The following is a 203,509-nucleotide window of genomic DNA, read 5'->3' on the forward strand; positions in this document are numbered from 1 at the left end:
CGTCGTGTTTTTCCCTTCATCCGGTGCTCATGACACAACCTCCGCCATTCCCTGCCACCTGGTGAAATCGTGCTCCCCTCTCACCCTACGTCGACCTGGACATGATTCGTGTGTTCGCCACGCCCTCCAGAGACATCATCATCGTGGCTCCATTCCCCCCCGCAAACCGCCGGCCCACCTGTTGCCGCCCGACCAGCACGCCCAGTATGACACCCGGCACGCTTCAACGAGTTCCAGGTTCGGTGGCCGAACGCCATAGTCACCCCCCCCCCCCCACCGCCCCCCCCCCCCAAAGCCATAAGACACTAATTCGAAGAGCAGCAGCTTACGGTTTACCATATCAAATACTTTAGCGAAGTCACTCCTCTTATCGAGGCATTTGCTTATTTTAGTGATTAGTTCATTAATAGCCCGCACAGTGCTTTGCCCCTTCCTGAATCCATACTGATTATTAAGAATAATGTTATGTTTTCTGTTACATTTGCCTAATTTTTTATACACTATTCACTAAAACATTTTAGGAAAAAAATTGTAGTATTGATATTGGGCAAATATTTCCTCTCTCCTCTTGTCCGTCCTTTTTTATGGCTAGATCAAACTTCCACATATTTCAGCCTGCCTGGAAAGCAGCCCTCTTCAAACAGTTGACTTATTATGTGACAGAGTTGAGGCTCAATAGTATCACATCTTGCCTTTATTATTTTTGTTGAAATTTCATACCAGTTCACAGATTTAACATTTTTAGGGATTTTATAATGTTAGCCACATCACTGCAGGATACATGATTAAATCTGAATTATCTGATCTGTGTCACATTATATTGGGATTTGTGTGTGGAGGAGGTAGATCATTAATTTTGTTTGAAGTTCTAAAATACCTGTTGAATTCTTCACATATATGTCTGGAGTTTGTAATGATTTCCCCATCAATTTCTAATTTTGGAATTGTTTTTTCAGCACCTATTTCAGTCTCAACAATCTGCCACACAGCTTTTGATTTATTTGTGACATTTGACATGTATTTACTGTTTGCCATTTGTTTCACCTGTTTAACTATTCTATCAAATATTATTTTGTATTTGTTTACATGCCTGACAAACTCTGCTTCATGGTTATTCTTTGCTTCCATGTGCAGTTTCCTCTGTCACGTGCTGTTATAAAGAGAAAACATTCATGGACAACTCTCATGAATTCTGATATGAAAGCATTGTAGTTTGCATTAACTGAATACCTGTTGCTGAATGACAAGGAAGTTTCATTTAGTTTCACAACAAATATATTCACACTGCATTGGCTGGATGTTCTAACTCATTTCGTTGTTACTGTTTTTTCTAAATTTGGCCATGAGAGAAAAAGGGCTGAATGGTCAGATACACCTAATTCTAATATGAACTTTTCTGTAACACCATAGTTGATACTGCTCACTGTATTATGTATACATGTTGCAGAAGATGCTATTAGTCTAGTGTACCCACTAAAGTTTAATGTTAGGCTATTTGCAGATGGCAAATCCTTCAGAGATATTGCGAACTTGTCATCAGCTCTTACATCTATGTCAGCACAAATTGTGATCCTTTTACATAATTATCTACTGCAACCTATTCGCAAGATTTCAAATTGGCTAGAAATGCAAATGCAGCTGGATAGTCAGGGATATGATACATGCTAGTAATTAATATGTCATATTCCAAAAGTTCAATTCATCAGCTTTCCAATAATAGTTCCTGATTCAAGCAATTAAATGTTTGAAACTTCCTGGCAGATTAAAACTGTGTGCCCGACTGAGGCTCAAACTCTGGACCTTTGCCTTTCGCGGGCAAGTGCTCTACCATCTGAGCTACCGAAGCACGACTCACGCCCGGTACTCACAGCTTTACTTCTGCCAGCTGTGAGTACCGGGCGTGAGTTGTGCTTCGGTAGCTCAGATGGTAGAGCACTTGCCCGCGAAAGGCAAAGGTCCCGAGTTCGAGTCTCGGTCGGGCACACAGTTTTAATCTGCCAGGAAGTTTCATATCAGCGCACACTCCGCTGCAGAGTGAAAATCTCATTCTGGAATTAAATGTTTGTCTGACTTTAAAGCTTAGTGAGTCTTGTACTAGAATGCATGATGCTCTAAAGCTGTTTTTCTACAAAAACTTACTGCTAACCTGCAACCTGATGCTCAGTCATGTAGCAGTTTGCAAAGTGCCTAAGTTGCTGTTGGATCAAATAAACTTAAGAACTGTTGCTAGAATATTTATATTCAATTTTGAAAACAGGAGAAATGTGTTTGGATCACTGTAGGATGAACATTGTAAGATTATTTTACTTTATGCTATGACACCGTATTTAATTATTGTTTCTGACTTTTTAAGTGTGAACATTTTTATTCCTAGTTTTCCATTTGTGTTTTTAAATGTATTTCTAATGTTTGAAAAATAAACTAAATAAAATTGTACATGTAATAGGCTATTTATTTACATTGGCAGAATTTAGTCTGTAAAACTGTTGACTGGTTGGTTGATTCGGGGAGGGGACCAAATAGTAAGGTCATCAGGCTAGGGAAGGATGGGGAGGAAGTTGGTCGTACCCTTTCACAGGAACCATCCCAGCATTTACCTGAAGCGATTTAGAAAAATCATGGAAAACCTAAATCAAGATGGTCAGGACAGTTGAACCGTCATCCTCCCTATTGCGAGTCCAATGTGCTAACCACTGTGTCACCTCGCTCGGTGTGTAAAACTGTTCAATTTGAAATATTTTTCAGTTGTTTAGGACATAATACATAATAAAGGTACAACACTGTAAATTAATTTAAGTGTTAATGTTTTACAACTTGTTTATATTCAGTCATAACAAAATATGTTTTAATTCATGCTTAAATTAGTATACTTTACCAGTTTTAATTACCATTGAAATGTATGGTCTGAGTTTTTTTCAACCTTTCCAAGGTAATCTCCTGGTTAGGCCCCTTGTAATCTATACCCTGTCCCCCAATAATTTAGTGCTGGTGTTGTCCGTGTGGGGAATGATTAGATATGACAATAGCGCTTATTTCAAAATTGTTGAAGGGGCACTGAAAGCTATCAGTGTGTAGCAAGAATAGGAAACCTTGTTATTCCCGTACAATAACACAAGACGACACACTGCAGGTCACCTCAATCACCTTGAGGAATGTATGGATCCTTAACTTACCCACCCGGTCCCACATTTGCCACAGGGAGTGTGTCTGGGATGTAAAGAAATATACTTTCAAACCAGCTAGTAATCTTCATGAAATGACACAGCATGTTTCAGTCACAGCAAGAAATTCCTCAAGCTAAAGTTCAGAGGCTGTTTACTTCCCTACAAAGGCTGTTTACTTCCCTACCACAATGAATGCAAGAGCATATTCATGCTCACAGGAGTACAGCTCATACTGACAGTTCCAAATGGAATTGAAGTTGAATAGTTTAATAGCCATTATTTGATGAACATATCTACAAAGTTTGATGAATATTAGACTAGTATTTCATGGTGTAAAAAATTCCCATTTTCATTAGTGTAGGATGATACTTTTTTGTGCATCATTCAGCGATAACTGACAAAGTCCATGGCATGTTTTGTACAAAAAGAACCACTATACTCAGGTGGAAGACTACCATGAATGCATGAATGAAGAGAAACACCCCTATATGAGAGAAGGGTTAAATACACACAAACCTGAATGAGATGCACAAATACTGCAATGTGGTATGGACAGCAAAGTTAGAGACAAAGCTAGGCACCGTGCAAACCCAATGCCAGTTACGACGAAAGCACATAAAATATTTTCGAGAGGAGTTATATTAAGAAGGCCATTTACAGGACGTAAGTGTGGACACAAAAATAGTACCTGCCATCAAAGATGCAAGCACATGAAGAAAAAATCATGAAGATTACTATCATTAATTTCACCATTACAGAAAGAGTGATCTGCAATGGACGAGTATTTAGTGTTTTGAAAAACTCATCAGTGTATTAATCCCATATCAATTTTCTTTCCAAATTAGAGCAGTTAACAACATTACATGTAAACTTCTTTCAGGAAGTGAGTTAATAACTATACATAATAACTGTAGTCTTCTTTTAAGCAGTTTAATATTAATTTTTGTAAGATTGTGGTGAACTAATTATAGCTGTGTTTAACTATTCTGTAAACTGTACTGGGTAAGGAGGACTTAGGCCCTTGGCAGATATGCTCATATCTTTTGTAGTGTCATTATCCAGTTTTTGAGTAAAAGTTATAAGTCTTTAACAAAAGTAATGAGAAGTCACTGTGGAGGGCTGCGTTAATCACTGCACGCTGGTAGTCACCAATTCAGTGACATGTAGTTCACAACAGACATTCAAGTGGAATGCAGAGCCAGGATAGCCCAGTGCAGCAGTAGACTGTACCATGCGGTGGTAACCATTGGGATACCTCTAATTACTGGTAAAAGTAATTAAAGTGATACATGCTTAACAAAGAATATTTATAACGAGTAGTGTATTGAAACTTTAGATTTCTCAGTGACATATAAAGACTCCTAGAACTACTATATAAAGGAAAGACACCATGTTATCTTGTTCTTGTCACTTGTCTTTTTGAGTCTGTTGTTTAGCTTTTATCTTGCACTTGTGGCTCTGTATGCCACGCTAGGTATGGAGGCTTGTCACCTCTTTGAGTAATTTGAATTACCAGTAAATAATAATGATCAAAGATGAATTTTAAAAATTTGTTCTTGCTGTGAAATGGGAACCTTTACCTCTCCATACCATTTATGTATATGTGGCCAGTGCTTTTTACGGATGGGAACTCTTGTGGTATGTTAATTTAATTCCAAAAAGTAACTTAAAATTAGTGTTCTTTCATTTCTCACATTCTACATTCTGAACAACCTGCATTTTAAAGCTGTTCACAAAGTCTGATTTTCAGTTGACACAGCAAGATTATCTTTGATTGTTGAAAATTTGTTTTCATGTAAAACCACAATAGCAAAAAAAAAAAAAAAAAAAAAAAAAAAAAAAAAAAAAAAAAAAAAAAAAATGAATGTTCAAATGTGTGTGGAATCTTATGGGACTTAACTGCTAAGGTCATCAGTCCATAAGCTTACACACTACTTAACCTAAATAATCCTAAGGACAAACACACACACCAATGCCCGAGGGAGGACTCGAACCTCCGCCAGGACCAGCCGCACAGTCCATGACTGCAGCGCCTTAGACCGCTTGGCTAATCCCACACGGCCCCCAATAACAGAAGCTTGCATTAACTTTGGCTTGAGCCTGATGGAGTAATATTTCAGAATTAAAAGAATTTTCAATTTATTTTGAGTAAGAAAGAAAAATATTAAAATCCACACCAGTGATCAATTTTCATAACTTAACTCTTCCCGAACAGGCCATGAAGGCCAAATGGTACCCAATGGCTGCCGTGTCATCCTCAGCCCACAGGTGTCACTGGATGCGGATATGGAGGGGCATGTGGTCAGCACACCGCTCTTCCAGCCCCAGTCATATGTCAGTTTCCAAGACCAGAGCCACTACTTCTCAATCAAGTAGCTCCTCAGTTTGCCTCACAAGGGCTGAGTGCACCCCGCTTGCCAACAGCACTCGGCAGACCGGATAGTCACCCATCCAAGTGCTAGCCCAGTCCCACAGTGCTTAACTTCAGTGATCTGACGGGTACCAGTGTTACCACTGCAGCAATTTTTCATAGCAGCAAAATATATCTATGATCTTAGAATGATAATTTCTTACACCACGATATTTTCAATTTACGTACATGTTATATCTGAAGTGCAGTTTCTATTACTAAATGTTGGAAGAGGAGTTCATAACAATAGAAGGCATTTATTCTTGCTTACCTGATAATTGTTTAGGGAGATATTTTCCCAATTTCCCGTAATAAAATCAGGTAGGGACTAGTTTACTGCATAGCCAGTGGGGCAATTTCAGCACACTAGGGCAGATCTCATTATGGTTGACATAACAATGTGCCAGGTTTTAGTGAAACAAATGCAAGCCAGATGAATGTAAATAAGTCTGGATTTTGAGGCAGGGAGCACTTCTTGTCGCTGGAGACAGGCAGCATCATCTTGACATCAGAGCTAAATTGGACAGTGAGATGACTGGGCACCCTGCAGCAGCCTTGCATTCAAGTCTGGGCTGCATCTGCCACCAACACTAAGGGAACTTGCCAACCTGCTGTCCGAGCTGCAATCACTGATGCCGAGTCCCTAGTGGGACCTGCTGCCACAGAGCCAGCCACCATCTGACTCCTGCCAGAGAGCAGCAAGTCGAATCCGGCATGCAGCTGTCTTCGTGCAACATCCCAGTGATGTGTGGAGGGAAAGGGGCTGTACCGACTCCATGATGCCTAGGGAAGTAGCGCACCACTAATCAATGGCTGTGGCCTCTAAATGTTGCTGGCATTCTGCAGGCCTGTTGTTGCCATTGCAGGGCATCAGCTCAACAGCGACGGTGGACGCTGACCTCCATATGTCAGAACTAACCGGGGACAATAGAGAGAAGTGTGGTCACCTCATTGTGTCCTCTACTGAAGTCAGTAAATGCCATTATTAACTGTTGACAGTGTTTCCACTGGGGACATTGGCCCCATCAGTCACCCTGCACCATTCACAGTGGTGTCAAGAGTGCTGAAATTGCCATAATCAGCAGCGGTGGGAGTGCTACTCCTGCAGCATGACATCTGAGCCACAACCTACTGTGGCTTCATTTGAGGTGAGTGAGGCTAAGTTTCATTCTTGTGTGGTGATAACCATGGGATTGAAGTCCAGGGGACATGATTATACGAGTGTTACCTTTATGAAACTGGGGGAACCAGTGAACTTGCCACAGTTTAAGGGGAATTCTAGAGATGAGCTGTTAGCACCCGTGTGTTGGAAACAGTGCAGTTTGTTTGGGCATTCTGCTCCTAGTGTCAAGTCTGTAGAAGTTATTTGCTTTATGTGTAATCAGTTTGGGAAGAGGTCAGACGGCTCACGTTAAGGCAGAAGAAGTAGGTTGATAGAGTGCTCTGTGACCACCTGTTCTCTGTATGTTATTAGTAGATTGTTCTGTTTTGTCTGGAGGTTTAATTTTGAGCTGTAAAGATGAGTAAGGAGGAGGCAGTGGCAAGCTCAGAGACACAAGGAGTCACAAGTGAGGATTCTACACACTTATTGGTGAATCAAGTGACTCAATTAAGGGTAGATTAAGTGATTGTAGGCAAGAAGCTGGCAGACAAAGATCAGGATATAGGGGTGTTAAGGTCACAGGCTCTAGGAGTGGATCTGGCAGTTGCTAACCTTTCTTCTCCCTTCTCTGGTACAGGGTCTGAGGATGTGTTGGCATCTATGGAGGATCTCAGGTCATCGGCTAACATTGGAGGTTCACCTGATGAACAGTTGTTACAGATGGCAGAGCTACATTTAACAGTGGAAGAGAAGTTAATTGTGGTTCACAGAGGTGCTATGCATTGCACAGACTTTTGACCAAAGGTATAGGAAGCCAAACACTGCATGGTTTTTACACGAGCAGTTGAGAATGGTTTCCAAGAGGCATAATGAAGCAATTGAGAATTCTGCTGATAGGATTAAGAGTCAGGAGTTGAAGCAGAGTGATGTGGACTTGATATTTTTCTGTGAGGTTTGCTACTGGAGAAGACTAGGAGGGTGCACACTGAGGCATCAAAGGATCTCCATGCAGGGGTTAGGCTAGCATTAGAGTGTGAGGAGACTGATATTTGCATGGGTGTAAGGGCTCAGAGAAGCAACTTTGAGTAGAATGTAAAATCTTTTAATTGTGGTTGTGTACCAATCACAGAGGGTTAACAGAGATGGCGTGCATTCCTGATGGTTTAATTCAAATAACAGTAGGGGGTGGTATGGACCTATGCCAGGGATATAGGGGTAGTGGGAGAGGTGGTCTGGGTGGTCAGAAGTACCTGTTATACTCGAAAGGGAACCCCAGAGCCCCAGAAGTAGTTTTCAGTAAAGGTGAATGCAGTAAAAATGAATGCAGAGGTGGAATGTGCCATAGTGGGTCTGGTACATACTGGCGAATACAAAGTTTCATTGGACACAGAGATGCATGTGTCGGTGGCCTCATGAAAGTAGGTATGAGGTGTTGTAACTCAGCACATTATAATTTGTGTGCAGTACAGGATAGTGATATACGGCCATTGGTGTCAGTAGTATTGAATTTTTCATTGGAGGGAACGAAGTTTAAGCAACGTGTGGAGGTGGTGTCTCATTCAAAGAAGGGAGAAGGGTTACAGCATGATCCTGTAGTCTAAAATTACTTGAGAGTTGATGTCTATCACTTGCTGCTACAGTGTTGTCACATCGGCTCCGGCTGCCACTCAGTTACAGGTGACACACAGACACAGCAGGTACTTCACAAATGCTGTTAATGTGTAACGCTAGACAATGTTGGAAGGGTCCACTGCGAAGTACATCAGAAATGTGAGATGCTCTCTTGACAGCTGTAATGACTGAACTGCAGCAGATGACCTGTTCTGTAACCCTGAATTCAAACTCATGTCCTAAGCTAACCGCAACCTCATGAATGCAATTTATCTGAGAAAACAGTGGTCAGCAATCTGCGGAAGAACTAAAATCATGATCACTTTGTTCATGATGATTAAAGCTAATCTCCATGAGCAAATTCAAGACAGAAAAAATGTAGTTTCAGCACTAAAAGCAAACTGTAATTTTTCAGTATCATTGTTTACCTGAAACTATCCTCTGGCTACAAAAGCTGCTGCATTAACAACTGATAATGAGTCCTTGTTGGAACTTGGTTACAGATTATAGGTGACACAGGCAGATTCCAAACGAAAAAAGAATGACAGGAAGAAAAATAAGAGCAAATAAAAAACAGTACAATGATGAAAATGATTCAGCAAAGTATTAGAAATAAAAGAAATACATTTTGAAACAATTAAGTGAACAGAAATTATAATCAAACTGTCTTGATTTATTGCCAATCACTGCACTATGCTACAACACTGGGGTAAATAATTAAATATGACTGTGGTGATCCAGTTGCAATGACGAATTGCAGCCTTCAATAATTTGGCTTCATGCAGTGTCAAGCAGAGCATATTTAATGTAAACCAGTCTCTGTGATTATGATAACTGTATATGTGATGATGAATCATGTCTTGTGTGGATCCAAACACGTCAAGAAAGAAAGCCAGACAAGGAATTCGAAGAGAACTAACCAATTGTTGTGGCACTTTGCAATGGCAAATGGTTCAGTTGTGACATTGAGTGCTCTGATTGGAGAAAACCAGCTTCAACACATGAAGTATCAACTATCAAGTAATTTTAATCGGACTATAAGGTATAGGCTATAAGAGGGCATCGGATGCTGCTAAGAATGTATTTCTTGAGAAATTGAAGCGTCTACAGGGAACACACAGGACAACCAGGCACAGGCCTGTTGCTAGAATTTGAGGATCTGTTTTTTCCACATGGGTCATTGTCTGCTATGCCAGTAACACAACACATGATTCTGACAGGGAACAAAGCACCAGTGTATCTAAGGCTGCATAGAATACAATGGTTGATGAAACCAGTTTTGGAGGACTTTATAAATCAGCAATTGGCTGGTGGGATAATAGAAGTGAGCAGTAGCTCCTGTGGGGGAGGGGGGATTTGGAAATTGTTATTGTTCCCAAGAAGTCTCTGGATGGCTCAAAGAAATATCACTCTTCTTGCCATTACCACCACTTGAGTAGTAAGACTACAACAGATACTTACCCAATTCCAAATATCACAGACATGACAGATAATCTAGGGCAAAGCTAGTACCTCTCGACAATGGACTTATGGAATGGGTACCATAAGTTGAGGGTGACTGAAGGCTAGACCGAAAATGGCATTTTCCACATTCTGGGGACACTAACAATATGGAAGGATGCCTTTTGGTTTGAAGAATGCACCGGTAATATTCTAACCGTTGTTGAACGGAGTGCTGAAAGGATTGAAATCACATCAGTTTCTAGTACACCTTGATGACGTAATTGTCTTTTCAAGGGATATGCAAGGATATGGACAATATCTGAGGAGGGTGTTCAAGTGATTACGAGCAGCCGATTTGATGCTCAGCAGAGAAAATTATCACTCTGCACTGAAAGAAGTTAACTATTTGGGCCGCATCATTAGGAAGGATAGTGTAAGAATTTATCCTAGGTTAGTGGAAGCAGTGCAAGATTTTCCAGTACCACAAACAATAAAGGAGTTTCAATTCTTTTAGGGTCTCACAAATTAGTATAGGAAGTTTCTGAAATGGTTTGCGATTACTGCAACACCACTTACACAATTGTAGCAAAAGGGTGTTAAGTTTGTATGTTCAGAAGAATGTCAGGGAGCATTTGTTGAATTAGAAAAGATATTGGTTGCTTGTTGGATGATTAAAGGGACCAGAATACTAGGTCATCAGACCCTTTTTCCTCGAACAGACAGGTCTGCATGACTGTACATCAGAGATGGCCTACCATTCAAAGTCCAGCGGAGGAAAACCCCAAGGTCTACCAGAGGTCACCACAGGCTACATAAGGGTCAAGAAAGAAGAAAGGGAGACATAGGAAGAAAGGCAGGCGAGGTGCTCCATCTAGGGAGCAGCCGAAAGTCCCCAAAAGCAGAGTGCAATGAGGGGACTTACATCCCTCACCCCCACCACTTACCAGAGGTACCGCACTCAGAAACTGCTGAGGAAAGACTAGCAAGATGGACAGGGCAAGAGACGCACAGATAGGCAAAAGACAAACAAGGCGAACAGACCACGCGAGAGGGGAGGCAAAGAGAAAAAAAAGTGAGTAGGGTGAGGGCCAGGATGCACCACCAAGCCCAAACAGCCGCAGCCCAGTCTGGGAGAGGAGGCAACAGAGTGTTCTGCCAACACCTCAGTGGGCCAATTAGGTTAAGTGGTCCTCCCTTAAAGAGAGCAGTAAAAGCCCTCTTCATGAATAAAATGTAAAACTAAGTCAGCCGTTGAGGTATCATCTCCGAACACCCAGGGTGATGAGTCAGGGAGATTAAGAGTCCACTACAGGGTGGCTATGTTGGAACAGTCCAGCAAAACGTGGACCACAACGACAGTGGGGTGGGTCCTCATGACAGAGCAGATGACCATGAGTTAGCCAAGCATGGCTGAAGTGAAGCCAGCAAAGGATAGTAGAGTCCTTGCAAGAGGCTGGCAAGGAGGACCTCCACAGATTCATGGTCCCCTTTACCACCCATAGTTAGTTTGGTGAAATCAGATTGAGCCATTCCATATTCCAGATCCCTAAAACTTGACAGCATAATACTGATCGGAGGTCTGTTTCCAGTTTGGCCAGGCTATCAGCAAGTTCATTCCTCAGGATCCCATCACGATCTGGGGTAAAGATGAAAGTCACTGAGTGTCAACATTGTTCAAGGGCATACAGGAATTCCTGGATAGCCATGACCAAGGGATGGTGAAGGTAACAGTGGTCGAGAGCTTCCACAGTGCTCAAGGAGTCACTGGAGTTGGAAAAGGTCTCACCATTGTAGGTATGGATATGCTCAAGAGCATGAGAGATGGCTACCAACTCTGCAGTGAAAACACTATAGTCATCTGGCAAGGAGTGCAGTTCAGTATGTCCTGCATGAGTGCAAGCAAAACCTACGTTACCAGCAACCATTGAGCCATCAGTATAGACTACCTTTGAACCCTGGACTGTGCCTAGGATGGAGAAAACTAGGTGGTGGAGGGCCTCAGGATGAGATGCTGCTGCTGATGATGATGATGATTATTTAAGGTGAGGGGTGCTCAACATCATGGTCATCTGCGCCCTGACGAAAAGTCAGCATGCCAATTTCATGGATGGGGTCAAAGGCTGATACAGAGCAGTTTACAATGTATTAAAGTCTGCTTCCCTTCCCCACCAATTTAGGCATGTGGCCTGGCAGCTAAAAACATTTCACCACTCTTGTAACACTCGAATCAGTATCAGCAAGGATGGTGGGCAGATCTCCATCAAGATTGAGGGGTGCTCTAATATCGGTACAGTATAACCCTGCTTTTACGTTCCCAGATTTAATGTTTTCCCACTGTTTACATTTTTTGTCAACCCTGTCAAATTTCCCATGTCCACAGTGTTAATTTGCACCCAGTTTTGTGTCAACATTTTCCCCCGTTTCACACATTACGAAAAAAAGTTTGTGGAGAAAAAAAATGATGCTGGCATGCAGTTGGCCATCCAGTAGTATTTACAAATATTACATGGCTAATTTTCTTGTCACCAGCGCACTCTACTCAGCGGATGTGAACCGCTAAATGTGTGAAAGTAGGAACAATTCGTGCCATATCTCCCACCACTGCCAAGATCTATTTAACGTGGTAACTAATGGGAGTAACTGGGTTCGTTCGAATACAGATATCATGACCAATCACAACCATTTACAAACTGTGCCTACTGCGCAAACACAGTTTCATGATTATTGTGATCATCGTGACACCTTTGTTGAACCATATTTAGCATGTTTAGGTGTTTGGTCACTTGTACTGCTAGTTGACACTGTCATTCACTCTAGACCATATATAATTATCAATAGTCTATGGTCATTCACTTTGTGCTGCTGAAATGTTTTTAGCTTAAACACAGCATGTTATGTATTTGTTTCATGCTGAGCAAAACATGTTTCGAGAGTTTATTCTTGTTGTCAAGTGCAGTATTTACATATGTATTTTTTGTGGTGTTACACAAACAAACAATGTGAGTGATAGTTTGCTTGTGTGTAGTTTTCCACGTAACTGAGGAGGTGCAGTACCTGATAACTTCAAAAAGATGACTACAGTGCAAGAGACTCAGAATAACACATATTCAAACACCTCACAAAATACCATTGTACATATTTGCACTTGACAACAAGAAAAAATTTTCGAAATGCGTTGTGCTAAGCCTGGAAAAATATGTAACTATTGCGGTGTTTCATTATTTAAATAATGAATGGCAGCTGCTCAATTTTCAAAAACATTGATTATGACATATGAAACTGAGTCGAACGATATCCTGTATGTAACGTTTACAGCTTAAAACATTATTTCCCACATTTTACGTTTTTCTGCATTTTACACAATTTTTTGATGTCCCTTGAAAAGTGTAAAAGCGGGGTTTCACTGTATATAGGACACATGTTGCCAAAATATGCTGAACTGAAAGATTCACACCAAAAACCTCACAGAGTGGTGGATCCTCCCACTGGAGGAGGAATCCATGTGTTAAAGGACTATATCCAATGTGCAGCCTGGTAAGCAGAACCTCCTTCCAGTGGTGAGGCTAAGAAGAAGTTCGCCATGCCTGTGTGGTCAATCTGAGTGACTGCAGTTTGTTTTCTGTCACCAGCAACCACTCAGTCTCCCACTGACACATGATGTGTCTGTCAGAAAATGAGATGATGGCAGGCAATGGAATGGGACAGTGATCAACAGCACCATCCCAACATGCTTCCTTGACGGCTTTGTTGACCATGTCATTTCCCAGCATCCTGATGTGACCGGGTACCCAGCAAAAGAACACCCCCTTGCCACAGTGTTGGAGCTGCTGTAAGGAGTCATGGATGAGCTGAATCAGCTTGTCTATTGGATAAATTTGGTGAAGTGCTTGTAGTGCACTAAGTGAGTCGTAACAGAAAAGAAACCTTTTACGGTGATGTCTGTGAATCCTCTCCAGTGCCATCAGAATGCCATATAACTTTGCATCATAATTTGTAAATTGTTCCAGAAGACATGCTTTGAAAACAATATCACAGAAAAACAGCATAACAACCGGTGACACTCTTGCTGGGATCCATCTGTACAAACAACAATAAAACTGTGGTACGTACTTAAAAATGGCCAAAAACAGAGCTGTAAAAACATAATCTGGAGTACATTTTCTTCTACTGTGTCAAGCTTAAAATCATTTTGGGCCTCTGAAGACATCAAGGCAACAAAGTGTTCCATCCCTGGCTGTGTATTTGGAGATGTGATAGATCCAGGTTTTTGAGACAGTCAGTACCATGTATCCCAAACGGCTTGGTTGCACAGGGCCAATTCCTGAGCAGCCATTCAAAGGTGGGTTGGACCACTACACTAAATGCCAATGACTGAGGTGATGCTGAGTTTTTCAGTGCCTATTGAACCAAAAGGATACATCACCAAATCCAGAGTGATAGTTCACCAGCCTCTGCACACATACTCTGGACTGGGCTGGTCCAAAAGTCTCCAGTCGATATCCGAATGCGCTCATGGTAAACAGCATCTAACATCTTGAGGTAGGGAGTAACAGCTAATCCATAGATCATGCTGCCATAATCTAAACGTGATCGAACAAATGCTCTATAAAACTGCATGAGGTGGGACCTGTCAACTCCCCATGTTTTTCAGCTAAGGCATTTCAAAATATTCAATAACTGGTAGCCCTTTGTTCATAGGTCTTTCATGTGTGGGAGCCAAGTTAATTTAGGGTCAAATAATACACCCTAAAAGTGCACAATTTCTTGAAAACATAAAATACTGTCCTCCATTGTGAGCACTGGTTGGTTAAAACTTCACCAAGCATGGTTAAAATTGACACCTGTGGTCTCCTCTGGTGAGAACAGAAAATCAATTTTTCTGGTCCAGGTTTCCAGCCTCCTAATGGTCAGCTGTAGCTGCCTCGCCACCGTTGTAAGATCAGAGGAAGAGTATAAGATTGCAAAGTCATCCACAAAGAGCATTTGACAAGGCTCCTGGCTGTGGAGGAAATGCCACTGATAGCGATGGCAAACACCAACACTACATGAAAATGCTAATCCTCAAGAAAGGATTGGATAAAAAGTGGTAGGCATCCACTTAGTACCCATTCATGAAGTTGGTGAAGGATGTTGCACCTCCAAGTAGTGTTGTATGCTTTTTGGGGGTCAAAAAATACACAAAACAAATGGTTTTGGCGTAAGAACTACTGTATCACCGTCTCCAGTAGAATTAAATTTTCAAGGGTGGAATGGTAGTGCCCGAGTGGCTCATGTGACCTTGGGATTCAAGCAGCCCGACGAGGTGGCAGTTGACCATGCGTTCAAGACTCTTACCCATACAACTGGTAAGGGCTACACTCTGGTTACTGTTAGGGGCACTACAGTCCTTGCCTGCTTTCCAGAATAGAATTAAGATTGCCTCCTTCCAAGTTGTGGGGTACTGTCCATCAAACCATATCTGATCGAAACACGAGAGGCGCAGTCCTTTCACTTCAGGGCACAGATAACGAAGCATGGCATAATGGATCTCATCAGGTCCTGGAGCAGTGTCTCTGGCCGCAGACAGAGTTGATTCCAGTTCCCATATGGACAGTGGAAGGTTGTAGACTTCCTCATTATGCGAGAAGAAATGGAGCTTCCTTATTTTCGCAGTCATATGGAACACCTGAATAGCAGGAACTTGTCCGGATGACGTAGTGACAGTAAAAAAGTATGAAATTTTCACTCTGCAGTGGAGTGTGCGCTGATATGAAACTTCCTGGCAGATTAAAACTGTGTGCCGGACCGAGACTCGAACTCGGGACCGTTGCCCTAGGCTGTGGCTAAGCCATGTCTCTGCAATATCCTTTCTTTTAGGAGTTCTGCAAGGTATGCAAGAGAGCTTCTGTGAAGTTTGGAAGGTAGGAGACAAGGTACTGGTGGAATTAAAGTTGTGAGGATGGCTCGTGAGTCGTGCTTTGGTAGCTCAGTTGGTAGAGCAGTTGCCCGTGAAAGGCAATGGTCCCGAGTTTGAGTCTCGGTCCGGCACACAGTTTTAATCTGCCAGGAAGTTCCAGTAAAAAAGTGTTTCACTAAAACCTGAGCCATGTCTTCTGTCGTGTCCACCAAGACCCCAATACTTGACAAGGCCATAAGGGGATGTATACTGCCCTTGCCTTGAGTCCCAAACTTGCGCACTGGAAGTGGACTGATTAATGGAAGTTGTGAATTCCTTCCAGGAAGCCCTCTCCTGTTCTTTTATCAATCGCCTCGCATGTGCTCTTGCAGATCTGAAGGCATAAAGGTTTGCTGTAGTTGGATGGTGTTTGAAGTTCCACAAAGCTTTTCGTCTGGCCCTGACTGCCAATCGACATTCATCATTCCACCAAGGTACAGGCAGTCGTCAGCGGTCGTTACTATACTGGATAATGGACTCTGCATCATCCTACTGGATCTCACAAGTGATTTGGGCCACCATCCCCTGAGGACAATCCTTTTGTTAAACAAATAGCCTGTTGACTTACTGCAACCAATTTGCCTTTTGTATCATCCACCTTCATGGTCTCCTGTCAGCCACTGTCCAAGTCAGCAGACAGATCCACACTGGGAAGAGATCACTAGAATGTAAACCTGTGGCCACTTCCCACTGAACGGAGTCTGCAATAGCTGGGGACCAAAATCGAAGGTCAAAGGCTGAAACAGACCATGTACTGTGGAAAAGTGTGTCATCTGACCCGAGTTCAGAAGGCAGATATTCTTAGAATGGACAAGTCGCTCGATCATCTGCCCCCGGAGCAAGTGGTAGTCGAGCCCAGCAACACACTGTATGCACTGAAGTCCGCCGCAAGGAGGAATTGGTGTGAGAGTAACTGAAAGAGTTCTGTTAGTGCATCTGCTGCCCAAGCGTCGTTAGGTGGAAGATACAAAGAACGCACTGTGAAGTTAAAGGGTGCTTGAACTTTCATGGCAATTGCTTGTATGGTTGTGGTAAGAGGGACAGGAGAGGAGTGGCATCTGTCATCAATGAAAGCAGCCACTCCACCTTTACCCCTGTCCCAAGTACTTTCGTCCCTCCTGTAGGGGTGGTAACCTCGTAATGCAAGTGTGTCAGTGACTTTAAGAGGAGTTTCTTGCAAGCAGATGCAGGATGGTTTCTTGCAGACTAGGGTCTGAGATTTTTCACATTTCTGAGTGGTATCCATTTAAATACCACTGCAACACAGAAGTCCCTGTGGGAACCATCATTTAGCGATGGTTGGTATTTCCTTTTTCCCTTGGAAGCGGTATTACTGGGAAGGTGAGGGGGAAAGTTAGCTGGTTCCCGGCTCTCCGATTGGAAGTCTATATCCTCAAGAGCATAGTCCCCATCTGATAGGGAGAGCGCTTGCTGATCTGAAGGTTTAACTGTCACTTTTTTCTACTTGGAACTACCTTTTGAAGGATGTTTGTCCTTACTTACGGGAGAAGTCAGTTGCTTGGGTTGAGGGGATGGCTTAGTAGGCTTCTGATGGTGGGCAGTGGTATGTGGCTTAGATGGTAAGCCCATCACCGACTGTTTCCAAATGATTTCTGTTTCAAGTAGGCATTTCTCTCACAGGTACACCGACAAGTGCATGTGCTCATAGTTGAATCCGTACTCTGAGTTTGTGTGGAGGCATCACACTTGGTGATTGGCATCTTACAGGCTGATGCAAAGGTAGCAAAAATTGGAGGTTGCACAACTCTGAAATACTTTTTAACTTCACCATAGGGTATGCATCTCTTGACTTTCAATTCCTGAATTTTCCTATCCTTGTTGTAAACCTCACTCTTTCTGCTCCACAGTGGGTGATCCCCGTAGTGGTTCATACATTTCAGAGGAACTGAACAAGTACTTTCCAGTTTGTGAGCTGAGCCTCCACAACTGCCACACACAGCCCTTACGTTATATCCGATAATCATGAAGCTCATTCTAAAAGGTGACACATGGGAGACGGACGGTTTTTAATGAAATAATACTCAGCCAACTTTAAAATTAATGCATGTTTATTTATACAAAATCAAAGCTCATTATTTGCCATTTTAGTTAACAAAGTTATTTGTGAAAAATAATGTCGTCAAGGTGATGTCCATAATTACGAATGTAGGACTCTAGTCTCTTCTCAAAATCCTCCATCACACAGACTAAAATCTCTGCAGGGATGGTAGCAATTTCTTGAATGACTGCATTCTTCAACTCGTCCAAATTTTGTGGTTTGTGGTTATAGACACGGTTCTTAAGGTATCCCCAAAGAAAAAAGTCACATACTGACAAGTCGGGAGACCTGGGAGGCCAAGGAACATTGCTAAAACGTGAGATAATCCGGCCAGGTGTGGAAACAAACGCATTTTAAAGGGATTCATAGTCTTCTTAGTTCTGGTTTCAAGAATGTTTTAAGCATACCAATGTAACGAGTAACGAACTGAATTAACAGTAACTGTGGCCCCATTCTCTCTCTCTCTCTCTCTCTCTCTCTTTTTTTTTTTTTTTTAAAAAAAAAAAAAGAGGTCCAATAATGCCAACAGCGCACCAGACTGTTACTTTTTCTGAGTGTAGAGGACGCTGGTGGATAAGGTGTGGATGCTCTGGAGCCCAGTAACTTAGGTTTTGCTTATTCATGGTCCCGTTTAAATGAAAATGGGCTTCATCCCTCATCAACAAAATTTCGTTTTCATTTGATCCCAAAATCACTTGCATTCTGTAAGTGATGTCTTCTTGTACAGCACAATCAGTTTCCTGAAGTTGTTGGACAATGAGCATTTTGTAGGGATGGAATTTTAATTCTTTATGCAAAATTCATCTAACCGATTCACAATTAATTCGTAACTCACTAGCATAACGTCTAGCTGACCATCCTGGGCTTCCGACTGCTGCTTGCCTTACCCTTTCAACATTTTCTGGTGTCGTTACTCTGTATCTCGGGCCAGGATGCTTCTTATCCAGTATGTTTCCAGTTGATTTGAAGTTTTCCACCCATATGAGGATTGTGTTACGGCTCGGAACAGCTCCATGTCGACCGACATTAAACCGCGCACGAAACAATTGCTGCGTAGCAATAATAGACTCACCACTTTTCGCGAAACTGTCATAGATAAACACTCGACGTTGCACATCCCACTGCTCCATAGTGACTGAGTAAATGAAATGGCGTCTTGTGTGGATCAGAACTATCCCCGCCACGACCACCTCCCACCACCGCGCCCTCAATACGACACAGTTCAAAACCGACCCGTGTGTCACCATCTACTTTGTTGATCGCCACACTTCTTAAACAGAATGTATAAACTGAAGCATGCAATGTCAAACAAGTGGTGGTAAAGCTTTTGATAATACTTTTTCAGCCGCTCCTGACCATCTGGTAGCCATGCAACTGTTAATCACTCCTACCCATGCCTTCCATATTCCTGTCATACCAAGGTCAACATGTAGCTTTTGAATGATTCCCTTCTTTAAGTTTACATTTAAAAATGTATCATCATGGAAGCTGCTGTCCATAATAACATCTCTTTTGTCCTTCCATTTCATTACTATTTGCTTGCCTCTGTACCCTGATATGTACTTTCCTTTCTTCAGTTTTTCCTTTTTTATGAAGTCAGGGAACCCCTTCCTGTCTTACTGCATTGTACCAACGATGTTTGTGTTATTTCTGGTTAGTTTGTCCACCAAATATGGAGTGGTGCACCAGTTGTCAACATAAATACAATGACCTTTCCTGACTAGATCATGCGCAATTTCCAAAACAATTTGAGATGTTATCGTTTCTTCTGGATAGTGGCTACCATAATTACTGTCCTTTCCAGCATAAATAATAAAGCCTCATACATACCTGGAGTTGCTTTCACAGAGTATGTAAAATCTGATGCCAAATCTGCTGCTGTTCAATAGAATAAACTGCCTACATCCAAGCAGTCCTTTCCAGAGCAACAACAATTTGTCAATAGTGATGTTCCTCTCTGGCATTTATACTGATCTGAATTTACACCGCAGGTGCTCCATAATCAGGTGAATTCTGAATAGTTTTCTGCTGATAGTGCTTAATGGATCATACAAGCTATTGTCAGCAAAGTGGAGGAATTTCAATAAAAGATGAAACCAATTTTCACTCATCAGTTTCCAGAAGAAATGTGTGTCAGTTGATTCTCTCTTTGAAAAGTGCATCTTGTGTTCTGGTTTGTGAAGAATTCCTTGAAGTATGAGCATTCTGAAAAGTATTTTTACCTCATCCCTTGTAGTATCCTGCCAACTGTGAACCTTGGAGCTTGCTGCTAACTTGTGATAAGAAGCTATAAACTGTTGTGCATATAAGTTTCTCTGTTGAGCTGTTATTCTTTATCATCCACAGAACACATAGTACAGCTCATCACATCACACTGTTTTAGAGGCACAACTGTACCACTACTGAACAAATGTTCATCACTAACTGAACAAACTCACTAGGTACAATCTGCTGCTGCTCATTAGGTGTTTCTGAATTGAAGTCACTTTCACTAGCCTCAACATCGGTATCTTGAAAATTTTCCGAACTGTCACTGAAATTATCGCCACTTTCTAAAAACAGCTGCTCTATCTGTGGATCTGATAAAAAGTTCTTTTCGCCATTGCAAAAGGTCACTCACTCACACGATAGTAAACACAGATGAAAAATAAGCACTTTTGTGGCTGCTTCACAGGACGCATACTGTCGATGCATGATTGAGTGGGAAATGTTGTAAGTAGCCCAGAATCTGCTGTCTTGCCTGAAGAAAAATGCTATCTAGTGGGCGAAGATCAACTAGTACCAAAGTTACAATGGCAGACCAGTAACTCCTCATTCCTACTAACTACTAGCCACAGAATGCAGCAGACAGATAGATCCGTCATGCCCACTTAAAGAGTTAATGTGATGAATGAAGATGATGTGCATGAGTGGTATCATCTGAGAGTGGATTGACAAATGTTCAGAATGGTGCCAGAAGTGTCCATAACTTCTAAAGTCAGCAACTAACAGGTACAGTAAATGACTTCTTTGTACATCCGCCCCACAGTCCAGACCTTGACCAAATCGTTTACACCTATTACGCACATGAAAAAGTGGCTTGGTTCTCAACTCAGAATTGAATGAAGAACTTCAAGATGTCACAAATTGGCTGCAATGTTGGGTGGCAGAATGTTATGCAATATGAAATTTGTCAACTACTTTTGAAGATATAATTGCTTAAATGTTGATGAAGATTATGTAAAGAAGTAATGACAAGTTGTAGCTATAAGATTTTTCTTATATTTTTCTTTAACTATTTTGGTATTTTTCATAGCCTGGTGGAGGTTAATTTTCAGATGGTCCTCCACTATAATGTTGTGTGTTTTCAGATGCACTATTATAGCAGAGCATTCAATGGCCTGCTCAATGTAGTACACACCAGAGCCTGGGAACTGACTGCCTTGCATGCGTATTGCCAGTACCCCTTCTCTTTTACTGTTTCCATAAGAATACAATGTTTGCTTTTATCTTTCTAGGTGTATCCATTTTGTTTGCACAAGATTTCCAACTGACTTTTGGATGAGCGTTAAAGACTTTGTATTTTATATAGTATTATTTCACTATGGGAATCTTTAAAAGAGAAATACAGATCAAAATAAATCAATCACAGTAGGAGTAGCACTGAGTAGAAATAGCAATGATATAGCTCCGTAACAGCAATGTTATGCACAAAGATTGTTGATAGCACATTTTATTAATACTTACAAAGAAAAAATGCACAGCCACTCCTATCACAAATGACAGATACCGAAATACACACACACACACACACACACACACACACACACACCACTAATTCACAAGAAAGAAGTTCTTATTTTCATATTATTTTACTAAAAAACACATAACAAAAATAACAAACATCTGAACGAGTTAGGGAATGTGTGTTTCATAACACTTAAATCACAGTTGTTCAGTACCAACTAATTCAACTTAACTTACTTTATCATTACATGATACCTTTCTTAAAAAAAAAAAAAAAAAAAAATCACTTATGAAACCAAGTGAAAAAAATGTATTTAAAAAAATCTGTCGAAAATTAACAGATAATAAGCAAAGCAGTACAAAATGCATGAGATTCAGCATGATGCATCAGATCACATTTGTGATTAAGTGTACAGAGTACAGTTAGTCTGCCTTTAATTAATGATCATCAAATCCAGGCATCGGGTAACTTAATGCAAAATTGCATACTTCTTCCTTCAATTGTTGTATCTTCAATGATATGTCAGCATCATTCATCATGCACAACTTGAAATCCTTTATCTTTGGACCTAGAGGAAGTAACAGTCATTAATTTAGCACGCTGTTCTGTTGCCATAAAATTTTGTATGTACTGTGCATCCAAGTACCTACCAGACTTTGACGATGTCTCAGCAGCAATCTCAACAGCTCTATTAATGTATGCCACAACCTTCTCAAAATCTTTCTCTTTGAACTGCCGTGATGTTAAAGCAGGAACACCTGTTGCAAAGTACAAATGATATATGAGAATTTGGAAATACATTAATGGTAACCGAACATGCTACAAAAGTAAAAACTATATGACTCAGTGAACAAGTACAGAAACAAATTACCAGTTACATTCTCCTTATTGCAGATCATTAGAGGAGATTGGAGTGAGCACTGCATAATGGCAGATGCTTTGCAGATTCAGTCAAACCCACTAATCTGCCTTCATTGTACCTGGGACTGATTTTACTCAGCTTCACAACTGTTAGCTTTTTTATTTGCCTTTACTCTCTTTAACATCACTAGACTGGTTTATAGTCTAAAGGAAGGAAAGTAGCTCCATATTCAGTTTTGTTCATCACTTACCCCCTTCTTTTCTTTACATATCAAATGCACTCTGTTGGTAAAGTTAAAAATAAACATTTATAAATGATTCACCAACCAGCTTTGGTGGGACGCAGTGGGGGCAAATTATTTACTTTAATTTTTTAATAAGCATATTATAGTAATAGAGACTGTTTAAAATCACAAATGTATCTCTTGATTTTGAGTTCACTACGTAAATATAGGGAAGAAAAGGCTGTAGGTGGGCATCGGACTTCCAGCATCAATAACTTGTTATTATTAAAATGACGTTAAGTTCCTAATTGGAAGAAAGTTTTGCCTATGAAATATTTAAGTAATACACAAGCATTAAAGCTGTAAGATAATGTTTATTTCTAAATGAAGAAACCATGAGTAAGCAGTACCTTACTTAACATCAATAATTTAATATTTTTTTCTTAGTACAACAAACTCAGAGGGCAGAAGAAAATAACATAAGGGACACCAAAAATCCTCTATGTAGTATGTTCTAGTCCTCCGATTTTTTCACTTTTTCAAGTTTTGGTACCATTTACCACTTATTATTGTTCAAGTATGCAAGTATTTAACAGAAGTTTAATTCTTCTCAAGCTTCATGTAAGTGCTGTCAAAACATTTGTTATTGAAATGCGACAATTTATGCGTACTAACCTAATCTCAGACCACTGGGTGTCATTGCACTCTTATCTCCTGGACAAGTATTTTTGTTTACTGTAATATTGCACTTGTTGCAAACAGTCTCCACTCGTGTACCATCAAGTTTCTTTGATCGTAAATCCACAAGCACCAGATGTGTGTCTGTTCCACCTGATACTAGAGAATAACCACAGTCAAGTAAACCTTTTGCCAAGGCTTTTGCATTCAGAAGAACTTGGTTTTGATATTTTCTGAACTCTGGTGTACAGGCCTAAAATAAAAACAGAATGATCTTAAACCATGTAAAGTTCTAAGGTCTAGATCTTAATAAAAATCTAAATTGGAAGGTACACATTGACTACTTAGCAAATAAACTTGACAGCTTAGCATCTGCATTGTGTATTTTGGTGGGCTCCACAAATATATAGACACCAGAAAGATTGTCTATCAATGATACTTTGAGTCAGTTATTTGTCATAGCATAATTTACTGGGGAAATTAGCAAATGTGATGAGACTACTAGTATTACAAAAGAAAATAACTAGGAAAATTTGTGTGGTCGAACAAGTATCCTGTCAACCACTCTTAAAAATTTAATAAATCTATATATTCCCTCCCTTCACATAGATGAAGCGTTGTTATTCTTACATACAAATCAGCACACACATTAAACTCTTTCTGTTTCAACCACAGCACTTGCCACAGAAAGAATTTTAAACTCCCAACACACTGTTTAAAACTATGCGCAAACAACAAAGTATATGTGGTTTAAAATTTACTATAAAATAAAAAGCAGTAATGTATTTAACATGGAGATTGGTTCACTGAAAAGATCACTCTTTACTTTTCTGGTGGAAAAGTGTCGTTATTCTATTGAAGCAATCATTGAGGACAGTTTCACTGTTTAAAACTGTAAACTGTAGTATGTATACTGTAGTATGTATTTGTGTAGCAGTAACTCAGAAATGCATGTAACATAATGTAAACTTTTGGATTTCCGTTTAAGAAAGGTTTCTTATTGTGAGTCTTGATATGTCTCCTGTACATCAAATCAAATGACTTGAAAATTTTATGTTACAAGATAAATAAATCACATTTCACATATTTCACAACGAAAAACAGTGAACCTATTATCTTACATAACCAATGAATTGTTAAAATAACAAGGAGCCTCAAATGTTGGTTCTTTCAAACTGAATAGATTAAGTGAAACTGCAGTGTTAATACAATGAAGAAAGACAGACATCCTCTACATCACTACATCCAGATTACTGGTTAAGAGCTTTGTTATAGGTCATCCTCAGAGCCAATTACCTAATACAAGGAGAGAAAGGGCTACAATAGTACAAGGATGATTGCAATGTGATACGAAAATACAAACAGTGGCACTATATTAGTAAAAAATAAAACATCAATACCTAATTACTGCAAAGTGCAGCTCATCAGCAGGACAAAGATTCAGTTACAGCTATGGGAAGTTGTGCAAAAGGAACTAAAAAGGAAGTTATGCACATACTGTTACATGGCTGATGACATATTCCAGTGCCCTCATATGATTAAAGCTGCCTTTGAAATAAGTTAAAATTTCAAAGTAAAAGCCTAAACAAAATATTAAATACATAAAATATGACAATACATGATTTATTATACACAAAGTCAAAAATATACATGTTCAAATAACTTACGGGAATACAGCTGGGTGACGTCATCGACAACTGCTGACATTTTGACAGGTGACCACCCTGTCATTTTCAAAGCAGAAGTGCAGCAAGTAAGCACCGTGCAAGTGAACCCTGTCATCTTCAAGGCAAAACTGCAGAAAGTAAGCACTGCCTTTTTGCCTTGAAAATAGCAGTGTTCACCTGTTGAAATAGCAGGGTTGTCAATGTCACTCAGCTGCATTTCCATTAGTTATTTGAAACTGCATATGCCGGGAAAACTCAGGTCTCATAAACATACATGCTTATGGAAAAAAACAAATGATGGTAGTCAAGACAGCACTACCCACAGCCAGACAACCTCACAGACCATGCAGCAAATGGACATATTCAAAATCATAGAATCAGTGATACAACAGGTACTCTAGATTGAACAAAGATCATCATCATCTTATAGCATATTTGTATGAATATAAACCACACATTTTTCCCTGAATTTTGGCTTGAAAAGTCAGTGTGGCCAACATTTTCCGTCCTCAGATCATAAATTGTCAATTTCAAAATCAAGTGTACATGTATCTTGAGGGTTGAGAAACTTATTACAGTAGCTGTTCTCAACAAAAAGAAAAGTGTCTGTTTTGCAAAACTGTGTCAGCTTGTTTACACACTTGTTCACTTTGTAAAGAACCATGGCGCAGTGACTGATGCGAGCCAATGTTTTGATATAAATTGAACGGCCTCCCTTGGTACTAACAGCTGTTTCAACTTAGCCAACCATAGTTAGCAGATGACAGTGTGTTCAATGTGTGCTTGTGAACAAAAGCAGAGGCACATACCATACGGAATTCCACATCACAGAAATGTTACATATATTTGAATTTGCAGTAGTTCAAATTTGATGATGTGATCAATGAAGCTAATATTTGCTACAGAATACATAGTATTTAACTGCATAAATCAAATCTATTATTAAAGGTATTTGAAAGCCGTTTTGCTACTTCTAAAGACGCAGACAATTCATTTCACTTATTGCGCTTCATTTTTAACTATCGAAAATATTATCAGGAGTAGCATTTTTGTCTGATTTCTGTTTACATCTGGAAACGTCATCTGCTTCCACATTTCTAGTAGTTGCAAATATGGATTTCAAATACCTTTGACAAGAGTAAAGCATTTACGAACACTGTGGCTGCACAAACAAAGAATTTTAATCAACTCTAGTTTAAACAGATGGAGATAAAATTCACACAACAATGAATAGATTACTGGTAACAATAAATTTTTATTGCTTTTGCCAAAAATATATAACTACAAGTACATGAAATCTGAATGCATCAAAACATTACATAGTTGGTCCAATTTACTTCAGAATATCCAATTTTACCCAAATCAAGCACAAGCACTTCTCAGCATCACCAGCATCTGAATCTTCACTAGATGATCCAGAATGTTGCTCAGAGAGTTGCTACGATGAAGGTCATCTACAGTTCCATCAAGATGATTAGAAAATCCAGATTTTTTATAGCTTTTAATGACAAGTTCTTCTGATAGCAACTGCCAAGCAACAAAAATCCAATGGCACACTTTTGATACGGAAGCACATAACAAACAGCCTCCTGGTGTCAAACCCATTATGTAATCTCTATAGAATTGCCTTATACTAGCTTTGAATGGATGATTTAAACACACATCCAAAAGCTGCAACACACTTGTCATGCCACCAAGAATAATAACTAGGCCATAGTTTCCTTCTTTCAGATTCTGTTTCACTCAATTACCAATGTGCCCAAGAAATATATACAACTGAAGCACTGACTTTGGGTGAAGAAGAGCTCCTGTCCGCTTATTCTGAAATGTTGAAATCCAGAATAGGACAAGATCCTCTGTCATACACCATCACGAGCTCTTACACTGCTACCAGGTGGGAAGCTTTCTCACTTGGCTGGGGTTTTCTGATTAAAAACCACATATGGTGGCAATTTTAGTCTTATCAGGTGTAATCCTTGACATCACTGTGCACCGCTACTTTTCAGCATCATATGAACGTATTTGCACACCATGATTGCCTACATTATTTACCATAGTGCTTCTCGGCATATCAAAATAGACCGGCATTTGGTCTGCATTCCATATCTGGGAAAGTAAATAACAATTTTGGCATCTAAGTCAGATTACATAATGCTGCAAAGATAATAAACTGTTTTTGAATGCTTGAGGCAGTTTTTGTGCAAGTGTAATTTTGTGACAAACAGATAGTGTGTCTCATTGCATAAATCACAGAACCCACCCATATGAAACTTTAAATTCTACCAGTGAAATGTTTCTTTTACGTGCTATTTTGCAGCCTTCAATTTGAATTATTTCCTTCATAAGGGCATATCTACATTTCCTATTTTGAACTACAAAGTCAAGCAAGACTTTTTTCACATCTGCATATTTGTCCTTTTGCCCTCGAAATGCACATTGACTAAGTATTTAGGAGTTTCTGTTCACTTGCACATCACCGATGAACATTTTTCTCATCAACATCAAATCTACATCCAGCTTCCCACTTTTTGTGTTCCTTTGCATAGCTGATAATATTAAGTGTAAATTTCACCAAGTAAATAGTATGCTCGTTTCCTATCATCACTCACAATCAAAATGATCAACTTTTCTCTCAGTCTCAACTTCCTTACACTGTCTCTTAAATCAGTCATGTCTCCAGATCTCCCAACAAATCTGGTATATCCACAACACACGTGTCAAGTGTAGAGAGCCTGCCACCTAGTGGCAAAGCACATCACGATTTTAGCAGTCCATGCTATTCTGCTGACTAGTTGAACTTTCTTGTAAATTTAGTAGTGTAGCTCTACGCGCAATAATCTCGTGTCAAAAGTTTCGGTGCAGCCTATACTCTCATGTTAAAACAGGCATTCTGTGAAAATGTGTTCTCTTCATTGAAAGTAATGCCTCGTTCTTTTCATTTTGCACAATGTATTTCAAGCTCCTCAAGCACATCCAGGTAGTGCCCGTTGTTGGTTTTGTGGAGGATCTCCATGTCTGAGATTTTACAGATGTATGCTGACATGTGTGCCATTGACTCTTCTAAGTATTTAGGAGTTTTTGTTCACTTGCACATCACCGATGAACATTTTTTTCATCAACATCAAATCTGCGTCCAGCTTCCGACTTTTTGTGTTCCTTTGCATAACTGCGCCTAAACTTTTGACATGAGGTTATATAATAAATCTCAAATATAGGCTACACTACTAAATTTACTAGAAAGTTCAATTAGTCAGCAGAATAGCATGGGCTCCTAAAATTGTAGTTTCACATGATTTGCCACTAGGTGGCAGGCTCTTTACACTTGACACGTGTGTTGTGGATATACCAGATTTATTGGGAAGTCTGGTGATGTGACTGATTTAAGAGACAGTGTACGGTCTTTTTGTGCATAATTATGCTCTTTGAAACATGTTTTAAACATTCTACCTGTCTGCCCAATAGATCATTTCTAACCATCACAAAACATGTCCCTATTCAAATATGAGTATAGACACTTTTTTTTTTTTGCATGAAATATTCTGTTGATCTTGCTGTGCTAAAATACTTTCAGTTTTGAAGGCTACATGTAATTTTGTTTACATAAAGACTTTTCAGTTTTATCAGATGTTATGCTGTGGTATGCCATGCTGATATATTTCTTATTTAACTTAGGTTCTTTTCTCCTTTATTTCAATTTGTTATTTACCCACGTATTCTGATTATGTGCTTTAGAATATGAATTTCTTTTTTAATCTTGTCTTGTGATTATGTCAGATCTGACATTCTGCTTAGCAGTGAAAGAAAGCATGCTTCCTTACATCTTATGGGGTTACAAGAGTTCACGTGGATTATAACGTCTCTCTCTTCTTTTACTATATATTAGATCTGAGGATGATCTGTTGCAATGATTGATACCAGTAATTTAAATAAACATAAAAAGTGATCCGGATGATGTCAGTCTTTCTTCATTATATTAAAAGTGGTCACAGTGCCCTCAGACATCATGTCTTCAATTAAGTTAATTTACTGCATTATTGCAACTGCTGTTCCATAAGACAGCCAACATTTTTGAGACGGTTTGTAAAAATAAAATTGTAGCTTGAATGTACAGCTTCAGTTTCAAATGAATTCTTGCTTTGCTGTCGTCCATCTTCAGGAATGCCACTGTACTTTTGTGATTAGCATATGAAAACATTAACCCTGATCAGTCAATCTGTAAATGAGGAAGTCTTACCAACCATGATCCATCAGCTGTCATGTTAAAAATTGCATTTCAATGAGGGGGAGGGGGGGGGGGGAGGAAAGAAAGAAAAAAAACCTGTATGCAAGGTGCTGTATACTACCACAAAATTCTGTGCATTGCTATTTATGAGATTATTTCACATCCACTATCTGATGAACAACATTAATCACTCCCATTTTAGATTGTTAATGTTTGTGTTCTTTATGTCCAGTACTGGTGTTTTTGTCTTTCAGCAAAAAGCATCTTTTTTTGACAAAAGGCATCAACTGCAACTTGAGGAAGGAAAATAACTCAATCACATTAAATGTAAATGATAATTCCATGGATTGTGTGAAAAAACAATATTTTAGTGGTGAATATCGACTGACAGCTGAAACAGAAGGAGCACATGAAGATACCAGCAAAAACGACATCAACATGCCAGCAAGTGCTGCACAGTTACACAGTATTCCTATGTACACCTAGTCCTTAGCTATGATATCACTCTTTGGGGATTAAAAGCACCAAATACGGCCAAAGTATTCGAACTACAGAACAAGGCCATAATAATAAATAATAAATAATAAATAATAATAATAATAATAATATCTAAGAACAATAATAAGGCTCACTGTAAAAATCTGTTTAAAAATTAGAGTATTTTAACTGCACCATCAGATTATACCTACGAATCCACTATCTGCATTGAGAAAAATGTAATTATTACACCAATTATTATTACAGCTCAGTCCATGGCCATGGAACAAATCCTAGATCAGGTTGGCTACTCAAACTAGGAAAAAAAATCCTATGCAATTCCAGGTAAGTATTACAAGTTTCATTCTCATATTCATCATGAAAGAAATTAATAAGTAATGGTCCTCTTCTAAAGGGAATGGAACTTTACACCATAGAAAATGTTTGAAGTTACGGAAAAACAATAATATTATCGGAGGTTTACAATGAAGTGGTTAAAAACTGCTGATAACCAAAAAATATTAAATTGATATAAATCTACAAGGCTGCTTTGAAAAGTTCTTGGAATCACTACAATAGGCCAGTGCTAGTTGTTCACGTGATATTCATTCGACTGTTGCCTGTAAACACGTGCCACAACAGTGCTATTGAAAGAGCTGTGGCAGTGATGTGGCTCTGTTGTTGTTCCTGGGTAGTGATTTGAAGGGGGGGGGGGGGGGGGGGACGAGATTCGAGCAGTGATTAAGTACTTCATAAAGAAAGGAGTGAAAGCAAAGGACATTCATGCCGATTTCCAGAATACACTGAGGGACTCTGCCCCTTCATATTCAACTGTTCCCAAGTAGACAAATGAATTTAAATTTGGTCGGGAGAGCTTAGACGATGATCTGCATGATGGCACGCCAAGATGTGTCACTACTCCAGAAAACATTGCAAAAGTGCACAAAATGGTCATGGAGGATGGCCGACTGAAAGTGCATGAAATTGATCATGCTTACCAGATGTCATCTGAAAGGGTAAATCACATTTTAGCTGAAGAATTAGAAATCAAAAAGTTATCTGCAAGATGGTTGCCGCGACTCTTGATGGTGGATCAACACACGTGCCACTGCTACCGCAAAATTACACGAACTAAGGTATGAATTGTTGCCGCCCCCCCCCCCCCCCCCCCCCCCCACACACACCTTTTTCACCTGATATGGATCCGTCAGACTTCCGTCTTTTCCCAAAACTGAAAATTTTTCTTCGTGGACAAGGATTCACTTCAAACAAAGAACTGATAGAGAGAGTGAACAACTATTTTGCAGGCCTGGAGGAAACTTATTTTCGAGATGGGATCAAGGTACTGGAACATCGTTGGACCAAATGCATTAATATACAAGGACATTACCAGAATGGATTTTCACTCTGCAGCGGAGTGTGTGCTGATATGAAACTTCCTGGCAGATTAAAACTGTGTGCCCGACCGAGACTCGAACTCGGGACCTTTGCCTTTCGCGGGCAAGTGCTCTACCAACTGAGCTACCGAAGCACGACTCACGCCTGGTACTCACAGCTTTACTTCTGCCAGTACCTTGTCTCCTACCTTCCAAACTTTACAGAAGCTCTCCTGCGAACCTGCAGAACTAGCACACCCGAAAGAAAGGATATTGCGGAGACATGGCTTAGCCACAGCCTGGGGGATGTTTCCAGAATGAGATTTTCACTCTGCAGCGGAGTGTGCGCTGGTATGTTTCCAGAATGAGATTTTCACTCTGCAGCGGAGTGTGCGCTGATATATCAGTGCACACTCCGCTGCAGAGTGAAAATCTCATTCTGGAAACATCCCCCAGGCTGTGGCTAAGCCATGTCTCCGCAATATCCTTTCTTTCGGGAGTGCTAGTTCTGCAGGTTCGCAGGAGAGCTTCTGTAAAGTTTGGAAGGTAGGAGACGAGGTACTGGCAGAAGTAAAGCTGTGAGTACCGGGCGTGAGTCGTGCTTCGGTAGCTCAGTTGGTAGAGCACTTGCCCGCGAAAGGCAAAGGTCCCGAGTTCGAGTCTCGGTCGGGCACACAGTTTTAATCTACAAGGACATTACATTGAAAAATAAAAAACGTTTCAGTGATGTAAGTACTTCTTTTTCTATTCCATTCCAAGAACTTTTTAAAGCACTCCTGTATTTATAATTTAAGCAGACTTAGACAACAATATAATTTTCTGCAAAAATATATAAATAAATAAATAATAATTAAAATGCTTTAAATACTATTTTCAATAAAAAATAATGTGTACTTACACAGTAATTATAATTTAAATGTTTGATTTATGCTGATACCAAGGATTTCTTGAAACATTCAAGTCCCAACTCAAAATACACAAAATATCTATTCATAAATTTGGTAGAGGAACAAAATTTTGAATTTTTCAGATAATTTCATTATTTATAAAACAAATACATTGTCCCAATGCAGTTATCTAATGTTTTAAAGCCTTTTTTTTGTTCTTTTGTAGCACTTTCCAAAATCTTCAAACACTTTGTTTTCTACTCTTTCACTTCCAAGTCTTTTTTCATTTTTCCTAAACTGCTCTGTTGTTCTGAAAGGTTGGGTTCTTAGAGTTGATTACAATATTCCACATAACGTATGTATTTCTTGCACTGTGAACAAGGAATTTTGTAACATCCTAGTTGTCAATGCCTCCTATATTGGACACAGTATCCTGTATTTGCCTATATATAACAACTGATTTTTCCCTCATGTTTTCAAAGAGGCATTCACCATTAACCAAAATGCTCCATTCAATGTTAGCATTCCATGGGAAAGACTGCAAAGTGCGAGGGTTGACTTAAATGTAATGCCTCCATCTTGGTAATTCTTCAATAGTTGGTAGCATTCGTATGTGGCAGGTACTGGCTTGTTCCGTAGCATCTTCTCTACAGTTCCAGTTGGCAGGAAGCCTTAGCATTGAACGGTTGTGTTGCTAAACTGTAAAGTATGGAACCCCGCGCAAACGGTCAGTCAATGCGATTTAAGCAATGTGCAGTCACTGAATTCTTGACAGCAGAAGGTTTCATTGGAGAATGAAAGCAATTTATGGTGATTGTGTTGACATGAGTACTGCGCGTCGTTGGGCAAGTAAGTTTAAAGATGTTGAGGTGGGAAAATCTGACCTGCGTGACAAACAAAGAGTTAGACATCCTGTGACAGCAACCACCAAGTTTCACAAGCAAAATGTTGACAGATTAAGGATGATCATCTTATCACTCACAGATAAATTGCAAGCACTATCGGCATTTCACATATGGCTCACATTATTGCTTTGCTTGGCTTGGCTATCTGAAGATCTGTGCATGATGGGTACCCCGGATACTGACTCCTGAAATGAAAGCTCACAGACTTGACACTTGCCAGGAACTCCTCTCGGGTTACGAGAATGAAGGTGATGACTTTCTCCATTCAATTGTGACAGGAGACAAAACGTGGGTACACCATAACGAACTGGAGATGAAACGTCAGTCTATGGAATATCGACACAAAGACTCGTCCCAGAAAAAGAAATTCAAGATGCAGTCCTCAGCTGGAAAAATTATGGCCACAGTGTTCTGGGATGCAGATGGTGATATCCATGTTGATTTCCTTGATCATGGAACAACAATAAATTCAAAGTGTTACATCACAATGCTGGGAACTCTGAAACGATGGTTAACAAGGGTCCAAAAGGAAAAGGGAAACTTTTTCCTGCAGCAAGACAATTCCAAACCACACACTTCAGGTGCCACCACAGCAGAACTTCAGAGACTGAATCTCACCACTGTATGGCATCCTCCATACAGTTCAGATTTAGCACCGCCTGACTTCCATCTGTTTCCGATAATGAAAGATGATCTATGGGGACATCATTATGCTTCTGATGAAGACGTTGAGAGAACGCTGAGACTGTGGTTGTGGAAACAGAGTGTCAAATTCGCCCGTGACGGCTTCAGAAAACTTGTTCATCGTTGGCACAAATGTATCCAATTGGCTGGTGATTATATGGAAAAGTGAATATTGGTTATTAAAGATAACATTCTAAGGATTATTTCTACATTTGATTTACTAAAATATTCCCATCCAAATCCAATTAACAAAGGTGGAGGCATTACTTTTTATTCAACCCTCATAATTTCACACCAACCATCAAATATTGGTATTTATCACTTAGGATATTGTACCAGAAATGATCAACTCTTTTTCAGGATGGCTGTATTCTTTAAAAAGAACTGATAACATATGGCAGGGATGTCAGGTCCTTGAATTCAGCATTACATTATCTACTGCAGTTCCACTGAGGTGATTACTTTCTGTGAGATTACAAAACAGCTTATCAAGATGTGCTTTTGCCAAACTGATGTTAGACACAATTAAACTTGGGTCAAGCACGTAATGGCAAGTGTCAGCAGGAAGTTTAAGGGTGGCCTGTTATTAGATTTCATGACAAATGTTTGAAGACTTGTCTTACATTCTTGTCAAAACTTAAGAGTATCGGCAGTTCTTACATCCAAACTGGTTTTCTTAAGTTCTTTACAGGTATCAAAACCTAGAATTATGTTTTTGCAGGTGATAGATTTTTTCCTTCCTTGGCAGCACCTAACTTGTTTGATGTGCTTTTATCTAATATCCCTGGCTTCATAAAGTGTCCTAATACTGTTTCAGTGTGGATACCAAAGCTGTATGGAGAAATGGAGTTAACAGAGCATCTGTTTGGGACTGTGTTTGGAAAGGTTCGATATGCAGGATAATGACTTGGCAAAAAGCAGGTCTGGCACACAGCAATGGATCACTAATAAATTTATTCACCAACATTAAACTTTCATTCTTTGGTTCATTCTTATCCTCCTTCATACCTTCAAGAAATTTCTTCATGTCTGGTGTTATATCGATAGCTCTTTGAGCAAATGAGGAATTCTCCAGATATTTGATAAAACAAAATTTTGGAAACACAGTGTAGCCTGAATACTGGGTATACAATGCTATCCTGTCTGGGAAACTCTTGAACAAGTTATAAAAGGCTCTCAAAAATAATGCAGTGTCCCAATGTGTCAACTTGACTGCATCTTGGAAAGCACTATGCATGTGACCAAGTCCAAGGCTACCAATATCTAGCAGTTTAAACTCTGCTGAATGTGCTTTATATTCTTTCAGAAACAGTCAATTCACATTTGGCCTGTCATTGAAATCTAGAGAATCTTTACCTTTGGTATGTTTATCACATCAACGGAAGAAGACAGAAGATCAGTAGCTCTGGAATGACCAAGAAAACAGGAAGTAAGGTATCTTCTTGTAATCCCTTTTTATCTTCATCCCAAAATCTTGTATTTACAACCATTTGTGTGGGCCTCACAAATTTATTCAGTGATTCATCAAAACCAAGAACAATGTAACAAGCTTTCATCAGTAACCCAAGCAACTGTTGATTAAAATAAGGTGCAATTCCGAATATAAGAATCTCCCTTAAGTTGCATCTTGTTAGCTACAGCACTATCTTTACACATTCTTGAGATTACAGCATCATCCTTTTCAGCTTCCTGAATTGACTTGTGGGCCATAAGTGTTTCGACACACCACAGAATTTCTCTCATTGTCACATCTTTTAATACAAATTCCGGAAGTCTGCATGGATGATTTACTGTTGAAGGTAACAGATATACTTCAGATTCTGAAGACGACAATACTGAAGTGTGTGGCTCAGAAGTACTGTGTGACAGAATAGCAGTTGACTTTATTGGCTGAAAAACACTTCAAGTTGAGAAAATGTTTACTCACTTAAAGCACGATGTATATGCTTTCTCCCCTTCATGTAGCTAAAAAGTGACTGACATACCATATTACTTACAGACATTTGGCTACAGCAGTAACTGCAATAAGCTAAAATAGGTTGACTAGACACAGGTTCAAGCTAGTCCTTCAGATTTGTGTGGCTTTTCCTAATATCTTTATAAAATGCAGAACAGGGAATCAGCAATCATAAAGCGGTTACAGCATCGGTGATTTCAGCCGTAAATAGAGATATTAAAAAAGGTAGGAAGATTTTTCTGTTTAGCAAAAGTGACAAAAAGCAGATTTCAGAGTACTTGATGGCTCAAAACAAAAGTTTTATCTCAAGTACAGATAGTGTAGAGGATCAGTGGACAAAGTTCAAAACCATCGTACAATATGCATTAGATGAGTATGTGCCAAGCAAGATTGTAAGGGATGGAAAAGAGCCACCGTGGTACAACAACTGAGTTACAAAACTCTTATGAAGCAAAGGGAACTTCACAGCAAACATAAACATACCCAAAGCCTTGCAGACAAACAAAAATTACATGAAGCGAAATGTAGTGTGAGGAGGGCTACGCGAGAGGCGTTCAATGAATTCTAAAGTAAAGTTCTATGTACTGACTTGGCAGAAAATCCTAAGAAATTTTGGTCTTATGTCAAAGCGGTAGGTGGATCAAAACAAAATGTCCAGACACACTGTGGCCAAAATGGTACTGAAACAGAGGATGACAGACTAAAGGCTGAAATACTAAATGTCTTTTTTCCAAAGCTGTTTCACAGAGGAAGACTGCACTGTAGTTCCTTCTCTAGATTGTCGCACAGATGACAAAATGGTTGATATCAAAGTAGATTACAGAGGGATAGAAAAACAATCAAAATCACTCTAAAGAGGAAAGTCTGCTGGACCAGATGGGATACCAGTTCGATTTTACACGGAGTACGCTAAAGAACTTGCCCCCTTTTTTGTAGCGGTGTACCGTAAGTCTCTAGAAGAGCGTAGCATTCCAAAGGATTGGATAAGGTCACAGGTCATCCCCGTTTTCAAGAAGGGACGCCTAACAGATGTGCAGAACTATAGACCTATATCTCTAACGTCGATCAGTTGTAGAATTTTGGAACACATTATGTTCGAGTATAATGACTTTCCTGGAGACTAGAAATCTACTATGTAAGAATCAGCATGGGTTTCAAAAAAGACGACTGTGTGAAACCCAGCTAGCGCTATTCGTCCACAAGACTCAGAGGGCCATAGACATGGGTTCCCAAGTAGATGCTGTGTTTCTTGACGTCTGCAGTTCCCCACAGTCGTTTAATGAACATAGTAAGAGCATATGAACTATCACACTAATTGTGTGACTGGATTGAAGAGTTCCTAGATAACAGAACGCAACATGTCATTCTCAATGGAGAGAAGTCTTCCAAAGTAAGAGTGATTTCAGGTGTGCTGCAGGGGGGGTGTCGTAGGACCGTTGCTATTCACAATATATATAAATGACCTTGTGGATAACATCGGAAGTTCACCGAGGCTTTTTGCAGATGATGCTGTAGTATATAGAGATGTTGTAACAATGGAAAATTGTACTTAAATGCAGGAGGCTCAGCAACGAATTGATGCATGGGGCAGGGAATGGCAATTGAATCTCAATGTAGACAAGTGTAATGTGCTGCAAATACACAGAAAGAAAGATCCTTCATCATTTAGCTACAATATAGCAGGTCAGCAACTGGAAGCAGTTAATTCCATAAATTATCTAGGAGTAGGCATTAGGAGTGATTTAAAATGGAATGACCATATAAAATTAATCGCCGGTAAAGCAGATGCCAGACAGATTCATTGGAAGAATCCTAAGGAAATGCAGTCCGAAAACAAAGGAAGTAGGTTACAGTACAGTTGTTAGCCCACTGCTTGAATACTGCTCACCAGTGTGGGATCCGTACCAGATAGGGTTGATAGAAGAGATAGATAAGATCCAACAGAGAGCAGCGCACTTTGTTACAGGATCATTTATTAATCGCGAAAGCATTACGGAGATGATAGATAAACTCCAGTGGAAGACTCTGCAAGAGGGACGCTCAGTAGCTCGGTACGGGTTTCTGTTGAAGTTTCAAGAACGTACCTTCACCTCCTACGTATATCTCACGAAGAGACCATGAGGATTAGAGAGATTCAAGGTACCCTCTGCCACACACCGTCAGGTGGCTTGCGGAGTATGGATGTAGATGCAGATGAAATTAGACACTGTAGCACTATTAATCTGTAAACATGGCACAAATACTTACACCATTTTAAAACACACGCGCACGCTCTTTATTATTATGTTTAAGCTCTGCACACACTGTCACAGGAAACATCTAGGTGCTTGGAATATGTTTCTTGTGGCATTTCATGACATGTTTTAATCTTTGTTTATGGTTTCTGTCCACACTGGTGGCAATGGTTTCTTGTATCCCTTCGTCTGTGATGCTGATGTATAATTTTCATATTGTTTGCTACATTATGTCTATTGATCAGGAAACTGTAATGTTATGGTGTGCTGAACTATTAATACTTTTACTTCCATTAAATATGCATAGTATCAAATTGTTATTCAGCTGGTATGATTCTGCACAAATCATACTTTACTTCGTCAAAAGTGTCGTTACTCATGAATGTGACACGATAATGAATGAGGCAGCAATTCTCTGCAGAGTGTCCTTTTTTGTGCTGTTCTTTTATTGCTTGCTTCACACATTCAACAAACAGACCTCAGCATAGTACAGCGATATGTAATAATTCAACAATTTTCTGCCTTGAGCACACCATTTTCTCGGAAAAACTCACTACAACAAGAGAAAAAACAACATGGATCAACTCTGTAAACCAGACACAATGTGACACAAACATGCAGTAGTGCCACGCAGCAGTGAGTGGCTGACATGTATTAGCTGCCAGAAAAATTATTTCTTTCGACCTGTACCAACAATGCTACAGATATTTGTTTCTGTCTTTCAAAACATGTTTCAAGCCAAGTGTACCTTCAGAACTCATAATGACATTGAACCCTATCTACCTCACTTTCATTAATGCAGAACAATAACAGTCTTAAAATCAACAATTTAAACAAACTTTTCCAAAAACAAACTTTTAACCACAAGCACAGAACATACTAGGGGATAATGAACTAAACATTGGAAAAAAGTTCAAATCAGTATGAATGAGATTTAAATATGCGTGTTGTGATATCATGTGAATGCGGATCAAGCTGGTTTCATGTTTATAAACAGTAACCTGCTTTATCAGTTTTAGTAAACATGAGATGCATAATGTATTTTATGTTAACTTCATATCATATGTTGAAAACACATACTTGCTAGAGCTGGCTGTGAAAACACCTTGTAAACACGTAATACATGTTACACTGAAAAAAATATTTTTACCTTACCTTTCTTTTAAGAACTGAAATGTGACAATAAAATCTAATCACGGCAGCCTATTAACTTTCAGAAAACCATTATTTAGCAACACACTTTTTACACGTCAAAAATGTTGCAACGCAAGAATCTGTTCCCTTTGACTGCACACTGGTGCCAGCATTGGCTAATATTTGTGGTGCGAAGCCGACACATTCAAGACAACTTTCAGTTTAACTAGTATACAGCCAACATAAACATATATGACACATATATCGCAGCCAGTGCTTTTGTGGTTATAAGCATGAATAATTATTTTTTTTACTGGAAAACAAAAAGAAGGAAAACACAAAAAAGAAGTTGGTGGGCTGAAAGACTTTACATATTTTGAAATCAGTAAGTTTTAAATAAGGTATAAAATCATAAGCAAATACATCCATAAATGTATTTCTTGCTGGTAACTTTCCATAAACTCAAGAACGTCACTGTTCCTGAGATCGTGATTTGAAGAGTCCTACCTGAAAGTACAAGTGACATACAGCCAATTTTGGGTTTTGAAACGAGAACCGAAATTACATTGGCGACAATGTGTGGTCACCGTATTGCTACTGGCTACAATGACTTTTGATATTTGGTTGAAATACTGACAAGAAATGGAGTTGTATTAAGACTGAGCCAATATTCATATAAGTAGTACTTTGAAATACTAGGTATTTTAAAATTGGTGGTTTATAAAGCTAAATAATATTGAATTACAATGTTAAGTTAAAAAACAGAAAATTCCCTAACATTTTATGAAATTTCTGAAATTCTGTGAGATTTCCCTGTTTTTCCCAGGTAAAATTTAATTCCCTGAGAATTCCAAGTATTCCAGAAGAATCAGCACCCTGTATGTTAACCTTTCACACACCAAGAAAAATTAAACGAAAGGTTCAAAATAGTATTATTTACTACCAGAGAATCAAACTGCACAATAAATTACTCAAGGAAATGAATGAAAACCAAAATATTTATCAAGGCAGCTAAAGCAGGTCTCTTAAACAATATATACTACACAATACAATTTCTTAAATAAAAGAAGATGTGGTTGATAAAACATGTAATACGGCATGTAAATACTGAAAAAAATAAAGTAAAAAAATAGTTTGCCACTCCAAAATTTACCTTCTGTGTGTAACACATGTTACTGGGAAATTATCTGCTCAACATCTATGATGGAAAACACAAATCTACTTTCATCATCTCCTTTATCATGGTGGAATGCTGACAGTTTTTAAGACAGAAAAATGGGAAACCACAAAAATTTAATGCTGAGGCAGGGATACCATGATAATTCTGACTTCAGTCAGACGTAAGAATTTGTAGTGTGCGAAGTGACTTGTTATGCAATGTGTTTCAATAGACAAACATTAGTTCTGGCATTAAGTAAACTTGGATTGAGCATTAAAATTGCAACAATATGAAGATGGCATGCAACCAACATCAAATGTATAAACGTAAAACAAAATCTACAACATAAAGCAAATGATTACCATTTCAGTGCAACTACATAAAGTAGGCAGGAGTAACGCCACCCACATTCTGTATGCAAGAAAATATTATGCAGTCGGTTTGTCATTCAGAAATTGCTTTTAAATGTCGGTTTTTGTGAGAAGACTGTATCTTCCGCCACGTATAGGAATTCAACAACAGCAGGATTGCGGCCTATCGAGACAGTGTTTTATGGTTGGCTATATTACTGCCCATAGGTAAGGCCACACTCAATTCCATGCAGGATCTTAACGGCCCCACACAACTAGCGCCTGATATGACAGACATTGTTCACTCATCTGTGATGGATCATACAGCTACATCATGTACCTCAAGTCAGGAGATCCGTTTGCTTTCAGTAAAACAACTAACTACATGCACAGAGCGACGATGTTTGCAGCACCATTGGCTATTAGCAAGGTTACAGTCATTGTGGCTTCCCTTGCCAGAACAGCAAAGATAGGCATACCCACAGTGGTGCACCTAATGAAAATGCTAGACAGGGGAGTGCACCACATTGTCTTCTGAGATGAGTCCCAGTTCTGCTTAGAGCAACACGATGGTGGTGTCCGTGTGTACAGTCTCCAGGAAGAATGAACATTGTCAGATAGCATTTTGTCATCACCATACAGGCCCAGCACCTCACATGATGGTATGGGGTGTCTTTGATTCACAACATGTAACTTCTGGTTTACATAGTAACTATTTTGGACAGTAGATATTACATCTGAGATGCATTACATCTGGTGGCTATGTCCTGTCTTCGAGGTCTTTGTGACATTTTCTGTCAACAAGATAATGCAAGACTACATGTTGCCCTTGTTTTCCTGACCTACCTCAACACAGATGCTGTTTGAATGCTGCCCTGACCAGCACATATTATAGATATCTCAGCCGATAGAAACATCTGGTTGTGGGTTGCTGAGACAATGGTATTCCATCTCAGGCAAACCCAGTTTGACTATGCCCAGTCGGGTGACAGCCATTGCTGCTTCCAGATGTGGCAGTTCTGTCCACTAAATTTTGCACCCACAAATCATCTACAAATCTGATCATGTATCATTCCTACTATAAGTAAAATGTTGTTATTTCCTGTCCTTCCTGGTATTTTATTTCAATGAATAGCATTGTAGTTGTACCAGTAAGCTAATAAGTCTAATATCAGTGGGAAATAATTTGTGGATGAATTGACAACTTAATAACTGATAGATGTATCAGAAGCATTGTGGGTTTTGCTTATTGTGGTGTCGTCTGAGGAGCAGGGTGCCAAAACCAGGTTGGCACCTCGCAAAGAAACCACAGAGGTACAGTTGCCACATGTCACACCCATGTATGAGAAATGCTGATGCAGCCCCATCTCCTTGAGTTTCTCCCCACCACATGGCTGAGCAGAGGAATGGTCAGCCCAGTTCGCAGTTAATGATTAAGACAACAGCATTACCTTACACAGGCCACCAGTATATTAAATGTCTTCGGCAGAACATTAAAGTGAAAACTGTCAGTTATTCTTCAAGTGGAGAATCTTGTAAATTTGTCTGCATCAAGTGATACTTCAATATTCAAGAGACAGATGTAAATATTCAGAACATTCCTGTGGAAATTGATAATACAAAGTTAAGTAAATCTTCATATCTATATTGTAAAGAAGTGAACTAACATTTTATGTGTTATAGTTCTGCTCAACCTTCTGCCGGAGCAAACCAAATAATCCACTGTTGTGCCAGCAAGTGTACTTTTGTACAGTACAACACTTACCATTTCGTTTTACTACTTTGGAACAATGTATTCATATTTAAAACCGGCTAACTGCCTAAATAACTTCCAGTTTGCTCCACTGACCAGTCATTTTGGCAGCTTCTTTTTAGGAAATGCTCTTTTTCACTACCCAAGATGGTTCCCATGCAAAACAATCAAACTTTATGGAAACATTTGTAAGGACATGTGGAAGAGAAATAATGAATTAAATGTGCTTAATTCCTGCACAGAATGTTCTAAGGGCATATGCTGTCAACTTCAATCCCTGCAAGAAATGTAAGAGCAAAGTCTACGCCAATATCTGCATCACACCAGTGAGTTTTTATCGATACCATTTCACAATTATTTGCAACATTTTTTCAAACAGTGGACTGTGGAATGTTCAGGTGACATGGCACAGCTCATGTACTCTTTGAATATTGCACATTGCATCTAGTATTCTCAGCCGCCTTTCCCAGAGGCAGTTCCCATATCATCATTTAATTCAAAATTCTGAGTCATACTCTTCAACCTCAGTGTGGAAAGAGTACCTCTCCACATTCCTTTCATGGGATGTTACTCGAAAATAGCAGCAGCATTGTTCACCTTGTCTGGAACCATGCTGACTGTCTCAAACTGCAATGCACACTAATGCTTGTGTTTCAGCCCTATGCCGCTGTACCAGCACCAGCGCTTAATGGAAAGTCATGACAATAAAACCACTAACAATGTAAATTCAGCAGCACACAGTTTGAACATCATTCTTATAATGTTGGGTACCTACACATTAAATAGTTTTTCATCTAGACTGGCTGAAGTAGTGAAAGTTTAAAATTAACCACCCTGTAAGTCTTACTGACTCTCCACTACACAGTGTGTGGGCCTTCAAAACTAGACTGCTGGAGCGGATGGATGTAATGACACACACATTTGAGGACTGCATGGAACAACATTTTTATTGTACATGAAGGTGTTTACTAACTCCACACTAATAAGATGTTTGTCAAAGTTATTTCTTTTCATCATGTTCGTTACTAGTGAGGACATTTGGCTACGTAGAAGCTCAAAAAAGTGTAACTCTACTAAAGTGACTGTACAGGCCACTAAGTTCTTGCCAGTTTTGAACTTAAAAATCAAATATTTTCTCAAAGGTACAGCACTTTATTTTAATTATTAGAAATACATTCTCTTATAATGAACTTTTCCTGTTACATATCCCACCTTAGTAAACTGGCAACAAAATACAACAGCTTGCTCGAGTTCACTATGGGTTTGTGAATCTTCAATGTTAATTTCTAACAACATTCAAGCTCAGCAGCCATTCACCTTTTCTATAGGTAGCACACCGTAATAATGGTGAATTTTTTTTTTACAAAAGATTTAATCACCACCATCATGATCCAGGCAGTTTAGTAAAGCCCTCAATCTCTCCAACACACAACGCTCCACATTTCGCCTCACATCGATCACTGAAGAATGCCCTATAAGTCAATAGGCAGTCACCAAGTGGGGAACTGTAAAAAAGATCAACTAAATCCTAGTCTAGTGTTCTTACTGAGTTTCCTGAGGTCATCAACCTTGTGCCACCCTATCCTCCTTAAGACAGTCATGTCTACTTACGAAATTCATTTAACTGCATAATCAGTAATCTAGAGCTATGAAGTTCGATCCCCAATCAGTTTAGGATTTCTTTTCTGGTACCTTACTTGTCAATTAGTACCTTATGTACTTGAAAATTATGAAACGTAAAAGTGTTTGGACTTAGTGTAAACTTTTTTTGTTAAAAGACAACCCTTTATCATATATTAGCTTTAAATTTAGATTATTTACATAATTCCAACAAGAAACTTGGGTAGCACAGGTCCACAAAAACAGGGAGCTGGACTATATCTCAAACAGTTGTTCTTAAACATTCTGTTGGGCATATCACATACAGTGCAAAAATCTTTATAAAACATCTCAAGGCAAGCAGAGCCAATATTTCAACTCTGACATCAAGTCCCACAATTAAGCACAACTATGATAACTGATGCATACACATATTTAAATATCAGGAGATAGTGCACAAAACAGAAGTTTCTCATGAGTACATGTAAGCAAAGTTTGTATTCAGCTACCAATTCTGATGTTAACATTACCATAAACATTATCTTCATCCCTAAGACTGCTCTGATACAGTTCTCCCCCTACATTTACCTCTATTACCAAATTAACTATACCTTAATGCGTCAGGATGAGTTCTATCGACTAATCTGTTTTTTCGTCTATTTGTCTCATACATTTCTTTGCTCCTGAAATTTATACAGAACCACCTCATCAGATACCCGTTCCACTCATCTAATCTTCAACCTTCTTCCATAGCATCACATTTCAAAAGCTCCTATCTTCTTCTTGACTGAATTGTTTCATATCTACATCTCACTTCTGCACAAGTTTACACTCAATATCTTCTGAAAATTCCTAACATTCAATTTAATATAATAGAGGGGAAACATTCCACGTGGGAAAAATATATCTAAAAACAAAGATGATGTGACTTACCAAACGAAAGCGATGGCAGGTCGATAGACACACAAACAAACACAAACATGCACACAAAATTCAAGCTTTCGCAACAAACTGTTGCCTCATCAGGAAAGAGGGAAGGAGAGGGAAAGACGAAAGGATGTGGGTTTTAAGGGAGAGGGTAAGGAGTCATTCCAATCCCGGGAGCAGAAAGACTTACCTTAGGGGGAAAAAAGGACAGGTATACACTCGCGCACACACACACATATCCATCCACACATATACAGACACAATTTATACTGAACATTACCAAGTTTCTCTTTTTCAGAAATATTTTTCTTGCTATTACCAGTCTGCATTTTACATCCTCTCTACTTTGGCCATTGTCAGTCTTTAGCTACTCAAATAGTAAAACTCCTCCATTATTAGTGTCATTTACTAATATAATTACGTCAGCAACACCTAATTTAATTCGACTACATTTAATTACTGTTTTAATTTTGTTGAAATCCATCTTATAATCTCTTTTCAAGACACTGCGCATTCCCTTCAACTGCTCTTCAAAGTCATTTACCATCTGATAGAATTATAATCTCATTGGCAAGCTGTAAATATCTTATTTCTTCTCCCTGAATTTTAATTCCCCTTGCCAATTTCTCCTTTGTTTTCTTTACTGCTTACTCAATATATGTTACAAACCTTTGCGCAGTCTTTTCTCAGCTACTTCTTCCAATTCATGTCCTTCAGCAGTGTGTATACGGGGACGAAGAGAGAGAGAGAGAGAGAGAGAGAGAGAGAGAGAGAGAGAGAGAGAGAGAGAGGAAAAAAAAAATCCCCAGATCTTTCCCGGATTTCCCAGTTAAAAATACACTTTCTCCCGGATGAAAACACACTTTTTCCATGTTAAGTAACAGTATACTTTTCCTCGGAACTGAAAAACTTATCAATCCTTTCAATGCTTGTGGTTTTATACACCGGTGTAGAATTTCCCGGTACTTTAGAAAACTAAACTCAGGACGTTTTGGAAAGATGTCTGATGTGCACCAACATGTACACTGCATATTTTCATATTACAAAAGTATAAATTCGAATTACACCAAACATCGCATGTTACTTTCCAAAGGATTGAAATCACTGTTAAGTAGCGTGAAACACACAAATAGGAAAAGGTAATGGTTTAAATTAATATACATAGTGTTGCTACAAGAAAAGAAAAGCTATCACGTATAATATTTGCCTGTAAGATTAATAAGCTGCAAGAGAAGCTAAGCTTTCACACATAATGTTGATCTTTTTTGCACACACAAATGTTCCAGTAGAATTTTTAACGACATAAATGTCTGATCTTCTGGGCTCGAAAATATTCTAAATGGTCGTTCTAAAAGATTTTAATTTTGGATGAGAGTCAAACGCTCTGTGATTTAAGTAATTCATCAGACATTTGTACACAGAGTTCATCTTGTATAAAAGGAAATTTAATTTACTTGAAAGTAATGCTTTTCAAACAACCATTTGGAATATTTTCCCATGACCTGTTGGAAATAGATTCATCTCAGCAGTTGCGCCAGATGACAGGCGCCGCCGCGCTTGCGCAGCTAAGATGACGCAGGAAGCCCGTACATTCTTACGTGTAAAACATTAAAAGATCTTACATTATGTCATAAAAGAAACAAGACATTAGAGGATACTCCAAGAGCATGGGAATTTTGTGAACCATACCAAAATGCGTAATTCGGCTTAAAATGCACATTCTGATGTGAAGATTCAGATGTAAATTTTCTTGGAGTACCAGTACCGCATTACCTCATCTTTGGTTCTTTATTATGGCATAATGCTATACGCGCTACAAGATGAAAACGTGAACTTGAAATGTAGCGAACAGTTGAAACTAGCCAATAGTGTGGAAATTAACACTTCACTTCAAATAAATTGACTGTCTCAGCAGAGAAGATTAATAAAAGTGAAATTTCTTTAACAGAGCAACAAAAATAACTTCATTGTTATGCAAGGCAATTAATGCTTGACTGTCAGAACGGTGGAAATAAAATAAAATCTTAAACTAATAACATATTTTAGCCTTCCATAATTATATGAATGTATTTTAATTCACTTGATAGCTCCCGGCTCCACAGAAATCTGTTTTGCTTTCATTGGATGTGAGAGCAACAAACGAAGAGGAAACAGCAAAATCACTTAACATAAACATGGGTCACATGGAGACTATCACATCCCCACTACAACTCTGACTGCTCTGTGCATCAGGTCCGGATCTACGATATTTCTGAACTGGGGCAATATTAGATAGTGGCGCTCCCCCTCCCTCGAGCATTTGAGGTAGGACGCCAAAAATTAAAAAAATCGACTTTTCAAAAATATCTTTATTTTGTAGCGCACATCTTTATGATGAGTCTGATACATAAAACATATGATTGAGGGAACTTAAGACATGTTATTTCATTTTAAGTGTGCCGAAGTGCAGTGCCACGCCTCTTCACACAGCATTCTTCCATCGCACGTCTCTGTATTTCGCTCTGTGGAATTCAAACGTGTAATATTTTGTAATGGGTGCCATCAAACTATATTCAGGCCAGTGGAAATTAAAATGTCCTGTGGTGCCTCTCCTACTCCCAGTCGGCCTGTATGACATCCTGCCCCTCTTAAAAAAATCTCGCAATTAATGGTGGATGGGATTATTTGTAACCGGGAGAACAAGAATTCTTCAGAAAATTTGCAGTCTTTACTGCCTATTAGCTAATAACTTGCTGTTTTGAGTAACATAAAATTAGATATAGGATACATAAAATGAGTAAAGACAAGATACAAGCAAGACAGTACACATATCCTCAATCCTTAAGTCCTAGCATTTTTTTCTCTATAATCTTGCCACACCTTTATACAGCATACTTTCCTTTCTGGGAAAGAATCTATTACCTCATCAAAGTTCGTCAACGTTTTCCTACAAGAAAAACGGAATGTGGTTGTCTACTACCAGAAAAGCTGTTAATAGAAATAGTACCCAAGACTGGTGCGGTTTCTCGATCTAATTACGTGTATTTTGTCACTGTGTGCTAGATAAAATGAAATAGGCCTGCCTAATATTGCAGCAATTGTTACACGCACCAAATAAATGAGACTATTTTGGCACAAATGGTCATTTTTATAACACGACAGAATATAATTCATGAAGTACCAATATCAAATGCCTATTAGGCCTACTACAAGCAAAAGGTTTTATGTCAGAAAATAGTTTCACATTTCATTCATACACTCTAGTTTCTGAAGCACGAGATCGAAAAGTAGTAGTACGAAATTTTTATATAAATTTGGAATCGTCATATTCTTCTGTAATTTGTGAGTCTTCATTTCTTCTCCTTCCTCGTTCTGACAAACAATCTTGTTACCACTAATTCTGTAACTATTCCTGCCAGTGTCAAAATTTATTCTCTGGTTAACTTCACTAACCCTGCAACAATCACCGGTTTAGTTATCCCGCATTTGTTCTCCGGTTAGGCATTATTACGTGTTCATACAAAGCGTTTCCCGCGCTACTCCCAGAATAGAACTTTAGCGGCTGCTAGCCGGGGACTGTATAACTGGCCCTTAGTAGTGTAGCGGTCTAGCCAAAAATGTTTCGTCAAAATTTCATTTTCTTGGATACACGTAGAAGGCAATACATAATCTTAGTTGCCTGTTATTCCTGCTAGTCGTTTATTTCCACTCTAGTAGTCTGAATCTATGGAATTTCCTAGTAATTATAATAATGCTGATCATCTGCAAACTCAGTCAACCACATAAACAGCGATTGTCATTCACCCTTTCGGCTTTAATCGCTCAGCTCTTATAGACCCGTCCCCTTTTGTCTACAGGAAAGTTTATTTCTAGATGCGACAGATGTGGGCGCTTCGTGAAACAAGGTCTTTTTCCTCAATAATACGAATTTGGTGCCATCCCTCCCTCTCCCTGAAACTGCCACCAGGGGCAGATACTACGGTTTTCCCCTGCCCCCCAGTTCCAGGCCTGTTGGGCATACGTGAATCTGCTAGCTTAGGCGCACCAGCAAAATTTTTCCGGATAGCATCTGGCTGCTTGCTGCAATTGCTTGTACAGCTAACTGCCACACTTCTGTAGCCAGAAACAGGAGGAGGTACTACTCATACGTGACTGAACTGCACACGCGCATAAGCTCGCTTGCAACCGCTCAAACAAATCTATTGTAAACAGTTGTGACGTCACGCTCATTGGAGACAATTTGTTGTTACGAAACACTGCATAGTCTTCCTAAGGGCTTTGACACATTTTGTTGTTGGCACACACTTGTATGAGCACTGTGTTTTATACTTGTATATGGTGCATTTCCTTTGCAACTTAAGTTTTATTTTCATTTTTTTCTCTTGTTCGTGTTTTATTGCTGCAGTATTATTCTGCAGTAGCTAGATACAGTAATATTCTCTGTTAGAGTATTGGTTCTTACTGGTCATATAATTACAAAAATTTAACTGAAAACTAAAACAATGAAAAAATCCTGGAATTCTAAAAAATTCTCGGGTTTTTCCTGGTTTTCTCCTGGATGAAAAAATTCCCGGGTTTTTCCGGGATCTCCCGGTTGTCCTGGATCGTATACACCGTGTTCAGCTCTTATAACAGTCTCATTTCTGTACCAGTTGTACACAAACTTTTGCTGCCTATGTTTTACCTTGCTACTATGAAATTTTAAAGAGTGCTTTCCAGTCAACATAAACATAGGTTTCCCTTTCTTCAGTCTGTTTTCTAATAGAAATTGTTTTGTCAGCACTGCCTCTTGTCTTCCTACATTTCTCTGGAACCCAACCTGGTCTACCCAAAGTTGGCTTTTATGAGTTTTTCTGTTATTCTGGTAATAATCTGTTTCCGTATTTTGCAGTCGTCACTTAATAAACTGGTAGTTTGGTGATTCCCATTCCGAGGGATGGGAAACTGTAGGCAGAATTGGTATCTAATGTCCTGGTGGTTTGGGACTAACTGGTTAAAGAAAAATTATTTGAGAAGAGGCCTAGATTCAAACAGAAGACTATCGCCCTGCATCAGGACAATGCATCCACCTACAAAGTTGCTTTGGCAGGGGGAAATCTTGAGTAATCTGAAATACAATTTGCGGGTATGTCTATCTTATTCACTAGATTGAGAACTCTTCCGACTTCCACCTATTCCCACATCTAATGATATTTGTGACTACAAACTGTGTGAAGTAGTTTATAGTAGACATAAATTTTGCAGATGTAAAAGACATTCTTCTTCTGCCAGGCCAATAACTTTTACCTTTCTCTTTTTTACAACAAAAGTTTCTTGTTTATGTCGGCAGTAATCTTCTACAATTACCAAACTAAGATGTAAGGTTGATGTGGCATAACATTCAGCAAACATTACTCTTATTTCTCAACAGACCCTCAGCAATATGTACATACAGATGTGTGTATGTATCTGTCCATGTTACTGTAAGTGTGAAATCTACTAATACCATCACCACACACGTAACAAATGCCAAATTTTGCAGGCATAGTGCAAAAATTTATAAATATTCATACATTCTTTTATTTCAATTTAACTGTGTCAATATAAGGCCACATTCTGCCCTTAAGAAACAATTTATGAAAATGCGACAGACTTCAATGAACATTAAGAGGAAAATAAAGGAGTATATAATGTTACTGATGAAACAACTCATTAATATTTCAATTTAGACATTTTTTAGCCTAATGAAAACTAATGGATCAGTGCAGTCTTAGATAGTATTGCTACAATCATAGCAGACATAATTAAAATTATTTTCAGTTACACTCACCTGTTTTAATGCTACAGCCACTGCACCAATGGCATGGTTATGTGGGCCACCCTGAAGTGATGGGAACACAGCTGCATTGATGCGAGATTCAAAATCATACAGTATACTTTTTCCAGCCTTATCAGTATCTTTTACACCACGTCGATAGAAAATCAAGCCAGATCTAATAACAAAATAGCAAAGAAAGAAACCTACAATGTACATTGATATTAAGAGATGTTGGAACAAAGGAATTAAGTTCTTCATTAATGTCATAACATCAGTACTGCTCATTTAATATGCGATTGTCATACTGATTGTCACTGATTATGTATATTTTTGAGATTATATTACACACGATGGCCAAAAGTTAACAGATTTTTGACGATCCACAAAACAAGACACAACAGTAATGTGTTGATCAATATGCATCTGACAGCACTATAATACAAACAAATATATACTGGAAAAACATACCAAGGGCTTTAGCTGGCACTTATTCTGTGTGCTGGCACAAGAGGTTCTTATATTGCATATCAGGCTGTCCAGCATGGCCTGTAGTGATGGCACTCGATGTACTCCCTCTAAAGACTGATTACAATCTGTGGTGTGAGTTTTAGGACTTCAGTCATTTGGCCTTGAGCATCCCATGCATACTCAACTGAAATTAACTCTGCACAAGATGTCCATGTTTTGCAGGTGTTCATCCTGTGTGTCTGGGAATCACCATCATCTATGAAATGGAACCCAGGCCCATATCCACAACAAAAAAGGGCTACATCTTATGCCTAGAAAACACATGCAGTGATGTATGTGCTCTTAAAATGATGCCCCCTCAAAGAACAGTGAAACCATCAAACTGATTCTTTTTTACAGTATTTGCAAGGTTGTAACAAGACACAGAAGTGCACAAAGTGAAAGGATGGTGATAGTCCCTCTCCAGATTAAACAGAATCATCTGCAAACAGAACCCATTGCTGTAGGGTCCTCTTGCATTTGAGCTGAAGATACAGCTGAACCTGATTTGTGTGTCACTCTGTTCTGTGTAATTCTTATTTTTACATAAAGTTTTATAGGTTCCAGCAAAATATAATTTAAAAATGTGTTAATTAAAACATATATGAGCACACATTTTTATGTAATATGCTGCTATATATAACAAATTCCAGTGAAATAAACTGAGTTTTGTGTACTTGTAATGAGCACTGTTGTTTGAAAAGAAGCCCAGTGATATTTTCCTTAACTTTGTTGATGTACGCAAGAACTGTGAGTGGGTGGTTCCACAGAGACAAGGCACAAAGCCATGGTAAACCAGAGTAGGTGGCTTGGAAACAAGACACTCCTGGCACTGTTGTTTTCAATACACGAATTTCTTATGTGATAATGACTGAGAAGTTGAAAGTTGCCGACTGACTTATTGTTGAGCAGTGGTTCTACCATTCAGTCGTTTTTGATCAGTCACGGAGAACATAAAAAGGAAAAGTTATGCAGATCAGAAAATAAAATTAATATGCGAGGTTGGTGCTACACACAAAACAAAATCTGAAATAGCTTAAGATTTGGGACTGGCCTATACCATATTACATACTACCATCAGCAAAAGAAACAGTATTTTGAGAAGGTTTTTAAAATTGGTTGCAAAATTAACAACACACAGCCATCAGCAAGAGGAGAGAGACATAGATTTGGAAATGGCACTTTTTGAATGGATCCAACAAAAATGGGGTGCAGCTTTACCAATCAGTAGCGACTTTTTAATGTTGAAAGCAGAGGTGACAGATTTAGCAGAAGTGTTCACATCACTGCTGATTTCAAGGCCTGTCGGGACAGTTAGAAGGATTTATAAATCATGAAATCACAGGGAGAACAATTTCTGGAAAATCTAAAGCTGTGTACGATATCACAGTGCAACACTGAATTGACAAGGTTCTGCCAGGTATCTGAAGGGATTATCAACCTCAAAATATCTAAAACTGTGACAAAATCTGTATAATCTACAGTCTGCTTTCTTGTAAAACATTAGCTGAATACCATGGGTCATGCCATGGAAGGAAGAAAAGTAAAATTCATGCGACAGTTCTGGCCACAGATGCAGGTGGAGCTGACAAACTTCCCCCACTTGTGACAGGACAGTCTAAGAATCTGGAGGTGTTTAAAAGGTGTAAAGACAAAACCTACAGAATAGAAATCAAATATAAATTCTTGGATGACTATGGGTCGACGTGCAGCATATCCATTCCAAATAGTTTTGGAAAATGTTTCAGTGGAATTTTTCCCTCCAAACTGTACCAGTGTGCTAGAGCCACTTGATTTGGGCATTACTGCAAATTTAAAAGTGCAATGTAGAAAAAAACGTGGTTTAACATAAGATACCACTCACTGATGCAGGAAATGAAAATTTCTCAGTTAACTTACTACAAGATGTGGAACTTCTTTTGGCTGCCTGGCAGTTGGTGTCATCCTCTACAATCAACAACCATTTCTGTACATCTGGTGTGTTACTGGAAGTGACTACTGTTGATGATGAAGATGAAGAAGAAGAAGAAGAAGAAGAAGAAGTAGTAGTGTCAGGTAATGAGTTAGCGCTACTGGAGGATGCAGATTTTGACAGTTTACTACATTTTGGTGATAATCTCGGTGAGTGTGTGGAACTACAGGATGAGGTGATTATTGCTGATGCTTTCCAACAATGTGGTGGTGATCAAGAAGGTGAACCAGCTTCAGGTGACAGTGATGGAGATGGCTATTTTAATCTTGAAACATCTATGCTGAGTGAAGTGTTAAGTACAATCAATGTGTGCAGACATTACATACTGTGAAAATTTGTAGTGAAAAAGCTCTGAATTCATTACTAAGTTTGTAAAATTGGATGTATACACTTAATGCATGAAAAGTGAAAGAAGCCAAATTATCCGATTTCATTAAAGCAGGATCGAGTTCAAAATAATGTATTTTCTCTTTAATACTGCATCTTTGTTGTTTGTACAGTGCAAAGTGCCAAATTACAATACAGTATCTAATTTCTCTAAAGCAGGACCGAGTAATATTTTTTCCTTTTAATACTGTACTCTATCTTTGACATTTGTGAAGTTCACACTTGTATATACATATATTTTTTCCAATGGAGAATACGGTGCGTATTAATGTATCTATATCTCACTTATAAGTAATTCTGAGTTACAAGTAATGTTTTCTCTTCCCTTGGATATATGTATAAATCAGATCCACCTATATTTGTAAACAATGGCAGATTGTTAAAGTGCAAAATCAGTAAGTTGAGAGAAATGAAGATAGACATGCAGCTTACCATAACTGCTTTATTAACTGTGCACTGAGCAAAGACTACCACAAACATGAAAGTTAAAAGAAGTGGCTATCATCATTCCTGTTCACTGAATACACTGTTATTCTTGATGTAAGTAAGATATATAGAAACTTCATTGATTGGAATGGTGAAGAAAATTATACAGCTGAAGAACCAGTGTCAAAGTATCTAAAATGCTGTGGTAGTAAATTACGTTACAACTAGACTGCCAAAATACCAATAAGAGAAGTTTAAGTCTTCAAACAAGAGGAAGAACCTTCTGTATTTGCAGTTCATTTGGTGCTATGGATTCAAAAAAAGAGAATTTGGTGAGGGCTACAATAAATAAAGCTGACAAACCTGCAAAGTGAGAGATGTGGAAACTAAGAAACTGAAGAGCATAAATGGCATGTAAAAAGACTAAAAGATAAGCTACTACATGGCACTAGAAGCTACTTATTAATTACTATGCATTTAATTTCAGTCATTATCTGTGATGTATTTGAGAACTAACCACTTAGTTGTAAGTTTGTAGCACACTGGCCTTTCTGTGCTCCATTCAGTGCAATGGAACAGGAAGCAAATTTTTTCTGGCAGCAAGTAACATTCATTACATGCTACAAACTACGAGTGTAGAGTGTCAAAACAAACATGTAATTTAACAAAATATGCACATTTTAACTGCAAACAATATCCTTTCTCACTTATACTCAGTATGTAAAGAACTATCAGTACACTCCATCACAACTGAAAAACTATAGCAAAATAGTTGTTTCATGATACTTGTTTTGACAATTATAGAAGGAATCTTTGACAATACCTTGCTCCACGAAGTGTTTTGTGTGTCGTCGTTGTGACAATGTCAGCATATTCAAATGGACTTGGGATAACACCACCAGCAACCAATCCAGAAATGTGAGCCATATCTGCCATCAACACTGCTTTAACTGAGTCACAGATCTGAAAACAAATGTGAAATAGTATCTTTCATTTTGTATTCATATCTGCAGGGACGTGGAACTAAACCACCTAACCTTCATCCTTCACAACACACACACACACACACACACACACACACACACACAGCACTTTGAAATCGCTCAAGACACTTAATTTTTCATGAGAAACTTCAGCATCTGTAATTAATGGACTGGATATACGACTAGTTTTGACAGACATGCCACCAAGCAAATTTAGTAGCACTGGAAATCATCTAATGTTTTCAAATGGACATTCCAACTAAGCGGGAATACAGCTGTTAGTTGATTTAAAGTTGGACAAATATTTGTCAGAACTATAGCTGATATGCCAACAACACTGTAAACTCACAGGAACTAAGAGTGACTAGAGATAGTGGGTAAGTAGCCCCAGCCTTAGACCATAACCAGCTACAGCAATGTGGGAAATGGCCATAAAATATTTTACTCAAATACTATAATGTGCATCCTTACAACACCAACGTATCAAAGTTGGAAACATGGATTTACAGTAATGCTACAAGTAATGTACTCTACTTTCCAGATCTCCCCCATCTTCTTCTTTATTTCTTTTCTTGGGTTCCATGTGACCATCTGGATTCTAAGCTACTCAGTCACACAAACACAATCAATTTGTAACATGGACATATCAATAACACAGTTCAGTTTTATTCTGTCATATTGTGATACAAAAGGCACTTCACAGGAACTAAGAGTGAGTAATGTATGCACTACATTAAACAGTCTTAACAATGAGTATTCCGTAAGCCAGACATTGCTGCTACCTGCTATCCCACTGGTGCAACTATTTACATTTTGCTACAGAACTGAATGTAACACAGAGACAAGTGCACAGGAATGCCTTTTAGCCTAAACGGAAATTTTTGAATATCACTATCATTAAAAGTTTTTTTCTTTGAAAATTCGAAGATTACTATACAGTCCAGAAATATATGTACAGTGCAATGCTAAGCTACACTACCAGATCGAAAGTATCCTGACACCTAATAGTGGACATTGATATGGGATGTGTCCACCCTTCACCTTTATGATGGTTTGCCTCTGCTGTGATCACTTCCAGGGTGGTGCCTGAATCTCTGTGGAGGAATTACAACCCATTGTTCTTCAAGAGCTGAAAACACAGAAGGTAGTAATGCTGGATGCTGGGGTCTGGAGGGAAGTCGACATTCTAACAACTCTAAGGTGTTCCATTGGGTGCAGGTCAGGACTCCAGGCAGGCCAGGCCATTTGAGGAATGCTATTGTCAACAAGCCATTATCTCATATATACTGCTTTACAATAGAGTGCACTGTCATCCTGATATTACAATCATCCTCTCCGAATAGTTCCTCTACTGTATGCAGTGCACAATGCTGTAAAATGTGCGCGTATCCTTTTAAATTTAGAGTTTTCTTAGGTGCAACAAGGGGACCACATACTAAACAAGAAAAAAACACCCCCCCCCCCCCCCCACACACACACACACACACCATAAAATCACCTCCTCTGTATTTCACTGGCACTATACATGATGGCAGGTAAGATATGTTCTCCAGGCATTCACCAAACGCAAGCCCTTCGATCAGATTGCCAGAGTGTACAGTGTGATTCATCACTCTAAATCACTCATTTCCAGTCATCCACTGCTGGTGGCATCACTCTTTACCCCTCCTCAAGTGTTGTTTAGTGCTGACTACAGAAATGTGTGGCTTATGAGGAGCTGCTTCACCAATGTAGCCCAGTCTTTTTTACTCCATATGCACAGTCACTGTGCTAGTTTTACTGCTGGTAGCATGTTACAACTAACAAGTGATTCCTTCCACTGATTCCCTGCCTTTTTTTTTTTAAACTGCCCTCCACAATGCTTGATCATCTCAGCCCATCAGTACACGAGGTCCACCTGGTCTTTATTTATCTCTGGTTGTTCCTTCATGTTTCCACTTCTCAATAATATCACCAACAGCCAACTTGAACAGCTTTAGAAGGCTTGTAATTTCTGTGATGGATTTGTTACTCAGATGAGATCCAGTGTCAATGAAATCTCTTGACCGACACATTTTGCTGTTTACATCTTCTCTACAACAACACCATACACACACTGCCTCTGTTTATGCAGGCAAGTCTCTCTCTCATAACACCTAGTGGCCAATTCCGCATTACGTAAGGGATCCAGATACTTTTGATCAGATAGTGTATATCAATATTCTTTAGTGGAACTTTACTTTTGGTATAAATGGCCACCCCCTACCAATTGAAAAGGATTACTCTCTTAGAAAACTGCTATGATGTAAATCTCCAAAGAAAATATCCGTATTTCTTACACACACAACAATATAGTCACAGTCTATCAGCAGATAATGTAGTTTACCTCTAACCCCTTTACTATTTTGATGAAACAAGGTCACTGAACATTCTGATCCACATTCCTTATTTATTTTGCTGGTATCTGGCATTTTGGGAACATTATTTCAGCAGGGATATCTCCCATCTGATTTCATGAGGCTGATTCTTCCAAGGTCCCGGAAATTTTCGCTTAAGAGAAAACAAATCCTATTAATTATCTGACCCTCCCTTTCCAACATTGCCCAGGTTTAACTCTATGGTTACTCTAAACCAATACCACAAAACTGAGTGTCTTGTCAGTTATCAGCATGTTCAAGCCACATATTAACTTGCCTTACAGCACTACCAGGAAGGTGTCTATCATGATCCTGGAACAGTTGCACTAAGTAAAAAATGGTGATATGAGCCTGAGCAACAATCTTTCGAAAGTCATCACCTCTGTCATGAGGTCAGTCCATATATAATAGCTCCTAGCCCATTTCACTATCACTATGTGAACATCTTGAGTGTGTTCCTTACACAATGCACCCAAATATGTCACCAGAGTCCTGTACTTGGCTTGAAAATCCTGTTTCCTGTATTTTGCAGAACAGCTTCCTAAAACAATTTGAATTTTTTAAACATTGTTTACAATTATCTAGGATTTTCCACCAATGGTGGTCATTAGCATATTTTCTATCTCTACAACGACTGTATATTTACTCTCACCAACAGCATGCATTACTCATTGCAAGGCTGAAAAATAATAGACGACACTCTATTAACAAGAATGATGATGTAGAAAGCAACAAATAAAATTTCTTTGATATTATGAAGAAGTTGGTTGTTTGGTTTTTTGGAGCTGAAGGGTTCAAACTGTGAGGTCATCAGTCCCTTCATCCTATGTGTATCAAACCATAAACACAGCCCGACTGTAACCAAGATACAATAAAACAGAGACAAAATCAAAGAGAAGTAGGAGTGGGGTGAGAGGGAGTAAAGTGGGCGAGCTGCAGCTGGGAGGTCCCTGGGGCATGGTATGTGGTGGGAGATGCACCTCCTGTATTCGACCAGCACCACCTCACCCTCTGTTACCCCAAGAAAATGAGCAGCACAGAAGATAAAATTTTAGTAAAGACAAAAAATTAAAATGGCAAACATAAAAGAATAAGGAGAATAAAAAGATGGGAAGAGTAGAGACCAGTCTGGACCACCAAGAAAGGGCTGCTGTAGGTCCCCTGGGCCAGAGCAGATGAGGGGTGCCCCTCCAGCCTCTCAGGTGTTGAATGAGGCCAAAGTGCCCCACCTCACAGAGACACGTACAAAACATCTTCACAGGTGAAATGTAAAACCAGGTCAGTCGCTTTGCATCATTTGCTAGGATCAGAGGTAGTGTGCCAAGAAGTTTAAGATACTGCCGCAAAGCAGCTTAATTTGAGCACTCTAGTAGGATGTGCGCCACCATCAGTTGGGTGCCAAACTGGCAGTAAGGTGGGTCCTCACAATGGAGTATGTAATCACGGGACAGCCAAGTGCGGCCAGTGCATAGTACACACTGAACAGTGGAGTCTCTTTGAGAAGCATGAGGGGAAGACTGCCATGTGGTTGCAGTCTCCTTTATTGCCCTCGGTTGGTTTGGAGATTCCAGGGCAAACTGTTCAGAGTTCCAGACTTCCAACAAATGATGCCATAGAGTCAACTGAAGGTCCAGCTCTGGGACCCCATTTCCAAAATTGGCATCCTGGTTGCCAACTTTGACAAGCAGTTGGTGTGTTCATTCCCTGAGACCCTGATATGTCTAGGTGCCCACACATGATGATTAGCTGTTCAGATTGATGAGGGTCACAAGGAAGATCTTGGGTACTCTTCACTAAAGGGTGACAAGGATAGCACTGGTCTATTGCCTGATCAGGGAATCACTGCAGATTAAAAGCACCTTGCCGGTGCAAGAGTGAGCATGGCTAGGGGCTTGTTTGAGGGCCACCAATTCAGCACTGAAGACACTGCATCTATTCGGCAGGGAGCATAGTTCGCTGCTCCTTGCATGTGTGCATGCAAAACCAGTTCGTCCGTCGATTGCTGAGCCATCAGTGTGTACCACTTTGGACCCAGAAATGCACCAAGGACAGCCAGGAACAGGCAGCGAAAAACAATGGAGTCAACTGAATCTCTCAGTTCAAAGCATAAATCAAGACAAGTCCGAGGTTAGGGTACATGGCATGGGGGCATACACAATTGCTTGTTGACAAGAGGCAACAGTGGGGGAAGTTTGAATTCAGAGCAGTGTCACTGTAGTCTAACTGCAGTTATGAACCAAGTTCTGGGTCTCTATTGTGGGAGGTGGATCTCTGGTTGTGAATGAACAGTATGACATTGACAGAAGTGCATGATGCAAGTCTTGATGGCTGGAAACAAAGCTGTGTGTGAGACCCGACGACTACGTCTTTTGAATGATACCCTGCAGTCAGCACTCAGCAATAACCACACTAGAGGAGCAAAAATCATTGGTATACAAAGGGGGTGATACTGAAGACCTCATGGCTGCTCCTAGACCACTGATGGCAACTAGAAAGAGAGGGACACCCAATACAGAGCTCTGCAGGACCCCATTCTCTTGGGTACGGGGGTACTGTGGGAAGCACCAACTTTAACCCGGAAAGTATGGTGTGACAAGAAGTTCTGGACAAAAATCAGAAGTGGGCCTGAGATCTTACTCCTGTAAGGTAGTGAGCATACAGTGTCACCATGTGAAGTCATAAGTCTCCTATAGGTCCAAGAAGGCAGTAGTAAGGTGTTGACATCAGTCAAAAGCTGTCCAGATGGTAGACTCCAGGCAAACTAACTTATCAGCAGTGGAACAGCCTTGGTGGAAACTGCCTTGGTTTGGAGCCAGAAGGCCTCGAGACTCAAGGAGCCAACACTGCCAGCTCACCATCCATTCGAGTGACTTACAGAGAACATTGGTGAGACTAATTGGGTGATATAGCTTTCCATCTCTAGGGGCTGCTTACCCGGCTTCAGTACTGGGATGAAGATGCTCTCTTGCCATTGAGATAGGAACTCTCCCTCACTCTAAATATGGGTGAAGGTGGTAAGGAGATAATGCTGACAATCCTCTGATCAGTGTTTGAGCATATGGTTGTGGATGCAGTTTGGCCTTGGTGTTGCATCAGGGCAAAGGGCTAGGGCACTGAGGAATTCCCACTCACTGAATGGAGCATTATAGGGCTCCAGAAGAAGTGTAGTGAAAGAAATGTATGCACTCCACCTGCTGTTCAATGACACGAAAGGCATGTTGATAGTTCTCAGCTGCAGAGGCTTGAGCATAATGCAGAGCAAAATGTTCAGCTTCTGGGCACTGTTTAAGGAAATACCAGGTACACCTGCTGGGCACTTACGTGTAGAGGATTATGATCTTTGCCAAGACGTATGAAGGAGATGCACATGATTCAATGGCTGAAACTTACCGTTCCCGCATTCTTGCTTCCATAGTTTTATTATGTAGTGAACCTGGGCACAGAGCCATTTAAAGGCAATGAGGTGCTCCATCAACGGATCCCACTTATGGCATTGCAGTGCCTGCCTGTGAGCTCTAACAGCCTCTGAGATTTCTGAGTTCCACCAAGGTACTATGTTCCGAAGGAGGGGATCCAAAAAAATAGGGGATCTCCAAGGAGGTTGCCAATTGTTGGCTGTCGCACTCTGGACAAATGCATAAATACCTCCATGTAGCTGGGAGCTAAGAATGACAGTGGAGGTGAAAGCATCCCAGTCTGCTTTGTTGAGAGCCCATCTGGGCGGACACCCAGTGGAGTGATGCTGAGAGAGGGGCAAGTGGTCTCTACCACAAAGGTCATCATGGATTCTACAGTGGATGGATGCGAGAAGACCAAGGCCGCATATAGAAAGATCAATGACTGATTAAGTTGCACTTGTCACACTGAGGTGTGTGGGGCTACCAATGTTCAAGAGACAGAGCTCAAGATCTGCCAGTAACTTTTCGATATCTTTACTGTGGTCTGTGATTGTGGTTCCACCCTACAAAGGGTTATGGGCATTGAAGTCATCCAAGATTAAGAAAGGTGAGGGGGGCTGAGAAACCAATGCAGACAATATGTTCCAAGGCAATTCACCATTGGGAGGGAGATAAACATTACAGATAGTAAAATCCTGAAATACCCTTATCCGAACAGCCACAGCCTCCAAAGTTGTATCAAGAGGCACAAGTTCACTGTATACAGAGAGCAGAACATATGTGCCACTCCACCTGACACGCTATCATAGTCAGCGTGATTTTTTGAAATACCCTTACAGCCATGAAGGGCAGTGGTCCGCATTGCTGGAAATCAAGTTTCCTGAAGGACAATGCCAAAAGCAGCAGAGGAGTTGTAGCAGCTCAGCCAGGTGGTGGAATTTCACTGGAGAATCATGCTATCAGTATACTGTCAGGGCATGAAGGGACCAAGAAGGCAGGTTATGGTCCAGGGTCACCTGCTGCCACCAGCTAAGAGGTTACGATATTAACACACACAGGTTCTGAGACACATTGTGTGGTGCAAGGTGGAGCCTCAGGGTGACTGAGATCGCCACCTAGGCCACAGAAGCCAAACATATGGGATCCAGTGGCGTGGGAGCCACCGCAATGAAGACTACTTTTTATCTTTCTTCTCCTTATGGGGTCTAGATGACTGTGAGAGCTTTCCTGAATCAGTTTCAGGGACTGAGGAATATTGCAAAACCCTACGACCAGCAGGCTGTGGCTCCTTCAGCCACTGGCTGGTGTCCAGTTGCAGACTGGCAGAAACCTGGGGGGGGGGGGGGGGGGCATTCTGAGCAAGCCCATTCTGGTGTGAGAAGCCAAGCAAGGATGTTGCATCTCCAGCTGGGGGATGGGGATCAGCATCCCTGGTGGGTTGGGAGCCATTGCTCCCAAAGTGGGTGTGGGGGAAGTAGCAGGACAACAGCCCCTAACCATCAGGGTGGCAGGCATGGTAGGACGCATAATAGGTGACAGTACCATAGGCAGAGAGGGCAACATTGTCATGCATGCAGGATGCAGATGCTAACCTTTTCTTGGCCTCTTGGTATGTTAGTTACAGAGAGTCTCAAATCAATATCTCTCTCTCTCTCTCTCTCTCTCTCTCTCTCTCTCTCTCTCCCCCCGAAAGGCAGTGCAGTCTGGTGAGCAGGAAGAATGACGCTCTCCACATTAGACACAGACAGGAGGAAGGGCACAAGGAATGTTTGCGTGCAACAGTTGTCCACCATCCCAAAACATTGTTCTGGCATCGCAGTGCGAAGAAATATGCCTGAATTTCATACATTTGAAGCACCGCATGGGGAGGGGTGGGAATAGTGGTCATACGGTTTCACATCACACCAGTACACCATCACCTTCACCTTTTCAGGCAACTAGTCACCTTCAGAGGGCAAGATGAAGGCCCCGCTAGCAACACTATTGTTATTCAGCCCCTATGGACACAACAGGAAAGTGGATACCCCGTCACTCCAAGTAGACTTGTAGCTCATCCTCAAACAGCAAGAAATCACGATGCAAAATTATGCCTTGTACCATATTTAGGCTATTATGGGGAGTGATGGTCACCAGAATGTCACCCAGCTTGTCACGAGGAAGCAGAGTGCCTGAATGGACAGGGGATGCTGCTTTAATCAAAACTGACCCACTCTTCATTATGGAGCTGGCTGCAACTTTCCCAAACTTGCTCTCTATATCCTCTACAAAGAATAAAGGATTTGCAGCCAAAAAAGAATCCCCATATATACTTTTACACACCATGTATTGGGGGGAGTATTTCTCTCCTTGTCGCTTAGCCCTATGTTCCTCCCATCGCATAGGCAGGGAAGCAAACACTCTCAGGTCTTATCTCTGTGTTGAACGAGTTCTTTCCTTCTGAGGAGACTGCTGGCGCTCTATGAGCAGATGCAAGTCATCTGCCATGGTGCAACTCATGCCAAACAAGCTGCCACCCAACCTCAGCAATGGCTACTTGGCCAGTAATCCATTCCTCGAAGTCCCCGTGCCCCAGTCATGATGGACACATGGCAGCAGGTCAAACACAATGGGGACCATGTGTTTTATTTAATGAAAAGTTGTAGAAAATGCCAGAAGTGGAAACCTGAGTCCCCAAATCATAAACTATGTCCAAACTAGGTCTGCAGTCTGCATCAGGAAGACATTCTGATGGAAAGGCAGAGGGGGAAAGGGATAGTGGTAGTACAGGCTTACAGCACAGAAATGGAAGTAGTATTACAAAGGGATGGACATTATATTAAGAGAATTTGTATCTTATTCTGTGTAATAAATAAGGTATAGAAATTGAATTTTTTAATATGTTCTTAATACATAATATGTTCTCACTATCAGTGTCAATGACTTATCTTTATACTTCAAGGCACAAATAATAAACACTGATAGAACATGTGCCATCTCACATAACAACCTTGCCATAAACAATAACTACGCTACACATGTTAAGCAATATCATTAATCCTGACTCTTACCTTTCTGAAGCATTCATAGTCCAGCAGTCGTGAATACGCTGATGTTCCAGCAATTATTACCTTTGGACGAAATAGAAGTGCATTCTTTTTCAACTGGTCATAATCTATTAGGCCAGTTTCAGTATCTAGGCGATAAGGCATTGATTCAAAGTAAACAGAAGTTGCAGATACTCTTTTAGACTCTGTCATGAAACCGTGGGTCAAACTAGAAAGATAAAAAGAAAAACAATTTATTTTAATAACTAGGCCTTGAAGTTACCATCACTGATTATTTCACAGTAGCCATGTCCATAAGTTGCTCATACATCTCAAATTAAAATTCAATTCAGTTCTTTCCACCACTTTCCTGTACAAAAGTTACATCCACCCTGTCAAGAGGGAATGGACAAAATGAGTAGAAAAGAAGTAAAAAGATGTCCAACCAATACTGATGCTTATGTCAACTGAAAATTTAAATGAGTATAATCTGCATAGCGACACACATCATAAAATGGTACCTTTCAAACACAGGTACCTCACCGAGACACTGAAAGAAGATAATTGATAACAGAGAGCAACAGTAGCAGTTAAGTGGATGAAGTGTCCCACAACCTTAGTTCTATATGGAAATTTTGTGCAGCTCATTACAACTATTTTGTCAGCACTGTTATGTAATAGTTTACATATGAAGTTGTTGTGTCGATTCCCTAAGGTCTCGACACAATGAGTGGCTAGGTGCACGCGAAACTAACGCAGACGGGCGTAAATTCTGAAACAGGAGACTGGATGAAAAACTATAAAGAAAAGAAGAGAGATTTTAATATACTTAACTTTAATGTAGTCTTGTTCTTGTTGAAATACATCTCTTGCATAGTAGTAAGTAATTAGCACTGATACTAAGGGCGCCTTGCTAGGTAGTAGCGATGGACTAGCTGAAGGCTATTTAATCTGTCTCTCGGCAAATGAGAGAATGACTTGATACGTCAGGTCGCAAGCTATGTCGTCCGTACAACTGGGGCGAGGTCATGTCCGTGTCTTGTGACCTGCCCTGTGGTGGCGCTACGTTTGCGATTACATAGTGGCGACACGCGGGTCCGACATGTACTACAGGACCGCGGCCGATTTAAGTTACCACCTAGCAAGTGTGGTGTCTAGCGGTGACACCACAGAAGTCAACACTTCACTGCACCCCCCCCCCCCTTTCCAGTTTGGTTGTATCCTATTTAGTAAAGGTTACTTTGTTCTCTCGTATTCACAAATGAAATATACCGACAGATATATTTTCCTGTACCTGTGCTGTGCAGGCCTAAATGTTGAATATTTTCGTGGCACATTCCATTTGCTAGCAAGGGTATTGTGTTTTCCAGTGGGATATACAGGGTGAATCACCTGAAACTTGGGCAGCAAATATTGTGAAAATGGAAAGTGTTATTGATATGTGGTTTTCACAGAATGGATCGGTAGTCAGGGGCTAATATTGTTATCCAGTAAACAGATTTTCTGAATGATATAGCCATTATTTGACTGTACAAAAGGTTTTATTTCACAATCTAGGTTTCAACCTTAGCCCATTATCAAGTGTAACAACTGCAACAGATTAAAGCACAATAAAAGTACAAGAATCGGACTGAGTATCCGAAAAATAGCAGGGCAAACAGTTAAACCAATGATTGGGCTGCATGGTTTGTGCTCTTACTTACGTATTATAAATCACTAGACTTTAGTAGAGCCCAAGTCATTGTCAAAACATGTAACTTTAATTATATACACGAATTTTGTCAAAAGTAAATGGGAGAACATTTGTGTAATATGCTAATTTACTGGCAATTAGCATTATTCAGTTGATATGGTTGCGGAAAAATAGATGACCACGTCACGGGTTTTAAACTTTGCTGCACTGTGTCTAAGCAGCCACCTACATAAACATAAGTGAAACGGTCGTCAAAGATCATCATTAAGGCATCCAAGTTTGCACCATGCGATCTGCGGTACATCATGGGAAGAGGTAGTTGGACACTATTATACAAGCTGGTTAGATTATCTTTTAAGTGGGCAGAGAATGCCAGTGTTTACATAATACGGCATGAAGAGTTAACTTTCCAATGTGCGTGTATAAACGTGACTTATGCCACCATAATTGCAGATACATAAAAGTAAAATGCTGCAAGAGTGAAATATGTGATACATAGTGAATTATAAAATAAACAGCTATGCATTGTTATGAATTACAACCATGTTTAAAAAAATGGGATAGTTATATAAAATAAATGGTCACACACATCCCTGGAATTTAAAACCCATTACATAGAAGCACCAATGATTGTTATAAAAGACAATGTGTACAATCATACAAAATGGGGAAAAAAGTGGGAGGATGGGTGAGGAGGTGGGCCGGTGCATAGTGAATCTGGAAATCATGTACATAAGGATTAACAGGAATGGATCAAAGATATTAGACAGATGGAACTATTAATGGTCATAATATGACGGCAATCACTTTACACAAAGGAGAAGATATAGTAATAAATAACAGGTTCATTTCTATCTCTTACACTGATGCTATCTCCGATAAAATTGCTAGAACATTTGACAAACCTATCATACAGGTAAGTTTCCACACAAACAAGAACTTGGGTAACATCCTTAGGCATGCCACACACAAAACTAATCCAGAGAGTCAATCAGGTATACGTAAGATTGTGTGTAATACTTTTGATAGTTGTTACATTGGCCAGATGTGATGTGCCTTTAAAGATAGGTGTAAGAAACATATCAGGAGAACAGAAAGCAACACATCAACATTTAGCAAGCACCTCAGAGACACTAACTACCAAGTAAAAGAAATCAACTAGACCTTAGAAATTCTATACACAGTACCAAAAAGTAAGAAAATGGATATACTGGAAGAAACTGAAATATACAGTGAAGTAATAAGAGGCCCCCCACAAGTTATTGAATGACCAACTAGTACTAAAAAATAAAATAAAACTTCATATCAATGTTGGTAGAAAATTAATTCATCATGTTTATTCTAGATCACGCATAGTGCATTTACTATAGTTGTTAACCTCATACTATAAGAGGCTTATCGTTCCTTCTGCATACTTGTGTAAAAGATATTGCAGTATATGTGTAGATATGGGTAGCATAGTGAACACTGTGTGCATTGATTTCTCCTTCACCTCTCCTGCCCCCTTTTGCCTTCACCTAACTAATCAAACTACCACACCCTACGTCCCCTCCCACATTGTAAACATACCGCCACCCCTTATCTACTTTACTTAAAAAGTGAAGATTCTTCATTATATTTTATTGTTTTCTGAAACAATGGAACAAGTGGTGTTATGGTGTACATATTTACAATGGAAAACTGTCCTGTACTTATGTTTTTAATGTTCAGTACAGTTACTACACTTGTTAACCCTCATACAATGTGGGTTACTGTCCCTTCTAAATAGTTGTGTAAATAGTATTGCAGTATAGGTGTACATATGGTGAACACTGTGTACAACGTAAACATTGGTTTTCCTCCTTCCCCTTCCCCAGTCCACCTCTTTTAAGCTTCACCTCTCTTATTCAGACTACCCCTCCCACACCAGCCAACAAGTTTCTTTCAGATGTTGTTCCCTTGCAAAATAAAATCTGGTCTGTTATTCACAGTCCTTTTAATAACAGAACATCACCTCTCCACAGAACTTTACCTAAAAAGTGAATTTTGTTCTTAGACTTCAATATAATTAAAAATAATGGAATAACTGGTGTTATGTACTACATTTTATATTTATAATCGAGAACTGTCCTGTATGTTTTAAGTTTTTAATATTTAGTATACTTACTACAGCTGTTAAACTTTATATGGTAAGAGGCTTACCGTTCCTTTTAAACAACTGCGTAAATAAAATTGCACTATAAGTGTGTGTATATATAGGTAACACTGTCAGAAGCTTATCATCAACTTCCTCTCGACGCTGCTTCCTGGCAGTTTCTGGTCCTTAACACGCCTTTCGGCCTCTATCAATACCAACTATTGCCATTCGGGGTTGCCAGTGCCCCTGCTCTCTTTCAGCGATTCTTGGAACAATTATTGCTCACTGTCCCTGGGTGTATAAATTACCAGGACGACATTGTTGTCACTGGCTCCACCACTGATGAACATCTTCAAAATCTCCACACACTTTTTCATGTCTTACAGACTGCCGGACTTAAGTGTAATCTTCACTAATCAAAATTTTTTCAGGCATCTATCACTACTTGGGGTTTCAACTCTCTCGGGATGGTATTCGTCCACTTCAGCAAACTGTCAGTGCCATCGATGCCCTTCCTAGCCCTACATCTGTTAAGGAACTGCAGGCCTTCTTGGGGAAAATAGCATACTATCACAAGTTTTTACTGTCTGCTGCTTCGGTGCCTCAACGGTTGCATTGCCTGTTGCATAAAAACGTGCCTTTTTACTGGTCCACATCATGCGATGCGACTTTCCAGAAATTGAAGACTATGCTGAAACAGGCCCCGTGCCTTGCTACTTATCGACCTGGCCAACAACATCTTGTTTTTGCCACAGACACCTCTCAATACGGGGTTGGTGCAGTCCTTGCGCACCGTTTTTCTCATGGTTCTGAACAACCCATTGCTTATGACTCCAAAACGCTCATGGATGCCCAACAAAAGTATTCTCAAATTGAAAATGAAGCTTTGGCCATTATTTATGTTCTTCATAAGTTTGGTGTTTTTCTCTACGGATCCAAATTTCATCTTGTTACGGATCACAAACCACTTGTTTCCTTGTTTCATCCATCAACGTCACTTCCCGACAAGGCTGCACACCGCCTCCAGCGTTGGGCTCTTTACTTGTCTCATTTCAATTATGAGATTCATTTCCGGCCGACGACTCAACATGTGAATGCTGATGCACTGTCTCGCCTTCCCATGGGTCCTGATCTGGCATTCGATAGGGACGAACTTTTGTGTTTCCACCTGGATGTTGCCAAGCAGTGGGTTGTGGACGGGTTCCCCATCACCGGGGACCGGCTGGCGGCTGCTACGGGTTCTGACCCTACCATCTCCCGTGTTTTACGCTGTATTTAGAAGGGTTGGCCAGATCGTCCGTCCGCTAAGACTTCTGATCCGTTGCGGAACTACTACGCTTTGCGTTACCGCCTCACGGCTAGGGATGGTGTTATCCTCCTTTCCACCAAAAACTCTTCGCCGCGTGTTGTGGTACCTGCGTCTTTGCATGCTTCGGTCTTAAGCCTCCTTGACCAAGAGCACTGGGGTGTCTCTCGCACAAAATCTCTGGCACGCTGTCATGTGTACTGGCTCGGCATCGACTTTGAAATCGCACACATGGTCACTGCCTGCGGCCCTTGGGCGCCACAGGCCGCTGCCCCAAAGTCATCTTTGTCACGTGGCCTTCACCTGAGAAGCCCTGGGAGCGTATTCATGCTGACTTCGCGGGCCCTTTTTTAGGTACTTATTGGCTTCTCGTTATTGACGCCTACTCTAACTTTCCTTTCATTGTCTGTTGCACGTCGCCTACCACTGCGGCAACCACCTACGCTCTAGCTCGCATTCTCTCTTTAGAAGGGCCTTCCCTCTACTCTTGTTACTGATAATGGTCCGCAAATTGCCTCTTCCGATTTTGCGGATTTTTGTGCCCATCATGGCGTCATGCATATGTCATGGCCCCTCCATTCCATCCACAGTCAAACAGTGAGGCTGAACGACTGGTCTGCATATTTAATGCTCAGATGAGGAAACTCCTCACTTCTTCTGCTGCTGATGATGCGTTTCTCCAAATTCTGGCGTCTTACCGTTTCACCCCCCATGGGCGACCACAGCCCGGCTGAGCTCTTACATGGCCGACAAGCCCGCACGCTACTTCATCTTCTGCGGGCTTCCACCTCACAGCCGTGCATGCCTTCACTTGGCCGGTTCACCGCCGACGACCTTGTATGGGTACGGGGATATGGCAGGAGGCCAAAATGTAGTCCTGGCCACATCTTATGACACCGTGACCGACGCCTGTATGAAATCCAGATGGACACGGGTGTTGCAGTGCGTCATTCGGACCAGCTTCGGCCTCGTGTGCCGGCAACGCCTGTTCTGGATGCCGCTACACCACCTTTGGCTCTACCTGACACTCAGGACACCGGAATCTCTCATTACTCACAACGCAGTCCTCTCACCATCATATCGGTTATTGAAGTTATTACACATGACGTACAACCAATCGCACGGTGCAAACTTGGATGCCTTAATGATGATCTTTGACGATCGTTTCACTTATGTTTGCGTAGGTGGCTGCTTAGACACAGTGCAGCAAAGTTTAAAACCTGTCATGTGGTCATCTATTTTTCTGCAACCATATCAACTGAATAATGCTAATTGCCAGTAAATTAGCATATTACACAAATGTTCTCACATTTGTTTTTGACAAAATTCTTCTACATAATTGAAGATACAGGTTTTGACGATGAGTTGGGTTTTACTCAAGTCTAACGACTTATAATATATAAGTAAGAGCACAAATCATGCAGCCCGTACATTGGTTTAACTGTTTGCCCTGCTATTTTTCTGATACTCAGTCCGATACTTGTACCTTTATTGTTCTTTAATCTGTTGCAGTTTTAACACTTGATAATGGCCTAAGGCCGAAATCTAGATTGTGGAATAAAACCTGCTGTACAGCAAAATGGCAGTTATGTGTTTCAGAAAGTTTTATATGACTGTGCTCCATACAAAAATAAAATAAATAATAATCAGATTGTAATAATACTTAGAAAATGTACTTTTTGTGTAAACATACACTTTTTCAAAAACTGAACACTACCTATTGACATTAATAAATGAAAAGTAGGGTAAATTAGAATGTCAATGGTGTTTGTTGCAGGATTCCAGAGCGAGTTGTTTACGAGATACTGCATTTTGAAACGTTTCCACACAGACACTTGTTTATGCCATTCAAGCTGCATAATTGCTACGTACAAAGTTGTTGTTTGCTTACAATGTGCTTGTGTTTTCCTTGAGTGCACTCTGACATGCTAGTCAGTCAGTGAAAGTTCAAGCAGTAGGTTGTGAGTGGATGATGGGATTTACCAATGCAGGAAAAAACAGAATTGTGTATGGAGAGTGTAGGAAGATTGCAGTTCAGTCTTATACAGCGTATGCAACAAAACATCACAATGGACATCAACCATCTTGACAATTATTTATCGACCTCTTTAACCAGTTATGTGACAGAGGCAGTGTAACAACATAACAGAAGGAAACAAGCAATGACAGAAGAGGGGGAAATTAATGTTGTAGCTGCTGTTGCAATTGATCTACATGTTAGCTCCCACAATATTACATGAGGAAGCGTCATGAGTCAGGCATGTGTCCTACTCATTCTCCATTGACAAAGGTTCCATCCATATCATATCTCTCTCCATCAAGAGCTGCATGGAAACGATTATGAGAATTGTGTTAACTTCCATACATAGTCATGAAGACAGGATACTCCAGATGCATCACATATCTTGTTTAATGATGAAGCCACATTTACCAATCATGTCCAGGTAAACTGCCAAAACATGCACTATTGTGATGTTGACAGTCCCTGTTGGCTTTGTCAGGTGGAACTTCAGTATCTATGGACTGTGAATATGTGGTGTGGGATTGTGTACTATCAGCCCATAGGCCCATTTTCTATAGATTTAGCACTGAATGTGTACAAGTATCACAGCCTTCTTCTTCCACAGAAACTCTAAGACATTCCTCTGCAGACTAGGAGTAACCTGTGGTACCAACACGATGGCTGTCCAGCCCATAGTGCACGAAGTACTACAGCATGTCTTCATGAAGAGTTTCCAAACCATTGGATTGAATGCTGAGGACCTGCACCTCAGCAGGCACATTCCGTGGATTTAACACCTGTAGACTTTTTTCTGTGGGGAAGCTGAAAATGTTGACCACAAGGACATACCGACTATACCCAATGACATGCTACAATGTATTACTGCAACCTGCTTGGAAATCTGTGCTGAAATGTCTGAACGTATTTTATTGGGAAAAGGAAACCCTTATGAATAATAAAGACAAAGATGGTAGTGATACTTTGAACCCTTTTTCAGATGAAGATCTGGATGTGTCTGGATGTACTGATTCTTCAGTACCGCAACGGTTTTTTTTTTTCGGAAGATTCTTCTTCTGAAAAGGGGAAGTGGTAAATGCAACTTCAGTCTTGAAGAATAATATAAGATTTATCAGAGGATCATTCTGTGATATAATGCCATCATTTCGTGTACATTTTTTGCAGTATAACGACAGACTGATGATTCAGTAAGTCTTTTAGACTTTTTTGTACTTTATGTCATTTGAATTCGTTTCTGCAATTTGTAAACAGATAAATAATTACTACACATTTCTCACTGAAAAAAATTATGACAATACTCACAGGTTAGCACAATGGAGGCGTATAGAGCATGCAGAATTTTATTGCTTCTTGGGATGTTCCTTGCACATGCAGAGTGAAAATCTCATTCTGGAAACATCCCCCAGGCTGTGGCTAAGCCATGTCTCCGCAATATCCTTTCTTTCAGGAGTGCTAGTTCTGCAAGGTTCGCAGGAGAGCTTCTGTAAAGTTTGGAAGGTAGGAGACGAGGTACTGGCAGAAGCAAAGCTGTGAGTACCGGTCGTGAGTCGTGCTTCGGTAGCTCGCTCAGTGGTAGAGCACTTGCCCGCGAAAGGCAAAGGTCCCGAGTTCGAGTCTCGGTCGGGCACACAGTTTTAATCTGCCAGGAAGTTTCAAGAATTAAAAAGTTAGAAGACAATGAATATTGGTCAACAGTTTCTTTGCTTCAAACACCAATATTTTCACACAATGTCCAGGGACTGCTACAAACTGATTCTGCATTATTGAATTTTAGTGACAATTTGGCCATATCTGAAGATATTCTTGAGCAAATATGACTCATAGTAGAGCACAAAAGAAATTTAATAATAGATGGAAGTCTACTACTTTTTAAAGGAAGACTTTGATTTAAGCAGTGTATACCAACAAAACATAGCCATTTTGGTATTAAAATTTTCATTCCTTGTGACATACAAAGTAATTATATTGTCTACTCTGGTGCCACCACGGAAATAGACTCCAGAAATGCTGAAGGGGTTAAATCAGGCGATGTTGTAGTGAATTTTGTTACTGCCATACCTCAACAAAGGTCATGATATTTATTTTGACATTTGGTATTCAAGCCCTGCATTATTGCTATGGCTGCATGAGAAATGTACCAATGTCATTGGAACCACATGCAAAAATAGGAAACATTTACCACCATCACCCGGCAAACCGAAAAAATGGGACATTAAATTTAAGTCCTGTGAAACACTGTTGGTTCTAAAATGGATGCTTTCAACCACATAAGTGGGCCACATTTTGTTCAAACCAAGAAGAAGAGAACACAAAATGTGCCAAAATAAACTGAAACCCACTTGTGTAGTGAGCTACAATAAGTCGCTGGGAGCTGTTGATAAGACAATGAAGTGGTACAAGAAGATATTCTTCCATTGACTGACTTGTGCGTGCTGAATGCGAAAACAATTTTTGAAATAAAAAGAAACAGAACATGCCACTTGTAAATTCCACTTGGAACTAATCCACCAGCTGCTGAATAAATTTCATGAATGAACACATAAAACTTTTTTTGTTTGTTTGTTTTGGTTTTAGGGCGCAAAACTGCTATTGTCATTAGTGCCTGGTCTGTAGCTTAGGAAAAGGTAAAAACCAAAAATGGAAACCAGCAGCAATGGGAACGAAACTCAAAAAATTGGAGAAACTAAAAGCAGAAGTAAAGCTTAAAAAACCACTACAGAAAGGGGTTGGTTGTCCTCAAAAAGAGCTTCAAATGACTGACGTCATCTCACTGGCACTAATAAACTCGAGAACGCGATCAGCTGAGCGCGTGTCATCTGCTAAAATGGACAATATTTCAGGCGACAGCTGTAGACGGACGCGTAATGGAGTACAATAGGGGCCCTCAAGTAAAAGGTGTCTTACCGTCCACAGCTGAGAGCAGTGGGGACAGAGTGGGGGAGGATCGCCGCTTAGAAGATGTCGATCGCTTAAAAGAAGATGTCGATCGCTTAAAAGAAGATGTCGATCGCTTAAAAGAAGATGTCGATCGCTTAAAAGAAGATGTCGATCGCTTAAAAGAAGATGTCGATCGGTTAAAAGATGTCAATGGCTAAAAAGACAGTGCCCTATCCGGAGTCTAGTTAAAATTACCTCCTCCCGACGTCGCGTTCGGGAGGAAGAGGTCCAAGCACAGGGAAGAGCTTCCACGTCCCACAATGTATTATGCGGAAGTGTCTACCAATGCGCATGCCATAAAAGAACAACACGACGACATAAAACACTCTGTAGATCGGTGAAGGGAATCGTGCGAATAGCTGGCCGAAGAAGAGAGACTGCAGTCTTGGCCGCTTTATCGGCTGCCTCATTTCCACAGATACCACTGTGTCCTGGGATCCAGAGGAACGCCACCGAGACGCCCCCCAAGTGGAGCAAGCGTAGGCAGTCCTGAATCCGGTGGACCAGAGGGTGGACAGGGTAGAGAGCTTGGAGACTGAGGAGAGAGCTGAGAGAATCTGAACAGATAACATACTGTATCCGCTGATGGCGAGGGATGTATTGGACAGCCTGGAGAACAGCGTAAAGCTCCGCAGTATAAACCGAACACTGGTCGGGAAGCCGAAATCGATTTAGGGTGTCGCCAACAATATAGGCACTCCCTACACCAAACGATGTTTTTGAGCCATCAGTGTAAATAAATGTGGCATCCTTCATTTGTGCGCATAGAGCAGAAAATGCCCGACGATAAGTGGAGGGGTACCATCCTTGGGAAACTGACAAGGATCACAGAGCAGGCAGGTCTGGGGACGGAGCCAAGGTGGTACTGTATCCCAAGTTGTCAAGAAAGTTTTAGGAAAGCGGAAGGAAAGAGAATGGAGTAGTTGACGGAAGCGGACTCCCGGTGGTAGTAGGGAGGAAGGGCGGCCTGCATACCCTAAATCCAAGGAGGCGTCTAAGAAAATGTCATGGGCCGGATTAGCAGGCATGGAAGACAAATGGCTAGCATAACGACTTAGAAGGACAGATCGCCGACTGGACAGTGGAGGTTCAGCAGTCTCAGCATTAAGGCTTTACACAGGGCTGGTGTAAAAAGCTCCAGACACTAAACGTAATCCACGGTGGTGGAAAGAGTCAAGACGCCGAAGAATAGACGGCCGAGCAGAAGAGTAAACTATGCTTCCATAGTCCAATTTCGAGCGCACTAAGGCGCGATAGAGGCGGAGAAGGACCACTCGGTCCGCTCCCCAGGAGGTACCATTCAGGACATGGAGGGTGTTGAGGGATCGCAGACAGCGAGCCGAAAGATAGGAAACGTGGGAGGACCAGCACAGTTTTCTGTCAAACATAAGACCCAAGAATTTAGCGACGTCCGAAAACAGAAGGTTGACACGAAAAACTGACATCCAATGGACACCAAAGCAAAAAACTTAATTTTGACAGCAAAATAAAGAAGGACATTATGCAGGATTCCTTGGGGCATCAGACAAAAAGAGTATCTACTGCTAACTCACAGTGAAACATTACATGCATAAGATGCAAAAAGTATGATGTTGATCTTTGCATGGGGCCATGATTTGAAAAACAGACACTACAGAAATATTAGGTGGTTTCATTAAATTGTATGTGTCACAAGAAAAGGAAAGTAAAAAGAAAAAAAGGTAATAAAAATAACGTTTTTAACCCAGTCAGTGACAGTCCAAGGCCTGTGTCAATGAGGATGCAAAACAAGAAAACCAAATCGGACTGAACATGACAAACAGAAAAATAAAACAGCAAGCAGGAGGCAGGCAGAATCTTATGGTCACATTTTTTATTGTGGAGAATTGAGTTTAGGCTCGAGCCAATAGGCTTATCACTAAATCAGTTATTCCAAAATGTTCTTTGTTTAATTGTGTGTCAGGTTATACGAGACAATTTGCTTTTAAAGTTCAATAATTTTTATTTATTTGTGATCAGAGTAAGAATTGTTTGTCCAAGATTTGAGTGACTTTGCTAGGAACTGCTTGCTTATAAAATTTAAAATGTATACGTCTGGTGTTGATGAAATGAAATTGGGTTATAGGTGAATATATTGGTACTGTAAATCTCAAGTTACAAAATTTTTCAATTACAAATACAGAAGTTTTTATTATTTTCTCAGCTTATGAGAAATGTATAACAGAAAGTGTGGGTTGGTTCAGAAGTTCTCTTTCATGGTTATCAGGAACTAATACCACTGAGCTTCCAACGGAATACTGGTTTTACAAAGAGTATTATCGAAGAATGGTTCTAAGTGTGCTGTAATGTATGATTAGCCAACAGTGGTGTGCTCCCTGTTGCGGCCTGCAGTGGCTGTCAGCTGCCCACTGGCCAGGTACACTATGTGTTCATCCTGTCAGCCGGTCAGGCCGGCAGGACACTCAGCTCTTGCAGGCTTGAAAGAGTTAATCTGGTCTCTGAAAGCCATATGCTGATTTTACCCTATTCGATAGGTCATTTACATTATGTTCCATATCTTTCACAATAACACTTGGGTCATTTGCAAGGAGATTTTTTTTAACCGTCTGTCATGTTTAGTGGCATATTATTGGTAAGTACACCAAGAATAGCATGTCTTGGAACTTTCTTTTTTATTTAGGACTGGGTATATGTTTTACTATCATCATATAAATGACAGTTGATAACAACCATCTGGTGGAAATTAGCCAATGTGGAGAATAAATCATTTTATTCATAAAACAGAGTGCCTCAGCAGAACCGTGAGACATCTTTTAATGTGACAAAGGTCCCAGTAATGTGAACACATTATCCTTATTTGAAAGTGTTCCTGAACATTTGTATCCAGTTAAACATGTGTACCAGACCACAAATTGAACTCAGATACATTACTTTCATGGAACACACACCTCCGATTGTACTACTCAACCATACCTCATAGAGCAACGCAAAGCTTCAGTTTGCTACCAATTCCTCTCTGGTGTAATTCTAAAATTCCACAAAGGCTCTCCCATATTTGCTGCAGGACTAGCGCACATGTATAGAAAGATGGAGTGCTCAGCACAACTTACTTTTTACAGATACTTCTACTCTGCTAAGCAGCGACAACATATCATTTCAGTAGCCAACTTAAGGATGTGATTCAGTGAAACCATCTGCAGTATGATTTTTCCTAATGGTGCTACTCCTGTGGCGTTGGGGGTGAGTGTCTGTGGTGTTGGGACAAGTTTAAGTTTTGAGTCAGTCTGCAAGATATTCTTTGCAACTAGCCACACACTACCAGTGAAAGTTGTGTACCCCCTTAAGAGACGCTATCTGGAACAATTTTGTCTTGTCACAAGTGTGGTGAAGCATAAAAATATATCATCTCTTCATATGCATTAGTAATAATCACATGCAAACTTAAGTAGGATGCTAAGACAGAAACAACTGTCATAGCATTGCAATTTCATGAATGTCACTAAACAGCACCTTAAAGACAGACCTGTATTGTTATTACTTTTTTCTATTACCAGCATTAATATGGCTATTTTGATCTAAATGATGTCGATAACAGTCTATTATGGAAAAAAAAAACTTACATTTGTAAAACTAGTTTGAAAATTTATGGACACAATCTAGGAGGAACATATCTTTGTATTAAAAAAGCACACCAGTTTACAAACTGTTAGTTTCACTAGGAATTCCCAGTTCTTTACTCTATTATGCACAGCAGTAACAGCGAAATTAGGTGCAGAGAAAATTTCACTCACTGTCCTCCATGGGGCAAATCAAGTCCCATGATGCGGTCATGTGGCTGCATCAACCCAGTATATGCAGCAAAGTTGGCAGGCGAACCTGACAGAGGCTGAACGTTTACACCCCATTTCTCTGGATCTAGAGAAAATGCTTCTAATGCTCGTTTCTGGCACAATAGTTCTATTTTGTCAATGACTTCAGTTCCTCCATAATACCTGAAAATAATTTACAGAATAATATTAGTGACTTTCATGTAAGAACTGTATGAGAAATCTAAGTTTCACCAGTAATTCAATGCATTATAATGTAGCTCTCTCTCTCTCTCTCTCTCTCTCTCTCTCTCATGCCTACTCCACATGGTACAGGTTGTAAAGTAACCACTGTAGCCAATAACATAATGCTGGTCTGCAACTTTATGGTCTATTTCTGCCCTTGGTCATACTTTACCAGAGGCCTCTTATCCACACAGATGATTTTGTTTGTGGTCATACACATGTAGAATGCAGTGCTGTATCTGCAGAAAAGTTGGTAACTATCTGACTGATTTGTACCTTTACGAATGAGTTGGTGTTGCTCTTGACAATTAGTGATCCAAAGTTCTCCTTGACCACCTACAACACTTACGAGTGTCGCTATCATGTAGATTTCTTTTGTACGTCTAAGTAACTTTTTAAGAGTTAACAAAAACTTCTTAGTTTAACTGAGCATCTTAACTGATGACCAGCTCATTAGTCGGGTGGTTGGTTGAGGCTTAAGAAACCAAAGGGCTTGGTCATCAGCCCTTGTTCCAGGGCGAGTTCATCCAGAACTAGTGACATCCATGAAGTATATGTTCTGATAATGAAAGTATGAAGGAGCTATAAGACTGAGGCATTGAAGGCAATACTGATGCCAGAGATGAGAAAGAATTTATGGAGAAGTACATGAATCAGTCTGGTATGGCAGTTAGAGCAGACGAGGGATCCCCAAGGGCTCGTCTAATGACGAGAAAGGACCCCACCCCCTCTCTGCATCCCTGTCAATCTGATAAGACTGAGAACAGTTACAGAGGAAAGAATGTCTTCTGGTCAGCAAATTCAGAACAGTAAAAGTGAGAAGGCAAAAAATTTAATGGACATCAGTTGGACAGTTAATAATAAAAACAAGAGGAGAGAAATAGATAAGACATCAGGTTGGCACCTCTGGGGCCCTACATACGATGGGAGTCATTCCACCTACAGCTGTCCCATCCCACTTCATTGTAGTCCAGGCGCTACAGAATACCCCTAATTCACCAAAGTGCTATGCATAAAATAGAAAATAGGGTGCAGCAGAAAAGGAGACAAACTGAATCTAAATGCAATTAAAGCAGAGTAAGTGAGGGACGAGAGAGTGAGCTCTGTGATGATGCCGACCGGTGTTAGACGAGCAGTGGTAGTTTCATCTGGTGACTTCAGTTATATATTTTATAGAAAGAATGACCATGAGAGCAGTTTTTTATTATTTTTTATTGGTTGTGACAATGATTTTTATCAGATGGCCTGCCTCATGTGCCATGATGTCCATATGGTTTAATAAATGTTAATCCACGTTTCAGATCCAATGATGGCACCTTCAGAGTGCTGAAACCGGTCATCTAGTAAACGATATTGAAGCGATCGTGGCTTTTCAATTATTTTAAAAAACATAGTGATCGCCCCACGACGTCTTGATTCCTGTCATAAGACATGGTCGGATCAGAACAGACATTGTTTTGATGCAATTTGATATGTTTTATGTATGAAACATCAGCCCTGATGTCACCTACTTCAATGAAGGGCTCTGCCTACAGGTACTGAACAGCTGCAGCAAAGGCCATTTGCCATGAGGGCTGTTGCTGGGCATCCTGACGCTCCATGAAGACGGGCATCTACTCTTTGGCATGCTGGGGAGCTAGCAGCTCAGACAACAGCAGTGAGATTAAAACTGTGTGCCGGACAGACTCGAACTTGGGACCTTTGCCTTTCGCAGGTAAGTGCTCTACTAACTGAGCTACTGTTTCATATCAGCGCACACTCCGCTGCAGAGTGAAAATCTCATTCTGGAAACAGCAGTGAGGTTCCTGTGTTTTCAGGTGGCTCAACTGAAATGGTACATAACCACCCAACCACGCAGATGCATGCAGGCACTGTGCACAGATCATCTTCAACTGTTAATGCATTAGGTGCTATTTAAGGTGTTCCTCCCCATTCAGTCCAAATAACAGAAAAATTTTGGAAAATGAAGGTCAAACCCAGAAGGCAACCACAAATTACTTCAGCCAAAAGGTGGTGGATGCCAGAATATTCTAAAAAGGTAGGCAGAACCTAGGGAATAGCTGGGTTGACATCAAAGGCTGCCACCACAAGAAAGGACGAGGAAGACAGTCAGAGATAAGAGATTGCACCACAGGAAAGGAAGTACTTGCTGCAATAGCTTGGGACCCTGTGCTCACTATTCACATATTCTCAAATGAGTTGTGAGCCCTGTGAGGGAGACTAACTCACCTCATAGATCTTTGATAGCAAACAATCGCATGCGTGCTTGCTGAACTATCTTTGTCAAACTGAAGTTCTGATCTTCCACAGTCTATGACCACATGTGATGTCTGATGTGCAGCTGACTTATGGCTGGTATGGGATACAATGGTCTCCTGAATGTACAGACCATGGGAATGATGTACTGCTTGTGTCTGGTTCCTGTCCATGTAGGCGATAGCTTTTACATTGCCTAATTGCAGCCATGGTGATGCAGATGTTTTGAACCACTTGGCATCTCCACCAAAAAGTGTCACATTGTAACCACAATGAAGTCTAAATCCAAAAGCAGGGACATCAATGACGTGCATCATTTAGTACTGAAAGCACATTTAGTACAGACACCACATACAGCCAAAAATGAACTGGATTCATGTACAGAGAGTCCAGCTACTTATACAAATATTGCATATTCCAGAATACACAAACATTAGATATTTCAAGAACCTCAGAGAAATGATAAACACTAAATAACAAAAATCAGTGGTGGTAGGGTTTGAACTCGCACCACACCAGCCAGTGACGCTAACCACTACACAACCTTGTGTGCACTACAGTTCATGGCAATGAAATAACATTTACAGCTGATGCACTTCTTGATGAATATCAAAGTGGATTTAGAAAAGATCACTCATGTAGTAACAAGGATTTTTCAATAAAAGAAATCACATGAAAACCAAGAGAATTTAAACCTGACATCTTCAATGATTTATAAGATCTTATGAAAACTTTTGGCAGAGTTGATCAAAATAAATTATACAAAACAAGCATGACAATTGCTATACACCACATCTCAAAGAAAATTGCTTATATTTTGAAACGACCGCTCAAACCCACATCTGGCCATCCTGATTTAGGTTTTCTGTGATTTCCCTAAATTGCTTCAGGCAAATGCTGGGATGGTACGTTTGAAAGGACGTGGCTGATTTCTTTCCCCATCCTTTCTTAATCTGAGCTTGTGCTCCAGCTCTAATGACCTCATCGTCGACAGGACGTTAGACACTAATCGCATCCTCCATTGATCCCACTGGGAGAAGAGATGATCAATCCGTTTCGCAGAATGTGGTCGGCATCTGATGGATCCACAACCTCCCCCATTCTGGCACTTTCTCACCATGCACGTCTTTCTTTGGGTTGTCAAAGACATGAAAATTACAAGGTGAAAGATTCAGGCTGTATGGAAGATGTTACAGTGTTTACCAACCAAATCGCTGAAGGGTAGCCTTCATCCAATTGGCAGTGTGGGGGTGGGTGCTATCGTGCAATAGGATGATTCCATTCGACAACATTCCAGGGCATTTTGCGTTTATGATGCAACCCAGTTTCTACAAAGTGTTTTCATAGCACCGTGCACTGATTACGGTTTCACGCTCTAGCAACTTTACAAGCAGAGGATGGCTGCAGTTGAAGAAGAAGAAGAAGAAGAAGAAGAAGGAGGAGGAGGAGGAGGAGGTCATCACGACCTTACCAGAACTTGTGTGAATAGCTTTGGATTTTTTTAGTGGGGGATATGTGGAATGTTTCCACTGTTTGGTTTTGCTGTTTACCCTTTGGCTGTCCGAAGGAGTCACCCTGTTGCATGATAACACCTGCTCCACACTTCCCACTGGACAACGGCTACGATTCAGTGATTTGGTTGGGAAATACAGCAATATCCTTTGTACAGACTGGACCTTTCACCATGTGATTTTCACATCACTGGCGACCTGAAGAAAGTCATGAATGGGTGTTATTTTCAGCTGGATTAGGAAGTACAAGAATGGATGCAGTTGTGGATCCATTAGCTGCTGATTGCATTCTAAGGAACAGGAATTGATCATCTCAGCCAGTGGGGTATATGTCTTAATATATTTGGTCATTACTTTTGAGTGGAATCATTCCATGATCCAGTTGTGGGAGTGTTCCATTTTCATTTGACTGCCCCTCATATTTTCAGATTATGAAAATAATAATATAGGAAAGAGAGGTCAAAGATAGTAATTAAAATCAAAGCAACTGAACATGTGTCACAATTTAAATACCTGATCTGTGGAACGAGTTATGATTACAGGTATGATTATGATATAGATGAAATGCCACACAGAAGATGGAAAAAACTTAACTAAAAATGAGAAAAGACAGAAAAATGATTCCTCCATTACTACTGTATGGAACTGGCAGCTGCAGAAACAGAAGAAAGATTACAGCATAAAACAAGTGGCAGACATGAGAATCTTGAGGAGAGTCAAAGAGTACTCAAGAAGATTCTCTCTCTCTCTCTCTCTCTCTCTCTCTCTCTCTCTCTCTCCCTCCCTCTCTCTCTCCTCCTCCTCCTCCTCCTCCCCCCCACAAACCCCCCCCCCACCCACCCCCCACCACACACACCCTTCCCTTTCATTTGTGGAAGGGGCATGGGGTGATGAGAGGAAGGATCAGGAGGGAAATGGTTAAAAAGATCGTATTAGGGTGAAATGTCTAGGTGCACTCCAGTGTAAGGGATGGTACCTCTGCAGGGTGTCAACAAAAAGCTTATGGAGCTCCTATGAGAAACTTCAAGAAAATAGTGCAGGGGTTAAGTGGAAGATTCAGAAAAAGAAAAAGAGATGCAAAGGAAGAAACAGGTGAGCTAAGTTGGAAATGAAAAGAGGGAGTGAGAGACTGGCATAGTGTCATATGAATGGAACAGAGTGGGAACAGTGGTGGTGGTGGTAGGAGTAAAGGCAAAAGGAGGACAGGTACTGGCAAAGGCATGATACCGAGTGTCCACATCTGTGCAATTAAAAAGCTGGTTTCGCTGGAAGGAAGATCCATATGGCGCCTCAGGCGATGGTTGTGAAGCAACCTTTGTAGCCAATAACATTATGTTGGTCTGCAACTTTATAGTCTATTTTTGCTCATGGTGATACTTAACCAGGGGCCATTCATGCCCTTCGATAATTTTGTTTGTAGTCATACAGATGTGGAATGCTGTGCAGTAGTTGCAAAAAAAATTGGTAAATGGTGTGACTGCTTTAACAAATGGCCCCAATTCTGATCACTAAAGGAGGAGTTAGTGACAGGGCTGGAGTAAGAGGTGATGGGTAGATGTGTGGGACAGTTCTTTTACATTCCCTGGATTCAGCTTAAATGATTTCATGAAACCATGGAAAACCTGAATAGGCATGGCCAGATATATATATTTCATTGTATTTTCTGCAATTTCACAAGGTCTATAATTTAGAATGAAAACAGTGCTTCTTTATCAATACAAAATACTTACATTATTGACTGGGGTACACAATATGCCATCAGAAAGTGAAATGATAGAAAGTATAGTAGCATTAACAGAATTATACCAAGCATCATGATACATGATTAGTTCCCAAAATTACTGAAAATGCCTCCAAACATCTAAGGGAACATAAATTTACAATGGTTGGTACAATGTTGAGTGAAGAGAGAGCTTCCACCATAATTTGCAAAAACATGAGACCAGACTTAACTCCAGCATTTTCGAATTTCGTGAGGAGAAAACTTTTGTTTCATAAGTCCCTCTGAAAAATAAAGTGATGTTATTGATGTCAATAATACACCATGATGCTGCAATTGATGATTCCACAGGTGATATGGCCAAATTGGAGAACGGTACTTTCCACAATATTACAAAATGTATCGATGTTGTAGCTGAACTGTGTGTCTCATATGATGGATCAAGACACAGTAGGCAATGACCACTGACACTCTTATTCGCTCTAATGAAAGTGGCAGGAATTAATGCCCAAGTAATTTATGATTCTAATCTCAAAACCAAATGCACACATTGGAGATTCTTAAAGAATTTGTTGCTGAACTTAATAGATGCAAAGTGAATCAAAGATAAAAGGGAATCTACCTAGAGAAATGGCTGCAAGTATTCAACAAAAATCTACACAATCATTACCTCAAAAGCCTCTAAAAAAAAAGGCATTGTGTGAAATGTACAAGGAAAAAAGATCACAAAACAAAATGTACTTGCAAGTTACAGGAAACATTTTCGTGTTTTCCTACATCATATTGATTTTTGTTGTAAATTTAATGTATTCAGTTATTTCAATGCAATAGCTTTGGACACAAGTCATTAATTTCAGTATTGTATGACTCAATATTTGTAAGTGGTATGTTACTAATAATTAATAAATAAATATTTTGTTTTATTGTTGTCACTGTACATAAAAATATAGTATAATATTAACCCATAGTAATAACTTACAGGTGATTCAACCACTAATTTCCATGTTAAAATACTCAAAATATGTAAAAAAACTACATGGAATGTATTACAACCCACACATCACTAGCATTAGAATTCTGGGCTACATCACTGCCATGTTAATAAAGAAGGCTATCACTAGTTACATTTCAGAATTAATTTTAATTTGTAAAACATTTTAAAAGATAAAATTTATAAGGCAATATCAGTCCCGTGCCAAGGATTTGGGCTTGGTGTGGTTACTATGACCAACAGTATCAGCATACACTGAGGTTACAAAAGCCATGGGATAGCGATTTGCACACATACTGATGGTCGTAGTATCCTGTACACATGGTAAAAAAGGGTAGAACATTGGCGGAGCTGTAACTTGTACTTTTCTACTGTGATTATGGCCACACTACAGGAATTAATAGACTTTGAACACGGAAAGGTAGTAGGAGCTTGGCATATGGGATATTTCACGTTTAAAATTGTTAGGGAATTGAATACTTCGAGATCCAAGGTGTCAAGAGTGTGCTGAGAATACCAAATTTCAGGCATTATCTCTCACCACAGTGGCGATGGTCTTTACTTAATGACTGAGAGCAGCGGCATTTGCGTAGAATAGTCAATGTTAACAATCAACACTACATGAAATAACCACAAAAATCAATGTGAGATGCACAAAAAACGTACCCATTAGGCCAGAGTGGCAAAATATGACGTTAATGGGCTATGGCAGCAGACAACTGATGCTTGTGTCTTTGCTAACATCACACATTGCCTGCAGCGCTTCTCCTGGCCTCGTGACCAAACTGGTTGGACCACGGATGACTGGAAAACCATGGCCTGGTCAGATGAGTCCCAATTTTAGTTGGTAGGGTTCAAGTGTGGCCCAGCCCCCATGAAGCCACGGACCTATGTTGTCAACAAGGCACTGTGCAAACTGGTAGTGGCACCATAAATGGTGTGGGCTGTGTTTACCATGGAACGGCCTGGGTCCTCTGATCCAACTGAACTGATCACTGCCTGGAAATGGTTCTGTTCAGCTACTTTGAGACCATTTGCATCCATTCATGGATTTCAAGTTCCCAAACAAAGATGTCATATTACCTGACCACAATTGTTCACGACTGGTTTGAAGAACATTCCGGACAATTCAAGTGAATGATTCGGCTATGCAGATCGTCCAAAATGAATTCCATCGAACGTTTATGGAACATTGGCAACACTTCCATGGTTATGGATGGCTGTAGAAGCAGTACGGATCAATATTTCTGAAAAGGACTTCCGACAACTTGTCGAATCCACGTCACGTCGAGTTACTGCATAATACCAGGCAAAAGGAGATCCGACATGGTATTAGGATGTATTCCATGACTTTTGTCACATCAGTGCATGTTTCATCACCAAATATTTATAAAAAAAAGAGCTCACTAGCCTAATCACTCACCTGAATGGAGATTTCAGTTGTCTTGGCTTCAAGTTGGTCTTAATTACTGCACATCAATTGGAAGAATGCAAAAAACAGAAAATTGCACCATTTCTGTCACTCTGATATTTATCTAACAGTTCTCTCATTTGATTACATGCCACCTTATTCCTATGCTAAGGAATAAAATGGCATAGAAAGCTTCCACCAATCCACGGAAGTATTATAAAAAAAAGTGTTAATTTATAAAGAGTTTACATCCACATCTACATGGATACTCTGCAAATCACACTTAAGTGTCTGGCCATGGGTTCATCAAACCATCTTCATAATAATTATCAATTATTCCAATCTCTGACAGCGGGCAGAAAAAACAAACACCTATATCTTTCCGTGAGAGCTCTGATTTCCCCTATTTTATTATGATGTTAGTTTCTCCCTATGTAGGTCAGCATCAACAAAATATTTTTTGGAGGAGAAAGTTGATGATTGAAATTTCGTAAGAAGATTCTGCCACAATGAAAAATGCATTTGTTTTAATGATGTCCACCCCAAATCCTTCATCATGTCTGTGTCACACTCTCCCCTATTTCGGGATAATACAAAATGTGCTGCTCTTCTTTGAACTTTCTCAATGTACTCCATTCATCTTATCTGGTAAGGATCCCACACCATGCAGCAATATCCAAAGGAGGACAGACAAGCATAGTGTAGGCAGTCTCCTCAGTAGATCTGTTACATTTTATAAGTGTCCTGCTAATAAAACACAGTCTTTGGTTAGCCTTCCCCACAATATTTTCTGTGTGTTCCTTCCAGTTTAAGTTGTCTGTAATTGTAATTCCTTGATATTTAGTTGAATTTACGGCCTTTAGATTTGACTGATTTATCATGTAACCAAAGTCTAACTGATTCCTTTTAGCACTCATGTGGATGATCTCAAATTTTTTGTTATTTAGGGTCCACTGCCAATTTTCACACCATACAGATATCTTTTCTAAATCATTTTGCAATTTGTTTTGATCTTTTGATGACTTCATTAGTCGATAAATGAAAGCGTTATCTGCAAACAACCTAAGACAGCTGCTCAGATTGTCTTCCAAATCGTTTACACAGGTAAGAAACAACAAAGGGCCTAAAACACTACCTTGGCGAACGCCAGAAATCACTTCCATTTTACTTGATGACTTTCGGGCGATTAGTATGAACTGTGACCTCTCTGCCAGGAAATCACGAATCTAGTCACATAACAAACGATATTCCATAAGCACGCAATTTCCCTACAAGTCGCTTGTGTCAAAAGCCTTCCGGAAATCCATAAATACGGAATCAATCTTAAATTCCTTGTCAATAGCACTCAACACTTCATGTGAATATAGAGCTAGTTGGGTTTCACAAGAACAATGTTTTCTAAATCCATGTTGACTGTGTGCCAATAGACTGTTTTCTTCAAGGTAATTCATAATGTTCGAACAGCCCGCCTGTTTGGCTGGGTGGTGACATGCTTGTCTCCCATGCAAGTGGGCCCGGGTTCGATTCCCGGCTGGGTTGGAGATTATCTCCGCTCTGGGACTGGGTGTTGTGTTGTCTTCATCATTTCATCCTCATCATCGGCGTGCAGGTCACCCAATGTGGCATCGAATGAAATAAGACTTGCACTTGGCGGCCGAACTTCCCCAAATAAAGGCCTCCCAGTCAATGATGCCATACGCTCATTTCATTTTTCAATCTTCAAACACAATATATGTTCCAAAATCCTGCTGCATATTGACGTTAACGACATGGGCCTGTAATTAAGTGGATTACTCCTACTACCTTTCTTGAATATAGGTGTGACCTGTGCAACTTTCCAATCTTTGGATAGGGATCTTTCATCGAGCGAACGGTTGTATATGAATGTTAAGTATGGGGAGAGTGCATCAACGTACTCTGAAAGGAACCTAATTGGTATACAGTCTGGATCAGAAGACTTGCTTTTATTAAGTGATTTAAATTGCTTCACTACTCTGAGGATATTTACTTCTACGTTATTCATGTTGGCAGCTGTTCTCGATTCGAATTCTGGAATATTTACTTCATCTTCTTTTGTGAAGGTATTTCAGAAGGCTGTGTTTAGTAACTCTGCTTTGGCAGCACTGTCTTCAATAGTATCTCCATTGCTATTGCGCAGAGAAGGCATTGATTGCATCTTGCTGCTAGCACACTTCACACGTGACCAGAATCTCTTTGGACTTTCTCCGAGACAGTCTCGTTGTGGAAACTATCATAAGCATCTCGCATTGAAGTCTGTGCTAAATTTTGAGCTTCTGTAAAAGATTGCCAATCTTGGGTATTTTGCATCTGTTTAAATTTGGCATGTTTGTTTCATTGTTTCTGCAACAGTGTTCTGACCCGTTTTGCGTACCAAGGAGGATCATCTCCATCTTTTGTTAATTTATTTGGTATAAATCTCTCAATTGCTGCCAATACTATTTTTTTTAAATTAAATCCACATCTGGTCTACACTTATATTATTAATTTGGAAGGCGTGGAGATTGTCTCTCAGGAAGGAGTCAAGTGAATTTTTATCTGCTTTTTTGAATAGGTATATTTTTCGTTTATTTTTGGAGGATTTGGGAATTACAATATTCAATCTCCCTATGGCAATCCTGTGTGTCACTAATCCTGTATCCATTTTGATGATGGTTATTAACTCAGAATTATTAGTTGCTAAGAGGACAAGAGTGTTTTACAAACCGTTTACTATTCGCGTGGGCTCATGAACTAAATGTGCAAAATTATGTTCGGAGAATGCGTTTAGCACAATTTTGTATGATTTTTTATGTGTGCCTCCAAAATTAAACATGTATTTTTGCCACATATCAAGGGTAAATTAAAGTCACCACCAACTATAATCATGTGAGTCGGGCATGTGTTTGAAATCAAACTCAAATTTTCTTTGAACCTTTCAGCAATTGTATTATCAGAATTGGGAGGTCTGTAAAAGGATCCAATTATTATTTTATTCCAGTTGCCAACAATGACATCTGCCCATTCTAACCCACAGGAACTATCTACCTCAATTTTGCAACAAGATAAACCACTTCTAACAGCAATGAACACACCACTGCCAACCGTGTTTAGCCTATCCTTTCGGAACACTGTTGGGTTCTTCGCAAAAATTTTGGCTGAGCTTATCTCCAGCTTTAGCAAGGTTTCAGTGCCTATGACGATTTGAGCATCAGTGCTTTCTATTAGCGCATGGAGCTCTGGTACTTTTCCAACACAGCTACAACAATTTATAACTGTTATACCGACGGTTCCTGTATCCATGTTCTTCCTGCGTTTGGTCTGCACCATTTATGAATGAAGCCCTTTATGTGTGTTCCCACGACCCTCTAACCTAAAAACCCACCCAGTCTACACCACACAGCCCCTCCTACCCATGTAGTCACCTCCTGCGTATAGTGGACTCCTGACCTATTCAGTGGAACCTGAAACCCAATCGCCCTTTGGCGCAAGTCGGGAAATCTGCAGCCTACATGATTGCAGAACTGCCTGAGCCTCTGATTCAGACCCTCTACTTGGTTCTGTAGAAGAGGTCTGCAATCGGTCCTGTTGACTATGCTGCAAATGGTCAGCTCTGCTTCGATCTCACATGCAAGACGGGCAGTCTCTACCACTTCTGTTAGCTGCTTGAAACCAGAGAGAATCTCTTCTGATCCAAAGTGACACACGTCACTGGCACCAACATCAGCCACCACCTGCAGTTGGCTGCACTCCGTGCTCTTCATGGCATCCATGAGGACCTGTTCCACGTCTGGAATGACTTAACCCGGTATGCACATGAAGTGCAGTGGTTTTCTTCCTAAAGGGTCTCATAACACGTTTAACATTGGAGCTCCCAACTATCAGTAATCCCACCCTCTGTGATTGTCTGGATCTTGCAGGCTGAGAGGTTTCCTCTGAAACAGGACAGGCAATGGGGTCTAACTCAGCGACTGTGTCAGCCACAGACGGCACCTGGAACCTGTTTGTCAGACTAACCGGGGGGGGGGGGGGGGGGGGGGGCGGCTTACATGTGGCTGCCTGGGAAGTTTTTCGCCACCTACTACGCCCTGGGGTGACCTCCCACTCGACCACAGATGAGGGGTCAACCTCAGTGTGAGTAACTGAGATGGCCACTGGTGAGGACCGATCAGAGAACTCTGACATGCTGGATGTCTGTTGGATCCCCACGGCCGGCCCACAACTGTAGTGCCCATCCACTGCAGCCTCGAGCTGTGTAACCGAAGCCATCACAGTCTGGAGCTGAGAGCGAATTGTCACCAACTCGGCTCACATCTGCACACAACAATCACAGTCCCTGCCCATATTAAAGACCGAGGAAAACTAAACTATCCAGATAAACTGACTATGCTGCAGAACTCTACTGTACATACTGACGAAAATACAGGAACTGTGTCTAATAAATTAGATTAATATGCAGACATTCACAAACCTAACTACTGAAGCACTTGGGTGAAACTAAATAATTCGCCTGGATTAGGAACTTTTACTATGTCACAAAATCTGTTTACTTTCCAATGCAAATGAAAACGTGAGAACTGTGGCTATTCGATGTTACATTAACACATGGAAACTCAAGAAACTAAACTATTAAAGCACACAGGTGATATTATAAAATTCGCTCCTCGTTGGGAACTCCTAAAAGTCACAAAATCGGTTACTTCCCTGTTGCTGCATCTGTCTCGGCCGGCTGCTGGTGCTACTGCTGAAGTGTGAGAAACTTTATGAATATATTTATGATTCACACATCTCACATAGATAAAGTTTGCATATTATTGATAACTTGCTTTACTAATATTTTATCTATAGAATATTACTATATGTGAGGTAGTAAATTTGAATTACTAGCTGTTTTTGTACTCTTCAAATCTTAACTGACAATGACGATGGGAGTTTCCCTAATCTGCCCAGCACTTTGAGACAAGTTAATTTGAAACTTATTGTGAACGCTGTTTCAAGGTGTCAAAAGAGCTGGCTGATATTTATGTGCCATTTATAACTTCTGTAACTACTGCCAAGCAACAAGAAGCTGCTGCTGCTGCTGCTGCTGCAAGCTGGCAGCAAGGTAAAGAAATAATCTCAAGTAATACTCCAGTAAAACTTGCTTGCTAACTGTTAGTCCACTTGATTGCAAATGAAAAGATCACACACTCCAACAGATGTAGCAGCCAAACAGGACAGCACAATGCACTACATTCAAACCCCCTATTACCAAAAAGTATTGAATTTTGATGAATGACAGTGAGCCTGAGTCAAAGCAATACCCTTCTGTTGGAGATTTCACGTCTATTGCCATGCTACAGCAGATGCTGAAGGACAGGTGTCTATTAATGATTGGTAGTTGGAATGTACAGCAAATAATAGTACAACTTAAGGAAATGATTGCAAGGGATTGAAATGAGGACAGTATGCTTTCAGAGTATGTGCAGGGACTCTCAAGAAATTGAGAAGACAACCATAACAGCAACTAAAGTGGCTAAGGTGGCTTAGAAGTTACATTTTTTTCTCCCCGGTAGAGCAGAGCAGAATAACCAATCTTACTTATGAAATTTTAACAAAGAGCACAATCTCCAGCTCTCTTCCTATAAATGATTGCATAGTTCTTATTCTACATCTACATCTACATTTATAATCTGTAAGCCACCCAACGGTGTGTGGCGGAGGGCACTTTACGTGCCACTGTCACTACCTCCCTTTCCTGTTCCAGTCCCATATGGCAAATGGAAGGCCTGTACCAAATATTCTGATGATTTTATGACTTGCTGGACTTGCATCACAGGGCTTATAGCTGTAGGTGCCTCCAAATTAACTTTCACAGGCAGCTATCAGTGTTACTAACTATATGTGGAAAACATAAAAATGTTTTAGTTTAGGAGGCTTTCTGTCCAATAAGGAAAAAACACTGTTGCAGTGGACCCCAAAAGACATCATACTGGAAGAAATGCTCCCAATAGATGAAAATATTAGGCTTTTGAAAATGAACTATATAAGTACTCACAAAACTGTCAGAGACTGAAATACTATTGAAAAGCTGAATGATGTATATAGAACTTGATGCTGAAAGAGGGTTAAAATGAAAAACTGATAAACCTCACTAATAATTTACTTGGCTTCATAATATGGGAGGTAATACATTCAAACTAGCAGACACGAATCCTTCAGTGCTGAAGTATAAACTGAAGAAAGGAAATGACAACTATTGGTACAGGCTACCGTCTGACACAAACCATATGGTGGCTTGTAGAGTATGTATGTAGATGAAGATGTACCTGCACGTGAGCTCATGTGATTACCTTTATTTTTTTCTTTTAATTTTATTTTGGGAAAGGGGCAGGGGCAAAAAAAAATCCTTAATTCATTTGGGGCTTTACTGTAAAAAATGCCGAAACTAGAATGCTGCTCGATAGTTAGTAATTAATGCTGTATTGTCAAAAACAAACATTGTGTGAAATGTGGCTGTAGTAAAATTCTAAGGACTATAATTTAAATATAGCAATCAGCCATAGGTATGGTATAAAAAGTTTATTCACATTTAACCATTGTCAATGTGAAGTTACGCCAGATTTTGTGAATATGGAACATGGTGTGTAGTACTCTAAAACTTACAAGGAACCCCTTGAGTGCGAGGTCACAAAAGGCCAATGACATTTACAACATTTGATACCCCACAAATCGCCTAAAATGCAACCACAACATTGGCTCTAATGGCACCATGTGGAGGGAGTGTGGTATCAAATGGTGAGTATAGCATGAGGCTATGGTGCATAGTTGAACTGCTTAGTCGATGAGTAGCTCACAACAGTGCTACAGTGCTTAGGGGCACAGATACAAAGCAGAGCAATCGCAACAATAAACAAAGCCAACATCGCATTATATCTATAACAACAGTTGTCGAAGTTGACATTTTGTCAGAAAGGTACCCAAGTAATTTCTTAGGGCAAGGAAGAAGTGGTAAATGAGATATTAGCATTTCTGCATGATGATTCTGTGGAATGTGTTGTGTCGTATACACTCAACTGTGTGGACAGTGTACAAGACAGGTAAATGACAACGATACGTGCTTAGCAAGTGAAAGTGATACTGAAACAGGTGTGAAGCCATGTAGTTGGTCATACTTGTCACACAGGGACCCACAAATCCCACCTCCAGTGAAATGTAGTAAAGGAGAATCTTTATCCAAGGAGCACATACCAAACATAATTATGTACATGGAAGATCATCCACAGGATAGTAAAAATAAATAAAAACAATTATGTACAGATTTTGAACAAGTCTGCGGCAGTATGACTGTAATGCATAAGAAAATCTATGGGTATTCAAGGGACAACAAGGTGCCCTTGTGACAGAAACTGGTGCTGGTTCATTTCAAGGTTACAGGATGTGCACACAGTGACTCACTACATTATGCACATCAACTTGCACATGACACAGATTACAGTGATTTCAATGGAAGTGGTGGATGGTTGCATAGCTTCACAAACAGTGCTGCAGAACTGGAAGACATAACATAATGAAATTTCAAACAAAGTATTAACTTGACGACGCACAGTAAACTGTGGAATTGGCCCAACAATTTGTAGATAAGAAACTTATCCTGTTGTTCAGTAAGGAATTTGTTTTCAACTCCGACCAATGGGGATTTCAACAGGAAATGCATATGAAAGGAACCCTGGAAATTAGAGGTACCAAGAGGATTGCATCAACATCAGCTAACTTCAGTGCCTTAACCACATTCATATACAACTATGTGAACTGTTATTCTGAATGGTAAATCGGCTGGAAAACTACCTGTGAGAAGTTGGAGGTGCTCTGACCCCTACGATTCTTTCTCACGTGCATGATCTTGCAAGGGCAGTAGGGAATATTTACATCACACTAAGCAAGAGTGGGAAAATGGGCATAAGAGAACTACAGCTCTGGTATGAGCACTGCTTTTGGCCTATAGCTGGTCAAAATAACTTGCTTTTGCTTGATTCCTGGTCTGCGTACAAAAATCATACTCCTTTACAGTAAACTACCCTTACTGAAAAGGGTCTGACATTGCAATTCATACCACCTGGAACCACTGGACAAATTCAGCCTCTGGCTGTTCTTTTTTTCCACATCTATAAAACATTATCACACCATCTGCAGCTACGCCTTAAAGGTCAGCCAGTTGCATGATAAGCTCCATGACAGACTTTTGCATTCGGTTGTGTGCCATCACATTCCACCAGTTCTCAGTTCTCATAACCTTGTTACACCAATATGATTCCATAGGTATTCTTTAGGAGTGGATAACTAGCTGGATGTCCTGCACGGTTTGCAGCTCCCAAGGAGTTTGCCTTCGATTTTGATGGTGCAAACCTTTGTAGTCACTATGGCACACCATTTTTCCATTCGGTGTTCATAGTGCAGGTTAATGGTTTGTTTTGAACATTTACTGAATGTTGACTATGTCCACTGTGTGAAGTGTGACACATACATCCCACAGGTGGTTTATTTCTGCACCTCTCAGACACTCATTTTCTGTCATCCTCCTGATCCACACGGTGAGCCATCAGCAGCCAATATTTTTTCCATGTCGTAAATGTTAACATAACATTTTAAAATGAGCCTTACTAAAGACTGAACTTACAACCTGGCATTCAAGAGGTTCCTTGTTAGTGTGGTAGTTATTAAAGTTATTAAACTTATAATTAGTGAGTTTTACAACTCATACATAGTGCATGCACAAAAAAAGGGTAAAACAGATATTTTTGACAAATGCATCACTCAGGAACATACACCACAGCATCAAACAATTGACGAACACATGGAAGATTTTAAGAGCCAACCAATTATTGATTTTTAAAAACTAGTAATGGATAAATATGAATAACCTTTTTACACCATACTTGTGTCTGCTTACAGCATTTTAAGTATAATATTTACGATCAGTAATATGTAACTAGGGCTATATTTTACAATACACAAGTTTCATCAAAAACTTACATTTTTGTTCTACTTTATACATTTATTAAGACAACATATAGAAAAGAACAAAATCTGTAGCTGACGGTAAAAACTGTTATTGAAATTTAGTAGTAAAAGTTGAATGGTAACCAAAGATTACATTAGAAATTAAATTTTTTTACTATTTTCCTTCAGTGATGCAGAAGCTACAGCAGAAAATAAAATTAGAGATGCAATAATTTTTTGTGAAAATTCTGATGCAAAATAATATCAGAAGCAGAAAACTTAACTATGACTAAGGCTTCCAAATTCATTTCTTTTATCCTCTCTCAATGAACACTTACTAAATAAAAATTTAAAAGGTTCTCTTGACTGACTGTGCTACTCAGCCATGTCTTCATTCACCTGAGGTTGCTAAATGGCCTTTCAGCAGTGTATGTGGAGTGGCTAGAAGAATTACTTTGACATGGAGAAGATTTAGGCAATTGGATCCCAATTTTCAGAAAACAACATTTTTTTCATCCCAAGAACATTTCGGCAAAAATCATCATCATCATCATCATCATCTCCTCTCTCTCTCTCTCTCTCTCTCTCTCTCTCGTTCCATTCTGGTGTACTGAATACACGTCAAAATCCACAGATTCAAAGTTACAACAGCTGCCTCTTATGGGAACCACTATTTGCATGCAAAAGGTTTTGTGCAAGAATAGCTGTCAAGTATAGCATAAAAGTTTATGTTGTACTCTTCTGTTGACCATCTAACTCATCTGTAAAAGTAAATGAGAACTTCAGGATGAATCTTAGTCAACTTGTACATATGTACCCTTGTCATATACCACAGTAGATGGAGAAGATAAAGTCTTCAGAATTACAACTTTGTAAGTGGTGGACAAGAAAAGACTTCTCTGAAAGTTTTCTTTGAGAAAAAATAGTGTGGATCCCTGTTCTTAATGTAAAGAGATTTGTTGCCAAATAACCAACCACCACCTCTGGGAATGTTCACATAGGGAGAGATCAGTAATTGCTCTTCTATGGCAACATTTGCCTATTACACAAGCAGAAGTACACTGCAACATGAAACAAAAGCCAGTATGTTTACAATAAAATTAGTGTACCAAGCCACATGAAAACTTGCACAGGTTAAACTGAATAAAGGCCAGTTGCAGTACAGCAACACAGGCATGGGGGTATTGATAAATACCCCTATAATACCCGCAGTTTGCTGCTCTACCTCTGAGGACATCTCCCGCGGTTGGAGATGAAACGTCAGGGGAAAGTTTTATACATCAACCACGGCCTATCAGCCCGGAACTATTAAGTGAAGACAATACCAGCTGTGAAAGCCTACACTGTATGAAGCCCCATAACAGCTAAGTTAAATTGCTTGGCAAAATAATTATACCAGTCTGCAGGTGCCAAAGCCTAACTTCATTCTAGGAACCTCACACACAGGCACACTAAGTGCAAAACAGGAGGAACAGCTCACATCATTATTTTGCAGAGTCTGTAAATCTAGCATTCTTGTTCAGGTAAATCAGGACACAGCACTGGCTGAGTCGCAGGAAACCAGATCAAGTTCATTACCACTTGGGCTTAAATCTGCTGGTTAGCTGGTCTCACATGATCAGCCTATTGGAGAGGCCAGTTTTGCTTGCAGGCAGCACCCATAGTGGACATGAATGTAATGAGACTTTATCATTATACATCTTTAGTCAATACACACAGCAGGGTTACAACACACAGTGCTATTAAAATACACAGAAAAGTCTATATGCACTGTAAAATGGGTACAGGGGAGGTTACTTTAGTTCTTGGACTGCATGATACAATCATTTAGTTCAGACAATGGACAAGTATCTCAGCTATAGCTTATGTTCAAGAGATTAATCAGTCAAGCTGTAGAAAATATGTAACTATCAATAAAATTAAAGATATCAACTATCTCCCTTGGCATACAAACAATGCCAGGAAACTTTTTAAGAATAGTACCTACTACATTACATGTACAAAAAATACATCTAAATCTGCAAATATGCAGATGTTAATTTAAATGTGTTTGGCTGGAAAAATGTGCACACACTAAAGCCTTCAATGACTACCATGACAAAATATTATTTTGAGATCTTTTACAAAACTTCTAAAAATGAGCTACATGTATGGATTGTCAGTGACTCCCAAGTTAATGTTCCAAAACTTGTCTGCAAACATCATTTACTGTAGCTTATAACAAATTCATAGTACAGGGAAGTGTTCACTGTGATTGTAAAAGAATTCAGGTGGCACACATCTACAACAAATGCGGAAAAACTGATCCACTAAGCAACTGTTCTATATCACTAACATCTATTTGTAGTAAATTTTTAGAATTTATGCAGAGCTCAAATGCAATGAACCATTTGGAATGAATGATCTCTATGAAACTAATATGGATGGAGAAAACATTGATCACCATGGAAGCAACTACGGATCTTTACACACGAAATCCAAAGAGCTGTGATTAGCATCAACTGTATGGATCTGACATCCTTGTGTTCTACATTTTCGAAAAGCTTTTGATTTGACGTCACAACAATGCCCAACGTAAATAAGTCTGTACGGCACAAATAACCAGGTTTGTGACTGGATTGGAAATTTCTGTGCCGTTAGGACACAATATGCTATTCTGAACATAGTAAACTGCAAAAACATATGAAAAACCTTATGTGCCCCTGGGACAGATAAATAGGATAATTACTGATCAGTTTATACATTAATTACTTACTGTTAATTCACAAGGAAGTTTTGACCGGTAAAATTGTAATGGCAACCACTTAGAATTTGAAAAATCTTGTTTATCTTCCTATCAAATACTCTATACTCAACTTTATGGTGAGCACTTATCTTCATTCCTTCCACTGTTTAAATTCAAGTTGGCCACTTCTGAAATGTAAAACTATAGCAATCTTTGCCTACTGATTAAGGAGTGTCTACTAGATTCAGCTACACCATACACATAACCTGTCATAACATGCGGGAATATGAAGTGAAATAATCACATAGACTCAGTTTTAAGGGAAGCTAGTGCAAGACTCATTTATTGGAAGGACACAGGGAAAAATGCAGTTTGTTTGTGAAAGCAGTTGTATACAAGACACTTGTGAGATCCAATGATGTCAGGCTAATATGGGACACAGTTTATACGAAGATAGTCTGCACTGGAACAGAGTGGTTCAACTGATGATATAGCAAAAAATACTGAAAATCTTAACTGATAATCATACTAAAGAAGGTACCACATGTATCCAGAATAGCTGCTTAGAAGGAAAAAAAAAAAAAAAAAAAAAAAAAAAAAATGTTCAAGAATCTGCATTCAGCTTGAAATTACAAATGTAGAGGGTTTCTCATGAAAGAAGCCCAGGAGGGGTCAACATGTCACATGGTGCGTTTGCCAACTGCAGCACTGCGTCTGCTGGTTGTCCCTACGTGCAGTTCTCTGACGCCAATACTTTGAATGTGCCCCCTACACTGTGAGACTGGTGTACTGGTGTTTTTATCGAGTTTTTTTGCCAAGTTTAATAACTTCAAATATTGTTGCTAGATGTCATTATTGTAACTGTGCCGAGTCCAGGGCTCTCCCTGCCTGTATCTCGCTGGGCCCGGTCCTCAAACAGAAACACTGTGCATGTATGTTCTATACTGTGCGACTGAGTGTTCAGATGTTTTGTTTTGAGTTCCCTACCAAGTTTACATTCGGTATGGTATACACAAAGGATCAGCAAGTGTTTCTTGTGTTGAACTATGCAAAAAGAGAATTGTATGTGGAATGTGAGCTTGAATTCATAAGAAAATTTCCTGGTTTGCATGTTCCCAATGATTCAACAATACACATATTAGTGAAGAAATTTCAGGAGACTGGATTTGCATTACACAAATGAAGGCCTAGAGAACCTATGGTTCAAACTGGGGGGAAAAAAAATTAAATGAGATAGGGGAGGCCCTGGAAAGAAGTCCGAGAAAATCTCTGGACCATTTGCACTCAAGACAAGTGTGTCAAGAGCATCTGCTCACAATTGAAACTGTACAAAATAATGGTAGTGCATCAGCTGAGGAACTCAAATACTGTTGCTCAACGTCGTTATTGCAGCTGACTGTTACAGTCTGTGCACGATGGGGAAGTTTATCCCAAGACGCTTTTTTTTTTTCTGACAAAGCATCGCTGCATTTGTCATGGTTCGTAAATTCTCAGAACAGTCGATGCCAGAGCTCAAAAATTTGCATGAATTACCCTAACAACCTCTGCACGATGTGAAAACAGGAGTGTGGTGTGCAATTAGTGCAAGACGTATTATTGGACCAATCTTTTTCCACAAAACAATATGTTGTGACAGATACGTGAACAATATACTGCATCCATTTTTTCGTGAACTACCACCTAACGAAAAGATGTGCCATTATTTCATGCAGGACAATGCGAGACCATACATCACCAATGATTCTTTATGACGGCTATACAAAGTGTTTTTCATGACTCGCCTCCCTGTTCTCCATATCTAAATCAGTGTGACTTTTATCTCTGGGGAATGTTAAAAGACAAGGTGTATGCAACCAATCCCACATGCTCAAAGAGTTGGAAGACAGTGTTCGGCTAGTCATTTCCCAGGTTTCGGCAGCCGAAATTCGTCAAGTGTTTGCTAATGTGTTCAGGAGATGCCAGGTTGCTCTTACCACAGAGGAAAATCATTTTGAGCACCTACTGTAAATAAAGGTAAGCTGCAGCTAATCAGATGGCAATGTTGTTTATCCTTAACTCAGGGGAAGCGCACATGCAGCCAACTCCTGGCAGATTAGTGTCCGAGGCTCCAGCATGGTGGCAGCCGGTGGCAGTGCCACACGACCTATGGAGCCTTCCCAGGCATCTTTCATGAGAACCTGTACTTAAGTTCCCTATGTTTTGCTCCTGTAGAAGCTGAAGAAAAAATTAAATTAATAATGACTCTCAGAGGCATATAGCCAATATTTCTTCCTGTGCTCTATCCAGGAATGGAACACCAAGAAACTTTTATACTCTGTAAAAAGTGCCCCCTGTCACATTATTTTGATTTTTTAAGTGCAGTGTATTAAATGTACATTAACAAAATTATTTTATTTTTGCCAACACTTACACCAAGTTAACTTAAAATACATCAGTACAGCTGTTCACTGTTCTGAAATAATTAAATACTTCTTTGAAACTGTACAAGAATATTCTAATACAAATAATACCAGTAATACTTTGAACCCATCACACATATCCAATATTGCTCTAAACATTGATCAAGGGAAGAATAAATAAATTATATCAGACAAAATTCATCTAGGTCATGTTGGGCACACAATTTACACTGGTGTGCAAAACTTCTGGACAAAAGTAACTTTCCCAAGATGTAACACTGCCATAGCTCGATGTTCCTGGGTGCATAAAGTGTTCCCAACTCCTGTCATACGAGGATGTGTCCAATGTTGTTGAACATTATTGTTTTAGTGATCCAGGTATTCTGGTGTGGGGAGGCATAAGTTTCATGGGCTTCCTGACATCCAAATCTGGTCAGTGTTTTTTGTGGCACTGCACTCCTCCCCCACATGTCTCTTTTCAGGGTAACATTCAACCTGGACTTCATTTTTACAGGTCACGATGAGGGAGCGCATTGAACAGTGCAGGTGCAGCAGCTCTTGGAATGAGAGGATATTCCAAGAATGGAATTGCATGCCCATTACCCTGTGACTTAAATCTCATCCAGCATGTGTGGGATGGGTTGGAGAGACATATTGCAACATGTTCACATGCACCAGTGACCATCCTGCTGTTGTCAGCTGTGCTAGTGGAGGACTGGAATGCCCTACCACAAGAAATACTTAACAACCCCGTGGTCAGCATGGGACCAAGTGAAGAGCAAGCACTGCCATTCATGGTGATCACACTCCCTACTAAGATACATGTGCCGCCTATAGTAATGTGCAGGGAAGCATCATGAATCTTGATAGCTTTAGTGTCATAGTTGTCTTTTATATTAAAAGTGTCATTTCTGTTTTTCTCATTACATATTTCTTTCAGTTAGCTTTTGTACAACATTGTAGCAGTTTTTTCTATGTATGGTCAAAGTTCAAAGTTTCCTCGAGCTACGTTACTTGGCAGTGACATGGGAAAGTTACTTTTGTCCTCAAGTTTTGAACATCGGTTTATCACTGGTCTATCATAAACAAAGTACACAAAAATTTTATGAAACCATACAAGCCAATTAATTTAATTGAACTGTGCTTGGTTCAGAAAGGCTACAACTTACATCTACTTGATATCTGAAACCGTTCATGTGTTGCTGCAATAATAGCATAGGATTTTCAGAAATAAGAGATTAGTTTCAGCAGATAATATTTTAGATAGATACAAGATGTAGTGCCCCAGTGAGTAAAGCTGCTGATGACCTTTGTAACAAAAACAAAACCTTTACTAATAGCAACTGGATGTTTTTCAAAACACACCTTTGTCCTGGGTAACCTTCCGAATATTTGTTATTCAGGCATGAACCGAGGGCTTCAAGTGCTGCTCGGCTGCAGAAGTTCTGTAATCATTAGAAAGTATTACTTGTAGAATGAATGCTTAGTTTGGATTTTAGTGTAAATAAGAAGTAAACATCTTAACCCGTATTAGACTACTGTTCCAGTTTTTGGAATGTCATATTACACAGTTTCTACTGAAGTATATATTGTGAAGAAATTGAAACTTTTATATTGTGGTGTTATGTTTGTGACACTGAGAATGTGCCTCAGTTATTCCATTGCTGAACTGCATATGAGTCCCAGGAGACACCGTTGTTAAATGTTATTTTAGTGCAACATGTTATCCTCAAAGATGTGAGTAAATGTCTTCTATTTTTTTGACTAGTTTTCACTGTAAGTGAGATTTTGTAGATATTATGAGTTAACCATCCTATTTGAAGTGCATTAATCTTGGCAACAAAGGATTTCTGCTCATGGGTCTGCAATAAAATTCTGTGTTTCATTTTTTGAAAGCAGCTCCAACAGGATAAGTTATGTGAACTACTGAACATTACAGCACAGGAGAATCCTCACCTGCTCAAAGCAGATGGTTTTATAAGCTCTCCACAAAAATGTAGAGGACTCAGATGAGAACAGTGGTGATGAAGATGGGGCCATCTCTCTGGAAAAGAATTCAGCAGAAGAAGAAGGTACAGCCACCACTATAGTTGGGAGCAATGTGAAACCAGTTGCTGTAAGAAACTTCATGAATGAAAATGGAGGTGCAGTTGATGAAGAACCTTCTGAACAAAGTAATGATTTGGAAGAAACTGATAACACTTCCACCACAATACTCTGACTTGCAACACAAAATAGAGACAACAGAAAATAAGAAGCGTTGTTTACAGAAGAAACACTTCTACACTGACCTTTCTATTGGTGAATGGAAGCAGTGAACTCTGAATCCTTTACTTTTATTACAGGAATAGAGTCCTATTGCATTATGTAAGCTTTTCTTTGATAATGAACCATGATTGCAACTTATACCAACTAATATGCTATGAAAACTAAAAATTTACAGCTACACAATACTGTTAATGACCTTGAAATATATTTCACAATTTTACTTGTATTTGCTTATTCTTAGGTTCCTAGATTGAAGGTGTATTAGGAAAAAGGGTGACAACTGTCAAAACACCACTATTTTTAATGCTACACCCTGGAAGAGGTTTATACAAATTACGAGAAACATTCACGTTTAAGACAATAATAATTTATATCCTGATAATAAATACTCTAAAGTTTGGCCTTTGTTACAATCAGTGAATGAAAAATGGAAGACATTTTATCATGGGGATGTAAATTTGTCAGTGGATGAAACAGAAAAACACGTGCATGGTGAGCCAATGAGATTCAGTTATGAAGCCTGATGCCTGTTGTATATCATGGAACAAGAACTGGTAATAGTTTACCAAAGATTGGTATTGTCATGAATCTTGTCAGTGCTCTGAAAGGGAAAACCAGTTGTAATCTGCTTTTGACAACTACTTCGAAGATCACACCAAACAGAACTGGGAATGTGATTCTGTTTATACGAACATAGGTGGAGTGAATTGCCTGTATGAGAATGTATAAAAATATAGAATACAAATTATGGGCAAAGTGGTATTGGCAACCAATAATATTCCCAGCAAGTGCATTGGTAGAAAATGCTTGCAACTCTCCAGAGGGAATACAATGAGCAAGGAACAAACTTCAGATTTTCTTGCAATCGCATGAATGTGATGTGACATACTAACTAAAATATCACCAAAAAAATCAGAAGACCACTTGCCAATTGTGTTAGATATGTTGCAAAGAAGGTAATGAAAGAAGTTAGATATGATAATGAAGGACACTATATAGCAAAAAGGACATAAGCAGACACAGTGTGGACCGGGGGAAGGAAAAAACTACGAAATGCTTGAAGCGTAATGTCACCACCCATTTGTGAGTCTTCAAGAAAAGTAACTGTATTTTAATTTATTACATTTTTTCAGTGATATTTTAACAAATCTGTAAAGAGTTTTCAAGTACGAAAGAATAAATATTTAATGTAAATGTAATGTTGTTCTTATTTTTACAATACTCTAGCAAAACTACTGTTCAAAAAATGGAACGTCCAAGAAAATGTAGCTATTTATCAATGTGGGGCCACTGTTCTGGAAGTGGGGTTCACAAAGCAACAAGGATTCAATTTTTTTAATGCAGAAATTTCTCTGATTTCTCTATGAATAATGTTTTTGGATGTCAAAGTCATTGGAAATCCATGGCAAAAGGAAAACAAATGTTGATCCCACATAGGTTAACATAGTTTATAATGATGATATATAAAGTGCTGTGAAGTTTTATTTGAAGGCTTCACCACATTAAAATCAAATAAAAAAGTTGTAAATGTGCACGGTAACAACCCAATTCAAATTTAGTTAATTAGAGTCTTTTTTCTCCTTGTAATTCTCCATGATTATAATAATAATAATAATAAAGAAGACCATGGATGAACATTTATTTAATGTTTGATACCACACTATTATTCATTACACATAGGAGGAAATGAGCTGCCTACAGGCACATGGAAAGCTTCCAACTCATGCATTAGTGAACACCATCATTTATAATTATCATATTTCTTGGTAATTTACATAATAGATAACATTGTTATACAAAAGTTTACTACACTGTCTTACATGTTATAAATAAGAAAAATGTTAATTTTTTCCTCAAAGAATGAACACTAAGTCATTATTTCACATAAAAAATTGTTGAAAACTTGACTGAAGAATAAAATAAAGAAACTTGAATTCTTTAATGTACAGATGAGGGTAACTATTTATTTTCTGAGGCAAATTTTTGCGTCAGACGTAAAAGTAGCTTCGGGCGTACCTTAAGGGAGTGTTACTGGACTATTCGTCTTCACAATATACAGGGTGTTCCTCCTAAAAGTCGTCAGATGCACTTTCTCTGGTGTTTCAGCAGATATATGCAATCTCCTTTTTGCAATGTTTAGCTGGAGTGAGCCTAAATAAATGCAGCTCATCACATCTTTCATGTGACACCTAATGTTGATGGAAAGCATCAGTTTGTTTCCTTGTTACAAACAAAATTATTTCTAAAGCAGAGTTTTATGTGTCCATTTGGTAGAGGAGTTCCAGGTTAGTCCAGTCCATTATTTGTTTTATCGAGATGTATTAACAGGACAGTAAAACATGAAGAATAATCAGTACTCCAGCAATAACAGCACTGCCCTGGCCTGTGCTGGCTGCTACCACCATGCTACTCACTTGCTGCTGGAGTACTAAAATAACAAATTTGACTAATTTGGTACCACTCTATCAAATGGGCACGTAAATTCTGCTTTAAAATAATTTTATTTGTAATGGGAAAAACTGAGGCTTTCCAGCAACAACAGGGGTCACGTGAAAGACATGACGAATAGTACTTGTTTTGAATGACTCCAGTTACACATTTCAGAAATAAAATTGCAAATAGATGCTGACACATAGGAAAAAATAACCTGATGACTCTTCGGAAGGACACCTGGTATATAAATGGCCAGATGGTTAATGTCTGACGTTCCACAAGGCTTTTCACAGATGATGCTGTTGTATACAGAGAAATTACAATGCTACAAAACTGTAGCGAAATGCAAGAAGATCTGAGGGACTGACTTATGGTGCAGGGATTTGCAACTGGCCCTCAACATAAACAAATGTAACACACACAGAAAGACCCATTATTGTACACTACATGATGCAGAATAATCACTGCAAGCAGTCACATACATAAAATATCTAGGCGTACGCATACAAAGTGATCATAACTGGAACAGTCACAAAAATTTAAAAAATCCTCAGGAAATTATTCCAGCCACAAAGGAGGTAGCTTACAAAACCCTTTGCCAACCAATACTCTAATATTGCTCATCAGTCTGGAATAGGACTGATAGACAAAACAGACTATTCAAAGAAGAGCAGCACATTTTGTTACAGGTCCATTTAGTAAGTGTCATGAAGATGCTCGGTCAAGTTCAGTGGCAGATACTACAAGAGAGGCATGCAGCATCACAGTATGGTTTACTGTTAACATTCCAAGAGGGTTTGGTCCTAGAAGAGTCAATCAATATATTGCTTTCATCTCCACACATCTCACAAAAATACTATGAAAATAAAATTACAAAGATATGAATTCAAACTGAGGTTTACCAGCAATCATTCTTCCCATGAACTACTTGTGACAAACAGGAGAAGGGGGAAGTGCCATTCTTACACAAAAGCCGCTCCATCATACCCCATAAAGTGACTTTTAGAGTATAGGTGCAGATGCAGAATATGGGACCAATTTGAGATCACACAGAGTGAAGCAGGAAATGGTTTTACTGACCACTGCTTACCCTACACCAATAAAGGTTGAAGACAATACCTCAAACTTAGTACTTACTAAGAATTTTGAAGATGTGTGTGTTTTTTTCCATAAAGCACTATTTTGATTTATCTTTAATGCATGCATTTATAAAGAGAGCTTTGCAATAGTAGCTGAAGCCTCTAACCAGAGAGGAGATCATCTTTATTTTGTTGATAGATAGTCAACAAAGCTGCCACTGTGTTGTTTATTTTGGTCCTATTCTACAGCATAACTAATATTTAGTAACCTCAAGTTAGCACACCAGCTACCATCACCACAACAACACTCCAAAATCAAATCACCAAAACAAGAAACACATGTAAACTTGCACACTAACCTATATTCATCTAGATATCTACATCATTATGCTGCAATTCACTCTTAAGTGTTTGGTAGAGGGAACATGGAACCTCCTCCTGACTATTGCTCAACCCTTCTGCTCTCTGAAAGTGCGCGGGAACAATGAACACCTGAAGCTTCCTGTGCAAGCTTTGATTTCTTTTAATTTTAGAAAGATGGTCACTTCTCTCTATGTAGGTGGGAGTCAACAGTATGTTTTGGCAATCAGAGGAGAAACTGGTGATGTAATTTTTGTGGAAATACTTCACTGTAATGAAAAACATCTTTGTTTTGATGATTGTCACTCATACTAGCTTTCATATTCATGACACTCGCTCACCTATTTTATGATAACACACAATGATGTGCCCTTCCCTGAACTTCTTTGATGTCCTCTGCCAGTCCTCTGCCTGTAGCCTAAATCAACTACAGATGTTAGAATAGAACCCTTTTTATTAAATAATTTATTTATCTTTATTTTATATTTCTGTGTGTCTTATTCATTCGTGATTCTAGCCAATGCAAAGACTATTGATGACAGGATCACAGAGAGAGATTATTATTAGCAGCTAGTTAGCTGCTGGGCATGAAAGCAGATGTGCGTGGCTTGACCCTGTGACTACAATGTGCTACTCTTTTTTAAACAGCCATGCATAGCTGAACTACCTAAGGTGCAAGCAACTTCAGGTAAATTCGCAATTGTTTTGCTCATAAGGGATGATGTTTAGAGATCAACTATTCAGCAGCAAAAAACAGAGGAAGCATCACACACCCCTTTAATGGTTATTCAGAAGACCAATGGCACCACGCACCGCTGCAGTGATTATACACTGTCAGTCAACATGCAATGTGTCACGATTTCATATCCCATTTTGCTGTAGGTGAAATTATTGGTGAAGTTTTCACTTGAGGGGGAGGGGGGAGGGGGGGTGGCAGTGTTTTCTTCACCTCGACTTGCGCAATGCCTAACTGCACTTACTGTTTAACTTTGTTTCTCAGACTTTCCTGACCCTCAAGACACACTTGAGATCACTGACAGCCATAGCAACTTTGTGTGTCTGCCACAGACTGGTTTCCAATGTTAGCAATAAACTCCTCAAAGAAGCTGATGACTAAACAGTCATGCATCACAGGAGACAAAGACTGGTGTCATGGCTATGAAATTAAGACAAAAGGATCTTTAAGCCCAAAATCAGCAGGACAGTCTCACTCTAATGAAAATGACATGTTAACAGTATTTTTTGTTTTTCAAAAATCCATGAAATTGTGAATTTCATATTTTTGTTTTCTGGTCAACCAACCAGTCATCACTACTATGCTAGTGTTTTTAAAATGTTGCACGAGAAAATTCAGAAAGAAGACTATAGCTGTGGCAAAACAACAAAGAACTATCACCATGACAACATGTCAATTTGTGTAATTCATGCCAGAAAGCAGACTATACTTCATAGCATACTCCAAGATCTCAATTCATATCATTTTCTTGTTTCCAAAATTAAAATCAGAGTTCAATGGATGCCATTTTGTCAATGACACAACTTTGGATGCCATCAGTGATTACAGAGAACTGATCACGGGCAGTGAAGGATATTCCAAAATAAACTTTCCAGGACTGCATGGTACAATGGAAACACCACTACAACATTTGTGAGCAGGGAGGGGGCAGAGGGAGTACTCTGAAGGGACAAGCTTGAAACATCTGGAAGTTGAATAAAAATTTTCTCTTAAAAAAGTTCAGTTACCACTTGACCAGACCTCATATGCACTTTCCTTTACAGATGCATCATACTTTCACAGAAACATCTTAACAAATCTAAATATTCAGGTTATCTTTACTACTACCAATATCATACGCTACCCTGTTTCACATCACATCAAAATATTCCCTTACGTATTGAAATGACATCTTCAGAAGTCTACTAGTTATCTTTCAATATGATATCAATTCCTTTCCCTTCCACCTATTATCTTTTGTTTATCCATATTTACAATGAGCTACCACTCAGCATATCAAGTGGAAATACTGCTTAAGTTCCTGCAAACTGGAATGTTGGGAATATATTATCATACCTTAAGGCAAATACATCATGTTTTTAGTATTCTCTGAAACTACTGGCATGTCAAGTATCATTTAAGGACGACATCCATTTTCTGAAACTTACCATTAACTTCTATACTAATGCACATTGATCAGCCAGAACATTATCACCACAGACATACTATTGATATAAACGCGTTCAGGTGATTGCAGCATCACCTGGTGAGGAATGACTGCTACTATGTGCATGTAGTATCAGTGAGCGTGTTGTCCTTGCATAGAATGGGGAAAGTGTGCAATCAGAGTTTGACCGAGGGCAGATTGTGATGGCCCGGAGGCACAGCAGAAGCATTTTGGAAACTGCACTACTTGATGGGTATGGGGAGGAGTGCTGTGGTGAGTGCCAACATGGGGCAAAACCAAGGTGAAACCATGTCCAGATATGATGGGGTTGGGCGGCCACCCCCCCACTACAGACGTCTGACGACGTCGGGCGGGCGGGCTGGAAAAACAGGACAAGTGGCGAACTATGGTGGAACTAACATCACACTTTAATGCTGGGCAGAGTACAAGTGTGTCTGAACACAAAGTGCACCAAACACTCATAATGATGAGCTTCCGCAGCAGCCGATCCATGCACAATTGAAATGGGCACATGACCATCAGCACTGGACATTGGCGCAGTGAGAGAGTGTTACATTGTCTGATGAATCCTGATACCTTCTTCATCATACTGATGGGATGGCACAAATCTGTTGTCTTCCAGGCGAACAGCTCCTCAACACCAGTACTGCGGGACGGAGACAAGCCGGTGGCAGTTCCATTATGCTCTGGGGAACACACACATGGGCATCCATGGGTCCAGTGGAGCTCATGCAAGGCATCATGACGGCCAAGGAGTATTGTACACTGGTTGCAGACCACGTACAAGCCTTCATGATGATCATGTTTCCCAATAGCAGTGGCGTTTTCCAATACGATAATGTGGTGTCACCGCTAGACACCACACTTGCTAGGTGGTAACTTAAATCGGCCGCGGTCCTGTAGTACATGTCGGACCCGCGTGTCGCCACTGTGTACTCGCAATCCTAGCGCCACCACAGGGCAGGTCACAAGACACGGACTTGACCTCGCCCCAGTTGTACGGACGACATAGCTTGCGACTAGACCTACCAAGTATTCCTCTCATTTGCCGAGAGACAGATTAAATAGCCTTCAGCTAGTCCATCGCTACTACCTAGCAAGGCGCCAGTTATATCATTGCTAATTGCTTACTACTGTGCAAGAGATGTATTTCAACAAGAAGAACATCATTAAAAGTTAAGTAGATGACAATCTCTCTTCTTTTCTTTATAGTTTTTCATCCAGTCTCCTGTTTCAGAATTTACGCCCGTCTGCGTTAGTTTCGCGTGCACCTAGCCACTCATTGTGTCGAGACCTTAGGGAATCGACACAACAGATAATGCACTAGGTCACAAGGCCAGAGTGTGATGGAGTGGGATGCGACTGAACAAGATGTCAGAGTGCATCATCCCCTTCCCTGGAATTTATGGGAATTAGACGACTTGTGTTTGCAGATTTTGTGCGAACTCCCTCCAGCGACCTACAAAGGCCCCAATGCTTACATGCCACAACGCGTCGCCACTGTTATCCGTGCCAGTGGTGGACATACCAGCTACTAGGTAGGTGGCCATAATGTTCCACCTGATCAGTCTACTTCAAAGCTCTGCAGACATTACAACCATTGTTGGGAGCAACATCAGAATATTGTGTCTCCTGTGCAAATACATAATGGCCACTGAAATGTATCCAAAGTTTGCAGCAACAGATGACTGCCAACAGTGGAAAGTCACAGTTCATGGAACCTAGATTCACTAAAATTGGAAATCAAACAAACACTGTTGGGTAAGATCCCTAAGATTGTCCCTATTTAGCACCCTGCAGGAAACATGTATAGTTTACTTATGACTACAGAGCTGCATCATTACTACATGCCCACAGAGCCGTAGTTCCCCAGAGGACATGTAGCTTTACTGTATGGTTAAATGATGATGGCGTCCTCTTGGGTAAAATATTCCGGAGGTAAAATAGTCCCCCATTCGGATCTCCGGTTGGGGACTACTCAGGAGGACGTTGTTATCAGGAGAAAGAAAACTGGTGTTCTACGGGTCTGAGTGTGAAATGTCAGATCCCTTAATCAGGCAGGTAGGTTAGAAAATTTAAAAAGGGAAATGGATAGGTGAAGTTGGATATAGTGGGAATTAGTGAAGTTTGGTGGTAGGAGGAACAAGACTTCTGGTCAGGTGAATACAGGGTTATAAACACAAAATCAAATAGGGGTAATGCAGGAGTAGGTTTAATAACGAATAAAAAAAAAAAAAATAGGAATGCGGGTAAGCTACTACAAACAGCATAGTGAACGCATTATTGTCGCCAAGATAGATACGAAGCCCACGCCTACCACAGTAGTACAAGTTTATATGCCAACTAGCTCTGCAGATGACGAAGAGATTGATGAAATGTATGATGAGATAAAAGAAATTATTCAGATAGTGAAGGGAGACGAAAATTTATTGTCATGGGTGACAAATTCGATAGTAGGAAAGAAGGTTGTATACATGGAAGAAGTCTGGAGACACTAAAAGGTTTCAAACAGATTATATAATGGTAAGGCAGAGATTTAGGAACCAGATTTTAAATTGTAAGACATTTCCAGGAACAGATGTGGACTCTGACCACAATCTATTGGTTATGAACTGTAGGTTAAAACTGAAGAAACTGCAAAAAGGAGGGAATTTAAGGAGATGGGAGCTGGATAAAGTGACAGAACCTGAAGTTGTAGGTAGTTTCTGGGAGAGCATTAGGGAACAATTGACAAAAAAGGGGGAAAGAAATACAGTAGAAGAAGAATGGGTAGCTTTGAGGGATGAAGTAGTGAAGGCAGCAGAGGATCAAGTAGGTAAAAAGATGAGGGCTGGGAGAAATCCTTGGGTAACAGAAGAGATACTGAATTTAATTGATGAAAGGAGAAAATATAAAAATACAGTAAATGAAGAAGGCAAAAAGGAATACAAGTGTCTCAAAAATGAGATCGACAGGAAGTGCAAAATGGCTAAGCAGGCATGGCCAGAGGACAAATGTAAGGATGTAGAGATGTAGAGGCATATATCACTAGGGGTAAAATAGATACTGCCTACAGGAAAATTAAAGAGACCTTTGGAGAAAGGAGGGCCACTTGCATGAATATCAAGAGCTCAGATGGAAACCCAATTCCAAGCAAAAAAGGGAAAGCAGAAAGGTGGAAGGAGTATATAGAGGGTCTATACAAGGGCGATGTTCTTAAGGACAATATCATAGAAATGGAAGAGAATGTAGAAGAAGAGTTTGACAGAGCACTGAAAGACCTTAATCGAAACAAGGCCCCAGGAATAGACAACATTCCATTAGAACTACTGATAGCCTCGGGAGAGGCCTGACAAAACACTACCATCTGGTGAGCAAAATGTATGAGACAGGCGAAATACCCTCAGACTTCAAGAAGAATATAATAATTCCAATCCCAAAGAAAGCAGGCTTTGACAGATGTGAAAATTACCAAACTATCAGTTTAATAAGCCATGGCTGCAAAATACTAACTTGAATTCTTTACAGACCAATGGAAAAACTGGTAGGAGCGAACCTCGGGGAAGATCAGTTAGGATTCCGTAGAAATGTTGGAACACGTGAGGCAATACTAACCTTACAACTTATCTTAGAAGAAAGATTAAGAAAAGGCAAACCTACGTTTCTAGCATTTGTAGACTTACAGAAAGATTTTGACAATGTTGACAGGAATACTCTCTTTCAAATTCTGAAGGTGGCAGGGGTAAAATACAGGGAGCGAAAGGCTATTTACAATTTGTACAGGAACCAGATGGCAGTTATAAGAGTCGAGGGACATGAAAGGGAAGCAGGGGTTGGGAAGGGAGTAAGACAGGGTTGTAGCCTCTCCCCGATGTTATTCAATCTGTATATTCAGCAAGCAGTAAAGGAAACACAAGAAAAATTTAGAGTAGAAATTAAAATCCATGGAGAAGTTCACTGATGACATTGTAATTCTGTCAGAGACAAAAAGGACCTGGAAGAGCAGCTGAACGGAATGGACAGTGTCTTGAAAGGAGGATATAAAACGAACATCAACAAAAGGAAAACGAGGATAATGGGATGTAGTCAATTAAGTCAGGTGATGCCGAGGGAATTAGATTAGGAAATGAGACACTTAAAGTAGTAAAGGTGTTTTGCTATTTGGGGAGCAAAATAACTGATGATGGTCGAAGTACAGAGGATATAAAATGTAGACTGGCAATGGCAAGGGAAGCGTTTCTGAAGAACAGAAATTTGTTAACATCAAGTATAGATTTAAGTGTCAGGAAGTCTTTTCTGAAAGTATTTGTATGGAGTGTAGCCATGTATGAAGTGAAATGTGGATGATAAATAGTTTAGACAAAAAGAGAATAGAAGCTTTTGAAATGTGGTGCTACAGAAGGATGCTGAAGATTAGATGGGTAGATCACATAACTAATGAGGAGGTATTGAATAGAATTGGGGAGAAGAGAAATTTGTGGCACAACTTGACTAAAGGAAGGGATCAGTTGGCAGGACATATTCTGAGGCATGAAGGGATCACCAATTTAGTAGTGGAGGGCAGCATGGAGGGTAAAAATCTTAGAGGGAGACCACGAGATGAATACACTAAACAGACTCAGAAGGATGTAGGTTGCAGAAGGTACTGGGAGATGAAGAAGCTTGCACAGGATAGAGTAGCATGGAGAGCTGCATCAAACCAGTCTCAGGACTGAAGACCACAAGAACAACAACCAGCTACGTTACACTCCCAGCATAACATCTCCACCCTGTGGGTTTGCTTAGCCTTGGCTTGTAGGTGTGTGTCTGTGAGCATTGTGTCCAGTAGATGTGGTATCATTTACAAATAATTTGTTTACACACTGGTTATTACAGGTGCCACCAGGGGGCACCAGCCATATTAGAGCAGTGCATGAATCACCTATGGTTGCAGTGCTATCAGGACCAGAGTGTCATGTGGCCCTCAACTGCCCCATTTTTCATTCTGCATGCTGGGTACTTAATGTGTGGCAGTACTCCAGCAGGCAGCATTCACTCTCACTCATCCAGTTGTGGGCTAGGCACTGGCAGCACCAGCAGCCATCAGTCTGAACCACAATGAGACCAGCCCTAGAGCTCACATCTACACTGCTACACTACCATGCCACATCACATCAAGTCACCTACGCCACACTGCTTCCACACTGTGTCTGCATCACGGTGTAGTAACACAACTCACTCGCTGTTGCAGTGTCTCTCAGGGACTGTTAAGTCTACAGCAGACTTTCCTGAACTATTCTTTATTGTGAAATAGAAAATATATTAATTGCAACCTGGTAATAATTACTTACTAATCAGCTATTACATGCAGCCTTAACAATCAGGATACTTCAGATGGTGACAGGGATAAATGTTTGCTGGCCCCGCACCAGCCCTGTATTCATCCTCCAGTGTCATCTCCCACACAACCACCACCCTCTTCTGCCATGGCCGGCCCTCTTCTCAAGGGTGGCATTGACATACTTCAGATGGCGATGAGGATTTGTATGACACCACTGCACCCTTACTGTCTGTCACTTCAAATGGTGACAAGGATAAATGCTCTGCTGGTCTTGTTCATCACCAGTAACCACTCACTTCCAGCCATGCCCAACACTCATGCTCTCATGGCTGGCCTTTCCATGAGGGTAGGCCTGCCCAGTTCCAAGCTAGTGATGAGATTGTGCACCTACCTCTCATCCAATGTGGGCCCACATATTGCCTTCATCCACACCTAATGCTGCTCTGCACATTGCAGCCAGTCAGTCCTTTTCACAAGGTTTATGTAGCTCAGACATCCATTGATGACGATGGTTGAATCTACATGCCAACAACCCCAGAGGCATCTGCCATTGTTGTCCTGCCTACCCACTAATTCCCCTCCATCAGCCGCACCCAACACTGCCCAACCACATCGTGCCTTCACCACAACGATGCAGCCATTGCAGACTTCCTCGTAAGGGTAACACAGTTGAGGACACACCACTTGGCTCCACCGACACCACTCCGCTCTCACTGCACCAAACCTAATATGTTGTCCCCTCTGGCCATGAGCCTGATGCTGGTTCAATCCACCTGTGCCTACACCACAGGAATGCAGTCATGGCCAGACTCCTTCATGGGGGCAGTAAACCACATCAACTGGCACCAAGGGTCCCGCCTACATTCCCTCCTGCTGTGCCCGAGGACACTACTGCATCCTGCCATCACTGTGGCCCTCTTCACACAGCACCAAGACTCGATTGCCACCCAACTGCTACCTTTCTCCAGCCGCGCCTCATGCTTCTTGCGTTCCACACCTTTGTCATGGTACATCCACAATCTGCATATCTTTCCGGAGTGGCGCAACATCTCTGTTGTTAACAGCAGGGTGTATACGTGGATGAGGGAAAAAAATTCCCAGATTTTTCACAGATTTCCTGGTTAAAAATACACTTTTTCCGTGTTAAGTGACAGTATACTTTTCCTTGTAACTGTAAAACTTATCAATCTTTTCAATGGTTGTGGTTTTATACACGAGCGTAGAATTGCCTGGCACTTTAGAAAACGAAACTCAGGGGGGAAAAAAAAGAAAACATTTTGGAAAGATGTCTTACATGCAGCAACATGTATGCTGCATTATTTTGTTGATTGGCGACTCCATGGAGTGTCCTGTGCACCACGACCAGATAATGGATATACTTAGAAGGAGAGACAGCATTGGTCGTATTTTTTTTTTTGTTTTATTAACCGCAAAATCGATTTTCGGTCACTTAGTGACCATCCTCAGTGCTAGAAGTTAAAAATTTTCACATAACGATCAGAGAGTATAAAACAGAAAATCACAACTACATCTGCATATGAACATAACAGTTGGTAGGAACATACCTGCAATATATAATTTAAATCGGTAGGCACTGGTGTCAACAAGCTTAGAGCGATCACAAACTGAGAACTGAGGCCGCTGTTTACATGCACCTGTTCAGCAGACCTCGGTGTGACAGGGCTTGGAACACCCTCTATGTGACATGTGTCACGTGAAGACTTAATATTACTGGTTTTGCGAGATATTAACACTAAATAACTCTTGTGCATTTGTGAATCATGAAGTAATTCAAATTTAAAATGTACGTAAAACACATAGCAGACGAAGGGGGAAGGAAACCATCTAAAATACATTGGCGTATTGTTTTTAAAAAAACAAACTTATAAAACAGATCGATAGTAAGTTGTCAGAGTGCAGGACAGGCAAAAGAGAAAAAGACAATAAAAAAGAATAATATATGAATAACATGAAATGAGGTATAACACAGGTTTTTTAAAAAACATAATACCCACCATCTGGCGTGGGAAGTTAGAAGTACAACGTTCGTGATATATGTAAGATGTTACGTTAAGACTAAGGAGTCAAATATATAAAAAATAGTAATAGTACGAAACTGCCATTACGTAATAATTAAAATGCCGTGGAACACAATGTTCATTACAAAAAAGTTTGTTGGTGTGGATAAACAATTTTGTTATCATATTTAACCGACATGCTGATGTACATCTCGTTTGTCCCTTTGGACAAGCTAGCATTGTTATAACAGTGGTTATAGGCTTCCGCATAAGCACTGGGTCAGAACCCATACGTAATGACATCAAATATACACGGTTGCTTACTGTAAAACATAGCACCCACCATTTGGCGTGGGAAGTTAGAAGTATATCGTTCATGATTTATGTAAATATTACGTTAAAACTGAGAAGTCAAATATATAAAAAAAATAAAAATAGTAAAATAGACAAAGACAAATGTGCGCAGTGACAATGAAAAAATGCGAACAGGTTTTGATGAGAAGTGAAATTAGGAAACTGTTTTTTAAAAAAAGTGTTATTAATTCTCAGCTGTTCGAAGCACACACCAATTTGGTTGAACTTGTTTCTCCTTTGACCTTAGATTTGTTACTCTCAAGAGTGAATGAGATTGTGTATAATGCAGTTAGCAAAGTAAGATCTAAACATGTCAAAAAAATAGCTAAGCTAATGGGACAAGGGAAAAGACAAATGTTAAATGGCGAACATAAATATAACTTCTATCCTGGAGTTAAAAATTTAACTGATATAGTATTTAATCAAGAAGAAAATGAACTTTTGAGTAAGGGTTTAAAATACAACGTACATAAACAATTTGATAGTAGGGCAATTAAGAATACACTAGTGCAGGTAAAATTCGCGATGGATAGTTGTAAAATAAATAAGGTAGAACAGAATAAAATGGCTGTAGCGGTAGAAAAGCTATTAAAGAACGAGGTAGAAAAAGCAAATAACCAAAACAGAAGGGATCATTTGACAGTAAAAATCTTGAATAATATATTACAAGAAAGTAATGCAACTGTCACAAAGGCAGACAAAGGGAATTGTGTTATTATTGTTGCAAAAGAAATGTATATAGAAAGAACTTTACAATTTTTTTCAAGAAAATGGTATTACATCAATTGCGAGAGACCCAACGAATGAGATTCAAAGAAAGTTAAATGAGAAACTTAAATCACTTTCAAATGTAATAGCCCCTCATGAGATACAGTATCTCAAGGTAATGAATCCAAAAATTCCTAGGCTACGATCACAATTCAAGGTTCATAAGGAGTCTAACCCCATTAGGCCTGTAGTTGATGGGAGAGGGGGCCCGTTGGTGAATGTTGCGAAAAAATGCCTAAGTATTTTGAATAAGCATTATAAATTTGAGCAACAGTTCTTGATTAAAAACAGTGCCCAATTAGTAGAGAAAATAAAAGATATACCTATTACAGACACTATGACGTTTCTTTCGCTAGACATTGTCAATTTATATACGAATATCCCAATTGAGGAAACAATACAAATTATTGACGCTAATCTCAGGAACCACAGTAATATGTCCAGCGTGGAAATCAATGACTTCATAGAACTGTTATCATTCTGCTTAAAGTACAACTACTTCACATTTAATGACAAAATTTATGTCCAAAAGGACGGACTCAGCATGGGAAACTCTGTGTCAGGGATTATGGCAGACATCTTTATTAACTATCTTGAACTAAAGTTACTAAAAGATTTCCCCACATTAGCTGAAAAGATCGTATACTACTATAGATATGTGGACGACACGCTATTGCTAATTAATGGCAGTCAATTTGATATTGACGAAGTCGTCAGTACATTTAATGGTTTACACAACAAAATTACTTTCACAGTTGAAAAAGAACAGAATGGAGTCATTAATTTTTTAGATCTAACCCCCCCCCCCCCCCATGAACCATGGACCTTGCCGTTGGTGGGGAGGCTTGCGTGCCTCAGCGATACAGATAGCCGTACAACCACAACGGAGGGGTATCTGTTGAGAGGCCAGACAAACGTGTGGTTCCTGAAGAGGGGCAGCAGCCTTTTCAGTAGTTGCAAGGGCAACAGTCTGGATGATTGACTGATCTGGCCTTGTAACAATAACCAAAACGGCCTTGCTGTGCTGGTACTGCGAACGGCTGAAAGCAAGGGGAAACTACGGCCATAATTTTTCCCGAGGGCATGCAGCTTTACTGTATGATTAAATGATGATGGCGTCCTCTTGGGTAAAATATTCCGGAGGTAAAATAGTCCCCCATTCGGATCTCCGGGCGGGGACTACTCAAGAGGCTGTCGTTATCAGGAGAAAGAAAACTGGCGTTCTACGGATCGGAGCGTGAAATGTCAGGTCCCTTAATCGGGCAAGTAGGTTAGAAAATTTGAAAAGGGAAATGGATAGGTTAAAGTTAGATATAGTGGGAATTAGTGAAGTTCGGTGGCAGGAGGAACAAGACTTCTGGTCAGGTGACTACAGGGTTATAAACACAAAGTCAAATAGGGGTAATGCAGGAGTAGGTTTAATAATGAATAGGAAAATAGGAACGCGGGTAAGCTACTACAAACAGCTTAGTGAACGCATTATTGTGGCCAAGATAGATACGAAGCCCACACCTACTACAGTAGTACAAGTTTATATGCCAACTAGCTCTGCAGCTGACGAAGAAATCGAAGAAATGTATGATGAAATAAAAGAAATTATTCAGATAGTGAAGGGAGACGAAAATTTAATAGTCATGGGTGACTGGAATTCGAGTGTAGGAAAAGGGAGAGAAGGAAACGTAGTAGGTGAATATGGATTGGGGCTAAGAAATGAAAGAGGAAGCCGCCTGGTAGAATTTTGCACAGAGCACAACTTAATCATAGCTAACACTTGGTTTAAGAATCATGATAGAAGGTTGTATACATGGAAGAACCCTGGAGATACTAAAAGGTATCAGATAGATTATATAATGGTAAGACAGAGATTTAGGAACCAGGTTTTAAATTGTAAGACATTTCCAGGGGCAGATGTGGACTCTGACCACAATCTATTGGTTATGACATGTAGATTAAAACTGAAGAAACTGCAAAAAGGTGGGAATTTAAGGAGATGGGACCTGGATAAACTGAAAGAACAGAGGTTGTACAGAGTTTCAGAGAGAGCATAAGGGAACAATTGACAGGAATGGGGGAAAGAAATACAGTAGAAGAAGAATGGGTAGCTTTGAGGGATGAAGAAGTAAAGGCAGCAGAGGATCAAGTAGGTAAAAAGACGAGGGCTAGTAGAAATCCTTGGGTAACAGAAGAAATATTGAATTTAATTGATGAAAGGAGAAAATATAAAAATGCAGTAAATGAAGCAGGCAAAAAGGAATACAAACGTCTCAAAAATGAGATCGACAGGAAGTGCAAAATGGCTAAGCAGGGATGGCTAGAGGACAAATGTAAGGATGTAGAGGCTTATCTCACTAGGGGTAAGATAGATACTGCCTACAGGAAAATTAAAGAGACCTTTGGAGATAAGAGAACCACTTGTATGAACATCAAGAGCTCAGATGGAAACCCAGTTCTAAATAAAAAGGGAAAGCAGAAAGGTGGAAGGAGTATATAGAGGGTCTATACAAGGGCGATGTACTTGAGGACAATATTATGGAAATGGAAGAGGATGTAGATGAAGATGAAATGGGAGATACGATACTGCGTGAAGAGTTTGACACAGCACTGAAAGACCTGAGTCGAAACAAGGCCCCCGGAGTAGACAACATTCCATTGGAACTACTGACGGCCTTGGGAGAGCCAGGCCTGACAAAACTCTACCATCTGGTGAGCAAGATGTATGAAACAGGCGAAATACCCTCAGACTTCAAGAAGAATATAATAATTCCAATCCCAAAGAAAGCAGGTGTTGACAGATGTGAGAATTACCGAACAATCAGTTTAATAAGCCACAGCTGCAAAATACTAACACGAATTCTTTACAGACGAATGGAAAAACTAGTAGAAGCCGACCTCGGGGAAGATCAGTTTGGATTCCGTAGAAATACTGGAACACGTGAGGCAGTACTGACCTTACGACTTATGTTAGAAGAAAGATTAAGGAAAGGCAAACCTACGTTTCTAGCATTTGTAGACTTAGAGAAAGCTTTTGACAATGTTGACTGGAATACTCTCTTTCAAATTCTAAAGGTGGCAGGGGTAAAATACAGGGGGCGAAAGGCTATTTACAATTTGTACAGGAACCAGATGGCAGTTATAAGAGTCGAGGGACATGAAAGGGAAGCAGGGGTTGGGAAGGGAGTAAGACAGGGTTGTAGCCTCTCCCCGATGTTATTCAATCTTTATATTGAGCAAGCAGTAAAGGAAACAAAAGAAAAATTCGGAGTAGGTATTAAAATCCATGGAGAAGAAATAAAAACTTTGAGGTTCGCCGATGACATTGTAATTCTGTCAGAGACATCAAAGGACTTGGAAGAGCAGTTCAACGGAATGGATGGTGTCTTGAAGGGAGGATATAAGATGAACATCAACAAAAGCAAAATGAGGATAATGGAATGTAGTCGAATTAAGTCGGGTGATGTTGAGGGTATTAGATTAGGAAATGAGACACTTAAAGTAGTAAAAGAGTTTTGCAATTTGGGGAGCAAAATAACTGATGATGGTCGAAGCAGAGAGGATATAAAATGTAGACTGGCAATGGCAAGGAAAGCGTTTCTGAAGAAGAGAAATTTGTTAACATCGAGTATAGATTTAAGTGTCAGGAAGTCTTTTCTGAAAGTATTTGTATGGAGTGTAGCCATGTATGGAAGGGAAACATGGACGATAAATAGTTTGGACAAGAAGAGAATAGAAGCTTTCGAAATGTGGTGCTACAGAAGAATGCTGAAGATTAGATGGGTAGATCACATAACTAATGAGGAGGTACTGAATAGGATTGGGGAGAAGAGGAGTTTGTGGCACAACTTGACCAGAAGAAGGGATCGGTTGGTAGGACATGTTCTGAGGCATCAAGGGATCACCAATTTAGTATTGGAGGGCAGCGTGGAGGGTAAAAATCGTAGGGGGAGACCAAGAGATGCATACACTAAGCAGATTCAGAAGGATGTAGGTTGCAGTAGGTACTGGGAGATGAAGAAGCTTGCACAGGATAGAGTAGCATGGAGAGCTGCATCAAACCAGTCTCAGGACTGAAGACCACAACAACAACAACAACACCATTAGTAGGGAAAATGGAAAACATATATTTGACATTTACAGAAAATCAACATTCACAGATATCATCTTAGATTATGGTTCGCAACACCCTGACCAACACAAAAAAGCGTTTTTCCATTTTGCATTTCATCGTATGTTCTGATTACCATTATCTAATGAAAACCATGAGAAAGAGTTAAACATAGTCAAACAAATTGCAAGAAATAATAATTACCCGTTGAAATACATCATGGACATTAATGAGATGGTATCCAAAAAATATAGTAAAGATAATTTAAGTCAGAATGAGACAAGCGAAACTAAAAATCAAAAATATATCACTTTGCCTTTCTATGGTCCCATTAGCAATAAAATTGCCAGAGTATTCAAGAACAGGAATATTAATGTAGGTTTCTCGACGACGAACAGACTAGGCGTGCTTTTAAGGAATAACATACATGTACGCAATGTCTTACATGAATCAGGTGTTTACAAACTTATGTGTGCCACGTGTAATGCAGGTTACATAGGGCAAACCGGAAGAAAATTAGAAACAAGGTTCCGTGAGCACGTTGCACTTGAGAGGAAAGATATTGCGGAAAAATCGAATTTCGCAGCCCATCTTGTAGCTACTGGTCATACAACTCCAGATTTGACATCACAATTGAAGTTGTTGCACAAGGGTAAAAAAGGACGCTTTCTCGACCTTATGGAAGAGATGGAAATCTTTTGCCATCATAAAACTCCAGATATCATGCTACTTAACGAGCAAACGATATCGAGAAGCACACATTTTTGGGAATGCTTCTCCGATTTCCTATGAGAAAAGTCAGCAACTTGTTGCCAATTATCACAATTAGCAATTAGTAGTCAGTTGCTTGTTATCCCTTATATAGAAAGCCTCAGTCATAGTTGCTATGAGAACACTTACAATGGCCGCTATTCCAACTATCTCAACACATAGACACACATGTTTCGGTTTGTTCTAATAACATCACCAATTTCGGTTTTTAAAAAGTATGCTCCCTTTTGTTCCGTAATTTTCAGAACTTATGGACGCCTACTGAACATAATTTTACTACAGTCGACATCTCTTAGGCGTTGACACAAAGTAATATGAACCGGTTATCACTTTACGTAATTATATTTAATGTATGTTAACAATTCCTTTTCTGTTTGAATAAGTGCTGGATATCTTACATAGCCTATGTTTAATTTCTCTAAAGTACGATGTATATTTCTGATATAAGTGGCACTATTACTTGTCCTTCCTCATGATGGTTTCTCGATGTTTGATGCATACTACTTGTTCGCACCTTATATTTTTAAATTTATTTCAATAACACAATTAGAATTATAGGTACTTCTTAAGTCTGCTTTTATTTCATATAGGTCCCACTGCTATTATAGCTAAGTAAAATCAAATTTTTTATTAATATTTAAAACCAGTTGCTTGGCAATTTTATTACTGTTTTATCAACCTGTGAATGTACGTATGGGTTCTGACCCAGTGCTTATGCGGAAGCGTACAACCTGTGATGGGACGAATGATATGTACATTATCATGTCGTTAAATATGATAACAAAATTGTTACTCTACACCCTCAAACCTTTTTCATTGTTGTAATGAATATTGTTTGATGGCATTTGAATTGTTACTTAATGGCATTTTCGTACTATTACTATTTTTATTTTTTTTATATATTTGACTTCTCAGTTTTAACGTAATATTTACGTAAATCATGAACGATATACTTCTAACTTCCCACGCCAAATGGTGGGTGCTACGTTTTACAGTAAGCAACCGTGTATATTTGATGTCATTACGTATGGGTTCTGACCCAGTGCTTATGCGGAAGCCTATAACCACTGTTATAACAATGCTAGCTTGTCCAAAGGGACAAACGAGATGTACATCAGCATGTCGGTTAAATATGATAACAAAATTGTTTATCCACACCAACAAACTTTTTTGTAATGAACATTGTGTTTCACGGCATTTTAATTATTACGTAATGGCAGTTTCGTACTATTACTATTTTTTATATATTTGACTCCTTAGTCTTAACGTAACATCTTACGTATATCACGAACGTTGTACTTCTAACTTCCCACGCCAGATGGTGGGTATTATGTTTTTTAAAAAACCTGTGTTATACCTCATTTCATGTTATTCATATATTATTCTTTTTTATTGTCTTTTTCTCTTTTGCCTGTCCTGCACTCTGACAACTTATTATCGATCTGTTTTATAAGTTTGTTTTTTTAAAAACAATACGCCAATGTATTTTAGATGGTTTCCTTCCCCCTTCGTCTGCTATGTGTTTTACGTACATTTTAAATTTGAATTACTTCATGATTCACAAATGCACAAGAGTTATTTAGTGTTAATATCTCGCAAAACCAGTAATATTAAGTCTTCACGTGACACATGTCACATAGAGGGTGTTCCAAGCCCTGTCACACCGAGGTCTGCTGAACAGGTGCATGTAAACAGCGGCCTCAGTTCTCAGTTTGTGATCGCTCTAAGCTTGTTGACACCAGTGCCTACCGATTTAAATTATATATTGCAGGTATGTTCCTACCAACTGTTATGTTCATATGCAGATGTAGTTGTGATTTTCTGTTTTATACTCTCTGATCGTTATGTGAAAATTTTTAACTTCTAGCACTGAGGATGGTCACTAAGTGACCGAAAATCGATTTTGCGGTTAATAAAACAAAAAAATATGACCAATGCTGTCTCTCCTAAGTATATGCATTATTTTGTATTACGGAAGTATAAATTCGAATTCCACTAAACACTGCATGTTACTTTCTGAAGCATTGGAATCGAGATTGCGATGCGCTTTTGTAAGCCAATTGTAGCTCATGTCAAGTGATCTTGCCAGCCGATGACAGCGGATATTCAGAGCATAGTGATGTAGTCAGCCAATAGCAACATCACTGTTAAGTAGTGCGAACACAAAAATAGGAAAAGAGTAATGGTTTAAATTTAACATACATAGTGTTGCTACAAGTAAAGAAAAGCTTTCACATACAATATTGGTCTCTAAGATTAATAAGCTGCAAGAGAAGCTAAGCTTTCACACATAATCTTGATCTTTTTTGCATGTGTTACATTTTAAGATACATCATTGTAAAATTTTTAACAAGGGCATAAATGTCTGATCTCATGGGCTCAAAATTATTCTAAATGGTCATTGTCAAAGAGTTGATTTTTGAATGAGAGTCAAACGCTCTGTGATTTAAGAAATTCATTGACATTCTCGCACAGGGTTCATCTTGCATAAAAAGAAATTTACTTTGAAAGTAACGATTTTCAAACAACCATTTGGAATATTTTCCTGCAACCTGTTAGAAATAGGTTTGATTCAGCAGTTGCCAGAGTGTGCCAGGTAACAGGTGTCACTGAGCTTGTGCAGCTACAATGACACAGGAAGCCTTTACATTTGTACCTGTAAAAGATTAAAAGATCTTACATTATGATGTTGATTAATCGGGTTGCTGCCAGTTATTCGTGTCTTTCCTGCATGATATTTCAACTGCGTGACTCACAGTCTTCTTCAGGTGCTGTCTGATACTGATTCCAGTGTGGAACGAGTCTGGTATTTATGCCTACGTTGTGCTAGGCATTCCCTCTGTGGTCCGCGTCACGTCTGGCACTCTGTCCGTGGTGTGCGCCGACCAATAGCAACGGCTGTAGCATTTTCTTCTAGCCGTGGCAGTTCCAAACGCTGTGTGCGTACTTTGTGGTTATTATTCATTGTCAATATAGCTGAATTAAGTTCTGAATGGCATCCAAGCTGTGCTAGACCCTTTATCTTTCGATTGTCGTCATTTGAGTCCTTCTGCGAATTAGGACGTTCTGTTACTGTGCTGTGTCATGTTAGGCATTCCGTCCAAAGTTCTTGCCCCCCCAGGAGTGGTTGCAGCGCCATTTTCAGGCCAATTGTGTTCAGATCATTGCTAGAGACTCGGAAGAGCGTCCTCAGATACTTTATCTGTTGTCTGAGATGTCATTTCACGTACATCCTTAGTTACGTGTACTGGGCTGTCATCTCTAATTCCATTCTTATACTTGTGGGCTTTGGGGTCTGGATGTTGTCTACGATGCGTCTTCAGAAGATTGAGTGCTGGGTTCCAGGCCGAGCTCAGCTGGAAACCAGTGTCCCAGTTAACTAAATTCTCCGCAACCTTAATCTCAATAGATTCTTTGATGACACTGTCCCAGTATCTTGAGGTTTGTGTTAAAATCTTGGCATCATTATACTTCATAGAATGATTGAGTTCTAAACAATGTTCAGCAATTGCTGACTTGGTTGCTTGTCTCTGTCTTGTGTGCCTTTGGTACTACTTGCACCTTATGTCAACTGTCCTGGTCGTCTGGCCGATGTATGCCATACCACATTCAGTGGCAGGTTATGATAGCAAGGAGCGACAACTGCTAGACGACCCAGCATACAGACCGATAGAAAGCCCACAGAGAAGGTGGATAAGAAGACAAGGGCTCTTCTTAACGAAGACCAATGTGTGCTGGAGGCTAGGTGCTTTGTGAAACAAGGTATTTTTCCTCAATACTATGAATTTCAGTTATTACTCGGAACTATTATTTATTGTTAACTCTGTGCTATGAAATACGATCTTTATTAGTTGCAACCTGGGAATCATCACTTATTAATCAGTTACTACGTGCAGCCTTACCATTCAGGTCCCTTTCACCCATGGTCTTGTAGCTACTGAATACTTTGTTTCCCAACACCCGACTGACTCCCTGTCCTTTCATGGTATCACCTACAAAAAACATTCGTGATACCACCATGGTCATCTGCATGGCCTCATCCTATGCTAATCTGTTCATCTAGAGGAACCCTTCCCAGCCACCCAAAATACCAAACCCCTCTTCTCGTTCAGATCAACTGAGGACATCTTCATGATCTGGACTGACTGTGAGGACACCTTATCCATGTTCCCAGAACCTCAACGCCTTCTAGCCTATTTGCTTCACCTGGTCCTCCACAGCCCAATAAGCCACGTTCCTTGATGTCAACCTACAACTCAAGGATGGCTACATCAGTACCTCTGTCAACATCAAATCTACCAAACACCAACAATACCTCTGCTTTGACAGTTGCCACTCATTCCACACTAAGTAGTCCTATCCACACAGCCTAGTCATTGGCTCCTCAGCCTGTGTCATCTGCATTCTTCACACGAACACGAGCTTTACTCAACTGTGCAGGTGAACTCTCCCAGTAACCCAGCAACATATCCATTGTTCCTGCAACCTTTGCCACCCCCCCTCCCCCCCCCCCTCCCCAGCTTCAACCTCAGCTAGTTCCCGTCCTCCATCTACCTATTCCTTTTCCCTGCTCCCCACTCCACTACTACTCATGCCTTGTATCTTGTCAATAAATGTCTCTTCCCTGCCCTCATCAGTGCTACACATGCCTACTATCTCTACTTCTATCCGCTTTGCTTCACCACAACACTGTCTCCACCATGTCCCTGCACACTGCCACAGGCAGTACTAGCACCTTCTGACAGCCTTACTCTGCTATCCATCTCCCTCCCCCCCCCCCCTCCCACCCCCTGCCCAATGCCTCTTCTGTAAGTCGAAAACCCACCCAAGCAAAGATTTGTGCTCACCTCAGATGCAGATGCAACTGAAGTTGGGTCTCAGCACGTGGAGATGATAGCGGCATGCAAGTGTGTGTGTGTGTGTGTGTGTGTGTGTGTGTGTGTGTGTGTGTGTGTGTGTGTGTGTCAATGACTCAGCACCTCCTCTATTTGGTGAGTAGCACTCTAGCCTTTTCATATTGTTGCCTTTGATACAAACATATACAACAAATATCTGCAGAGAAATGTTATCATTCCCAACACTTCATACCATAAATAATGCTTACCTCTGAAGCAATTAATTCTAAACCACTCTTCTGTCTTTTCTTTTCTTCTTGAATCAATGCCCACATTTCAGGATCATCTTCACTTAATGATTCATTTCCAGTCCAACAAGAGGCTAGTCTCATATGTGGAAAGACATTTTTCTGAAACAACACAGCAATCCATACAAGCAGATGGAAAAAAAGAGCATTAAAATAAACACATGTTACAGGATAATACCTAAAGTAAAGCAGAAACAGCAACTCTCTCAGATAGCAAATGCATTAAAGCACCTGTTCCTGGGACACGGGGAGGCGCAACAGTCCCAGATCGAATCTGGCTCTCTGGGGCCAGTGTGCCAGCTAACATGGAAATAGTTTTTAGATAGTTTTCTGCATCCACTTAGGTAAATACCATGTCAGTTTGCAAATTCTACCTCAGTTACACGTGGTGCAGACTTTGAAAAACATTATCAGATTTGACTATGTCATTGCACTATATGTAAATAAAAGGGGTACACAGTTATCTTCCCAGGGGAGCTGGCACTAGCTTCAAAATGCCTTTGGTAGTGACAAATTCATTGTAATAATAGCCTATACAGAGGTTCGGTACTCCCCAAACTTGAGAAGTTTTGTAAGTGTCTCAACCCCGCATTGGCTGGATACAAGGCCCCACATAGGAATCAAGGAAAAACAGCAACTAGCCACTACTAATAATGTTATCTATTTAGAACAAAGAATGCCATTATTAAGTTCAAAATGACAGTTTCATCATCAGACAGCTGTTCACATTTAAAATTACATATAGCTTATGCTCGATATGTGATGTTCATTGTTTTTCATTGTGGTAAAAAAGTTCTTCGGAATGGTGATGCCACTGAAAATCCTGCCTCCTTACAGCACTGTTGACTGCTTTAGTGCTGTGTCTAGATACAACATTGTCTAGGTGAATGGCTGCCCTCAACCTGCACTGCGCCACAGAGGACAGTGTTATACTACAGGGGACATTCACCTGAGCTTCCATGGCACTTGTGGCAGTAATTTAAGGTTTTATGAGAGGTGTGGACTATGGAAATTATTGCAGACTAATTGCATCCTTCCATGCTCGATGTCTTCTCTGACAGCCATAGCATCTTCCAGCAGTATAATTGTGTGTCAAAAGTCCAGAATCATTTTACAGTGGTTTGAAGAGGATAATTGTGAACCTACACTGATGTCTCAGCAAACAAATTCATTTAATCTGAATCTGATGCAACACACTGGAGACACTGTCAAATGCCAGGGCTGCTCTCACACAACACCATCTCATAATTTAATGGAAATAAGTGATATGTGCACAGACATATGGTGCTACATAATTCCAGAAACCTACTTCCGACTTAAATCCATGTAGTGCAGAATCACTGTTGTACTGCATTCAGAAGATGGACCGACATGTTATTAAGTAGGTCGTCACTATGTTCTGGTTGATCAGTGTATATACACTCATGTTCAGACAAAAAACAAAACACCTTGAACGACTAGCAATGTGATGTTCATATGCATAGGACATGTACATTAGTATGTTCTGCAGAAATGATTAGCATTTCAGTCACCTCAGTTCAGCTTGTGTCCTGCTGCTTAGCAGGTACAGGGTCTGCCATAGGCCCTGATAACTTATTCCACATGTGATGGCATCGATGTGTATAAGGTTCGAGTGGCATCCTGTGATATAGCCATCCATGCTGCGTTCACCTGGTTCCAAAGTTCATCTATGGTGTTTGGAATTGGGTCATAGTGCTGAACCTGACATTTCACCATATCCCAAATATTTTCAGTTGGCGAGAAGTCTGGTGATGTGGCAGGCCAGGGCAAAAGGCCGACATCCTGTGTCACCATGAAGACACATGTTCATGCAGCAACATGTGGTCATGCATTATCGTGCTGAAAAATTGTGTCGGAGGTGTTGTGCAGAAAGGGTATGGCTACAGGTCGCAGAATGTCATTCTTGTAGGTCACACTGACCACAGTGCCCTGGACACGTACCAGTTGTGATTTGTGGTTGTACCCAATAGCATCACACATCATAAGACCTTGAGCTCGAGCCATATATCTTATGTGAATGCAATTACTGTGATGCCACTTACGCTATCTGAGGCAAACCAAAACGTAGCTATCATTTTCAAACAAACAGAACCTGGATTTATCCAAAAATACTATCTGATGCAATTCCTGTCCCCAGTGACGTTGTTCCATACACAACTGCAATCTAGCATGTTTCTGCACATTTGTCAAAGGTAGGCAGGGAAGTGGAAAACGTGCACGTAACCCAAGCTATAAAACGGCGACAGACTGTTGCCTCTGACAGTGTATGATGTGTTCCACTGTTGTGCCAGAGCCGAGGCGGATGCAGATCTGTCCTGCAATGCCATTCGGATGAGGTGTCTGTTTTCTCAGGGGTGGTCTGGGTGGTGCGATCTGATCCATCTTGTATTCTACAGTCTTCCATAAATCATTCTGTACACACCCGTTGCAGCAGTTCCCCGGATGGACATGTATTCTCTCATGCTAACAATGCGCCCTCTTTCAAATTCACTGATTTGACTGCACGGACGTACATATGCCTGCAAGGCATCCTGCATGTATGCTCAGGTCACACTGATCCATTACTTTGTTGTGCAGCAGTATTGATGTGGACCTTGAACCTGTGGGCTGACATGGTTCAAATTCTACTCATTTCTGCAGAACACAATAATGTAGATGTCCTGCTAGTATGAAAATCCTATCCTAGTCATTCAAGGTGTTCTGTTTCTTTTGAACATGAGTGTACATGAAACAAAACATATTTTAAAAGAGTCACTGTACACACCTGTGTTTTTTATTCAGATACTAGTAAGAAGAAACTAATCTATGGATGGCCCACTAAATCTCGTATACCAAAACCGATAATTGACAGAAGTGAGAATGTAACATAGGTACATACGAACTTGTGGTTGCCAGGAGTTGTAATTTACTGTTCTTCACTTTTGGTACCTCTTCCACTGTCACACGATTGCCCTTTAACAAAATATGGGGCTCAGGTGCCCATCATTACTTGCTACACTCAAATAGTTAAATGAAGTCTTGGCAGTTTTTCTACTGCCTTACTTGTTTTCTTTTATCAGTTTCATAAAGCCATTGCTTGGTGCACTTTATATATATGCCTGTGTGATTTACATCCACATAACTGAACCATTTCAAAATGCTGGACACTGTCCAGCATGAGTGCATAAGGTTGACAACAGGGGCTCACAGAGTGTGGTCCCATTCCCAGTCTTTGTGCAGAGTCTAACAACTTTTTACATCAGAAGATAACCACTCATAATGCATCATTTGTACATAGTGCCATCAACACTACTGTACAGCACTGGCGAACAAAAATTCATGGCTGTCTATGTGCAGCAAATTTAAATGATTTTATTCCAAGGTTGTAGCAGTTTACTGCTTGATTATAATGTGACATGATGATTCTGAAATTCCCCAGAAGCTGATGGGTGTTTACCACTATTACTACATTAGAACTCGCCTGTTGGCAACATGGCCAGGAATTGATTACAGAATTTGAAGTACTTCTTCCAACTCATGTGGCACACTGACTTCAACATTTCTGTTTTAGACCTGATGCGTTCCGAGCCATACACCAAATGGTGACTTGTGGCATATGAATGTAGACGTACATGAAGGGGTTACAACGTGCTTGGTGCACAATGCCACTGTCACATCTGAATGCTGCACAAATCTGGATACTGCACAATTTGACCAGTTGGCCAAATGGAGGCCCACAATGTGCCCCCCCCCCCCCCCCCCCCCACGACCCAAATTATGTCACGTCCTGACAGCACTGTTTTACACAAGTATGAAGCATCTTCATGTTGCTCACAGCAACTACTCAACATCTGATACTGTTCAGAGCCCTTACATACTCTACCAAGCCCTGTAACACCATTAAGCATGAACGACACTAACACTCTCTGGTGGCCATTCTACCTGTCACGGTGAATTACAACTCTAATCACCTGCATAGCTGCCAATAGTATTTAAGTGTACGATGTTACATTGACATACAACCATGTCATCTGGATGCTTCACTTTTTTGTCAGGCAGCATATATTATACTTGTTTTTGATGTAGACATTCCGCAGCTACACTTTATTTTTCTCTTATTTATTTATATTTTGTTCTTTGCAACCAGTTTCAGGGTTGCACTCACATTCTTTAGCAGTCATTCCTGCCATCCATCAAGCTGTCAGGCAGGAATCTGGCATTGCCACTGGTCATAGCTGTGACAAATATTTTATCAATTGTGAACCTGCTAATAAAAATGCCTTTTCAAATGTAATGGAGAAGATCATGAAAAATGTATTGTGTATGAAATTTTAATAATTATACCAATGTAATGGATTCCAAATGGAGTGTCTTAGCTTATAATGAATAGATTTCATTCAAATGTAGTCAGACACAGTATCATAGTGTTAAAGGTAAGAACAAAAACCACTTTTTTCCCCACTCTAGGTTTACTCTCTTCATGATGGTTGAAACAACATAGTCTTTTTCTTCCTATTTCTCCTGCAGTTCTAATATTGAGAACTGCATTAAATCTTAGCATATTACAGTATACTTGAAAAAGTTACAGGTAATGTGCAATTCAATGGGATCCACCCCAAGCCTGGTATTTTTACGAATGTTGTATCATACCAATATATAGTTTCATTGACGGTGTTCTATTTTAATAAATTTCAGAGTCTCAGCACATTTTTAGATATTTCAAAATGTAATACAGGGACTCATTTTTAAAACCTGACATCTCTGGGGAATAGGTTTTTATTGCTTCCATTCCTTGTTTTGTATTAGAACGTAACAGTATTCCTTATAATGTAACAGTCAAGCCAAAAATCAGCACTATTGTTGAATCTAACAAGGGTCCCAGGCATACTTACAGTGTTCTAGTTACAGAAAACTGTTAGTGTTGACCAGCACAATCTTCAGATACTTTGGCTGTGATCAGGCATTACTGGATGAATACCCTCCAGTCTATTATTGTTCAATTTCACAAAATGGAAGACCATAGGTGCAATCTTAAGTGATTATTAAAAATTATGCATGCAACAGTCTGTTGTATTGTTAGCCCTTGCTAGGCTCAGAATCATATGTAAAAGATTTTTTCAGATGGATTCAATAAATTAGCAATAGTTTCCATGAAATTCTCCCAGCATTACCAAATAGTCTTCAAAATAATCATATGGTTTTCTGCCCTCTCAGTAATAAAATGGAATGTTTCCAATAGCTGGCTACTATTTAAACTCTTAAAGTGCTGCCAATCCATGTCTGGTTGTATTTATCTTTTCACACAATTACAGCATATTTTTAAGTGCCTTGAGGACAGGTATAGGTGCATCAAAAACTATGTGGACCACGAAAGCAATAGTAAAAATGAGAGTAACAGAATTTTCTCACGAAGCTGAAAGGTACTAAGGTACATTAGGGACTTTCGCTCTGTAGTTATTTTATGATCATGAAACGAAAAGACTAGCGACAGAACTTTTGTATTTTAGTTTCCATGTCAATGTCATTCAGCTATGTAAATGTCATTTCACAACATGGCAAAAACTGTTGCTAACTTCCTGTGGCTTCTTTGTTTGCATGTTTCAGTGTTGGAAGAAGCTGCAGTAGCACTGTAGGCACTTGTAAAGTCCTGTGACCAATAGCAGTGAGCCACATTTTTAGAAAATTCTCAGTCAGTCACAAAATAACAGAAACAGGTATTATTAAATAACATTCACTGCTGTATCCCGGGTTCGATTCCCGGCGGGGTCGGGGATTTTCTCTGCCTCGTGATGGCTGGGTGTTGTGTGCTGTCCTTAGGTTAGTTAGGTTTAAGTAGTTCTAAGTTCTAGGGGACTTATGACCACAGCAGTTGAGTCCCATAGTGCTCAGAGCCATTCACTGCTGTACTGAGTGTCTGTTCTAGGCCTCTTCCAAAGTTTGATGCCACTGATGGGAGTTTTTCTGGAGCAGGTACCTTGAACATTAAGAGGTCTAGTGTGATTTTTGCTCCTTCTACTTAAAGCTACTAGCACCACCACTGCATACCAAGTAATTCATTAGTCTTCATAGTTACACAGATGTTTTTTTAATGTATTGCACAGCTTGAACATGTTTCCTCTTATACAGAGCCCCCAAAGAATAACAAGTAGAGTGAAAATTCTTATAGACAAACACATTTTCACATGTTGACACCACAAACATTGAAATTGTTAATAAGGACTTAGGGCTATCTGCTCATAATACCCTCTTCCTTACAGCTGCACCTATACCTTTGAAAGAAAGGTATGCACTTTTTTCTTCCATTTTGTCAGACAGTGTTAGTTTTATTGGCAGTCTAAGAAATGAATCCTGGTTGGAAGTGCTTTTCACAGTTAAGTACTAACAATGCTTATGATGCTTCTATTTGGGAATCATGTCCAATCTGAAATACATTTTCCTAAGAAACTGACTAGAGTCTTTTCAAGTTGGATCACAACAGCTAGAACCTGGATTACGTCAAACATTAAGATTTCCTGCAGGGCTTTAAAAGTACTCAATTCTCAAATGAAAAGATTCACAGATCCCCGGTCTATAGAACACACAAAGATTTATAGGAAAATATAGCAACAGGTACTTAGAAGTGACAACATAATAAGAATGTCAGCCAACAAATTAGAAACTGGGATACTGAAAAAAGTGAAGTGGAGAAAATACAAGAACAGTAGGTAATTACACTTAAAACTTCTGAAGACATCAATATTGGCAAGAAAAACCTGCCAAATTAAATCTATGATTACTTTACAAATGCTTCACAAATCAGGATGAACTTAGCTTTCGCACAGCAGCACACATCATGAGTTTAATTCCAACTAGTGAACACAAAATAGTAAAGGTGATTAAAAGCTTCAAATGCAGGCAGCATTGATGACATACCAGTGTCACTTATAATCCATACTGCTTCACCAATCACAAAGCCCTTGGCTCACATTGTTAAATTATCACTGAGGGAGTGTTATCTCAAAGATTACAAATATCAAGACTGATACCTTTATTCCAAGCCTGGGAATAAGCATAAAATTGAAAATTACCACACCATTTCACTAATCTAGGCATTCTCTACAGTAACTGAGATATTAACAAAACAACAAATCGTCAAGTACTTATACAAGCACAGCATACTGAATAATAATCAGCATGGATTTCAAACAGGCAGAAGTACAGAAACAGCAATAAATGGTTACATCAGTGAAATAATTTGAAATGAGATCGGTAGTTGATGCAAGGAAAATCTAAATAGGTGCACCCCATGATAGGGTGTTAAGCCCCCTTCTGTCACTTATTTATGCAAGTGACATACACATCTCAGAAATTACAGGTAAGATAATGTTTCCTGATGACACTATTGTAATAGTGAATGATATAAGAGCTAGACTTTGTGACTTGCAAACCTAGTCCGATTACTGCAGTTATAATACTAGCAGCTGTGGGACCCTCCCTATAAAACAAGTTAGAACAACACTTACGCAAAGACATATGAGCCACTTTGACGTCATTCTTTAAATGCCCTGCCAACATACAATGAGGTGACAAAAGTCATGGGATACCACCTAATATAGTGCCTGACCTCCTTTAGCCTGGCATACTGCAGCAACTCTATGTGGCTTGGTCTCAAGAAGGCATCGGAATTCCCCTGCAGAAATTTTGAGCCATGCTGCCTCTGTATGTAGCCATTCACAATTGCGATAGTGTTGTTGGTGCAGGACGTTGTGCAACAACTGACCTCTCAATTATGTCCCACGAATGTTTGATGGGATTAATGTAAGGCGATCTGGATGGCCAAATCATTCGCTCAAAGTGTCCAGAATGTTCTTCAAACCAACTGTGAACAATTGTGGACTGGTGACATGGTGCACTGTTATGCGTGAAAATTCTATCTTTTTTGGGAATATGAAGTCCATGAATGGTCTCCAAATAGCCAAACATCACCATTTCCATGTAAACACAGCCCACACTATTATGGAGCCACTACAAGCTTGCACAGTGCCTTGTTGACAGCTTGGCTTTACAGATTCATGGGGTCTGCACGAGACTCAAACCTTACCATTCGCTCTTATCAACTGAAATCAGGCCTCATCTGACCAGGCCATGGTTTTCCAGTTGTCTAGGGTCCAACCAATAAGGTCATAAGCCCAGGGGAGGAACTGCAGATGATGTCCTGCTGTTAGTAGAAGCACTAGCACCAGTCATCTTCTGCCATAGCTCATTAACATCAAATTTCACCACACTGTCTTAACAGATACATTTGTCATACATTCCACATTTATTTCTGTGATTATTTTATGCAGTGTTGCTTATCTGTTAGTGCTAACAATTTTGTACAAATGTTGCTGTGCTGTGCTGTTGAGTTGTCCACAGTGACTGGTAATGCCTGAAATTTGGCATTCTCAGCACACCCTTGACACTGTGGGTCTCAGAATATCGAACTTCTTAATGATGTCTGAACGGGAATGTCCCATGCATCTAGCTGCAACTTCCATTCCACTTTCAAAGTCAGTTAATTCTTGTTGTGCGGCAATAATCATCTCAGAAACCTTTTCACATGAATCACCTAAGTACAAATGACAGCACCATCAATGCACTGCCCTTTTCTACCTTACGTACACCATCTGCGTAAGTGCAAATTCCTATCTCATGACATGTCACCTCCATGTACAGAAGTAAGTTGGGGAGAGAAACAACTTTTACAGCAGAGTTAAAATCATTTCTTGTAGAGGCTTGTTTCCACTATGTAAATGAATATGTTACCTTACAGGATTACTAGGCTCTCATACACTGTAGAGTTCTCTTGATTCTGTTAACTGGTGTACCATAAATGCTGTGTTTGTTTTTGCAAATAAGGTTTCTACTGCTGGTTTTCTGTTTTCTCTATTTCAGATGCAGTGAAATACATTTCTTCTGAGAAGGGATCTGGTGCTAGCCTAGTTGTGATGGATATAGTGTTGGCAGGGTTTTGTGTGTTATAGTTTTCAGCAGTGCTATATAATGTGTTAGTATGTTTTTATTTTTTCAGGGGAGCTTTATTTCAAAGTTCCATGCTTTACTTGCATGACTGATTTACTTACTGTGCATATTGTACTTTTCAGCAGTGTAATATAATGTGTTCACTTGTTTCCACTTTTTCAGCAATGTTTTTATTTTCAATATTTCTTGTTCATTGATATACCTCGGTTGCATGTTGCATTCACAATCTAGACTATGTATATGTGATTCATCTTCCAGTCATACACTGAGCAAGACTGCTATGCAAGTCTTTAATGTACTGGACTTGACCTGAGAGGACTAGGATTTACTCCCCATCTGGCATCCTGGCTTGGGTTTTTCATTACTTCTCCCAGTTGTTAGGGTAAATGCTAGGATGGTTCCTTTCACTAGGCCACAACCAACTTCATGCCACATCCTCACGTGTTCCTATCCTACTTTGTTAAAGTTTTATATATGTGCATATTGTTTCTGTAATGTATCTGTGTTGTCTGGTAATGTTATACTAGATGGTCTATGGACACATAAATAAATAAAACGAAAAATAGAAATTCAGTCAAAGAAATAGTATCTTTGTGTACACAGTTTCTTATTTTGAAGGGGTTTTACACTGTACTGGCCTTACACAAATTTCTGTAACTGGCACGGTGGAAACAATGTATTTTCTGTTTGTAGTTAACTGGCTTAAATATTTAATTAATGTTAAAAACTGGTCATCACTACTCAGCAGAAGTCAACAAAATGTGTATTTTGCAACTATCCCATCAAGGAACTTTAGAGACAAAAAGAAAGAAGCCTTTGGGAGAACTCCGAGTATCAATTTTTTTTCTGTTTTCAGACCATGTCTCCAAGTTGTGTTCTCCAGAGCGTGTTTGGACATAGCAGGTTACTGCAGCCTATGCACCCTATCAACCACCAGACATACAGAGCTATGTTACTGATGGGCCTATGGGAGAGGAGACACTGTGCTTCAAGGATCTGCAAACATAGTTGCTTTTTGGTGCAAAATTTTGAATGTGCAAAATGACAACAGAGAAAACAAAATTGAATTTCCTGGTAGCTGAGGTTCTTTAATTGTTCAGTGTCTTCAAAGTAGTTTAGCATGTGTAGCCAACAGGAAAATAAGTTTATACTATCTACGGCACTTTTCTTCTACAGAGACAAGAAGTTACAACATTCCTCTGGGCACAAAGGCATATGAGAAATGACAGTAATATTATAGGTCACACTGCAGTCAGAACAGCAACCCCCCCTCCTCCTGCTTCTCATCATCACCATCGTCACTGAAGGGACTAAATAATGCAGTCATTTCCCAACCTCCTTGGGAAATACAAACTGAAAACAGGAAAGGATATAAAGCAACAGTTCAAAAAAATGGTTCAAATGGCTCTGAGCACTATGGGACTCAACTGCTGTGGTCATAAGTCCCCTAGAACTTAGAACTACTTAAACCTAACTAACCTAAGGACATCACACACATCCATGCCCGAGGCAGGATTCGAACCTGCGACCGTAGCGGTCATGCGGTTCCAGACTGTAGCGCCTTTAACCGCTCGGCCACTCCGGACGGCAGCAACAGTTCATTCCATGCTTGTTGAAATCAACAAGCTGTAGCTGTACTACTAAAATGAGGCAGTTGAAAGAGAGGAAAGCCTTAGGTAACTAGAAACCATAACAGTTTTAAAATGGATAAAATTCATGGGACATGTACTATTTGATCCGTGGCATGTGGCAATGAGCAGTTAAAAATAGGGGAACAAATCTGCTGTGTACCAAGAAAAGCACTGTCCAGCTAATTTAAAGCCAGAATAGGAACAGATCTGTAATGCAGTCAAAGGTCTAAGTTATGTTGGAAAGGCAACGAAGCGTAAACACAAAACAATGTTACGATACTGATCTGCAACATATCCTGTGGTAAATGTACATTGTCCTCAACATTTGCTGCAGATTTAATACTTGTGATTAGGACAACTTGTTAACAATGTTTTATGATTGGTTCTGTCATTTCTGATATCTGACAGACTCTCCTGTTGCCAACATTCACACTATATTGAACAGCCTTTTCTCTTTAAATCATTAAAATAACAAGGTAAATTCAGAAACCACATATTACACAGTAGAGAAATCTTGTTGAATATTTCTGTGCATATCGCGAACCTCAAATATGAAAACACAAGTGGCCATTGTATAAAGGTGGTCATCTGGGCTTCACTGAGAGCCCTGCTTCAAAAATCATTGCGGTGCTAAAATAGGTAAAAAGACAATAAACAGTGCATTGTTGCCACATCACCACAATCAGCATGCAAAAAATAAACACATAGCACAGAAGAAAAAGAAGTAAGTCAAAGTTGATGCCACAAGGTTCTAAAACACCAATCACTTTGACTTCAAATAAATGTGCCAAACAAACAAATCTGTAAGTCCTAAAGCCTGGTATGGATTGAAAGGGAAGTTGCCAGTTGTGTCTGCCAGCCAAGAAGTCCATATTCCATTGGAATAACATGCAGAAATTGAAGCTTCTAGCACATGGTATTTTAACTTCAGTTAGATGAAATTAAGCATCCCTGATACTTAAGTCACAGTCAAGGATGGTAAATTAGGGGAAAAAATTCATGTTGTCATATTTTTGTACAGTGGCTGGAGGGGAATTTCTGCAGACATCAAAGTGTGATTAAAAATTTTTATTTCACCCAACCAAGGTGATGGAAACCATGCTATGATGTTGGGTATTAACCTAGGTGTGATTAAATTCTGGGTGAATTAATATAATGTCTATTATGTTATATATATATAAATATAATTGAAATTTTTTATGTCCTGACAACATTTATACAATGAAAGGTGTAAATACATGAATTAATGAAAACATGAAAAATTGCCTCATGAATTGTGTACGATTTACTTATGGTACTTATTTATTTATTTGATTAATTTTTGAGTTCCATGGATTCTTGATGTGAGTGTATCACTAGGATGTAGAACATGTCACATTATTACAATAATAATCATATGTCAACAGTAATGAGGCTTTCAATGTAAATAATATGTAACATCTAATTTTATTAGCCTGTTATTAATGACATCTCTCAGAACATTTCAGACCACTTGCATAGCTAACAAATATGAAGAAGCGTATAAAAGAATGTTAAAAGAAATTACTCTTACGTGTCACCTATATATCACAAGGGTGAGATAGATACTGCCTACAGGAAAATTAAAGAGATCTTTGGAGAAACAACTTGTATGAATATCAAGAGCTCTGATGGAAAACAAGTTCTCAGCAAAGAAGCGAAGGCAGAAAGGTGTAAAGAATATATATAGGGTCTAGACAAAGGCGATGTACTATAGGGCAATATTATGGAAATGGAAGAGGACGTAGACGAAGATGTAAGGGGAGCTATGATATTGTGTGAAGAGTTTGAGAGACCACTGAAAGACATAAGTCGAAACACGGCCCCAGGAGCAAACAACATTCCATTAGAACTACTGATATTCTTGGGAGAGCCAGCCATGACAAAACTCTACCATCTGGTGAGCAGGATGTAATAGACAGGCAAAATACCCTCAGACTTCATGAAGAATATAATAATTCCAATCCCAAAGAAAGCAGGTGTTGACAGATGTGAAAATTACCGAACTATCAATTTAATAAGTCAACGCTGCTAAATACTAACACAAATTCTTTACAGACGAATGGAAAAACTGGTAGAAGTCGACCTCGGGGAAGATCAGATTTCCATAGAAGTGTTTCAACACGTGAGGCAATACTGACCCTACGACTTATCTTAGAAGATAGATTAAGGAAAGACAAACCTACATTTCTAGCACTTGTAGACTTGGGGAAAGCTTTTGACAATGTTGACTGGAATACTCTCTTTCAAATTCTGAAGGTGGCCGGGGTAAAATACAGAGAGTGAAACGCTATTTACAATTTGTACAGAAACCAGATGGCAGTTATAAAGAGTCGAGGGGTATGAAAGGGAAGCAGTGGTTGGGAAGGCAGTGAGACAGGGTTGTAGCCTATCCCTGATGTTATTCAATCTGTATATTGAGCGAGATGTGAAGTAAACAAAAGAAAAATTCAGAGTAGGAATTAAAATCCACAAAGAAGAAATAAAAACTTTGAGGTTTGCTGATGACATTGTAATTATGTCAGAGAAAGCAAAGGACTTGGAAGAGCAGTTGAATGGAAAGGACAGTGTCTTCAGAGGAGGACATAAGATGAACATGAACAAAAGCAAAACGAGGATAATGGAATGTAGTCTAATTAAAACAGGTGATGCCGAGGGAATTAGATTAGGAATTGAGACACTTGAAGTAGTATTTGGGAAGCAAAATAACTGATGATTGTTGAAGTAGAGAGAATATTAAATCTTGACTGGCTATGGCAAAGAAAGCATTTCTGAAGAAGAGAAATTTGTTAACATTCAGTATAGATTTTTAAGTGTCAGGAAGTCTTTCCTGAAAGTACTTATACAGAGTGTAGCCATGTATGGAAGTGAAACATGGACAATAAACAGTTTAGACAAGAAGAGAATAGAAGCTTTCAAAATGTGGAGCTACACAAAAATACAGATGATTAGAAGGGTACATCACATAACTAATGAGTAGGTACTGAATAGAATTGGGGAGAAGAGGAATTTGTGGCACAATTTGACTAGAAGAAGGGATCAGTTGGTAGGACAAGTTCTAAAGCATCAAGGGATCATCAATTTAGTATTGGAGGGAAGCACATAGGGTAAAAATCATAGAGGGAGACCAAAGCATGAATAAACTAAACAGATTCAGAAGGATGGAGGTTGCAGTATTTACTATGAGAGGAACACGCTTGCACAGGATAGAGTAGCATGGAGAGCTGCATCAAACTGGTCTCTGGACTGAAGACCATAACAACAACATCACCCATAAAGAGAATGAATAATTCCACTAGGGGCAGCCTATATAATGAATTTTGGTATTTGGAAAATACACACACATGAAGGAGTGCACCTACACTAATTAGATACAAGATGCTACTAACTGAACAGATGCAACAGTAAATTGGAGAAGAGAGATGCATGACAATAGGACTTCTTACAGAAAAAATACAATATATCGCCTCCTGACTTTTGAACCCTCAAGACGATGATAATTACTACTGGTACCAATAATCTAGCACTATGAGGGTGAAACATGACTGCCTCACAGCATGAATGTTTATCTTGTACACCCACTGGAGTGTGCTGAAACATCATCATGTAGTATATTAGGTGTATGATATTGTTGATTCATATTCAAGATCTGCTTTTAATACAGCCTGCACACTACATGTGAAGTGTCAAGTACATCTGCAATTTCTAATTGCTATTATTAACGTCTGTCTATGTGAGGCACTGGTCCAGGGATTTTTCTTCTGTCACTCATTGCTTCTTTCACCTCTCCAAATGACTTGATAATGAGGAAAGTTCCATTGATTAAAAACATTATAGTCATTTAAATGTTGAACTCCATTATATGGAATTTTGCATTTAACTTCCTACATGATATCCACTCAGATCTTAACATGAAACAAATCTACAAATATTGAAATTCAACTGAACACTAATTCTCAAGTAAATGGATATTTACGTTGGTGAAGTTGTAAACACATTACACAGAAGTGAAGTAAAGTGATGGCCGGAGAATACATATGCATATGATCCAAGTAAAACAAAAACATTATGTACGAAGACCACCTGAAAATCCAGAACTGCTAAGAATGCACAAACAACAGCATACCAAATCAAGGACGCAACGATCTGTTCATACTAACTGGACGTTATTTTAGTTCTGTATGTTTTCCGGCAAACAGTATTTACTATTTGACAACTGGTTTTTTTATGGGAGCAATGCTGAAAATTACGTCAAAATGTGAATAATCAACACAAGCGAATGTTAAGTGTTAATTCTAGTCATCCGTCTTATAACAATTAGCATTTAATACAGGACTACGATTCGTTCCTGCAGTGCGGATTAATTATATTCGCACAAACTAGTTAATGGAAATGATGAATTTTAGCAACAACATCGCTGGCTATCCGGTTTAGATGTCTCCTATAAGAACACCTATAGTGTGGGAGTAATCACATGGATACATTGTTTGGCAGAGTTTACCGATATTTCATTACAATTCGTACAAAGAAAATAACAAGCTTGCGATGTATTGTTATAGTGTCGGTAGATTGCCAAAAACATTTTCTCTAGACACTGTCGCATTTAAGAGCCATAAAAAATCATTTCGTATTTGACAAGTTTTATTTTAAGAAAACATCAGGACATATCATATTAACAACTATACATATTACCAATGCTATATGTAGCTAGGATGCAACTAGAGTTTGTCTTTGAGCACACAGGCAACTGCGCGAACTTTCCACAAATTTCAAGATATCTGAAGGAATTCATTTAAATTAATATTCTTACAAAAATTCGTAGGAGTCGACAGGCGATCTCCGTTATTACCCTGATTTACTCTCTACATAAGCAACACTCCCAATAAGTAAAAGCGTAATAATCAGTAATACATCCAAACACCTCTGCAACAATGCTATCATCGACACCTGATACAAAAACTTGTTGCAGCTCTTGACAACATTAATTCCGCTTTTAACGCTGGTCCGACATATATCTCTTCCTTAAGCGGCTACTCTACGTGCATTTGTATCAACTTAAGTATATGAAATATGTGTCAGAAAAAAATACCGTATGTAACATTCAAGCGCTGTTTACAATACGGTACAAGCTACTTACGTTCAAATATTGAGTAGATATAACAGAAAGTCTACGAAGAACAAACATTTAACCGAGAAATATAGCGACACCTAATCAAAGAATTTTTCCACTAATAAATGAATATCTCCTACTGAAATTACACACACGCAGGACTACGCACCCAACACGCACACTCAACTAACGCAGTTGCTGCTACTCTACTGCTGTGAAAAGTAAGCGCGATAACATCAGCGACAATACAACTACACTACACTCTGTATGTCAGTTGCTCCGTTACCAACATCCGAATGCGAAAATGAACGAAACTCTAATTCACATATGTTCAGTTTTAACATGTAAGGTATTCAAGATAAATTCATTAAAATGTGGCAACAATACATATATGTATTCAAAAATCGACTTAGCAATTATCATCCACGTTACTGTAGCAATTATTATAATTTCCTGGTGCATTCTATTAATTCGAATAATCTTCCATTATTTACTACATTTTACTATCTTTATTTTGTTTTCGCCGCTTTTCCACCATACAATCACTCTGATAAACTACTGAAAAGTTCTTTGCGTTAGTATGTCTGTGGAAAGTGTGTGAGACGGGTAGCATTCATTTCACGCTAGGTGAGGAGAGCCCTACGTCAACGTAGCCACGCGTCATCATGAGTTTCACGAGTTGTCCTATCGACTGTTGTGTACGTCTTGAATCTGCACTGTTCATTGTTCTTAGTTAATTTACAACAGGAAGGCAAAATTAGTTGAAACTAGATGATTTAATATTTCCAGCAACATTCGGAATTACTTCAAACTTCAGTTTCTCAGTTTAACGTTTCTGTCCACATGAATTATGTACAATTCATTGGTTTTTATGAAAATACGAAACACTTTAATTTCTCCCTATTTCACGTTTTTATCCACATGATTTATGCACGATTAATTGGACTAAAATGCCTAGACACTTTCGTTATGGTTATGATACCTTCATTCAGATATTCGTTATGTTCATGAAACACACAATAACATCACATATTCTTTGGATTGCAGCTTAGTAATTAATTATTTCATGTTTCTATCCACTGGATTTAGACACGATTCGTCGAACTTTAAAAAAAAAAATTGAGCAAAGCTTTTTTTTTTTACTTTCGTTATGGTTCCTTCGTTCAGTCATTCATTATGTTCCTGAAACACATAATACCATCCCAAATTGTTGGGATTACAGCTTAATAATTAATTCAACGGCGATGAGCGTAACAGATAACTCCTGTCACTTCGTTTGTACACATGTATTTACATTCAGCTTTGACGTTATCAGTGCAACCGCAAAGATCGATATACGCACTCATGTAGTCGATTTAAGTTATTTACGTTACGATTACGTAGTGTTACGTCACTATGACGTAGGGTTGTCCTCACCTAGTGTGAGATGAATGCTACCCGTGTGAGACAGCTGGGCTATTATATCGTTTAACCCTTTGTACAGCTACCTGAGAGAAGAAGCTGGAAAAGAGGGGAGGGGGCAAATTCAGGCATGAAAAATTTCTTGTTATTACTGGTGTGAGAAGGGATTCTAGTTTAGGTCAAGCATTCATTCAGACAGACTGTGCACGGAGCTGAAAGACTTTTAAAAAATGTAACTGAGGAAACCAGTATAACCAGCTTAAAAGAAAAGATATTGCACAGCTACTCAGTCAATTCAAGTTAACTTCAGCTTCTGGCAGAGAAACCAAAAATATAATTACCTCACTTAAAACTAAAAATTCTTGTGGGACTGACAGCATTTCAAGCAAAATGTTAGAAAAATGTTGTGATATAGCTACTGCATTTACAAATATATTTAATGTATCACTTTCACAAGGTATCTTTACAGACTTAGTTACGGAATTGTTGGAACCCTCTTTAAGAATGATAATACACTCCTGGAAATGGAAAAAAGAACACATTGATACCGGTGTGTCAGACCCACCATACTTGCTCCGGACACTGCGAGAGGGCTGTACAAGCAATGATCACACGCACGGCACAGCGGACACACCAGGAACCGCGGTGTTGACCGTCGAATGGCGCTAGCTGCGCAGCATTTGTGCACCGCCGCCGTCAGTGTCAGCCAGTTTGCCGTGGCATACGGAGCTCCATCGCAGTCTTTAACACTGGTAGCATGCCGCGACAGCGTGGACGTGAACCGTATGTGCAGTTGACGGACTTTGAGCGAGAGCGTATAGTGGGCACGCGGGAGGCCGGGTGGACGTACCGCCGAATTGCTCAACACGTGGGGCGTGAGGTCTCCACAGTACATCGATGTTGTCGCCAGTGGTCGGCGGAAGGTGCACGTGCCCGTCGACCTGGGACCGGACCGCAGCGACGCACGGATGCACGCCAAGGCCGTAGGATCGTACGCAGTGCCGTAGGGGACCGCACCGCCACTTCCCAGCAAATTAGGGACACTGTTGCTCCTGGGGTATCGGCGAGGACCATTCGCAACCGTCTGCATGAAGCTGGGCTACGGTCCCGCACACCGTTAGGCCGTCTTCTGCTCACGCCCCAACATCGTGCAGCCGCCTCCAGTGGTGTCGCGACAGGCGTGAATGGAGGGACGAATGGAGACGTGTCGTCTTCAGCGATGAGAGTCGCTTCTGCCTTGGTGCCAATGATGGTCGTATGCGTGTTTGGCGCCGTGCAGGTGAGCGCCACAATCAGGACTGCATACGACCGAGGCACACAGGGCCAACACCCGGCATCATGGTGTGGGGAGCGATCTCCTACACTGGCCGTACACCACTGGTGATCGTCGAGGGGACACTGAATAGTGCACGGCACATCCAAACCGTCATCGAACCCATCGTTCTACCATTCCTAGACCGGCAAGGGAACTTGCTGTTCCAACAGGACAATGCACGTCCGCATGTATCCCGTGCCACCCAACGTGCTCTAGAAGGTGTAAGTCAACTACCCTGGCCAGCACGATCTCCGGATCTGTCCCCCATTGAGCATGTTTGGGACTGGATGAAGTGTCGTCTCAGGCGGTCTGCACGTCCAGCACGAACGCTGGTCCAACTGAGGCGCCAGGTGGAAATGGCATGGCAAGCCGTTCCACAGGACTACATCCAGCATCTCTACGATCGTCTCCATGGGAGAATAGCAGCCTGCATTGCTGCGAAAGGTGGATATACACTGTACTAGTGCCGACATTGTGCATGCTCAGTTGCCTGTGTCTATGTGCCTGTGGTTCTGTCAGTGTGATCATGTGATGTATCTGACCCCAGGAATGTGTCAATAAAGTTTCCCCTTCCTGGGACAATGAATTCACGGTGTTCTTATTTCAATTTCCAGGAGTGTAGAATAAGCATTAATAACTATTGAGACATTTCACCATTACTTTCATTCTTAAAAGTTTTGGGATAGGTAACGTATTTCAGAATGGTTGAGGACATACACAATTATAAGATTCTTACCCAATTACTATTTCGATTCCAGGAGAACCTCTACAATGAACATCTACCATTTCACTGGCCATGTATTGAAATATCTGAATAACATGATTTCACGTACCAGGATTTTTTGTGGCTTTCAAAGAACAATGAGCAATATTTAACTGATATGGAGCAAAGACTTATGTTAGCCAGCTCATGCAGCTCTCATGATGAGTTTTCGTTTTGAACATGGACAAATAATTACTGATAATCCACAGTGTACAATTCTCGAACCCCCCCCCTTTTCTTGCCATATAAAAATGATTTTCCATCTTACAGTGATAAGCAGAAATAGCGCCCTTTTGTGATTATGCAAGCTGAACAACAAAAGCAGCAATCAATGAAGTATTCAGTATTATTGCGGACTGGTTCTCAATAAATTCTAGTCATAGATAGAAGAGCTCTCATCTTTTCCCAATGGACACATGTATCATTCACACTAGTCTGCCAATTGAAATGATATGTTACATAATACATTTCCAAGAGTCCACTTTAAATATATGTGCATATATACACATGTGTCCCATGTTATCACAGGTCAAGTACTGAGAGAGATGGCCAGTTATGGAATGGAAACTGTTTGCACCTATTAAGCAATACATATCAATTTTCTTTTAACGAATTAGTTTACTTCCATAAGCGAATTAAAATAAAATTTAATTAGTCAATATAATGACTAAAAGATGAATTTTGAACCATTATCTCAATGACATAATAAACGTTAGTCAAGGCACTAAAGCTACATTTCACAGTTGGTAATTACTGGTTCCATCCATGTGTCATGACTCACTTTCCCACACCTGTCATACACAGTTCATGTACAGGAAAGCAGAACATATGATGATGACCATAATAGAGAGGATATAAAATGTGGAATGGCAATAGCAAGAAAGGAATTTCTGAAAAAGAGCAATTTGTTATCACTGAACTCATATTTAGAAGTGGTGTAGTGAATGATAAGCACTTCAGATGAGATGAGGACAGAAACTTTTCAAACATGGTGCTGCAGAAGAAAGCTGAAGATTAGGTGTATAGATCTGATAGCTAAAGAAGATGTAATGAATCGAACTGGGGAAAAAAGAAATTTATGGTCTAAGAAGACCAAAAGAGCGATAAGTTGACAGTATCAGTGCTGAGACATAAAGGAGTAATTAATTTGGTAATGAAGTGAAGAGTGGAGGGGTTTAAAAATTATAGAGTGAGACATAGGTTTGACTACAGTAAACAGATTCAAATGGAGGTAGTTTGCAGTAGTTATACAGATACAAAGAGTGCTGCAGAGGGTAGACTAGCATGCAGAGCTGTATCAAATCAGTCTTTGGATTGGCATATTGGAAAATGTTCCATGGTTCTGATTTATGTATGCCTAGTGGAGTGTCTGAAGACCCAACCAGCACCAAAAAAGACTAAGTTCTGAAAATTATAAGGCAACTGCATAGTTGTAAACAAAAGTAAAATACAGCATACTTGAAAACATTACTTTTATGTGAATTTAGAAAAATATTCCTGCATTTTATTTAAAATATAAGTTACACAGTTGTCAAGGTTTGATAAAAAATATTACCATTCCTTTACTCAGGTGAATGGAAAAAATTGATCATTTTATGCTGCATGGTAAATGCACAGCTATAACGACAAAAATGTGTAGTATGATTTCATTATATGTGGTGACTACCAAGCAACTCTTATAACATGACATGTGTATTGTTCTAACCTGCATGTGCCCAGAACCATGATAATATGATGTTTTAAGATTAACACAATGTTAACTTTCTACATTCAAGATTGTTTGAAGTTACAGGTTTTGACATTACAATTATGAGCACATTGTGGTTAATTTTTGTGGTAAAAGTGTTTTGTCATTGCAGCTATGAGCTCATAATCATTAATTTTTGTGGTGAAAGTATATGACAAGTTTCAACGCTTTTAAGTAATTGTTCAGTGGATTTGAGAAAGAGAGCAACAAGGTTTCTTAAAGCAGTATAATTTCATCTTCAGCATAGCTTATAATAAAGGAAATCACGTGCTATGTTAAAATTTATTTTGGCGCACTTGCGTGAAAGATAATGCCGAAATTCGGTGTAGAATAACTTCAGTATTTCATTTTATTTAACTGATGTGAAGTGTAACAGTAAAAATAATAATGTTTAGACCATTGTTTAGGGCATCGTAAATAGCATCCAACACATCAAGCAAGGACTCTGAAATTGTGCTTTTGAGGACTTGGTGCAAACATTGGGAAGGTGACAGGTAATCGACAAAATCTGAATACAGAAGTGTCGTTTCTAGCTTCACTCAAGCAAGAACTATATGTACATGAGTATTGAATTTTTGATAGAGCTCGAATAACAGATCTACAAGTACTCGAAATTGGCTGTAGGTTTTTGAAAGTAATTAACTCTCTGTTGTAAGTTTGTTTGACGCCACTGTGTTATTTTTGCATAAAATCCATTGCAGAACCCAAAATTAGTGCTTTCTCTTCTTTTTATTGGATTCTTTTCTCAGTTGTAATGTCATAACCGGAATGACAACACAAATGTCAATATGAATAATCCCAGGTGACCCTACATTGAAAATCTGTGGCATTAAACATTACATTCAATTATGGCACACAGAAACAGTAGATGAATGATTCGAATGAGTAAACAGTCTCTATTGCTATTATGCAATTGGAATCTAAAAACAATTACACTGTTGCAACAGAGACTGTTTACTAATTTAAATTGTTGTGACACTAAATTTTGACAGTAGTTTGTGGAACCAGCATCACATGGCGCCACTCCTGCATCAGCTATCATTCCATTTATTACGTCATCACATTTTTTTCCATGTGAAAACATTGATTTACTTAATAAGGCAGCACACAATGGCAGCCAACTGGTGTCGCTGACTGGTGGAGATCAATGCCTGTGAGCCAGAACATACAAGACATGTTTTCATCATTGATTGTTAGACTGTCTGTGTTTATACAGTGTCTGTATACTCACATTACAATAAACACAATCATTGTGACCAACAATGTTGTATTGAGGCCTTGACAGGCTAAAATGACTTTAAAATATTTATCTCTCCCTCTGCAGGAATCACGAAATGTGCAAGTATATATGTGCAAGTATATATGTTGGTTGGACCTGGAAGCATGCTTGGCTATCCAGAGTGACTAAGGCGACTGCTCGCGATAGGTGGGAAATCCAGGTTCGAGTTCTAGTCTGGCACAAATTTTCATTTGTCACAAACAACTGACATCATTCCGGATTTGCAAAATGCAAATTCTTTTAATAGACGTTGTTTGTCCGCTTTATGGGTACTGATTGGCGACCAGATCCACTGCAATCTTTTTTAAAAGATTTTACAAAAGCTATTCAGCAAAAAAAATCGTCTTTTTGTTAATTACGACTTCAACTATCACTTTCATGTTAGTGCCCACCATTTGGTTAATGACCATAGTGTGACAGTTTGTATTTAACCCTTTGAGTCCCAAAAATATAAAAGAATTAAAATTCTAAAGTTTGCAATGAAAAATAGGGACTGCTATGATTTTGCATTTGGTGTACATTACATCATATGAATTTAGGTAACATCCTGAATTTTTCTGTACACTTGCGAGGAAGTCTTTATCTATCATCAATGTTGCGAAAATTGATTTTATGTAATGCACTGATTTGCAGTCGCTTGCTCAAGCGATATAGACGGAATTTAATATTCATAACACACTTCATCACTGATAATTGGTTTGAGATATCGGAACGAGATTTTGGTAAATGATAGCATGCAAAGAGGAGAGTAGTTTTCCATATGGTTAATGTGGGCTATTTCATTAGCTACCGCTTTATTCAACTAATCACAGATTTTTCACTGAAACAATGTAATTTTTAAGGGCCACCAACAGCTGGTGGAACGAATAATTGTTGCGGATTTTGCAGCAACATAAGTGAAGATATTAAGCATTTACTTTCTGTATCGAGGACAAGCTTTTTCATAAGCTATTGAGCTTACATGTTCTCAGTTCCTCACTTAAAAAATCACTTTTCTTATGATTGTGTCACAACCGCATTTGTACAACACATTAGTGAGTGACATTGTGTAAAAACTGTTGTTTTGGAAAAATATGCAAATTTTAGAATTACAGCAAGAAAAATGTAGGATTATTGTCGAATTACACTACTGATGACATTACTCTGCAGAAGGAAATGAGTAAGAAGTCTAAGACAATTAAATCGCTCCTTTTGTTGAATTTTCAGCAGAATTCCGTAACCCAGTGTATTTTTAGTATTGGACAACTGGTACTGAAACTTATCGAAGCATTTTCTCTCTAAACGTCAATGCTCTGAGAAAAATGAAGCAATTCACAGTACATAGTGCACCACCTTTTTGTTCCTATCCACAGGCATGGAGTATTCCTGAACTATTTTACCTCTAATTCCTTTTGATTTGTTAAAGATATGATCTTTTTCCATGTTGATCATCAGTTTCATGTAACTTATAAAATAAATTAACCACCTTTTTATAAATATAACTGTTCTTATTTTTGGTTATTGAATAGGTTTTTTAGACCATATATTTTGTAGCTCTCAAGCTGTAATCACTCTGACGACTTGCAGAATCCTGTCAACTACACGTCAAGGGAGAAATAGGTTATCAATATCTTTAAATAACTGAAAGAAATTTGAGGTGAATAAGTTTAGTATTTCATTCATAGGACCAAAAGGATTTTGTGTTATTTGGCGTGAATCTATTTGTATTTCTCAGATATTGAGGTGTAGAAAGAAAGTTCTTTGGTGAGTTTCAGTACCAACCGTCCATTATTAAAACACACTGGGTTACAGAATTCCACTGACACCGCAACAAAAGGAGTGATTTAATTGTCCCAGAGTTCTTACTCATTTTCTTCCTTGGAAAAACGTCATGAGTAGCGAAGTTTCAATAAAAAAACTACATTTTTCTTCTTGCAACCTTAAAATTAGCTTCTTTTGGTAAAACACAGAGGCATTCACTATCATGTTGTGTAGACACAATTGCGACACAGTCCTGAAAAAGTGGCTTATTAAGTGAGAAAATGAGCACAAGTAAGGTCAACAGCTTATGATAAAGCACATCCTTGGTACAAAAATAAATATGTACTAAAAAAAGACTAGGAATAGATACACTATAAGACAAAAAAGAAGACATACAATGAAGGAATCATCCAAATAGGACAGAAATCGGTAGATTTGATGTACATATACAGACAAACAAATGATTACAATTTCAGACAAGTGGATGATCTATACTCACAGATGAGCTTTACAAATTGAGCAAGTCAGTAAGAGATTGGCCCAATTCTGGCTCTTACGTAGGCAGTTGTTCGGCTTTGCACTAATCGACAGAGATTGGATATTCTCCAGAGTGAAATTGTGTCAAATTCTGTCCAATTGGTGCATCAAAACCCTAGCGGACTCGAAGTCCTGCCAAGAATGCTCCAAACATTCTAATTGGAGAGAGATCCAGCGACCTTGATGGTGAAGGTAGGGTTTGGCAAGCGTGAAGAGAAGTGGTAGAAACTGTCTCTGTATGCGGGCAGACATTATCTTGCTGAAATGTAAATCCAGGGTCGCTTCCAATGAAGGGCAACAAAATGGGGCTTAGAATATCATCGATGTAGTGCTGTGCTGTAAGTGTGGTGTGGATGACAACGAACATGGTTCTGCTATGAAAAAAAATGTTCAATACGCCTTTCTGTGAGACATAGTCACTGTCCAACTGAATACACAGAATGAAATTCATGAAGACTTTATGCCTTGGTATCGACATGTCATCTGTTTACTGTTGTTGCCAGCTGCATGGTGAAATTGCGTTGCAGTGTCACACATTCATCCATCAGTAGATAAAAAGTGCAACTCCTGGCTCAGATTCTATTTTCCAGCTCACTCACTCGTTTCATTCTTTCCTTCACTAGAAAATGAAAACTTGCACAGAACCTACACTTTTCATCTACTATAATCTATTTTTCAGGTCTAAGTCACTTAATTTCATTTAAATTACTCAGAAAAATTAATAAAAATGACACGATAAATCAGTCAAACCTGAACGCCATAATTTCAACTAAATACCTAAGATATACATTTACGTACAACTTAAATTGGAAGGATCACATAGAAAATATTGTGGGGAAGGATAACCAAAGACTGCGTTGTATTGGGAGGACACTTAGAAAATGTGACAGATCTACTAAGGAGCCTGCCTACACTACACTTGTCCACCCTGTTTTAGAATACAACTTTACGGTGTCAGATCCTTGCCAGATAGGACTGATGGAGTACATCGAAAAAGTTCAAAGAAGGCATTACGTTTTGTACTATCGCGAAATATGGGAGAGAGTGTCACTGAAATGATACAGGATTTGGGCTGGGCATCATTAAAGGAAAGGCGTTTTTTGTTGCGATGGAATCTTCTCACGAAATTCCGATCAACAACTTTCTCCTCTGAATATGAAAATATGTTGCTGACACCGACCTACATAGGGAGAAACTATCACCATGATAAAATGAGGGAAATCAAAGATCGTGTGGAAAGATATAGGTGTTTGTTCTTCCCTCACACTATACGAGATTGGAATTATAGAGAATTGTGAGGGTGATTCGACGAACCATCTGCCAGGGACTTAAATGTGATTTGCAGAGTATCCATGTAGATGTAGATGTAGAAAGACTATCTCTTTGCAGATTTAAATCTGTGGCTTGACGTCTTTCAATTAATCTTATTATATTGGCGTTATTTAATTTCCTTTATCCTCCTAAATGATTCCTTTTACAATAATCATGAAGTTGAATTACTCAACATTCAGCAGTGGTAATTATTATTTAATAGATATTTAAAATGTATGAGATTATGGTACTTGCTTATTTTTTGGGTATTGAAAAACACATTTTTTACATTTGTTATTGTGGTTGTCTTTACAAGAAAATTTTTATGTAAAAGCAATGTAAATTTTTAATCAATTGACAAGCTTTACATATCTTTTTCGATGTATTAGTTTCTTGTATTTCTTTATTTTCCATTGACAATAATATTTTCGATATTTCTTCACTCAGAATTCGTTGTAAATGCTTTTTATAATAATGTTTAGAAACATTTTTCCACATACACAAGGGGTCGGTAATTGTTGTAACTTTTTACATGATATTGATTTGCACATTGTCTAAACATCGTGCTATACTCATCTTTGGTATATTTCTGCGGAGTAAATTTATCAATTGACTTCTCAGTATAACAGTATTTACAAAATTTTGATTTGACAGCACAAGACTTCTTTGGTTGTTGTTGAAGCTACTCTATTTAACTAGAAAAAAATTATTAGAATTGTGAAAAAGCTAATTTTTCCATTGTACCTTTAAATACATTTATTATATTCTGCAATAATGTTACACATTTAATCCCACATAAATATAATTTTTATAAATTCATTATATTCATAAAAAGTATCATCCTTAAATAACACAACGATTCATTAATGTATCTGAATGCAGAAATCATTGTTTTAGGTAACCCTGGAAATTCTCTAGTTGTAACATCCATTGATTTATATTTCTACAATTATATTTATACAATTGTATTTATACAATTATATTTATACAATTCTTCATAGAAAAGTTCATTACAGAATAAAAATATTCTGCCTGAATAAGTGTTAACTACACTACTTAATAAGAGGTTTTTATTCAATCTTGTGCCACATATTAACTTTGGATATCCCAAAATTAATTTTAATGTTTTTTAAATTTGCCATGTGTATCATACTGTCAACAAATAATAGAAGATCACCACTTGGTCGTTGAGATATTCTATCTATTTTTTGTAAATGTTGAGGTAAGTATTTTAAGCAATTTGTTATTAACTGTGAATTAATATAATCGCCAAACCATACCTACTTCTAATAAAAATAATTGAACTTCATTTATAATTTATAAGCGGTTAAATTTATTAATTTATTATAGTGATTTTAGTGATTCTTTTGGGATTAGTGTTGGTATAACTGTTGTAGATTTCGATATAGTCATCTGTGTTTAAATTTTTTTACCATATAAGCTTTGAAACACATCAATTTCATCATTGAACAATTCTAAATATGAACCATTATAAAATTAATACCTCATTGATTCATAAACATCTGAATGATATACACCTAATGAGAGTCCAATTTCATGAACTAAAGGGCAGATAAATTTCTTTGATATTTTGGCGAATTTTTATAAATTTCCATAAACCAATTCGCATCTTTATACATTTGTATCTCCACAGAATCATTATTCTTATTTGTAAAACGTGCATGACCTAACACATTGCCACTTGCATGTAGAGTCTTTGAACAATGATAACCGGATATTTTATGTGAATGTGCTCGTCTTTTACTTGTAATTAAAGAGCCAGGATTATCAATATTATGAGCAAAATCAGTATGAAAATATTTTTGCCACAAACAAAATGTTGTCTCTGTTACTTCTAACATTTTTTATTTGTTCCTTTACAATTCCATTTTATATCTTTCTTATTCCATTTATATATAATGGTTCTATAACTACCGAAAAAATCTTTTGCACCACATCTACATCTTTTAATAAAATTTAAAGTTTCTATACTTAACTCACCAGTTATTTCAAGATTGTGTGTTAGTTGAAATAACGTTACTGGTTCTCTTAATAGATCATCATTCACGTGAGTAAGTATTGTTTCATCTTTGTATATATAAGTAACCAAAATTATTCGAATATTTAATTGGTTTATTCTTATCATCTGGCTGCAGTCCTGCAGCTGGCACTAATGAAACTACTGTTTTTACAACCAACAATAGCAGCACAATCTTCATTTATGTACAGTTAAAATATTATAACATGAAGGGCTCTACTCCCTGGAAATCTACGAGAAAGACTGGTTTTACAGGGGGCAAATGTTTGCACTCCTGAAAATTTGCATATAAATTTGTGTTTTACAGGTTGTCAACTTCTTGTTTGCCTGGAAATATATAGAAATATTTCTGTTTTTAAAGGTGGCCACATGTTTTGCCAACTGTAAATCTTCATTTATATACAGTTAAAACTTAATTTATTCTCAAACATCATAGTCATTCTCAGCAATAAGAAACCGTCATCAAACTAAGTTGTAATAGACTTTTCATCATATCATTTAATAGCACTTCTACGCAGTGGACATTTTATTTATTTTTTAACCATTCGTCCAAACACTTATTATGAAAAGTATGATTACAGTTTGTTTTTATAAATTATGATTTTCATTACTTATACATACAGGACATTATATTTTTTGGACGTTTCTGTCAGTATTTAAAAAGATTTAATTATTTCTTCTAAGAACGCTTCTAATAGATTTTGAATTCTTAAAATTATTTACCAATTGACTATATTTTTGAACTGAATTAAAAATCATTGGACAATGGTTTTTTCACCTGATATGGCATCCCAATTTAATTTACCTTGAAATTTTCTTTTATAATCTTCAGACATTTCATGTGAGTATGATACATTCTTCCAGATTAATTTAATTTGAAATTCTCACATTATATATTCAGCAATGAAAAAGTAACTATCTATCCATATATTCAAGAAGATAAAAAAATAATTTATCTAGAGAACGATGGTTACTTATGACTATAGGTAATTTTAAATGTGAAATTATGTTGTTGAATAACTCCAAGGTTGAGGAATTTAAATATATTATCTTAAAATGCAACTAAACATTCTCTCCTATGCTGATTATGTAAAATTATTAATACAATTCCATGACGACAACTTGCAGCCAAATTTGAAAGTAAGTTACAAATAAAAGATAAAGCACTAGAAGAAAAGGGGAAATAATGTTTACATTTAAAAGATGTATATATTGAAGCTACTAAACACTTTTCCACAAAAAACTATTTTACAATCGATGGAGGTCAATCGAAATTTCATATAATAGGTCGCTTTTCAACTTATAATAGTGGTCGTTTATATGATGACATATTGTTTTTTATATGCACTCGAGAATTTTATAATGAGAAACTAATTGAAAAATTAGTGGAAAAATTTCTGTGTTTACGTAAAGATAATCAACAAAAAGAATCTATCAAATTTATTTTGATGATTTAAAGCATTTTATTACTTTATTTTGTGTAGGTACTAGCAAATATTTTGATCTAATTAATTCAAATAGAAAAAACAATGTATTCAACTATTCAAAATAAAGAACTGATAGAATTTGATCCAATTGTTATTCAACCAAAAATTATTGTACAGATGTAGGCTGGAAACAAATACATTAAATAAAAAATACTGTGCTAGATAATTTGCCTAAAGAAAAACTGGCTTCAGTTGTTTCTGAAATCTTTGAAGAATATTCTAATAAAAATGAGATTCAGTCTGGCGACTGCCTTAGTTATCACAATGTGGATAAAGACACATTCCAAGAACTTGTAGAATCAAAGGGGTATAAAAATAAAGAGAAGATAAAGATATGGAAACAGATAGCAAATTTTTAAGGATAAACTTCAAACAGTAAATTGCTTGTATTCGTAAGCAATACAGATTTCCTCTACATTGAGATTGCATAAATATTTCAAATTTTTAACAGTTAATTCCTTGATGAATTTAGAGACTATATTTTCACGGGGACAAAACACAGATAGCAAAAAAATTAAAGAGCTAATTTTCTCATTTATATATAAATATATTTTTAAATTTAGGTAGTTGATGAAGATGATGAAAATACAAAGAAGAAGGGTCTTCAAAGATGCAATTTAATTATTTCTCAATAAAAGTAAATTTCCAATTACTCATACCATAGTTAAATTTCATATAACATTAATGGCTATTTTTAATAAGCAAAACTCAATAAACCCATCATTTAATACCATCAACTCAAACTTAAGTTTGAGTTTCCTCAATAAATTCTGACATTATATCGCATTTGTTAACTTTTAATTGAATATCAAATTATGATCTATCTTCTTTAATAAAACAGTTTGCAGTATGAATATTATAATGAATATCAAACTGATTTAAGGTTTCAATATAAAAATTTTTATAACTTATTATTTTGCAATAGCTAAATCACTCCAAAGGCTACATCTATATTTAGCCATCTGTTATGTGAATTATCAAATCCTTACCATTTATTGTAAACTTGGGCACTTTTCTTTCTCAAAACTTTTTCAACGTGGTATACATCAGGAGACTTAGTTTTCAGTAATTCATACTCTTAAAAATGTAAATGTTTCAATTTATGTGTTACTGGATCAGAATGAATACTATCTTCAATTTCAAAAATTTCTCTTGACCAACTGAGTGTATTTCCTTTTTACACAAAGTACTTTAATTTCACTGATTTTAACTTTATCTTCTTTTTTAAATTTATTTTTGTCTTTAGGTGCAACAATAGTTGGTTCATAATTCTTTTCATTAACTTCTGTTGGTTTTATTTTTATTGTTGAATGTTTTGTGTCGTTATTTTCATCAACTAATTTCGAGAGCAGATCAGTCCATTTATAATTTCCTTGAAGGGAAAATTTCTTCCACATCTTTTCTGTAAGTGTTCTGTTAAATCTTTCAGCAACAAATGCTTTTAATTCTGTAGATGTTGTGTAATGATTAATATTATATTATTTCATCCAATCTTGAATATCTTTATTATAAAATTGTTTACCATTCTCTGTCTGTAAATTTTTTGGACTGAGGCATCCCCTAATTATTTTTCCAAAGCGTAACTTACATTCTTACCTGTTTTATCTTTAACTGGAATAGCCCAAGCACATTTTGAAGGAAACATGTAGCAGTTGTTAAATATTTATATTCTTTATTTCCTTTTGAAATTCTTTTCAGCTTAACTGAGTTCATTTCAGGTACATCAGCTTGTCAGAAATAACGTTCTCCAAAAGAAATTACATTTTTTCATTTAAAAAATTTTCTCATTGGTTTATGCAATTGATTAATAATTTCAACAAGGAATATTTAAGCCATTGTCTAAAAAATTTTTATGAATTTACCCTTTCTAGTTTTGCATACTGTATAAAGACCTTCAATTTTTTTATCTTCCATGTTTATTTGTTACTTTGTGAGGATTAATAGTTTCAGGAAACTTTTTACATTTCAAATTTTAGATTTGTTTTCCACTTAGATGGAAAAAATTTAATAAGAATTATATTATTTATGAAAATATAATTAACTTTACCTCTGCTGGAACAGTTTTAACAGAATCTTTAAATCTTATAGTTAGAAAATTTAATTTGCACACTATTTTGATTGACTGATTGTAAGGGGTTATTTTGTAAACATTGTTAAAAACACTTATCAAAGGATCAAAATCAATTACTGTTAAATCTGTGATATGTTTTCACCAACAATGACAACTTTTTTAAGAATAAAATCATAATCGTGGAAACTGGGCATTTATTGTTCACCTCCCATCGTTAAGGAAATTCAATAATTTCTTTATCATATATTTTCTCTTTAAGGTTACTTAACTGCATTAAATATGGAGTTAAATCTTTTTTTTGTGAAAAGAATCTAGAAAAGGCTTTTTCTATTTCATTTTTGTAAAGTAATTAGTTAGATTTGTTTAAGTTAAAAATCTTAGTTTTGTGTTAATTTATTTGGATAATTTATCAGGATGTAATTTACATCTGTTTGTGAAAGGACTTCGTTATGATAGGAAAGAAATAGATTTAATACCAAACAACAAGTGACACTGTGTTAAAATACTTGCATATTCAGGTTTTGTAACATAATAGTTTTGTAAATATTGTTTTGTAACAGAATCATAAAACATTTACTTGTTCTTTAATATCTACCATTCTTCTACCTTTGATATTAATACATCCTTTAGTTGTTTTAAAAATGAGACATAACTTTTTAAGGAACTGTTTAATTAAATTTTCTATTTTGGATGAGTTTTTGGATCAGTTTCTCCCTCTGATTCATCTTTTATGTTTTCTAAATTTATCTGACCAATAATCATGAGATCTTTAGGCTGTGCCGTATTTCCAAAATGTCCATTTATTAAGGTCAACATATCACTAAATGTATAATACATGCATGATAGTTTTGAAAGAAATAGACTCTAATATCCTCATATTACTTCATCAAAATTCTGAATTCGTTGTCCATTATAGTACACCTCACTTGAACTGAGATATTTAGCCAAGTCTCACAGGCTATTTCCACCAAATGAGTCAAATACAATTTTTTATTATTAAACTTGTAATAACAAATCCAGCGAATCCTAGAATGATCAGATGTACCAAAATTAAATATAACACATCCTAATTTTTTGGTTTATTAAGTAATTCATCAAACATAAAAACGCCACGAAAATATTTAAGTTTTAATTAGTTAACTACGCTCCTATGTCAAAATTAGGTAAAGGATTATTACATTTTTTATTTCTTTCTTTAAAAATTTTGTACTCCTTTTCTTCTCAGTTGCTTAGTTACGTCTTTTCTGTTCTTTCAATTCTGTGATGGCTTTTTTTATTGTTTGTTACTGCATTTGCGATTGCTGCAGAACCACCAGCAAGTGAACTAATAGCTGCTAGTTATGGTAATGTAGCTAATAATAATGGAAGAAATCCACCTTCCGGTTGTGTTAGTCCTTTTCCTTAATTCTTTTTTGTTAGATATTCAATAATCTTTTTCACAGCAGGATGTTTAGAGTAATAAGTAAATTTCCACCAGTTTTTTATCTCTGTTTCTTTTCTGTGCATCAGTTAAAAATGATTCAGTAGTATGTAACTGTTCATTATTTCATTAAATTTTAGTTGATTTTTGTTTAGTGTTGCCATTTGGTACAAGGTAGTAGAAAAGTTATTTTTTATATAGATAGAAATTTTTATGAATTAATATTGTCACAATTCCCATCATTTTCATCAATTTCTGTTTTCCATACATTATTCCTCTAACTGCAAATGTAGTTTTTTCCTAATTTAAACAACTCTTGTATGCTTTCTTTCTTTTGTAGCTAATTGAATTTTCTTATCAGCTTCATGTATTTTTCTAATTCTTTATTATCTCTATAGGAGATATCATGTTTTTTGCAGGGTTAATTTTATGTATTAATTCATTGATTTCCTCTAGTTAATCATTCTTCTAATTTGATACCCAGGCCACAAAGTCAATAGCCTGGAAGATGCTTCTCAAGTGGTAATTTAATTATCAAAGTGTTTATAAATTCTTTACCAAGTTTTCTACTTGCTGAAAATATATATGGTAAATTATTCAAAAATCTAATCAAATATGGAATTTCTTTTGGGTGATTAATAATAGAATCACTAAATTTGTTCATGAACATCTGTGTTATTCCAACTTTTTCATTATAGTAATTTTTATTTCAAGATAATCCTTCTCCATGAATTACCGCTAATCTGTAGATTAAATCTCTAACAGCTTTCAACCAAACATATTCAACTAACGTTTCTGTATATTTTTAATTAAACCATCACATGTTTTTGCATCTGAACAATTTGAAGAGTCTGAATCTGATGATAGTTTATTTACTTTTGGAGATTAGACATTAAAAATTTCCTTTATCAGTTCATTGTATTTTTACCTCTACTTGCCTTATTTTATTTGGAATAGTTTCAGAATATACTGCTCCTGGATGGTAAAATATATCTGAATAAGGTAATAATTCAACAGAATGAAAATTTTCACCTATATCATCATAGTAACTTGTTTTTTCGTTGAAAGTTTCATTAGACCATCTGTGCTTTCATAGTCTTTTCCACAAATTTTCAAGTTATCACCATCGAAATCAACTTCAAAACGCCCAATAAATTTAAGTCTATCAACAGGTTTTAATCCAAAAGTTGGATCTTCACTATAATAAATATACTTTAACATTCTTTCACTAAAATTTATATTTTTAACATCACCCTGTTTATCATAAAAAATACGAATTGATCATTCAAACATTCACTACACATTTATTTAAAATCATCAAACTTTTAATCAACACTAAATAACTCTGGAAAAATATGATTTAAATTTGTGTCATCTTGAATGAAAATATTAAAAAAAATTAAGATTACATGCCTAATTTTTTTTGTACTACAACATGATCAGACCCAGTGGACCACACGCCTCTATTTTTGTACTTTTGAATAAGTTTGACATAATTAAAACACTCCATTTATGTCTTCCTCTAGTATAACATTCTCTAACTGTAGCCTGATTTTCAAGCATAATGTCATCAAATATTACTACTGACGTATCTAGATATTGATCTAACGGAATAATTTCTTCATTATTTTCAATAAAAGTTGCAAGTTTTTCATTAATTTTACATTCAAATTTTTCACATTTTTTTATATTCTTGATGACTGGTTGAGCTAAACTTTTACGATACACTTACAAATGATTAATTTTACTTCAATTCAAACATTCAGGAGCTAGAATATAATTGTCGATCGATAATTTAGTTTTTCCACAAACACTTGATCGTATCATTGCACATGAAATAGAATTTGGTAAAAGTTTACCACGTTTATTTTTGACAACTTTTCTGGAATTCTTTTTTTTTGTTTCCAATCTGTGCAACTCCTAAGGCTATCTTAACTAAGTGTGATTTATTTAAATAAACTTTTACTAATAAAAATGGAATTACTATTTCTGTTGGTAAGTCATCCTTCTTAAAAAAGGTTAATTGTTCCAGTAAGACAAACTTACAAAAAGGTTTCACTAGTTGGTTTTTATTAAACTTTATTAATTCCAAATACACTCCTGGAAATTGAAATAAGAACACCGTGAATTCATTGTCCCAGGAAGGGGAAACTTAATGGACACATTCCTGGAGTCAGATACATCACATGATCACACTGACAGAACCACAGGCACATAGACACAGGCAACAGAGCATGCACAATGTCGGCACTAGTGCAGTGTATATCCACCTTTCGCAGCAATGCAGGCTGCTATTCTCCCATGGAGACGATCGTAGAGATGCTGGATGTAGTCCTGTGGAACGGCTTGTCATGCCATTTCCACCTGGCGCCTCAGTTGGACCAGCGTTCGTGCTGGACGTGCAGACCGCGTGAGACGACGCTTCATCCAGTCCCAAACATGCTCAATGGGGGACAGATCCGAAGATCTTGCTGGCCAGGGTAGTTGACTTACACCTTCTAGAGCACGTTGGGTGGCACGGGATACATGCGGACGTGCATTGTCCTGTTGGAACAGCAAGTTCCCTTGCCGGTCTAGGAATGGTAGAACGATGGGTTCAATGACGGTTTGGATGTACCGTGCACCATTCAGTGTCCCCTCGACGATCACCAGTGGTGTACGGCCAGTGTAGGAGATCGCTCCCCACACCATGATGCCGGGTGTTGGCCCTGTGTGCCTCGGTCGTATGCAGTCCTGATTGTGGCGCTCACCTGCACGGCGCCAAACACGCATACGACCATCATTGGCACCAAGGCAGAAGCGACTCTCATCGCTGAAGACGACACGTCTCCATTCGTCCCTCCATTCACGCCTGTCGCGACACCACTGGAGGCGGGCTGCACGATGTTGGGGCGTGAGCGGAAGACGGCCTAACGGTGTGCGGGACCGTAGCCCAGCTTCATGGAGACGGTTGCGAATGGTCCTCGCCGATACCCCAGGAGCAACAGTGTCCCTAATTTGCTGGGAAGTGGCGGTGCGGTCCCCTACGGCACTGCGTAGGATCCTACGGTCTTGGCGTGCATCCGTGCGTTGCTGCGGTCCGGTCCCAGGTCGACGGGCACGTGCACCTTCCGCCGACCACTGGCGACAACATCGATGTACTGTGGAGACCTCACGCCCCACGTGTTGAGCAATTCGGCGGTACGTCCACCCGGCCTCCCGCATGCCCACTATACGCCCTCGCTCAAAGTCCGTCAACTGCACATACGGTTCACGTCCACGCTGTCGCGGCATGCTACCAGTGTTAAAGACTGCGATGGAGCTCCGTATGCCACGGCAAACTGGCTGACACTGACGGCGGTGGTGCACAAATGCTGCGCAGCTAGCGCCATTCGACGGCCAACACTGCGGTTCCTGGTGTGTCCGCTGTGCCGTGCGTGTGATCATTGCTTGTACAGCCCTCTCGCAGTGTCCGGAGCAAGTATGGTGGGTCTGACACACCGGTGTCAATGTGTTCTTTTTTCCATTTCCAGGAGGGTATTACATTGAAAAATATTGAATTATATTGTGATGGAGAAACAACTGAAATTCTCGTAAGTCAGTGTGGTTTAAAAATTTAGAGAAATTTATTCATTTGAAAAATCCAGATACTTACATTAAAGTTGAAATTTTAAATAGAGTTACTGCTGAGAGTGATGTTAGGTTGTGTATAGGTATAAAAGAAAATGATATTACAAGTATGCTAGGATTTAAGAATTAAATTATTGAAGATAATAAAAAGATTGTTGCTAAACATGTTCCTAAAATAATTCCATTCGGATTAATAATCATAAATTTTAATGTAATGGACCGAATGTTTGTTAAACACACTGATCATTTTCACAGAGAAACTAATATTATTACTTCAGTTAAACAAAATGCGGAATTTGGAAGACCAATAATTGATGAACAACATCATCCTGTAGATATTAGTATTTTTAGTGCTATTCAAGATTTAGAAATTACTATAACTGATGAAAGTGACAACCTGATTGACTTCAATGGTGCTTATGTAACAGTTATTTTAAAAATATCTTAATAAAGTTTATCCTTAACAAATCAGGAACAGGATCGAGAACTATCAATTTTACTCATTCCCTATGAATGAGAAAACAAAATATTATGTAAATGCACCTAAGAAGGATCACTTCATCCGAATCATGCACAATTATACATGAAATGTAATGCTAATTCAGATGGATTAGAATCAGGTTATCCCACATATGACAGAAAATTCAATAAAAAATTAATCAGTAATTATGTTGCAAGACTGTTTGATTTTGAGACCAGAAAGAAAGGAAATAATATTTTAGCTAAAATCGAATATCTTTTTATTTTGTCAACAGCTATGTTATATTTGACTTCATCTGTTACTGATAAAGTTATCTTCAAAGGACATATTCTTAATAATGAAAAAATAAGGAGTAAGAAAAATGAAGTATAGTTTCCATTATCAATGCTTGGTGGATTTTCTTAAAGATTATAAAGAAATTATTTGGGAAGGTTATTTAACAGTGACTTTTGCTAGGTCTTCTAATTCTGGAGTATCAATTCTTTGATGGTCTTATTATAATGATGCTGGAGTTGAAATTAAAGATACACTTCCTAAGGAAGGTAAAATTGTAGTATACACATCAAAAAACGTTTTGCATCACCTCGATTCCCAGACCTCCTAAGATAGACGTTATATCACAGACACAGTCCGTTTGATTGTTCAGTGATGTCGCTAAACCCACTGAAAGGTGTAAACAACCATGCATGAGCAGTGCCTATTAGACAGTGGAGGTCCAACAGCTGATCAGTTCCAGTCATTCCACCAGGAAGGAGGTACATGGCTCATGTTGTCTGTAGTTCAGCCATGCGTAGACAGTCAAATCGCGGTTCGATCGCATCCGCAATGTTACTTTGATCCAGGAAGGGCTCTCAACAAGGAAAGTGTCCAGGCATCATAGAATGAACCAAAGCGATGTTGTTCGGACATGGAGATACAGACAGACAGGAACTGCCGATGACATACCTCACTCAGGCTGCCCAAGGGCTACTACTGCAGTGGATGACCTCTACCTACTAATACTGGCTCAGAGGAACCCTGGCACAAACCACCATGTTCAATAATGCTTGTCGTACAGCCATAGGACGTCGTGATGAACTTGTGAATAGTATGCCAAGACGAATACAGGCATGCATCAATGCAAGAGGATGTGCTACTGTATGGTGGTACAACATGTAATGTGTGGTTTTTATGAGCAATAAAAAGGGCAGAAATGATTTTTATATTGATCTCTATTCCAACTTTTTTGTACAGGTTCCGGAACTCTAGGAAACTTTTTTTGAAGTGTGTATAGTCAATGGTAATTCGTGTAACAATTTATAAACATGAACCAACTTACAAGGTAGAACACTGGGAAGATATTTTGAAAAATCCTTAAGTTCTGATACCTTTTTATGAAGTACAAACTGTAGACGTTGCAGGATTGAGTGGTTAGAAAAATTTCGAACAAGATATCATGGATTACTACAACTCAGCGTAGTTTGATATGCCATATTTCGTATTTGTTACATTTCAGACAAATTATAAAAATAATCAATTACTTGACTCTTCATTATTCGACCATGTTAATCTACAGAATATACACTTGAAAAATGAAAGAAACGAAATTTTCCCACAGGAAATGTGGAATATTAATCCTCCAAATAATTTTCTCAAACCATACAATGCATTTTTCGATTTGAATCGAGTTACATTACTCAAATCAGTCACTGACATAACTCCATACAATTTCACAACGAACTATCCTATCTATGTGATTAACATGACTTATTGAAAGAATATTGTATCTTCACAGAAAATGACCATGAAACTTTGTGAAACTCTTAATGAAAAAATTCCTACAGATACTCTAACGTATGTAACAATATATGGTAAGAAAAATTTCACTTATGGTGCACAGCAAAGAATACAAAATTAGAAAAAGTTAAAGAAATCTTTGCAGCTTGTTTACAATTTGTTTTGAAGTATTTCAGAAAAAAAGAGAAGAATGAAAACTGAAAAATTTAGCATGTCAGTTGGAAAATGGTATCCCATTTTCATTTTTCTGAATACCTCATTTTATGTAATTTGTGTTAGCATTTTGAAATTTCATGTAGGTAAAAATAGGATTTTACCTTCAGCTGCCCAGTTACAGCAACTTTTTATTTTTCCCATTAAATTTTATAATCTTTAAATGCACAATACCAAACAGCTAAAGCTGACTACCTAGAGAAAAAGAATATTAAAGAATTTCATAAGTATTGAAAAGATGGAGTTTGTTGCATTTGTAAAGAATGTGTATTGAGACATCAGAAAATTAAAGTTACGGTATATGTGAATGTGGTAGTACTGTAAATAAGTCTTCTCTTTAAAAAACTTTTACAATCGCCAGTTCATAAAAATCTTGTCACTGCTCAAGAAGAAAGAATTAGGAAAATTTTGGGCAAGGAATAGATTTCTTACATTCACCATAATTCATTTTATTTATTCTCTTACAATCACCTTTTATAAAAAATATTAAATTTTATTTTTTATGTTCATCTTTTATAAAAAATATTAAATTTTATTTGTTTATTTTCACCTTTTGTATATTTTTGAAAATTGGTGGGTGTGATATGAAAAAAATACATTATTATGAATTTTAGCTAAGTAATTTAAATGAAATTAAGTGAGTGGATTATAGCAGACGAAAAGTGTAGGTTCTGGATAAGTTTTCATTTTCTAGTGAAGGAATGAGTGAGCCAAAAAATGGAAACTGAGCCAGAACCTTCATTTTTCATCTACTTCCATCAGCTACCAAAGTTACTTTCGTATTTTCTAGCGATACCTGCATGCATATCACTTTGTGATCAATTTGTGTAACTCCTTCATGGTGCATCGCTTTTTTTGTCTTAGAGTGTATCTTGGCTTACATTGTTGCAAAACCCACAAAAATTCTCGTTTCACCAGCTATTAATAGCCCTTAAAATTTACATTGTTTCATTGAAAAAAAACTATAATTGGTTGAATATAGTGCACATGGTCTTTGTGCACTATAATCTTCCAAATTCTCCATTCGATATCTCAAACCACTTATGAGATATGAGGGTTGTTATGAATATTTCATCCCAGCTTTATTGTTGGCGCGCGTTACCTTAGATTAGTGCACTAGATAAAATGAGTTTTCTCAAGACTAATGAAAGGTAGAGATCTCCTCCCACGTTTAAAGAAAAATTCAGTATGTTAGCTAAATTAATGCACATGAACATATGATGTAATATACACCAAACACAAAATCTTAGCGACCCCTCTTTTTCATTGCAAATTTTTCGAATTTCGTACAGTGTGTTACTTAAATGCAAAATATCACAATAACGATGACAATTAGCGAAATAATGGGAACACCATTAAGCTGGCCTATAAAACTATAAGTAACGCAAAACCGATTTTTGTACCGAATAGTTCCTGTAAAACCGGATGAAAAAGAGTTAACGGAGCGCACACAGCGTTCTACTTGTCGCGGCACTGTTGCAGACTAACCAGCATTGTTCGATTGCATCGTTAGGCGCTTATGATTGCACTGGACAGCGCGATGAGTCGCCACATGGATTACCTGCTTTCTTTACCTTCTTACACGAAGACAACCGTTGATATTCGAAAATCCCTCCGAAACATTCCCGCCGGGACTCCCACTGCCTCACTGCCAGCTGGCCTGGTATTTGACTTAAAAGTCTCTGACCTTACAGTGGGTCATTATTGAGTCAGCCAGCTCTGCCAGGTTTCAGATGGTATGTGAACACTGCTAAGGAATACGGAGAATGTGCTGGCATGTGTAAGATAAGGTCAAGCACTTAACAGGATTCAAAAGTGACATAAATGAGGGTTTTCAAGTGGCAGGCTGGTCGAATTGTGCAGTATCTATGCACGTGAGGCATTCGAATGAGAAGTTGGAATAGGAGGTTCTCCCATAAGTGTGACGAAACTGGTTTCATCTATTGTAAAGGTAACTGATTATCTTGTAAAAGGCAAAAAAAGTAAAAAGAATAAAAATAACTGGTAGTACAGTACCTATCGTGTGAATGATTATTGGAGTGTTTCGATAATAATCAAACTGACATTATGGGCAGACTTTGATTAGGTATGTGACTTAAATACACCACTTTACCTCTGGATCAAAGCAGTGCAATAGGCAGAAACAGGAAGTTCTCCTGTAAGTGTGACAAAGCTCTTTTCATCTACTGGAATGTTAATCGATTATCTTGTAGGGAACAAGAAAATAACTGGTGGTATCACTCAAGTCTTTCACTGTCTGAATATGAGCTTTTTAGCTTGCCCTCGTATTTGTGCGTTAGCATTTCTACATTAAAAATCACGATTAATAACATTATAACCTCAATGATGTACTGACATGGTAAAACAAGCGTCTATCAAGAAGAAAGTGATTAAATGAAATATTTTCAAGCCCTTTTTATTAAAATCTTTTGTGAGAGGGCACTCTTTCTTTCGCCTTATCCTGATCTTCTGAAATGGAACACTTGCTTTTATAGTGCTGTCTTAGTACCATTACCATTGCATTCGGTTCTGTATTTCATATGATAATATTGAATCTGTTGCTCACTCACACCACGCTCTCGGACCGTTGTAGAGCTCCGCAACGAGTAATGACCCAGGTGATGGGCCCACAAAATTTTCTGAAGCACCATCCTCTTGTCCACAAATGCAGGATGACTTGATGTATCAGTATGTCTTCCCTTAATGTTACAACATTTCACCAAGCACTATTATCATGCAATAATGTTATTTGTGACAGGTTTCAGATAGATTATATAATGGTAAGACAGAGATTTAGGAACCAGGTTTTAAATTGTAAGACATTTCCAGGGGCAGATGTGGATTCTGACCACCATCTATTGGTTATGACCTGTAGGTTAAAACTGAAGAAACTGCAAAAAGGTGGGAATTTAAGGAGATGTGACCTGGATAAACTGACTAAACTGGAGGTTGTACAGAGTTTCAGGGAGAGCATACGGGGACAATTGACAGGAATGGGGGAAAGAAATACAGTAGAAGAAAAATGGGTATCTTTGAGGGATGAAGTAGTGAAGGCAGCAGAGGATCAAATAGGTAAATGTAAGGATGTAGAGGCTTATCTCACTAGGCTCAAATGGTTCAAATGGCTCTGAGCACTATGGGACTTAACATCTTAGGTCATAAGTCCCCTAGAACTTAGAACTACTTAAACCTAACTAACCTAAGGACATCACACACACCCATGCCCGAGGCAGGATTCGAACCTGCGACCGTAGCAGCCTCGCGGTTCCGGACTGCAGCGCCAGAACCGCACGGCCACTGCGGCCGGCTATCTCACTAGGGGTAAGATAGATACAGCCTACAGGAAAATTAAAGAGCCCTTCAGAGAAAAGAGAACCACTTGTATGAATATCAAAAGCTCGGATGGAAACCCAGTTCTAAGCAAAGAAGGGAAAGCAGAAAGGTGGAAGGAGTATATAGAGGGTCTATACAAGGGCGATGTACTTGAGGACAATACTATGGAAATGGAAGAGGTTGTAGATGAAGATGAAATGGGAGATATAATACTGCGTGAAGAGTTTGACAGAGCACTGAAAGACCTGAGTCGAAACAAGGCCCCGGGAGTAGACAACATTCCATTAGAACTACTGACAGCCTTGGGAGAGCCAGTCCTGACGAAACTCTACCATCTGGTGAGCAAGATGTATGAAACAGGTGAAATACCCTCAGACTTCAAGAAGAATATAATAATTCCAATCCCAAAGAAAGCAGGTATTGACAAATGTGAAAATTACCGGACTATCAGTTTAATAAGTCACGGCTGCAAAATAATAACGCGTTTTCTTTACAGACGAATGGAAAAATTAGTATAAGCCGACCTCGGGGAAGATCAGTTTGGATTCCGTAGAAATGTTGGAACACGTGAGGCAATACTGACCCTACGACTTATCCTAGAAAATAGATTAAGGAAAGGCAAACCTACGTTTCTAGCATTTGTAGACTTAGAGAAAGCTTTTGACAATGTTGACTGGAATACGGTCTTTCAAATTCTGAAGGTGGCAGGGGTAAATTCAGGGAGCGAAACGCTATTTACAATTTGTACAGAAACCAGATGGCAGTTATAAGAGTCGAGGGACATGAAAGGGATGCGGTGGTTGGGAAGGGAGTGAGACAGGGTTGTAGTCTCTCCCTGATGTTATTCAATCTTTATATTGAGCAAGCAGTGAAGGAAACAAAAGAAAAATTCGGAGTAGGTATTAAAATCCATGGAGAAGAAATAAAAACTTTTAGGTTCGCCGATGACATTGTAATTCTGTCAGAGACAGCAAAGGACTTGGAAGAGCAGTTGAATGGAATGGGTAGTGTCTTGAAAGGAGGGTATAAGACGAACATGAACAAAAGCAAAACGAGGATAATGGAATGTAGTCGAATTAAGTCGGGTGATGCTGAGGGTATTAGATTAGGAATTGAGACATTTAAAGTAGTAAAGGAATTTTGCTGTTTGGGGAGCAAAATAACTGATGATGGTCGAAGTAGAGAGGATATAAAATGTAGGCGAGGAAAGAGTTTCTGAAGAAGAGAAATTTGTTAACATCGAGTATAGATTTAAGTGTCAGGAAGTCATTTCTGAAAGTATTTGTATGGAGTGTAGCCATGTATGGACGTGAAACGTGGACGATAAATAATTTGGACAAGAAGAGAATATAAGCTTTTGAAATGTGGTGCTACAGAAGAATGCTGAAGATTAGATGGGTAGATCACATAACTAATGAGGAAGTATTGAATAGGATTGGGGAGAAGAGAAGTTTGTGGCACAACTTGACCAGATGAAGGGATCGGTTGGTAGGACATGTGTTGAGGCATCAAGGCATCACCAATTTAGTATTGGAGGGCAGCGTGGAGGGTAAAAATCGTAGAGGGAGACCAAGAGATGAATACACTAAGCAGATTCAGAAGGATGTAGGTTGCAGTAGGTACTGGGAGATGAAGAAGCTTGCACAGGATAGAGTAGCATGGAGAGTTGCATCAAACCAGTCTCAGGACTGAAGACCACAACAACAACAATGTTATTTGTAACATTAGAGTCGTGACATAGATGCTATGATATTTATACAACTGACTGGTGTCCTGATGAAAATTCCTATGATGTCCCAGACACCGACTCATGGTGTGTGTATGTTATAAACCCAGCTGTTTCACTTAATGACGTACGTAGTGCTTTTGGTTATACCCACATTTGTACTGGGGCCCTCTGGAGTAATTGCCTTCACCACTCATGTCAATCCATTGATTTGTCTTCATTATGCATTTATTTTTGCTGGTTAGGTTACTTTCCTCAGACCCTCACTGTATTTTTCCTGGCGAGATTACTTCCTTCAGACCATCACTTTAACCAGATATTCTTACAGAGTTAATATACCAATGTGCATAAGATGTGAGCTATAAATAATAATTACTTACGGACTTTTACGCAATAAGGCTCAACGGACCGCGTCCTACAAATTTCCTTCTCTATCTTTTCTATCCATCGCTGCCGTCTGCCATCCGTCCATACCTATCGCTGACTGTTGCAAGTCTTCATGGAGGGCGTTCCTCCATCATCTCCTTGGCCTTCCCAGGGTCTCCTCCCTGTGGAGATGAAATCCAAGAGCTTCTGTGACCACCTGTAGTCTTCAGTCCGAGCTGAACGTCCAGCCCACTGCAGTCGCTCGCGAATGATCATTCCTTCTATGTTGGCATCTCGGCATAGTTCACTTAGCTCATGGTTGTGTCTCAGCCATCATTCAATTGTGAATGGATCCGACAGCGGATCAAAGACCTTCTGCAGCACTTTTCACTGAAACACGAGAATTTTATGGAAGTGCTGCTTCGGATAACTCCACGTCTCACAGCCACGTCTTGCCATGGCTTCAAAAATGGCTCTGATAACTATGGGACTTAACATCTGTGGTCATCAGTCCCCTAGAACTTAGAACTACTTAAACCTAACTAACCTAAGGACATCACACACATCCATGCCCGAGGCAGGATTCGAACCTGCGACCGTAGGAGTCGCGTGGTTCCGGACTGAGCGCCTAGAACCGCGAGACCACCGCGGCCGGCCGCCATGGCTTCGATCAGGCTTTTATATACCCGAATTTTGTCTCGAGAGACATCTGGACCGAAGCAGCTGTGTTAGGCTGTAGAAAGATAGGTTTCCTGCCTAGATGCTGGCGTTCATCTCTACTACACATGACGATTTTTTCCATGAAAAGTGCTCCCAGATATTTAAATTTTCGGACTGTCTAGTAGGATCAGTCTTCCATACGCAGTGACTGTATTTGTTCCGCATCTTGACCTTGTTCATGGGTCATAACGAGGTAATAGGTCTTGGCTTCGGTTATGAGTAGCCCAGGTTTGCTGGTGGCCATCTCCAATGCCCTGGTCATTTGCTTCAATTTCTCTTCATAGCTGCTAAGTAGAAAACAGAATATATAGGATGATTGTAATTAAAGCTCCAGTCTCAAAACGCTGTAGAAAACGAAGTACTGCTCAGAATGACGTCAAATTTGAACACAGTATTATCGAAGAAGGGGGAAAAGTTATGGAAGCAAAAACAATTAATGAAAATTTTACCTCTAGGAAGTGTTGTAAAGGGCAGAACGTCGAAAATAAAAGACGTGGTGGTTGCACAGCGGTTCCTCAGTTTGTGTCTTTAGGTGCATGGTATTAATGTCTCAATCACGTACCTCTTAGGGGAGCTCTTTTACAAGAATGATGACTGTGTACCAGTAGCTCTGCTGTAGTTCTGGGCACTCAAGTGTATGGAAAAAGGCGTTGTTCCGATGTCTGCCAATGGTCTGAAGAAAATGATTCTGGTATTCAAAAACATGGTTTCTTTTGAAGTGCAGTATGGTAGAGGGAGGAAACATTTGATCCAATGTCAGTAGAAGATGTGGCCACAGCATTGCCAGAGGGGTCGAGCAGTGGTGTGCAAACATGGAGTGCACAGGGAATTGTCCAGACTTTGGACATGCACAATGAGCAGTGTTCATAAAATTCCACATAACATCCTGCATTACTATCCATACAAAATTACCCATTTTCAGGAGACACTTCAGTAGGCACACAAGGGGCATTCTGGCACCAAAGAATGGCACCAGTGATAACCTCAATGAGTCATGGGTTTTCCCCATTCCTTTACCCTCGCCTCTCGCCCGTCACGCCTCACCACTCCCCTTCTCCAGCTCCCCCTCCACCTCCCCCATTCCTGCTTCCCTCCTATCTCCTCCTACCTAAATCCGTCCTTGCTCACCCTCCCTCCTCCCCCTCCCATCTCCCACCTCAGGCCTCCCACCTCTCCCTCCTGCCTCCCACCTCCTTCCTTCTCCCACCTCCCTCCTCCCCTGTCTCCACTTCCACTCCCACTCCCACTCAGTGGCAGATACAGTAAAACCTGAAGGAGGGGGCACTGAAGACATCTTGAACTATCTTTACTTTTACCATAATAAAAAATTATCAAGTCACATGCAAAGTTTAATTCTCGAATAGAAAAATTTATTTACACTGAAAAATGCAACACTAGTACACTTAGTACTAAACACACACTGTTGCTCTCCGCATATTTCTAATACCACTAAGCACAACACTGAGTGAAGTCCGTGGTAATAGCCAATAATCACAGTTGTTCACTTTTTATCACTTCCAAGTCATCACAATGATTTTAGCTTTCAAACTACCTGGCAGCTACCCAGCTTCCTTTATATATGTGACTCGGTTGTTTCGAGAACGTTTACTGCCACAATGTTCGCTTCCAGTCTTTTCTTGAGTGTGAACAAATACCTACTGTGAAAACGACAAGCCAATATGTATCTTATGATGTACAATATAAGGGGGAGTTTCCTTTGATGATGTCATCTGGGAATTTATGTGTGTGGAACTGTTATTGTCGATTCCATTCCTTTCTAGTGCATTCGATATAGGGGCTATATACACTCCTGGAAATTGAAATAAGAACACCGTGAATTCATTGTCCCAGGAAGGGGAAACTTTATTGACACATTCCTGGGGTCAGATACATCACATGATCACACTGACAGAACCACAGGCACATAGACACAGGCAACAGAGCATGCACAATGTCGGCACTAGTACAGTGTATATCCACCTTTCGCAGCAATGCAGGCTGCTATTCTCCCATGGAGACGATCGTAGAGATGCTGGATGTAGTCCTGTGGAACGGCTTGCCATGCCATTTCCACCTGGCGCCTCAGTTGGACCAGCGTTCGTGCCGGACGTGCAGACCGCGTGAGACGACGCTTCATCTAGTCCCAAACATGCTCAATGGGGGACAGATCCGGAGATCTTGCTGGCCAGGGTAGTTGACTTACACCTTCTAGAGCACGTTGGGTGGCACGGGATACATGCGGACGTGCATTGTCCTGTTGGAACAACAAGTTCCCTTGCCGATCTAGGAATGGTAGAACGATGGATTCGATGACGGTTTGGATGTACCGTGCACTATTCAGTGTCCCCTCGACGATCACCAGTGGTGTACGGCCAGTGTAGGAGATCGCTTCCCACACCATGATGCCGGGTGTTGGCCCTGTGTGCCTCGGTCGTATGCAGTCCTGATTGTGGCGCTCACCTGCACGGCGCCAAACACGCATACGACCATCATTGGCACCAAGGCAGAGCGGAAGACGGCCTAATGGTGTGCGGGACCGTAGCCCAGCTTCATGGAGACGGTTGCGAATGGTCCTCGCCGATACCCCAGGAGCAACAGTGTCCCTAATTTGCTGGGAAGTGGCGGTGCGGTCCCCTACGGCACTGCGTAGGATCCTACGGTCTTGGCGTGCATCCGTGCGTCGCTGCGGTCCGGTCCCAGGTCGACGGGCACGTGCACCTTCCGCCGACCACTGGCGACAACATCGATGTACTGTGGAGACCTCACGCCCCACGTGTTGAGCAATTCGGCGGTACGTCCACCCGGCCTCCCGCATGCCCACTATACGCCCTCGCTCAAAGTCCGTCAACTGCACATATGGTTCACGTCCACGCTGTCGCGGCATGCTACCAGTGTTAAAGACTGCGATGGAGCTCCGTATGCCACGGCAAACTGGCTGACACTGACGGCGGCGGTGCACAAATGCTGCGCAGCTAGCGCCATTCGACGGCCAACACCGCGGTTCCTGGTGTGTCCGCTGTGCCGTGCGTGTGATCATTGCTTGTACAGCCCTCTTGCAGTGTCCGGAGCAAGTATGGTGGGTCTGACACACCGGTGTCAATGTGTTCTTTTTTCCATTTCCAGGAGTGTAGTAACAATGCGTTTTAGGGATGTTCTTGAAAGTCACTATTACCGGAGATATACATATCAATAGTTCCCTATACCTAACTCGTATTATGAGTTAGACACTGTGGCCGGCGATTACCCTCCCTCCCCCCACCCCATCTGAGACAAGGGATGTTTGCCTGCCCCCACAGGTCCAGGTCTGTCTGCCTGTCTCTCTGACAAAGTATATACTATCTAACATGTTTTCTCACAGCTACCATTACTCAGAGACTTATGGTCACTTCATATACTAAGTCTGAGTTTGAATATTTCCACTTCATATTTTTAACACCACATTGTTGAGGAAAGGGCTATCCGGACATACTGCCATCCCTGGGAGCAGTCTGGGTGCACAATCTGCCTCAGGGCTGCTGGGTATGCCAGCAAATAGTCACCGGGACATGTCTAAAGAGACCTCTGCATTGTAGGCAAAATGTATTGTGTATGACCCTGCAGCCCAGCTAGTGGTGTACCACAACCTACAGGTATCAGATGTCAAGTGCACATGTAAAGTGGCGTATACAATTCTGATTGCCAACACTTGTATGCTGCTAAAACCGCACTGCAGCCACAGCCCTTGTGGCCCAACTTAATGAGAGGAAACTATAAAATTGCAGGAAGAACCCCAGTACCCAAATGAAATGAAGTTAAAATTCACAAAAGTTGAAAATAACCTAGAACCCACACACACATTCTGAATGGAAACTAAAAACTTAAGAGGCACATTCATCCTCCATGGACACATGTGCACTGGGGAAAAAAAGGCTGTGGTGCTATGCTTGTAAAATTCACCAAAAAAAGTATGTGGAGCAGATGGTCGCTATTTCAAAAAAATGGTTCAAATGGCTCTGAGCACTATGGGACTTAACATCTTAGGTCATCAGTCCCCTAGAACTTAGAACTACTTAAACCTAACTAACCTAAAGACAGCACACACATCCATGCCCGAGGCAGGATTCGAACCTGTGACCGTAGGAGTCCCGCGGTTCCGGACTGAAGCGCCTAGAACCGCACGGCCACCGCGGCCGGCGCTATTTCACTGGCAGTAACATAGCCAGCCACCCTAAAACAACTATTTTTTTCTTTATTGTTATTTTAAAACCTGTACAACAGGCAGGCTGTCAGCAGCATTCTACGCTGCTCTTCAGCCATAGAATAGACAATGAGAAAAAACAGAAAGAATACACATAAGTTACATAATGGCGGGTAATAAAACAGTAGACACATAAATACAAAAACACAGAGCTGTTCACACTCGACGATAATCCACACTACAAACTGTTGACACGATGCACAAACACTGAAGATGTCGATGGCACAGGTGAACGATGGAGTGTGACGGTGAACACTGAACACATAACACGACGGCACACACGAGACACTGATGGCGATGATCTCCGGCGCGCCAATGTCCATGTAACGTATGTGAGTCCGGTGGCCTGCCAAGAGGAGAAGAAGGGTGAGGGGGGGGGGGGAGGGGAGAACAAGGATGCCCATGGCAGAGGAGATGGGAGGACGAGTAGAGGGACAGGGGAGGGGAAGCCCAGGGGAGGAGTGGGGAGAAAGGGAGGAGGGAGGGAAGGGGGAGAGAAGGGAGGGAGGGTGCCCAAAGGAACCAACACAGGAAGAGGGAGAGAGGATCAAAGTTGGTAGGAGGGGTAGATGGAGGGGAGGAGGGCATCATCAGAGAGGGGGAGCTGGCGGAAGCCACCTTGGGAGAGGGTAAGGAGGGTGGAGAGATGGAGAGCAGGTGGGACATGGGAATACAGGCGCGGCAGCTGGTGGGGGTGGGAGAGGATGGGCGAGACAAGCGGGTGAGGAGGATCGAGTTTATGGGAGTTGTAGAGGATCTGTATCCTTTCAAGGAAAAGGAGGAGGTGGGGGAACGGAAGGAGGTCGTACAGGATCCGAATGGGGGAGGGGAGATGGATGCGATAGGCGAGGCGGAGAGCCTGGCGTTCAAGGATCTGAAGGGATTTGTAAAAGGTAGGGGGGCGGAGATCCAGGCAGGATGGGTGTAACAGAGGATAGGGCGGATGAGGGATTTGTAGGTGTGGAGTATGGCCGGAAAGGAGCTTGAGGAGATGGAGTCGGGAGTGTGCCTTGGCTTGGATTGTCCAGAGATGGGGGGTCCAGGAGAGACGACGGTTGAGGGTGACGCCAAGGTAAAACAACTATCAACTCATTTTTCTTATATGCAGCAGCCATGTAATAACAACATTTGAGAATGAAACACACTTATACTTATTTTCATGTCAAATCGAAGGCATGAAAGAATGTGACAAGTACATATGATGGTAAAGTACCCTACTTGCACAGCACATTTCAAGATGAAAAACTGAACTGCCGTCTCCTGCAGAACCTTCTTCATCTATTGGACATAATATGTAGTCAGAAGCCTCCAACACAGCCATTAATGGGCTCATCTCGCTGGCAGTGCAGGAGGAAGTTACATATCTTGGTAATACATTGCCGTCGTATGATTCACGAACAGCCACGATCGCAGGCTGCAAACCGACTCGCTGGGGCAGAGAGCTGTCTCTGCCAGCCACGCATCCTATCACGAGTTGTCACTGCATGAAGGTTTTCAGAGTGTACATAGTTGCTTTTCTAAAGCTTGTAGCTTAGCAGAAGCATTGAGAATGTATATAGCTTGGAATAACATGATAACTTCACATGCTCCTTAGACACACTAATTTTCGCTCTAGATATGCCTTGGTGTGATGGCAGTCTGATATCGCTATAGACGTCCGCCCCTGGTAGCTGAGTGATCAGCGCGACGGAATGTCATACCTCACGGCCCGGGTTCGATTCCCGGCTGGGTCGGAGATTTTCTCCGCTCAGGGACTGGGTGTTGTGTTGTTCTTATCATCATCATTTCATCCCCATCGACACCTAAGTCGCCGAAGTGGCGTCAACTCGAAAGAGTTGCGCCAGGCGAACGGTCTACCCGACGGGAGGCCCTAGCCACACGGCATTTCCATCGTTATAGACGAAACGTTATGCTATCCAGGGTTGTGAATGAAGAGAGTTAGTTTCCCTACCGTCAAGAACAACATGCTATTTGCTAGGAAGTCATCAGTTCAATAATGAATCCCACACAAATATTCCGTATATCGCTCACGTTGTGACATCTCAGAACTGTATTTTATACCGATCAGAAATTGGGCACACTAACTTTGTGTTCGAACACATATTGACAACACAAATGACGAGCAGTTTAAGATACGTCCATCATTCACATATCTTCTACAGATCCAACACACCAGCCATTCACATTTCTACACACATTTTTGACAGATACTGGTGCTACTGATATGATGGGTTGTTAATGTTTCCAAGAAATCTGAGTCTTCCAGCCGCTTCTGCTGTGCTTTACGAAGCCAAAGAAAACTCATCTCTAACTGTGAGCCGCGCGGAGTGGGCGCGCGGTTAGAGGCGCCATCTCACTGATTGCACGGCCTCTCCCGCCGGAAGTTTGAGTCCTCCCTCAGGCATGGGTGTGTGTGTGTTGTTCTTAGCATAAGTTAGTTTAAGTAGTGTGTAAGACTAGGGACCGATGACCTCAGCAGTTTGGTCCCTTAGGAATTCACACATACTTCATTTTTTTCTAACTGTGATGATAATAATCGTAACAATTTGTTATGCTTCACCCAATTTCTCATGATTAGAGGTAGTGCATCTCTCAAGTAAATGATGTTTACGTGTTCAGCTGTTGGTATACCTTTCAATTCTCTAGGAGTCTGCGTTTACATGCACATACACACACACACACACACACACACACACACACACATAATAGCTGTCAAGCAAATTGTAACGAAAGTTGTACATGGAGATAAATAGCCTGACCCTAACTAAAAGTGTTTTATGTTGTGCACAGAACGTCCTATATGTGCAACAGATTTCTTATGGTGCAGTCTTCTGGGTGAAAACGTGCTGATGATGATTTAATACCATCCAACAGTCCTTTGCTCCATATATTAAAGAAAAATCATTAGATTTTTATTGTACTCGTATATCTACTGCCTGCTGGGTTTTGTGGACGAACATAGCGAACTGTTTCACATAATCAATGTTTATGGAATACATGTTGTTATTCAGTCTCCAGAAACGGCATAAGACGATTTCCAAAACTGAATAGCCGACTAGCCCTATCGATATAGACCTTTGGCTGTGTGCATCAACCTGATGATACTTTGCACAGCACATTTTACAATTCTATTATAACTCTGAACTTGCAGGACAGGCGTAGTTCAGACATATGGTTGTTGTTATTGTTGTGGTCTTCACTCCTGAGACTGGTTTGATGCAGCTCTCCATGCTACTCTATCCTGTGCAAGCTTCTTCATCTCCCAGTACCTACTGCAACCTACATCCTTCTGAATCTGCTTAGTGTATTCGTCTCTTGGTCTCCCCCTACGATTTTTACCCTCCACGATGCCCTCCAATACTAAATTGGTGATCCCTTGATGCCTCAGAACATGTCCTACCAACCGATCCCTTCTTCTGGTCAAGTTGTGCCACAAACTTCTCTTCTCCCCAATCCTATTCAATACTTCCTCATTATTTATGTGATCTACCCATCTAATCTTCAGCATTCTTCTGTAGCACCACATTTCGAAAGCTTCTATTCTCTTCTTGTCCAAATTATTTACCGTCCATGTTTCACTTCCATACATGGCTACACTCCATACGAATACTTTCAGAAATGACTTCCTGACACTTAAATCTATACTCGATGTTAACAAATTTCTCTTCTTCAGAAACGCTTTCCTTGCCATTGCCAGTCTACATTTTATATCCTCTCTACTTCGACCATCATCAGTTATTTTGCTCCCCAAATAGCAAAATTCCTTTACTACTTTAAGTGTCTCATTTCCTAATCTAATACCCTCAACATCACCCGACTTAATTCGACTACATTCCATTATCCGCGTTTTGCTTTTGTTGATGTTCATCTTATATCCTCCCTTCAAGACACCATCCATTCCGTTGAACTGCTCTTCCAAGTCCTTTGCTGTCTCTGACAGAATTACAATGTCATCGGCGAACCTCAAAGTTTTTATTTCTTCTCCATGGATTTTAATACCTACTCCGAATTTTTCTTTTGTTTCCTTTACTGCTTGCTCAACATACAGTTTGAATAACATCGGGGAGAGGCTACAACCCTGTCTTACTCCCTTCCCAACCGCTGCTTCCCTTTCATGTCCCTCGACTCTTATAACTGCCATCTGGTATCTGTACAAATTGTAAATAGCCTTTCGCTCCCTGTATTTTACCCCTGCCACCTTTAGAATTTGAAAGAGAGTATTCCAGTCAACATTGTCAAAAGCTTTCTCTAAGTCTACAAATGCTAGAAACGTAGGTTTGCCTTTCCTTAATCTTAGTTCTAAGATAAGTCGTAAGGTCAGTATTGTCTCACGTGTTCCAGTATTTCTACGGAATCCAAACTCATCTTCCCCGAGGCCGACTTCTACTAGTTTTTCCATTCGTCTGTAAAGAATTCGTGTTAGTATTTTGCAGCTGTGGCTTATTAAACTGATTGTCCGGTAATTTTCACATCTGTCAACACCTGCTTTCTTTGGGATTGGAATTATTATATTCTTCTTGAAGTCTGAGGGTATTTCACCTGTTTCATACATCTTGCTCACCAGATGGTAGAGTTTTGTCAGGACTGGCTCTCCCAAGGCCGTCAGTAGTTCCAATGGAATGTTGTCTACTCCGGGGGCCTTGTTTCGACTCAGGTCTTTCAGTGCTGTGTCAAACTCTTCACGCAGTATCGTATCTCCCATTTCATCTTCATCTACATCCTCTTCCATTTCCATAATATTGCCCTCAAGTACATCGCCCTTGTATAGACCCTCTATATACTCCTTCCACCTTTCTGCTTTCCCTTCTTTGCTTAGAACTGGGTTTCCATCTGAGCTCTTGATGTTCGTACAAGTGGTTCTCTTATCTCCAAAGGTCTCTTTAATTTTCCTGTAGGCAGTATCTATCTTACCCCTAGTGAGAAAAGCCTCTACATCTTTACATTTGTCCTCTAGCCATCCCTGCTTAGCCATTTTGCACTTCCTGTCGATCTCATTTTTGAGACGTTTGTATTCCTTTTTGCCTGCTTCATTTACTGCATTTTTATATTTTCTCCTTTCATCAATTAAATTCAATATTTCTTCTGTTACCCAAGGATTTCTACTAGCCCTCGTCTTTTTACCTACTTGATCCTCTGCTGCCTTTACTACTTCATCCCTCAAAGCTACCCATTCTTCTTCTACTGTATTTCTTTCCCCCATTCCTGTCAATTGTTCCCTTATGCTCTCCCTGAAACTCTGTACAACCTCTGGTTCTTTCAGTTTATCCAGGTCCCATCTCCTTAAATTCCCACCTTTTTGCAGTTTCTTCAGTTTTAATCTACAGGTCATAACCAATAGATTGTGGTCAGAGTCCACATCTGCCCCTGGAAATGTCTTACAATTTAAAACCTGGTTCCTAAATCTCTGTCTTCCCATTATATAATCTATCTGATACCTTTTAGTATCTCCAGGGTTCTTCCATGTATACAACCTTCTATCATGATTCTTAAACCAAGTGTTAGCTATGATTAAGTTGTTCTCTGTGCAAAATTCTACCAGGCGGCTTCCTCTTTCATTTCTTAGCCCCAATCAATATTCACCTACTACGTTTCCTTCTCTCCCTTTTCCTACACTCGAATTCCAGTCACCCATGACTATTAAATTTTCATCTCCCTTCACTATCTGAATAATTTCTTTTATTTCATCATACATTTCTTCAATTTCTTCGTCATCTGCAGAGCTAGTTGGCATATAAACTTGTACTACTGTAGTAGGTGTGGGCTTCGTATCTATCTTGGCCACAATAATGCGTTCACTAAGCTGTTTGTAGTAGCTTACCCACATTCCTATTTTCCTATTCATTATTAAACCTACTCCTGCATTACCCCTATTTGACTTTGTGTTGATAATCCTGTAGTCACCTGACCAGAAGTCTTGTTCCTCCTGCCACCGAACTTCACTAATTCCCACTATATCTAACTTTAACCTATCCATTTCCCTTTTCAAATTTTCTAACCTACCTGCCCGATTAAGGGATCTGACATTCCACGCTCCGATCCGTAGAACGCCAGTTTTCTTTCTCCTGATAACGACGTCCTCCTGAGTAGTCCCCGCCCGGAGATCCGAATGGGGGACTATTTTACCTCCGGAATATTTTACCCAAGAGGACGCCATCATCATTTAATCATACAGTAAAGCTGCATGCCCTCGGGAAAAATTACGGCCGTAGTTTCCCCTTGCTTTCAGCCGTTCGCAGTACCAGCACAGCAAGGCCGTTTTGGTTATTGTTACAAGGCCAGATCAGTCAATCATCCAGACTGTTGCCCTTGCAACTACTGAAAAGGCTGCTGCCCCTCTTCAGGAACCACATGTTTGTCTGGCCTTTCGACAGATACCCCTCCGTTGTGGTTGTACCTACGGTACGGCTATCTGTATCGCTGAGGCACGCAAGCCTCCCCACCAACGGCAAGGTCCATGGTTCATGGGGGTATACAATCTATTTAATTGTCACGTTGAGGTGTCTGCATTTCTACCATAGACTCAAAACTGCAAGAACTTGGAAGCTGAACGTTCTGTACACATTTCTGACGAGCATTGTAATTTTTGAATCGGTAAACAATTTTTCGTCTTTCTTAAAGGAAATATATTCAGATGAAAACGTTTCCTGCTGAATGAGACATATGCCCAAAAGGTGAGAGCGTAGCGCACACACAATGCGAAAGTGCTGATGATGATTCACATAGAGCAGCAATGAATGTGGTGTTACTCTCTGCAATGCTAAATGTGTTTTTATAGGAGGATTGAGAGTTCGATGCTATGTTAATTTATGAAAATCCATAATTTGCTGACCTGAAAGTAGTGCTGTTAGATTATGAGTGCTATCAATTATACTAGAATTCAGCACAAATAACTGAAATGTTCAACTCCCAAGAGCTGATATTATTACTGGATTAGAGTGTGTAAGAACCATTTAAGAACAATGAAAATATATATCGACAATGAGAATACTATACAGTACACTCACTTTCAGAAACGTGCTACATGTTACCAAAAGCCGGCCGAAGTGGCCGTGCGGTTAAAGGCGCTGCAGTCTGGAACCGCAAGACCGCTACGGTCGCAGGTTCGAATCCTGCCTCGGGCATGGATGTTTGTGATGTCCTTAGGTTAGTTAGGTTTAACTAGTTCTAAGTTCTAGGGGACTAATGACCTCAGATGCTAAGTCCCATAGTGCTTGGAGCCATTTTTTTGTTACCAAAACCCTCCAGCGAGTGATAGCCTTAGTGTACAGATTTTAAGGAATTGCCTGGAGAAACTGTACAGACCTCACCCATCAGAACACTTCAGAAGAAGTCTCTGCTATGAATTTCTAGCATGTTATTCACATGTGACATTCCAACGTAGTAAGCCACCCAGCAGGGTGGTAACGAAATTTGTATGAAGTCGCCTTTCAGGTACTAAATTGCATGCTTCTGAAGTTAGAATCCACGACGTCTTGGATTACGTCAGAAGCCAACAAGACTGACATGGGAGTGTGGGCAGAGTTCAAAATAGCTGTTGAAATTCCCGTGGCGTTGTGGTCGTCTACCCCACCACACATCCTCAGTGTTTAGGATAATTAGTCCTCAAGTGGACCCAGCACTTGGGCTCTGCACCCCATTGTGAAAGGTCGACCATCATCATGATGTGTCATCAGGATCTACGACCAGCAGGAACAAAAAATGACTCACTCACTCTATTGTAAACGTTACACTATTCCTCTCTCTCAATGTTCATTATTTGTCATGTGTGTATGTGTACACATGTGTTTTTCATGGTTTTCTTTTATTTCTCCCTCAGTCCAACAGCTCCCTGACATATCCAATGCAGTGCCTGACACATCTGAGCAGCAGCAGCAGAGCTATATCCATCACCTGCACCATTAAGTCAGCACACAGATCGACTCCATGATGCAGTGCCTGATATATTGGAGGAGGACACACAATTGTTTACAGGCTTTGAGTTTCCATTATATCCAACATATACACCAATCATTAAGCTGCCAGCACGGCATAGTACACCTGATATATCGGAACAGAAATATATTGAACATACGGAATTGTTTCCAGACTTCGAGTTTCCACTACCATAAATGTTTGAACCACTCGATAAGCCGCTACCACGGTTTAAGGCTGCTGTGAAAGTTGTGTTCTTCACTTCAACGAACAAGCTGAATGCGAGTGATAGTAAACATGTAGTTGTAGGCATTTCCCCAGTCACCAGTTGAAAACAGCGTAAATGGGCTAGGAGTTGACAATTAGATTGTAAGTGCAGGATGTCCTACATAAAACTGATACGCCTAATGTTCCGGTTAGTCATCTCTACTCGAACTGCTTGTGAAGTGGCAACACTGTCTCGAAAGTTGCCTAACAATGCATTTTATCGGAAAGTTGAGTGCACCTGTGTGCTAGTGCATCAGTCTTTGTGAGAAGCTCATATTGTTGAGTTGTTACAGAAATGAGATAGTCTGCATTAGAACAGCGATTCGATATTGTGAAATGTTACATAAAGGCAGGCTCCATAAAGGAAAGTGAAGAAATGTTTCAAGCGAAGTATCCTGGTAGGAAGCTCCCACGAGCAGCACTATTCAAGATCTGTACAAGAAATGTAGGGCAGTAGGATCCGTTCAGAGTGGCGAGCGATAGTAAAAACGCCTGAAACTGTAGACAGAATTTGGGTGGACATTTTGAGAAGTCCCCGCAACTAGGTAAGGAGGCTATTGCTGCAGGTTGTTGTATTTTGTACATCGTGTCATCATGTAATAAAAGATGTGAAATTAAAAGGCTGTCGTGTGAGTGTTGTACAAGAGTTGAAATTTGAGGAGCAGGGAAAAGAGTACATTATTATAACTGGCAATTAATATGAACTGCTAATGGTTACTTGGACCCTTTGCTTTACTTCATGTCAGATGAGGCCTGGTTTCATTTTCTGGTTATGTAAACTCTCAGAATTGCAGATACTGATCGCAAGACCACCTACATATTCTGCACGCAGAACCTCTCCACTCAGGGAAGGTAGATTTTTGGTGTGCGTTGCCTGGAATGCACATTATTGGCCCCATATTTTTCACTTACACCTTAAACAGTGCCAGATATCGAGATACCACATACTCTTTCTGTGCACAGTTAACAGCTGCAGAGAAGCTGTGTGTAGTATTCAAACAAGAGGGAACAACTGCCCAGACAGCCAACCAAAGTATGACCCACATCACTAACTTGTTCCTTGAAGACAGACTTGTCAGTAGGGACCTCTGGAGTCCCCAGACTTACCATCTTCTGGTTTTTGTTTATGGGGTGCACTAAAAAGCGATGTGTGTACTGACAATCCCCGCACAATAGAATATAATGGAACATTACTAGGGAGATTAAAAACATCACACCAGCAGAATTACAGTGTGTTGTTGGTGACAACATCCCACAAAGTCAGCCATGCCTGGATGGCCATGGTCACCATTTCCAACATCTCTTATAACTAGGTAACATATTTTTTAACGTTACTATTGTATATTCTTTTTAAGTTAGTCCGTTGTTACTTGAATCTTGGACGTGAGGCGAGCCAGTTTTACGTGGGACAGCCTATACAATCATATTTAGAAGTATGACAAGAAAATCACGTGACTGGTAGTGCCTCCATCTTGGACATTTAGAATATAAAAAGAGTACTAATACCCGCAAATGATCAGCCTTCTGTGGTTGCGAAAATGTCAACATGACTTCCTTTAATGTGCTAAACATTCCTCAGTTATTAGGGAGGCAGACGAGACACATCGATGAAGGTTTTGGTTTGTAGTTACTATTGGAGAACGTCGGCAATCTTAATACTTACATAGGCAGCATACATTACACCAACAATGGTGTGCTCCTTAGCAAGAAGAATTTACATGTGTTTACACATATTACATACCCGTTAGTAGCAGGGAGATGGCGGTATCAGCGCAATTTTTACATCAAATTGAAATGCAAATTAATTAAATTAACCAATTAATTACCCCCGACCACACCCACCCTTACCCTGATCACCAGATAATGTCATGTGTTTTCCTCGGCCTGCACATGGGTCCCCGCCACCGCCCCCTTCCAACCCTTCCCCTCCACCTCCGCCACCTACCGTGTTGGTAGGAATTTCGAATTTTGGCGGGAATTTCGAATTTCGGTGGTAATTTCGAATTTTCGCTGTACAATTTAATTGTCAATTAAGAGGTCATAAAATTAATGGAAATCGTTGATGGAAACTGTTTATAAAACGGAAATAGGTGGTGGAAATCGAAAAAAAATCAGAGAAGGACGTATGCATTTCGTAGGATGTGGATACTCTTGTTTAACTTCCAATTGCTACATCGCTTCATATACTGCGATCACGAAGTCATTAAGACGCTCTACGGAGTGCTGACGGGTGAGAGTGCACTAATGGTGTGCCTGGCTCCACGCTGCCTGCCCCCCCCCCCCCCTCACCACCCCACATCAGGCAGCAGTCCTCGCCTCACGGGTCCCGACTGGACCCACCTACCCCCGCCTCCTGGCGTGCTCCAGGGGCTTGAGACGAAGGGCGCCACGCCATACGTGCCCATAGCTCTCAGCCGGCCTTAGATGACACAACCCACGCCACATGTGCCACTTGGCTCAGTGTCCGGCGGTCTGCACGATGACCACGCCACAGGGGGTTGTAATCCCTGAGACAGTACTCGTTAAAGCCTGTGCTATGGTAAGTGAGCGGGATTCACCTTATGAGAAAGGATGTTCGTATAGTTATCGACGGCGTGTACCTGAATGGTGGCAAATCAGACTTACATACACTCTGTAATAACAATGATCCGTCAAGTAAGTTCGAAATGCAATTTCACGTCAGGATGGATCAAAAGCAACCCAGAAGATGCTACCAATTAGATAATTATACGGTCGTCAGCCTAATTAGGCAGTAACTGAGTTTCTTCCCTATACAAATTCGTATATATTCATGCAAAACAACAAGTTGTAACACTGCATAATATAGTCGAATTTTAGAACCAGAAAATCTATTGAACTGATAGTTTCACGTTCTGTACTGATATGGAAACCCATGAATACATAACACTACACTATAATGTATACTACAAAACTTTATACTGTCTATTGATCTGATTAAAATCGGGCATAGGTTACCCTAGAAATTGCACTTTCGTGCTACACACAAAATGTCAATTTTGATAAAGATAAAACACTGATAAACTTTTTACTTTTATATTGACTTTAACTTTTGCTGGTCAAACCAATTTAGAACACTTCAGAATTCAAATAAATGAGGGGGGACCCTGAAACTGTTATGATCGCTGTGTTAAAAAAAAAAAATTGATTACTGAATTTATTATGCGTTCAAGATTTCCAGTATATAAGTAACTACTCTTTTCATCTTATTTACTGCTCATTTAAATGCCTTTAAATCTGTCTCGAAATAATAAACTTCATTACTATATCAACACTAAAGTTATATTTCAACTTCGTTAGACCTTCATTATTCATTTACTGGCTCATTAACAAAACATTTCTTTAAACACAATTCTAATATAGCTAGTTCTGCAAATAATTATTATTAACACAAATTTTAATTTTCATTTCGGGACACTCGGATTGCACAACATTTGGAAAGGACCCTGTCTAGGTTAGTTGTGAGGATAATTAAATGATGGAAAAGTTCTGGTAAAATTTAGGTTATTATTGCACCAAACAGACACAGTTCACTCTCTGATCCACACGAATACAGTACTAAAAGTTTCAACCTGTTAGTATCGATGCGGCGGTTGGCGGGCGGCGAGATGGCGAGGCACAGAGCACACATATAACCACAGCTATGGCTCTTGATGTATCGGCACTTTAATTCTTCTTAGCGTCGCAATACTTTTCCATTTAGTGCCTATGGAATTTTGCCATGCTGTGAGGGCGTTGGAACGGCATACCCGAGGCTCAGTGAAGTTATGTCTTCCAGGAGAGCCTCCTCGCTCCAGAAGGTGTTGCCCAAACCAGTGCCAAACTCCAACAACTACTGTGCCCGTTGTGCCGTGCAGTGCCCGCTCGCATTTTCCAGCGCTCGCCTGCCATCCACCTTTTACCGCTCCCTTACAGACAGGGTATTCACCAGAGGTTTTGCATTCTACATATCCTAACACATTGCCTACGTATGGACCAGACGCACAGTTACAATTTTAAACATCTTACAACAGTCTCAACATTTGTTACATTTCAGTTCTCTTACAATATTGCTTGATATTTGACATAAACATTAATATTCACATTGAAACTTGTTTACAGTTTTCTTAACACAATGGCATGAAACAAAAAGAAATGAAATCAGAACATCAATTACACAAGACTATCGTAAATCAGAAGAAAGGAAGTACTTCTATGTACAATAGTACAGAGTCGTTGTTGTTACAGGGTGGCAGCCAGCAGTTGAAAATCGGCAGAAGATTGTGATGTACAATGCTGCTCTCAAGGCATACTACCACAAACAATAGACTTGTTTTCGAAGGTCAGCGTATTTCCTCACAGCTCTGTCCTAACAAAACCAATAACATATATTTCGAGGGATGCAGCTGGCATTGGGCATGCCAGCCTATCTATCTGTCTCAGAATGAACAAAGTGTGTTTTTCTAAAAATAGCAGATGTGTCCAATTTTCCATCCACTTGCCAGAAAAGAAAGGATGTTTTCAGAAGGGACCTCTATCTGTTTCACAGAATCTTTTTGTCCCCCACAGCAGCCACCAGTAACAAGCCTGCTTGAAGAAGAAAGAAGGCAAGTTATAACTTGATAACTTGCTGGTATGCAACGTTCCTATTGGTCCTCTGCAAAATAGAGGGTGGAGTATGAAGGTATATAAAGCCCAACTCCCAGCACAATCATCACCAATCTTTGACAGTGTTTAGTTGCGTCTGTGTGATTCCTGCAGTATGAAATGGTCGGCCGGCAGTGATGCCAGCGGTAGTGATGGTGGGAAACGGCCAAACTTCGGACAATTGCCATTTAAGTGTCTATAAAAAAAATGAGTTCAAATTGCGACAGTTACAAAATTTTGTAGCAAAGTACTCAAATTTTTCGAGATTTTGATGCATTTTCGTAACAAGTGGTTATAGGAGTTCTTTTTTCTTGCTATTGCAACATTCATTCCCGAAATGTTGGCAGAACTAGAACGCCAACTGGAAGCTAAAAGTCGCTGGCAAGTTGAAAAGGTTGTATTGTCATAATTTAAGTAAATCTCAAAATTCTGCGAGATAGTTTACAAACTGTGTGATAATTTACATGTGGAGAAAACAGCTCTTGTTGTATTCAGATCGTAACAAGTGTTTATAAAATTTCTGATGTCGCTGTTGTAGCATTAGAATTGTAGCTGATGGACACTGATCTGCTGATGGAGGCTGAAATACAGCAAGAACGTAAGTACATTTACCATTAGACTTTTTTCCTATAAAGTTGCATGAGGCATATATTATTCATTGTTGTAGATGTTGCTGTAGATAAAAAGAAGAATGAGACTGTAGTAGGGGTATGCATCCAGAATGATGACCAGGAGTCATCACTTCCATCCAGTAAGAACTTTTTATTTATTTATTTATTTTTCATAGTTATAGTTATACCTCACTGTAGGCAAATTCAGTACAACATTTTTGTTGTCATTTTTGTTTCTTATAATCAGTATCTGGTTATAGACGACTTGAGAGAGATGGACTGGTGGTTCCACAACAACAATTCTGGCGAGGGTGAAATACCGAAGTGGGAGTGTCTGATGGTGGCTGTTGAAAGGCAGTGTGATCTCTCCCTTCTGTATTGGGAGATGGAGATAGTTGAGGAGTGGGAGAACTAGTCGAAATGCTCAGTCTTGGAACACAGAGTGTAAAAGGTGATTATAATGTGACCGTTATCGTCACAGCATGTAATTATTATTCTGAATGCTGAAGTACTTAATTGTTGTTATTTGTTTACAGCGTATATTAAAAAATTTTGAGCATTGTATTTAATTTTTTTCGTTATACGTCTGTTACAGGGGTGCCACTAACACCACCCTGATAACTGCTTGCTGTGGTACGTGCACCTAGAGCGGTGGTTGTGGGGAGGTATCAAACACTCTGCACCGCCGTGCAAAGCACATCTCATTGCCACATGTGAGGCAGTCCCAGCTGCTGCAATGCCGGCCTCCGCACTATCACATATCCTCTGGCGTCCGTGGGTGGTTCAGTCAGAGCAACGATCTCCCACCACCCAGGCTGGCGATGGTGAAGGCTCCAATATGCAGGAGCATCAACGAGTGCCGTCTCCACAGCCTGGGTGCTCCCGCAGGAGATCACCTCCGTCACATCCTCCTACTCCAGCTCCGGCTGTTAGCCTCGGCGTATACCCCTCCCCCATGAAGGTGCCTCCTCCACAGCGCCCTCATACACCGGGTGGACGCAGTCGTCTCCTAGTTGTAGTATTAATGATAATGAACCTGTCCTCATAGTGAAGTGCATTAGATTAGTGCCGTCCTGGCCCCTCTAGAATACTCGGCGGTAGTTAGGGCCTTTGAGGGGCGTATCTCGTTTACTAGAATTGAGTATCTTGCTGGGGGTATCGCGATACAGTCAGATTTCTGGAAGCATGCCTCCCAGTGCTGGAGGCACAGCACCTCAAAGCCCTAGATGATCCAAGATGTAAAGCCATTAAATGTAATGCAGTTACTCTGCTGCGAGTAGACTCACCAACCCAAACAGCAGGATGCTGCTGAGGAGAAAAGCCTGCACTACATATGAGGTGATAATAGCGTTATATCTCAGAGTACACCAATCGCCGAGTGGTATTGTGAATCCACTTTGGATGCTATACTGGCCCGGTTTTCCGAGATGGAAGTAAGAGGTTCAGCTAAAGCACTCAGCGAAATACCACACCTCGACGTCCATATTCATGTCCATGATCTGTTAAATGGAGGGTCCAGCTATATGAGACTCCCAGAGGATATTAAGAAGAAGCGGAATTATATCAACATTCAAAACGAACAGTATAACTCTTGTTTTGCATGGTCAGTCCTGCCTTGCGAAAGACATTACAGAAAAGTTCCGCAGCGCAGATCTCGATATGGAACAGGTCTCAACATTCGTGGATGTTATAATTTTGACAGTATCAAGTTCACCATAAAGATGCAGAACATAGCAAAATTTGAGGCACAAAACCCCTGAATACTGGTTCAAGTTTACGGCCTGAAGAAGAAGCAGAACAGCAAGTCAGATGAGCAGGACAAGCACACTGTAGCTGGAACACTCCATTTTTCGAAATATGGAGGTGAGCATGATCTTCATGTAAACATGCTGCTCTTCTCTGAAGGTGATAATTAGCATTACATATGGATCAAAGACATGTTCCACCTCCTTTACAGCCAATTGTCGAAACATGAACAAAACAAACACATTTGCTTCTGGTGTCTAAATACCTTTTCAGAAGAAAATTATTTAAAAAGGCATCTGGAAGACTGTGAATCCAAGGAACCGGTATGTGTTGTTATGCCTACAGATGAAAAACAAGTTCATTAAATTCAAGAATGCTCACCACCAGGAAAGATGTCTGTTTGTTGTATACACAGACTCTGAATGTCCCCTTGCCCCTATTACCCGCTGTGAAGGGAAACCCTTTGCCTCAAATATCACCTTCACAGAAATACAAGTACTGTATACAGCGGCGCACTTGCATGTTCATATGACTCAAGTCTTAGCCATTATGAATCTTATGTTGGGGATAATCGTGCGGTTTGGTTGCTCACTGAGCTTGAAAAACTCTCATGAAATGTTGATAGGCTTTACAGCACCAACATCCCCATGACCGAATCGGAGGATGATAAAAAATTATACAATGATGTGATTAACTATTATATTTGTGGGCTGTCGCTAGATGGAAAAGCTAAAACTCCCCGTAGGGAACACTGTCATCTTATGGGGAAGTTCTGCGGTGCAGCTCACAACGCAAGCAATTTGAAGTATCAATTACCACGACACATATCCGTTTTCTTCCATAATTCAAGTGGGTATGACGCTCACTTTCTAGTTGAGCAATTGGTTAGCTTTGGATGGGTGAAAAATCAGGTCAGTGTCCTCCCTGAGAACATTGAGAAGTATATTTCATTCTCCAAACGAATGACGCCAAAAAAAAAAAACGATCTGCTTTCTGGACATGCTATGTTTAAAGCAGGCGCCACTCCAGAAACTCGTTGAAACTGTGCCTCAGGAGAATATGCATGTCACCCAATCTGCATACCCCAATGAGGAAAAGTTCCAGCTTGTGACTAGGAAAGGAGTTTTCCCTTATGAATATCTGGATAGTACTCGACGAAACCAGGCTACTCAACATATCTGCATTTACCAGTACTCTCACAGGCGATGCCATAACTACTGCAGATTATGAGCATGCCGTGCATGTCTGGCGGGAATTCAGCATTCCCAATTTGGGTGAATACGCGAGACTATACATGGACACCAACATGCACTTGCTTGCAGATGTTTCTGAAAAGTTCCAGAGTGTATGTGTGGCCATGTACTCACTGGACCCTGCCTTTTATTACATGGGACCTGGGTTGTCCTGGGATGCAATGCTCAAGAAAACGAGGACAGCATCGAACTTTTGACTGACGCTGATATGCTTCTTTTCTTTGAGCGTGGGATCTGTGTGGACTTTTCCAGTGTGTCAATAGACGCACCAAGGTAAATGGGTGTGGGGTTCAATGCATCCCATGATTCAAGTTATATTCTATATTTGGATGTGAATAACTTATACAGGCACGCCATGATGCAGCCACTGCCGATTGGTGAGTTTCAATGGGTGTCCAGAAACGAATTAGAGAGATTAGGTGGAAAAATATTGGATCTGGCAGCTGATTCCTGATGTAGGATATGTGGTGGAGGCAGACCTTATATACCCTGTTAGTCTGCATGAAATGACAAGCGACTTGCAGTGATGTCCAGAGCAACAAGTTACGCGAGGAAGCGCTATCCCTAAACTGATGACCACTGTTGGACACAAGCAGAGGTATGTAATTCATTATCATGATCTCCAGCAGGGTCTCAGCTTAGGGTTAGAGCTAGGTAGAATCATTTGGAGTATCTCCATCAATCAGTTCCCCTTCTTGAAGGAGTATATTGAATTAAATACCGAAAAGAGGGCAGGTGCGACTAATGATTTCGAAAAAGGTTTTTATTAATTGATGAGTAATTCCATTTTTGGTAAAGCTATACAGAATGTAAGAAACAAATGCAATGTCTTGATTAGGACCAAATGGGATGGGCCGTGGGGTGTAAGAAACTGCATCACCAGACCCAGTTTTAGGTGGGTCACTATTTTCAATGAGAACTTTGTTGCTGTGGAGATTTCGAAAGTTTATGAAACCACTCTATTTGGATATGTGTTTATTGGACATCTCCAAACTCCACATGTACCGCTTCCACCATGAGTTTGCTAAAACTCATTTCGTGGAACCAAAATTACTTTATATGGATACAGATAGCTTCATCTATTGGGTGAAGAGCTGTGATCCATATGAAGTAATTAGGTGTCATGGTAATGAATTCGACACATCGGGATATACAGTTGACAATCCTTACAGTATTGTCCCTCAGAACAAGAAGGTTATTGGCTTAATGAAAGATGAGGCAGATGGATTGCCGATTGTGGAGTTTGTGGGCCTAAGATCCAAAATGTATGCATATCGTACAGTAGATAGTGTGCTGGCATACGCTGGCACCAGCATACCATGTAGCATAGAGGTTACGAGAGTATCAATAGGAGATAATGACAAGGCTCACTGCAACAAGCCCCCAACGCCCTCTCAGCCACCAGTATTTAGGATCGCCACCGCGGACTCGAGGGCCAGTTTAGCCAGTCAGTTTTAGCTAGTTAATTTGTTCCAGTTTAACCAGACAGTTAGAGCCTTTTACGCCAATTAGTCAGAGTCCGTACACTGTGGAGTTCCTGAGTGTGACCGAGATGGAGCTGCTTCTGTATAAATATAATATATTCTGGAATGAGATTTTCACTCTGCAGCGGAGTGTGCGCTGACTACCAGGAACTTTCACAATATATTCTGTTTATTTTTTTCTGAATAAGTAGCATAACATCAATGCATGAATATATAAGCAGCATGTGCTGGGAAAAATTATAAGAATTACAGAAAAAGTTAAAAAATGTGCTCTATATATATATATATATATATATATATATATATATATATATATATATATATATATATATATATCAAAAAAAGTTTTGCATCACCTTGGTTTCAAGAGTTCCGGAACCTGTACAGAAAGTTGGAATAGAGATCAACATAAACATCATTTCCGCCCTTTTCATTGCTCATGAAAACCACACATTGCATGTAGTACCACCATACAGCTAAACCTTCAGAGGTGGTGGTCCAGATTAATGTCCACACCGGTACCTCTAATACCCAGTAGCATGTCCTCTTGCACTGATGCGCAGCTGCATTCATCTTGGCATACTATCCACAAGTTCATCACTGTTTGTCCAGATTGTCCCACTCCTCAACGGCGATTCAGTGTAGATCTCTTAGAGTGGTTGGTGGGTCACATCGTCCATAAACAGCCCTTTTCAGTCTATCCCAGGGATGTTCGAAAGGGTTCATGTCTGGAGAAGATGCTGGCCACTCTAATCGAGCGATGTCGTTATCCTGAAGGAAGTCATTCACAAGATGTGCACGATGGGGGCGCGAATTATCATCCATGAAGACGAATGCCTCGGCAATATGCTGCCAATATTGTTGCACTATCGGTCGGAGAATGGCATCACATATCGTACAGCCGTTGCAGCGCCTTCCGTGACCACCAGCGGCATACGTCAGCCCCACATAATGCCACCCTAGAACAGCAGGGAACCTCCAATTTGTTGCACTCGCTGGACAGTGTGTCTAAGGCGTTCAGCCTGACCGGGTTGCTTCCAGACACGTCTCCGACGATTATCTGGTTGAAGGCATATGCGATACTCATCGCTGAAGAGAATCTGATGCCAATCCTGAGCAATCCATTCGGCGTGTTGTTGGGCCCATCTGTAGCGCGCTGCATGGTGTCGTGGTTGCAAAGATGGACCTCGCCATGGATGTCGGGAGTGAAGTTGCTCATCATGCAGCCTATTTCGCACAGTTTGAGTCGTAACACGACGTTCTGTGGCTGCACGAAAAGCATTATTCAACACGGTGGGTTGCTGTCAGGTTTCCTCCGAGCCAAAATCTGTAGGTAGCGGTCATCCACTGCAGTAGTAGCCCTGGGATGGCTTGAGCGAGATATGTCATCGACAGTTCCTCTCTCTCTGTATCTCCTCCATGTCTGAACAATATCGCTTTGGTTCACTCCGAGACGCCTGGACACTTTCCTTATTGAGTGCCCTTCCTGGCATAAAGTAACAATGCGGACGCGATCGAACCACGGTATTGAGCCTCTAGGCATTGTTGAAGTACAGACAACACTAGCAGTGTACCTCCTTCCTGGTGGAATGACTGGAACTGATCGGCTTTCTGACCCCCTCCGTCTAATAGGCGCTGCTCATGCACGGTTGTTTACATCGTTGGGCGGGTTTAGTGACATCTCTGAACAGTCAAAGGAACTGTGTCTGTGATACGATATCCACAGTCAACGTCTATCTTCAGGAGCTCTGGGAACTGGGGTGATGCAGAACTTATTTTGATGTGTGCACAAAGATAAAAACGGACTAAAATCATCAAATAAGTTAAAAAATTATAAATGAAGGAAAAATAGTTTATCGTATTTCTCTCTTTTGTACTTCATGTGCAAGCGTGATTTTGTGAGTGCATGAGTAAACAGATTAGTTTTTAAGTTTCACCTACCGCCAGCTGTCCAAGTCATACTAGTTTTATGTGTGAGTTCCACACAGCTCATTTTATTGCACCCGTTTGGGATGAACATTTTAGGGCCATCCGCTTCATTCTATTGTTAAATTATTTCAGCTGCTTGAGGTGGAAAATGTTTAGAACCACCCTGATCAAAGTATAAATTAAGTCTTTTGTTTGGGTGGAATTTCGCTAGTAATAGTATTAGTGTAAGAGAAACTATATCTATGCAATAGCTGTAAACAGTACTGCAATGTAAAGTGAAAATTTTTTTCAACTAGTACTATTATTTTTAAACCAAAGAACTGTGAATAAAAAAATTTCAAGCAGTAACAAGAGTTGTGAATTTAAAAGCATTACGGTATTAATTCGTGTATTGTAAAAACAACAAGATTTGAGAATGTAAAGCTGTTTTAGTACTGTGCATACTTACGTCTGAATAAAAAACTGTTATTCGTTACCATATGCCTTTGTTATTTCACAAATTCCTAACCTTACAAATATATGTAAAGGCTGAGCAAGATGCACAAGGTACTAGTTTGAAGCATGAGGGAGATGACGTTTAAGATTGAAGAAAACAAAGAATATGTAATGACTGTATGGGATTTCGCCTATCGTGCTGCACGTATAGGTTTTTGGGAATACGCGGCGGGTGATAGTGTCCACTTCCAAAGATATGTCTGAAATTATATCTCCTGTGGTTGAACAAAGGCGCCGACGTAGGACTGGGCAAAGCTATATACTACCTAAGTAGGAGCTAGGTAGAAAGAAAGAAAAACACAGAATGTGTGGTAAAAAATTCATTTATTTTCATTAATCCAACTTAAAAGTAATTTTACATTTCCATAAGCAGATACAACACTATTCTCACACATCTTCTTCTTGAGCTTATGGATAGCAGGATGCCCATAAAATTCTAGGTCTTGAATAGGTGCAGACTTGAAGATTTCAATGTGATCTTCTCCTCGCCTTTGACGTAGATGATAATCTCAGGATGATCGAATATTCGATGTGACGTCATCATTTCTTTATAATGTATATCAGGATCATCCCAGTGGAGACCGTGAAAGAAATGTGTTAGGCACTTTGCACTCCTCTGTGTTTTAGCACAGTTCACATCCTTGAAAGGCCTCTGTGATGCAATTCTTGCTGTGGCTCTCTCTATTATACCAGAATCTTCTTTCTATGCTATGGATGCAACATCTTTAAATATGAATTGTCTACACTTATCATCATAGAAACCTTGAATGTCGGCAACGACGTTCACACTGTAAGCCGTCATTGTGTAATGCTCTGGGCATGCTACAGCACTTGGTTATTTATAGAGAACTCTGCAGAACACCAGTAAGTGGGCAATAGTTAATCACACGGTCATGTAGAACTAGAGCATACGCTGTGAAGATTCAAGTATGACTCGTACCTCTATTGATTTAACTATCTCATTCTTCTTAGAACAGTCTATTACGAGGATTAGCGCCAGCTCCTTGTATTTCCATGGACTTAGTAGGTATCCTTCCTCTTCAACACATTCGTAGTAAGAAGCATGGAATCTTGCATACATGTCAAATGCTAGACTGTATACATTCTGATCTCACTGTAGCAGTAAATTATCATACGGATAGAATTCTGAATTCAAGTAGACTCTGGCATTAGTTAAATTACAGTTGTCAAACACGGTGGAATCATTTGCTAAATTCCCTCTTCTATTGGCCTGAAATGCAAGTATGATGAATCTCGGTGTTTCCAGCTGCAGGGAGCGTTTAATAGCCCATGTTTGTCTGCTAGTTGTCGGTAGCACCGGGCACTCAAAAACCTCCCACGAGCGGAAAGTTAATGGCAGATATGTACCGTTATTCAAAACTTTTAAAAGCTGGAAGCGCTCCTCGTCTGCCATAGTGATGTGTGGCATTTTTCATTTAATTTCATTGATAATGATCTGATTCTCCTCTTGAGCTCCTTGAATGTATGAGTTGCTATCCTGAATGTATGAGTTGCTATCCATACCAGAATAAGCTCCTGTTTAGCATTCATAATAATTCGCTGTATGTCCTCAAAGTACCCCATACGCATTTTGAGAGGTATTCAAGCAGTAAATCGGCGGTACTCTTCTGCTGTTCTGCCCACAGGCTCGTCTATGAACAACCTTTCATTTTCTAAACCATTCAACTCCAGAGATGATGATGAGACATACGTTTTAAGATATGATGCTACGCCGACATTACGTGTACGATCAATTTCTACCCCATTAAGTTCATATCGTATTTCCTGGAACAGGAATGCCAAAGCATTACGTGTAAGCTTTGATCCCGCTGTATGACTACCATCCCTTTCCTTAAATGGTCCATGCAAATCATGAAACTCGCATGGAAGAGGTAAAGCGTTTTGGTACTGGGTGACAATCCTTATTTCATCGTTATTGTTAAATGTCGTTGAAGCAAAGGTTTAGGTGAGAAGTATTCCTGGCGCATGATTCGCTCATCATATTCCACTGGGTGAGATATACTGAGTGATGTTTCAACGCTCTGTACTGGTATGGGGCGTGTGCAGTTGGAGTGATATGGGATCCCTGATACATCTAGATACGACTCTGACAGGTGACACGTACGTAAGCATCCTATCTGATCACCTGGACCCATTCATGTCCATTGTGCTTTCCGACGGTCTTCTTGGGCAATTGCAACAGGACAATGCAACACCCGACATGCCCAGAATTGCTACAGAGTGGCTCCAGGAATGCTCTTCTGGGTTTAAACATTTCCGCTGGCCACCAAACTCCCCAGACATAAACATTAAAGCATATCTGGGATGCCTTGCAACGTGCTGTTCAGAAGAGATCTCCACCCTCTCGTACTTTTACGGATTTCTGGACAGCCCTGCAGGATTCATGGTGTCAGTTCCCTCCAGCACTACTTCAGACATTAGTCGAGTACATTCCACGTCGTATTGCTGCACTTCTGTGTGCTCGCGGGGGCCATACACGATATTATGCAGGTGTACCAGTTTCTTTGGCTCATACCTCGGCAAAGCTCCTGGCTCATGGTGGGGGATAACACTTGAAATTGATTCTAAATGAACCTATACATGATTTGCTTTCAGCTTTACGGAAAAATGCATTGTTACTAGAATCAGTTATAAAATAACTGGAAAAGGTCCATATTCATGCGCTAGCCGCAATGGGTTCTGTGAAAATACACTGTCCTACCGTTGTTCAAACTGATGTTAATGCTCCATATCAAAGATCTCATTGGCGACGGGACGTGAGGGGTCGTTAAATACTAATGCTTCTATTTTTCATTTCCTTCTGGTCATTCTTCTGGTAACTGAAAATAAGTTCTTGATTACGAACTGACACTCATCAGTAATTTTCTCTCTCCTACGAATTTTCGTAGGCTTTTAAATCGTTCAGTACGGGCTCGGCTGGTCACACAAGTTTTGGAAAATTTATTTTAGTTAACTTCACTGCAGGATGCCCTTCTTGTCACCGCAGTCGTCTGTCGACTAATGGAGAAAAGGAGGTTACAGTGAAGGGAGATGATGAGAACAGGCATTGGCTGAAGCCAGCGAGCATGGAAGTACACCATCTTGCTGAGATCAAAACATGGGTTTCTCCATTAAAATCCTATGCAAAAAAACTTGCCCTCTGTACTTAAAGCCGTTGAATTGACAGACAAATCCAGACAAATCTGAATATGTACTTAGATAAGATGTACTTTCGTGGCAGACTGTAGCTAATTAAACAGCTGAGAACTCAATTTGTTGATGCGAAATTTCATTCGTTGAGTGTAGACTACATTAGACTACATCGCAGGATAACAGCCAATCGTTTTAACTCTAACTTTTAGCTGTATTAGTTCACAGTACAAGAGCATCCCGATCATTTCACTAACAATATGAACGATTTTCAGAATGTCAGCACTGAAATAGTGCTTATCAGTCGGAAGAATACGACAACGTCGTATGAAAATTCTTTGAGCTTACATTTAAGCAATCCCGCTAATATGAGAAACGTACACTTAATGTAAGATAGAGGCTCTGTCTCCATCATACATCCCCCCTCCCCCCGTCACCATTTTTATGGACGTGTGTGTCATTCTAAACACTACCAATTTCGTTTGATAATTTTGCACGGTAAGGATACACCGGGTGGTTATAATTAAAGTGCAGCTACTCACAAAGGTCCATTATGGGCTGTGATTATCATACGGCAGCGATACTTGGTAGATATTCTAATGCCTTATTGCGGAACCGAGTTACACTGGGAAAAAATTAGTTCCAATTTTGGCCAGCTGGTGCTCATCTCGTGCTGTGAATGCAAAATAGACGTTTCCATATGTGATGAATTAGGAACGAAAGGTGGGCAGAAAGGGTTAAACGTGGTGGCCGAGCGGTTCTAGGCGCCTCAGTCCACAACCACACGGCTGCTACGGTCACAGGTTCGAATCCTGCCTCGGGCATGGATATGTGTAATGTCCTTAGGTTAGTTAGGTTTAAGTAGTTCTAAGTCTAGGGGACTGATGACCTCAGACGTTAAGTCCCATGGTGCTTAGAGCCTAAGGGTTAAACCAGTGAGAAAGGCATAATGCTGGTTTTGTTATTAACCGCCACTTACAGAATTTCCTCTATATGGGCACCAGAGACGTCGAACAGATGCCGTACAGCCCCAGATTTGCTTCTGGTGGCTAAAATTGGTTTCTCATTAACCCATTAGCATATCTACCAAGTTTCGCTTTCATACGATAATTACAGCTGGTGTATGCTGTACAGTCCCAGATCTGGATCTGGTGGCTAAAATTGGTTTTGCACTAACCCATTAGCATATCTACCAAGTTACGCTATCATACGATAATTACAGCTGCACTTTAATTATAACCACCTGGCATTTTTCAGTTAAGATTTTTATCTTACCATTACAGTCACTATTGTATGTACATTCAGTTACGATGTCGTTAAAAACGAATATCAACAACATATAAGTTATACACTTGAATAAGCACTTTATTCACAACAAAACAGTGCCCTAGTGCTTTGTGAAATTAAATCTTTATTTCCCTTTCTGAAACAAAACAATCTTGAAACTTGTTAAACAATCTACACTACTGCCCATTAAAATTGCTACACCACGAAGATGACGAGCTACAGACGTGAAATTTAACCGACAGCAAGAAGAAGTTGTGATATGCAAATGATTAGCTTTTCGGGTCATTCACACAAAGTTGGCGCCGGTGGCGACACCTACAACGTGCTGACATGAGGAAAGTTTCCAACCGATTTCTAATGCACAAATAGCAGTTGACCGGCGTTGCCTGGTGAAACGTTGTTGTGATGCCTCGTGTAACGAGGAGAAATGCGTGCCATCTCGTCTCCGACTTGGATAAAGGTCGGATTGTAGCCTATCGCGATTGCGGTTTATCGTATCGGGACAATGCTGCTCGCGTTGGTCGTGATCCAATGACTGTTAGCAGAATATGGAATCGGTGGGTTCAGAAGGGTAATACGGAACGCCATTCTGGATCCAAACGGCCTCGTATCACTAGAGGTCGAGATGACAGGCATCTTATCCGCATTGCTGTAACGGACCGTGCAGCCACGTCTCGATGCCTGAGTCAACAGATGGGGACGTCTGCAAGACAACAACCATCTGCACCAACAGTTCGACGACGTTTGCAGCAGCATGGACTATCAGCTCGGGGACCATGGCTGCGGTTACCCTTGACGCTGCATCACATACAGGAGCGCCTGCGATGGTGTACTCAACGACAAACCTGGGTGCGCGAATGGCAAAACGTCATTTTTTCGGAAGAATCCAGGTTCTGTTTACAGCATCATGAGGGTCGCATCCGTGTTTGGTGACATCGCGGTGAACGCACATTGGAAGTGTGTATTCGTCATCGCCATACTGGCGTATCACCCGAAGTGATGGTATGTGGTGCCATTGGTTACACGTCTCGGTCACCTCTTGTTCGCATTGACGGCAGTTTGAACAGTGGACGTTACATTTCATATGTGTTACGACCTGTGGCTCTACCCTTCATTCGATCCCAGCGAAACCCTACATTTCAGCAGGATAATGCACGACCGCACGTTGCAGGTCCTGTACAGGCCTTTCTGGATACAGGAAATGTTCGACTGCTGCCCTGGCCAGCACATTCTCCAGATCTCTCGCCAATTTAAAACATCTGGCCAATGGTGGTCGAGAAACTGGCTCGTCACAATACGCCAGTCACTGCTCTTGGTGAACTGTGGTATCGTGTTGAAGCTGCATGGGCAGCTGTACCTGTACACGCCATCCAAGCTCGGTTTGACTCAAGGCGTATCAAGGCCGTTATTACGGCCAGAGGTGGTTGTTCTGGGTACTGATTTCTCAGGTCCTATGCTCCACCCAAATTTCGTGAAAATGTAACCACATGTCAGTTCTAGTATAATATATTTGTCCAATGAATACCCGTTTATCATCTGCATTTCTTCTTGGTGTAGCAGTTTTAATGGCGAGTAGTGTACTTTATCACAAACCTACTTCACTGTCTTTTCAAGATAATTAGGTTCTTTATTTGCATGTAGCTCTATTTCTCTGGGGAAAGCTTTTCAGCATTATATGTAAACTGAAGGTGGAGAGGGGAGAAGGGAAAGGAACAGGATACGAGTATTGATGTCAGCTGCATTATGACTGTATACGGAATCACAGGCGACTAGTGAAAATATGTGCACGACCAGGATTTGAGCCCGGGATCGCCAGCTTCCTAGGCAGTTGCGTTAACCATTGCACCAACCAAACACAGTGCTCAGCACAACAGCGTGGACTATCCCCGCATGCTTCTCTACCGACACACAATACCATCTAGCGCCACCTATACACAGTCCCGATCCATGTCCTCCATGCTCCCTGCTTTGAGATCCCCGCAAGAGGTCTGACGTTATTGCCCATCCGCAATGAAGAATGTGGATTTGTTGCCCATGGAGGCGAATCAGTTAAATGAATGCTCGGTATCACACCATGTATTCATATAATTTTCAGCATTCTCACTACCTGAGCCATAATAGAACATAATGGCTTTTATCGGTAATACCAAACGACTATCAAGTGACAACTGATGTCTCATATGGCCACTCAACTTCAGAAATAATGTCTTGTTTACACACACAACTTCACTAAAAATTAAATCATGGAACTCTGTGGACATACATATTGCATTATTTGTGAAAAAAAAATGGTTCAAATGGCTCTGAGCACTATGGGACTTAACTTCTGAGGTCATCAGTCCTCTAGAACTACTTAACCCTAACTAACCTAAGGATATCACACACACCCATGCCCGAGGCAGGATTCGAACCTGCAACCGTAGCGGTCGGGCGGCTCCAGACTGTAGCGCCTAGAACCGCTCGGCCACTTCAATGTTAAATACGAAATGAATTGGCCACGGTTAAACTAAAAGTATGAATGAACATAAAGCAGTTATCTGGAGAAAGTGACAGCCAACTTTCCGCTTCTGTTGGTGCATCCGTACGCAACGCAAGAAACTATTTTGTCACAAATTTGTGTAATTATTTGGACGAATACCGCAGCAATATACTTACGGTTTCGCAGTATTTTTATCTCCGCAATACAGCGGAATGCATAAGTCGCTTGCTTCACATTTAAGACTTTGGGCTTCTCCATAGATGGAGAAGTGCGGCACTTATTTGTGAACTCTGTGAACTTCCTTATGAGTGTGACCGTACTTTAACTGTTTGTGTATAGAATTTAATCAGGCGGAAAGTGGGGACCATCCCACCATTTGCCGAAACGAGGGTGGAAACCGTCTGCTAACCACACTTAGGCTGGCCGCTAATGCGCCGCGCGAATTCGATCCGCCGGCCGCTGGTGGCCGAGCGGTTCTGGCGCTACAGTCTGGAACCGCGCAACCGCTACGGTCGCAGGTTCGAATCCTGCCTCGGGCATGGGTGTGTGTGATGTCCTTAGGTTAGTTAGGTTTAAGTAGTTCTAAGTTCTAGGGGACTTATGACCTAAGATGTTGAGTCCCATAGTGCTCAGAGCCATTT

The 203,509-nt window shown here is 39.8% G+C and overlaps 1 protein-coding gene across 1 annotated transcript; it reads right to left on the reverse strand.

The window, feature by feature from the left end:
• Window positions 1–21,420: 21,420 nt before the first annotated feature.
• On the reverse strand, window positions 21,421–142,266 carry LOC126248796 (serine hydroxymethyltransferase, mitochondrial-like). Its single transcript, XM_049950186.1, has 10 exons — window positions 142,070–142,266; window positions 126,245–126,385; window positions 100,871–100,950; window positions 77,256–77,456; window positions 63,438–63,642; window positions 54,437–54,576; window positions 50,334–50,496; window positions 23,212–23,467; window positions 22,102–22,209; window positions 21,421–22,019 (listed from the first exon to the last, which is right to left on the reverse strand). Exons 1-10 carry the CDS (start codon window positions 142,115–142,117, stop codon window positions 21,889–21,891), a joined length of 1,473 nt encoding a protein of 490 aa, XP_049806143.1. The 5' UTR covers window positions 142,118–142,266; the 3' UTR covers window positions 21,421–21,888.
• Window positions 142,267–203,509: the final 61,243 nt, after the last annotated feature.

This window comes from Schistocerca nitens, chromosome 3, assembly GCF_023898315.1.
Source record: "Schistocerca nitens isolate TAMUIC-IGC-003100 chromosome 3, iqSchNite1.1, whole genome shotgun sequence".
In the NCBI taxonomy this organism is placed as follows: Eukaryota; Metazoa; Arthropoda; class Insecta; order Orthoptera; family Acrididae; genus Schistocerca; species Schistocerca nitens.

Excerpts from the sequence above, each read along its gene's own strand:
- LOC126248796 (XM_049950186.1), bottom strand. The coding sequence starts at position 142,117 with ATGTTTGTTCTTCGTAGACTTTCTGTTATATCTACTCAATATTTGAAC. Across the intron at positions 100,951-126,244 it reads TAGAATTAATTGCTTCAGAG|AACTTCTGCAGCCGAGCAGC; the intron begins GTAAGCATTATT and ends TAATGATTACAG. Across the intron at positions 77,457-100,870 it reads GAAGGTTACCCAGGACAAAG|GTATTATGGAGGAACTGAAG; the intron begins GTGTGTTTTGAA and ends AATTATTTTCAG.